General features: G+C 42.2%; 2 protein-coding genes across 2 annotated transcripts; both read left to right on the top strand.

Annotated features, from left to right (window-relative positions):
• Window positions 1-48,233: 48,233 nt before the first annotated feature.
• Window positions 48,234-203,157, top strand: F13a1 (coagulation factor XIII A chain). Its single transcript, XM_038334077.1, has 15 exons — window positions 48,234-48,321; window positions 50,193-50,340; window positions 63,884-64,072; window positions 90,819-91,070; window positions 106,587-106,705; window positions 108,971-109,078; window positions 127,450-127,624; window positions 130,035-130,173; window positions 153,599-153,702; window positions 155,335-155,423; window positions 165,363-165,516; window positions 172,331-172,618; window positions 177,793-177,953; window positions 193,693-193,829; window positions 201,748-203,157. Exons 2-15 carry the CDS (start codon window positions 50,211-50,213, stop codon window positions 201,899-201,901), a joined length of 2,199 nt encoding a protein of 732 aa, XP_038190005.1. The 5' UTR covers window positions 48,234-48,321; window positions 50,193-50,210; the 3' UTR covers window positions 201,902-203,157.
• Window positions 203,158-209,950: 6,793 nt separating this feature from the next.
• LOC119817748 (60S ribosomal protein L23a-like) lies at window positions 209,951-210,421 on the top strand. The gene has a single exon (XM_038335152.1). The coding sequence runs from the start codon at window positions 209,951-209,953 to the stop codon at window positions 210,419-210,421; it is 471 nt and encodes a 156-aa protein (XP_038191080.1).
• The last annotated feature ends 77,937 nt before the right edge of the window (window positions 210,422-288,358 follow it).

The raw sequence follows: 288,358 nt of genomic DNA, 5'->3' as shown, positions 1-288,358 counted from the left end.
ATCCAAAAGAGAAAGAGCTCTTACCTCAGTGTGGATTTAATGAAGAGGTGTAAATAACTTGTGTTAAGCATGAAAAGCTATGGAACTATCCAGAAAGTTACAACCTTACATTTTTCTTTAAAATCATTTAAGCACAGACATTTTTGAAGACTAAGTCTTATGCTATTAATGAAGACAGTTCATCTAAAACAGAAAAAATGATGTATAACTGCTCAAAGTAGATCATTAGCCACCACAGGAATGGGATGTATTATAGAAAGAACACGGACTATTCAGGTACTGGGCTCATCATCCACCAGTCATACCACCAGGATCTCCATATGCACTTCCTTATCTTCAAAGTACACACAACAATATACTTGAGTTGTAGGGTCATTGTGATTGTTAAATGAGGAGTAATACCTAGGATATGAATGTATACATGGTAGATGTTCAATAACTCCTCCTGTTCCCTAACCTTACTGCCATGAAAAAATAAAATAAAAGAAGTGCACCCACAGTCACTCAACTGTGACACAAACATTTAAAATGTAATATAACCAGATCAATAAATAGAATCAGCTTTTCCTTGAAACACTCAATAGCTACAATCTTTCTCTCTCGTGAGTGCAGCAAGCCTAATCTGATTTTCTAGACTGAGGTTGAAATTTTATTCTTTGCAAGATAATTCACAGCCGCCGTACATATTAAATATTTAATGCAAATGCTGAAAATGATACTTTTTATGGTCCATAAACTATTCAAAAAAAGCAAGAGGCTAACCACAGTCTAGGAAGTGGATCAAGGAGGTTGAAGGTATGGCTGGTGCCTCACTGGCTGTCCTTGGCTGAGAGAGTTAACAGTTCGGGGCATTCATCCTCCCAGGGGTGAAGAGCAGAAGTCCCTGGTTAGTCATGTTAGTTTGTACCCCTGATGGAAATGGTACTTCACCCTGTGGTCTCTCTCCTCAAAACCACAAGTCCTGTCGAGCCACGAGGAAACTAGTCAGCAAATTGTGACTGAGACATTCTCCACAATACCTGGCCAGGGTTTCTTCAGACTGGAAGGGTCACATAAACTAAAGGAAGTCTGAGAGACTTTCACAGTCCAGGGGAGTCTAAGAAGATGTATCAGCTAAATATAGATTGTGATGGTTAATCTTCACCATTCACTTCATGGGATTGAGAAATGACAAGGAGATTTAAAGAGCTCTATGCCTGTGAAAGTGTCCCCAGGGCTGTTAACTATGGGGAGGGGCACATGCCGAATATGCAGGGACACTGTCACATAGTCTCAGGACCTCAGCATACTAAAATGAGGAGAACACCCAGAGTGTGGGCACTCCCCCTCTGATCATTGTGACGGAAGGCACTTCTGCTCTGCCTTGCCCTCCCTACCATGATGGATGAGCACCTCCGACATCCATCCGTGAGCCCCACAAAAGAAGCCTCTCTTAAATTATTTACATCAAGGATTTTGTCACACGGCAAAGTAACTCACTCATACTCAAATGACTCATCTGGGATCCTGCAGCAGAGAAAAGGCAGTAGGTTTAAACTACGAAAGTCTGAGTGAAGTTAGATCTTTAGTTAATACAAAGATAAGCATTCTGACTGATTCATAAATGATGAGCACTGTAATAGATTAATAAAAAAATCTTAATTATAGAAGACACTAAGTGCATGGAGCGTATGCAAGTTCTTTTAATATTTTGAAATTTTATCAGCAAATTTAAAACTATTTTAAATTTTAAAGTTAATTTTGAAAAGGCAAGTGGCTCCTTCAATTCTGCTCCATTCCGCTGCAATGTACTACCTCAAAACAAAGGGAATCTTTGCTTCTATGCCTGGGAACGTAGTACGCTTTCAAGAAAGTGAAACCCCCTGCTTCACATGTCAGTGCTTAATTTGGTGTTGCCTTCTCTCTGTGTGGGTTATCCATTGGTTGGAGGGCCGATGTCAATGGGCGACCTCAGCGGGTGCTCCAAAGGGACCTTTAAACGCTGCCAGAGTGAGATGATCACTTAAAATCAGCATTCTTAAGCCATTCCTGAGTTCTCTAACAACTACAGACCTTGTGATCCAAGGTCTGTGGTTCAGTTTTGCAAGGAGCCAGTCTGGAGAGCAAGTGGCCGGGGCAGTGCTGCAGTCTGCCTCCAGAAGTGCAGATCTGGCTCAACTCTTGTGCAGTTGTACACGCACAGCAAGTCAGTTCTGGACAGGGGCTTTGCAGTCAGGCTTGTAATAGAGACATGGCAGGCCCCTCCTCATGCCCTGCAAGTTATGGTTGGCTACTGCATGATCTCAAATCCAGGCAGAAACCAATGACTCAAATTTTTAAAACAAACAAACAAATCTCTTAGCCAGATAGCCTGTGTGAAAACTGTCAGCATTCCATTTAAGTTAATGAACCAAAGCATTTATCCGAGTAATTGACTAATGTAAATTTTCACATTCAAATGAGTACACATTCAAGCCAATTTGGTGTGCTCCTCATCTGTATACCCCAGAGTACTGTAATGTTTGCAGAATTATGAAGATGTATCAGCCTCCCCCCTCTCGCTCTCTCATGTGCTTGTGCATGCCTACAGCGTGCTGTAGATGTTTGTGTATGTTGATGTTGTGTTGGTTACTAATAAGGTGGAGTCAGAGGAAAAAGAAAGAGCGCAATATCTTATATTTACTGCTCTTTCCAAATCAATTTGAAAAGAAATTGTTGCTTAAGGTTTTCTTTTATGTTGATAATGAAAAAAGGGTGGGGGCGTTGATTGCACCCCGACTTCTCAGGTCCTGAGGATGGTGACAGAAGGGGCCCAGCAGGTCTGCCCACTCCTGTTGTTAATTAAAGTATTTTCACATTCTCTGGGGTGTAATGCACTCTGGGCATTGAGCCCCAGAGAGGCTCATGCGGCCTAATGATCACATATTCAAATAAACACACTTGGGGGCCGCTGGGAAGCAGCATGGCTCACCTCCCCCACCTCATTAAGGGCTGCGGTGCTCTGAAAATGCCTGAAATGCATAGGCTCCATTTCTTATGAATAATAAATATGAGGCTCTCAGTTCTTCAGCGCTTCAAGGTAGGGTGAATACCTCTTCGCCCAGCTGAGACCTCCATGGGGTAGGGAGTGACATTTACAGTGGAGTTCTCATTGCTGCGTTCACCATGAGGTCCTTGCCCAAGCAGACTTACTCATGTCTGCCCCTCTCCTGTCTGGATTGCTCTGAGTCTCCTTTGTTGACAGTTAACAAGGCTGTCTGTGTGTGGAAGGTGAGGGTCTTCCGAGCCTACTGAGCTGTGGAGAGGTGGATCTGCGTGTGCCCAGAAGCCTGGGGGGGAAAGGACAGTTTTTCAGTGTGTAGTGTGCTTCCAGGCTGCTAGGCTAAATTGCACACAGGTCTCCTGGATGCTTGGAATTTCATTTGGGAGCAAGCAGAACAAACATATTATGGATAAAAAAAAAGAAATCACATAATAAAGTAATCATAACAGTAATTAAAATGGGAACTGGAAGACAAACATGACAGCAGTATTTTGTGTAAAAATGTATTATATAAATATATAGATAGATAGATGCATATGCAAATATTTCAATCCTCACAATTTTTCTCACTAAATTTTTTGTATAATCTGGAGCATGTTTCTTAAGCTGTCTGGGCCTTTATTATTTTCATCTTTAAAGTGGGGATAAGGTAGACAGTTATTTAGGTTGTTTGGAATATTCAATGAGCTATCACTTACGAAGGGCCTAAGGTAAATGTACTTAGCAAAGTATTTGATTAAATCAAAGTCATCTACATATACCAAATCTCCTTGATTCACTGGGTTCTGAGTTTTATTAAACATATACATACATAAGTGAAATAAAGATGCAGTATGCAGAACATGTAATTTGCATCAGATATGCAATTTAAAATAAATATATGCTCTTTGAGCACCTCTGTCTTCCCTCCTGTACCTTATTTACAAGAGAGAAGCTCATGTAAGTCCTGGAGATCTAGTGATTGATGGGTTCGGTCTGGTTATGGGGACAAAAGGACTCAGATTCACTATCATGTGCTGGTAAGTGCCTAGGAGGTCTGGGTAGGAGGAAGGCCTGGGATTGTGTCTTGCTGCCTTGCTAGGCCCAGGCCCCGCCCAGCATTTTCAGGGTGCACACTGATGTTCATAGGCCTTAATGTCCAAGTGTTCCCTTTCTCTTGTCCCAAGGGCAGTGAGCTCTGCTTGTGTAATGTGCTCTGTGGAGAGAGAGCTTCATTTTCTCTTGTAGGTCCAGGCTCCAGGCAGCTCTACTCATCAGACAATCTGACCTCAGCAACCCCACCCCAACCCCTGCATCACACTCACATCATTTCCAGAGGCCATGTAGAAACCAGCTTCATAGCCCCATCAATAAGAATGGAGACTCTAAGGATAGCAGCTAAGATTTGGCCTAGGGACAAAATAAATTGTTCTCCCATTCCGTGAGTGCTGTCTTCAGCTCTCTAAAACCTGATACAGGAGTGTGTTTCCTTCTTGATATGTGGCTAATCTGGGGTGAAGGGAAGGAAAGAGCAGCTCCAGGAGGGCTGTGCTCACAGTCACACATTTCTCCTTTCCCAGCCCCACACTTGTCTTCTTGGATGCCTCTGCCTTCCTTCCCCACAGAAAGATTGGTAGATGGCTGCCAGTGTAGGTGTCCTAGTGTCATCTGAGATGCCCTCATTGCTGACTCGTCCTGCCAGAGTCGCTAATAGAAGAAAAGACACCAGTAAGAAGTAGGAGGAGGCAGGAACAGACTCCCCTGGGATGCTCAGACCTGTGCCCTTGAGATGCATCAGAACAGCTGCCTACTTTCCACGTGGGAAAAATCAAGGCACAGCAGGGCCTTTCACACGAACCAGCTTTCAGGTGGCAGAAAAAGGACCAGGGCAGCCATTTGCTACCAGGGCAGCTGGATCCAAGTGCCACCAGCCTTGTTCTTTGTATAGTGGACTGTAGAAGATAAGGCCTATGTGGCTGAAAGATTAGTCAACCTGGTGTCTGCCTGAGGACCTAGGAAAAGGAACTGTCAGAGGTTCTGATCATGCCTAGCCAATGAGGGGCAACCATGCAACGTCACCTGATCAGGACACAGCCTAGGAAGAGGGTAGATAGGACTCTCCCCATTGCTAAATAAATGAGCCTGCTGTTTGCCTTTTCCATGACTCCTGGGGTCTGTGCTGCTGACGTCATGCCTTTTCACTTCCTCTCTCAAGGGAGGTGTTAGGACCTAGCAACCTTGGACACTGCCTTTGGATTCTAAGAACCCTTGTAGATATTCCCCAGAGCCTGAGATCCTAGCTTTAGGGGCCATCGTTGTGTGCTGTGTACACATCCATTGGTTATTAGTCAAACTTCATGGACACCATCGTCCCCACTGTCTCTTCTCATCCCTTCCTAGCGTCCCCTCCCTAAGGGAAGACAGGAGAGAACATTGGGCTGACAAAGCAGGAAAGGGATCTTCTAGTTCTACTTTCCCCTCCAAGCAAGACGCTTTTTTTCCCTAGAAGTGAATTGGGCACTGCAGTCCAGCTAAGTCTGCTCTCCTGATGCTGCCACCACCATCGATGGCTACAGATATTTTAGAGTCCTCCGCCTTTGGCCAGGATCACGAGGAACACTGTGGCCTTGAATAATGTACGTGGAGACAGTTCAATAGAATGATTTCGAGAGCATACCTTGGAGCCCAATGTTTGGGTCTAGGTTATCCATCTGGTATTACTGTGAGCTGGATAATTTTTGGCCAGTTGTTTAAGCTGTTTAGGTCCTGTTTCCCCTCTTCCTATGATGTTATAAGCTGGATTCACATTCATGCCCACAGCAGGGATCTCATTGGAGACTCCACGTGCAGATCTGACGTGAATGGTGGGGACATCTTTCGGGCTGTTGCAGCCTGTAGATGCCAGAATGGTGACAGGGAAGAGATTTGCCTTAGCTGTGCACATCAGAGCTAGGCTGTTCTTTGCTCTTAGCCCCAGTCTCCCAAGCTTGGGATACAGGGAGTCATGGTGCTAAAATGGTGCTTATCTGAGAGTAGCTAGGAGAAGACAGAATTACCAACAGCTGGGCTGAGGGCTGTGACGTGGTGGTTACGCACTTGCTGAGCACACCCAAGGCTCCGACTTAAACTAAGCACTAGGGGAAAAAAAAGGAAAGGAAATTACTGGCAATGAAAAGAAAACGGGGACTAATTAAAAGGGCCCCGAATGTGCTGTGTCCTTTTCCAGAATAACATCCCCATAAATGCTTCCTGCCACTGTCAACAGGGTCTCTTTTCTGACTGAATGCACCATTTACAGTGGTTGAATCAACACTGTGAGAGAACACAAGCTACTTCACCCCTGACTTGTGGTTAAGGCCATGCCTGGACGGGCTGCCATGGACTTCCCAAAGAGCTCAGGAGCCTCCTGTACACAGCAGGAACAAGGAGCTGCCATTGTGTTTATATAGTGATCAGTGATGTGCTAGCTAATGGCCACGGCCAAGTCTGTCAGTTCCAATTTCATGTTCACAGCGGGAAGGCAGAGTAGGAGAGGTGAAGCAGAAGTAAGACACTTTAAACCCACCCTGGACAACGCAGATCAGCGCCCTGGCCTGTAAATTGCAAGGTGAGGCCAACCTTCATGGTTGAAGCCCTGGAAGCTGATGGTTTCTATCTGGTCCACTCTACAGGAGCCTCTTCCTTACTTCCTGGTTGGAGAGCATGGATTTGCAATTAACTCCGGACAACTAACCCTGCTCAAAGACGTCAGTGAATGAGCTAGGACATGGTGCACTGTGGTGATGTTTTGTTTGTGCTCTAGCAAATAAAGCTTGCCTGAAGATCAGAGGGTGGAGCTAGCCGTAGTGAACCATAGAGGCCAGGCAGTGGTGGCACACACCTTTGATCCTGCAACTTGGGATCTCATGCCTTTGATCTTAGTACATAGGAGGCACACACCCTTAATCCCAGTACTAGGGAGGTGGAGACAGGAATATAAGGGAGGCAGAAACAGGAACATAAGGTGGGTAGAGACAGAATCTCTCTTTGGTCTGAAGATTCGGTAGAGGTAAGAAGTCTCTCTAGTGACTGACTCCTTCACGTCTCTGATCTTTCAGCATTTACCCTGGTGTCTGACTCCAGGTTTTTATTATTAAGATCAGTTAGAATTCACGCTGCAGTACACATCTGTGGGGCCCACAACCTGCTGAGCCTAGGAAGTCCATGCCTGCCTGGGCTATAGAGGGAGAGTCAGTCTGAGAACCAGAGTAAGAAAACACAGACCTTTGATAGCTCATTATCCCAAGAAAAGAGGAGATAAATGCAATATACAGGTACCCAGCATTTCCTCACAGTACCCACAGAAGACATCACCCATCCATCGGTTAACATAGAACCTGCATTCAAACCACTGGAGGGGATGTGTTAAGCTGTCTCCAATGACTTTGGCAATCATGCCTATTGCAAAACATAAGAAATCTGAACCCAGACACAATTGGTGAAGTTATCAACAAATACTCCTGATGAATGTGTCTGAGGGAGATCACCATGCACAGATGGGAAGGCAGATGCAGTATACCCATTCATTGAGCATGAATATTCCCATAATAAAAACAAACCATTTCCAGACACTGCCCTCTTGCCTCGGGGATCAAATGATCTTGCCACCCTCTCCAGTCTCCTAGAGCCCTTCCCCAAGGACCAGCTACCCTAAGAGATGCTATGCCAGCTAGCTCACCCTGAAGTCCATCCACCTGGAAACAGTGTGGCAACCAAAAGAGTTCAAAAAGAAATCTTTCTTCAACTGGATATGTTGGTGGGTTTTAGCCTGCTGGTGTTGCTAGCATCTCTCACACCAGGGAATGTTGACAATAGTTTCTGTCTTGCCTGGTCCTGCAGCTGTTCATCCCAAAGAAATACACAGAGGTCTACATTAATTATAAACTGGTTGGCCTATTAGCTCAGGTGTCTTATTAACTAATTTTAAATCTTAAATTGGTCCATTATTCTTTTCTGTGTTAGCCTGGTACCTTGATAAAGGCATTCTCACCTTGCTTGCTCTGCGTCTGGCTTCCTTGGTGTGGACTGCAGACTCCGGCTTTCTTCTTCCCAGAATTCTCCTGTTCTCATCTTCCCGCCTCTATTTCCTGCCTGGTCACTCCACCTATACTTCCTGCCTGGCTACTGGCCAATCATCATTTTATTAAAATACAAGTGACAGGGTACATACCAGTGTCCCACAGCAAGGGACGCTCTTTGGACCTTCTCTACCTGCTTTCTGCAAAAATGACAATCGACCCAAACCAATCTTGGAAATGCTGTGCTGTTTTAATAGAAAAGATACCCTCTCAAAAGTCATCTGTAGGCTGTCACCAACATGAGGTCCTGCAAAGAGCTTATAGAGAAACTGGGTTCCGGAGCCTAAGGACACTAAGACTGTGAACCTGCTTTCACCACAGCATCTGCCATAAAGAACATCTGGCAAAATATTCCAGGAAATATCTTCTCATCAGGTCTTGATGATAACTGGATCATCAAGGAAATGAGGAAAAGAAAATGAATACAACCCTAAGGCTACTAGACCATTTTCTGAGCACCAATGTTGTTTTCCTAAGGTAATTATTTGGGGGGCATTAAACAATATTTATCACAGTGTATATGGCTCTAAGCACCCTTTGGCTGCTTGCTTAACCTAGCCCCAGAATTAGAAAATAAATTTACAGAAAAGCTTCCCCTGCTTGTACAATTCCTGATTGAAACCGTGTTGGATATTTGATCATGTCCCTCTCAGGAAAGGTTCCACTGAGATGTGCCATCAGAGGGGAAACCTTGGTCTTACTTCTAAGTTAATGATTCCTTCTATGACAGCCTGGGACATGAGCCAAATGGGCGTGTTGGTACTCCATGTAGGAGTGAGGTGAAGAAACCCAGCCAGGACGGCAGTTGCAGAGGCCCTGCCTTAACCCTCATGGATTTGATCTTGAGCAGCCCAAGGCAGATGACCTTGTAACACTGAGCAATTTTGACTCAACTCACTCTAAAGATGCCGATATTTAAATGAAGCAGGACTCTGAGCTCAAGCCAGTGACTTGGAGTGTAGTGAGCAGGAATGTCCCACTGGAGTGTGCCAGGGCCCCATCTGGCATGCGTGTACCTAGCTACCTGTTCACAGATGCATCGGTGCTCCTCAAACCCTGCAGGAGCAGTGATGCTGCTCAGAGCTCCTCATCATCTAGATTCAAAGCTTTCTTATCTCAGGGACTAGGAAAACCCCCACAAGTCCTTCTGGGATGCAGTGTTCACTCACAAAGATGAAAGTGATCTGTAAAAAGTTCAACCCCTCAGGTTGAAACATGTTTTCAATAGAGGTTACTGGTGGCAATGCTTCAGAAAGAAAAAAAAAAGGTGCCACTAACTAAGAACACTAAGGAGAAAACCTTTTCTGGTCATGATGGAGGTCAAGTGTAACTTTTCCCTACGTTCAAGCCAGTGGTCCTTTCTATGGCATCTTGTAGTCCCACATTCTGTTAGCAACCCTTTAATGAGGATATACCTGGGTTGTTCCCACAGGTGGCGGAAGTTCTCCAGTGTTCAGGGATGTATCAGAACCATTCAGAGCCCAGCACAGGTGACCAGAACTACAAATGGGACTATCTCACAGAAATTTACTCAGGGAAATACAAACAGTGAAGGTGGAGAGTTTGTCTTTATAGATGGAGGAACGAAAGCTTCTGATCAGATTTTGGTCATTAGGATTGATCAAACTGCCACCTCTGGGCCTCCTGCCAATACTCAGACAGTGCTTTTCCCTCGGGTTTCAGAACACTCTGTATTTAAACACACTGTACATTTCTTCCCAGTATGTTTTATTTTTTTAGATGCAAAAGAGAAAGGAAGAACTTTCTTCTGGCTTGAATGCTCCAGCACCCTTTCTGGGATTCTTAGTCCCTTGGTGGGCCAGGCCAGCAGCCATCAGGATAACATAAGAAAGGCCTCTGTAGAATGGCAATCATGTATTCATGCCGTGACTCTTACTCCACACATGGTTGAGAAACGGTTTTCCAAGTTTTAGAAAAGTTTTCTCAAAAAGGAAACAGAGCATCTGGATCAAAGTAAAACAAAACGGGTTTCCCGAAAGGACCTTCAGACTCACCTCCACATGGTCCATGATAACTCTGAGACAGGAGGACACCTCCCACAGAAGGCAACCCTATTCCTACTGAGACTTGTGGAGACAGCCCCGCTCTTCCTGAAGCCTAGCAAAATCAGCCCCATGCTTTGCATGTAGTCATCCATGGAAGAAGAAAGCACAGCTGGGAGCTTGAGGCCTTGGCTTCAGAGAAGAACCTCATCCAGCCGTGACTCTGAACGATATGACCAGGCTAGATGCAGGACCTGCAGTGAAGTCTCATAACAGAGAGACTTCTATTCAAAGGCAATTAAGTTCAACACAAATCTGGTGTAAGAACAGGCTGATAGTTATACAAGCCATCAGTTACCATGACTCCTTTTTATAAGATGCCTTGGGCAGGTATCATGAGAGAGAATCGTCGCTAGTCCTAAGTCAAAAGAATTCTCCTTACTTGCATTTATACTAAAAAGTTTACCACCTTGTATCTGAGAGGCTTTCTTATGAAAGCATGGGGCCAGTCCCATTCCCAGCAGATAAAGTATCATTGTGAAAGTAGTCTATCTATGCTAGCAATCCAAGAGCAGTGTTCTGAGAGGAGCAGGATGTCAGAAGTGGAAACAGGGACTGGGAGATCTGGGACAGTACAGAGAAACAGTAAGAAGCCATCAATCAAAGCACTGAGAAGAAAAGCAGGTAGGTGCTTAAAGGAAAACATATATAACCATGCCTGAACCTGAGACTGTGACAGTTCTATAGCATTATTAAGTCAAGTGTCTTCACATGATCATCCTGAGAACTAGACTCCTGATGTGGCTAGAGTGATGAAGAGCCATGAACAACACAATATTTTTCCTTCCTTCTTTTCTTTCTTCCTTCCTTTCTTCCTTCCTTCCTTCCTTCCTTCCTTCCTTCCTTCCTCTCTTCCTTTCTTTCTTTCTTCCTTCCTTCCTTTCTTCCTTCCTTCCTTTCTTTCTTTCTTTCTTTCTTTCTTTCTTTCTTTCTTTCTTTCTTTCTCCTTTTTTCAAAGTCAGGAAGACAGGGTCTCATCACTACATAGTTCTTGCTGCCTTGGAACACACTATGTAGACCAGGCTGGCCTCAAACTTACGGAGATCTGCCTGTCTCTGCCTCCCAGCTGCTGGGGATTAAAGGCGTGTGCCCACAGGTTTGGGTGATTCATAGTTTCTAATGCAAGACTTGGTTGGTTTTTCCTTTAGTGTTGCATGGAGAGGCCCTAGATATCCACTATGTGGTCAAAGAAGGAAGTGTTTGTTTTGCTCATTTTGATGCCTTTCCCAAAGGTACCTGTGTTAAGAGCATGCTCCAGAATGCTATGTGTCCTCTTAGAAAGCATCCTCCTGGTAACATTTGCTATCTCAGAAGAAAGACAGATGTGCCTGTGCAAACATTAGGAAGAGGGTGAAAAGTGTGTGGGCAGTTTCCTTTCCTGGATTATTGGTGTGGGGTAGAGCCACACAGGAGGCAATTCTCCACAGAGATGCAGCGTGTTGACATATTGCTGACAGCACGTATGTAAAGAGAAGGTACCGTTGCTGCAGTGATGTCAGCAAGATGGATGCCACTCATCAGGACACCGAGAAGAAAGGCTTATCCGAAGAAGAAGGAAAATGTGCGGCGCTTTCCACGAGGTCCGAGCCAGAGGCTATTTCTGTGGCATCAAATAGCCTTATGTCCTTCAAGGATCGGGTCAGAAACCAATCCTTTGATCCAGACATATCTGAACTCTTCCGGCTACACACAGCCACTCCCTTAAACTTCTTTAAAAGCCTCATGTCGTTTCCATCACTTCCAGGCACATTTTTGTCTTAATGTTTTCAGTGATTATGTCTCCTTGCCGATATCAGTGCGACAGCCCTTTCGCAATTATTACCGTATTGTTAGTAACACATGGTCAAGGCCTGGCATCGCTTGGCTAAAGTATTTCCCTGCAGTCCTGATCCTTGGGCTGCAGTCAGCCAGGGGGAGGATTACATACACGTCTCTTTTCTCTCGATTTTATAAATTTGCGACTGAGTGATGAGTTTAAATGGTGGTGAGGTCTAAGAAATCACAAACTAGAAGACCCGAAAGCATGGAAACAAGGATGTCTGCGCAGTCACTATTCTGGGTTCTCTTAGAATTTTTCCATTCCCTCATCCCAAATGTCTTATCGTTTAGAAATAGTTTATATCCAAGACTAGTTTACTTTATACACATGAACCTTTCTATTCTCTGTTTATAAGTCACACTGGGGACATTTCCTTACCCAGAACTAAATTGCTAATCCTTGCCAAGCAGAGACAGAGGTGAGCTTCTTCCTTCATTTTAGCTATGAATACTTAGAGAGCACTCTAGGAGAAGTGATGCCAGATTAAGAAAATCCCAGAGACAGAAATTGGGGTTCAACCTGAAGGTCAGAAAAGCAAAACAGCCAGTCAGTGACTGTTCCCTCGACTTCAGTCTGAAATGGTGATTCTTCCTTCAGGAGTCTCAGAATGAGACTGTGGGTGAGAGCTGTCTCCTTCCGTTTTATAATCTTCTCTAGTTCTGGGATTAAGGGCATGTACCACTCACTACTGCCTGGTTTCTATGGCTACTGGGATTAAAGGTGTGTGTCATTGTGGCTACTTGAATTAAAGGTTTGTGTTATTGCTGTCTGGTCTGTAAGACAGGCCAGTATGGCTCTTTTACTTTTCTGATCCTCGGGCAATTTTTATTTATTAAAATACAAATGAAACGCCACTACAAGAAGGGAGGTGGCAAATGATATGTAGGGACCATCTGCTAGATTCCCCAGGGAACAGGCTCCAGGGGAAGTTGGATAGCAGCTGTCTGAAGGGGTGGACAAAGCCTGAACATCTCTAGTTGTAACAGCAAAGTAACACAGGGAAGTTTCCAAGGCAGGAGGGAAAGTCTGGAGTGACCCGGAGAGACTGGCTCAGATGGAAGAGCTCCCCACGAGCAGCAAGAAGTGCCAAGAGATGAGCAGGAACCCCGGCTTCAGATGAGCCCAAGAAGTCTGCATGTTGTCCCTTTCGGTAATGGACATTTGAACAGCGGGAACAAAAGAGGGAGAACAGACAGATGGGAGATGGCAGAGGAAGAGAAGAGACTGTGAAAATCCTCTCTACTGGACACTCACCAGAGCAGCTGCGGGATGGCATTTTCAAGAGAAGCCTGCTGAGCCAGTGGCTGGATAGCTTAGGTCCCTCTGTGAACTGCACTCTTGAAAAACTCAACCAAGTGTCCCGGGGGCCATGTGCTGAAACCTGATCCACGGAGTAGCTCTGAACATGGAGAAAGAGTCTTTAAAGCCGAACGAGGCAGCGCCCAGTGAAGTGGAAACTCTGTTAGAAACAGCGTCTGCAGGACAACAGGCTCCATGCAGCAGGCAGAGTGGTGCGGACAGAATTTGCTGGTCCTAAGGGCTTCCTGGAAGGCAGCTGGTCTTCAGTCTGTGCTGAACCCTGAAGAAGATGGGTTGATATCAGCCACAGTAGCAGGAGAGATGAACTTGCTAATGAGAGTGAAGACAGACAGACAAAAGCCGAAGTTTCCTTCCTCCGTGTCCTTTTATGTGGGCTGCTACCAGGAGCTGTGCCCTAATTTGGGGTGGGTCTTCCAGGTTCAAATAACTGGATTAAGAAAACTCCTTACAGGTGTTCCAACACCTTGGGGTTTGGTTCATCCCAAAGGCAGTCAAGTTGACAACCAAGATTAGCCATTATAGACACAAAATGAATAAGTTAGAAAAACGAAATTAGAGAGATATTAAGCCAATTTATATGAACCTTAGAGTTTGCTTCAAAAAACAGGAAGGCAAATCCCAAATCAGTAGATAGACATAATTAACAAAAAGGCAGAAATTAATAAAATGGAAACGAAAAAATCAATACAAGTGGATCAATGAAACACTAGGTTATATCTGTGAAAAGATAAACATTATTGACAAACATTTAGCCAAATTAACCAAAAGAAAGGAAAGGAAGAGCCAAATTAATAAAATTAGAAACAGAAAGGTGATATGACAGCAGACACCATGAAACTCAGGGCATCGTTGGGACATCCTTTAGAAACTCCTGTTTCAGAAAATTTGGAGGTCTGGAGGAAATGTACACATTTCCAGGTACATATGACCTTTCACAAGCAAAGTCAACCATTTAGGTAAACAATTTGACTGCATCTACCACAAGCAGTGCAACTGTAGCTGTAACAACAAGAGTAACAACGAGAAAACCTTCCAGTTGAAAACAGTCTAGGCCCAGATGGATTTGCTGCTCAATTCTACCACATTCTTTAAAGAGCTAACACCAATGCTTTTCAAGCAATTCCATAAAATCAAAGAGGAAGGCATACTACCTAACTGCATAAAACCAGTATTACTCAAAATGCTAAAATCAGATAGAGATACAATTTTTATTTTTACTTTTGCATGTAATTTTTTTTTTGCCTACGTGTATGATTGTGCACTGTGTGTGTGCTCAAAAAGACCAGAAGTGGAACTGGAGATGCGGACAGCTGTGAGCCACCATGTGGGTGCTAGGAATAGAACCCAGGTCCACTGGAAGAGCAACAAGCGCTCTTAGCCACTGAACCATCCTGCCAGTCCTAAGGCATGACTTTTAAAAAGTAAATCATAAACTATTCTGCCTGATGAACATAGATGCAAAAAAACAAAATGTTTTCAAACTGAATTCAAGAACATATCAAAAAGATTATTTGCCACAATCAAGTTGACTTTATTCCAGAGACGCCTGGCTGGTTCAACGCTGTAGTGTGACAGGATTCCCAACAAACATTTACTCACCCAGACAGAGACTAAACGATAGACTAAAGGTTATCACCAAAGTCAGTTTGGTGAATCAGTGATTTGTGTTGGAGTATCGATGAGGATAATGGATGAAGAATTATTTAACAGGAGCAAAAGTAACTCAAAAACCAGAAACATTACCAGAAGTTTACATCAGTGACAACCTGTGAAAGCTGGAAACCTGGAACTCATTCTGCACAGTGCAGTCAGCTCAACGACTTGAAGGGTGTCTCTTACAGGCAGCTCGGCTTTTCTGAGAGTCTCTCTCTGCAGTCCTTACTGTTTATATAATCTTGAGGTTGGAGGAGCTTAGTGGATCTCGTCCATTTCAGGAATTTCCTGACGCTATTGAGCTGTTTACTTCCTCAGTTTTAAAAAGCTTCTTTGCAGAGTGGAACGTTTCATCTCCCTTTAGAATATCCTAGGTCTTGATGAAATATTTTTATTTCAGAGGAAATTGCTACACAACAAACATATAACTCAAAAAATAAAAAATAAAATACAAATGGTCAACCAGTATGAGAAAAAATTCAAGCTAAGTAGTCATCAAAGAAGTGCAAATTAAAACTACAGTAAGATTCCAAGAAAACAAATTCTGGTGATAACGTGGGCAAAACAGAACCCTTAATTGCCAGTGGTGTGAATATAAACTGGTCTAGCCTCTGTGGAAACCAGTGTGTGGGTTTCTCACAAAACTGAAATATCTCTATCACATGATCCCACTCTGGAGCACTTACCCAAAGGATTCCAAGACAACATAGCAAAAGTATTTGTATGTCAATGTTTATTGTAGTACTATTGACAATAGCAAAGCTATGGAACCAAGCTATGTGCTCAATAACAAAGAAATGCACAAAAATGTGGCATACATATTATATATAACTCACACATTAGAATTCTTCAGCCACAAATAGAATAAGGTTACATTATTTGCAAGAAAATGAATGTAACTGGAGGTAATCTTATTAATCAAATTAATAAGCTGGCCTCAGAAAGACAAATAGTATATATTTTCTTCTATTTTCTCATCTCCTAGCTTTCATAACATTGTATACATTTATAGAAAAATAAAAGTGAAACAGCCCAAGGGGATGAAAGGGACAATGGGAAGGGAAAGGGGGGGAATGTAGAGGCTATGGGGATATGCCCCCTTAGTTTCTCAGTGTCTTTCCTTTGCTGTGATAAAATACCCTGGCAAAAGCAACCTGAGGGAGGAAGGGTCTGTTTGGGCTCACAGTTCAAGGGTCCCGGTCCCTGCAGCTCGAGGTTAAGCAGCCAGTCACATTGCATCTGCAGTCAGAGGGGGTAATGAATGTTTGTGCTCAGTGAGCTTTCTCCTTTTTGTACACTTTAGGGTCTCCTTCAGGAGAAGGGTGCCACTGTCGGTGGGTGGGTCTTTCCACCCCAATTGGCCTAATCGAGAGAATCCCAACAAATGTGTCCCGTCTCACCAAGTTGATAGTTGAGTTAACTATCACACAAGGGATAGAAGGTTACAGCTGACAGCATTTTTAAGTTCTAGAGAACTATTTCTGCTGTATACATTGCATGCTAGATATTTTCTGTGTCTACATTGTTGCAGAATATTCACTTTACATAGATGCGCTATATTTGTTTATGCTGCAGAATATTTAACTGTGTAAAGGTGTGTTGCATTTGGTTCACCTTGTGCCTGATTGATTGGAAAAAAAAGAGGTGAATAGCCAATAGCTAGGCAGCAAAAGGATAAGGGGAATTGGCAGGCAGAAAGAATAAGTAGGAGGAGAAGTCTAGGTAAAGGGAGAAGGAAAAGAGAATGAGGGAGAAAGAGAAGGATCCACTCGGGACCAGAAACCAGGCAGCCACCAGCCAGACACTGGAGGAAGCAGGAAAGTAAGACACAGAAAGAAAGGTAAAAAGCCCCAAGGCAAAAGGTAGATAAAGAGCAACGGGTTAATTTATGTCAAACGAGATAGCCAGAAATGAGCCTAAACTAGGCTGAGTGTTTATAACTAATAAAAAGTCTCCACGTCATGATTAGGGAACTGGTTGGTGACACACACACAAACAGAAGACCTGCCACACTAGACTGCAAATGTTTTTACCCTCAAATCTGGTCTGGTAGATACGTGAGATGAATGGGCATGGCAATGAGATAATATTTATCATTCATTTCACAATGAATTCATAAATCAAGTATCATACTGTATTCCATAAATACATATAATTTTTTATCAATTACACTTCAATGAAAGTAGAAGAAATTTGACAAAAAAGATTAATTAATACAATACTTAATGTACAATATGTAATTGTTGGAATTTTTTAATTAATTCTTTCAACAATTACCTATGGCCTATATGGCGTCTTTAGCTCATCATAAAATGGAATTTTCTCCCACAAAATAGCTTATTCCAATTTTTTTATCAACAAAAATCAAGGAACTCTCTTATTACCTCGCTTGCAAAGGAGAAATTCATTTTCTCCAATGGAGTCTCGCTGGGTCTATAAACCACACTTAAGGGTAGAGCTCCATGCCCAGCAGTATATGGCCAATACAAAATGAGCTCAATGGTGTTTTTGTAGAGCTTTTGTCTCACATTGCTTGGCTTGGTCACTTTTTGTCTTATTGGTCTCTTGCTTATATAGTGTTTTTTCCTGATTTTGTGTTTCTGTGGATTATATGTGTGTGTTTCTTTTTTTTTGCCTTTTAAAAGACCGTGGTTTGTTTTTGTCTTTGCTTATTTGTTTTGTTTGCCTCTTTGTTTTCTAAAGAGAAAGAAAGGACATTCCTGGAATTGGGTATGTGGGAGGTGGGAAGGAGCTGGAAGGAGCTGGGGGAGGGGAAATCATGATCACAAGAATATAGTTTATGAAAAAAAATCAATAAAAGAGAAACTGTTATCAGATGCTAGGCAAAAATCGTGTGACAAGATAAAAATACTGTGTTTCTAAGCAGTCTCAGTATTAGCTATAGGTACCGCTCCCCTCCTGAGGCTATGATCCCATTTGTCCTGTTCATTATAATTAACTTAAAAAACTCTGTGTGCAAAGATTCCCTTTATTACATTGGCTATGCCAACCAGATGTGCTAGCCAGTCACTCCCAGAGTCCCGAGTGTCTAGATGCTTCTTTGGTGGTACGGTATTTACAGTCAGCAGAGATGGCTCCTATCCTTAAGGCATGCTACTGTCAGCACGGTAGGACAATATTTTATGGTTTGGAATGTCTTCCTGGAAGAAATTACTTCCTTATTTACCAAAAATAATTATAGCCTTTCCCCTTTTATTTTTTTTTTCAGGTAGAAAATTATGTGCCCAATTTGAAGCAGAGAATGAAACAGTGGCTAACATTCTTTATCAGCCATTTACACTCCCTGTGTTCCCTTCACTTCTGTGGATACTTTCTTAATATTGTAAAGTATTGTATGATTTGCAGATGTGCCGAGTGTAACTTTTACTATGTTCCATTAACCTGTAACATATTAGACTGATCCCTTTACTAAAGTCCTTTGCAGTTCACAAAATATCTCTTGACAGATTTTATTGGCAAATATTGAATAGCGTGTTGTGATGGGAGCGGCGGGCTGCTTCCCACCACCCGGCTAGCTTTACCCAAAATAATTACATGGAAACTGTATTCATTTAAACACTGCCTGGCCCATTAGTTTCAGCCTCTTATTGGCTAATTCTCATATCTTGCTTTAACCCATATTTAGTAATCTGTGTAAGACATGAGGTGGTTTCTTACCGGAAAGGATCTTAGCCTGCGTCCACCTTGGAGAGGAGAGCTATGGCATCTGCCTGAGGTGTCTGCCTGACTCTGCTTTCTTTCTCCCACAATTCTGTTCTGTCTACTCCGCCTACCTAATTTTCTGTCCTATGACCCTCCTCCATCAATAGTAAATGTGTGGTTTGTTTGCAGAGCCCTGGGTTGATTTCCTAAGTTGCTTGTTTCCTGAGCACTAGATGGGTATGCTTGAGGTCCTTGCTGTCTGTGCCATTCTATGGAGAAAAAAAGAGAAGAAGCAAAATGATGCTCAGATCAGAATTGTGAGGAAACAACTAACCCTTTCTTTACAGGGAAATCATCACATTAAAAATGCTGTTATTGCAGAAGAAAAATAACAGGAAGTAAGTAGAAAACCATGAGAGGAAAAGGTATTACTATCAAAGGTTCGTATCCCCTGAAAAATTCATGTTGGGACTCAGTTCCCAATGCAGAACTTGAATATTTTCTATCAAATTCAGATTCTAGGTTTTAAATGTATATGGATAAAACATGAAAGTAGAAGTTTTATAGATAAAACATGATTTGTATGGAAGAAGGGACAAGCAGGAGGGACGATGGGAAATGAGCAATGAGGGATTATTATGAACAAAGTACATATTATATAGCGTAATAATGTCATAATGATACCCCCTTCTCTATACAATGAATATGTGCTAATAATATATACAAGTATGTGATATATTGTATATTAAAATACATAATTAAATATAATCATAGTATTATTCAATATTGATTTAAATAATTATTTGTCCTATTATAGTACCTTATAGTATATTATATATAAAACAGTTATATAAGGCTATATATTTTATTACATGTGTGTATGTGTAGGGGCATAGCATACAAACATCACAAATGTCTCATTGCATCTGTGCCAGTCAGAGGAGGACAATCTTCAGGAGTTCATCATGTGATCCTGGAGATGAACTCAGATTGTCAGACTCAAGTGGCAAGCACCTTTACCAGCTGATCCATCTCACCCGCCCCAAAATGTACATTTTAAATGAAGCCCATGGACCAGAATAACAAGAGAGAGCCCTGCATCTCTAAGGCCTTTGAGCTTCGTGAGGATGTATAAAGAAGCTCTTCAGAGCATCTGGAGGACAAAACCAAAACTAAGGGAAAACTGCCCGAGAGGCTTGGCCTTAACTTGCGGTGGCCTGTGCCTCTCCCTGTGGCAGGATACATATCTTGGCTCCCACAGAGCACTGGGCCCCTTTCACAGGCTCAGGGACTCTGATGGGCCTCCACCTACAACTCAACATGACCAGAGGCTAAGTAATGACATTTACCCTGTTTTCCCCACGAAGGAGCAGTTTCTACAACTCCTGATGAGGGATCCCCTTGACTGACTCCACACTTGCAGGCTACAGGTCTTTCTGTCACTGATGGGCATCTGCTCCCCCAACTGTCTGCCAGCTTTCCTGAAGTCTGCTGTTCGTGAGAGAAGTCGTGAACTGCTTCCACCAGGAGTGGTCGCAGCATAGGGTATGGCTATATCAGGGGTCCTTGTTGCTTATGGCATACATGCATATGTGAAATGTATGGTACAAAGTATGTGCGTATGTGACATGTGTAAGTTTGGAGGACGAATGCATGCGCTGTGCACGGTGGGATACACATGTGGTGTGCGGGTGTATATGGTATGTGGCTTGGGTGTATGTTGTGCTATGTATGTTGCATGTTTCCTTTTCAGGAATTTCTGTGCTTTTTTTTTCATGTTCATGCATTTGACTTTTTCCTGGCTGACACTTTAGTTCATGCAGGCATCTCCCACATGACTCTCATGAATCCGTGGGAGAGAGGCCTCTGCTGCACTCTCCTCATTTCCTGGCTATCAGATCTTGAAGTATTCATCAAGTCTACAAGGATCCTCACACCAGCCCAGTACAATGACCCAGGACTCAGTGAAGGGATTTGTGCAAAGCAGATATGACTCAGCTTCTTCTCTGATGCTTGGGTAGCTTTGGGAAGGGAAGCTGGCCAGAGCGGTGTACAATCCGCATAGCAAAGATTAAGCATTTCAGTTGCTGTGCTACCTGAGGCTGGAACGTGCCTTTCGGCTGGCAGCCCAGGGACAGCAGTGCTGACAGATGTGAATGGATGGATACAGATGTGGATACAGTTGCTTAGGTAGCCAGCCTTATATGGTATCATTCCTGCCTTCCTCTCCTCATGAGTCTCCCCTCCTCTCCCCCTTTTCAAGTGGGTAACCCCTTCCTCTGTTTCTGAGGCCAACCTTTCCCCCTTGCTCTTGTGAGTCCTGCTTCAGGGACTCACTTTGTAGTAAGCTCACTTGCTTGTCAGGGACTTGATCACGTCGGAAATACATGCTGACAGCGTTTTGGGAAATCCCCTGAGTTACAGTCACCTCTGCACCCATTTTCTTAGGACAGATGGTATTTTGTGACAGCTGCCAGATTTACCAAGACCTTCTGAGTCTTGGGAAAGATTCAAGTAAAAGCAGAAAGTCTCCCAGGGAGAGGGGGAATGTCACCGGTCTCAGTCTAACAGCAGATCTCTTTGATTCGCTGCCCGCTGGCCCCTCCTATGCCTGTCTCTTTCTGTCCATATGCTCGGGGGAAGCACTTTGAAAAATTCAAGACTGTTCTCGTTGAATTGGGAACAATTTTCTTCATCATGTTTACTGTGCGTTTCCACCCTGACCATGTGACATACTGCTCCAACATTCTTCCCAGTGGCTGTTCAGTCCTGTTCTCCTCTTTTCCATTATTTTTTTTCCAAATAAAAATTATTCTGAAGTATCCTCCAGTTTGCAGCTTGTCTGCATCATATATTATATTCACAATCGTAACCATTCTCACTATGAGCATCTGTCTCTATAGCCCCCTTTAAGAGTTTGGGCCGTCACATGTCCTACTCTGTCTCATGTTACCCTAACGAAACATCTGAAACTGAGTTTTTAATGAAGGGGTTTCCTTTTTTCTTTTCCTTTATTCTTCTCTCACATATTACAACCTGACTGCAGTTTCCCCTCTCCCCTCCCAGTCCTTTCCTCCCCCTCCTCTTCCCAACTCCTCCTTTTCCTTTCAGAAAAGGGCAGGCCTCCCAGGGATATCAACTAAACACAGCATGTCAAGTTACAATACCACTAGCACATCAAGTTACATCTCCCCTCATATTAAGGCTGGAGGAGGAAGTCCATTAGGATGGACAGGGTCCCAAAAGCTTAGTTCATAAATTCTATAAGTTTGAGAGGATGATTTTGTAAATAAGAGGGCATGGTGGAAGATCACAAAGGAGAAAGTGTAGAGGTCAAATGGTGAGAGAAGAAGGAAAGCATGTGGAGAGGTCATTGTTACCCCTTCTACAGCAATCCGTTCTCGTGGAAACTAACCTCATCATCAAAGAACATCGTTAGTCCCTTCTGAGTGTGGTGCTTTTGTGCCTTTATTATCTCTTACAGAACTACAATCTAAATATCATTATGTGAAAACAAGGTTTCTAACATATTAACTTTGGGGGCACAAATGATGTCCAAAACATAATATCACAACATGCTTCAGATTGTCACTGAGGTGTTTTTACAAAACTGGGATCAATCTCATGTGTCTTTCAACTCTAACTCTTATTGTAGGGTTTTCTGGGAGCCACTGCTCATTTGATGACCGACAAGTACTAAGTTCTACAAGGACAACTTCCAGTCATTTAGAGATCTTGACTGCTTAGCTGAGTTGTCTCTTTCGACCCTGTGTTGGCAGCAAGAAAACAAGTAATAGTCAAAAAAGACACTCGCTGAACCGCTGTGTGTTTTACCACACAACTGTAACTGTGAATACAACATAAATGCACAGAGAGGGAGGTGATTAGGAGTGGCTGCTGCAAGAGTCCACATTATCAAAATCGGCAACCCAAAGTGGATCCACTTTTAGTCTTTCTAACCCTCAAACTGGTTCTTCACAGGCATTTACCTGGAGGGAAAAATAGGTGTAGAAATATTTGGAGATCAGTACCATGCCCACTAAGGAAGTACTGGTTTTTGTTGTTGTTGTTTTGCTTATTTTGTTTTTATTTTGAACTCTGATTTAGTGCTCTCAAAGTTCTGCACCTTTAAGACTTAAACCCCATGAAAGTGAAAGAACCACATTACTCCAGCTCTCAACTTCTAAAAAAAAATATGGGAAACTTTTATGATTAAAAGGGATAGATTCTCGACAGGAGGCAATACCTAGAGGTTAGTTCTGTTTCAAAAGCCTTCATTTCAGTCAGAATGGGGAGGAAGCAAATGAGCATTGTGGCAATTTCTCATCTGCTGGGTCTGACCTTTGAGGTAAGAAGCTGGTATGAAATGCTCAGCAGCCCTCTTTCAACACCGCACAGAACCTTCTGTGAGCTTCAGAACATCCTATCACCTGAGGACAATAAAGCTGAGCTCATCACACACAACAGTTCGCAGATTTTGTAAGCTGAACTGAGGCAACCGCCAATGGGACATTGTCAGAAACGGTGGGGTGATGACATCCATGTGTAGCAACAGCCAGATAAGAGTAGCTATTGTGATGCAGCATCTGCACTAAAATGAGGTGAACTTTGAGCCACTGGGAGAAAGCACCTCAATTGGAATCTCAAATTTATTTATTTTCTGAGAATAATGTCGTGAGATCTACATAGTATTCAGTGTCTTTCAGAAGATATGTGATTCATTTTTTTAATATTCTTTGAACATCAAAGTAGTTTTTAAAAGTCTAAAAGGTTAAAGACATGATGAGCCAGCCTGGTCCAGGCCAACCAAAGCTACATATCCCACCTCAAAAAAAAAAAAAAATCGAAAGATTAAGTTTTGCAATTAGTTAGTAGACATAAAATGCAGCCAAAAACATAACTCTTATACACTGCTAGTCAAAGGTAAGATTTACTGTAAAATTTTCAGAAGACAATTTAATAGAATGGATCAAGAGTCATTAAATTTTATTATTACTTATTTCTGCTTCTTAACATGTTTTTTTTTTGTTACCTGTTTGTTTTTTAACAAGAAAAGGAATGACACTATGATGCTAGCAGTCAACATTGTAATACAGGTTCAACACAAGACAATAAGAAATTAATTTGGAGACTTTGGAAATGAAGAAGTTGAGGCCCTCTGGCCTCTTATCTGAAGGAAGAGCTTGCTTCACTGCTCCGGTCTCTCTTGTACCCTCCACTCCTTTGTGCAGGGTCAAGATGCTCTACTTACTCCTGGAACCATGTGGAATTCCAGAAACACACAGCCGTCCCTTAACAATGCTTCTGAGAAATGCCTGGTCAGATAGTCTCCCATTATCCAAACAACCTCAGGGTAAGTGTGAGTGAATGCGGAGATTAACCACTTGGCACGGAGACATGAAGCTGCTGCCGCTCATGCCACACTCAAGTTATTCATTAATCAATTTGTTTGTTTATATATCTGCAAGAGATAGGGTCTCACTGTGTAACCCAGACTGTCCTCTTAGTCTCCCAAATGCTGTGAACACTGTAAATGCCCAGCGTTAAGTGTTAATTTGCAGTGAGTATTTCCTGTGTGCTAAGCATGGTTCTGATCCATTTAATTTTTTTTGTATTGGAAAACTTATAATTTATTTTTCCAGGCTGGTTACAGAAAAGGCATATCCATTTGTGCAGTTTAACAAGGAAAAACAAAGAACCATTGCCCTGAGTAGTCACCCTGGAGAATGTGCCTCTCCACCATCCCAAGCAGCATCGTGTTCCTGTGATGAAGGTCACCGTGATCATTTCATTTTTGCCTTCCATTCAAGTTTAGTGTCTGTAATGAAGCCCACTATAGGGTTAGTTTGGTCTGTTTTCTAGCTTTATACAAATAGACATTCTTTTGGTATCTTTTCCCATTTGAAACTAGAGATCGTTTCCCCTGTACACTATTGCATAAATGAATACATTATAAGATTTCATGGGTATGTGGACTCTAAGTTTGGACAATTAAGAGAAATATAGCTTTAAACCCACTGTGCACATACTTCAGTACCCAGATTCTTGTGGTTCTTATACATCTAGGGTTGATTGTCAGTGGGCAGGTCTCCATGTCCTCTGGTGCTGACCTGCTAAGTGTTCCTGTTGCCAACTGCTTGCAGGAAAGTTAACTTTGGCTCCATATCTGCACTGTCATAGGTTCTATTTTCATCATTTTGGTGGGTGCAATATTATTGTATTTGACTGTTTTTTAATTAATAGTAATGTTGAATACCAGTTCTTGTGCATTAGAGGGTCCTCTTTGTAATGCAGTACCGGGGATCAAGGCCAGGGCCTTGTGCATGCAAGGAACACTCTACCAGTGAGTTCCAACTTCATCATTATGTTCTCTAGTCTAAAATGATTGTTGACATATTTGACAGCTTTTGATTAGGCTGCTTTTCTCTAATTTATAACAGTTCTTATATAACCTTTGTCTATTATATTTTTTACTTGTATGCGTAATCATTTTCCCTCTGGATTAGTATTTTGAATCTTTTAAAAATATTTATTTTATTATTTCATGTATGTGGGGTGTGCATGTGTGTGAGCGTGTGTGTGTGTGTGTGTGTGTGTGTGTGTGTGTGTGTGTATGTGCATGCTTGCGTATGTGCTTGCAAAGACAGAAAGGGCAGTCAGATTCCTTTCAACAAGAATTACAAGCATTTGTGGGCAGCCCAGTGTGGATGCTGGGATCTGAACTTCTGTCCTTCAATATAGTAATAAATTATTTTAACTACTGTGCCATCTCTCCGTGGGCATATGGACTCTATGTTTGGTCAAAAAGGAGAAAGTAATATGACTATGGACCTCTGTGAACCTACAGCCCCTAGTTTGTTTGTTTGTTTTTTACTCTTTCTGTTGTTTTGCTGAAATTCTGGATTTTGAAATAATGAAGCCGTTCCCTAAGATTAGTGCTTGCTTTAAGAAAGCTTCTCCTCCCTTGGGATTATAAAGACTCTCGTTTTACTAAAGCTTTCTAGTTTCCAGCATTAACATCTACTCTTTACACGCCCCAAGTTGGTTTCCTCAGAGAAGGATTTTACTTCATTTTTCACTTCCACAGGGGTATGCAGTTGTTCCCTTAGGTGCGTTCTTCAACTTAGTTCTCACTACAGCTGTGGACTATGCTCTCATCCCTGATACTAACACCTTGGATCTGGATCAGTTCTCCGGATTAGACTGATCAGGAAACATTTCTTTAGAATCTTCATTAAGGAGTATGAGTGAGTTAGAAGTCACTCAGCTCTGAAAGAGGTCCCCTGTGAAAATCCACCCTGAATGCATTTACCTTGACTTTTGTTTCTAGAAACAGCACCGTTAATTATAACCTCCAAGGCAAGGAAGTGGCTTGGGTGTCAGGTCTACAACATTTTCAGAACTACCCAAAAGCTGGTGCAATGTGCATGCATTTTCTTTCATGATGTTAGATGTTTATTAATTTGGAGAATCAGGAAAGCCATTGGAAACTAATAATAATATCACTGGAGGTAGGGGACTGTGCACATTCAAGATTCTTCTAAATGTCTATTCACATACTCTAGTTGGTTTATTTTAAGATGGAGTATGATCTTTCAGCTTACCAACTCGAAAGAATTAATTACTATCAGGTTCTTCATATATACAAATCATTATTTAAATAGACTTTACGAATTCTCTTGTAGTGGAGGGAGAGGAAGTGTGAAACAGCACCTTCCTCTGGATAACTATTTTAAAATATAATGTAACAGTTACCCGAGGTCCTTGGAGAGGGACTAAAAGCAGCAAGTGGAAGGTGGTCCATAGCTGGAAGAAGACAGTGGTGATGCACAGTTCACCAAATGACAGTCACTGGGGACCAGATGTGTACAAGCCAGCTGTCGTATAATTCAGGGATCAGAAGCACATGGGACCACTCCATCATCTGGAAAATGAGGGAGAAATATGGAAAATCAAAGAGCTTGGAAGAAAGCCCAAAATTGTGTGAATAAAATCTTCTCAAACATTTGGCTGATCACTGAAATGTGCATTCATGGACCAAACAACAAAACTTCAAGAAGTTGCTACGATGCAAGAAAAACTAAGCCGAGACTTCAGCCACTGCTGACCACAAACATTACATAAGGAACTGTACTAAAGGGTCACAGCATCAGTAAAGTTGAGAACCACTGCTCTAAAGCCACGTGGGTTCAAACACCAGAATCCATAATGACTTTATCTAACCTAACCCTACCACCCACCAAAGGCCTCACTTCCCTCCCCACAGTTATAGTACCTCCCTACTTTCCTGCCCCCCAGCAGGCATCACATTTCAACACATGAACCCATAGGAGACAGATTCCCGCCTGCTTCAGTACAAACCACACACCCAGCTCCATTTGCTCACTATGAAGTCTCAGGAAAGTTCTGTCCTCTTTAGGGAGACAGGAGTTCTAAGAGAACTGTGTAGGAACTGAGCATCTGTGACAGTATGTGTCCCATCAGCTGCAAAGCTATCCATTCTCAGTGCTTTGATAAGGCCATGCGGCTCTTCTCGTGACCCCACCCCACCTGAGTGGGGACTCTTTCACTTAGTTCTCCATATTCCCCAGTTTTCAAGGTGTCCTCCACGCCTCCCTTGAGGTGAAGGAATGTACCATTCCAAGAGCTCTTAAATTGGGCACACTCATTTTTCTTTCGAATCCCAGCATGTATTCCTGAAGAAACTCAGGCTGCATTCTGATTATAATGCTGACATGATTATGCTACCACCTACATTCACCTGGTTGTCTGCCAAGGGGATCTAGGACCAGAGAGAAGCAGTTGGATCTGCAGAAAGGAATGGTGAGAAGGGAGCCGCAGGACCAACCTCCCTTAGCTTCCTGATGTAGGATCACCGGAGCCACTCACAGGTCAGAAAGCCAACTTATACTTTCCTGAAGAGGGGGTACAAATCTTGGTGAGAGGTGAATAAGATGATGCATGGATGTTGCCCTGTGGTTCGTAAGATGCCATGTGATGGAAATGTGATTTCATGGAACTCATCCATGACAGTTCTTAGAAGAGTCAACAGCACAAATCATGTGACTGTACTCAGAGGTAGAGGCTTCTGCAATGACTTCTTTACTAAGGGACTCAACACCTTTGTTTTCTGAAAAGATAAATCCAAAAATATGATGAAAAATCTCCAGATGTTCATGTGTCCCCACTTGTGGGAAGATTGTCAGACGATGTCAGAGGTGACCACTGGATGGCATAGAGGCCAGCGTGCCAAAGCTCTCAATGTCTTACAGCGACAGCCAAGAAAGCAGATGGTTTCTTAACCATTTAGCAATCATTTGCAAGTCGATTGATATTTAACCCACAATGCTCATTGGACAAAGCCTGTATTCAGATATAAAACTAAATGAGCATTTTTAAATCTTTATATAATCTAAACTTGTATTCACAAAATAACAATTTTTATTTCTTTAAGATATACCCAGGAAAGTATTCATCTTTGAACATATGTGTGTATGCATATGATGCACATGTATAATGAATATGTTATCTTCATCTTCTGAAGTGAATGAGTAAGCTAATTATCTTGTTTGGAAACTACAAATAAAAGTTTCTCTGTGTTTTTTAATTATTATTAAATGCTTTATTTCCTAAGAGAAATGCAAACTGGAGGCTGAAGTCTAAGAACAGACACACGGCGTGGCACTCATCAGTTCTGAAAAACATTAGATGAGATTTCTTTCAGTTTCTGAAAAACTCACCCAATCAGAGGTCTGTAGAATGATAAATTGTAGTGTGACAGAAGAAACCAAGTTCTGCGTCAACATTTATTATCCCCTGACACAACTTATTTTGCTTTAGTGCTATGTATTCTTTATTCAGCTACCTCCAAGTGAAATTCCAATCTGCTGTCCTCCTTTTCTGACCCCATTCAATATGTCATTGATTTGCTTTTTCCTGATGAGAGGGCTAAAGGGTTTTCTGTTGGTGCCTGTGTTATACTAGGGTCCTTTGCCATCTCTAAGACATCACTATGTAGTTAAGACAGAAATTTTTATGGTTCTGGTACAGAAGATTTTTTTATCAAACTGTTGCATTTTAATGGAAGTATGACTTAATAGACTCCGGCTTCATTTGTCTATAAGTGGGAGTATGTGAGGAAGTTACATACTTCCTTTGTTGATCTCCTTGCATTGGGCAAACACGAAATGCTTGTTTCCAAACTCGCAAATACAGAGTTCTCATTCTGCTCATAGACTCTGAGATGGTCAACATTAATTGTCAATGAGACACAAACTAGTATTATCTAGGAAGAGACTCACTGAGGGATTGACTATATCACGTTATGGGCGTGTCCTTCGGAGATTATCTTAATTAGGTTAATTTGAGTAGAAAGATCTATCTTGCTGTGGGTGGCACCATGTCCTAAGCAGGGAGGCCTGAACCATATGAGTGGAGTGACCAAGTTAAGGACAAGCTTGCATCCACGCATGCATTCATTTTTCTCTGCTCTTGACTGCGATGTGATGTAGCAAACCGTCTCCTGCTGTTGTGAAAGACCAAACGATGGGCTGTAATCTGAAATTAACAACTGAATAAATTCTTTCACCTGTTGTTTTATGTCAGGGTTTTATCACAGCAATGGAAACAACACTAGAACCGACCCACCAGTTAGCAACTGATATCAGTGGAAGAAGTTCTAGAGAAGTCAATACCTTCTTTCAGTTCTGTAAAAGTTCTGCTCTTCTCTCACCTCAGCCACAGTGCAGGAATGGGTGGCTTTCCGCTCAGGTCACACAGGTGAACGCTTTTCCAAGACCAGACGGCCCCAAGTGCCATTCAGTAGAAGTATCATATTCATTTTAAAGTCATATGAGCACAACCAGAGTGTTGTGGAAGGGGGATTTGTTTTCCATCTCAACCCTCTACTTCTTTCCTCTCTAAAAAAAAAGAACACAAATTTTTTAACAAAATGGTTTCTGAGGTACTTCCTCAGAAGTGGCCTACAGGACCAAACAGGGAAAACATTGTTCAGTTTGTTGGCTTCTCCCAAAGACGTTCCATGCTGAGGAATCACAAAGAATCAAGTCCTCTTCTCTCAAAGAAAAGTGGGGACTTGCTCCCCCAGGATGCAGCAGCAGTGCTCAGTCCCTTAGAGGCTGAATGAGGGCCACATGGGCCAGAGCTGGGACTGCGAGAGGTAAACGGGGCCAAAAGAACCTGAATGTACAGAAACAAGGAGAGGAAACACAAAGGGGCTTCTTTATGGGCCAACAGTAACTTGATAATGGCATCAAGGGAAGTTTCGCACCATTACAGGAGTGCCACACATTTGTGATTAATCCTTACAACAGGAGAGTTTTCTTTAAATCATGAACTGAGCTAGCATACTGTAATAAAACCATGCTGCTTTAATTGTAGCTATTATCACGCATTTATTATGCATTTGTAGGATTTGCTGTGGTGTTTTCATATAAACACGTATCTCACATTGACCACGTCCTTCTACTTCTTATGACCCTCTTCTCCTCTTGCTCTCTGCTTTCTTCTTAGTCCCTAATAGCTTCGTCTCTATCTTCCAGACAAGTCTGGGGATTCTTATTTCTTGGAGACAACAAGAAAATACCAGTTCCAACTGGATGGAGAAATAGGAAGAGCCTTGGTGTTCATTTTTAATTTTATGGTTCTGGATCCATTTTCCCTAAGAGTCCTTTGGAAATCTTCTTCAAAACATTGGCTCCATGTCTAGCGGGGTAGAGAGATGAGGACAGTGTTACAGACCTCACTCAACAGGGACCAGAGAAAGCAGACTTGGGCTTTGATCTCAGTGTCGCTGGTTTAAGTCATATCCCCATACCTGGACCAATCTTCCAGTCAGCACAGGAACCCAGAGAGCACCCGACCAGAGGTTGTCCCTGGAAAGACACTAAGTGAGAAGACTCCAGAATCTTCAATAGATGCTGTGAGAAAAATGTCAGGAAGCCCTTCAGGAGTTCCAAAGGAAAGAACAGCCATGGTAAGAGTCAGACCTTGAAAAACGCCTAGAGAGGATGGCCAATCACAGTTGCTTAATTCACAGACAAGGAATAAATTGAATTTTCTGTGGTTTCCTAACAGTAGTGATTCAGAATTTGCAGCTAAGATTTCATATCTTCAAGTCCAGCTGATTTTGATTCTCATCCCAACTAATAGAAACAAGAACAAAGCTCATCATTTGGGCAGATTATCTCTGCTCTGGAATCCCAGAAGCTGCTAATTATGTGAATTCGCCTGCAGGAGAATGGTGGAGGCAGCTTATTTGATGTAACTTGTTTACAAGATCCTCTAATGCCTTCTGAGGACACAGATTACCCCCTCAATATTCTGGTGTTTCCTTTCAATATACCTTAAAGGGGAAGACAATGGTCTGAAAGAGGACCACAGCGTTTGTGAAGCAATGTGATGTTAATGTGTGGGGACACTGGGTAGCATGACAACCTACCTCATCTTACACACAATGCACATAGATTCCTTTGACCTTAAGGCTTGGTGTGCAGAACTGTTCAATTATTAGGTTATTATACAATTAATGTTATTTTTGTGATGCTTTTGTTTAAACTGTGACTTCATCTTACTGTGATAAATCCCAGGATAATAAGAACAATCTCATTATTCTACTCATCGGCTCCACATATGGGGAAGCTTAAGTGTAATCATTCTGAAAATAGTTGTGTATACTTGAATGGACCGTTTATTTATTTATTTTGGTACAGATTCCTGCGTCAGTTTTCAGGGATGAACACATTCACATGAAAAACCTCCTCAGTTCCCTCTAATGAGTGAACAACTTATGATTTATTGCAAATCTTGAATGTTACTGCATCAGCAGGCTAGGCAGTCCCACATAACCGGCAACTGTCAGGTGTCTTCTGTGCTGTAATATGCTTCAGTTAGATTTTAGCATTACCCTAAGGTGGCAGGTAACACGTGTAACCCATTGACTGTTTTTCAAATTCCCACTCCCAAATTCCCACTCCTTGCTTCCACTCTCACTGAAAAATAATAGCGTGGTGTTTGTTTAATGGTGCCTTTAGCCTGTGCCCGTTTACAATGTCACAGAATCTGAATGTTCCCTTCTCCCCCCCTTATCTTTTGCCAATATGCATCCCACCATCTCTAAATACTTGATGAAGGCAGGGAAAGGGATTAGCCCTCCTCACTTCAGTGACTTGTCAATTTGTTCCCAGTTAGAGGCATAGCTGCCTAGGAACAGCAAAACCAGTGACCTTTCGGATGACAATTCGTTTCTCCATCTGTCCCACGATGCCAAGATGAGAAGCCGAGCGGATGCAATCAAGCTGCGCTTCCCTTGTTTTGGGCGTCAATACATGGCTTTCTGAAAATTGAGGTGCTTTGGCAATTTCATCACATGCTCTGTCTCCACACTGGTGTGAAGTTTGCACAGATCTCTGGGTACTGCAATGAGCCTGAGACTGAGAGCCCTTCCAGCTCTCGTTTCTACTTGGTTTCATTCAGTTTCTTCTAATATTCTAGTCCTTCTACTCTTCCAAATGAAATTACCCACCCGTTTATAGCTATGGAATACTAATAAGTTCCAGGCTCACACCGGAACAGGAAGAATGTTTTCGGGAAGATGTTTCTGTATCATCTGATGTCATCAGTTTTGGCGTATTGGGGGTCGGGCAACTGCAGCCTGTTATATTAGCAATCCATGAAATAATACTGTAGGCTTGTCCATCATCAATTTAGAGACTTAAGTGAACAGCTGCAGCCCTAATTATTGCAGGAAAACACTATCAGTTAAAAGTAAAAGGAATTTGCACCAAGTCAAATTAACTTAAGGCATTTTTATAAATCCAGATTTTAGGCAATTATTTTTTGAGCCATGGGTACATAGGAATAATGATGATGAGCCTAACCGTATATAGTCTTTATTTTTGCATATTATCTTTGATTAACACTGGGTTTTGTTATGACACATAAGAGATCAATGATTTTTCCTTTAAAAACTTTAAAATTTTTGATTATTGTTCATGTTATATCTCATATGCCCCAGAGTCTGATAGGTTACCATTTGGACTAGTGACTTCCGGTCTCTCGGTCCCAACCATTACTATGTATAGATTTCTCTCCTTTGTCTATCTAGCATTTGAGTTTAGTTTTTGGTCTGAGTCATTTTATTAGTCCCTCCATGTCCAGCCAGCCTCCAAGATAACCCCCAGATTATAACCCTGATGCCGGTGAGGTGTGATGGGGTCTGAAAGCCACCACACATGCACGTCTTGTCTTCCCTCAATTGCAAACTCCTTGAAGCCCTAGACTGTGTCTTACCCAAAGAATGAAATCCAGTATAGATGCTGGCACAACTATGAGAGGAGTGTGAGCTAAGAACCCAGGCATCAAGACGCACTCACAGACCAGTTTTATTTAGCTAGACACGTGTTGTAGGGAAGCCTAAGTGTTCAGAAAGACTATGACTTGCAGACCCTCTCCCCACCGGAGTGTACGTCATACTGTACCAGCTGACCCCAGGAGTGTCTGGGGCTAGGGATGTGAGGTCTGGCCTTCACAGCAGCTCTTCTGGGTTTATCCTGTTTCCTTTTTATCTTCTTAAGAAAACCCATTCTATCTGAGCATTGGTGGCACACACCCTTAATCCTAGCACTCGGGAGGCAGAGGCAGGCAGATCTCTGTGAGTTTGAGGCTAGCTTGGTCTGCAGAGTGAGTTCCAGGACAGGCTCTAAAGCTACACAGAGAAACCCTGTCTCAAAACTAACCAAACAAACAAACAAACAAAAAAAGAAAATATACTTCTTCCTCTTGTTTATTCCTTCCCTCTTCTTCTCTTTCTCTTTTCCCCTCTCCCTCCCTCCCCCCACCCCCTCTCTTTCCATCACTCCCTCCTTCTCTTTCTCTCTCTCTCCTTTCATCCATTCCTTGATTTCTCGACACCTCCCACTTCAGTGTTGGTTTGGGCACTGGATATCACAACACGAGACAATATGCTCAAGGCCCCAGTGCACCTCTTCGCCTGAGCTCTGCTGCCACCTTTCATCTTTTCAGATATGATGTTTGCTTTGTGGTGTGACATCACCATTGTTTACATAGCTGACATTCCTTATACTCTGACGGTAGCATAAAGACAGACACCAGTGACCGGCTGTGATGGTCGTGCTGTCACCCCGAGTGTGTGAGCAGCTCGAAGTCACTGGCATGAGTGAATACGATGGATGGGTCCCTGTCTGAGACACCAGAGAGCGTGCTTCCTGGTTGGTTGGCAGGTAGGGCTAAGCAGCGTAAACACTCATCTCATGCCTTTAAAGAACAGTAAAGTGTAGTCCTTGCTTTTTGTTTGTTTGGGTGTTCTAGTCATGAGAATTAAGTTTGTTTATAAGTGATTAAAAGACAAAAATAGCACTGTCTTACCTAAGATGGCCCAGGGCTGAAATAGGTGCTCAGATTCATTCAAGTCTGTTGCTTCAGCCAACTGTGGTGGTAAATACCCAAATCTCGGCCTGGGCAGGCCGAGCCAAGTGGCGAGTTAGGTCAAGGTCAGTCTAGATTCCCAGAGGAGACTGTGTCTCAACTAAAAGAGGAAATAACAAACAACAAATCCTCTTTCATTTACCACCCTTGCTGTTTTTTCCTCATGATCCCCACACCACTTTAGCTTCAACCGTAATGTTGACATTCCATTCAGTAAAAAGGGTAAAAAAGGCAATGTGGAGAGCTTTTCAAAATCCTTCTCATGCTCCCTCTTTCCCTCCTTTCTTCCCTTCCTCCCTCCCTCATTCCTCCCTCCTTCCCTCCCTCCTCCCTCTCCCCCCCCCCGTGTATGTCTGTGCCTGTGTGTGTGTGTCTCTCCCCCTCCCTCTTTCTCTCCCTCCCTGTGTCCTCTTTCTCACTCTCCCTTTCTCTTTCTCCATCTAAACCGTGTCAAAGTTCAGTTGTCTGGCCAACACTACCCATAAGAGACATTAGAAAAACGTATTATTCTTGCAGACAACTGCTCAGCTGAAAACTGGAGGCTTGATTAGTATAGGTGAAAGCAAGAACGCCTTTGAGGGATGCAAGCTGGCAGCCCAGTTCTGTGCCGAGAGTCACGGTTGGCAGAGGACAAGAAGACAGGGCAGCTGTGTGAGGCCTCAGGGTGGTGTCTCAGGAGTGCCAGAAAAAGAGGTGACTTGGAACAGTTGTGTGAGACCTGTGGGCTGGTGGCATGAAGCTTTAGTAGAAGAGGGCCTCACCACTGGAACTTGGCTTTGCCTGCCCCAGCGGAGGAACTGCTGTCTGCAGCTGTGTCCATTCAACAGGAACCTGGGAGCCCCTCCCTGGAGTTACAGAAACTGCTGCAGAGAACTCTTGTTTGTCTTTTCCTACAAGGCAAAGGGGAGCTATGGCTCTTAGTACTTTGGTGCGTCGTATGTAGTCTTGGTAGCTTGATTCATGACATAGCATTCACCCTATGGACTATAGCATTCACTGTGGCCCAAAGATTGGGCTTCATTAGGGGACAACTGAGCCATCATCTCCCTAATCCAGCCACACACAGCATCAGCCTGGGGAGGAGAAAATACACAGAACACAGATGGGATCCTGGGGGCTCGGGAAAAGGGAAAAGGTACATTTAAGGCTCCTTCATTAAGGAGACATTCACAGAGAGCAAACAAACAAAAAGACATGAAGGGACAGATGACATCAGGAGAAACTCACAAAAGCCAGAATGAGCACAGGAGTCCCTTTGTGTCACCTCTAGCCCACAGTGTTGACCTCTGCAGTTTCAAGTACTTGAAGTTGACTATAGTAAAAAATATATATATTATATTGGGTCTATGGGGCTGGGGTAAAAGCATTTGTCACACAAGCCTGAGGACCCTATACAAAACCGGGGAGGGGGGGAATTTAATAGATAATACCACAAAGAAACAAACCATAACTATATATTTGAGTACACTTCATTGTAAACCCAGAAGCTTTTTACTTTTACGGAAGTTTTCATAATTCTATGCAGAGGCTTGACCCATTGGTTAATATACTTAAGAAGCTGTGGTCTATGTGACCAACCAAGATGCTAGCACATTGCCTACAGGTCAAACTTATGAGAAGTGGGGCTGCTAGCTCTCTTCACACACAGAAACCTCCCATGCAGTTGGTCCAATTTGGATAGCACTTAGACACTACCTTAGATATTACCAGCTTTCTTACTTTGTGTCTCCACTTTAAACCTAGAGCCATCTAGAGAAAGTCATGTGTACATGTAAAAATGGCAGAGGGGGCCCTCTAAGTAAGCTATGTGCAGGTTCCCAAGGTAACAACCTCAGATGCATCAGGACACACCTGCAACCATCTATGATTTTTATCCCTTCTAAGGCTTTCTTAGTCCTGGCCTGTTTTTCAGGCTGTCCCAGAACATAAGGATGGTTGACTTTCTTGCTATTATACAGCAGGATTGGAGCAAATAGATAGCTTACTCCTTTTTGCTCAGTCTTCATTTATTGCTGTAGAAACTACATTCCCTCCCAAACTCCTTCCAGCAGCTGTACATGCAAGGTCTCCTTTGTCACCTCTTCCAGAAAGCCTTCACTGTTCTCTTCCTGCCCACATCACCCTGGCTTTCTCCCAAGTGTATGGCCTCATGTTATCCCAGACAGTGGCAAGTGACCTAAAGCACTCACTCCACCGTGCTACTACCATCTTCATCGAACACTGGCGTTTGACAGCTCTAGAGCTCATTTCGGGACTTGGCATATTTGGTTTTACTATACTATCTTCTTGTTGTCTAACTTGAATGTGTTTCCTGTCTTCCCATGAAACCAAAGATTTCTCAGGGGTTCTCTCACAACAATGCTACTCAAAGTGGATGCACTGATGTAGCGTCAGAACCCGCTTGGGTAACTTTATAAATGCAAATGAACTGAGTCCTTTCCTATCAGAAAGTTCCTAGTGATTCACATGCATACTGCAGTTTGGGAGGCTCTGCCCTAACACCTCTGGCATTGTTCTGGGGTCCTAGAAATGCTCAGATACTTGCAGAATAGAATTGATTGCTTACCTTTGAATGAGCCAAAGCTTCAAATACGAAGCATCGCCTTTTGTCTTCAAGGACTAAATAAACACAACAGAAGGAATATTTCTTTGGCCTGAGAACACAGGGTAAAAGGCACCAAGAAACAGCTCCTCCTACACATTCAGCCTTCACACGCAGACTTCAAGGAGGGGGGATTGTGATGGCCTGTGAAGACTGCGTTAAATACCAGCACATTCGCAGACTTAACAGTAGTGCCAAGCTGTCTACCAGATGGGAAGTCTTGCAGGCTAAAGGAAGCTAATGCCCATGGACAGAGCGGTTTCCTAACCAGGGGCTGCATCAAAAGCAAGACACAAGTGAGTGAAGAAATCTCGGGCACTCTTGAGTCAAAACAATAGGTCTAACAGAAACCCGGTGTATGCCGGCCATGTGACAGATGGAAACAGGAACATAACCTAAATTTGCCTTCCTTCCTCTTTAAACATTGCAAATCCTGCACATTGCATGTGTACCGGGCATCATATGCAGACCAATTGGAGGACTCAGGAATAGAAAATTAGACCTGGGCTGAATCTTACATGTGGTGTATAGAGGGTATGTGTGTAACAATCAATCACTATAGAAAGAAAATAGATGCTTCCTGTTTACATCTTTTCACTTTAAGGAAGTCCAGATGACTTGGCTTCTTCCTCCTCCTCCTTTTCCTCTTTGCCCCTCCCTCTTTTGCTGAAAACACATGAAGTCAACAAAAATAATGACATCTGAAACCAGTTAAAGTCTAAGCTAGGAAGGGAGACTCCCGGCAATTGGCAGCTCTGTAAGTCTATCACTTTATATCACGATATTTTTTTTGAACCGTCCGTAGAGCCTGCTGGTAAAGGGCTGCAAGGAGGATTCTAGAACAGACCCTTACAGCGACTTAGTGGTTCTGATAAAGTATTCAGAGATGTTCTGAATCCAAGTCCAGGCTACAGATGGAATGCGCACAAAACCCCTGCAGTGCAATGGGCTCATGTTGTATCTAACCGAAGGACCAAAGAGTAGGCTTCATTTTCAAGGCGCCCTGCCTCGGCTTCCCAGATCCCAAACTCTTCTTCAAAACTCAAACTGAGATGACAAAATAATGCTCAGGTTCTGCTCCTGTCGGGACTTTGGATGCAAAGACACCGTTGTGAAAACACTGATCATAAATCCAAAGAAAAGTGGTGTCTTTATTCCAACGATGCCTGATCGGGAAGCCACCTGAGGAAAAACACATTTAAAACACGGCCCCAGGATGTTAGCCTGCTGCTGATGCAAAGCCTGGTAAACATATTAACGCTACCTTAAAATATGAGTCGTGTCGTAGAACCGTCTTGGCAATTAGGCATGGCGGGGCAGAGTAAAGAACTAAAAGCCAATTATAGGTCCCCTGGCTCTGGAGAAACTACATTAAAAATTAATGCTGAGTGAAATAGAAACCATCTGAACTACAGCTGGCAAACATGTGAGAAGCACTATGACAGCCAAGACCCAGGAACAAAGAACATTCTCTGCTCTCATTTGTAGGCTGGGAAGGTCTTCTGTCTTTGTTTCTTCTTGTGCTGAAAAGTGGCTTTAGATTAGTAAAGAGTTGGGAAGCCAGGGTCGGAGTGAGGTTGGGAGTGGGCTGTTGTATTGGGAACAAACATGAGGTTCTTATGTACTCTGGGCGGCAGAGGTGGTCCAGGGCATGTAAGACCAAGCCTTGTGGGTGGAAGAATTAAAGGCTGGGAAACCTTGGAATACGATAAATGTCTGTCTTCCTCATTGTTAAACTTGAGAGCTAACTGTAACCTAGAAAGGACAATCTCTCCACCAGTCCCCATTCCTCCCCTAACAACATGTGTTCGTCATCTTTCCATCACAGTGTTCAAACCCCTGACAAGAGCAACCTGAACAGATGGAAGCTTAGCTTCAGCTCATGGTTTCAGAGGACTGAAGTCCAGGGACAGGTAGTTAATTTGTGGTGGAGGCTGTAGTGAGGTAGTTAAACACAATAGGGAACCACTCACCTCACAGCAACCTGGATGAAAAGAGAAGGAGAAGAAGAAACTGGGGTCCCCATATCCCTTCAAAGACACAGCCCCAAGTGGCCTAAATTCTTCCACTTGTGTCCCATCCCCTGAAGATCCCACTGCCTCCCCCAACAAGCCCTTAGCAGTCCCTAAGACCTGAAGTTTCCCAGTCTCCTCACTGTGCGCCAGAGCTGTGATGGACGGTTGCCGTGGGAGTTGAACAGAACTTAGGAAAGGGCATTGGAGGGTGGGAGGTACTGGGCAGCTGGGGGTACTGATACTTTACAATGCTTCGTGACTGTGAGCTCTAGAATCAAATTAAGAGTAAAAGGGCACTTGCTGTTTGTTTTTGTTTGTTTGTTTCTTTGTTTTGTTTTTTACTAGTGACAGTACTAGCATAGCGTGGGTTAAAGGGAAGTAAAACAGTTCTGATTTTCTTGAGGCTGTTCAACTCTATGATATGCATTATGTGTTCAGCTGATCCTTGGTATCTGCAGTCTTTACATCCGTGAGGTCTGCATCCGTTTATAACTCCCCTCTAAGCAAAAATATTCTCAAACATTGTGTCTATGCTGCAGTCATTTTGTTCTTGCCATCCCCTAAAAATGCAGGCTGACAACAATTTCCCATGGTGTCTGCATGATAATAAGCCTCATAACTCATCTGAAGATGATTTAAAGAACATAAGCTGTGCAGAGGTTTTGTGCAAATATGGAAGCACCTTTGCCCCTTTTTTGTCCCTGATTTATTTTTCTCCACAAGCCTTCTTATCATGTTACCTGTTATACAATTTTACTTTATTTATGAAAATTTCATACATGTATGCAGTGAAATATGATTATGTTCCCTAACAGACTCCCCAACTTCATGACTATTTTTTTGATCACCCACTAAGTCCACTTTGTGTTTCTCAGTTGGTTATGAGTGTGGGGCCATCCACTGTAGTATGGGAATCCTACTCATGGCTACACCCTGAAACTTGAGCATCTGTGGATCTTGGATTTGAGAGGAGGAATATACCAGAATCAACCCTTTGCAAATACCAAAGGATCACCGTAATGTATACATAAATATATGTATGTGTATACTGTGTCCCCTTGTAAACATGTATACTATATATACATATAGCATATCTTACAGAATTCCTACACGGTAAAGGGTTATCTGCATGTACATTAAAATATATGGTGTAGGACAGGTAGGTAGGTAGATGGATAGATTAGAGAAATGACAGACAGACAGACAGATAGATGGATAGATAGTTTTAAAGTTAGTACTGTCGGAAGTTTTGGCAACTGTGTTGAATGGTTACCCAGAGAAATCATGCCACATTGCTTCACCAGTTGATTTTATTTCTTTGAATTTTTTTTCAGCTTTGGGACACTTTATATTTTTCCTACAGCACTGCCAGCTTCTATGCTTATGCAGGTGGGGAGAGGAGAGGCTGGTGGACATGGCTCAGGTATTATTGGTTAGATTTGCCACATCCTTAGGCACTTAGGCCAATATATCCAACATCAGTCTCCAAAGGTCATTTTACAAGCCTGTCTCCGTAAATACCTTCAGATTAAGAAGAAGATTAGGGATATATGGTGGGCTCCCATATCTGGAAAATATAGTTGATATAAGAAAACATGTTGTAAGCAGCCCAAAGAAATGAGGGGAAAGGGCACCCACAGCTGGGGTATAAACGAGAGGTAGGTTTACCATTAAGTTGGATGATGGAGTGGGCGCATCTTACTTAGTTTAGAATTACTATGTATGAATAAGACATTTGAGCGAGCATAAACTCTTCCGTGCACTTGCATTTCTTTGGCACTTCCTTTTATGAGGCTTTCAGCCTTGGAAACCCAAGTGTAAAATGAATGACAGACTATTTAAGGCAGGAGATAAAATGAAAACCAGTCCTCCATACGTAATTCAACAAAGGCCTTTACTTTTCCACGTTTGGTCAGCAACACGCGCTGCTTTCGCTGATACGAGAGATTTCACTGACTTTAATTCATCAATTAATCGGCATGTATTTCTACACATACGTCATATGCCAGATTAAGTCCATAAAAAAGGTATTTGTCATGGGAGTGAAAGATGCAATATTTTGAAATCTATGGAATTATGGGGAAAGACTTGTTGATTAAATTCTGAGAGACTGGCTTTTAATCCGCTTTCCTCCTCTGAACTGTATGCCTCAAAGGCAGACAGCATCCCTTATTCATTGCGCCACCCTCCAATAGAAAGTACTAGATGAATATTCATTGTATTAAGGTGTTCCACTTGTCATTGCTGTGTAACCAAGTGCCCCAGGACTTCATGGATTAAGCAGTCATTTTATTTCATGGCTCACAGTTTTATGAACTTTTGTGTGTGGCTCAGCCGGGAGTTTGTCTGATCTCCATATACTTTTAGTGGGGCTCCTCTTCCTCTCCAAGGATTCCCCTCTGCTTTCCTCTGCTGCAGTCAACCTGGCTGCAGCAGTCAGCTAAATGTCCTCATAGAGTTTTCAGGTCCTAAGACCATGAAACAGAAACTCCTAAACCCTTGTGAGGCTCTGGTCCTGACCTGGCACAGTCCCATCTGTGGCTCCCGTGGTTTAAAGTACAGAGCCACCATGGGAGGGACAGCCAAGAGATGTGGAAAACGGATTCATCTTTGGGTATCTGCTGGCATAGTGAACTCATGTATACAACCATAAAAAAAACTCTTCACATTTGAGGGATAATGTTTTAGGAAAAAAGAAATACTTCATAAAGCGAAGTATCCAAATAATAGGAGAGAACGGAGCCCTGGGAGAGGCCCAGGAGGTGAAAACATGGTAGAGAAGCACCAGAGCTCAGATCAGTTTGGTTCCATGAACCATGATGGTACAGGATGTCTTGGAGCTAAGTTTATACATTCCTAGTTCTGTTCCCCCATTAAAAGGTTTTAATGTGCTCAATGGTCAAGAACGTCCATGAGAAATCAAGGACAGTGAGCTATGTTGTTCATTACTTTCACTGGTCTCCTTTCAGAGACTAATCACATACCATTAGCATACCAAGACTACTGAAGTAGCTGCGGACTCAAGAACCCTAACCTGATTTCTTCTATCCTTGGGCTTCTGCGCTATCTTTTTTTCTTTTCTTAAAAAAAAAAAAAAAAAAAAAAACTAAGTACGAGACTTTCTTCTAGGCAAGTTACATGGTCTGAATTTATTAAAAATATTTAAGAATGATATATATGTAAACTAGAAATGTGGAAGGTATTCCAGTGGATGGTGATAAATGTCCATATGGTACAGCAAAAGTGTCAATTGCTATTTTAACCACTTACAGTGAGCTTCAGGAGGGGAGAGACGCACCATTCAGAAACACGCTCACAGGAAGGGCCGGGGTAGTTATCTGAAACTGCACTGCAGAAATTGCCGAGTGAGCATCAAAGAACAGAGAACTCGCCCAGTTCTCTGGTGGTGTCTTAATGCCTGTGCACGATTGTGCAATGGCTTTGGAAATTCATAGATTGTCTCCAGAAGTTCTGCTGTCAGGAAGCCCCTGCAGAACATCACCTCCTCCCAGTTCCTGCCAGTTGCCACTACAAGGTGCCCTCCCAACATCTAGGTTTCAACGGTGCTCGCTGCTCTTTCTCCCTCCACAAGAGTACTGCAGGCCTGGTTCTGGTGTCCCCTTCCCAACAAGAAGTGCCACCACATCGGGAACCAGATTGGCCTAGAGAAGGGACCGTTATAAACTGGAAGACTCCTCAACCTGCTTCCACAGGCCTCATTGGAAAGCATCTGACTTTACTCTAGTGGTCAACGGTCTGAGCATAACCAGTAGAAAAGAACTGACATGGTATAGCCCAGGCTGCCCTCAGATGCTTCTGCCACCTGAATGCTGGGATCATAGCTATGGACCATTATGCCTGACTTAAGATAATAAATGTTGTTATGTATATTTTACCAGAATTTAAAGCAGAGTAGTGGTATTCACTGTGATTATGTGATCCATGAAACCTTTCTTCGCCCATTGGCCTTCGGGTGGCCTGCCATAAGGAAAGTCAGCCCAGCCACCCAAAATTACTGGGAAGAAAAGTGACAGAGACCACTGACGAATGAAGGCCATGCCTAGGGTAGCCAACACAATGAGTAGGCACCTAGCATCTAGAACGCTTCCCAGCATAATTCAGCTATATCCTGAAAAGAGACGAGGGCAAAGTGACGAGGGGATAGGAGAAACTTACGGCAGCCTTCTTGGGCCTTTCGCTGTTGTTATGAATCTTTGAAGCTCCTGAAGAGCTTCTTCAGAAGTGAGAGTGTACAATGAGAGTCACTTAGCTGCGCCACCCGCGTGCCACTGTGGCTGGGACACAGCTGTAAACTTTTCACCCAGCCTCCCTCTGACTCTCTCTGCCACGACACTGCCTTCTGGAGTGGAAAGTTTCCTCCCCAAGTCTCCCAGCAGCAAGGGCAGCGGAGGAGAGAAGCCCTCCCAAGAGGTGGATTTTGATCCTTCGTGGCCGAGGCCAGGACGTCTTTGTACCAGGCCAGTTGTTATTTACGCCCTCTCACTTCCCTCTGGAAATCCAGCCCTAACCCATGAAGGTCTTATTCAGCTGGAAAAAAAAACCAAAATAGCAGCATCCAGACATGACTGGGTTCTCTGTTTGAGATGTGAAATTTTGCATGTAAATCAAACAGTGTTTGCTGGAACATTCATTACCTGAGCAAACACAGGCCACCTCCTGGGTATTACCATCCTGGAGAAAAACGGTGGATTCTTTAGCAAGAAAAGTGTCAAGACCGCTGATGTGAAAATTCAGGACCAAGGAGTTAGGGTTTTTTTTTCTCATCTCAAACACCTTCTGTTTGCTCACAATTCCCCCAGGTTGCTCTGCGTTTCTGATAGAGCCAGGATCCCTGAGTGATGTCTTCGTGTATTCCTGTTTGCCCTTGGACTAGGCAGGCTGGTACAAATGTCCGTTCTTTGTGTTTCAGTCAACAGGACATTGGGATCATGACCCTGCACTGTAGAATGATGAAAAAGCACCAGGCTCGTGCAGGAAGAGGGATGCTGCTCTCTTCAGTGGTCCCTTCTGGACCAGTAATGCCAGAGAAGCGGGCCCAAACCAGAGTGGCCGCAGTGAATCACTGGTCCTCTTGTTCCAGGTGATAGTCGAGGTCTCAGCAGACATCAGCGACTGTAAAGGGAGCTTGTTGGCTCCACAGCCACTGATGCAAACACTGGAACTACTAACTTAGAGGGTTCCTAGGGGCTTCTCAATCCTCTGTCCTGTTCTGCTAAGGGTATGGGGACTGCAGAAAAGAATCCCACAGTGACCTCCAAACTGACTGGCATCTGGGAACATGGGTTTCAAGACTCTACCTAGTGTCCCTTAACTGATCAGTGCCACCACTGTGTCTAAACTCAACAAAGTTGGGCTTTATTATAGACTACCTGCTTCCCTAACAAAGTCTAGACCAGTAGTTTTCAACCATCCTAAGGCTGCAACTTTTTAAATACAGTTCCTCATGTTGTGGTGATCCCCCCAACCATAAAATTATTTTTAACACTTCATGATTGTAATTTTGCCACTGTTATGAATATTATAAATACCTGCTATGTGACCACTATGAAATGATTATTTGACCTACCCCTCCATAAGGGGTCATGACCCATAGTTTGAGAACCTCTTGTCTCTAACTTGGTAGAAGGTGCCTACATGACCAATTCCTGGAACCGAATCCATTTATTTCTCTGGTATGCACCATGACACATGCGTGGTCACAGTTCATTGCTGTGGTGTCTGGCACGTCCTATATGACTTACATGGGAGAGGCCCCTTGAGACTTTCTGCCTGATTGCCAGTGGACCTCGCCCATAGGTCTTTTTGCTGTAAATCACCCACTTAGACAACTAATTCTGTGGGGCACTGATAGCTCAACACTCAAGGGTGGTCGTGGTGACCCTAACACAGGGCCATGGTTCTGGTGCTGTTTCTCAGAATCTTTTGCCCTCTGTAGGCAAAATGATTTCCAGCTAAGTTCAGCAAAGAGGAGGCAATGGAGGAATATTGGACAGAGACAAACAAACAACCAAAAAGACAGACTGGACTAGTCCTGACCTCAGACCCTGTTTCTAGTAATGACTGAATCTCCAGCTCCCACTAGACAGTCCCATGGGATTCTAGGTCCCGCCACGCAACCTCAACTCCTGCTATATGGTGACACCAACTACTCCATTTCTAATTGTGGGGTTGACTCACCTCCCACTGTTTGCCTTCCCGTCTCTTCTATCACCTGTATAAACAATTCCTCTCTTTAAAAATACCCAATGTGCTTTTCATTTTCCTAGTTTGACCCACATGCTATAAATGTCTTCCTCATGCCGACCAAAAGGGCTGTCAGGTATGAAGAACACCATGCCGTACTCAAAGACCTTGGTGTCTAGTCACATAGATTGCTTCTGTACATATCACAGAGGCTGACACAACTCAAGACTCATTCTAGGACCAGAAACTGTTGTTCTGACTCCCAAGTCACAGGACCATGAGGCAGTGCTCTAAGATAGATGAGCCTCAGCCACATGCTAGACTTGGTGCCTCTGACGCTGGGTTACTGACTGTCTCTTGAGCACAGAAAATCTGTAACAGTTATGTTGCTGAAATGGTGGTGGAGCACTCTTGAACCAAAGTGTGTGCACATCCACAGAACTAAGTCTTGGGCCAAATGTAGCATGATAGCGATGGTTGTGAGGTGACAAGTGAGTCCTGAATGCACAGTCAACCAGAGGGTTGACATCTGTGTGATGGCAGTCATGGCCACTCTTCCCCAGATCTCACGTAAGTCTAGCCGACCACTGTGGTATATTCACTCAGGTCCTCTGGTAGGCAGCAGAGGACGGTGGGCTTTGCTTGGGTATCTTCAGCAGCCTCTCTCTGACTGGAGTCCCTGCTGCCCAGTGGGAATCCAATCAGGGACGTGACCCCAGAAGTGTCAGAGCACCGGCATTAGACAAGCTCTTGCCGGACAGCTGAGCCACTGATGCCGTGATCAGCCCTGTGAACAGCGGACTGAGCTTCTAGCAAGTGGAGAAGGGTGAGGGGGACTGCGTTTCAGCCTTGAGGCACAGAATAGGAAGTTTAGTGACTGGAGCAAGGTGTGATAGGAAGTGGGGGCAGGAGATGACCTGAGGACATGAAAGACGGAGGGCATAAGAGTAGAGTAGGGTCTAGGTCATATGGAGTCTTTTTCGGTTGAATTTTTTTTTTCTTTTTAGAATTTACCTTGAAAGCAAAGTTAATCAGTGATGGAAAGGTTTGGACAGAGAATCTGAACCCAGACTCGAGCTCTTCAGTGTTTATTGTGACTGCATTGTGGAGAAAGAATTGAAAGGGATATAGAGGAAAGTTCAAGACTAATTAAAAGGTAGAATAGGAGATATCTGATGAAGGGTTGGATTTGAGGCTTGGGGTGGGGTTGTCTGCAATTTGCCCACAGGCTTAGCTTGGTAGCTACTCAAGCTGCTGGCATTCACTGAGACAGGGGAACTCTGTGATTTGTCAAGTCTTCAGAACAAATTGTTTCCCATCATGGAGATGATGAGTGTAGGCTGCACTGGGTGTACCAAAATAAGGTGACCAACAGGCAGCTCGTCAGGGAAGTCTCCAGCTCTGGAAGAAACCGTGGCTGAGCACCTAGATTTGAGAGGGGCCAGGAGATACAAGGAAATATAAAACCATCAAAGTTGCTGAGACGATCAAAGGATAGCACAGTGCCCTGGAGGAAAAAGCACAGTGTGCAGCGTCTCGGAGACCACAAGAAAGACCTTCGAGGACAGAGTAGGCAAGAGAGCTAGCTCAGTGCCCCGCAAGATTAAAAACTCAGTCTTCTTTGGCTTGAAAACAGACAATTGGAGGCACTCTCATTTCAATGTGGCTTCTCTTCTCCAAAACTCGGCTTGAAACTGGGGCCTCTGTGTGAGAGTTGATTAGACCTTTAAGAGAGATCAGTGTAGCTCTCATGAGACTAGGTTGCTTACTCTGAGGACAGTTCATTAAAAAGCCCTCATATTTTCTCTTTTCCAGTCATGCCAACTTGCCCCCCTGCTTTCTGCCTCAGTGAGACATGGTGTGTGGTAGACAGTGTCCTTGCGATCAGCTGGCTGCACCTTCAGTGTACTCAATAAACCTATCCCATCCCCACAGAAGGATGAGAAGGCGCAAGACCTCTGCTAGACACTAAGAAGTTGACAACGCCATGTTTTAAAAATTCTCAACCTGTAGAGCCGTGAGCTAAATAAAACATTTTTTCTTTATAAATGTCCTAGTTCAGGTATTTTGTTACAGCAACAAAATGTACTAAGGCAGATACCTTTGTTTTAGCAGTTTAAATACACAATAACGGAGGAGATAGAACCCAGAAGCCAGAGGCTTGGAGACAGAGGGGAGGAGAGAGAATAAAAAATGACCAGGATAACATGAGTTGAGAAAAGGCTTTTTAAAATGTTGAAGGGACTCAACTTGAAATTGTGTCAATGCTGACAGGAAGCAGCTGCAAGAGAGCCAGAGCTTGAAGCCACGGGAGGAAGAGCTGATAAGAGGCCGGGCCATCAAAGCCCTGGAGAAAGTGACATGGAGCACGGCGAAGACACAGATGTTTGGTGTGGACAAGAAGGCAAGGACCCTTTCCCATTTCAAGGATAAGAAGGAAGAAAAACTTGGTAAAGCTGCAGACAAGTCCACAGATTTGTGGCAGAGTTGGGGTGGGGGGGAATATGAATTCCTAACTAATAATATTTCCTGTCTCCCTTTAAGACAACGAGAGCACTTCGGAGGATCTGGGGTTGAAATAAGTAGTCTTTAAACACATGACACTCTCAAAACAGAAATAGGCAAAGCCTGGGGAGGAAAACTTCCTTTCCTTTCTCTGGACGTCTTGAAGATACTGCAGAATGACTTCAAGTGAAAACACAAAGCATGTCTAACTGTGTGGCTCTCTTAAGGACATCTACACACTTTACTGGGACTGGACATCAGGGTGGCTGCCCTGCAGGAAGTCCTGTGGTTGGGCTTGGGCTCTCTGGGAACCTCCAGGAGGCAGTTTGCTTTACACAAGAGGGACTCATTGCTCTTGCTTTTTGCGTGGTCACAACTGTCTGTGTAACCTGTCTGTGGGCAGGCAGATCCTCCCTCCCGCCTGCCAGCTCATCACCCATCTGCGTGGCAAAGCATTCCTTCACAGAAAAAGGACCCTTTAGCCCTTCTGACCCAGCAGGAGGGCAGGGGAGAGGCTGGCAAACACAGCAATGCCATTTGGTAGTTACTAGTGGCATCTGGAGGAGGGGAAAGGCTGACCCTGGAGGTGGGATGGTGAGGACGTGCCAGCATGGGAACCCGGGAGCAAAGAGGCAATGGAGGCAGGAAGGAGCACATGTAGGCATTTCAAAGCCGAGTGGCAGAAGTACGTGGAAAGCCCTAGAAACAGTTCTGCCCCCTCCACCAGCTGTCAAGAAAGGGGAGGAGAAATCCTCTGGGATGGGGAGGAGGGTGGGAGCCGTTAGGCAGTTATTTAAGAGACGACTTTCTGGTCACTTTTCCTGAGTCCTTTTGAGGAAGTACTCAGAGGCACACAAGGAGCCTACCAGGGCACCCTCTCAGGAGCTCAAACAGGTAAGAGACCCTCAGAGCAGGACTGAGTAGCCCTGCCCCAAGCTATGGCTGTCTCTCTGGACTTACATTTCTGTATCTCTGAAGGGTTGGGGAGGGTCAGAGGCAGCCCCTCTCTCCAGTTCCCAGCTTTTGCCTCTGAGTTTGAAATGTTCAGTCCTACTTCTGAGGACTTCTTTGAACTCTAACAAACTATGCTACAAGCACAGCTGGTGGAGAAGACGCTTTGACAGGGATGGGAATGGGGTTGCTCCTCTAAGAGCAGGTCTGCTTGCCTAAGGGAAACCAACTGTGGAATGTGGAATAAGGTTAGAAGAGAGGGCAAGGCCATCTGAGAATGCTCACCTGGCTAGAAGACAGCAGGTTCGGTTGCCCTGCCCTGGTCATTCCTTACCCCATATTAACACAGTGTCTAAACTCAAATTCCTTTCCCTTTGTTGCATCTACTAAGAAGGACAGTCCCCCCTCCTACATTCACCCAGTGGCGGGCACTACCCTCTCTTGACCAGCGCCTGGAATGTTCCAATTCTTTGTTTTACTTGCTCTCTCCCAGAAGGCTGCCTGACTGCCCAGCACTGCTCCCCACATCCTGCTGCTGGCCTCTAGTGACCAGTCAGTGTGTCTTTGCCATTGACAAGACACCAGAGCGGTGTGTTCTCTTGTCTTCTTTGTCATTAAACCTTTTCTTTAATCTCCTCCCCTGCCTCAGCTCACCAGAGATTACCTGTAAATCCTGAAAGGTGTTTGTAGATACCCACTCCTGTCTCCTTCTTCCAAGAGACCCTGTCTCCTCCCAAGAGCAGATACCTTACCAAGTGGTTCTGAGCCCAGTCTTGCTCCTCTCATTGCTACAACTGTCTAATCAAGCTGATTCTGTAATGGCAACATGTCATCTTGCAAGGGTGTGCCTAGTTTTTACAAATAGCCAGGTTGCCAGGAGTCACTGCACGGTGGGTCAGGTAAAGAGAGTTCCGAAACAAAGTCCCCCTTCATTTTGACCAGCTGGTCAACAAGTCCTTATTGGGCCCTGAAGTTAAGGTGTGTAGTGTTTAGACTGGCCGGTCGCCTGCACAAACTCAGAGGGGAAGAGGAAACAGGCCAGACCATGTCAGAGCACAGCCTACTCACAATCCATCTGAACATAGCCACGGTCTCCATGCCACACACCCAAACAGCATCATGTGGGATTCTTGAATGGTCCATTCCTAACCCCACTATACTGTAAACTCTTGGGAAAGAGGTGCTGTTTTGGTTTCTGTTGTACCTACCTAAGTACTAAGATCACAGCCAGGCTTACAAGAAGCCCTCATTAAGTAGTGACAGAATTAAATGGCTGGTCTATTTTATCTATCAATCAATCAATCTATCTGTCTATCTATCTATCTATCTATCTATCTATCTATCTATCTATCTATCTATGTTATGCTATGCTATAATTAAACGACGACTTTAACGAATTATCCTAATCTGGCCATGTTTTTGTGAGTCTGATTCTCACAGTGACTTAGGTTTGGTGAATCTCCATGAGATGAATTGGTGCATGCGCCTACAAACGTATAGGCTTTGGGGGTTTGGGGAGAGGGAAGTTCTGCTGTCTGTAGTCTTGAAAGATTTTCTTTGCTTCAGGCAAACACTCTTTCTCGTTCTCTCTTTATGTTTTAACAAGCAGGACATCTCCCTGAGATCCTCGGGGAACACTCTCCATCCCTAGGCTCATCCTCACTGCCACCTCTCAACTCTCATTTGTGTGGGACGTTCACGTTGCCCGTCATTGCTGTGCACAGGTGCATCTCTGTCTCCACTTTAGAATCTGGGCCACAGGTGATGCTCATCTCACATCCCTCTTCCATGGACTTTCTTCTCCCTTTCCCAAGGATCCAGTAAATCTGAGAATGTCAGATACTCCAACGACCACCTTTGGGGGCAGGAGAGCAGTGCCCCCCAACAATTCCAATGCAGCAGAAGTTGACCTCCCAACTGAGGAGCTGCAGGGCGTGGTGCCCAGGGGTGTCAATCTGCAAGGTAAGAGGAGCACACCACTGTATCCAGTAGAGCCAGATCCCCTTTCCCATGAGGGATCTATGGAAGAACTTCTCCCACGAAGATCTACAAATGGCAACCTCTCAGTCTCTGGTGTCTAAGAAAGGGTTCCAAAACTCTTTCAAGCTGCAAAAACAGCAAAGTCCCTGAATGGCAGCCCAGTTTTGACACTTGCTGATCTTGTCATGTAAGGAAGTGACTTCCTCTATTTCTCAGCCTTTCCTTTTACAAAACATGCTGGATTCACCAAGGCCTCTTCCACCCATAGTGTTCTGCACTTTGGAGAATGTTCTCTAGCTGGAAGATTCCACTTCTAAAATATTGTGGCTGCGTCTGATTGTCTGGCTTGCAACTCCTTCTTTCTCTTTCCTCCATCCATAGCTATGAATCTCAGAGCTGGCGCGAGGTGCCAGATTCTGACAGTAATAGAGATGAAGTCCTCCATCTCCTGCGCAGCTGGCTAAGGAGGCAAGGCAAGCTGCTTCCTCTGCCTCTTGCCTCTGCCTCATCCTGAGGGACCTGCTCTGGGTGCAGCAGCCACCAACTGACCTCCTCTTAGCCCTGTCAGCTGTGACAGGGCCCAGGTGCCAGCACTGGCTTGGTGATACAGAAGCCATTCCCTTGGGGGAATGAGCAGGGACATTCAGACTCTTGTCCCTGAATGGCATTTAGCTGGCAGGACATTGTGGAATATCGTTTATGCACCAAAACCCAGTTTTGTTCCTGTGGGCTCTCAGTGTTGAGTTTCCTGGGGGATAAACATCTACTTGCTGAGGTAGGTACAGACAGTCACACAGTGACTCTTAGTGCCCAGGAACTAACTCTCCCAGCTAAGTGCCACATTCTAAACCCAGACATTAAAGTCACAGAACTGGGTATGCAACCCACCAGCCTCAACTTCCTTTGATACAGGTTAGAACACTGGCCTAAAGCCATCAGTTGATATTCTTTACCTCTTTGCTGCCCATGCTAGAAGTCCTTTTGTTTTTTATAAGAATGCAAATAAAACCGAAAAGACTGCAGACACCAAGCTCTCCCATGGGTCACCTGGGGATATTCAACCTTCTTGTAAAATTCCCCTCTGGCAGAGAAGGCACTGTACTCCTGAAAGGAGTACCTTGGCTCCAGCAGAAGTCAGACATAGGAAAAGAAAGAGGAAGGGGCTCAGACACCCATACCAGGAATCATGAGAACACATGGATCTCCGGGCAGGTGGTAAAGAGCCCAAAGAATATCCCTGGTACAGGAAGCAGAAAACCCAGCTGTCCATCCCAGAACGAGTCATCTAAGTCCCCAAGCCTTAATTTTCTCATCGGCAAAATAGAAGCCACGTGCAGGGTGTTCCTAAGGACTGGACAGATATTGCCCGTGGCAGCATCTGGCCCACCACACAGGACAAGTGATGGCTGGTGAGATAGCATGTACAGAGAATCCTTCCCCATCAGTTCAGGACATCACCTGTGGAGAACCTAAGAAAATCATAAATCTGAACCAAATGTTGCCAATGACATATAAAATTCACCAGACCACCTGAATGGTCAATTGATTATTTTTTTCCTCTTATACCTGAGATAATTGGTTTTCTGTACATCTACCTTTGGAAGCAGAGATGGGGAATATTTCACCTATTTTGAAAAAGCAGTCTTTATTTGCTATGTAATCATGTGTCCACAGCCCACTTGACCCATGAGTTGTTCCCACACAACCCTTACAGAGGAAAGTGAGGGGCCAGAGACCAGAGGCTGATCTGAATGGATGAAAACAGCCAGTCACAAACTGAGTGACTCAGCATCCCTAATCACTATAACTTATTAATGACATATTTCAGCATCCATATTTCAGTATGTTTTGTTCAGGGTTTTTCACTGTATGCTGTGAGGATGGAGCCTCTGAATCAAGATTCATAGCAGGGTAATGTCAAGAGAGCTGGACAGGGGAAAATATATCAGCGGACATACTCTCTGAATCAGGCTATTACTCTGCGGAGTTTGAATTTCTGTTTGTCTAAAATCACAGAGAGTTTGACACTAAATATATCAAGCCCTCCCACCTCCACCCCACTCCCAAATCATCTTAGTAAAGGGAATTATGAATGCCCGAGAAGGCAATAAGGCTCTTGCCCTGGTTCACGTAGTCATCTTGCAGTTCACCCAGTGGCCACTAGTGGACCCCGGGAGCACTGCTGCCCTCTGACTTCAGAGTTACAGAGCCCCATGTCCAATTCTCTATTTCCACTACTAGTCCTCAACAGTAACTTTTCATTTTGAAAGCTGCCCTTGTGAAACTAATTGAGCAGATCAGAGAAACCAGGAGAGGAAAAGAAAGGAAATGTCTGGCTCTTCGTTTTAACTAGCCGCTTAGCCATGAATACTGACAGTTACTGGGAAGTATTCATGAATATCCGGAATACCCAGAATGTGGCTAATGTGTGTATATAACAAACTTTCACCATAGCTGGAAATAGTTGATTAAGAACCATTTTATGAGAGTGAAGCATGCCATATTCCCAACCACTTGAAAGCCTGAGGTAAGAGGATCGCTTCAAGGCCAGCCTTGGCAACATAGCAAGCACCCTTCTCAAAATATTATTTTAGTAAAGTTAAAAAAAAAAACTACATCAGACTGTACAAACTTATGTAAGCTTCCCCAAATACATTCTATAGTATTTAAGAAAAACAGATATATTTGAGATTTTAACGGGACCTCAGAGGTAGGACTAAGCTGTAGACATGTCTGATGTTATCACATACTTTTAGAGATCCTTTGTGTTCCCTGTGTGTCCCAAACAGAAAATTATCATGAATATATGTTCATATTACTTAGAATGACATACATTTTTTTGTGTGTGTGTGTACACTGTGGGTGTACATGGAAGCTAGAGATTAATGTTGGCTGTCATCCTTGATTACTTTCCCTTATGTATTGGGACTGGGTTTCTCATGAACCTAGCTCTTAGGTTTGGCTAGTCTAGAAAGCCAGCTTGCTCTAGAGATCCTCTGCCTCCACCTCTGAAGTCAGGGCTAGGATCCAAACTCTGGTCCTCATCCTTGTGTAGCAAGTATTTTTACCGGCTGAGCCATCATCCCAGTCCCATAGTGGCATCAGTTTCTAAAAGACTGTTCTACACATTCAGTTGTGTTTCTGCAAAATTTCTCCATAGCCTTCCAGAGTCCCATGACCCAAGAGGAAGAAATAGTCTGCTATGAACAGAGAGGCCATTTGTAGCAGTTATTAGAATATCTACATGGCACATCTATTGTGTTGGGGTCAAACAAGGAAGTAAGAATGGCCTGGTGAACATTCAATTAGAGGCAGATCCAGCAGTTTTTAGTATAGTGGGGTTTGAGTGTTTTCCTAAGAATTGATTCCTTCCCATAATTCTTTGTCAGAACTAAACCAATCTTTCAATCAGTTAGCAATCAACTTCTCCTTGGTGCCAAGAAGACTCTTTTGTTCAGGGTTATTGAAAGAATAAGAGAGGCATTCATTATGTGATGAATAAATGAAGTTATGAAGTGAAGTTCATTACTCACCCAGTTCAAAGAAAATAGATATGCTGTCATTTACATGTTAGGAGAGATGCCCAGAGTGTGTCTGAGAACAAGAAGAGGAAGTCAGTCTCTAACTTCAAGTGGCTTTCATTCTAAAAAGAAAAAGAAAAGGAAAAAATCACTGCAATTCAGTCTAATAAAGACTAATTGAAATTTTGGTAAATTGCAGTAAAGCAATTAGAGAAAGAGAGATAGGTCTTGTGGCATGGTGGAGCAGGGAAGAAGATGAGGAAGGCTTCTGGATAACAGAGGCATCTCAGCTGGGTCTTGTAAGATGACAAAGAATGTTTCAGATATGCTGGGCATGGCAGGAGAGACTTCTAATTCTAGCACTTGGGACATGGCAGTAGAAGGATAAGCCAAGATCATCCTCAGCTACGTGATGAGTTCAAGGCTAATCTCTGTGACTAGGAGACTCTCTCAATAAAATCTAAACTAAAAGGAATATAAACAAGGGCCAGCTTTGTAATTCTGGTGCATTGAAGGCTGGGATCTCAAGTTTTCGAGTAGTCTGTACTATATACAGATGATGTAGACCCCATGTCAAATGAAGAAAGAGTGATGAAGTAGAGAGATGATTTCCTGGATGAGAAAGCTTGATGTGCAATTATGAGGACCAGATCCTAATACCCACATTCTTAATGAGGCATCATGCACAGTCCTCTAGCCCCAGGTCTTGTGGTGAGAGAAGATGAGGATGGCTGAGTGTGTCTGCTGTCAAACTAACTGAGAAAACTCAAATCTCAAGCTCAAGGAGAAACCCTGCCTTAAAGAAATACATATAAAATGATTGAGGATGGCGCCCAAATCCCAAATCCTTCTCTGACCTTCAAATACGTGTCCAGACAAGCATACCACCCAACACACACACACACACACACACACACACACACACACACACACACACCACCTGGTAGGCAGAGAAGAAATAAGACCCTTTTAAAAGTTGAAGGAAGAGAGCAAGAATATATAGAAAATTATTTTAAGACAGACAGCATATACTTACTGGTGAGAGTTAGCTACAGGACAGAGAAAAGATAAGCCTTAAAAACTTGGCAGGGGTCACATTACAGTAAGCGTTAAAGATCCTACTGTCTTTCTATTCCTCTGAACACAGGGGACTTGCTGTGGATTCTTATTTATAGTTTATAAGAGTAATTTTCATAGCAAAGAGAAAATTGAGTGGAGATATTCCAGGCTAGAGGAAATGTAGACCAAGAAACGTTTAGCCTCTGGAGAAGGTGTGAGTCTCATTTCTCTTGTTCTGGGATTTCTGAAGCATTTTGGGCTGTAGGACTTCTTAGTAGCAACCATTTAAATAATAACTGCAGAAGACAAATGTCTTTAATTGTTCTAATTATACTTTCTCCTCCTGAGTCACCAAGAGATGTGTGAGAAAAAGCCTTCCTGTGGCTCTTCCTGTCATAAACAGACCTGCTTCCTCATGCATAGCATGAACGCCTATAGCTTAGTAATAATGTTACCAAAGATTCCAGGGCAAACTCAGCTCACCAGGGAATTCCTAGAATATGAACCTAAACATTTAACTTATTTCAAGATTCCCTCTGTGACAGGTATAATCATTCTCAGAAGAATATTTTTGCAACCCGGGGAGAAGATAATCCACTTTTTTCATATTAGGGAGAGAGTAGGAGGGCAGGGAGGGAGCTGACGCTTGGGGAGGAGAGACTTTCTTCCTTTCCTTAACAGCCCATTTTCTCATGTGTTTGGAATTAGATGAAATTGTGTTAGGTAGACTTTTTGAAAGCTGTCACTTTGAAAGGGCAAGCTGCCAAGTTTCTAGCCATAATAGAACTTTAAATAAAGAAGAAGCAGTGACTTCCCAGTGTTCTCTTTTCTAGGAGCTGGGCTTGGACAGGAAGATGTGAATTCACTTGCTGCTTGTGCTGAGTGAGGCTTGAACAATGACAAAGCTCTTTCTATCTAAGTTAGGTCTTGTTAGACCAACAGACAAAGCGCCACCCATCCACCAGCTTAAGAGATGTTTTCTGTGTACCATACACTTGGAGAGAGGGCCCTGGTAGGCAAATGAGCACTAGAATGCCTTATGGCATTTTTTGTTTGTTTGTTTGTTTTTTCGAGACAGGGTTTCCCTGTAGTTTCTAGAGCCTGTCCTGGAACTAGCTCTTGTAGACCAGGCTGGCCTCGAACTCAGAGCTTATGGCATTTTTATACCTCTGCTCATGTTTCACGGTAACCAACTGCAGAGTCCTTGCTATAACCACGCACTGTAAGAACCAGATTCTGTTCCTGGTGTGCTTTGTGTGTAACCACCCATGGTCAACCAGACAAATGTCATTCATTTGGTGGCACTGGAGACCATGCCTCCTTTCCCATCGCTAACTCTCTGTACTGTGATTTGAATGTAGTTTGTTCCCGAAGGTTCATATGCTAAAACTTGGTCTCAGTGTGGTGAACTGACAGGCAGGGCCTAGTGGAAGGTCCTTGTGTCACTGGGAGTGTGCCCTTGGAAGAGATTAAGGTCCTTCTTATGGGACCCTGAGCTAGTAGTTCTCATGAAGGTGGGTTTTTTATAAAAGATAGAGCCTGACCATACAGCACTCTCTGCAGGCCTGGCCATGATATCTCTTCTTCTCTGCCAGCTTCTGCCTTTAAGATGCCGTGTGCCATAAACCATGAGGTATTGTTCACGTCCCTCACTAGAGCCAGAATATGGGGTTTAACTGTCCATCTCCAACCACCCGTCTTTCTCTTCTCTTCCCCTCCTCTCCCCTCCCCTCCCCTCCCCTCCCTCTCCCTCCCCTCCCTTCTCCCCTCCCCTCCTCTCCTCTTTTCTTCTCGTCTCTTCCTCTATTCCTTCTTCCCTCTCTACCTATCAATAAGTAAATCCTTTCTTTATAAAAACCCAGCTTCAGATATTGCTTGACAGTAATGAAAAACAGATTAGAATACCCAATGGGTCCATTGACCAATTAGAAAATTACTCTGAGGAAAGGCAACGTGACGGTCCTTTCTATTTTGAAAGAATAAGCCGCCAGTTTTATTTTTCCATGCATCTTTCACTTTTGTCTGGCATCTCAAACTTGATTGCTTTGTTTGAAATCTTTTACCTATCAGAGTAACTTTTAATCTTCTACACCTCAACCAAGTTTAATTTTTGTGTCCTTTTTTTTCCAAGTTTCACTTTTTAAATAAAATGTTTTCTTAGTTCAGATTGTTTTAAAGTATAATCTTAAAAAATTAAATGGGATTTTTTTTTCATTATCTTTGCCCTGGTTTCTCCTCACTTAGAATGAAGTGTTTTCCTCTGAATTTTTCTCTTCTTTTCCAAAGGCACTGGCTTATTAGGGTGATGTTGTAATAAAAAAAAATCAAGATACTTAAAACATGATTTTTGAGAGTTCAGTGCTTAAAATTTAATATCCGCAATAGCAGAGCAGTAGGCATAAACACATACACATATGTACACATATGCCAACACCAGGTATGTGCATGTACCTTAGTGTCATGTACTTTGTAGATGTGTGAGCAACTGAGTAAGTGTGCAGCTTAGGGGGCAATATCCTGGTTCCTGGTCTTCCATTCTCACCCTTCCTCCTTAGAGACTGAGTGTCCCACTAATCTTGGAACGTACTGTTTGTTTACAAGACTGGTGGAAAACAAACCCCAGCCATGCCCTTGCCTCTGTCCTCCACAGTTCGAGGGTCACAGGAGTGTAGGACACCCAGATCTCAAGTGGGCGCTATGGATCCGAACTCAGATCCTCCTGCTTGCACAGCAAACGCTCCTTACCCATCTCCTAGGCCCTATATATTGTTTCCGAAACAAACGGTATGTTTGTTTTCACTAAGAAAAAAAATCCCAAGAAACCATAAGGCGTGTGTGTGTGTGTGTGTGTGTGTGTGTGTGTGTGTGTGTGTGTGTGTGTGTCTTGTCTGTCTTTCTTAGGCTTGACACTCTAACTTTCAATAGCACCTTTACTTACCCTTTGTTCCAAACAGCATGAAGACGTGGTGGTCTTCTCCAATGGGAAACTAAAGTTCTAACACAGAGGCCTTGGTAATCTCCAATCTTCTTTTCCAATAAGCCATGCGGCCCTCAAAATTACTTGTCTAGAGAGTAAACTGCCTGGTAAATGATATTTAAAGAACTGATATGTTTGCTTCAGTGGTTAATGAAATAATTCTTTTTTATTTTTATTAAAAATTTCCGCCTCCTCCCCTCCTCCCAGAAATAATTCTTTTTAAATGAAAAAAAAAAAAAAACCAGCAAGACCCAAATGTCTAGATATGAGATTTATCTGAGTGAAAAGCAGCAAGCCTTCTGAGACATGCCTCACATACTTTCCCAGGCATGAATGATAGCTAGACAACCAAGCTGTAGTCTTTCCCTCGAGGAGTTTCCAGTTCTGTAGGTGGTATCACCTGTGTAAAGGGGAAATAAAGTTGTTAATGGTGGTCTGGGCCTTCTTTTTAGAAAGAGAAATATATTATTCTAAGACTAGAGTGGGGAATGACTTGTCTACCTGTAGAATCTTCAAAACAAAGCAGACGGGTCTGGAAAGACAAGGGATGGGAACCTTGCTGTTTCTGGGGCAGGTGCTTTGAGGGTCTATTGGATCCTGGGAACATTCTTACAGGGTCCCTCACCTGCCCTCCCAGACACTGATTTCCAACTTTGGAATCCCAGGGACTGCTCAGCTCTCAGAAGCTACTGCTACACCTACTGACTTCTGAGTGATAAGCCTCTGCCAGGACCCCAGATAGAGCAACTCCTTCCATTTTCTCTCATTGCAACTACACTCTGAAGTTTAGGAAGCTTATGCAACTTGTCCAAGGTCATAAAGATATATGTGGCAGATGTAAGGGGTCCCAACAGCCTGACTCCAAATCCTATGTCCTTAACCCATTAAGCTGTTAAAAGTAAGAAAAGGGTAGCTCCAAAAAAAAAAAAAATCCAGTAAAAAATCCTTTTTAAGATTTTGCTTTTAATTTCGTCTCTCTGCCCACCATACCCCCCCCCGTGTGTGTGTGTGTGTGTGTGTGTGTGTGTGTGTGTGTGTGTGTAAGTTCAGTGTCTGTAGAGTCTACAAGAAGGTATCGGATCCCATAAAGCTGGAATTAATGCGGTCATGAGCTGCCCACTGTGGTGTATGAGCTGGACGTGTGTGCTCTGCAAACTTAACCAGAGAGCCACATCTTTAGAACCTTCAATGGATGCTGAGGTCTCCCAACCACAGAGAAGCGAAGCAGCTCCATACATATTATGCAAAAATATTAATATCTGAAATGAAATTTTGCCATGGCCACTTCCGACCAGAGACCACTGCTCTGCCAGGAGTTTTGCCATGCACAGCACCGGTGCTCCAGCAAAGAACCTTTGGTAAGGCCAGAACTTCCCAAATCACCAAGCTCTCTGTCTTCAGTATCTACTAATATTACTCAGAGCTAGCACTGTACTGAACAATGTTTTTCTGACCTCACTCAGGATTGCTAGATGCCATGTTCTCCAGGCTGGGACGTGAGGTAGAAAGCTTGGAGGATACTCATCTCTAGGTTTATATAGATAAGGCTCCTTGAAAAGCCAAGGCATTAGCGCTAATAAACTTTCTTTCTTTGGGGGCAATTGATCATGAGGGAGGTAGGGTAGTGTATATGGAGGGAAAAAGGGGAGTACCTTAGGACCTATAGACTCATGCCCTACAGGGAGACTGATCTCAGTACATTCTTTACCCCAGAATGGGCAGCTGTTCCCTAACTGGCCTTCCAGATATCAAGACTGATACCATCCCAACTCTTCTCCACTCTGTCTCCAGAAGTGGTTTAAACTTCTGTGTATGAACTTAATCATTATGTGAGTTTACTGCTCTGGGTTTTAACTGGATCCTCAAAACAAAGTCTAAACCCCTGAACAAGGCTGATGAGTGTGGAAAGGAACGGCGGGGCTGTGTCCCACCACCCGGCTAGCTTTGCCCAAAATAATTACACGGAAACTGTATTCTTTTAAACACTGCCTGGCCCATTAGATTCAGCCTCTTATTGGCTAATTCTCACATCTTCCTTTAACCCATATTTAGTAATCTGTGTAGCACCACGAGGTGTGGCTTACCAGGAGAGATCTTAACCTGCATCCATCTCGGAGAGGAGAAGCATGGCGACTCCTTATGGCGACTGCCTGAAGCGTCTGCCCACTCCTTCTTCCCACAATTCTATTCTGTCTACTCCGCCTACCTAATTTTCTGTCTCTTAAAGGGCCAAGGCAGTTTTTTATTAATATGAAAGTAACACATAGACACTTCTCCATCAGATGAGGCTTGCGGGATCTCCTGGCCTTGCGCTCTCATTGTGCTCCTCAACTACCCCAGCCCGCTTACTGTTTTCCAACTTCTCTTGTGGTCATTACCCTCTTGCCTGAACCATTCTCCTTGCCTGATGCATTCTTCCCCAGCTGTCCTCGTCAACATTGAGGATCAACTTGACAGAGCCTAGAATCACCTGAAAAGGGAGTCTCAGTTGCATATTTACCCTTACCAGATTGATCTTCAAGTATGGCTATAAGGCAGTGAGGAGGCAATTGCCTAATCAATACTTGTATTCATGGCTTGGGAGGCAACACAAAATAGCACACAATGGAAATCGGACTGTAGTGAATTGTAAATGTACTGAAAGGCACACTGAAGGTCCAAAATGATTGTAACGGTACGCAACAATGGAGCAATTCTACAAGCAGAAATGTAATATGAATTCATGCAAGGCCTCAAAATGGAGCCACAAACTAAAAAACAGTTGCATAAAAATATAGCCGAATAGCTGCCCAGGTAAGAGATCTTTGGGTGTCTGGGCTAAATTGCTATCCACTATTGATAAAAAAGACATCTGAATGTGTTTTAAGGATTTTACTTCAGCAGATGCTTAATGTAAAAAATCCCTAGTAAGATATTAGTCTCCAATGATGCCTGAGATGAAGAAACCAAAATGTGCTTTATTTTACAAGATTCATTAATGGTCTCATTGTAGTTTACTAGAAAAAACTATAGCCAGAATAATGTATTTTAGTCAAGGGAAAACTCTTCACAAGAGAAATTAACAAAATAAAATCTACTATGAAACAGAGGAATCCATAAAATTCTGGAAGTGATTACTTTAAAAAGGGGTAAAATATTGAGGTGGTGTTACTCAGAGGGTGTCTCCGAGTGGTCTTTAAATTCCAGTGTACCAGACAGAGACTTGTTGTGGATCTGTGTGGAAGTCCAGAGACAGGATGTGTGAAAATCCACAGGGAAGCAGACATTAGGCCATCTTGAAAACAGTAGAGTTGTTTAAGGGTAGACCATATGTCCCTCCTGATAGTGAATTTCCTGTTTAGCCAAAGATCAGAATCTTTGCATAGAGATAGCTCATTCATATCTAGAACATCTACCCAAGATGCCTTTGTCTCTGGGATTCAGTGAGGTTGTAATATTGGGGCATTCCTTCCAACCCTATTCATAAATGGAGAACTGATGGACCCATTTTGAGATTTTGGATTGATGATGATGAAAATTAAAAGACATTTTAATCCTGTTAAGAAAGAGGATTTGTGTGTGTGTGTGTGTGTGTGTGTGTGTGTGTGTGTATGAGAGAGAGAGAACAGAGAGAGAGAAAGAGTCAGGGTGAGGGTTGTATACTAGCTTATATGTGTGCTCTGTATGTGCTCACACATTGATGCATGTGTATATGTGCACGTGGAGACCAGAGGTCAACATCCAGCATCATCTTGAATCATTAACCACCTTAGTTTTTGAGACAGAGTCTCTCAATGAACCTGGAGCTAGACTGCCTTGCCATCAAGCCTTGGGGCTATGTCTGTGTCCTCTCCTCCAGCCCTGTAATTATAAAAGCTTGATGTTGTCACCTGGCTTTTAATGGGAACTGACAATCTAAATTCAGGTTTTCATGCTTGTACTTTACCCAGTGAGGTGTTTCTGCAGCCAAATACTAAAAGGCATAACCTTCAACAGTTGTGTATTTCCAGCTCATTCTTAGGTTGCTGTAACATTGGAATTGTGGCTTTAATAAAGCCATAGAAGTTAGAAGAAAAGACACCATGGAAAAAAGAGGCTCCAAAATTATACATCTGTAGCTTCCAGTTTAAAGGAAAAAGTGCTTTTGAGGAGCCCCCTGTATGTTGACAAGTCTTCAGGTTGAGGCAAAAATAAAATAATGTGTTGCACTTCACTTGCCTAACGGCACAGTCAGAGGATCCCATGAAGTTCCCCACCACATTGAGTGGCTCCATCTGAGTTCATGAGCCACTGCAGCTTGATGGTCCCACTCTGCACCAAGTATAGTGCCAGGCCCACCTGCAATAGCTCAGTCTTCATAGAAACATTCCAGGTAACAATATTCTCAATTGAAAATGGGGATAACTCAAATCTACAAGTGCTGTGGGACAACAGTCTTGTATTGTTTTAATAGAATGCTGATTGGCCAAGTAGCCAGGCAGGAAGTATAGGCAGGGCAATGAGAACAGGAGAATTCTGGGAAGAGGAAAGGGTCAGTTTGTAGTCATAATCCAGACACAGAGGAAGCAAGATAAGAATGCCTCACTGATAAAAGGTACCACGCCATATGGCTAACACAGACAAGAATTATGGGTTAATGAAGGGTATAAGATGTTCATAAGGAACCTGAGCTCATAGGCCAACCAGTTTATAACTACTGTAGGTCTCTGTATGTTTCTTTGGGACTGAGCAGCTGTGGGACTGGGCAGGACAGAAACCTCTGTAAACATAGAAGGAAATTCTTTCTATACATGGAATTTTGAGACTCAAGTTTCAAACTCAGTTTTACCTAAACTTTAACTTTATCTAGAGTGTTTCAGAGAGTGCCAAGCTTAAATCTGAGGGAATGTAGGGTGTCTCTAAACATAACAGTAAAGCATGCATCAAGTAGTCAGGCAGCTTGGAAAAGAGAGGCCAGGCTACCTGACTCAGTATCCCCTACCTGGAACTCCAAACATATGTACAGAAAGCAGTTCCCCACTCAATCTCCTAAACTACAGTGTAAATATTTCTGCCTTCAATGTGGTGTTCATACACATAACAGAATGAAGACAGGGCAAGAGGGGAGCTCGCCCTTGTCCAGGGCTGGCATGTATTACACTCTCTGCATGTTCCTCTCACTCAAGGAATCTTGTGTCACCATCATATGTGTAAGCCTCTGCGGGACTTCGTAACCTGACACATGAGCCTGCAAAATAAGTGGATGTATGCAAAACTACACAAGTAGCAAACATGTAGTTGACATGTATACTCATGACTCCAAAAGGCAAGAAAGCCATGGAAGTTTTGACATCAAAAAGACAAGAGTCTGACACCTAGATGGCTCATCTAGGAGCCAAGGAAGTGTGAGTCTGGCTCTGCCCAGGCCAGTGGACATGATCACATGTTGTCACAGAAAAGCTGCTTTTCTTTCTAGAGAATAGTTCCCCTCCCCGTCTCTGCCTTTGAGGAATCAGATCTACTTTTAGAATTATAGTCGGAGGACATCTGACCCTTCCTGGGGTGGGAGAAGAAGCTTGGATTAATGGTTAGCTTTTTGCCTTTGAGGCTTTGTCAGATTTGATCCCTCCTTTTTGAAAGATGGGGCAATTGAAGTGGCAATGTCACACAGGGAGGCATATTCATGGTGGGAAAGACCTGACTTAAAACCCAGCATGAGATGGAAGGCTTGAACTCTGACCCTCGCTTCTCTGTTTCTAGATCTATAAACTAGGTAGCTGTCTCTCCCAACGTGAGTATTCTGTGCTCTGAAATGAGCTCACAGGTGGAGAGAGGTTAAAAAAATATCTGTCTTCCAAAACAAGAGGCTGATTCTCAAATCTGCTGCTCCTCCCTCCTTTTGCAATTTCATTCAGCTCACCTTCTTCTAGAAAAATAGCCTTGATTACTGAGAGTATATTTAGGTCAAATATTTTTAATGGTTTTCTTATTTTGCTTTCTGCATGGACAGATTACCTGACTGTCACAGCTGTTCACCTGTTCAAAGAGAGATGGGACAGCAACAAGATTGATCATCACACAGACAAATATGACAACGACAAGCTGATTGTCCGTAGAGGGCAGACTTTCTACATACAGATTGACTTCAATCGTCCATATGTCCCCAGGCAGGATCACTTCAGAGTGGAATATGTCATTGGTGAGTGCTGTCTGCCCTAACTATGATACCAGGGATCACATTGCAGAGAGAGGTGGGAACTGGTATGATTATACTCTCTCCTAGTCCTATATTTAAGACTGGTTGAAGGAATGGCCAAATTGGTCAAACATCAATCATTTGCAAAACCTAGCATATAAGATGTTTAGTGTAAAAAGTCATTCAACTCTTTTGTTTTTTACTCAAAGAATTTTGGCATCCTACTGTTGTGGCTTAACTTTAGAGTTGTTTAATTGGTTTCACGTGCTGGGAGCATTTGCAAACCTTAGCCAGCTGGTCTTCACATTCGGGGCTCCACAGTTAGATCTGTAAGAAGATAGTCTCCAGTGGTCCATGAGAAAAGGATGATTCACAAAAATCCACAGGCCACTTTGTACTCTGTTCTTGAAGACTGACGCTGTACATTAGGTTCAGGAAAGTATTATTTAGCTCTGCTTGGTCTATTGGTTCTCAAATTAACTTGGTTCTGCTTCCCTTTTACAAAGTCACTAGTATTTGACATGTTTAAGTAAACGTTCATTGGGCATTTATGAATATTAAAGAAACACAGGGACAGAAAAACAAGAGTATTCCAGGTAAGGGAATATGCTCACATGATCACTCACATGAGCTAAAGGGGAAAGCCAGGAAATCCTGGCTTTTCTTTTCCTGCTGCAGGAAAGTTTATCCCCTAAACAGCAGTTTAAGTGGAAAAGAGTCTAAAACTTCAGTTACTAATCAGAACTAAGACAGACATGCCTTCTATTTCCATTTGTTTATTAAACAACCAAAAGGAAGCATTGCTGTATGGATTGCAAAAGGAAATAATGCTAGAGGGATGTCTTCTACAAACCATGGTGAATAAGAGCTAAAACTGCATATTTTTGATGGTGTTATGAGATAATATTTAAATGATTCCTTTTCAGGTATTTAAGCAAGATGGTCCCAGATGAACTTAATGTGTTCTGGTTTTCTAGGGAGAAGGTGTCGGGAAAGTCCTGGGGAGAGTTGGGCCTTTCCTCTGGTCAGGACTTTGCAAGCTTTTGTTTGACAACTGCAGTCATTAGCTGTGGGCTGACACAGCCAGCTGGAGCATTAGGTGGGAAGTGCTAACGAATTTGAAGATGTGGGTGTGGCTTTTCTCTCTCACTCCACCTCAGCCTGCAGCAATGCTAAAACGTGAAAGCTGGAACAGAGCATGAATTGTGGCTTTGCTAACCCGTGGCTGCAGCTGGGGCTGGGGAGCAGCTGGTGGTGTTAATTTGCTGTTACTTTAGCACATCCCCCCTCCTTCATATCTAGTTGAGAGAGAGAGAGAGAAAAAAAATCATCCCTTTTAAAAATCACTAATGGATACTGTTGTGACAGTCCCACACATGTATGTACCACGCTGTGGTGACACTGCCACACATGTATGTACCATGCTGCTATGACATTGCCACACATGTGTATACCATGTTGTTGTGACATTGTCACACATGTATATACCATGCTGTTGTGACATTATCACACATGTATGTACCATGCTGTTGTGACATTGCCTCACATGTATTACCATGATGTGAGTTTAAAAGAGGGAATTCATATTCTGGCCCATGACTCAGCCATATCGTTCAGACTCCTTGTCTCTGCTAACTTTGAGCCCATAACGGAACAGAATGTGTGGAGGAGGTGGCAGTTCAATTCTCCTATTGTGGACAGCAGAGAGACAAGGAACTGAAGCCAGCTGTAAACTTTGATGATAAGCCTCTAGTGCTCTACTCCCTCCAACCAGAACCCACCTTCCCACCTTTCCAGAACCCCTCAAAGTAATACCACCACCTAGAGATCAATATATGAGCCCCTGGGGACATTGCAGATTCAAGCTATAATACCAGGTGTCTTCAGAGGATGTGGCTAGATTTCTGTGCATGTTTGTTAACCTGTGAACACACAGGAGCAGCCCTTCATAACAGTACCACTAGGGTAAGTCATTTATGATTACAGTCATCAAGCGCCCAAGCATTTCCAAGTGAAATATTCTACACATCTTTAGCCCTGCAATGCATCAAAATGTTGCCAGCAACACTTCAATGTCCTATTTCTTTCATTTCTTGGGTAGCCGTTGTTAAAAGTCAACAGAGTATCAGGGACTGGGTTGGGAATGACATAGAGAAGTCTCATTCATGACTTGTTCCATGTGTTTGTGGAGTATCAAGACTGGAGGAGAGACGCTCAGAGGACAGAGGATGAGAGAGCCTGGATGAGCACCATAAACAATGGAGTAATGGGATTCAAGAAATATTCAGGAGGCACAGTGTACAAGCCGGGTGTGAGGCAAGAGAAAGAATGAATCAGGGGTAACTCTCGTGTTCTTTTGGCTGTGATGACCAAGCCAGGGCAGGAGAGAAAGCTGTGAGTGTGGGAAGTGATGATGGTGGTGGTGATTCTCATTGGTGACTCACTGGCAGGGGGCACATCAGTGCCGGATGCTGTGTGTTTTCCATTTGCTTCTTCCAGCACCATTCTGGATTTTGCACTATGCCCACCTCTTTTCAGACGATATTAAGATGAAATGATTCATCAAATAAGCCCAGGTTGAGCCCAAAAAGTACTGCGGCTGCTCTTTGGAGCTCTTGAATGACTTTGGTGGCTACATGTTCAAAGACAACCTGAGGATGAAGCATAGGAGTAGTGTTTGGGTTGGACAGAAAAAAGAAATGGAATAGCATACACATCTGGTTAGACAAGTTCACTCAGCAAAAATCAATACTGTAAGCGTGGACAGGGGCTCGAATCCTGGGGGAAAACCACTTTAAAGAAGATGCCAGAAACTAGAATCCTTGAGGAGGAAGCAAAGGCCAAAGTAAGGATCTGAAAGCAGGAGAAACTCAGATAGGGCACGAAGACTAAGAGAGCTAAGTACCTTAAGGGGACAAGAGCAACCAAGGCTAGAATTTCCCACTGGGCTCAAAGGTTAGGGAGACACTGATTATCTGGCTGACAGAAGCAGTTGTGAAGATCTGAAGGTAAATGTGGTGAGAGGTCATAGGTGTGTCAAAAGCAGGAACACAAAATCCCAATGGTAACTAGAGACAAGAATTAAAGGGAGGGCATTTTGGCTTGGGATTTGTTTCAGGACTGGGGGACTTAAATGCAGTAGGCAGATGGAAATGAACAGCCAAGGAAAAGGCCCAAAGGGTCAGAGAAGCCTTGGGTTCCTGGAGGAGAAGCCTAGAGCCCGAGGGAGTGAGAGTAGAACAAAGGGTCTACTGTGCTCAGATGATGCAGGGGAAGGTGAGGCAGAGTGTGATTGCTTTAAGTAGAGATGTGAGCTTAACTAGCCCTGGGATCATGACTCAGGTTAGTCAAAGCCAGAGGAGGTGGAATGCCCTGCATGGGCTTAGGAAAGCAAGGGACCCTTATATCAATGTGTCAGTCCATTTTCCATCGCTCAAATAAAATGCCCAAGGCTAGAAACTTTGTAAATAAAAAAAAACAACATCAGGCTGATTGTTCAACATCTGGTGAGGGACCTGTTCATTGTATCCCATCACTGGAGAACGGCATCATGGACGGAGCGTAAGCAAGAGAGAGGGATCACAGGGAAGAAAGAAAGCTAGAGGCAGAAAAAGATCAGACTCCTCTATTAGAACAGCCCACTCTCTCAGACCTAACTTCCCCTGCAAAACCAGCATCCACACTTTCAAGACCAAGTCCTCAAGAACCTAATCAGCTGGCACTAAGCACTTGGCAATAGTTCTCCCTCACTCTGACGGCTCTCATACCGAGGACCAAGCTTCCGGCACACATTCTTTGGGAAACACATCAACACCTTATTTAAATCATTACAGTCTGAGAGCCAAATCTTTTAGGACCTTGTGCCCCTTTTTATATTTTTTTAATAGTTGAGAAATTCCAGATAAAATTATCACGCGGATGTGTGCTTTTCACACATATAACGTAGTTTCTCTGCGGAGAAATTTCCTGCCCCACGTCTCATAGAGAAATAAGTCAGAGGCTATGTTGTGTCTACACTTTCTGATTCCTTTCGCCGAAAGGGGGTTATTTCGACATTTCGGAGGAGCACTTCTGCAGGGTGTCACCTCAAATCTTTGCCCCTGTGGGTTTCCGCACTGACAACAGGCATGCTCACTTCTAAGCATCCGTGTGAAGCAACTAATAATGGCATCTGAGAAACTAGGACAGTGTTTCCCAGGCTGCCTTCCCTGTGAACAACTGTCAGGAGGTGCTCGCAGGGAAGAATAAGAAGCGCTGTGGTCAAAGGCGTTTGGCTCACGCTGTGCTTGTGTCTCTTCACCACCGTATACATCTGCGTCTTAGAGGCTCCTCGCGGCATGCAGTCAAAACACAGATCTCCTTTAGTGGGGTGTTTACTAAAACTATCTTACTGTAAATGCTATCCTAGTCTGTTTTTAACTGCTAGAGTACCCTTTAATAAAATGCAGAACTCACCCTAGGAAGTGCAAAGCTCCAGCTGGCTGTTACCTTTGTTCCGCAGAGCACTGATCAGGGTGGATGCTGCCACTTGAGTGAATTTGGAGTTATGTGGTCTAGGCTTAATATAAAATCCCTTTTTTACTATGTGACCATTTAAGATTTTGTGCCAGCATTACAATATATGTCAAGTTGGCATTCATAGCCAACAACTTTGTTTTCAAAAATGGTTTTGACCCAGATGGTGGTGGCGTATGCCTTTTGTCCCAGCACTTGGGAAGCAGAGGCAGGTAGATCTCTGTGAGTTTGAGGCCAGCCTGGTCTACAAAGTGATTTCCAGGACAGCCAGAGCTACACAGAGAAACCCTGTCTTGAAAAATAAAAAAAAAAAAAATAGATTTTTAAATATCCTCATTTAGTTACATTTTTTATCATTTATACTTTTGTTTGGCTTCTTTTACTGTTATGCTCATTTTTTTTTAATTCAGAGTACACTTAGTTGACGCTTACTGAACACTTTGCATGAGAAAGTACCAGGCTGGTGTCAGGACAGGAAGAACCCTCTGTCTTCCCAGGGAATATGGTCAAAGGGACATTCTGAACAGTAAGATGTTCACTCCTGCCTTTGGGGAGTCCCATGGTCAGGAGGACAGTGTGAGAAGTAGGGTGTTTAGCTGGCTTCTGCCTCCAGGGGCTGATCCATAGTCAGTGGGACAGCCTGACAGGTAGAGGTGGAACCTGGGGCCAGCTTCTTGGGCAAGCTATTTGCAGCTATTTTGAAAGCAGTATCTCACTGAGCACAGCTCGGGGAATCCTCCTGGAGGCTTTTGAAGATGGGTCTGAAATGGGTGGTAGTAGCATCTATTTTGGGACAAAGGCCAAGAAGGTCAGTAGGACATGAAAACTGGAACATACAGGTTGTTTTGTACCACTTGTCAGCAGTTTCGATGTTCCATAAATAACCGGAAGCCCGTAGATGGGCTGTAGGTCAACTGCTTAGGAGCTCTGAAGCCAAGAGCCGTAGCTCACTCCTAAAATCCTGGCACTCAAGGGATGGAGGCAGGGGGATTGCTGAAAGTTTGAGGCCAGCTTAGACGAGAGTGGGACCCAGTTAAATAAAGAATAAGGCGCTGCTTTCTGCGCAGCTTTGGGGCCTGAGCTCACCGGAGTGATGAGGGAGTGCAGGAAGGACAGACACGTGTGCAGAAAAGCTGGAGTCACGTGGGCTGGGCTCGCCCTGATGGAGGCCACCAACTGCAAAACTCAGGAAAACTCGGCATGCTTGTTGTATGTCTGAGTTGAGGAGTTAGTTTTATTGTAGACAGCTGAATGAGGAGGTGAGTTCACCTAATCTCGGCAGGAGGGCTCTATAGGGAGGCCAACACAGTAGGGCAAATTGATCCTGGACTACAACATCCAAACTTAAGGTAAAAATAAATCTTTTTTCTTTATAAGTTAATTCTCTCAGATGTTCTGTTACACACTATGAAGCTAACTGAACCAACCGATTCTGGATTAAAGAATGCATTTATATAAAATGCCCTTTCATGCTAGAAGCAAAACTGCAAACAACAAAACTCAAAGCAGGAAGGGTGATGATAATCAACACTGAAATCTGGGAACTCAGTAACTTATTTGAAGATGTGGGCAAATGATTTGTATAGGCATTTCTCAAAAGAAGAGATATAAATGGTCAACAGATATTGAAAATATATTCTCCCTCCCTAATTACCAACACAATGTGATTTAAAACCACACTGAGATGTCTGTCACCTTTTAGAATGGCAATTATCAAAAAGTTGATCAATGACTAGTTTCGGTGAGGATACCGAGAGAAGGGAATCCTTGTAAATTGTTGGTTGGGATATAAACTACATTGTGGAAAACAGAATGGCCATTACTCACAAAAGTAAAAACATAGCTATCTGACCCATGGACCCCACTTTAAGTCTTTACTCCCAAGTTAAAATAAACATGCTAAAGAAAAGTGTGCACTTATGTGTACTTTTTAACATTATTCATGGTGGCTAAGGTAAGAAACCCACACAAGTGCTCATCAATAAACAGGGTGCATGTATACAATGAGATGCTATTATACTCTCTTCTTTGTAATGACATAGGTAGAACTGGACATTCTTCTAAGTGAGATAATCCTGTCACAGAAGACCAAATAATGTCCTTCCACATACAGCTTGAATATTTCATAAGAAATTTCTATTTTTAGTTATGTGTACATGTATGTGTGGGTACAAGAAGAGGCCAGAAGGGCTTGTTGGAAGCTTTGATACTGGAGTTGTAGGTGGTCACGAACCATCTAAAATAGGTGGTAGTAGTCACACTCATGTCCTTTGAGAGAGCAGTAAGTACCTTTAATCACTGGGCTGTCTCTCCAGTCCCCACATGTTGAATATTAAAGGTCAGTTTCATAGAAGCAGAGAGTGGGAGGGTCATTTACAGAGGCTAGAGGTTGGCAGTGGGTGCGAGGAGAGGGAAGGTGTTGATCAGGGAGGGCAATTTCTGCTAGATGGGAGGAGGAGGGTGTGGTGACCAGCTGCATGGCATGGGGACCACAATTAATATTGTGCATGTTTCAAAGATGCTGAAATACTAGATTCTTGATGTTTTCATCCCCCAAAAGATAAATTGACAAAGTGGTGCCTATTTAGTTAGCTTGATCAGTTTTTCCTATGATGCATATATGTAGATCAAAATGTCACATTGTGTCCTTCCAAATATCCACAATTACTATTTATCGATTAAAAAGAAACACACACACACACACACACACACACACACTAAAACACCTTCAAAAGGCAAGTGCAAGGTAATGCTATCTTGTCTTTTCTCTCTTGGTGACAAAGACAAGAATCCCTGAGTCTCTACACATAAATACCCAGTATATTTATGTATATTCCTGCTGCTGATGCTATATTCAAGTAGGAACCCTGACAACCCACAGGCCAACTTCTTCCTGGAATGATTTGGCTTCCATCCTAGTTTGAGTGATGGAGGCTGTCTGAGGCTGAAGTAGGAGGGACCAGGGTCCACGTCTTAGTACCTGAGGCCTCATTGCACGCCTCCTCGCCCTCCTTAGGAAGAGATGGAAATAGCTGTGCACACCTTTGACTGTCGTCATCACCTCTTGCTATCTCAGACCCTTTCCAGCTCCTTCCACCCCTTTCTGTAATGCATCACACATTATCTCTCTCTTATTTTTACCCTTGTAAACAAGCATACACACACACACACACACACACACACAAAGCATACATGTCTAGAAACACAAGTTTCTAAGCAAAGTGAAGGTTCCCAGGCGAACAGTAACCAGCATATTTTACATCCCACGAGCTGCATAGAACATGCAGGAAAAGAACTATGAAATTTGGGATGAGATCTCCCCATCCCTCTTATTTCTCCCCTCTCCTTTCTGGCCCTCTCATCTGACCTTACCCTTGCCTCTCCCTCCATCTGTAAGCACAGGTCCCCTACACTTCCAGATTAATAAGCTTGGCTCATTAGTATCCACACGCAGAATTGAAACCACTTGGTTAGAAACCTGTAATCTGAACTGAGGCGTGATGCAGTGCGGGTACTGCTCGATGTTCCCTATAACTCTAAGGAGTCACCAGTATGAAGTGAGGGGTGAGAAAAGTGGGGGGAAATACCTAATGAAAACTAATGTGCCGACCATCACACCTTGCTCTTACGGCTCCCATCTAAAAGGAAGCATTGTGTAAGTGGAAAGGAAACTCACTAAAGAAAGGCACTAAGTGGACTAATTATTCATCACCCTTGCCCTCTGGTTCCTCCCTAAGCGTGCTGCAAGGATTGATGGGAGACAACCAGAAGCTCTTTCAACTGTTTAGTGATAGTTGCTTGCTAATAAGGTGACCCAATTACCAGGCTTATTCTGAATATTGCAAGTGCATAGGAAGCTGCATCTCCACGGCATTTCTTACAGGAGGATAACCCACATAAAGTGGCATTATAGTAGCAGCCAGACAGGCTGCATCAAGATGAGCTATAAATAGCCTGGCACGTCTTCGGCTAGCCTCACCTAAGATTTCAGTCTTCATTTCTTGAACCTTTCTTGAATTTCCTCCTATTTCTGTCTCTCCACTCTTACCTGTTCTCTCTCTCTCCCCCTCTCCCTCTCCCCCCCTCCCTCTCTCTCTCTCTCTCTCTCTCTCTCTCTCTCTCTCTCTCTCTCTCTCTCTCTCTCTGTCTTTCTCTCCCTCCCCCCTCTCTCTCACACACACACGTCCCAGGCATAAATGGTTATGAATTTATTCACTGATTAGGGGAGGAATGGTTGCTGCATGATGATGGGTCTAACTCTTCTGTGTATTTACAATGATTTCTTTAGCTTCAGGGAATCCAGGATCAGGGCTCTGGACCTGTACTGCTGACTCTGACTGAACCCTATCTTGACTGCTATTTTATTTACTGTGCTAAAGGTTTAATCCAGGGCTTTGTGCACACGAAGCAAGCACTGTTTGTGTTCCATCCCCAGTCCCTTGCTTGACTGATTGTTAATTTCTTTGCTAAACTACTAGAGAGCTTGTGAGGGCTCCTTCAGTCTCCTGAATCTACTTATCATCTATGACTGATTACCAGCCTTTATAAGATCACCTCTAACGTCTAGTTCAGTGAATTTGTATGTCACAAAGCCTACTGTATCCTGAATCCTGACATCCTATAGTGTGGTGCGTGCGTGTCTGTGTGTGTGTGTGTGTGTGTGTGTGTGTGTGTGTGTGTGTGGTGTCATTTAGCTCAATTGAAATGAATTTACCTTTAATTGACAGGTAAGATTTCCTAGGGTTCAGGATAATAATTTGGTACATGTACGCATTATTGATGATCAACTTTATACAAAGAGCACCTGTCTTCTACACATTTCTTTGTAATGAGACCATCCAAACCCCCTCTCCTACCAATTTTTTTTCACAATACAGTGTTGTTGGCTCTAACACAAAAGCCACTGCACCTATTTATCTGTATCATTTTTCCCTTTAAGTAGTCTCCTTATTCCTCCTTTCCTCACCTCTCCCCAGTCCCCAGGAACCAGGATTATACTCTCTACTTCTGTGAGCTTAGCTTTTTGTATTTTACATGAGTAACCTCATGCCCCGTCTGTATTTCTATATCTCGATCAGTTATTTAATACTGTGAATCTGAGCCCATTGGTGTTTCCAGAAATGCCGGAGTTTTACTCTTTTATTACTAAACAGTATTCCATTTTGCATGTGAATGATTCTAGCTTTCCCTCCCTAGGGAACCTGGCTGTTGTGAACAATGCTGAAATAAATACAGAGAAGTAGACAATTGTTTTGCATACTGATTCCTTGTCCTCGGGTGCACACCTAGTGTCCCAAACCTTTCTCCAGAGCCTGTCACAGTTAGAGTAATAGGAATTCTGCAGTTAGTCAAGAGTTAGTGGACAGGCAGGCAATCTGGAAGGAGAAGGCAGGCAAGAACTGAAGAGCAAAATCTTAGAGAAGGCAGGTGGGTCTTAAGAAGAAACTTAAGAAATTGGGAGCATTTCCAGGGTAAGAGCCATGACTGCCTCTAGGTGGAAAGGGGGCTGTTCACGGACATCCAAGGGCTTGTTCTCCAGTTGCTCATCAGCTTCTAATGTAAGGGAATTCCTTCATGGACTAACGCTCCTGGCTATATGCAGAGCTTGGGCACCACTCACTCTTCAGGCACAAAGATGGAAGTCAATCCTGAGGAGCCCGTGAGGCCTGGGCATCATAATGGAGCCAGTCTGCTGTCCTTACTGGGTTGGTAACTGGCTTCCTGCTTCTTGGTGATTGGCTGGGACATCTGGATTCTCCACACAGGTAAAGATGGAGAATCCATATTATCCTGCCAACCTAGAAAGATCATAGTTTCATACTTGGAGCTGTGAAACAAAACATACTTTTAAAAATAGAGATTTCTGGAAGAGAAAGCAAAATGATAATATTATGCATTCTAATAAAACCGAGTATTTAATCTCAAGCCTTCATTTGAATGGAAATTGGAGAATTATGTTCATGAGTCATATAGCTTGAGCAGCTATTGTCATCTGCCTAGCTCTGGTCAGGTAGAGATGCAGCTATTTGCATGATGAAACAGGAAGTACTCCCAGAACAGGAGGGTGAGTTCATCCATCATGACTCTGCTTCTGGATAGAACTCTATCACCAGCAGTTTCTTTAATGGGATGAGCATGCCCGATAGAAGTACCTAATCTTTTTCTGGTGGCCACTGCTCATACATTTACACAAATGGGCATCTTCAGATGATCAGCTGCTTTTCTGGAGGCAGCTGTGTCCTGAAAAGACATGAGAGCTCCACGAGGAAGTTTGGAGAGACAAAGTGGAAAGCATAGGGAGCCGGGGACCGTGAGTCAGTGGGGGCTAAGATGATGATCCTGAGGGTTGAATCTGTAGTGAAGGCACGACCAAGGAGTAGAAAGAGGAGATGTGTTTAGGGCCAAACGTCTCATGAAGAGTTAGGACCGGCTGCTCTGGTGAACGTGTCTCTGTAAATACTTAATTGCCTGCATCTGCTCATGGGTAAAGGTTATGTCTATCATGAAGTGCATTTCATAAAATAACAGCATAATACTTGTTGGGGCTGCACAGAACGATAGTCACTTTTCCCAGTCCTCTTACTTTCAGGCCTAGAAATTGTCTGCATCCAGTGAAGAGTTTAAATACTCCCCTACACAAGTTCAGACAGGGTCCGACGGAACTGAGTGGGTTATAATCTGGGGCACAAAGAGAAAAAGAAAGTCTAGGAGGAATGTTGAGAAAGTTGGCATATGGAAGAACTGTCCTTAACAAACCTAGGCTATATAAGCATAAGAGAGGACAGAAGAGGAAATCACTAGAAACCTAGAGGAATGTGGCTGGGGTAAAGAGAGAATTTTATGGTAATAAACAATGTGGACACATTCCCGAATGGTACAGAAACTCCATTTCTATGAGAGCCAAGAACGTTTGTGTGTCCATGATTGCCCTTAAATTTTACGGTGGTTGCATTCAGCATAGTTCAGGTCAAGCAGAGGTGCCCATTCAAGATGAAACAGAGGGAGAAGAAAACTGACCTCTAAGGGATGGAGCAAAAAGGAACAGAGCTAGGAAACAACTCCAGAAAGCACTGAGACAAAATATGGATTCTTTTCCAGCTCTTCACTGCAGAGACAAGAGGCCCAAGCTTTAGCCACTTGTGTCCTCTAGTAGGAAAGAGCCAAACTTGTCTCCAAATCCACTCTTACTATGCAGGGTATACAGGATCCAATAGGAACTAAAGGTTCTGGGTGGAGGTTGGCAGATCTGAGCTAGTAGGAAACTTAAAAAGATCACATGCAGGGGAAATGGGTCTCACCAGTGGCAACTACCAGAAATTTAGTGTAACAAGGGGGCTAAATGAGCCAAGTCACGTGCCTCTGGGACTCTAACACCCTGTGTGTAGTCCTGCTGCAGGTGTGGTACGCAATGACATATGAATGTCAAGAAACCTAGACACTATTGTCCAAGCCTCTAAAGAACTGCACAGAGCTTGCTGAGAAATTTAGAAGCCACACACTTCATCTGGCAGCAGCCTAGTCAGTCAGTGTCTCCACATGCCACCCCCCACAAGTCACATTACAGCCCATTCTAAGAAAGCTGGTTTCAGCTGACAGTAATAGCAAGAATTTAATATATTCATACCTTCTGACCTTTGATATCTATGAAAGTCATTTATTGACTCTTATTCCATGTTTATATGTTGCAGGGAAGAATGCTTTAAGACCCAACCTTCTGCAGTGGGGTTGGATCACTTCATAGAATGTGCAGAGAGCATTGGGTTCTTCACATTCTGTATACACTGTCTTCTTCAAAGATTTTTCCAGATCTCAGGCCTATGGTCCAGCCAAGATTACTGGGACAAGCCAATTATCACAATTTGACTTCTCATGGTCCCCCACTAAAGGGAGAAAATAGATGTGATGAGTGCAGTCTTAGTTTAGGCAAAGCAAAAAGAGGAGCTTTAGTGTGGGAGCGAAAGAAGATTTGGAGAATCAACTGAGATAGGCTAGGGACTAAATGTATTCACCCCTCCAAACTCCTATAGTGATATCCTATCCTCTGGTGTGATAGTTTTTGGAGATGGGGTCTTTGGGAGGTGATTGTGTCATGAGGGTGGAGCCCTCATGAATGAAGTCAGTGCCCTGCCCAGAAAAAGGAAAGACCAGGCATCCAAACTTTCATCTCTCTTTTCTGATCACACAAGGACATAAAGACAAAAAAGTCATGAATTTGGAAATTGACTTTCACAGGGAAGTTTATAGTTCCAGCACTGTAATTATCAAGAACTAAGCTTCCAGATATATGAGAAATACATGTCAGTAGTTGAAGTCACCCAAGTATTTTGCTATAGTATTTTGCTATAGCAAGTATTTTGCTATAGTAGCCAAAAATGATGAAGATAGGAATCAAGGACTTTATCATCTGACCCTTCCCACAGTCTGGTAGCAAAGTTGTGACACCTCACACTGTGGTAGTGGGTGGCCCGTGGAGAAAGACATCAGCAGGACTTTATTTGAGGGGAGGGAGTCCATTCATCTGCACAAAGCTCTGAGTTCCTCCAATAGAGGCACTGTGTTTTCTATTTGCACTATCATAAGGACTGATGCTATTTTAAGTTCTGTTTCCCTGTCCAGAAAAAATAGAAAAGCAATGCTCCCTTCTCTCCCAGCCTCATAACTGGCTCCCCACAGTAAAAGCCACGCTTGATACTCCACACCTTAAAAAAAAGTTGACAGTTACCTCCAGGTTCAGCAGAAAGCTGGTGGCCAGATAGACAAAAGCCTCTAATATTCTGAAGCAATTAATTTCTCAGAGGAGATGAGGAGATGTTTCTATGACTAAAGTGACAGAGATGAGGTAGTGGGAACAGCAAGGATGACATTTGCCATCCAACAGCTTTCAAATTTGTGCAACGTATTCCCAAGTGAGAGGAAATGACACGCTGCCTCCAGGATCTCATTTCAACCATTTAAATCTTTCCTAACTTTTTGTATTTGTGAAACAAATTGCTTTAAACATGTCAAAGACATTTGAGTTGAGTGTTAGCCAAATTTTAAAAATAAAGATGATTCAGAAAGACAACACTTGTGTTTGTAGACTTCAAGATAAAATTTTAGGGAAACAAAAGCCACAGCCTTGATTATTTAGGGCATAGGCACAAGGTAATACCCTTTAGAAATTAAAAAGAAATTCCCCCTCACACTTTATTTTTGCTAGTTTTATTGAAGACCTCACCATTGTTGGCAATCAGTCTTCTTTGTTTTGGCGAGTTGCTAAGTTACTCCTCACACATTGATTCCTCAGCCCCTGGGTTTGGTCTGCCTTCTCGGGCTAAACCCTTGCTCGGGTTCTTACCCTCTCCCACCAGTGAGTACTCTTTTAGAGTTGATGTCTCTTATGTCCTCCTCATGCCTCTTGGTGGAGACAGGATGTTCCCTGGGGTCAGACAGCTAGGCAGGTACCCCTCCAACATGCTCTTCTGAAAGACTGGGACTCATGCACCAGATAGAGTTCAAGAAATGTTTCTTATCCTAAGAAATTCAGAGTTGCATCCCTAATGGTTGCATCCCTGAAAACAATGAAGGCCATGAATGTGTGGAATACTTAAGCAGTAAAAAAAAAATTTATGCATATTGCATAACTTTTGTTGTATAACATTTTGTTACTTTTGAAAGAAATTTCATTTTACAGGACATTTGTAAGAACAATGTATAAAGTTCCATTTTTATTTCAGAGTCGTCAGAGTTTTTGACCTCATATCCCACCCTCCCTGAATTGTGTGTGTGTGTGTGTGTGTGTGTGTGTGTGTGTGTGTGTGCTTTACTGACAAAGACTTTCTCCTACAGAAGCATGGAGATCATGGACATTATCATTGATATCATATGATCACGTAGGTTTTAGAACCCATGCGAGTTTTATCAGTTTCAATAATGCTCTGAGTAATAAGGAGACCTGGTCAAATCCGGGATCACGTAAGTCATTTAGTTTGTCATGTTTTGTGCCTAAAATCTTTATTTTTCTTCAGTTTGGAACAAATTCAGAATAGGTGTATTGTGGGTTGAATGAGAACTGTCCCTCACAGGTTCAGACATTTGAATCTTGGTCTCCAAGTAGAGGTGATGTTCTGGAAGGGTAGTGGGGGCAGGGTGCAGGCTTGCTGGAGGAAGTGTGTCATTAGAATAGGCTTTGGGAATTGAAAGCCTTATAATATTTCCAGTTTGTTCTCTCTAGTTCATGCTTGCTGTTGTGTTATTGAAGATGTGGTTGTTCTGTTTCCCTTTCTTGCTGCCATGCCTCTATCCTGCCAAGATGGACTCTTACATCTCTAGAACCATGAACCAGAATAAACTCCCTCTTCCTTAAGTTACTTTTGGTTCTGGTGTTTTACCATACCCACTGAAAAGTAACTCATTTGAGCCATATAGTCTTTCTGTGGCTTTCATGACTCTATACCTGTATGATAGCTGTGAGCATTGCCTCTCACCTTGAGGATTTGAATGACATCTCTTCATGATTAAAATTGGGTCACACACTCTTCTCAGGATGGTCGCAGAAGCAGCACTGTCTTCTCAGATCATCCTCCCAGACCATGTCTTATTGCTTTAAGAGAAAATCTGGTACCAAGAAAAATGTGTTTATTTGGCTTATAGTTCTGAAGGTTGGAAAATCCAAGATACGTCAGTCATATCTGGTGAGATCCTTCCTGCCTATGTGGCTTCATAGAGCCATGAAGTGGCACATGCCATCTTAGGGTAAGAGGTATATATGAATGACAAGAGCCAAACTGGCTTTTATAGCAAATTCACTCTTGAGATAACCCAGAAGAGGATCAAATTATCCACAACGGCAAAGCCCTCATGCGTCTAATCACTATTTGAAGGCCCCCAATGCTCCCATATTTTAATGCCTCACACTAAAGACTAAATTTTAACGTCTTTGTGCAGTTTCCAATTATAAAAACATCCTACCTGGTTACATGTAATTTTTTATAAGTCTATCTACTGTGATATGAACTTTCACCTTTACATTAAAGTGCTGGTACAGGCTGGGTACCTCAGCTCAGCAAAAAAGACTTAGAAGTTAGCTATTAGGATCAATTCCAAAAGAAGAAAGGAGGGTATTGGACCAAAGGAGAAGTTGAGTTACCAGGATGTTGCAACAAAAAGCCTTTGCTGATTCCATGTGGACCTTTAGACATGAGTAGCTTTTGTGATCCCCTAAGGTGAGAGCAACAGGACTGGGCTCTATGCATATGTTGATAAGTTATCAGAGGCGAATGAAACATATGTTGATAAGTTATCAGAGGCGAATGGAACATGACTCAGGATGAGACAGTTTTCATCAGATTCAATTGGCCTACCTATGACCATTTTCTTTCATCGCTCCCCAAGGGGACAAGCCTCTGTCATTCCCGAAGGGGGCTCTGGGCACAGATCACAGAGCCCAGTATAGTGGTATCTGGTGAAATCATCCATGACAACACAACTCTTTACTCCCTATGCAATTAAAAACTACTACACAAGAAAGCAAATTACTGCAGTTGCTTTATTCATCAAAAAGTCTTAATGATAGAACAACTAATGGGCATATGAATTCTTGATAGTTCTCTTTTCATTTAGTAAGTTACTTAAATGTGCTTTTTATCATTCCTTAAGTTGCTATTCAAACAATCCTAGATGTTGCCAGTTAGAGAGAGTCCTAGTTGGCCTCAGCATCTTTACTTCCTTACTTCAAGGTATGCCGTGTTTCAGGCTTGTTCTGTGTTTCCGCTGCCCCGCCCTCGCAGCTCTACTTCCTCATGGTAGAAAGCAGCACCAAGAGAGCAGGAGCTGTACCTTGCATGTGCATGCTGCCGTTTTACCTACTCCCAGGACTCCCCAGTGTCTCCTGGACGTCCATGTGTTTTTATTCCTGGGCCATGCTTATGTCAAGTCTTGTTCCTTAACCTCAATAAAGCCTTTCCTGAGAAAGAAAAAGAAAAAAATGCAAGGGTGGTGTTAGCCATTAATCCCAGCACTCGGGAGGCAGAGGCAGGTGGATCTCTTTGAGTTTGAGGCCAGCCAGGTCTACAGAGCTAATTCCAGGACAACCAGGGCTGTGATACAGAGAAAACCTGTCTCAAAAAAACAAAACAAAAAACAAAAAAAGGAAAAGAAAAGCTTTTTCTGATTCAAACCAAAAAACAAACAAAACAAAACAAAACAAAAAAAACCTTTTCCTGACTCCTACCCCCAAAGACTTAACGTGGATAACATTCAATAAGAATGCCACCTGAGAGTGTTTTGAATCTTCACACGTGGTCCAGGTGCACTTTATGTTCATGTTCTCATTCCGTTGCTGCTGTTGTCCTAAATTATCAGGAGCTTAGGACTCAACAAAATGTGTTACTTTCGTGTGAGGTACAACGATCATGCTAATTGGGGTTTCTATTGCTGATAAAACACCATGACCAAAAAGCAACTTGAGAGGAAGAGAAGGTGATTTGCTTTACACTTCCTGTCACAATCCATCATTGGGGGAACTCAGGGCACAAACTCAAACAGGAACCTGGAGGTAGGAACTGAAGCAGAAGCTGTGGAGCAATGCAGGTTTCTGACCTAACCTTCCTGTCTTGTTCAGTTCGCTTTTAAGCATATTTTCCTGAGAACACTGCCCCCAGTGGGCTGGACTCTATCCCATCAATCATAATCAAGAAAATGTCCTACAGACTTGCCTACAGACAAACTGATAGAGGCATTTTCTCAGTTCTAGTTCCCTCTTCCTAGAGGTGTATAGGTTTGTGTGAAATTGACTAACAAATCAGCACAATGATATTGAAGGTGTGAGGAAACCATACGGATCACCTCAGAATTAGTCTCTTCTTTTGAGCAGGAACCATAGAAATCCCTAATGATTGCTGGTCTCAGTATCCAGCCAAGACCCTGAGACTTGGATCTGGCATTGTCTTGGAAAAGAAGAGTCCATGTGTTGGGAATGAAGGACAGAAACGCAGTGTGTTTTCGGCATTTGGTTTGAGTAGCAGAATTCTGCTATGGCACGTTGCTCCCTGGAGATAGTGAGGCATTACGGCCTACGAGAAAAGCAAGGTGGTGGGTGTTTAGACAAAATTCCCTGACTGCGCCACTCTTTCAAAGGAGTGGATGAGAAGACTTGCCATTCACAGACTACGTAATCATCCTTTTCTCTCCACACATTGAAAGAAAAAAATACTCATCAACATTGTTGATTCAAGCAGACAAGCAGACCTTGGGCAAATCAGTAGGGGACAAGAGACCAGAGGAAATAAAGGCTTTAGGGTGATGGCCAGAACAGTTGTGGTCTTCCCAAGGCATCCCCACAAAAAGTTCTATTGGTCCAGTGTAGGATTATGCTTCTTATAGGCATGGTAATGGTCTCTCCTGTAGGTGCGTCCTTTACAAAGACCAGTCTTATGTGTCATTCTTAGTATGTTGTGCATAAGAGTAAGCAGTGAACAACCCATGAAGCAGTTCTGAACATCCAGAGTAAGTCCTGACAGAAGCCTATAAGTTGGTTGAAGTGCAGATGGGTGGCCAGACTAGGCTGGGCCCTGGATATGTGACTCACACTAGATCTGAGTGGTTGGGGAAGGGTATGTAAAGGAACAATCAGGAAGGCTCACTGGGATAGAGCCTGGAGAACGATGTTCAGGATCTCATTGGGTAAAGGGGTTGGATGTGGCATGAGAGTGTCCTATGGTTGGGGGCAGACAACATAGGTCTGGGATAGACTCTGGAGAAGGATCTCTTGGACTTTTTATGTTTATTTTTGTTCTACCCATAACTGGTTGAACTGTGGCAATGGAAACACATTTGCACTTGCTTGTGTACATTGCACATACAGATTGCATGCCAATGATGAATAATTGTTGTCAGGATTGGAAGTGATTTGTTCTTGTTCCTGTTGCCACAAAATATTAACAAGAATTGGCTATTTTGGCTAACAATGCCATAAGTTTGGCTTTGCTTTCTTCAGACAAGTTTATTTGCTAAGTCTGTGATGCTATTCTTGCTAGTTAATGGTCTTTCACCTTTTTCTTGATTTTTTTATTGATTCTTTGTGGATTTCACATCATGCATCCCGATTCTACTCAGCTCCCCATCCCTTCACTTCTGCCTTTTTCCCATTCCAACCTCCCCCCAAAACAAAATTTAAAAGTAACCCCCCAAAAATCCAAACAACAACAACAAAAACAAAACCAACCAACCAATCTTTAGTCCATACATCTTTACTTGTAAATATTCATTGCAATGAGTCTTTGGTCTGGCTTGAGGCCTCTGACTTTTGCTACACTATTGATACTGAGCCCTCACTGGGACTCCCCTTGCATAACCTATTGTTGCCTGTGCCATGAAGAACCTACAGCTTTGGATCTGCAGGTCCGACCCCTTCACATGCTCCAGCAGTTCATAGATGAGGTGGACGTTGGGCTACCTTGCAGTCCTGGTTCTGGGCCTGGGAGGAAGCTGGGTTGATCAGCCTGCCAGCTTTTCTTATTACCACCACCCAGATGAACTATCCAGCACTGCCTAGGCTAGCTGACCCAGTGTAGCAGACAGCGAGGCGTGGGGACCAATTCCCCTGCTCTCATACACTCAGGTTCAGCTTACTGGCACTCACACCACCACACCAGGGCCAGCTCCATGGTTTTGTCCAGGCGAGGTACAGGGCCTGCTCTCCAGATGACTGCACTTGGTGAGGGCAGGGCCTGCTCTTCTCTTCTCTTCTCATGCCCCAGAGGTCAGCTCTTCCACCTGTTGCAGGCAGCAAGGAGTGAGGGGAAGGGCAAGTTTCCCTTACCCTTGCCATCCTGTGGCATACCAAGAAAGGTGGGGGCAGCTATCCTGCTCTCACACGCAGAGGCCTGACCTGTGCCTCCACCCTTCTTTCCCCCAGAATCCTCAGTTTGAATTTTGTGCTTAAGCTTACCCTGTTTAACTATTGGCCAGTCAGCTTCTTTACCAAACCAATCACACCAACATGTATTCACATGGTGTAAAGGAATACTCTACATCTTAAACATAGATCTTAAGCAAGAGATTAAAAGAAAGATGGACGTACAGAGGAAGAAGGAAGCAAAGCCAAGTGTGGCAAAGCTCCTCAAGAAAGGGGTTCAGTTTTCATTTGTTGAATATTTTTATAAACAAAGCTGTAAGTGTATTTACAAAGGATATTGTCCAGACTTACACATAAAAGGGGAGAGCTGAGGACTCAAGATTGCATATCCTATGTAAGCACAGTTTATTTACCGAGTTTGAAATTTTTTGTTTGAGATGTCTATAGAAAAATAGATTGTTTTTCTAAGTTTTTCTGCTACTAAGACTTCTCCCTACTTTGCCCACTGTGTGAGTTTGCTTTCTCGGCAAAATGGCTGACATAAACAACTGAAATGGAGAAAGACATATGGACGAGGGGTGTCAGAGGTTTCTGCCCATCATGGCGGGAAGGGTGTTGTTGGAGGGCATAGGCACATGTGTGCACTTTCAAGTGGAGGCCACAGGACAACTGTGCCTGTGTACCCAAATGGATGCAAATAATCTGGTGATGTATCTTAGCAACTAGGTACTCCGCCATTGCATATGCCTTTATGATTATATCCCAAAGCCATTTCCACCTAGGACTTTTCTTAGATATCTATGATATTATTAGCTACTGCCTCTTCTGGGTTATATCCCTCTGTCTTCCTCATGTCTAATCCCTGCAGGGTCTTGGAACCATGCTGGCTCTGTAGACACTTCACAAGATTACATATTACTTCAAAAGAAGGCTGAGTGACTTAGCATACCCTGAAAAAAGTAAAATATAGTTAAGGAATACAATCCACCTCATATTAAGGCATAGTCTCTCACTTAGCCTGGAATTCACCAATAGCCTAGGTTGCCTGATCAGTGAGCCCCGGGGGTCCACATGTCTTTACCTCCCCAACACTGGGTTGACAAGTACACACCACCTTGCCCAGTGTTTGTTAAGTGACTTCTGGGGACTGAACTCATGTTTAAATTACATGCACTTTGCCAGCTGAGCGATCTCCATATCTCTGATACTTTATCCGGTGCTGGACACAAAACTGGAGCCTTGTACATGCTAATCACGTGTCCTAACACCAACATACACCGTCCCCCAAACTTTGAACACTGGTAATTCCCTCCTCTTGGCTACTACCACCCATGACTTCTGTACCTTCTTGACTCTTTTCCCCTAGCAGTAGTATCTTATTTTTTACAGTTGCTAACATGGGATCTAACTACTGCTTAAAGACCTTCAATATCCTGGTCCCTAGGAACTCCTGCATGGTCCTGAGGCTGTTAGAACACAGTTCACTTTTCTTTACAAGGCTATTGCATTCAAGTTTCCAGTCCGCATATGCATCATGATGTCCCTGTAAGATTTCTAGAGCCTGTTTGGAGATTGATGGCTTAAAATGTGAAAGATATGTCTAGGGGAAAACCAATGAATTCGATGGGAAAATAAATTAGCTTTGTGAAACTCACCTTGCTAGATGGCGACAGGATTCATTCCTGAGATTTTTCAGAGACCGCCCTCTTGACATAGGCACTTTTGAAGGGGATCTGCAGGGAGGCGGAGGAAGAACTCAGCTGAAAATGTGTTTGTGTATGAATGGAAAGCGGGTCCCAGAGGGGAAAGGGATGGAGATATAAATCTGTCTTTCTTCTGTCTGCAATGGATTGCTGTCTTGAGGCAGACACCACATTTCAGAGTTTCTGCAATCCCCAAGATGTTCTTCAAGGATGTGATCCAGCAAAGTCCCAGTGACATTTACGGAACCATACTTAGTGTGAAGCAATGAGGTATTCTACGGGTTTTCTACAGGTGGTAAGATCACGTCATAGTTTAGTTTAATAGAAGAAATGAATATTTAAGTGGATATCAAAGAAGATAGGATTTTTCTTGAACTTTTCTGGTAGCTAGGAGAGGACGCACATGACTAAGCATTTACATTCATCAAATCTAGCTTACTAGAATAGTCTTAATGGTGACATGCCAGAGGGGTGGCAAAAATGTGTATGCCCTGAGTTACTGATTTCATTTCAAGCATTGATTGTGATTGACATGTGTTTTCTGGCCTCAAAGAAAATCTGTCCAAAAAATGTGTGATATAAAATTAGAATGAGGATTGTTTGGGGCTAGAAGGAAACCGAGAGATGGGAGAGGGACAAGACAGGGCAATAGATGAATATGTTGATAGATACAGCTGTGTAGTGAGGAGCTGCGGGCTGCGTTCCTGCCACCCTGCTCCTGATCGCCGGGCTAGCTTTACCCCGAAATAACAACACACAATTTGTATTCTTTTAAACACTGTCTGGCCCATTATTTTCAGCCTCTTACTCACATCTTGACTAACCCATATCGAATAATCTGTGTAACACCACAAAGTGGTGTCTTACCAGGAAAGATTCAGCACGCCTGACCTGGTGGCTGGCTTCATGGCATCTCTCTCAGGAGAGGCACGGTGGTCTGACTAACTTAGGAGAGGCGTGGCATCTGACTGAGCCATCTACCTCACTTCCTTCTTCCTGTTCTGTCTACTCCACCCACCTAAGGGGCGGTCTATCAGATGGGCCAGGCAGTTTCTTTATTAATTATCCAATGAAATCATCAGATAGATAGAAGACACGCCTACATCACAGCTGAAGCATCCAGTGAACCATGTGAAAATTTAATGAAATCACTCTTTTCTGCCTTGTGTACTAGGAATATATGCCAACAAAATAACAATGAACAAGGGAAAGACAATAATTAAAGTAAACATATGCTCAAGTTTAGATACCTTGAGGAGATGTCACCAATTTTAAGTGGGTGTGAAAGAACAGGATCGATAATTACAACCCCTGCAGAATTCTGCTCAGTAGTCTAGCTGCAACGACCACATTGTTAAAAAATACAAAGAAGACGGTTTGTGGGAACCTCTGCTTATTGCCTCTATTTTCCTCGCTCTCATTCTCCTTTAACATGAAATTGTGCTATTTGTGGAGGAAAACGTCTCCATGGACACCGCGCACTGTTAGCAAACATATGCATGAGAATCACCTGTACAGAACCGCGTGACGGCCGTGCGTGCTGATGGATGGGTGTTCCCAGCCTGGCCTGATGGTGATCTCCAGAACATGCTAACTCCCGAGGCTGAGAAGCTATTTAGCGAGATGAAATACTACTCTGCCACAACTTCCGCCCTCACGATTCAATCATGGAAAATCCTTCCCCAGTGCTGTGTCACTGAAATCATTACACTCAGAATTAAACATGGTGTAATGGAGCCGCTGACAAGACCCTGAGGTCCTATTGACATGCCAGGTCTCACATTAATAACCAGCTTTCTGTAGAGTGGAAGGAAAAAGACCTGCAAATTGGGGGTTGTTTTTGCCTCCCTTTGGGCCTCATGTAATGACTGCCTGTTCCTGATTTGTTTTCAGATGTTGATCTGCAGCCCCATGACTTCCCAGATTAACATGGCTGCTCAGCCTTCTCCCTTCAATCTTCACTGCCCAACCTTACTTTATAAAAACAAATCTGCATAGCCCAAGCCTCCAAGCCTCCCAGCCTTCTTTTCTGCCAGCTCTGCCTCCTCATCCCTTTCTGCATCGATCGGTCCAAGCCTCCCAGTCTTCCCCTTTGCCAGCTGTGCCTTCTCATCCCTTTGATTCACACCTCTGGTGCACACATCTGTTGTCCACCACTACAGATTGGCTTTTTGTCCTTTTCCCTCATATTTTTCCAGTTTTGCAACGTGTGCCTTTTGTTTCTTCCATATTCCCTGGTTCTTCCCAGCATTTTCCACCTGTTCCATAGAGACAGTAAGATACAGAGCAACGAGAACTGTCTTCACAAGGAATGTTAGTGGCCCAATCTTTATTTCTGCTTCTACCTAGTTAACTAACATCCATACCTGGCTTGGCTGGGCTCATTGATGCCCAGGGCTTGTGCAGGCTTTCATAGCTGCTGTGAGTTATTGATTGCTAATACATCTCCCGCATCCCCCTGCCCCACAATGACATTTTGCAGACTTTGTCCTATTTTCTGGCTCTCACATTTTTTTCTGTCCTTTCTTCCATGGTCCCCAAGCCTTAGAGGAGATGGTGTAAATGGCTTGTCTGAGGTGAAGCATGCATCTACCACTTAGTCTCAGCACCTATCTTGTGCATTCACGAATCTCTGCATTTACCACCGTGTTCTCTAAGAGAGAGACTTCACTGATTAAGGTTGAGAGTAACAATTATCTATGGGTAAAAGTATAAATATTTAGAAGGGAAATTTGGCATTATAGGAATTTAGCTTTACAACAATACTCAGCTCCCCTCTAAAGCCCATGATTTCCCTCACCATGAGTTTTCAACCAAGCTCATAAGCATGTATTCCCTCCCTGGGAATGTGTCTCAAATTTAATCAGAGAGCGGTTGGTTTCCCTCGTGAGAGCCACACCACTGCTACAGAAGTAGGCACATCTTTCACATCTCTCCTGGCAGGTTTTTCTCATAGATCATAGATCCCAAAGCCTTTTAGAAATGCCATACTTTCAAACCTAGGCATTTGATGGCACCAGCTTCTGGAAGCACTATAGTGATTGAATTACAAATCACATTTACCTTAAAAGATTGTCTTTATTTTTACATTATGTCAAAAGAGAGTAATGGTCTCTGAAGAACAGCAAGGCCTGTAGGGAGAGGAGGCATTACACGACACAGTCATAGCATGCACAAGGAAGACTAGGGGCAAGCAAGGGAAGACAGATAAAGGTTACTCAGAATGAACATGTTCCTGAGTGTGGATTGATTCAGAAACTCCTTGGAGGCAGATCCAGTCAATCCCCAAGAGTATTTCATGTTTATACAAAATTTACAGTGTTCAGATTGTGACTTCTTGGCAAAGAACCATGTGTGAGTCTTTATTGGATTATGATCAGTTTATGTGATACTTGTTCTGAATTGTGATTAACTGAATCTCTGGACACACAGAAAAGCACCACGATCCTAATCTCTCTCTCTAGTATAATACCTCCTATACAAATCATTATTTTCATTAAAATTAAGCAACCTTATAGAATTGCACAACAGTAACCTAGGAAACTACTTCCTCTTGAATGTTCTGATATATTCCTATTAAAGGACCCTGTTTGGACCTTGGTCACTAGAGAAGCTTAGGTTAGCTCTGTTTCTGTAATTTTCCATATGCTCTATGTACAACAAATGATGTGAATACACTTTGCTCTGGAAGACTTCTATTTGCTTACAATCCAAATAATTTACAGACTTATCAGATTTGTATCTTTTTACAAGAAAAAAGATTTGTTCTATTTTAAAACAGTTATGAATTTGATCTTTCTTGCAAATCACACAGCAAATTAAATTAGAAGCCAAGGAGTTAAAGAATTATGTGAAGTTAACTTTCTATTTATAGCTTAGAAAGTCGGAGGAAATTTAGTTTTGAGGTTAAAGACCATGTAATAAGAATTTGACCCAAAATGGGAGTAATAAGGAAAAAATAGCATGCGCCTTGAGATAGCTTATGCATAAACTATGATGAGCCATGAAATATTACAAAATGACCTACTGTTTAATCTTCAGTTTAAATGACAGCTTAAGATTTTAAGGTATTTGTTATACATAATAAATTATGCACAAAGGCTTTTGCATAGATCTGGGCCTGGTGGAACAAACCTGTAATCCTAGTTACTCAAGAGGGACTAAGGCAGGGCAGTTTGCAAATTCAAGGCTATCCTAGACTATAGACTAAGTTCAAGGCCAGTCTTAGAGTCTTAGTGAGACCCTACAACAAGCAAACGGACAACAGATGGATGCCCGTCAGCGTAAGCATTTCAATGCAATATTTTATTCCGCCTTCCATACTCATTAGTGTGCCACTATTTTCCCCACTTATAGATGAAGATAAGGACAAAAGAATTAGAAACTGTCAGGCGCAAGGTCACCAGGGTGACAAGTAGCAGAGCCAAGATTTAAATTCAACTCATTTGCCAAAATCTTCAGTTCTGAATCCTAGCCTGTGGCATAAGTCTCAGGTATCAGTGGACTGAAAAAAACACACACACACATGCTTAGGTTGAATATAAAAATAGCTGCATCTTGAAAAAAATAATGACATCTTGCAGGAAATTGGATGGAGCTAGAAAACATTATTTTGAGTGAGGTAACCCAGACACAGAAAGACAATTATCACATGAACTCACTCACAGGTGGTTTTTAAACACAAAGCAAAGAAAATCAGCCCACAAACCACAATCCCAGAGAACGAGGACACTAAGAGGGACTTACATAGATCTAATCTACATGGGAAGTGGAAAGTAGAAAAAGACAAGATCTCCTGAGTAAATTGGGAGCATGGGAACCATGGAGGAGGGCTGGAGGAGAAGGGGAGAGGCAAGGAGGGGAGCAGAGAAAAATGTAAAGCTCAATAAAAATCAATTAAAAAAGAAAAAAATAGCTGCATCTTAATAACCTAGAAATGTAACTCATTACTGGTGATAGCAGTACAATGAATGTAGAATAAATGAAAAATATTAGCCTCTTACCCTAAAAACAATGTTGTATACTTATAATGGTACCATCTTAAAGCTTTTTTAATTAAAAACTATTATAACTTTTAACAATAAAGTTTTAGGTTCTGATAATCACAAGGTATTGTATAAGCTGTGTTTCACATTCAAATTGATGTTTCTATGTTGTGATAGAATTCATTGTCTAACGGTGTGGTTGGTATATAGTTTGTCTCATCCCAAATACATGTTAAAATTTAATCTCCATTATGAGGTATTACAATATTTGAAGCCTAATCTGAGTATGGGAGCCTTTGGAATTCGTCATGATTAGATAGGGTCATTAAGGCTTATCCTTAAGATTAAACCTAGTCACTTCATAACATGAGAAAAAGCATCCTTGTGACACTCTGAGCTGTATCGAGATTGGTGTGGCCCAAAGAAACCTCTTTTCTTTGTAAGTAAATCACTCAGTCTGTGATGTTATAGTATCAGCCATAGAAAACAGGCTGAACATCAGCCAACGAAGAATATCTTCCCAAGAAGTGTTCTTTGTAAATTTTTTAGTAGTCATGACAAATCTGAGCCCTGAAGAAACTGGGAGAATCAGCTAGTATCACAGGTCTTGGCAGCAGAAGAGAAATTCATACCCACTCTAAAACTGCGCTGAGTTGGAACAAGAGGTCTGAGAAACCTTTTCATCTTCCATTCCTTCTTTCTTCTCATAGGTCGCTACCCTCAGGAGAACAAGGGCACTTACATACCAGTGCCTGTAGTGTCGGAGCTGCAAAGCGGAAAGTGGGGGGCCAAGGTTATCATGAACGAGGACCGGTCTGTGCGACTTTCCATCCAGTCTTCCCCCGAATGCATTGTGGGGAAATTCCGCATGTATGTTGCCGTCTGGACTCCCTATGGCATCCTGCGTACCCGTAGAAACCCTGAAACAGACACATATATTCTCTTCAATCCTTGGTGTGAAGGTAAGGAGCAAGTATTCATCTTTAAAAGCTCCCACAACCCCAAAGCATCTCCCTTGTAGGAGTAAAAGGGTTACTCCAAAGGACGCATCCCTTTCTGCCTCTATTAGTTACTTTTGGTGGTATAACACCAAACAGGACGGGAAGCGACTTTGAGGAGGAAGGATTTGTTCTGGTCTGATTTGCCTGAGAGCAAAGTTCACCGTGGCAGAGGTGCAGTGGGCAGTCACACAGTATGTGCACAGCGAGGGCTCAGCTGGAGTTCTTTCCCCATTTTATTCAGTCTTGGATCTCCCCCATGGGATGATGACACCACATCTAGGATGGGGCTTTCTGGCCGCAGTTAAACCTCTCTGGAAATGTCTCCTAATGATTCTAAATCCAAGGAAGTTGGACTGATCCTCACCCTGACATACACTGTTTCCTCAAGACTGAAAGTGAGAAGGATACACGATTCGCCCTCAGTATAAGGGAAATAAATATTGCTACGCACTTATTTCAGGAATTAAAGCTCGATTAAAGCTGCATAGTGAGCTCATTATGGACTTGTGGTGTCATCTCAGTATATTATTTGGTCTATAAGCAAAAAAAATGATTTACTAAACTTAACTTTCAAAATTAGTAGAATCCATAACTCTACTTTAAAAAACAGCAAAGTCAACTATGTAAATAGCAGAACTAACTTCATCACCCGAAATCAGGGACAGAAACCTTAAAGGATCCCACAGAGTTATTTATTCTCATTATAGGTCTATATTTTACAAACCATTGTCCTGCAAATACAGATAGGTAATGATATTTTTAATGTAGTATTATGTAATCTCTGAGGTTATTTTGAATAATTTCCTTATGCTGTGGAAGCTTAACCTAGTTATATTTAGATTATTCAGTTAGGCTCAATGGGTGTTCTAGCAAGTCAATCTAAAACCTCACATTGCATAGGATTTTCTCCCTTTCCTCATTTTTGCCATTTCATGCCTCCCAGCTGCTTCCACACACACAACGTTGGGCTGAGAGGGGCAGCTGTTGTTAGGTCAGTGGCAATGAAGCCGCTGGAGATCTAAGAACTGAGAGCAAGAGCCTGCCCGTAACAGCCTATTGGAGTTGGATTTATCACTCCCCAAACATCTTTCAAACATAAGTCCAGGCTAGTTTTTAGTTATTTTGCATAACCCTTCGTTTGAGGAAGTTCCATGGATCTGGATTTTCTGATGCAGATGCGGACAACGATGGAACAGCAATGTTTTCTGCTCCTGTTAAGCACACACCTAGGTCTCTGACCCTTCACTTAATTCTTCAGGTGATCTTGGCACATGGAACCTAGATGATCCTGCACCCCCCAGCTCTTGTCATCGCCCGCTCAACACTCTTATGTATATATGACCCCTGTTCAAGGTTGATGTGAGCAAGAGATATCACTTGGGCCATGTGTCGCTCGGAGATAGAGTCCCGTTTATAGAAATCTCATCAATTTTATATATATACATATATATAAGGCATTTTGCAGCTGAGACATAGCATGCTATTTGCAGAGATGCGGAACAGAGGTACCAACTCAGGGGCTGAAAGTGAATCAGAAGTGATGGCAGAAATGACCTGCGAGGGTGCGGGTCTGGAGCAGGGAATCGGAGTGCATTTGAGAGTTATGTAGACCTAGAGTAGACACATATATAAGGGAGGAAAGAAAGACGATATAGGAATAACAGCATCTAGGAGTCCACTAGAGAAGTTAGTAAAGGAAAATGAGACTGAAAAATATGTAGAGGACCAAGAAATTAATATTTTCTAAAGTCTACATTTACACAATTAATCAGGAGGTTGTAACTGATTTTCAATGCGCTGAAAAAAAGATAGTCATAGGCTTCGTGCAATTACCCAGGATGTTTGAGGAATAACATGATTTACCCAACGTTTAATTTGTCACAGCTTTATAGATTATCTCATCCATGTACTATGTGGTCACTCCCCTTGAGAAAAAAAAATGTGTTGCTTGTTTTGCCTGACAGTGATTTTCCAAACGAGCGATCTAGGAGGCAAAGACCTCGTAATCTTTAACTGCTTCATTGCTCTCTTGGTCTGCTCTTGGAAGCATGATAAACAGCTGCCAGGTACTTCCTTTCAGAATGTTGCTTAGTGACAATGTTCCCTGTGCCCTAAATACCCTCTTACAACACAGGGACCTCCCCTTGAATCTCTGTGCAGGAGAAGGACTGAAGGAAGGTGAGACTAAAACCAGAGAAACCTATTTGAAAGCTGCGGTTCAAGACAAAGATGACCAAAGATTTAACTGTCATGATGGCAATGGAGATGAAGAAAGGAAATGGATGAGAGATCAGTGTGGACTTAGGACACTGGTTGCAGAGGAGTTAGATTAATGGGGAAATGTGAAGATGAGTTAAGGAGAGATAACTAGATGTCTAGTTTGGCCAACTGAGTCTATGATAGTTACATCTTCAGAACTGGGAAGGCTAGAGAGGTGGAAGGGATAATGTAAAGACACGGAGAAATGATAATACAGTGGTATCTATAAGACAACCAACTGAAGACAGCAAGGAAACACTAGAATAACTGGATACATAACTTAGACGATATGGCAGAGGTAGCCTTGAAAATATCATGTCATCAAGAGGAAGAGCAGACAATGACTAGCAAAAATGTGAACAAAGCAGTCTGGGAAGGCATGGTCAGTGGTCTTAGGAAACTAAAAAGAGCAAAGAGCCAAGTACCCCTTCTGATCAAGAGTACTGCAGTTCACTGTTGAGTATTTCTACAGAGTTGAATTGGTGAAGGAAAGAAGGGACTTGTTCTTTGTGGAAATATAATAACACTATGACCTTGGAGAGGATGAAGCCACTGAAGCAATGGGGCAGAATCCAGGGAGATGGACTACAGCATAAAATTAGAGTCTGCAGGGAATGCTATCCAAAGGCGTACAGTTCCCCCAAAAGCATGTATGCCTTTGGATAGCATTCCCTGCAGATACCATCCAGTGTCAACATTTAAGACAGTTTCTTAAGTACCTTCTCTCAGCATACACTGAGAACTCTCATGGGGAGGTGTCTGAAACAGGAGTGAGGGGTCCCATCATTTCATTTGTTATGTGACTTTTCAGCCTGACACCCAAGGCATAACCCACAAATGGGTTCTGTGTGAAGATTCTCCCCATACACTACAGGGAATCCAGGGACTGGTGATCGTGGCAGTTATGTGCTTGTACAGGCTGGTGCTTTAACAGGGGATCACTGAGTCCTAGAAAGTGGGTCGTAAAAGGGAAGGACCTTGGAGCAAGTTGGAAAAAAAAAACAAAGTCGATAAAGCTATGGAAACAGAGTCAGGTGGGTCAGGTGTTGGCAATAGGGCATGCCAGGTGTGGCAGTGAGGACTAATGTGGTAGTGTACATTAGGTTGAAAAATTGTGCCAGCACACACAACATTTGAGAGAAAATATTCAGTTGTGCTCCCAGGGGCACTTCTGACTGCCTCACATTCACAGGCAATTTATCCTCCTTAATCACCAAATCATTAATGGGGATCGATAGCAACAGCAGCCTGGTAGGGGCAGGGGTGGATGCAAGGAGAATTCCTGCATAGTGTTTAAGCTAATATTGCTAACAGAGCGTTGAGTCCATTCTAACAGGGAACTCTTCTCTGTGGTGTTGGAGTCAGAACTGTTACCACAAATGAAGTGTAAGTGAGTTGGGCATTTATTGTGAATTTGTTGTCTGACCACCGAAGAACTATGAATTATTGAATGTATTTCACTATTTAAATGTCAAATATTCCATGTTAGTAGTGTGACATTACTGTTAGTGAGTGGGTTCTGAAAGATTTAGATTTCTAGTGATTTTGTCTGGCACTCTGGGCTAGTAGTTAGTGTTGATTTGGGTCACATCTGTATTTAGGTTATGACTATACATTTCAGAGGGACCTCCCCTCTTGACAACTTGCTTAACCTACCCTCCCATTTCCAGCATCCCACACAGTGCCTGGGTACATAGTTAGTGCTTCATAAATGTTTATAGCATTTATTTAAAAACTCCAAGCAAACAGATGTAGGTTCACTAGACCATATATATCACCATCACGGATCAGAAACAAGTGTAATCTCAGACCTCACCATATTGTAAAGAGGAAAAAAAACCTATTGGGAGCAATGGTTGAAGAGCATGTCTCAATAATATATGTGTAATTTCTCTACCAGTATCCAATACCAAGTTAGTTTCTAGGATTTTTCCCTTGTTCCATAAAAATTTTGCATTTCCTTTAAAGCAAGTGCAATGAATTAATTTGATGTAAAAAATAATGCTTGCCATTTATTGGGTATTTTGAAAGAGACTATTAACTATGGACAGGCTGTATTTTATTATTAAATCCACCTTTCAACTATTTGCTTAGTAATTACACATGGTCATTAAAACCTTTCAGTACAGAATGGACTGGGATTCTCAGAGGAACAATGACAAATAGCCCCTGCTCATGGAGGCCCTTGAGCCTGCATTCAGAATTCAGGCCAGAGCCATTTATTCATCAGTCCACAGATGTAGATGGTATGTCTTGCCTGTAGCCATGACAGCACAATAACCTATGCATGGTCCAATAGCATTACTTACTTATTTGCAGATATTAAGGGCACAGAGCTTAATCCAGCACTAGGGACAGGCAATAAGAATGACAAAATTTTGCCCTTGTAAAGGTACTAACAGGTTTTACAAGTGAGGTACTAATAAAATCTAATTACAACTGTAAAAAAATAGTGCTAAAATAAATCAGGGCCAAACAAGAGCATAAAACAGTGTAGCACCGGGCCACTTGTTCTTTCCAGGCCACTCAGAAACAAAATAATCACACAGAAACTGTATTAATTAAATCACCGTTTGGCCTATTAGCTCTAGTTTCTTATTGGTTAACTCTTACATATTAATTTAACCCATATCTATTAATCTGTGTGTTGCCACATGGCTGTGGCTTACCAGGTAAAGTTCCATCTGGCTCCAGCGGGGCTACATGGCTTCTCTCTGACTCCACTTTCCTCCTCCTATGCTATAGTCCAAACCAGTTTCTCTATTCATTAACCAATAAAAGCAACACATGGACAGAAGGACCTCTCACCAAAACAGGACCCCCTGACCAACTTGGAGTTGAAGACAGGGCAAACAGTGACTTGTGCCTTACTCAGCCCTTAGAACATCATTATATAATAGCATGTCAATTACCAGATCAGCTCTCAAAATATTATAATGCTTGTATTTATTTAATCATGACCCCAAAGCCCACAGATCAGGGATAGAATATAGTATGTAGATGGACAATTTGCTCTTCATGGCAATGCAGCAGGACCTGTTGGCAAAATTCTAGACCTCACACATAGTTCCAACACTCTTTGAGGTTTCATACCGATTTGCTTATGGAAATTACTCTATTTTTTTTCTTTTTATTTATTCTTCTCTCATATAATACATCCCCCAACTTCAACTTTCTCTCCTTCCCCTCTTCTCAGTAACCCCACATCCCTTCTCCCACAGATCTACTGTTCCTCCATTCCCCTTCAGAAAAGAGCGGGCCTCCCAGGGATATCAACCAAACATGGCATATCAAGTTGCAATAAGACTAGGCATAAAACCCTCATGTCAAGGTTAGATGAGGCAACCCAGTAGGAGGAAAAGGCAAAAGAAGTAGGCAAAAGAGTCAGAAGACATCTCCACCCTCACTGTTGGAGTCCTACAAAATCCCCAAGCTAAACAACCTTAGCATGTATGCAGAGGGCATAGCTCAGGCCCATGCAGGCTCTGTGACTGTCGTTGCAGTTTCTGTGATCCCCTGCATGGAAATTACTCTTGATGAGAAGAGATGACAGCTAAAGCACCCATCCTGCTCTCTAAATCATCCATTCTTTTCATACCAAGTGAGCATTATCCCATAGGGCCCTGCAACCAGAAGGGAAACCAGGTGGCTCCCAGGAATGTTTCTACAAGATGAATCTGGTAGGACCAAAGATGAAGGAGTCTAACCTAGAGCTGTACTCATGTGTGTGCTTTGTGTTTATGTCTATCGAAAATCTTCACACTCTTCAGAGTTTGTTCACAGGTTGTTGCTTCCTAGCTTGTGTGTTTTGGAAAATGTGACATTTGGGTGTGGTAACACACAGGTAATCTCAGCGTGAGGGAAGATGAAAGAGAATGGCCAGTTCTTCAGGGCTAGCCTGGGCTACATGATAAGATTTTTTTCTCTCAAAAGAAGGAGAGAGACCAAGTGGGAAGGGGGAGAGAAGGGAATTAAAGAGGAGAAGATGGAAAGGGGAAAGGAAAAGAGAGGAGAGACAGGGTCACCTTCATTCATCAGAAGCTCAGAGTCAGAGCTCAGGGAGTATCTGCCAGTTGAATTAATAAACACCACACCAAGAGGCCAGGATCAAATCGTTATGCTCATATTTCAAAAAAAGACACAGGCCTTGTAATGCCACATAAATTTGTTAAGGTCCTGTAGAAAATTAGGAAACAAACTGGGTAACTGGACAAAAGCTTGAGTGGGAGTGTCTAGACCCATTTATATCAACCACCATGTTTTTTTTATTTTTTTTCTCATTTTTTATTAAAAATTTCCATCTCCTCCCCTCCTCCTCCCCCTTCCCCAACCACCATGTTTTTTTAGGCTAACTAGCTTTGTGTATTGTGCTGGTTAAATTTTTGTCAGTTTGACACAAAGTCACCCGATTGGATTGGGCATGTCTGTAGGGCATTTTCTTGTGGAAGGATTGATGTGAGAGGGCTCAGCCCACGGTGGGCAGTACCACCACTATGCAAGTAGTTCTGGGTTCTATAAGAAAGCAGGCTGACAAAGCCATGGGGGAAAAGCCAGCAAGCAGTGTTCCCCCATGATCTACTTCAGTTACAGCCTTCAGGTTTCTACCTTGATTTCCCTTCACGTGGAAAACTCTAAGGTAAAATAAACCATTCCTCCCCCAAATTGTTTCAGTCACAGTATTTATCATAATAGAAAGTAAACTAGAATATGTATCAAGAAAAACATTAGATGGCCAGCAGATACAATTCTGTGACCATTGGTCAATGTTGGAAAGTCATGTCCTCAAAATAAACAAACAAAGGAAAAGAAGGTTGATAGCTATAACATCATATGGAAATTCTTCTCTAGGAGAAAAAAGAAAAAAAAAAAAACCAAAATGAAAGTGTGCCGGTGGCGGCACAGCATCCCTCAGAGAATACAGCTAAGCAAAGAATCCCTGACATTTTCTTTGTAGGATTGCTTCATGAATAATAGTTTACTTTCTGAAGGCACATAAACTAAAATGTCCTCAACCAGCCAAACAAAGTAGCACACACCGAATACACTTACAAGCTGGTGCACACCGTAACATCATGCACCATGTTTGCAGAGAGTAGTAAAGTGATAATGTCCCTCTAGCATCTCATCAGCCCCCTTCCGTGCTGCTGAAGTTAAAGGCCACACAGCGAAGGACTCCTGAATGGCTACAGTGGACGATCAGGATGGAAGTGGTTTGCGGTTGTATAAGGGCCGCTTGTTTGTTTCCCCACCACCCGGCAGCTCAGACCCGAAATAACCACACAGAAACTATACTAATTAAATTAGTGCTTGGCCTGTTAGCTCTAACTTCTTATTTGCTAGCTTTTACTTCTTAATTTAGCCCACTTTCATTATTTTATATTTTACCATGAGTGTAGTGGCCTACCATTAAGACTCCAGTGTATCTGTCTCTGGCGGCAGCTCCGTGGCTTCTTCTGACTTCACCTCTTTTCTTCAGCATTCAGTTTAGTTCCCGCCCCCCCCCCCATCTACCCTATCAGGCCAAACCAGTTTCTTTCTTAATCAGTGGCATTCACAGCATACAGAGGGGAATCCCACATCAGATTGGAACCGTCCAGATTTCTGGAATTGGTTTTCTTTGTGGTCCAGTGTGTTTCAACCATTCGAGACAGGAAGTTATCCCTACCATGCCTGCAGGGCACACCAGCATCAGCTTGATCCCTCTTCTGATTTGACTGGAGATGGAGAAGCACATTGTGACAGCAATCTGGAGACACACTTGCTGTTCAGATGAAATCGCCCCCTCTGACAGGATCACATGTGCTTTGCTTCCACATGCTCAACTTTAAACTAAAGGGAGGCCAAGCGGCGAAAGTCAAAGGAGTTCTGACCCTTCCTGGGAGTCTGTGCCTTCTCCAAAAGAGTGACTGATACCCTTTGCCTTTTTGAAGGTCTAGAAACATTTTTATTCCTAAAAGATTAGAAGCAAGATGGAGCCCTGGTGGAAAGGCCCTGTGTGGCAGCCTTTCTACAGCCAGTTTCTTTGCTCCTTTAGCTATTGCCTTGATAAAGCTTACGTGCCTAGTGGCCTTGGACATGAGACCTGCTTTAACTTTAACTGTGTAAATACCAGAAGGAGTTGTTCAGCCTACACACTGATAAATAACCACCTTCTCCCAAGGGGGCTATATAGATACGAAAAATCAATGGGCTTGGCATTTGTCCTTACACGGTTGTTGTAGAGTCTGTCTCACGCTGGGTGGGAGGCCAGCGGTAACGTCCAAGAGGGGGCCTGAAATCAGGCTTATATGTGAGCCTTAAAATTTTTTTTGCAGCTCACAATTTTCTTTCCAGCTCCCTCAGAATTCCTACCTACCAAAGGAACAGTAAAATAAATGAGGTCACCACTCTTTACCGCTTGTCACATGCACATAGTTTGTCACCCGGGAAGACTAGGTATTTTCAAGGCATTCTGTGACAGATTTGCCAGAGATGATAAAAGGAGAGACTGCGTTACTTCTGTCAGTGGCACCGCGGGTAATCTGTTTGCCTCCAAGTTTAATCTCAATGATGGTCCTTGGCCAAAGGTTACTTAGAACCTACACATACACACCGGCTAACTACTAACAACTAATTACTAACAGCTAACAACAATCTGGATTACCTGACTGTCAAACTTCTACAGCAATGAATTAGTTGCTAGGGTTTGTTTTTCTTATGCCCAAAGTCCGCTTGACTAAGTAGGAATCTGCTTTCCCTTGAAACGGATAAAACTCATGACCCCGCTGAAACCAGTTCCTAATACTAAAACAGCAAGCACTAACTACTAAAACAAAAACCAGCACCGGCGGCCAAATATCTAAATATAAACACGATTACATTTTCCCATTTTTATTAGCCTTTCTAAAACAGGGAGTTAGGGGAGTTTCCATAGTGATTTTTTTTTCAATTTACTTTGAACCGCTGTATTTTAAAGTGACAGAGCTGAATAAAATGGGAAACACCAAGTGCAGCCTCCACTTCAATCTTCTCCCAAAATCAAAAATTGTAAATTAAAATTGGGGCTTCCCATTTGAGTTCCTTACTTTGTTGGGGATTCATGATTATGTCTTCCTGGTTTGAGGTAGGATTTAAGTCAGGGTAGCCTGGTGTGGGCCACAGAACTCTGCCTTCACGGCTCTCAGATTCACAACATCCCACCAATAGCAGCCCACAGCACAAAGGGAGATTCTTTCTTTTCTTGGACTTCTCTCACATCCCAAGCAAAACCCACTGTGTTTTGGAACAGGCATTTACCCACTTCCTACTGTTCTTCCCGTAGTGCCGAGCACTAAGGACAGTGACCTGCTGCTTTGGTGTGGTAGACAGTTGACAATCAAATCCTGGTTTCAAAACTCACTTGTAGTATGACCTTGGGAAACTCAATTGCTTGACTCCTGCCTCAGCTTCCTTGAGCATAAAATGGATCTAATATAGTACTTTTCTCAGAGGGACTTCATGAGTTTTAATGAATCAGTTGGGGCAGGGTTGTTGGTAGTTTCTTTGTGTTTTCTGAAAGGGGGACCTCATATGATACTCCTGTGTCAGTTTCCTGATTGCCAGGGTTATACAAAATGTTGGAAGTTTGTGGCACAAACTATAATACCAAGTATATATATTATAATATATATAATATAATATAATATATATTAAAATTGTAACAAGTGAAGGACCATCTTCAAGAAGTAGGATAAATGTTTCTCCAATACCATTGTGAAGTAAGAAATCTAGGCTTAATCCAGCCTGTTCTGGGAATGGCACAAGAACTTAAGTTCTGTCGATATGACAGGTAGTGAAGATGTGTGACTCCCAAGTACTGGGATTAAATATGTGAACCATCATCACCTGTTTCTGTTTTAAACTGGATCAATCTGGCATAGTTCAGGGTAGCTTTGAACTCACAGAGATCTGTCTGCCTCTGCCTCCCAAGTGCTGGGATTAAAGGTGTGTGCCATCACTGCCTGGCATCTATGGCTAACTCTGCACTCTGATCATCAGGCAAGTTTTATTTGTTAGATCAGAAACAAAATATCATCACAAACTTGGCAGCTTTGGTTACATGGTTCTGGTGTTGTTAAAGTAGGTATGGTCTTGTTGGTGGAAGTGTGCCACTATATGGGTGGGCTTTGAAGTCTCATATATACTCAAGCCACACCCAGTGTCTCAGTTCACTTCCTGTTACCTGCAAGGTATAGAACTCTCAGCTCCATCTCCACCACATCACACCATGATGATAATGGATTAAACCTCTGAAACTGTAAGCTGCCCTATTAAATGTTTTCCTTTATAAGAGTTGCCATGGTCATGGTGTCTCTTCATAGCTAACTAAGACACTCTTTAGCTAACTTTTCCAATTTCTTTGTTTCAATCAAACATTTGAGTCAACATTCAGAATTCTAAAACCTGAATGACCTGTTGGTCAAGTTCATCTTGACTATATTGACTAATCTATATCTTTATATTGAATTTTCCATCTAATTAGAAGCTTTTGGATGTTTTCACTTATTCAAGTTTCTTTCATACCCATTGGGAAAGCTTACTTTTATTAAAAAATTTTAAAATAACTCAAAAGCGGAAAATAATACAATGAAATTTGTTTACATAGCTCCCAGACTTGACAATAATCATGGCATAAACACTGTATCTGTGCACACTCTAGTCCTGTAACACATGATCATAAGTCTGTCAATGACCACCTTGAATAAATAGTAGTCCCATAAGGCCATAGCCTAATGGCATTATAACTGCTTTAATTTCCATGAGAATTCTCAGAAAATAATGAAGATAGCTAGTTAACATCTCTCAGAATATATCCCTGGTGCTGACTGGTGTTGACTATTACATGACTATGTAATTATAGTATCAAAATCAGTAAGAGTTCTTGGTTGCCTATCTCTTAACCAAATTTTACCAGTCTAAAGTTTGTTTTACAGGCTTTTTGTTGTTCAAATCAATGTTTATCACTTAGACCTTTTGGCATGTCTTCAACAATCCTCTTCATTTATTTCTTTGTTTTATCACAAACTTATTGCTGAAACTGTATTGTCATGTAGAATTGCCATATTATTAATTTGTTAATTCTGAGCCTTGATGTCCTGAAATATGTGCCTGTAAGCCCATGGCATTTTCTGCTAAGTAGTTACTTATATCTAAAGACTAAATCGAATTTACTCTCAATCATTCTGTATGTTTCCTCGGTGGAGTAAAATCACTTCCTAGCTCATGCCAAGCATGTATTCAATCAGTAGATATGGATGTTTAGATTAATCAATAGAATTGAATTTCATTGCACTCAAGCATCCATTACAAAGTTCTTCTTTGAGCTAATGATATCAGCTTACTCCTATGATTTCATTAGGAATTACAAATAGTGATATTTAACTCTTCCATTCTTTCTGTATTAGCATCTGTTGGTTCATCACCTTGAGATAAAAGTTTTTCTGATATCTCTGTGTTTAAAGCAGTAAGCTGGTGCGAAGCATTCTATGAATATGACCAACTCACTTAAAAACAATATTAATTCACAAATACTGAAACATCTCATGTCTTCTACTCTTTAGTGGCTTTTGTTTCTCCAGCATTGGCTACTCCTTAGTCCTGGCCCCTGGACTCTTTGATGATTTACTAATTTTGTGTCAGAAACAAGGGTTTCAGCCTCCTCTCAGGACCCAACACTGTAATAACTTTTTCTTTTTTCAAGAGAATTTACCTTGCCTTTTGCCCTACCTAATGCTTTATTACTGTGAGGAGACAACATGACCAAGACAGATCTTATAATAGGAAGCACTTAACTGATGCCTTGTTAACAGTTTTAGGGGGTTAGTCTACGGTCATTATGGTGGGAAGTAGACAGGCATGGTGTTGGAGCCTTAGCTGAGAGCTTTACATCCTGATCCATAGGCAGTAGGCAGAGGGAGCCTTGGGGCCTTGTCTGGGCTTTTTAAACCTCAAAGCCTACCCACTAGTGACACACACCCTCCAACAAGGCACACCTCCTAAGTCTTCTCCAACAGTTTCACCTACTGGGGACAAAACATTCAAATATATGATCCTATGGGGGCCATTTGTGTTAGAACCACCACACCTTTTTTTATATATTTCTTGTTCTTGAACTTTTTATTCAAGAATTTCTCAGTTATTCTAGATATGCTCACAGTGTTCTTTCTGGGTTCCCCAATGGGTTTCATTTTGCATACATGTATACATATGTATTTCTCAGCCTTTTCAAGTAATATATAGTAATAACGAAAGTATATGAATACAGATTTTCATATCTGACTGAATATAGTTCATATTTGACTTTTTTCCACATTTAAATTTTACTTTGATATAGATGCAGTTTCTATTATTAAAGTTTCTTTCAAGTATAGTTCAATGGCTAATTGCTTTTCTTAGTGTGTGGGAAAGTTGGAGGACATTTCAGAATTTTTCTATTTCTTACACAGTAATTATTATAACAAGCAATTATACTTAGTTTTTGCTGCACCTCAGAATTATTTCCACTTGTTAGATAGACACATGGTCTAGAATGAAAGACAGGTTCAGGACTAATGAAACAGTTACCAAATTGCTTTTTGTATTATGTAACTACACTCTTATCAGTAGATTGGCAATATTAGTTGATACTGGATACTTTAAGTTCAAAGAACATATATTTATTATGTTTCACCTTAATTATTGTGCAACTTTAGAATGCTATTTAATAAAGGATGTTTTGTTTATTTACCTTCCATTTGAAATTCCTCCTGTATAGACTGAGTTTCATTTTCTAATTTTCTTGTATGTATTTTGGGAAGTCTTTTTCCATTTACCAGGATTCTTCACATACAGGGAGATTTCATTAACATTTGTAAATAAATAGCAATAATTGTGGAAAGTATTTCCCTAGCTGGTCACATGCTTTGAAGTTTACAATACCTAAAATACAAAGTAAATAAACTCTATAAGGCATTTCTTTGGTGCGTTCTAAAAACATTGTTTTGAGTTAGATAAAGATGTGCATCATCTGGAATTGAGTGTACTAGAGCACAGCTGTAGAAACTGTGGGTTGCTTAGGCTAGGAGTCTCACAAGAGACAGTGGGGCAGCGTGGTGAGAGAGTAAGCACCGACAAGTGCAAGGATGCTGTGAACGTGCACATGTTTGGTGTCTTGATTGGATTGTGCAGTTTATTAGACATTGAAGTATACACTCACAGCTCAGAACCCACAAGTGATCATTTCCAAGACCCCACTGCAGGGTAGCAAAGTCAAGTCCTTTATTCTAAATGGTGGCCTATTTGCATAGATTCTACGCACACCGTCCTGAGGATTTGGACCCCAACATTCACACAAACTCTCTCTCTCTCTCTCTCTCTCCTTTTCTCTTTTCTCTTTCTCTCTCTGTGCACATGTGTGTTTGTATGTATATCTGTGTTTATGTGTGTATGTATATGTGTGTGTGTGTGTGTGTGTGTGTGATGTAGTTCCCATGGAAATGGGAAGCAAGACAAAGACTAGAAAGAAAAGCTACAAGGAAATTGCTAGCGACTACATAAAGGAATTTCCAAAGGTTTCAGTGAAAACCACAGGAGAGAGCAGGATGGGGTCTAAGCTGATCAGATCCAGCAAAGCCTGTGAGAACCCAAGGTGCCTGATATTCCCCTGAGGATTCCATTAGTTACCATGCATATTCTGACTCTCCAAGACACGGTGACAGACTGATATTTTCCTCAGTCCATCAAGCATAAGAGGCTGCTTACCATTCATCCATCCTTTGAGGAGTAAGGGAGTATAGCTTTGACTATTCGTGGGAGGAAGCTAAGATACAAAACAAGACCCTGATGTTTGCATCTCATCCCATCCTGGATTTTCAGACTTAACTGATGCAGAGTGCAGCCTGGGTATCTCAGTCAGTTTGCTGTTGCACTGACAAAATACCCAAGAGAAATCCATTTAAAGAAATACATTTTCTTATTGGCTTATGGTTAAGTTGTTTTAGTCCATAGTCACTGAGATCATTGCCTTTGGACTTTGGGGAGACAGAACGTTGTGGCCAAAGTGCATAGTGAGGAACCTTTCCACAGTGGCTGGAGAGGAAGGGACTAGAGTCCAAAACCCCATTCAAATGTACTCTGTGACCTCATTTTCTTCCACGAGACCCTGATTCATACAAACTCCATGATCTCCTGATACTGTTATGGACCACAGATCAAGATGGTAATGCATGGGCCTTTGGAGCACACTTAAAATTTAAATTTTAACCTCAAAGAGGAACTTATTTATCTATTTACTTATTTATCATTTGAGAATTTCATCGGTAACTTCTCCAGGTGGTTGTAATGTTCAGCCAAAGTTGAGCATTACTACATAAGATAGATTTCTTTAATGAACCAAAGAATAAAGAGGACATTACTCTAAAGACTAATACAGAAAAGAGAGGACCAGGAATACATAAAAACATTATCCCCAATCAGAGCCAATATTGACCCTATTTCAGTTTATGCAAATTTACCTGAGCGTCATCTACTCCTATATGTTCCTGCGTGTGTAGGAGATGCCTTTCTGACCTGGGAATATGTACCAGAGAGATGGCTAGACAGGTGGGAGCAAGGCATTCTTGAGATTAGAGCCACCAGAAAGACCTTGCAATGGTTGGAGCGAACTGGGCAGATTTATTGGGCTCACACACCTACCAAGACATCTGCAAAGACTTTTTATCATGAGATAACCAAAAAGCCTGCCTCTTCCTTCCAACCAATGGGTCACAATGAGGAACAGCAAATGACCCTTCCATAGCCCAACACATCCCAGATTTATTTGAAGCATCATTTCCAGTTGAGGTTTAACTTCAGTAGGTTGGAAATGACTTTTTTGATCTGTGTTGCAAGTTTGCCTGAGCACCACGGAAACTGATTGTGAATCTATGAAGCACCCGAATCATAGAATGTCTAATGAGACACGTCAATTTAATTGTGCTTCAAGACATCCAGGGCCAGAGTTTGTCAGCATTTTGCTGACAAATGTCCCCATTTGCAGACTAATCTTCGGTACTGACTATGTTCACTGTGGCTTAAAATATTGGGAAGTGAGCTATGCTTTGAGAAACAAAAGACATCTTTTCTCTGGGTAGACAGGCTCTCAGGCTAGCAATGATTTGAACTTGCAAGCATTTGGAAACAGACTGGTAGGTTAAAGGTCACCGATCTTCCATCCTGATGCAGAGGACGCTGTGTATCTGGACGATGAGAGAGAGCGAGAAGAGTATGTCCTGAATGACATCGGAGTGATATTTTATGGGGACTTCAGTGACATCAAGACCAGAAGCTGGAGCTACGGCCAGGTGAGCCACTTAAAATTTGTCATTGTCAAGGACATCTTTCCCTTAATATTTTTTGTCACATTTATTACTGCCAGGTGCCATGAGTCAATATTAGAAAAGCGCAATTTCCTGCTTTTCAGGATCTGAGACTCCAAGACAGAGTGCAAGGGAGTGGAGACCTGGAGAGAAACTGCATAATTTATCAGCTGGAGCCACCTCTCTTCCTCTTATTACAAACGTCCCTGAGATCGGGGCACCTACCGATAACATGGCGGTCACTGAGATAAACTTTGCTGTCTTAGAAACTATAAAGTCTTATTACTTCAAACTGAAATAAGTCAAAAATTCTCTTTGCTTATGAACACATTTTTGATGCAAAGAATATAGCAGGGGTGTGCTAAATTTAAAGGGTTTAATATGATAACTGACAATAATTTAAATATACTATGAATATAGAACATAAATAGTATATAATATAATAACAACAATTAAAATACATTTTAAAATGTATTAGGAGTCAGTGGTATAACTAAAAGCATTCACCACCAAATTTATTATTTATTATTATTTTTAATTAATTTATTTTTTACATGCTGACTGCCCTCCCCTTTCTTCTCCCATCCCCTCTCCCCACCTCCCCTTTACCCACCCCCAATCCACTCTTTCGGCATTTCAGTTTAGAAAAGGACAGGTCTCCCATGTGTATCAACAGAAGATGATATATCAAGCTGTAGCAAGACTAAACACCTCCCCATGTATTGAGGATGGGCAAGGCAACCCAGTATGAGGAGGAGGGTCCCAAAAGCCAGCAAAAGAGTTAGAGACACCAAGTTTATCAATCAGAGCTCAGTATAGGACCCCATGTGGTAGAAGAAAAGAACTGACATACCTCAATTTTCTCTGAACCTCACATAAACATCCTGGCATATTCTCTATATTCTCTCTCTCTCTGTCTGTCTCTCTCTCTCACACACACCACTAAATAAGCAAAAACATAGTAAAAGTAATTAAAAAGCCTTGTGTATATTTTAAAGTGTGATTCTCTTAGCAATAATTATTAAGAAAGACTATTGCAGTTTTGTCAGAGGATGTCTACTAGATTTTTCCAGAAAGTATCTAGAGGTGTTTCCATCAGTTGCAACCTCACATTACTATTTAGGGCCAAAAGTAGATAACAGTAACTCCTTAATATTTTTAATCACTTTTAGGCTCTAGAAATTGCCTTGTCTCAAAGAAAGGAGATCTCGGAGGACTTTCATTTCATGAGGGCTCCTCCTGTCTTATATGCAAGCCAAAATCTGACTACCTTCCTGTGATACATCTGAATGCTATTTATTTTCTTTTATGTTTTTATTTTTTATTTATTTATTTTTTTGGGGAAAAATGGGGTTTCTCTGTGTAGCCACAGCTGTCCTGGAACTTACTCTATAGATCAGGCTGGCCTTGAACTCAGAGATCTTCCTGTCTGCCTCTGCTAGGATTGAGTAAAGGTGTACACCACCACTGCCTGACTTTCTTTTATTTATTTGTTTGCTTGGTTAATTAGTTGGTTTTTTGAGACAGGGTTTCACTGTTTAGCTTTGGCTGTTCTAGAACTCACTTTGTAGACCAGGCTGACTCAGATCCGCCTACCTCTGCCTCCCTAGTGCTGGGATTAGGTGTGCACCATCACCACCTGGCTGGTTTTTTGTAAAATTGAGAACAGATTATTTTATACAATGATTTTGATTATGGCTCCTCTCCCCCATTTCTTCTGAGATCTTCACTTCTCCCCACCCACCCAAACCACATCCTCTCTTGCACTCTCTTATTAGAAAACAAGCAGGTATCTAAAAAAGAAATAATGATGATGATGATGATGATGATAATAATAATAATAATAATAATAATAATAATAGAGAAAATAGAAAACCAAGTTGTTTTTGGACTCAGAAGTGACTTTGAGAAATCGTTGTGCTCTGGCTAACACGTCCATCTGTTGGTAGGATGGTAATAAACTTGTGCAGTGTCCTAAAGAGCCTAGAGTCGGTGTGTGGTTCTTAAGTATGCTGGCTCTCTAATGGGTCTGCTCTTATTTCTGGCTTCCTTTTCTGTTCTCCTCTTATTTTATGGAAAATTAAAGCAGCACACATCCTTTCCTTCACGTTAATAGTTCATGCTAAAGGTTATAGGAGGTCACTCCATATTTCTAAGCAGTAAGCTGTGGCTCCATTTTGCTTTTGCACACAGTTTATCGTGTTTTGCAGAGTGGAGATTAATAGTTTCTCACTGTTTTCTCCCAAACAGTTTGAAGACGGCATCCTGGATGCTTGCTTATACGTGATGGACAAGGCTCAGATGGACCTTTCTGGCAGAGGGAACCCCATCAAAGTCAGCCGTGTGGGATCTGCAATGGTAGGTGGCACAGCTGATGATGATAAAGGGATTGACATAAACAGTGACTTAGCCTTCCAGTCTTTCAACTGTTAAGTTCAGGTTGATGGTGTCCAGGTGGGTGTTCTTGAACTCTCTCACTTTCTCATATGCTACAAAATGAAAATTTCTATTCAAAGCTGTTTGTGGGTTTTGATTCGTGTCAAGCTTAGTGCCAGGTCATTTTGATCCACTGAGTCATTTTGCTAGTCCCCACGCAGCTAAAAATCTCATCTAGAGACTAAAAAATGACCATGACAAAAATGTTAATTACTGTAACCAAATGACAAATCAATAAAACATTAAAAAATTACAGGCAGCTAAATAAGACATGATTTTCTTCATGTCTACACTCATGGAAATAGTCAAAAAATAAATGGTTGGGGCTGGAGAGACAGCTCAGTATGGAGTGTGTGTGGAGGACCCAACTTCAGTTCCCAGCACCAACTTCAGGCAGCTTACAAGCAACTGTAACTCCAGGGGAATGGATCCCCTCTCCTAGCCTCCAAAGAGCACTCATCTAATCAGGTGCACGGCATTCTCAACCTACACACATGCACATAATTAAAAATAAAGTAACTCCTTTGTGAAATAGATACTTTTTGTAGTCAATCCTAGTTGCTATGCAATGCTACCACACCATGGGGCTTTACCACTCATAAATAAGTGTTGATTCTCCCCAGAAATCTTCTAAGTCAGTGGACATTCATCACTATGTCGTATACAGCAAGAAAACAGGACAGTGAACGCTTGTCAGAGATAAAGCTCCTGCCAGAACCTAGGTCTGCCAACTCTGCATCTCAATGCAGTCTACCTTCCTCACTATTCACTGTAGGAGATCCCAAAACCTCTTCAAGAATGCAGAAATCCCCCAAGGGAGCAGCTGAAGAGGAGCTAGAAGCCCATGAATAAGAAGGGTAGGACTAGGGTAAAAAGCTAACTAAGCAGTTCTGTGTGGTCCTATCCTGTACCATGTCCATAGTACTCAGGTGACCTTCGGTGCATAAATGAGCATCATGTCTGGTCCAGGAGTACAGCACCCTTCAGTTATAGTGGGCCACATCGTTACATAGGAAGACTGAATGGAAAACATCGTTATATTACCTACGCCCTTACAGCTCGGAAAATAGTTTCCCTGGAAGAATTTTATCTTTGATTTTTGGTTTGTGCATCTTTTCAGCCAAACAAAATCAATTTTGTTGACACATAATTACTAGGCCAGGGAAAATATAATATGTACATTCTGATTGGGTGCTAAAAATAGTGATTTTTATTTTTATTAAGAACTAAGTTACGTGGAAATTTAAGACATACTAGATCTTCCAAAATGAGAGCAGAATCCAACATCTAAAATCTTGGGACCAGAGTCATAGCTCACTGGTGAGAGCAAAGATTGTCTAGTTAACATGTGTGAAGCCTAGGAGAGGGGTGCTCAACCCCTGACCCCTAAATAATAAATATGTTCATCTAAATACATAAAATAAATAGGGAGTTTTTGCTTTTTGATGGTATTTGTATTATATAATGAAAAGAGGATCCATCCTAAAGGCCTCTGAGAATGTGTTCACAGAGCATACTTGTATAACACACATTGGACCTGCACCCGTTCATTATGGTTCCTACTTGGAAGTGAAATTTCCCTTCTTTTTCCCTCTCTCCTTAGAAGCAACCCTGACACATTTCAGTGAAGAGAGAAGCAATATTTAGGAGTGATGGGATATGAGTTGTTTCCCTCTCGGGCATTTTAAAATGACGCGGTCTTTGACTTGACTTTACACACCCACTGTGTGTTCTTCCACCAAATATGGAACTCACAAGCCAATGAAAAGCAGTGCAGAAGGAAGGCAAAAAGAGACAATTTTACCCAGACACCTGTAGCTGCATCTGACCTGGTGGAAGATGTTAGGTATTGAATTAAACACATGACACCAATTCAAATTGCCTCAACATTTCCTTAGGTCTAAAGAGCCTCTACCTAAAGTTCAGATTTGGCCAATGCACATCATAGTTACACAGCCTGGAACCAGAGAGATAAAATGTGCCTAGAGGATAGCATGGTAAGGGTTTGATTTAGTTTCTGGATGGGGTGACCTTGGATGTTTAAAGGACAGAGGACTGCTCTGAGCAATTCATAGTGACCTCTCCACTTCCCCTTGGTTTCCCCCGTGCTACTGTTCACAGTACAGAAAGCTCAATTGTGAGAGAAACTCCTTCACCTCTGCCATCTCTCTTAATCCTCAAAATAGCTTTGTGAGTCTTTCCAAAATCTTTTTGGCTGTAGTGATTTTTAAAGCTGAAACACTGAGCCTCCAAAACTGACCTTCTAATTTCCCAGTTAAAGATTTACCATAATGTGAAAAGATGCATTTGGAAAATATGGAAAGAACAGGCACCAGGCTAGGTGAGTCCAGCCAGAAATAAGCTTCACAGGTCTATGACCATGTTATTCTCCCCAACTGGCCCCCCAAACCCCAGGCAGACAGCACCTGATACAGGGGTGTTTTCCTTGTACCTTTCAAATGTGTCTTAACCCTGCCACTGCCTAGATGTGTTAGAACAGAGATGCGTGTGAGCTGCAAACCCTTCCGGAAGACCACACAAACCATGCATGCAAGGATTCCAGTTCTTGCACAATGAGAATCATTGCAGGTAGAACCTTCCTGAAAGCAGCTAGCTACTCCAGCAAGTCATAGGCAGGGGAGGGCTGGCTCTGACTGGGCACCTGAAGAATGTAGAAGCAGCAGGAGGATGGCACAGGAGCACTTGACTAGAGCCCCAAAGGCAAACTGGCTTCCTGCAGCCATGACACACAAGGTTGGCAAGGACAGTGGAGGAAACTGGGTATGTGTGAGGATAAAAGAACACATGATGATAAACTTTCAAGCAATAATAATGTGAATTTGGCTTTTAAGTGTACAATTGCCAGACAAAAATCTTTGTAGTACAGGATATCTGCTATACCAGTCTTACAAGGTATCTGCTTTACCAGTCTTGTGTGTGATAGACTGTCCAACAGCATCCCGTAGCCTCTACTCAGGAATCCCAGGAGCCCCTTCCCATAATGCACCAGTTGTGACATTCAAGAATGTCTTTATATGTTACCAAATATTCCTTATGGGTACAAATCAACCTAATAAGGATGCATTGCTAGTCCCCTCTGTGCTCAGTTTTCCCTCCTATAGAATGGATGTAACACCTTCTTGCCTGCATAGTAGGCCTTATTCTGTCTTGCTTTCCATCCTCTACTGAAGAGACAGTGGGGGCTGCTTTACACTAGAGGGCCTGTGACTGTGTCAAGAGATGGACCCCTGGCTCTGGTTCTTCTGTTAACAGCGTGAAGCAGGGAAGAAGACTTAAACTCAAAATCATATGTCTTCCTCTCTCAAAGGCAGTATCATGTATTCAGATACCTGAAATTCCCACTGTTAGCAAAAACGTCTTTTATATTCTTCTAAGGAATATTTATATTCTGCTTTATGTATCCAGTATCTCCTCTTGTCATATTTGGTTGCTATTGTTTCCCTTCGATGAGACCGTGGGAAGCATGGGCGACCATCTGGAAGCCTAGAGTTGTTGGCCTTTCACAAGGGACTTCACAACCTGAACTCCTCTAACCCTGCTCTCTGGGGAACGGGCCCGAGATGATATGATCTTACACAGATGGCATTTTATTTAGAATCACCTAAATGAGGAATGATGCATTTTACTAATATTATGTTATAGGTTCATTTAAGAGAGAAAAAGAGAGGAAACCAGGAGCCTAGACAAAGATATTTGTGCTAAGTTTTACTCCCTCCCTTTAACTGTTTGCCTCATTCCTGATGGGACAGTACCCTCAGAGAACCACTGGGAGGTATACCAGGAAAATTTAAGGGGGAGTGGTGACGTCTGAAAATGTGTTTCATTCACCTAATGTTAAGTCTTCAGTTGCTGCCCTAGGTTGCAGTGAAGCATCTGGGTGTGGGCTCTGAGCCCCCAAAAGAACATGGGCTCAGAGACTACAGGAGGCATCAGTAATGACAGGCTATTGTCACAGTGGTCTCCTTGTCCCTGGACTGCTCTGTTCTTCCTATATATTTTTATTATTGGGATGCTCAGAGCTCATACCCCAGGGGGCATGACTGATCGGCTCTGGCACTGTCCCTAGGGGAAGCTGCAGCAGCTGCAGATACCAGGCTGCTTAGTCACTGTTCAAGTCCTACATGCCCTGCCTACATGTACGTTCGTTTTGTCTATAGAGGCTCTACGTGAAAATCAGTCATGAGGTCTAGAAGACTCTCCAGGGTCCTGGAGATGAGAAAGCAGAAGCCCTTAAAGCAATGCCATTTACTCAAGGTCATGGGGGGGGGGAAATAAGTGACTGAGCTGGAACTAGACACTGTCCTCTTTCTCAAAACGTATTGCTTCAGCGCATCTCTGCCAGCACATTGTTGCCAATAGCACAATCACTGCATCAAATCGTGCGGCTGTCACCTAGAAAAGGACAAGTCCCTAAGAATCGGTGGATTTAAAAGTGGGGGGGGGGATAAGTGAGGAAAGGTGTCAAGATCTCAGCAGCCGGAGGCTCTGTGTCCCTGGGAAAGAGGTCATCAAGGGGATTAGATGCCAAATGTGCTTTGGTGGTAGAAAAGTGATGATAACGATAGTGACGGTAATGGTATTGGTGGTCATGGTGATGACTGAGAGCAGTGATGGTGATTATGGTGGCGCTAAGAGTGATAACCACAGTGAGGATGGGACTAGTGGTGGTGATATGGTGCGATGGTCATGGAAATGGTGACAGAAACGCTGAAAGTGTGGTGAGCATACAGTAGAGGTAACCATTGGTGGTGGGGATGGTCATGATGGTGATGTCATAGTGACCGTGCTTCAGGTAACAGCAGCAATGATGATGAGGATGATTTGTAGAGGGTGGGAATGGTAGTGGCGGTGGTGGTGATGCAGGGGTAGTTATGGTAGTGATATAATGGTGGTAAGGATGTGGATGATGATGGTGGTGGTGTGGTAACGGTAGTGTTATGGTTAACGGTGATGGTGGTGGAAAAGATAATTACGGTGAGGATGAGAGTTGTAGTGGATTGATATGCCGATGGCGGTGTTGGTGACAATAGGGATGGTGGTCATGGGATGAGGGGGGAATGGTAAGGGTGGTGGTGGCAGCCATGTGGTGATGATAGCTGATACTAGCAAAACCACAATTACAACTCATTCATTCAACAAATATCTGGGTACTGGGGTTTGATGGTGAACCAAACATAGTTTCTACCCCCACAGAGCTTATAATCTCATAGAAAAGACAGACAAACAAATAGAAAAGTCCAGTGTAATGCAGAAAATTTCCTGATGGAAACAAGCTCGGACTGTATGACGTTGTTGTTGTAACAACAACAAAACCTCTTGACTATAACTACACACTTCTCTGGGCCTACACAGAACAAATAAGTGTTGAACTATTGGATCAAAGGGTGCAGGGAATAGGTGTCGAGTATTGGATATAACAAATAGCCAGGCCGTTATTCACAGAAAGTCTTTATCCATTGTGGATCTTATAGCAAATGGCTGGTTACCAAGTGCAGTGGAGGACAATGTAATCAGGGAGGGGCTCTGAAATGTGCTTCTCTGGGGCCTGCTTGCTTGGCAAGTCAGAAACCATAAGGTCACCCAACTAACATTCTTCCCATGGGGGTCTCAACACTTCTAGCCCCTTGATCCCAGGATGCTATATTTTGATTTGATTGCAATAAAAAAGCTAACATTAATGGGAAATTTGGGAAGATGAAAAAGGAAAAAACAAACATCAATAAAGTTACATATTTTGAATTCCAGTGTTTCTCACCTTTATCAACCTGGACTTCCCAGCCTCCCTTGGGGTGTGCACATTTATTTTTAACCACAGTCTTTGCTGATATCGAGCCACAATGCCATCATTAATCCCCATTAATGCCTTGCTCTGACTACACCTTTAGGGAATTAACTCAAGATTGAACTTTTTCCACCAATCGATGGTCTATGTAGTCTTTAGTGCTACTTAAAAAAAAAAAAATCTGAACTACAGCTAGTAAATCAAACTGACCATGCTGCAGGCAGGTCTCAGGTTCCTCGGACCTTTGAGACAACTGCATTGCTGCTTTTGCTCCCCAAGCCCCCGATCACAGTCAGAGAGTGACTGAAAACAGCACTCTTCTCACTTGGTCCATCTTTCTCCCCGCTTTTTTCTCTAATTGTTAGGAGATTCTCCATCTGTGGATGGAAAACATAGGCAACATCATCACTACTTCGCTACGTTGCCAAGCAACTCCAAAGGGGATGAGATTTTGTTTTGTGTTTTCTTTCTTCCTTTATTTTAGTTGTTTCCTCCCCCGTTTTAAATGATGGCTTCACGTTGAACAAACATTTTCATGGAATAAACATCAATTACAAGTATTCAATTACAATTTAAGATTCCCTCAAATTAAGAAGTTCACACCTGAGTCATTCCAAATGAGCCCTAAAATCAGAACTAAGTGTCCAAAAATCTATTCTCTGGTCATACAACCATTCGCCAAAGGATAGTCCCTAGCATTGTTAGATTTGAAGTTTGGATTTTTAGATTTGTACAAGGAAATACCCAAATTTCCCTTTGGTCCATAAAGCAGACAAAGGCCCCTGTTTTAGGGAAGGACTCAACCAGAGAAACCCTGCTGGCATTGTCCACCACCAGGGCTCTTTCACATCTTTTTGTTCCCCAAAATTATGACTAAGTAAAAATGAGTATTTTCTCCATTTTTGTGCTCTAGTTATATAATTACTGGTCAGTATTTCCAATCATTATGAGGGGAATTTCTACCAGATTATCTGTGCATGCACAGGGATGCCACCTCTGAGAAGGGGGAGAGAAATCTTTCACTGATTTGTTGTAAGAATTGGGTCCCCATAGCTCATTTGCAAATTCCCAGTCTCTTGGCATTGCAAAATAAAGGCTCCTGAAAGGAACTGAGACCCTGTCCAGAGTTCTATGCCTTCAAAAATGATCAGCTTTTATTTCTGTTGCTATCATCTACCTCCATGATTCATGCCCATAAATTTCAGGAAAGGCATTCTTCATTTGGAAATAGCTGGAAACTGCAGGTTGATTGATAATCCCTGAAACCCTACAGTAAGGGCACAGCCCAATCAGTAGGCATACCCGTGAGACAGCTTTTAGAGAATCTACTGATTGGCACTCATGAAGAATGCTATGGGAGTCTAGCATGGTAAGATTCTAAAAATGAAAGACCAAGATTTTCCTAAACACAAAAGGCACCTGTGGATCCAGAAGGACTATGGAAATTGGGTGACATAGGATGATCAGGACAGACCCATTCCCCAAAAGACATACCATGGGTCTCTCTCATCACTAGAGATTTTCACTTCTGTTTATTGAAGTTTTTTGACAACTGACAAATCTATCAGAAGCCAGAGGGAACAGCGGGAAAGTGAAAATGTATCTCATAGAAATATCTGCCTAAAGCTTGGCAGTGGTGGCACACGCTTTTAATCCCAACACTTGGGAGGCAGAGGTAAGCGGATCTTTGTGAGTTCAAGACCAGCCTGCTCTACAAGAGCTAGTTCCAGGATAGACTTCACAGCTACAGAGAAACCCTGTCCTGAAAAAAAAAATCTCTCTAACCTCCTGTGAGAAAACATGTCTGTCTATTCTTTAAATAACCAATGGACAGCTGGACAGGATGAGGTATCAGAAAGTCAGCTGATCTTCTCCAAGGTCACAGCTCTGGAGGCGAACCTCCGGCTGCCTGAGCCTACTGTTGCAAACAGGATGCTACACTGCCCCTGGATGCATCTGCGTCCTGTCCTCTGTCTCTAGCACATGATTTCCCCGGGCATAAAGATATAATTCCTGTCACCCTTTCCATCTGAGTGACTCCTTCCCCTTCAGGTGGGGGCAACGAGGGACAGTGAACTGTTCAGGCATCATTTTTTTTTTCTTGTGGTAAAAGCCAGCAATGTAATGAAGTTTCCATTTGTGGGCAAACAGCTTGGCTTCTCAATTATCAAGGTCACATTTCTTATGCCTGTTTGTCCCATATTTTTGGAGAAAAAGAGACATTTATTACCAGCTATTTCTCCAACGTGATAATCATAGTCAATCTAAATGTCTGCTTTCCCTGAATTGCTTCCTGGAATGAGTTTCAACACAGCATCTATTTTGTAATCACACAGGCTATTTCTGAAGCACGGGCTCTTGCTTTTCAGCACTCCCTCCAAGCTGTGCAGACGGAGCTGGTCTCATCTGGGACCAGCGTCTCTAGGACAGATGGCTACAATGCAGCACAGCCTAGGGGCCTCTTAGGACAGAGACTTAACGCCCTCTCTGTTTCCGTCTCCTCTCCTTCCCTTTCTCCGGCTTCTTCCTCTACCTTTTCCCCCATCTCCCATCTACCCCTTTTCACTCAAGCATTTTTTGATGATCTGTTCTATACCAGTGATTCTCAATCTGTGGGTCGTGACCCCTTTGGCGGTTATATATCAGATATACTGCATACCAGATATTCACATTATAAATCATAACAGCAGCAAAATTACAGTTATGAAGTACAATGAAGTAATTTTATGGTTGGGGGCAGCAACCACAACATCAGGAACTATGTTAAGAGGTCATACCATTAGGAAGGCTGAGAACAGTGGTTCTATACCAACCAGCTATAGCACACAGTAGGGATACAGTGGTGGAAAATTAGACTAGATGTTTCTCGCACTTGCCTTGTGTCTTACTCATTGACCTGCACCCTGAGGAACGTTGCTCTCCTTCCTTGCCGCGAGTTATACTCACCTCCTCTGGAAACACACACCGATAGGTCATGAAGACTGGGACTGGCTTCATTCACTCCATAAATTGTTCACGAGTCTTCACTTTTATGAGCAGCATTTTATTGTCTTATGTATCGCAACTTCTCGCTCTGCTTGTCTGTTGATGAATCTTTGAATCCCTTTTGGAGCCACTACACAGCTACTATTAGCATTCTGAATAGGTCTTTTCTCTTTACATTTTTATTTCTTGTTAACATATATTGATTATATGTAATAATGAATTTTATGTGACATTTTTAGACCTGTACATAATACAATTTGATCATATTTATCCCCCTACACACACCTTCTCTTATTCTCCCAACTTCTACTAATTCCTTTCCTCTTCCCAAGTAGCTCTCCTTCCAGATCCATGTCTTGGCGTGTGTGACCCAATGAGTGTTATTGAGGTTGTTTCCAAGAGTGTGGGTAGGAGTTTGTGTACAGAAGCTTATGTGACAGGAGAATAGAAGTTCCCCCCCTCTACCGTCATCTGTGTATAAATCCTCAGAGAGATGTGGAATCCCATGAAGCCTCCACATTCCATGACAAGCTGTTGCCAGGCCCACTCTCATGGAGAACTCATGCAGGCAATTGCAGCAGTGATGAGTTCATGAGCATCACATAGCCACACCACATCTGGAAGTCATTTCCCACGGCTCCCCGCCTTCTGCTGGCTCTTACACTTGCTGTGCATTCTTTCCTAAAGTTCTCTGAGCCGTGGGGACAATAGAGAAGTTCCCTGTGCGGCCGCACATTCAACGGCCCTTTTTTCTCTGCACTCAGACCGGTTCCAAGTCTCTGCGGTCATCACTGAACCCTGCAGAGGGCAGTTTCCCTGACTAAAGCTGACAATGATATTCTATGGGGATTCACATAGTTACTTAAAAGGTAATTTTACAGGCATGCTTTGTACTTTTAGCCAAACAACAGTGGAAGCTTCCTTAGTAGAGTCTGCATCCTTCTCAGCCATGGGCTTTTTTTTTTTTTTTTTTTTAACCGGAAATAGTTTTGCTGTTGTTTTATTTTTTAATACAGTATGTTCTGATTCTAGCTTGCCCTGCTTCCACTCTGCCCAGGTCTTTCCCCACCTCTCTACCCACCCAAACCCACACCGTTTCTCTCTCTCAGGCATCCAAACAACAGCAGCAATAATAAAAATAAAATAAAAATAGACCAGAATAGGACAAAAGAAACAAACAAACAGAAAAAAGAAAGAGCCAACGAAAAAGCACAGGACACATAGATGCTGAGACACACACACATACACACAGAGGAAAGCCCTAAACAAAATGTATAACTGAAAGAGCTGTAAGATAAAGGAAAATGCTCAGACAAAGCATGGTGAAACAAAAACCTTCAAAAATATCATTGAGATCATTTTTGTTGTCTACCCACTGCTGGTCGTGGAGCCTGTCCTTAAGTATGGTTGTATACACAGTGAGACTCCATTGGAGAAAATTAATTTTTCCTTTGGAGGATGTTATCAATTGGAGATGGCTTCTGGGTTAGGGACGGACAGACCAGGCTTAGAGTAACCAGTTGTGAATTCCCTTCTATAGGGAAGACATCAACTCCATTACTCCATAATAGGCCTGGTGTGGGCACCCGTGGGCACGTCTTGCCTGTCTAATTGGTACCCTTGCACACAGGGCCTACAACGGAGTGAGACATTAACGACAGTTCTTTCTCTGCAACCTGTGTGCTACCTTCCATCTTTTGATGTGCATATTCTCATCTGTGGATCAAATGTCTAAAACTATCATGTCTGTGTTACAGGATATGCATGTGTTTGATTTTCTGAGGTACCCTCCATTAGCTGCACAGAAGAGTTGCCTGCTTTACATTCCTCCAGAAACTTACGACAGTCTACCTTTCTGCAGGCTCATCTGTTCTTGGTGACTCCAATCTTTTAAATCTTCCCAATCTAATGTGAACATAGCTGTATCCAATTGCTTTTTAATTTTATTTTCTCTGATGTACAGCTATGCTGAGCACTTTTTCATATACTTCAGGCCATTCATATACTTCTCTTAGTACATTGTCTTCCTAAGTCTATGCCGTTTTCCTATTGGGTTATTAGTATGTTAATTACTGAGAGGGGGTTGTTGTGTGTTGTATATTCTAAAACCATGCCTTTCTCAGATACATGTAGAGGCTCTTTCCTACCAGACTGTACTTTGCTCTGTGTGTATGTGAGAGAGAGAGAGAGAGACGGAGAGATGGAGAGAGGGAGAGAGAGACAGAGAGACAGAGAAACAGAGAGAGAGGGAGAGGGAGGGAGGAGAAAGAGAGAGAGATAGGAGGTGGGGGAGAGATGGGTGGCAGGAAGCAAGTACCATGGTAATGTATGGAGGCCAGTTTTCTCCTGTAGTTGTTATGTGGGTCCCAGGGATTAAACTCAGGTCACTAGTGGCTTCATTACACTCATTTCTAAGAACATTTTAAAGTGATACAAATTCCAATACTTAATGTATTTGTATTAGGTTTTGTGATACTGATGATCATATTAGGACTTAGGGCTTATAAATATTAAATGAGTGCCCTACCACTGAGCCACATCACCATCCTTAAACTGTTTTTTTTTAAAAAAATTATATCTAAGACATGTGATTTTTTATAGGACATATATAAATTACCCAATGTTTCTTTTCAAATACTTGTAACTTGGGCTTTCACTTGTTGATCTATTACCATCTTGAGGTTTTGCTGTGTGGTGTGAGGTGGGGTTAAAGGTTTTTCATTCCTTGAAAGTGTATCTATTTTTGCCAACACCATTTGTTGAAGCCATTATTATAAATGCCATCCTTCCCTTAAGCATTTCTTTTGCCTCTCTCAGGCTGTTGTGGTGACTTGGTTAGAAATGAAATGACCAGACGAGTGCAGAACAACTGCAGACTCTGCTGTCTTTCCTTACTCCAGGACAGCAGGGTCTACTACCATGTTACTGTAGCAAACCATCGGATCAAGAAGCCTTCATATTGATCTTCATCAGTATAGTTTTGGCCATTCTTGATCCTTTGTCTTCTGCATAGTGCTAGCAATCTGTCTCCTTCAAAAAGTCATTGACATTCTAAGTAGCCCACTGTCTTGGTATAGAAAGAAAATGTTAAACCTTTGTGAGTAATGCCACATCTAGCCATCCATCCATCCATCCATCCATCCATCCATCCATCCATCAGAACTCCCATAGTGCCACTGGCTGATGAATGAAAACAAGAAAAAAACAAACAAACAAAGAAGGAAGGACATGACTGGTCCTAGGTGCAGTGGAGGAGGAGAAGGTTGATTGTAGATATGAGGGAGAGCGTAGTCAGAGGCAGGGACATCTGGGAGAGTCCAGAGTGACATGGCCACTTCTTTCAAACACAGGAAATCTGGAAATGGGGGCAGCAAGGATGATCAAAGCAATAATACAACACCGTGTGGTAAACAGGAGAGCAGTGTAATAATGCTCAGGACACCGTGTGAGCAGAGCAGGAACATCACGGTGACAGGGAAATTAACATCTGCTCACACTTCGTGGCCAATTTCAGTCTTTTGGATGGCACAGAAAGCAAGCTTACTGTTTACTCTAGAGTGGAGGCCTGTCCGGTGTGACGCTAAAGAGCAAGGCAGAGCTCCATCAGCTTCTGTGCTCCATCAGAAGCAAGTATGACCAGTTCTGCAGCTGCCCCAGTCACAAAGGGTTTCCTACACAAGAGGCCTGTGTTTCCTGTACATATCCCGTGGTTATGTGATTTTTTTTTCCCGGGAAGAGAAACTTATCAAAGAAACCATTCCACCGGGTCTAGCTGGCAAATCCACGAGGTCTGTTGGGGTTCCTTACGGGAGGATGCAAGACTAAAAACGACTGCTTAGTTCCTGAATCTTGGGAGCTGTCCTCCTTCCTCTAAGAAGAATGACTCATGCAGAGGAACTAGCTACAGAAGACCCATATTGCACAGCCCTCTGGTAGTCTACTTTCTGGGCGGATGAGTCTTCCTTCCTGCCTTACAAAGCATTGCTTCTGCTCCCTCCGCAGCTGAACAAACCTAGTTTAACTACTCCCTTGGACCTAAGTCAAGAATTTGGGGCAATAGCCCCACAAGGCACTTTTCCTGACATATGATAAGAGCTTTAATCATCCTTTCCCTTTCATTAAATAATTCAGAAAATGGACTTATTAAAATTAAGACGAAATTTGTAACCAAATTTTTGTTGTAGAAGTAAAAAAGAGTCGATTTATGCACATTCCTACTTCCAATGGCTATTATAAAAGTTCTCTTTTCAGTTAAAAAGAAAACCAAGAAAAGGCAGAAATAAAAGCAGAAAACATTCCACTTCTCTCAATAAGGAATTCCAGCAATATGTAAAAAGTGAAAAAATAAAGTTAAAACAATATTGCCATATTTTTCTTCATTTCGACTAGGTATCATTCTCTTATGTCTATATGTTGTGTGTTCCTTACCCAGCTCCCTATCAGTTACATTGCTATCTCTTTGACATACTGGATGATGCCAATGCTTTCAGATCCATACCGGGAAGTAGATGAATGTGCCATGTAGTCATTCCTTCAGACACTCCCATCCTGCCTGCCGAAATGCCTGTTTTAACCAACATCCTCACCAACACCGTAGGAAGGAGTTTCCTAACAACCTGCAGGCATGTACCATGTAGTCATTCCTTCAGACACTCCCATCCTGCCCTCTGCAATGTCTGTGCTAACTCACATCCTCACCAACACTGTAGGAAAACATTCCCTAGCAACCTGCAGGTAGCTACTCCAGCAAAGAGTCTCTTCTTCTTCAAAAGATGCTCATCCTGTCCACCATATGTCTCCTCAGGCCTGTGACTCTTCTAACCTCTGTGAGCCTTCCTGAACCCCTAAAGTCCTTTTCCCATCTGATACCCTCTTGGTTTTACCTGCCTTTGTTGAACCTATTTTTTTTTTTTTTTTTTTTTTTTTGCCTTGGAAATTTCCTTTGTAACTTTGACAAAGCATTAGCTAACTGTGCTTGTTTGGGTCTTTTTTTGCCTTCTTTACTGTGCACCCATTTGTTTGTATTTATACCAAGCGTCATCATGCTATTTAAAGAATTGTGTTTAATTATACTCCCATCCCACTTAATTGTATTAAATCTACTTTTAACAGAGGAAACACACTGAATTGTACAGAAAAAAAATTAAAGTTCAAACAAATGTTTCTTCATAAGAGATATAATTTCCTAACGGATCCTTCCGAAATTAGTTCAAATTACGAAACCAATTAAACATAAAGTAATAATGTACTTTTAAATTATATTTTAATTTAGATGGTGTCAATTAACGGTGAGAGACCAACACACTAAATCACGATCATTTTCTTTCTTTTTCTCCTTCAACACTCAAATGTCATTTTTCTTACAGTGATTTTTGGTCCTGCCTTTGCAGGCTTTAAAATTCATTCTGTACTATAGTGTGGATGATGCTAAAGTGTGCTTTTCCTGGAGTTTATGTTGTTATGTTGTCTGAAATTCCTCCTGACTGGGACTCTATGCTGCCTGCCCCTATCCTTGTAAAACTTGGCAGTGCCTAATGTCATTAAGACACCTTTCTCTCGGGACTATGTAAATATTGATTAACAATATTTTGTCACTGAATGATACTGTGGAGAAATCTTAAGACAGCCCAGTTCTCTCAGTTTTTGCTTATTTGCACTATGTATCTAGATGACCAGGCAATCTTTTCTTTAGTTAAAATTTAAATTGAACATAGGAGCACCGGACTGAGCTCCCAAGGTCCTGATGAGGAGCAAAAGGAGGGAGATCATGAGCAAGGAAGTCAGGACCGTGAGGAGTGCGTTTACCCATTGAGATGGTGGGACAGATCTAACGGGAGACCACCAAGTCCAGTTGGAATGGGACTGATGGAACAGGGGACCAAACCGGACTCTCTGAATGTGGCTGACAGTGGAGGAGGACTGAGAAACCAAAGGCAACAGCAATGAGCATGAACTCTACAGCATAGACGGGCTCACTGTGAGCCTTGTCAGTTTGGTTGCTCACCTTCCTGGATTTAGGGGGAGCTGGGAGGACCTTGGACTTAACATAGTGAAGGGAACCCTGATGGCTCTTTGTCTTGGAGAGGGGAGGAGTGGGGGTATGGGTGGAAGGGAGGGGAGGGAAGGGGGAGGAGGAGGGGAGAAGATGGAAATTTTTAATAAAAAAAAATGAGAAAAAAAAGAAAAAAAATTTAAATTGATTATGAGTTCTAGGTAAGGGACCTGTGTCAAACTGCAGACCAAAGATGACTCTCTTGATTACGGTCATGCCTTTGGTTTCATTTTGAGGGGTCTCTACTTTAAGGACACTATTTACCTTTGTTCTATATCATCTGTGTCCCTGAGAGCTCTTAGCTTCTCTTTAGCAACTTCTTCTGTATCTCCATTAGCATTTTCTACGATATCTCCCTTCTCTTTGTCATCATCTGTTTGCTTTTAACACTCTCTACTCTGTATCTTGAAGTTAATGATGTATTATTATTTCAGAAATCATATTATTTGGCCATCCACTTGTCCCTCAAGTTAATAGGCTGCGAGAAAAGGCTTTATGCTCCTTAGTTTTCTTTTATATATGATACTCTCTCTTCTTTCCCCTCTTCCTGCCAACTAGGTCTCCTGTTCTTCTGTCTGTGCTTTATTTATACACAGTTCTTTTTGGTATTTTATTTGCCCTGATAGATGAAATCTGACTCTTCTCCACCTAAGATGGAGTTTGTTTCTCCTCAGATCTGCAGTTCTGAGGGTAGCGGAGCTCATGGTCTACTAGGAAATGCATGGGAGACTGGAGCAGGGAAGGGCAATGCGCTGAGGAGAGCGACCATCTTCTTCTTCTTTTAAGATTCCATTAGCTTTCTCATGCAGAAGTTAAAGGTATAGAGCTCATTCCTGTGAGGAGACACTCTTGGGTTTTCTAATATTTCCATATTATCATCACAGAATATCTGTCTCTTTTGATATGTGACCCTTTCCCACACATTCTTTTCCACAGAAATTGTTTCCATTTCTTTGGTCAGAATATAGATATAGAATAGCATTATAGTTTCAGATTATAAAATAAAGATGAAAAATTGCAGAGTTGTGTTGCTTCAGCAGTGTGGCTTCTGAAGAACCGGTGGGTAGATTGGAATCTGGGACCTGCTGCTTTCCTGGGCCACTCACTGTCCTCAATCGGCTCTGGTCACTGGGTGGTAGAGTTTCTTGCATTATCTTATAACATTGATGTCACTGGTAATAACTTTGGGGGGAGGTCTACTTCCTCATTTCTCCAATTCTGTAGACATGATAAGGAAATTTAACTTTTATTAATTTATTTTTTAATTATTTTATGTGTATAAGTGTTTTACATGCATGTATGCCCATGCACCATGTGGATGCAGGGCCCACAGAAACCAGAAGAAGGCGTTAGATTTCCTGAAGCTGGAGTTACAAATGGTTGTCAGCCAACAAGTGGGTGCTGGGAATTGAACCCTGGGTCCTCTGGAAGAGCAGTCAGTATTCTTAATCTCTGAGCCATCTCTCCAACCCCTAGGATGGAAATTTAAGGCATCCATATTAACATTAAAGATCACTTCTAGTTTGTAGCTCCAGGTTTGAATTGTGTGCTAGACCACCAATGACTCAAAACCATGACATTGGATTCTGCCCCGTCTAACCTTGAGTTCACAACAGGTTGCTACAACAACCAACTCTAGAAAGTAAAAATCCCAGCATGCCCTTGGATTTTGTTGTCTAGAAGGGGCTATTTTACTTTAACCCTTTTCATCTGCCACTGAAGACGTATCTCTCTCAGTGTCTGAGCTCCTTAGAAATCAATGTTCTAATTAGAACACAGTAGCTAATCTGGCCAAATGCTAATAAGTGAGAATTGTGATTTATCTAGCAACAAGGGCAGCATTCCACATTAACAATTAAATGGTCTGTAGGGAAGGGGGCTATTTATTTCTTACTCTTCTCCCTAGCTGTTTGGGTTCAGCTTGTGCTATTAGTCACCTTCTATTTAATGGCTATTTATCTGAAAATCAGACATCAGAAACACAGTTTTGGGACCTTTGCCTCAGGGATCCATAGACTCTATTCGACTTTTCAGTGACAACATGCTGCCCCTCCACAGAGGCCAGACCGTATCGCAGACAGTCCCCATGTTCTATCAAAGTAGTCGTGGAATTTTCTGCTCCAGAATAGGACCAGAAGGGTAGGCTGAAGTCGAAGTTTGCATCAAAGGCTTGAGCTGGCTGGCGGAGGTCTTTAAGAAACTTGGAAACTTTTCATTCTTTCCACGTTCAACACACTAACAAAGTACTGCCTAAAAGCCTCCACTCTCACCTGCACAGACACCAAGTCAAAGGAGGGAAATTGCACTCCACCCAACACTGACTACTTACATGAGAATTTTTTAGCCAGCTCCAATAGCATCTCCTCTGCCAAACCCCAAACAACCCGACCGCCCTCCAACCCAGCTGATTCTCCTCTCCTTTGAGCTCTACCTCGATGTGTTTCTGTCTTCCTCGCATCAGAATTTGCTTCCACCTGATTGGCCCCTGTTTCTCCTGAGGAAAAAGCCTTAAGCATATTCGATGTACAGAGCCTACGTGGTTGTTGGATATGGCCCTGATGATTGAACAGTTTTGGAGTGCCAGTTCTTTTTTCAGACCTGCTGGAAGTTAGACACACATATTCTCACAGATTGAATCTCTGTTTCCAAAGAACTCTTGAAACATTTCAGAATAAGAGTCCTTTCCAGTCAAGCACAGCAGGCTAGATGGAGAAGTCCAGCAGGTTGCGAGGCTTGGGGGCAGCAGGCCTGTGAAGCAGCCAATATGTAAAGACCCGCCACGCGTTCATCTTTCTTCTACAGCTTCCATAATCTAATCACCCAGCGTCTGTGTTAATTAATTAATGGCTTTCGCTGTCGTCCGGACCAACACTTCTTGAACTAATGTGCTTGTAAACAACCTGTGGATTGTGCTTTAGAGTGCAGATTCCTTCCCTGTAGGCCCAAGAGGAGTGCGATAGCATGCCTCTCTGATGAGCTCAGCTGATGCTTTCACTGCTGATCCCCAAACCACACTCTGGGTATTCAGATTCCCTGCCCTGCCAGTTACGAGGCAGCACCCACTTGGGAAAGAACTCCCTCTGTTCCTCACCTGGATTCTGGCTACAGGTAAACTGATGAAAGCTCCATTCAAGGAGGAAGATTCAGCAGTGTGTTCGCCCCCCCCCCCCCCAAAAAAAAAACCATGCTATTCAACTACACTGTTCACTGTTCAACTACACTTGATAACACTGCTCGGGAGAGTCTTGATCATCAGATCTTCCCTTTGCACACTTTGGTCTTCCATCATTACCCTTGGTAATAAGATGATAAACTGACCAGGGATGGAAAGTGTTTTCACCATGCAGGATATATTGAAGACACTGGGAACCTCAGCTTGCTCCATGCCAGTCTGGGAAAGGTGACCTTCTAAATGACCCTTTCTTCTTTTTCACCTCTCATGGCCTCATTTAGGTGAATGCCAAGGATGATGAAGGTGTCCTAGTTGGATCATGGGACAATGTCTATGCCTATGGCATCCCTCCATCGGCCTGGACAGGAAGTGTTGACATTCTACTAGAATATAAGAGCTCTGAAACACCCGTCCGATACGGCCAGTGCTGGGTTTTTGCTGGTGTCTTTAACACATGTAAGTATCCGATACAGTAATGATTTTTAACACAAAAGAAATTTCACTTCAAGTCATTTTATCTATAACCTGGCAAGGAGACTTAAAAGCTCCCATTGGCTCTATAGAATTTATGGGTGACTATTCTGGGATATAGTCAATGCATAATTAAATTGTGCTGGGTCAAATATGCTCACAGTCTCTCAGACTGCAGAATCTTTATGGCAAGAATGATAGACTATCTCCTGCGTGATCCATCATTTGACGCCCAGAGCAGTGGAGGGTTGAAGGGGCTACGGAAGGAAACGGGGAAATCGTGAGCCATTTCAAACATGTCTTTCAAAGAGTAAAGAAAAATTAAAATAACAAATAATAAGGAAAGATATGTTATGATTTTTCTTGAAACAGTCTACAAATATGCTTATTTGTTTATTGATGAGGTGTTTAGTACATGCTTAAGAGCTTGTCCTAGATTTGAAAGGGACAGTCAGGTCACTTCATCTTCCCCTTTGCCTGTCAGTCTCAGGGAGCCAGACCAGGCAGGGATCAGTTCTCACGGCGCATCTTCACCTCCCCAGCTACCCTTCTGGTGTGAAGTCCATCCAACATCCAACCTGCAGAGAAAAGAAAATGAGGACAGGCAGTTTTCTTGAGTCTTCTGCATCATTTTACCAAAGAGCACTTGCCTTGCTTGGCCCAGGCAGTGTCACAGTTAGTGCAGTGGACAGTTTGCAAACTCTGTTTCGCTGTCTTCACCGTGGGAAGCGATTGCAGTCACACGCTGTCCCTGTCACCCTGGAGAAACCTTACGTTCAAGTCAGAGTGTCCTTTCTGCCACTCATTAATAAAGAGTGCTTTGCCTAGTTAACAGTTTTTAATAAAACATTTTTTAAAATGAGAGTCTGGGGGACATAGGCTTGGGAAAGGATACTGTTGTAAATAATTGTGAGACACATCTATTTTAGCACAAAGTTGTGACAGACCAGGACCTAGTCCTGTTCCACACAAACAGAAATGACATTTTCTTTCATTTGTTGTCATTTCCCATGGCACGGCCTGCAGAAGAATATTTTCTGAGCCGTTTGACTATATGCAAGGATTAGAGAACATTCATTTCTTGGGAGCAACTGCCTTCCGGGAGACTGGTCCTGATGTCAGACAGAAGCCTGAGCCATTGTGGAGGAAGCTTGGATGGACTGTGTTCTGAGGGACTTTAAAGCCAGGGCACGGAGAGGAAGTCGCTCCCCTGAACTCATTTCAGGAAATTGTTAAAGACCTCAGTGCTTCCCACGTCTAAATCTCTAATCTAACCTAATATTCAGCTACTGCTGTAGCTCAATACCTCTGGGCTTAGTCCCAGATAAGACAGTGAAACCTTGCATCTACATATGCTGTTTGCATAAAGGAAGTTTGTTCTCTGTGCCTGAGAACAGGCTCTGGCAGTTAAAGTATGCAAAGGTAGATTTGCACTGTAAAGAGTTCACAATACAAACTTGTATTGGTAGGAGGAACTGGTACCCCAAAGTCAGTCTTCCCCTGTCTTAAACTGAGAGGAAGGCAGACCCTGACATAAGTCCCCTTCAGGAATAATGTGAACCAGTGTCCAACAGTTCCCATTAGAATCCGCCGGGAACAGACCATGAGTGCCCATCCTTGTACTGGTCAACAGAGGTTGCAGAGGAGTGGAGAAGTGAGAAGCCAGGGGTGGCTGTCACCCTGCTGTTTGGTGACTGAAGCCAAGTCATTTAAAGGACAAGACACAGAGCTCCACTTAACTCACATTTGGACTTCCAAGGTTGTTCTGTTGAAAGGGCTGGATAGTCTTTGTTAAAATAAAAAAAAAAAAATGCTAAGTTATTCTGATGGAAGGGAGGGGAAAAGCAAGCCAAGTCATTAATCTTGAAATTGTCAGCTGAATTATTTCCAATGAGCCCTGATGTCTGTCGTCCTGGGAGTCAGAGAGGGCATTTGGATTAAGCTTAATCAATAGGTGCATATGGCAAGAGATGCACCCAGGTAATTTATTAGCTACCGAGTCCAGTGACTCTGTGGTGCACTCCGCACAGAGTGTTCCAAGAGCAAATTTCATCCGGAAGTAGCGTGCCCCACTGAGGGGTTTTTCTAAAAGCTATGTTTTCTGAAAATCCCCTGTACGAGATTTAAATTACTGCTCCTTTGATGACACTGTGGTTAGGAAGTAAACTACTAAGTAGCATGTGACTTCCATTATGAATGATCTCCTTGGCACCTGTCCATGGTTCCAAAAACATAGTCTCTCTCCAGCTCTCAAGGGACTGAACAAGTCACACTTCTTGGGTGTGGAGCACCCGAGGAAGGGCCTTTTCATGTTGGGAAGCAGGAGAGCCCCACAGAGGGAAGGACTTTTCTCTGTGCTTCTCTAGAGGATTGATGTGATTGTTTCCACCTACAGTTTTAAGATGCCTTGGGATCCCAGCACGAGTCGTTACCAATTATTTCTCAGCCCATGACAATGATGCCAATTTGCAAATGGATGTCTTTCTGGAAGAAGATGGGAACGTGAGCTCCAAACTCACCAAGGATTCAGTGTGGTGAGTCTGACTTCCAATGGTGTGGGCTGGTGTTGGGCAAGCAGGCCATTCCACGCGGGTCTCAACATGGATTCTGACAAGTATTTCTCTCTTCCATTTTAAGGACCTTTCAGCATCAAGGGCATAAATGTCTTATTGTCACAGATTTTTTTTAAGTGGTGAATGGGAAATGTTACTGAGCATACAGTTTGGGTCCTAGAGATAAAAGACAATCATCCATCTATATGAGAACAGTCATCACAGGCAGCCATGGGCATAGCTAATTCACAGGCCTGGTTGGTTCCTCTGTATGGTATATGAATACTGTGGTTGATGGGGACTGTAACCAACAGTCACATCTACCCATAATTTCCTGTGCACCAGTTTATGTGTTTGTATACTCTTACCTGTTCTAACAGTTATATCAAGTGATCGACACAAGAGCTCTCCTTTACAGATGAAGAAACTGAGGCCCAAAGAGATTTTTCTCAAGGTCACATATCTCATAAACTAACAATACACTCCATCTTCTCCAATTCTTAGCCCTACCTATTTTTACTTCTGAAGTATGGGATTCCTCCTTGAGTATAGGCTTAAACTTGGCCTTGATGGTGTGCCCAGATTTCATTTAGAGATCAAGATGGGGAAGGGAGACACTGCTTCCGAACACTAGCTTCATGTGTCTTTCACTGCCTTGGAGTTCAGTACCAGAAGCTTGCTTTCCTATAGAGTGAGCGCCCAAAGAGGCTGTGCTTGCCACGGAGAACCCATCGTTCTGATGTAGCACCCTTACCTTCCTCCTCCGGGTCCAAATAGAGGAAAGTCTATGTGGGATGAAACTGGGATGGAATTTGAGTTGTCACCAAGCACTGAACTGGGTGACATTTCCAAGCCAGAAATGAGTAGTCATCCTTTGTAAGTCATTGAGCTAAAATGCTGTCAATAGTGAAAGCTCCCAGATGGGGGTGGTGGGAAGTTACGAGCTCATTTTTAAGAGAAGTTAAAAGTTCGCTGCACCTGAGAAAGCCTCACTGTGGGCACGGATTGGCTTCGGGAGCAGCACGAACTCACTAGGACCTGTAAGTGACCACTAGAGAGTGTTGAACGATGGAAGTGGCTGAAACACCCCCAACTCACAGCATCAGATTACCATGAATGGAAAATAGAGCCTCTTAGCTGAAGGAATGAGTTGAGACAGGGTGCTGGAAGGCTTGGGCAAGATAGAGCCTGGCCCCTGGAAACCCAACAGCAATTTAAAGGGCTGTTTAAGTCAGTGGAATTGCAGTTGACAGCCCTGTCTGTCTAAATGGCCAAAACATCAGCCCCTAAAGTTCACTGTCAATGGTAATGGCAGGATGAGAATTATTTTATTTTCTCTGTAGTACTGGAACACACGCACACACACACACACACTATCTCTTTATATAGGCACCTTCAGCCTCCCAGCTCCTTTATCCAAATACTCCCATAGGTTCCCTATGAGGAACCTACCATAAGTGCAATGAGGCCCTAAATACGGTTGGTATAAAGTCATGAGGTGGACTGTTTTTGCTGCTGCCATCCCTTCATCTCTGACACTTCTGAGTCCTGTTCCCTGTCTCAGAGCCTTCCTCCAGTATTTCCCCCAACCCATAAGCCCTTGATCCTAGTCTGATCTGCTATAATCCCAGTGTACACAGTGCCCTAGGTTTCCCTTTCCTCGTCAGATAAAACTCGGGGGTTTCAGTGTATGGAGACAAGGCATCTCTTTAACAGTGGCCTGTGATACCCTAACTCAGGACACACCCAGACTCCAAGGACAGGGACGAAAGGACTCAGCATCTTGGTTCTACAGCAGACCGGCTGTGTGACCTTGAGAAAGGCAGACTTTCTCCGTGCCTCTCTCCTCCTCTAAAGCAGGAAGGACTAAATTGCCAACTTCACTCAGGGCAGAGCCGAGTGTAGCAGGTGCCTAATGAACACTGGCTGCTGGGATCGCCGTCTTTATTAGATGCACAGCTGGAGTCTCGGGAAGGCAATATGCTTCCATCCTCCGGAGTACCTTCGCACACTCAAAAGAGAGGGGTGCGCGGTGTCCTGAGATGACTGGTACCTCTGTGACTTGGGGGTCTTTTAAAGAAAAGGCAGACACTTGTCAGGCTTGCACAAATACCAGGGTACTTTAATGCGTGTTCCAGGAAGCCAGACTGTGTCAAGGACTCTCCTTGTTTGAGGTGCTGGTAAGGACTGTCCTGGACACGTCAACCAGGATGCAGCCATCACAGCCACTTCCCCACATCAAGCTTTGGGTTAAGCTGTTGTTTGCTGTTTGTCTTTAAGGAAATGACTTCACTTCTCTGTGTCTGGGGTCTTTATCATCATCCCAGCAGCTTCCACTTCCTAGCGGAGGGAGTGACCGTGACGAGGAACTCAATGAGGCTGTCTTGAGCACGTCTCACTCCCACACCCTAAATCTGAACTGTTACGCCATCCAGCACTTCATGTGTCCATGCAGAGAATTCCACACCTGCTCTCATGTGAGAATCGGAATCACCACAGAACACACTGAAATAGGCCACACGGAATCACCGTCCGATGGTGTGCGAGGTGTATGACGCCAAGGTCTAGTCAAGTCTAGATTTGGGTTCTCCCTCCAAGATACCTTACTATGTATATGCAAATGTTACAAAATCTGAAAAGATCCGGGAACTCTGGCCCTGGGATAGTGTTCTTAGTCTATACTGACTAGTGCCAGGGCTGATGCTGGTTACAGCAAGGCTGGCCAGTGGCAGGAAGGAAGGTTGATCTGTGGACTGGGCGAAGAGACTGACGCTAAGCAGAGACTAAAGAGTGGGTGGGAACGTTTGCTGAGCATCGTCTGACTACTCAGACAGAGGCCACTCTTGACCTAGGCAGTTTTCTAGGTTCTGAGGAACCAGCAGCCTCGCCCAATCCTATGGACTCACCTCCCTCATGGACTCCAATGTCCCCATCAAAGGATCCTGCCCCAACCTGACTTCTCACTCCTGTACTCGGTGTCAGCCCCTCCCCTCTTTCAGGAAAGGAACCCAAAAGGATGGATGCTCCACTTTTCTCTCGACCCTTTGACACTTTGGTCCCAAAGTCCATGGACAGTACTAACCTGATTTGTTTAACTTAGGACTCTGTGACCTAGGGCATCTCCCTTTCAGAATCCACCCGGGTTTGTGAATACGAAAATCAGGAACCAGCCCAGCAGAGCCTTTCTGAGAACAGGCTCAGGAATATGCAAGGGGGGGGGGGGTGGAGCACCAAGGACAGGCAGTTTAGCTTCCTACTTCCTGTTTGCTGTCTTAGGTCCCTCATGATAGACAGTCTCCCTTGAGGGTGCCTGGAGGAAATGCTGCATGTAGGGGAGGCACCTGTGAGTCACTGTAGGCAGTTTGCTAAAATGGCTGACCCAGCACCTTACTGCTGCATTATGGGAAGTGTGAGGGCCTCTCTGTGAGCGAGAGTTGTTCATGCTCGGTCAACATGGCAGCTTTACTGGGCTTTACAAGAGCTGTTTGGCCACCTCATGATTTGCAGGTCACAGTGGAGTTGGAAACAATTTTAAAAGACAGAGATGGTGACTCTAACTGGGTCAGGAAAGGTACTTCACAGCAGGGCTGCCCTCCTGCCTGTGCAGGTGTCACCCTGTGTCCCATGGCTAGAATGAGTGGAGTCTGGTTTGAGGACTCTGGGTGCCCTTCTTGGCTTCTACCAGTCAGAATGCCGCTCCCATCAGGGAACAGTGTCTGGTATCTTACTTTTGGGAGGGGGGTGTTTAGTTTAGTTTAGTTTTGTTTTTTTTTTTTTACTTCATCCAGCAGCATGCAGGGCATGGAGCAAGTGCGGAGTAAACAGTTTCATGTGGGAAGCCAGTAAAATGCTCAGCAAATGAATGAACATCATTTTCTCATCCTGCAAACCCTACGGCACGTAACTGTCTCCGGACCTCAGGTACTGCTGAGGCTCTGGGACAAAGTAGTCATGCTCAGTGCCCTTGAGAAGCTCCCCAGTGTTTGTCAGGAGACAGCACATATAGAACGCCCTCCATAAAATGCAAGGAGGCTCATGATATGCACTGGGAAACAGAGAGACCTGAGGGAGATTTTTTTATTCTCAACACAGGAAAGCAAGGCTGCTCTCATGGGAAGTGGCCATGGAGTCAGTCATTATCCTCCTGCAAACTAAGGAAATGCCTTTAGTCCACAGATGGAAGCCAGGGCTATGTCACTAAAGGTCCAAGGGCTGAACTGAAATGGCCAGACATTTACTGCTTCTGGGACCAGGGAGGGACCTGCATGCAAGGGTTATCGGTTATTATGAGATAGGTATTAGACATTCAGTCCATTTTCACTCTCATGGAGGGGCCTTTGTAGTCTTTCCTGCATGTCAGCTAGAGCCTCTTACTTCATGCCACCCTCTGAAGGGGATAATGCCCCCCGCCAGCACTCAGGAGCAGTTAGTTCTTGCTCACAGGGCTGAGACTGAGTGGCTGTTACCTAGGTGTCATCGCCTCTCCTCTACCCCCATAGTGCTGGCCTGTTATGCCCTCTGCCTCCTTAATGCAACCCAGCCCTTGCTTTCTGATCTGCTTTAGAGGCTCCAACTGTGAACATCCTCCCAGAGTCTCTCTTAGATCCAACCATCACTACCCATGGTACAGTAACCCTTGACTGTCCGTATCCCAGAGCTTCCCTCCCACCCACTCCAGCATTCTCCTTGAGCTAGGGGAAGCACAGTTGCCCCCGGCATAGCCATGGTTCCAGTTACCACTGTTGACTTTACAATGAGGCAAAGGCACTTCACGATTTAAACTTGACCTTTTCCAGAGCCGGCAAGCTCTGATAGGATCCTCTCTTGTGACCCTGGCCTGAGGCAGATGATCATTGCTCTGGGCTGGACATGCTGCCACACAGGGAGAAGGGCCCACACTCCCCAGTGCAGATGCTCGGCTAGTTAGCAAGAGAGATTTCACATTTAGGTGTTTTTAACTTAAGCGTATTCTCTAGAGAAGGAGACGGAATGTACATACTACAGACATGTAGTATAAAAGAAGGTTTACTAGAATGAACTCACTATGTCCAGTATATACATGTGACATTGCCATCTACAAAGTTTATGCTCTAGTCTCTCTCTCTCTCTCTCTCTCTCTCTCTCTCTCTCTCTCTCTCTCTCTCTCTCACACACACACACACACACACACACACACACACATATACACACATGCACACATACACAAATGTACACACACACACAGAGGGCAGATATTCAGAAAGACATTCATAAACATAAAATAATTTTTAACAAAGTCACAATATTTTAAGTAAGATGTTATTTTGTGTTGGTTCACATTTGAAACTACCTGAACAGCTTGTAACTCTCAGGCCATGGTTGGACAAGCCTGACACAGAGGAGGCTAGGTAGTCCAATAGTGGCCATGTGCGTCCTGAAAAAGCTTAGAACCCAGTAGTTGTTGAGTCTGTGAAGCAGAATGTCTCAGTGTCCTCAATCTGGCACCGAAGACCTGGGCAATGCTTATAGAGTCACTGGTACCCAGTCTGCACTAGCAGGCAAAAGAAGTCACATAGAAACCTATTCTTTCATAAGTTAAACTCTCTCTCTCTCTCTCTCTCTCTCTCTCTCTCTCTCTCTCTCCAGTACACACACACACACACGCACGCACACACACACACACAGTGTAAGGTAGTATGAATAGATCTGACACTAATTACCCAGAAGACCTTGGACAAGCTGCTCATCATCTGGAGACCTTTACGTTCTCATATGCAAATGCAGTACATCAGTATTAATGAGCTGTAGAGCCCCTCCCAGCTTCAGAAATAGCTTTATTTTAATAAGTTATGCTGTTCTTCTATGCGGGCCTTTTCTGTATAGTTCAGCGTTGTCTGTCGCTTGCTTTGTGTGACGACTACAAATGTGCACGTGGCCAGGCTGTGGCCAGTTCACGCATACCGAGGAGCCTCTGGGTAAAGTGACCTCACATCAGTTCCCTGGAGGAAATAAGAAAGGAAATATTGACCTTCCTTCACTACTATCTGGAAAAAGCACAGTTGTATTGTCTGTGGTTTTCACTTCCATGTGCCAGTCTCTCTGCAGCAGACATGTTAATTTATAAACTACGCCCTGGCAGAGCAAGCCCTGGTGTCCTGTCTGGAGGCTCATCCTCCTATAGTTAATGCCCGTTACACCCTACATGGTGGTCTATGCAACACAGGCACATTTTACATCAGCTTAGATGTGTTGTATATTCCTGTAAGCTGGACTCTCATATTGCTGTATCATCTTCAGTTTCAATCACCGTGGAAAATAGAATGATCTGAAAATAAATTCCAAATAAAATAGTATAGAAGAAAAATCCTGAATATAGACTGAACTGCTTAAAGATGTCGGAGGCTTTGTAAAATTAGCTCATCATGCATCCGAGTTACTAATTCTGAAACTGTATCCACGATGTTTGTTTTCAAACATTATCTTCCTAGCCATATTTTTGGCCAACTCGCTCTTCTGACGATCAGCAGGAGCTACCCCGTGAGCTCTGTCATTTGCAGACTGGGAATGTACAGCGAACAGGGACCACCGCGTGAAGCAAAGGACTTGCAGTTACTTGCAAATTTACCTCCAAAGAAGAAAATACTGTGGGCCACTTTCTGTGCATCAGCCATTGCTCTAAGCAATGACATATTTGACCTGTGAAGTTCTTACCTGCTTCTCCGGGGGTTCCTATCATTGTCCTCATTTAAAGATGAGGAAACAAGCACAGAACTTGACCAAGGTCCCAGTCAGTAAGTGTCAGATTGAACTGCAACCCCATGGACCTAAACTGAGAATGATTTCATATATATATATATATATATATATATATATATATATATATATATATATATATAAAATCATTGGACAATAACTCAGAGATATGGAATCTGCTCTTTGGAGGTACACAACTCAGTATTCTTACTATCTTCAACGCTGGGCAACCCTCACTATCCAGCACGTTTTCATCACTCCCAAAAGAAACCTTCTCATTCCTCCAGCCACTGCCAACTGCTAGCTTTTTCTGTTCTGTGGAGGTGCCCGGTATGGACATTTCATGTTCATGGAATCATACACTGTGTGGCCTTTCATGGCTGATTCCCTCCACAGATAATGCTTCTCATGGCTCATCCATGTTGGATTACATTGCAAGACTTATTCTTTTTAACTGATGAATGCATTTCCCTCTATGGATAAAGCACATTTGATGTAGCTGTTCCTCAGCTGTGCTTTGGAATTGCACTAGGGCCTTCTATGAATAACCCACGCTGATTGCCACGTAAGCGTCTTTGTGAGAGTGTATGTTTCTAGTTCTCTTAGAATCAACATAGTTAGCATGGTTTGGCCATACAGTAACATTATGTCTAACTGTTTGAGAAACTGACAAACTTTTCTCCAAATCAGTCCCCACTGTTCTACGTTATTACCAATAGAGCACGAGGGTTCCAACTTCTCCACATCTTTGCCAAAAATGATGGTTTTCTTGGGTTTGGTTTGGTTTTTAATTTGTTACAGCCATCCTAGTGAGCATGAAAGGGTATGGTAGATTTTAATGTCCATTCCTCTGTGGAATGATGATGTTGAATAACTTTTCTATTTTACTGTACGTGTATAATTTTTGGCAAAAATAGTCATTTAAACCCCTGTTCCGTTTTAAAATTGGGTTGTCAATCACTGCATTATAACTGTAGTTGCGTATTCTGGATGCAAATAAGCATTTCTCTAATCTCTGGGCTGTCTCTTTCATGTCATTAGTGGTTTATTTAAAAGCAGAAAAATAAGCGTTTATCAAAGCCCTCTTACATTTTTCTCTTTGGTTGCTTATACTTCATTATAATGTGTAAGAGATCATACAGTTCAAGATTAGAAATATTTACCCCTCTTTATCTTTTTGAGTTTTCTAATTTTAGATCTTATAACTGAGTCTAGGACCCAGTTTAAATTAACTTCTACTCAGTAAGAAGGGAAAAGAAAAAAATAAGGGGAAAGTTCAGAAGAGTTGCGTCTAGCTGTTGTAGAAAAACCAGGCTACAGGTAGAACTCCTTATACCAAGTGATCACTGAGTCCAAAGAATAAGAACAAACCCCAAGTTTAGAACTTTTCGAGCAGTGTCTAGAACAGCGTAATAATAACAATGGGAGTAGAAGGAGCTTTGAGGGTGTTCAGCCCTGTCCTCTTCTCTTTGCTGAACTAGTTCTAGGCTGTATACGTTCACAGCTACTGAGGCTGCTTTCAAGACTACCATGGAGATTGGCAGAGGGGGGTGAAAAAAAAGAACCACAAAGCTCAGGGCGCTTACCAAGACCGACATGATTGTCTTGAATAAATGTTGTTTAGCTTGTGGCAAATCCCTTGCTCATTACTGGAGTTCTACAAGAGTTGTTCCGTTTTTCTCCCTGATGTTACTGTTACCATTCTGCCATTGTGGAAATGCTTCCCAAAGTGTATTCTTGTAATTGTTTTTTTTTTTTTTAATGTGCATGGGTATTTTTCCTACATGTATGACTTTGCACCCAATCCTGCCTAGTGTTCACAGAAACCAGAAGAAGCCACGGTATTCCCTGGGACCAGAGTTACAGATAGATAGCTATGAACTGCCGTATAATATAGGTGTGGGAAACTAAACCCAGGTTGTCTGGAGAACAGCCAGTGCTTTTAACCACTGAGATCTCTTCCGCCCCCACAGTCTATTCCTAACACTCCTTATATGGATCCAAATGAAGGAATCCACCAGACCCTCAAAGGGGTTATATTTTATAGGGATATTTTTAGCATATAATTTAGTCTTCTTACATATATATTTTGAAATATGTAATGCACAGTAATGAGTCACTTAATGAGGAGGATGCCTTCTGGGAAATACATTATTAGATTATTGCGTTATTCAAATATCATGGAGCACACTTGCACAATCAGAGACACTACAGGCCAGTCAGTTAAAGTGACCTTGTAACGCCATCAGGACATGGTAGATGCGGTCTGTACATGCCGCTGGTATGAAACAGTATACCACTTAACAGTAAACTTCGACTCCTTTTATTTATTCTCTGATGAGGGCTGAGAGCTATATTAATTGGGTACAAAGGTAAGTATTTAGAAGGCAGTTTTCTACTGTGCACATTAAACAAAATAATAGTAGTCCTCCTTTAGGAGCCTATAGCCACAGGTTCTCTGTCGATTGTCCAGTGCCAAGCATAAATTCTGTACTGTGGAGCAGGCCTTAAATCTGATGAGAAAGTAGATGGTTATCCCAATAGCAATCATTCCACTCTTGAATCAGTGAGCAGATCTTTGCAGGCTTGTTCTTCTAGTTTCCAGGGTTCACCCTCTACCCCAACAGCCTGCACAGCACCTTCTGGGGCTATGAAAGCTAGCCAGCAAGGAAGAGGATTCCAAATTAGTACCAGCTTGATTTCATCATGTCTTATGGCCACAATGAGTGGTATCTTCGCCAACAGTCGTTCAGTCAGAGTCTGCAGGGCAAGCAAGAGCAATGGCAGTAGCTTGTATTGTCTGGGGGGTTCTCTGAGATCTCTCCGATTAACAACTTGAAGGGAGGTATCCTGAACCTGCTGTTAGGATTTTTGTGTGATAAAAATGGCTTTTTGGAGGATCATTATCCTATTTAAGGTAACTCCATTGTGTGTGTGTGTGTGTGTGTGTGTGTGTGTATGTGTGTGTGAAAGAGAGAGAGAGAGAGAGAGAGAGAGAGAGAGAGAGAGAGAGAGAGAGGGAGGGAGGGAGAGAGGGGGGAGGGAGGGAGAATAATGGTTTCCTTGTGACTTTCCAGCGTCCCTTATTGTTATTTATTGCTCTTTACCCTCTCCTCTGCCCTGTTCTACCACCCACATTTAAGTCTTTCACCCCATTATCTCCTTTTCTTCCTTCACACCGCCCATGTTCTGCAATCCCTCTTCCCTTAAGACGTTGGCTCACTTCCGCAATGGCCCCTTCTAGTTTCCCGGATTCTTCCGGTGCTCAAGTGAAACATAAAAGCATATAAATATGAAGAGCTAAGGTCCGCCTGTGAGAAAGAGCACTCCATGTTTATCTCCCTGGGTCTGGGTGACCTCACACAATATAATTTTTTCCAGTTCCTATGTATTTAAACTTCGTAAATCAGTAGAAGTATACGCTGACGTAATGTTTACGATATGGTACAACAGATACATAGATCAGTAACCTAATCGCCACATACGGTGTGCACAGTAGCATGTACTAAGCTTTGTGGGATGGGCAACATGGGAAGTTGCTTTATCAAGGTGTCCCCCCGGCAGGTGAGAAAGACAGTGTTGTAACACAGGGCATCCAGCGAAACAGTAAGTTTAGCTCAACTTTAGTAATATGTGATTATCACACATGGATTTCCCCATTAATGAAAACATTGTTATAACACATGACTATATAATACACGTGACTTTGCATCTTCATTCCTCCTATATACCATTAGATATTACACTGAGGTTTTAGAAATTGTGTATTCAGAAATCTGTCTACAGGTTCCATCTTAATATGGTAAATAGATGTTAGGGAGGAAGATTTTGTGTGGGGGGGAGGGTACTGGTCTTTAACATTTCTAGGTATCACATTAGATATCTTCTTCCCACTACCATCCTGTTGGGATATCTCCAATGAACACTTGTAGTCCATGTTCTAATCATCTTGTCTGAGAGTGGACAAATAGGATTGCTGTACTTATTGTGAAATTAGTCAGAATGATAAAAAAAAAGTGGGGTATCATCTATGGGGAAAAAAAACACATGCTAAGATATTTTTTATAAGGAAATTACAGGTTCTGGTTTATCCTGAATTCTGTCTAAGAGAGATGCACCATCTACACCATTCGTAGTTACCAAAAATTAAAAAAAATAGAAACTCATAAAATACATATCATCAAGGCTAATTTAATTAACTAGTTAATAAGATAGCTTTAAACTTTATTTAAAAATAAAAGATATCCTGTACCAGGGCCCAGTAAGATAAATGTACTGTTCCCCTCTCATGACAGAAAGCATTACAGAAAACCATGTCTGGTCAAAATGCAGAGAACAAGAGATCATGGGTGACCAAGCCTAACTGTTCCATTTGCAACACTACTACTGCACCCAAGTCTCAAGGAGCACAGCAGAAGAGGGATCAGAAAGACTGTAATCATCAGAGAAGCAGAAAATCTGCTATGAGATTGTGTCTCCTAGAGACGGCAGGGAAGCTACATCTATGATGCCTCCCTTACCAATGCAACTGCCTAAAGATGACCGGAGAAAAGCCATTAGGCATGCTAACATGGAACAGGGGAATCTGACAAGGCCCCATCTGTACACAGAAAACTACAGGTAGCCAAGGAATGCAGAGAACAGGAGAAATGCTTATCCAACACTAAGTGGTCAGCTCTAAAATCATATACATATAAGTAGTATTAAATTAATTGAGCAGGTTGCATACACACACACATACACATACACACAATTAAAGAAAAGGAGACCATGATTTTGAGAGGGAAAATGGGAGGTTATGGAGGATAGATTGATGAGAGGGAAGATATAATTATATTTTAATTTTTAAAAATTAAAGAGAAAAAATAATCCTTTAAATAGTATGAGATAAGAGCTATCATCTCTAGAATATTTATTCATAGACATCTCTATAATGCAAAATAAGAACTTTGGAACCTACTGAGACTGTTGTCAGAATGTTTGTAATCCTCTCTCATAATTATGGGAAAACTTGGGCTGAATTTATTATAGAGAGTTTTTATACATTAGAGTTATACAAATGCAGATCTTCAAAAATCCAACCTTTTCTTCATTTTCAGCCAGGAAGGCAATTATTTCTAACTTGCTATGCCAGAAAGCGTGATGAAGTGAACAGGGTCTCATTTTCGATATGAATCTGGCAGGGTTGGGGGTGGGTGGCTTCTGCTCACAGTGACAAATGCAAGTCAACATGAATGGGTGCCACTTTCTTGAGCACTCTGAGCTTTGTGTTTATTGGGTTGTTTTTCATTTAAAAAATACACAAAAAGTGCTGAAAGAAGAAAAAAGATATCTGTGTGATCATCCCCTAATTTTCTAAAATTTCTTTTATTCAAGCAAAAATTTCCTAATAAATGTTCGAGTTACCAGAGTTACATCTCCAATGTACCTCGAAGATAGAGTGGAATGGAACTGATGGGCATACTCCCAGATGACTCGCTGAATAGACTCAGATTAAGTACTCCTTTTTCTGTAAAGCAGTTGAGTTCTGAATTGTTGTTTAGTCAGTGTTTCCTATAAGAGCCACACTGTTATTTAGAGCCAACGTCCTTCCTATTGGATTGCAGTATTTGATGGGTATTTGCATGTCTGTGTCAGAGAAGCTGTTAATGATTTTGGTAAATACACTAGTTTTGTGTTGGGCATCACAGCACACCCCTAAGTCCACTCCCATATGCACCTTCTCCCTACCTGTGTCACATGTGACTCAAGAGAGTATATTAAAATTAACTTGCCAATGAGAGGAATAGAATCCCTTCCCAGTACAAATTAGAATAAGCTCCTTCGTTACTTATCATTTTTTCTTGATGGATAATTGGCGTCTTTCATGGCATCCTTCACTAATCTCCCGCTCAGCATCATCACACAAATTATCAGGGATTTTTCAAGGGGTTCCTAACTGGAAAGAACTGAGGCAACCGTGCTTTAAAAAGAGGGGCGAGCCGGGCGGTGGTGGCGCACGCCTTTAATCCCAGCACTCGGGAGGCAGAGGCAGGCGGATCTCTGTGAGTTCGAGACCAGCCTGGTCTACAAGAGCTAGTTCCAGGACAGGCTCCAAAGCTACAGAGAAACCCTGTCTCGAAAAACAAAAAACAAAAAACAAAAAAAAAAAAAAAAAAAAAAGAGGGGCGAGCTGGCTGGTTTCTGCCTCATCCAGACCTCTGGCCTATGACTGACATGACTCGGGGAGTATCCGGGTACTCTTTCCCAGTTTCAGCACTTTGGCAACCCTAGCAGAGAGCAGCTGCATTCTGAAGGAATCCATTGCTCCCAGCCCCCAGCTTCATAAATTATTCCCCAGCCTATCTCTGAACAATTTCATTTCGCCATCTCTCATCATCATACTCCTAACGGTCAGGGTTTTCCTCAATCTCAACCTTCATTCCCACTTTGAAGTGTCTCGCTTGATAATTCTGAGTCCGCCAAATTGGTCCCACTTGTTGCTCCCAATTCCCACCCTCTCCATCCCATTCCCATCCGGTTCCCACTGCCACATTCCATGCATGCTGTCATTATTGCCCCCCCCCCCCCCTTCTTCATGACTGTATTGGAAAATCAGCAGACCCAGGGATCTTGGGCTAGCTCCATCTGCAACCCAAACACGGATAATCTGCAAGGCATCCCAGTGCCTGCCTGCCTTCCAGCTGCTACCAGTTCTGCAAATGAAAGAATTCTAAACATTTGGCTTACAGTTGAAACTGCTCCAAGATCTCCCTCAGAGGGCTTTCTCTGCATCTAATTTGTACTCTTGTGCAACTTTATAAAGAAATACAAACAAATTATAAGCTTCTTTCTTCTCTTTTAAGAACTCTTTCTGTGGAACTTTTCTGGACAGATTATAACTGTGTTGCTCTGTGTGGGTATTTAAACAATTAGCCAAGGCTATTAGGAGGTAATTAAAGAGTTAGTCAAGGCTATTAGGAAGGGGATTAAACCATTAGCCAAGGCTCTGGAGTGTTAAAGACTTAGCCAAGGCTGTAGACTAATTAAACAATTAGCCAAGGCTATGTGATGTTTAAATGGTTAGACAAGGCTATGAGTGTTTAAGCTGCTAGCCAAGGTAGAGGTTTGTTTGCTTAAAGTCACTACTTGGTTTTCTTTGAACCCAGAACACATGGATCCAGGAAGTCCATCTTGGTCTCAGATACATTCTCTGTCCTCCATTCCATGGGCTCCTGCACCTCTGGATAGGATTATCCTGGTGATAGGCCTAGGGCAGACCTTGAACCATGCTTTAACTTCTGATGTAAAAAAAAATTAGTCATTTTGGGCTGATGAGATGGCTGAATAGGTAAAGGCACTTGCCTACAAGCCTAGCAACCTGTTTATTCCCTGGAATCTGAATGGTGAAGGGAGAGAACTGACTTCTGCAATTTGTCCTCAAATCTCTAGTGGTCTTGGGTAGGCACACATAGACAAACAAGAAAGGAAGGAAGAAAGAAAGAAAGAGAGAGAGAGGGAGGGAGGGAGGGAGGGAGGGAGGGAAAAGAAAAAGAAAAAGAAAGGAAGGAAGGAAGGAAGGAAGGAAGGAAGTAGGAAGGAAGGAAGGAAGGGAGGAAAAAGAAAAAGAAAGAAAGAAAGAAAGAAAGAAAGAAACAAAGAAAGAAAGAAAGAAAGAAAGAAAGAAAGAAAGAAAGAAAGAAAGAAAATTTAAAATATTAATTTCTGGAAGGAAAGGTAAGACATGCTTATCATCAATATTTTTCAAATATTGCAAAAATGTGCAAAAGCAAGGGTCACCCTTTTCTAACTACTCAGAACACTGGTAATATTTTTTAACATCCTTTCATGTCTATGTATATTGCATGTATTTTTATTGCTGCATAGGGAATTTTCACAAACTTATCAGCTTTAACCAACATGTATTTACCATCAAGCAGTTTTTGTGGATTGAAAATTTGGCACAGGTTGGGTGGAGCATTTGCGGGGATCTCAAATGGGCACTCAGGCTGTTGGCTGGGGCTGTGGTTCAGTCTGATGCTCAAGGCCCTCTCCAAGCTCACCCAGATAATGATAATGAGCACGTACTATCCATGTCCCTGAAGCATTACTTCTGAACATGCGTATATCACAGACTTTATTCTTGCCTGCTTCAGGTTTAAAAATATTTGGTCACTTATTGGACAGCGTAGGTTGTTGTAGTTTTCAGTTTTCCATTCTGGCAAATCATGCCAGGATAAATATTCTTAGGTCTTGATTTTTGAATTTATGCAATTGTTTCTTTGTACATAAATTCAAAGTGAATAAATTCACTGATCAAATGATAAACTAAATTAATGCTGGTGGCCATTTACAAGAACATGAATGATGGGTTACTTAAAGAAGGATAGATAATTGGAAAACAGCCACATTACTAAAAAGCCCATCCCAACATGGGTAATAACTCATGACAGTTGGGTCACTGCAGCTTCTTGTCCAACTGCAGGCAGCTCTACCAAACAGAGTCTCTCCCCAGCAATTGCTTTCCTTTTTTTTCCCCAAGATAGGGTTACCCTGTAGCTTTGGAACCTGTCCTGGAACTAGCTCAGTAGACCAGACTGGCCTCAAACTCACAGAGATCTGCCTGCCTCTGCCTCCCAAGTGCTGGGATTAAAAGCATATGTCACCACCACCCAGCGATTATTGCTTTCATAATCCTATCAAGGGACCTTTCAAATCTCCTTTAAGCTTCATGGATTTTCTAAGCCTTGTAAACTTTTAAAAACTAAAACTATATTTGAAATCACATTGAATATCACAAATGTGTATTCAATGGGTAGTATTTCTTTATTATCATTATTTGATGATTTAAAATAAATAAAAGGAAATGTTAGTGGAAATTTATCAGGCTAAAAGAAAAAGATATCATTTGGAGATTTCAATCCTCAGAAATGTATGTGAACTGCATCAAAAAAAAAAAGTAGTTGATAACAGCCAGAGACAAGTTTTTCCCCTTTCCACTAAGTACCTCAATCAACCATTTAAATATTTAAAATAATTAAATAAAAATACCTATAACTATCACCTCTTTCATGGAGAGATCTAGGATCAAGCAGACCAGTGCGTATGCTGGATGGAGAACTCTCTCTCGGTGCTTTCGCATCTATCCAGAGCAAAGAAAACTAACTACACTGTGAACAGAGCGCCCATGGCTGTGTAGGGAGCTTCCTCTCCTACTGCTCATGGCCAGCTGGCTGCTAAGCCACTGGCCTGCCACACACTGCCAAAGCAAAGCCAACCACAGGAATACAACTTCCAATCAGTCCCCCTAGCCTGCAAGTGCCTCCCTCTGTGAGGAGACGTTCCCTTTCCATACACAGACAGCATCTTAGCAGTTAGTGAAACTGGAAGCCAGATCTCATGGGTAAGCAATTAGGTGATAGACTGAGAGGCAACTTTCCCCACCTCCTGGCTATTTGAAAAGAAATACTATCTTCAAAGAAACGTCTTTGCCTGAGATCTGAAATGCAGAGAATATTTTTCTTTTCCCAGGTTAACCTTGCCAAGGAGATATGCATTTAAATAAGGATAATTTGGATCCTAGTCATCTAGTGGAGACAGGTAGAGTCATGGAAGCCGGGTACTGCCCACTCTGCCCTGGAAATGTCTTTTTGCTGTCTTTCCTGGTCCTTCTGCTTCTCTTCTGGAGCTAGACAGGCACACAGTGACCCTCCTAAGACAGACACACAGTGACCCTCCTAAGACAGAGGTTGTTCTCTGATGGGATCCTACCTCCTACTCCTGCTCCGAGACCACACACTATGGCCATTATCACATCTTCACTGCCCTGGAGACCTGGTGTAGTTTCCCACACTTGTCCCACAGATTGCTCCTGGCCTCTGCCTCTTGACCCCTGTTATTTGAGCCCCTTATTCCCACTTCCTATCGGCTGGCCCTTTCTATACTAGAAGAAGGAAGTAGGTAGGAAGTAGGTGTATATCAGTGGCCCCTAATGTTAAATACTCAAAGCAGTCTTCCTTGTGTTGCGTTATATAACAGTTGCCCCACCCCCACCCCCGCTCGTCCCTTTTCTCTTCTGGAATACATTACTTCTCTCTGCCCCATCTTAACCAATGGGATTTTGCCTCACTCTACTGCCCATGAACACTCCAGTCCTCTCTTTATTAAATCCTGGGGGATAACATGTATGAACAAAATTGCCTCTGGGAGGTTAACTAATGGATTTCCCATAGGCAAGCAAGCATCTGGAGTCCAGATTGAGCTGATTATCCCCAATCCCCACCATTGCCAATACAAACTCTGCTCTTTGCTTCTTTACTCTGTCAGAACTTAAGTCTTCCTTGGGGCTTGGGATATAGCTCAGTTGGTAGAATACTCACCTAGCATGCATAAAGCCCTGACTTCAATCTCCATCTGTGATGACACTGGCTTGTAGCCCCAGCCTTCCAGATGTGGAGGTGGATCAGAAGTTCAGGGTAATCCTCAGCTATAGAGAGCTTGCCAACACACTAGAGTCGAGCCTTCAGATGGGGTTTCTACCTCCCATGGTAATGATCTTTTTGTGGTAGTTATACTTCGCTAGAACTTTGTAGAGTACTGTAGAGTTCTTGTGTGGATAGGGACTCCGCCCAATCTGAAGACCCGTCTCACTACCCCTCTTCCACAAACACCAGTTTGCAAATTTTACTCTACTTCTCAAATTATTCCAATAGCTTCTAATAAGAACAAAGCAGATATTAATTTGTTTCTGAATGCCCACAATTTTCTCCTTACCCATACTACAGCTCAGTACTTAAGAGCGTTGACTACGAAGATCTACCATTGATAGCCTGTGTGATCTAAAGCTAGGTTCCCTCCAGCCTCCTCCCTTGTAAACGGGGGGCATGGAGGGGGAGTTACAGGAAGGGGTAGTTATGATAGACTTCACAGGGTTCAGGGTCTATCAGATGCGTTAAGATACATAAAGATTTTTAGGATGTTGGAATGTTAGGGGTGATCGTTAGTTATCCCCCAACTCTGATAGGTTGATAGGGCCCCAGACATAATGTGGTCACTGCTTTCTGCCTTCTGGCTTGTCATCAAGGCCCTGAGACCAGCTGTCTGTCACTCAGTGATCCTAAGCCCCACCCCAGTGAATTTCTATTTCAGCACATGTCACTTTCCTTAATTATGTTTAAAAACCTGAGTTCCTTTTCTTGAGCATTTACATAGCTCTATTCTAAATACTTTATTCTAAATAATTTATTCTCTTAACTAAACCTTGCCATAAATATAAAAAATGTTTTAATCAGTGGCAAATAGTATGTATGTTGTTATTCCTTGTAGATTGTGAGGTTCTTTATGAGAGATTCTACCATTTATATCCTGATCATCTTTGACTTTTCAGCACTCAGAACAGCATTCTGTGAATTACGTGTATGTGATTAGGTTAGAATCTCTCTTCATCGACCCAGTCAGAAATACCTAGAATTGAGAGAGACACATGTACAAACTACTGACATTGAGGGACATTCCAGGAAGATGGATGATGGCTGGGTCTGAAGCCATCAGCGCTATAAACAGAGGCTGCAGTAGCCACCGTTAAATCCTTAGCACTGTGTGAGCATTTTCTACAGTGCTCACAGGTTAATGTGCTCTCGTTTGATTCTCTATTGTATAATCCCAGGTCTTTCCAAGGACATAATAATACAATTCATGATGACATTTCATTCTGTGCTCTTGTTTCAAGGGGTCATATGCAAGGTTCTGGGGAGTTTTAAAAGGCCTTACCTCAAGGGGTGCCTGCTTTTGGTGAAGCGTAAAGAGACACTTACCCTGGTGACCTTTTCTTCTCATTGAACAGCAAATGCAAATTGCTACAGATTTAGAGAATTATAATCAGTAGCTAATGTTACCATTTCTGTTTTTAGTCCTCATTGTACTTTTTGTTTTTTCCATGTTTTTTATTTATTTAATTTACATACCAACCACAGTTTCCCCTCTCTCCTCTCCTCCTGTTCCCTCCCCCAATCTCCCTTCTACCACCCCCCATCCAATCCTCCTCTGTCTCCATTCAGAAGGGGAAAGGCCTTCTATGGCATATCAAGTTGAGACAGGACCAAGTTTCTCCCCCTTGTATTAAGGCTGGGCAAGGCATCCCACCATAGGAAATAGGTTCCAAAGAGGCAGCTAATGCATCGAGCTCAGGTCCTGGTCCCACTGCTAGGAGCCCCACAAACAGACAAAGCTATACAACTGTCATTCACATGCAGAGGGCCTAGCTCAGTCCCATGCCAACTCCATAGCTGTCAGTCTGGAGTCGATGAGCTCCCACAAGCTCAGGTCAGCTGTCTCTGAGGGATTCCCTATTATGATCTTGACACCCTTGCTCATATAATCCTTCTTCCCTCTCTGTAATTGGACTCATGGAGCTCAGCCCAGTGCTTGGTTATGCGTCTCTATATCTGCTTCCATCGGTTACTGGATAAAGGCTGTTTGATGACATTTAGGGTAGTCGCCAATCAGATTACAGGGGAAGACCAGTTCAGACACCCTCTTCACTACTGCTAGGAGTCTTATAGGTTTCTGGGAGTTTCCCTGGCACCAGGTTCTTCCTTAACCCTATAGTGGCCCCCTCTATCAAGATATCTCTTTCATTACTTTCCCCCTCCATTCTAACCCCAGCTGGTCCATCTCAACCCCTCATGTTGCTCTACCCCAGCCTCTTCCCTTACCCCCATACCCACCCCCATCCACGGTTTACCCTAGAGATCTAATCTATTTCTTCTTCCCAGGAAGATCCATGAGTCCCTTTTGTGGCCCTTGTTGTTATCTAGCTTCTCTGGGGCTGTGGACTATAAACTAGTTATCCTTTGCTTTACAGCTAATATCCACTTATGAGTAAATACATACCTAGTGTTTGTCTCTCTGGGTCTGGGTTACCACACACAGGATGATTTTTTTTCTAGTTTCATCCTTTCGCCTGCAAATTTTATGATGTCATTGTTTTTTTCCCAGTGAGTAATACTCCATTGGGTAAATGTACCACATTTTCTTTATCCATTCTTCGGTTGAGGAGTATCTCGATTGTTTCCAGGTTCTGACTGTTACTAATAACACTGCTATGAACATAGCTGAGCATGTGTCCATGTGGTATAATTGAGTATTCTTTAGGTATATTCCCAAGAGTGATATTGCTGGGCCTTGAGATAGATTGATTCTGAATTTTCTGAGAAACTGCCATACTGATTTCAAGTTTGTACTCCCATCATCAATGAGGAAATGTTCCCCTTACTCCACATCTCCAACATAGGCTGTCATTAGGGTTTTTGATCTTAGCCATTCTGACAGGAGTAAGATGGTATCTCAGAGTTATTTTGATTTGCATTTCCCTGATAGCTAAGGATGTTGAACAATTCTTTGAGTGCATCTCAGTCATTTGAGATTCTTCTATTGGAGAATTCTTCTATTGTTTAAATCTGTACCTCATTTTTAATGGGATTAGTTGGTATTTTGATGTCTAGTTTCTTGAGTCTCCTGTCAGATATAGGGTTAGTGAAAATCTTTTGATGAAGAATGCATCAAATGGTGGGTATGTGAGTCAAATAATCGCAAGCCAACTCCGAATAGAGTATTCTAAGGTTTTTCTTTATTAAAAGGAAACTCACGGATCACAGCGAGAAAATAGGAATGAGGTCCAACATCCAGGTGTGGCTCGGGGAAGAAGAGAGGCCGAGCAGGAGGCACCAGGGCTTTGTGGTAGCCATTGTTATGCCCCAACCTGGTCCAGCCTCTTAAGGCCATTGGCTGCAAAAGGTTCCCATCAATCTTTTCTCATTCTATAGGTTGCCATTTTGTCTTATTTGTCAGTGTCCTTTGCCTTACAGAAAATTTCAGTTTCAAGAGGTCCCATTTATTAATTGTTGATTTCAGTGTCTGTGCTACTGGTGTTATATTCAGGAGGTTGTCTCCTGTGCCATTGTGTTAAAGGCTACTCCCTCTTTCTCTTCTATCTGCTTTAGGGTAACTGGATTTATGTTGAGGTCTTTGATCTACTTGGACTTGAGTTTTGTGTATGACGATAGATATGGATCTATTTGCATCCTTCTACATGCTTCTGCCAGCACCAATTTTTGTCAGTGATTTCTTTTTTTCCCATCGTATATTTTTGGCATCTTTCTCAAAAATTGGGTGTCCATAGGTGTGTGGATTTACATCAGGGCCTTCATTTTGATTCCATTGATCTACATGTCTGATTTAAATAAAAACACAAAGAAGTTTTTATTAATATAACTCTATCATAGAGATTGAAGTCATGGATGCTTTTGGAAGCTCCTGTACAGGATTGTTTTAGCTAACCTGGTTTTTGTTTTCCATATGAAGTCGAATAATGTTCTTTAGAGGTCTGTGAAGAATTTTATTGGGATTTTGATGGGCATTCCATTGAATCTATAAATTGTTTTTGTTAAGATTGCCATTTTTACTATGTTAATCCTACCAATCCATGAGTATGGGAGATCTTTCCATTTTCTGATCTCTTTATTAGTTTCTTTATTCAAAGATTTAAAATTCATGTCATGTAAGGCTTTCATTTGTTTTGTTATAGTTATCTCATATATTTTATATTATTTATGGCTTTTTATAAAGGGTGTTGTTCCTATGATTTCTTTCTCAGCCCATTTATCATTTGTACTTAAAACAGCTGCTGAGTTTTCTGAGTTGATCTTTTATTCAGTCACATTATTAAAGGTATGTATCATCTGTAGGAGTTCCTTTTAGAATTTTTAGGGTCACTTATGTATACTATCATGTCATCTGCAAATGCATTACTGCTTCTTTGAAATTCTGACAGAATTCTGTCCTGAAACCATCTGGCCCTGGGTTTTTCTGGCTGGAGATATTTTAATGACTCTTTCTATTTTCATAGGGGATATATGTCTATTTAAATTGTTTATCTGGCCTTGACTTAATTTTGGTTTGTGTTAGCCAAGTAGTCCATTTCTTTCAGATTTTCCATTTTTGTGTAGTACAGGTTTTTGAAGCATGACCTAATGATTCTCTAGATTTTCTGAGCCTGTTGCAGCTGTTAAAATTCTTTCTTTATTCTGTATGTTTAGTGTTTTGATTATTATGTGGCAAGGGGACTTTTGTTTTGGTTCAGCCTATTTGGTGCTCTGTAAACTTCTTGTATCTTTATAGGTATGTTCTTCTTTAGATTGGGAAAGTTTTCTTCTATGATTTTGTTGAATATGTTTTCTGTGCCTTTGAACTGGAATTCTTCTCTTTCTTCTATTCCTATTATTTGTAGGTTTGGTCTTTTCATGGTGTCCCAGATTTCCCTGATGTTTTGTGTTAGGAATTTATTAGATTTAACATTTTCTTTGACAGATGAACTATTTCCTCTATTATTTCTTCAACAGCTGAGATTCTCTCTTCCATCTCTTTTATTCTGTTGGTGAAGCTTGCATCTGTAGTTCCTGTTTGTGTCCCCAGATTTACCATTTCCAGAATACCCTTGGTTTACATTTTCTTTATTATGTCTATTTTAATTTTCAAGTCTTGAACAGTTTTCTTCACCTGTTTGATTTTTGTGTCTTCTTTAAGGGATTTACTGATTTTTTTTCCCCCAATGCTTGTTATTCTTTTTCTCAATTTCTTTAAGGGAAATTTTCATTTCCTCCTGAAGAGCTTCTGTCATCTTCATAGAGTTATTTTTAAGTTTGTTTGCGTGTGTTTTATCTACATTGGATTGTTCAGGTTTGCTATTGTGGAATCACTGCATTCTGGGGGTGCCATATTGCTCTTTCAGTTGTTGAATGTATTTTTACACGGACATTTACTCATCTGTTCTTCAAACTGGTGTGGCTTGTGCCAGTGCCTTATCTTTCAAGTTGTGAGGTTTGCACTTGTGCCTGTATAGTCTGCTGGAGTTGCAGGGGGGCGGGGTGCTGGCCACAGTGAGGGTATTCGGGAGCCTGCTGGTGAGAACTGCAGCAGGGCAGCAGTGGGGTCCACGAGAGATGGGGGTAGAGCTTAACTGCCCTGTTGGTGATGGGATAGAAACAGGAGGGGCCCTGGGGTTTAGTGAGGGTCTGGACTTTGGAGCAGTTCAGCTTCGAGGCAGGTCACTCACTTGTTTTTCCAACTAGTATGGTTTGTGCCTGTGCCTATATAGTCTACTGGGGTTACAGGGAAGGGCTGGCCATGGCCGGGGGTTGTTCAGGTGTGTGAGTCTTGGAAAGACAGAGTCCAGTGGGTGGCAGGGTGGGACACAACCTGAAGGCAGTTGTCTCACCTGCTTGCTGACTCGTGGGGACTGCAGTGTTATCATTTCTAAGACGATGCTACAGAATATGCTTTGTGTAATTCGAAACCATGTAAAAGAAAACCAGAGATAAATATTTTCACTTCCTCTGGCATTTCTTTCCTGCCTTTGAACATTGTAAGCTTTGTCTCAGAGGATGGTGTAGATCAAAACTATTACAATGTCTCTGGATGACCTTGAAGCCAATTTTAGCAGAGGAAAGCAATGACCAGTCATGTCAGGGACCCCAAATGATGCACTATAATCTCAAATCAGGAGACGCAGGCAATCTCCAAAGCCCTCAGATTTAGTTTGAGCTATCCTAGTGATCACAGCACAGAATGGAGGTCACTCTGAATGCTTAGATATCAGGGTATTATGGGAAGTGTAACCTCATCAGGATTATCTTCTTAGGAACTACCACTGTTGGAATGAAGCTTGGATGACAAGGCCTGACCTTCCTGTTGGATTCGGAGGCTGGCAAGCTGTGGACAGCACACCCCAGGAAAACAGTGATGGTAAGCCTGCCTCTTCCCTGTTCACTCCACTGCTCACCTCGCTGTGTGGGCAGCACACTCGTTAGGAACCAGCACTAGAAATGTGCTTGCTGGGCATGCATACAGAATTCAACTCCTGTCAATCAAGTCTCGCTTCATTTCAATAGTCCGCTTTACCCTGATTGTTTTACAACTTTGGGAAAAGGAATATAACTTATATAAGTCATCTAATCTAGCTTTAATAAGCAGTTTTGAAGACAAGGGCAAAAAAAAAATATCTGGGTAAGCACTTTTACTAGGCTATAAAATATATAACGTCAGCCCTCCCTGATCCACAATGATGAAGTGGTAAACGGCAAGAGAGAAAATAAAAGTTGAAAAATAATTATAAATTACGTATTAAATTGTTGTTCTTCCAAAGGCTGATGTCTTAGGTTCTCTGGTCTCTTTCAAAACTTGAGTGGGTAGATGTTTCTCTTCTAACTTTCCAACCCTGCTAATTAGGAGCGGCTGTGACCAACCCCAGATTTTTATAGAATTACACACTTTTTAATATGATGATAAACACCAAAGGACTGCAAACCCCGGCTGCATTCATCTCTTTCCTCTGCTGTTGGTCTGAGACAGAGATGTTCTATGTAAGTCTCCATAGATACAGAAGCAAGTCCCCAGTCACGATGAAGCTATGCTGTGATGCTGGATTTTATGGAGAAAGCATCATGCTATCGATTGTTCTGGACTTTATAGTATGAGGAGACTCAAAAAGCTACAGCAGCTAATCTCTTAGAAAATGTGAATGGATGGCTAAAATTTCAGGGATCTTAGAAGCATAAGCAGGAACGTGCCGAGGCTAATAAGAATGGTTAGTGTTCAAATCTACAACTCTCCCTGACAAATGTCATAACCAAAAAAAAAAAAAAAAAAAAAAAAAAAAAAAAAAAAAAAAAAAAAAAAAAGAAAACAATGAAAGCAAGATCAGTACAACTGCCAAGGATGCATCAGGGACAGCCCTAGTTAGGTGTCTGATGCTGTGACAAACACCACAACCAAAAGCAGCTTGGGGTGGATAAGATTTATATCAACTTGCAGTCAGAGTCCATCATGAAGGAAAGTCAGGGTAGGTGCCCAAGGTGGCTTGCTTGGTCTGCTTTCTTATACAACCCAGAACTGCCTGGCCAGGGGATGGTATCACCTACAGTGAACTCAGTGCTCTGATGTCAATCACTGACCAAGAAAATGCCCCCACAGGTCCGCCTGCTAGAGGCATTTTCTCCGTTGAAGTTTCCCTCCCCTAAATGACGTTAGCTTGTTCCAAGTTGACAAACACTAACAAGGATAATTTGAACGAGGGATAAGCCTGACCAGTGCACGTGTTTGTAGTTAGCAGAATAGAATTAGGAAGAGCCTTGACCCAGTATTCTTTGCCTGGCCTTTACATTTGGGATTGAGCTGGCATTTCTAGCAGAACTCTTTTGATCAAGCATATTGGTCACCTGCCTTCTGTAGCCCGAGAAAACATTTAAACAAAGTCACTGGTGAATCTGGGGAGCACTGGTGCCTGTAGGGCCCCTCCCCTCCGCCTCAGTGCTGTGTCAATGGGCAGAATGGAAAAGAACCAACTCATACTGCCTTCCTCCTTGTTGCGTGTTCCAGGCATGTACCGCTGCGGCCCGGCCTCTGTTCAAGCTGTTAAGCATGGCCACGTCTGCTTCCAATTTGATGCTCCATTTGTTTTTGCAGAGGTAAGTGGAAAGCTGGGGGAAAGTGTCAGCTTCCACCGCAGTCTCTTAACACATCCAAGAGTTAGACACCAGGTTGTTACTTCTCAAATTCCCAGGTACATGGCGTATGCTTTGTGTCAACCAGACATCTTTCCATCCTTGGGTTCTTAATGCCTAATGAGATACCTACCTACTTAACACTTTCCTGCCTTGAAGTCTTGAAATTGTTATTTTATTAAAAGCAAGAGATTTGCAACCCTGAGTTTAGTTCTGAGTACCTAGGAACTAGAATCAATTGTTCTGAAGACATTAAGTGATGAACCGGATCACTCAACTAAAACTTGGTTAGAGGCAGCAGCAACCGCAGCTGTGGTAGCATCTAAAGAGAGAAGGTTATAAAGAGCTACTCAAGAAGAGAAATTTGGGCCACTTAATGGGTTGATGATGATGTTAAGTGAAGGGTCTAAGATTCCAGAACAATAAGGCAGGAGCTAGAAAGAGAGGAAACAGCTAATTAAATCAATGTAAGAGGCATCAGGTTAAAGAGAAGGCTAGGAGTCTCTTGGGGGGTGAAAGGCTGAAATCCCGGATTCCCTTGAGGTATATTTGCAGCAATGAGCCCTGGAATGGGACCGCTCCTGTATCCATCTCCTTCTGGACAATCACTCTGCCTGCTGTTTGATGCTCATAGCTGCCCTCTTAAAATGAGTATTGCAGGCCTCCCTACTCAACAGACAAGACAATCAAGGCAAAGGCAGGCAGAGTGCCTAATAGCCTTTCCCTGATGATCTAGCTAATAAAGAGGAGTGCTGATTTTGAAAGCAGGTGGGCACCTGAGTTTAGGCTGGAAGCCACTCTGGAAAGAATAAGTATTTAGTGTTGGCTCTCATCAGGGAAGGCTATGGGGAGCTCAGAGACCCACGTACTTGAGATGTGTAATCCTCAGAGTGGAATTTTTAAGTCCGTTCACACAGTGGTAGTTAAATGTGACAATACAAAGAACACATATACATAACCCTTGTATGAGCAATATAGTCAACATGAGATTGCATTTGTACATGGAGATGCATTCATTGAAAAAATCGAGTCAGGAAGTGAAAGACAGCAAAGGCCTCAATACTCACACACAGGAAGAGACCTGGCAACCATGATTCCCTGTGTAGAAACAGTTGGCCCTGACCCATGAAAACTTCACTAATAATCTTTTAACTTTGTAATGGTGCAAAGAAATACTAATGCAATAGGATTTGCATTTGGATTTTGGATTCAAATGTCTTGCTCAGAGAGTCATGCACTGTTAGATCCTCTCAGATGATACTGGGTGGCAGTGATCTGTAGCTCTCAGACACCTCATAACCACAGGGAAAATATCAGACCCCCTACAGTGGGCCCTGCCACTCAGCTATGATATCCTGTAGGGGAGGTATATGGAGTGCATTTTCAGCTTATCAAACCTTCAGTTTATAATGAGTTTAATCAAAGTATAATCTCTTCAAAAGCAAAGAGCATCTTAAGGCCATAGTCCTGGGAGCAGAGCACTGCAGGGTCACAGGGGAAGGAGTAATGATTACTGCTTATTCAGACAGAGGAGATTAGGAAGAGGTTAGGAGTTGCCCAGTGAGATGGCTCGGCGGGTAAAATCACTTGCTGCCAAGCCTGACGGCCTGACTTCCATCTCTGGGATCTACATAGCAAAACCCAACACCTAAAGTTGTCTTTTGACCTCTATATACATAACATGGTGCACACATTAAATAAATAAATTTGAAAGGAAGGAAGAAGCTGAGGGAGAAAAAGAAATTTCAGGCAGAGGATGCTCTGGGCATCCAAGGGCTGTGTGTGGACAGCTAACAGCTCTATGGAAGCTGTGTGTGGACAGTTAACAGCTCTACAGAGTCCCCAGCATACTAATGATGTATTAGGGTGTCAAACAAAGGCAAAGTCTAAAGACCTATGTGAGATCTTCACAACTTGAGATATTAATCCTTTATCCTTCATGCTAGGGAGAGTTATCAATGCCAAAGGCATCAACCAGGGCACTGACAGCCTGTGGGTTGGCTGGAATTGTCACTGAAGATAGAAGACCTACCTGAGAGATTATTGTCTCTCCATGAGGGAGATGGGAAGGCTTGATGTCATTCTAAACAAACAAACAAACAAACAAAATCACCTGACAAAAATATCTTAGGGAAAGAATGATTTATTTGGGCTGTGGTTTGAGGGGGAATGGGCCATTGTATTGTGGAATGTATGGCAGATGAGGCAGGAGCATGAAGCTACTGGCTACCTGGAAGCAGGGTTAGCCTGCCCTGAGCAACTCACTTCCTCCAGCTAAAGCCAGCTCCTAAAGGATCCACAAGCCTCCGCCAATGGTGTCATCAGCTGGGAACCAAGTATTCAAATACTTGATCCCGTTAGGCAGGCTCACACTCAATGCTAGACAAATGGCAGTCACCAGGAAAGGAGGAAGAGCGTTGAGAAGTACGAGGGAAATAAGTGTCAGCATTTAGACAGCAGAAGCACAGATGTGAAGTGCACAGAAGGAAAACACTGTACCTGCCATGGCGGTTTCCAGATGCCTCGGGAGACTGGTCTCACTGTGCTAGGAGTTTTATCCATTTGATTTCACTTTGGCATTTGAAAATTCGTACAAACCTCCCCTGCTGTCATCTGACAGTTTATGATACTCCAAGAATCTCTTAATGGGAGATCATTCTGAAACCCATGAAGCTTTATTTTTATATTTTTTTATTGTACCTTATCGCTACGAAGAAGTAGAGAGGCTGGCCTCCTTACAGTAGTGAAAGGCCTAATAGCTGCTAATGCAAGCGCTTCTTGCTGTTATTAAATATAGATCAGGGTGTTGGGAATGTCATCAGGATTTGCAGATAATTGCCCTCTCTTGCTGCAGGAGAGGCTTCTTTGTCAGAGGGTGCAGGCTGTTGCTTTAGCCTGGGCTGTATTCCAGGTTCAAGATATCTGTCAGAGATATATGAGCTGCCTAAAAGCAAACGAGGTTTCTTCTCTCAGGAGTACTTGCCAGAACCCCATAGGGGTGAGCTGGTAATTTTACTATGCATCTCCGTGACTCAGTGTGAAGCTGCCGCCCCTTCTCTCCCTCCATGTGTGTGTCATCCTTCCTCTTCCTGCCCCAGGGGTGTCAGTAGGTAGCTTGCCTCTTCTTGCCTCCCAGCACACTGACATCTTAGCCATTCCTTTCCAGCTCCCAGGCCATCCAGTTCATTGATTAATCGTCAGCTTTTCTAGGGCTTTCCTTGGACTCTGAGTGAAAATAGAACCTGAAAGGGGAAGGAGATATGGAAAATGTTCTCTCTCCTTTCTTCTCTTCCACTTTTCAAAGAAAGAAATGTAGGGTCCCATGCAACATAATTCATCCACGCTTGCAGGGAGGAGTATGGATTAAGAAAGAAATAGACAAGAGACAAGAGAGTCGGGAGGGCAACTAGTAAAGACTGAGTTTTGCCTCATGTTTATTTCTCTTAGCCTTTATAGACCCCATCCAGACAGGAGGGGAAGGCAAAAGACTTCTTTTCCAAGGTACAGAGAACAAAGTAATTACCTTGTTAATATCGAAACATCAAGTAATCACACCCTAGGCCAAAGCATCCAGTTAGTAGCCACACTGTAGGTCAAACTTCCTGTTGTATAACCTTGAAGGAGCAGGAACAGGTCTGAACTCTGACCTTTAGTCAAGGTGGACCATATCCATTTCTGTGGGCTCCCACAAGAGGACAGAAGAGAAGATGCTGAGTATCCACACCTGGGATTCTCTGCCCTTTCTTCCACATGCCTTCTTCATATTGTTGAGTTCCCTCAGGTCCAAAGAGCCAGGTGCCACCTCTCTCCCCAGCACAGTGTGGCTCGGGGCTCTGAAGAGGGAAAGTGGAGAGTAGAACGGCTTTGCATCTGGAGCCATCTGAGCTCCAGTGTTCAGCTGCCTCAGTGGCTTTCAGCAAAGAGCTGCTGCTTGGGAAAGATGGTTGTCTCCTACCTTCGCTTCTTCCAAGGGGGCTCTGCGGCCCTCTTTACCTCCTCACCCCAACAACCATACACACATCAATGTGCAGGCATGCCTATACACCTGCAAGTCACGTACACACATACACACAAACACACACACACCCTTCACACACCACATACTATATACATATACACATTCACATGTGCAGAAAAACACATACACACACCAATGTGCAGGCATGCCTATACACCTGCAAGTCACGTACACACACATATACACACACACATACACACAAACACACACACACCCTTCACACACCACATACTATATACATATACACATGCACATGTGCAGAAATACACATACACACACCAATGTGCAGGCATGCCTATACAACTGCAAGTCACGTACACACACATACACACACACATACACACTCATACACCCTTCACACACCACATACTATATACATACACATATGCACGTATGCAGAAACACACATACACACATGAATGCATGGGCATGTGATTTACACACACACACACACACTATACATATACATGCACACCCTTAGGTCTCAAACATACATCCATCACAAATGCACACACAAACCGTACATCACACACATTTCATGAAAACATACACACAGGCACACATCTGGGATAGAAGCTTCGTGAAGGTAGGGTCTCCAGTATTCTCATCAGTAGGAGCAATATCTACTGCAATGAATGAATGAATGAATGAACGAACGAATGAATGAATGAATGTATACATACATACATACATACATACATACAAAGAGCAAGCAGAGAATGTTGATAAGAACAGCATCTTGAAGACGAGGTCATAGCTGCATCTTGTGCTGTGAGTCCTTATCAGTGACAGGAATGTGTGAGACCTTGCAGAGATCACCCACAGAGGCCCAGCTTCCCATACTCACGAGCTACAAATGGTGAGTACAGGGTGAGTGATTGACAGTTGCGCCAGGAGGTCCCTGACTGAGCAGGAATCCAGGACATCAGTAGACTCTGGGGGACACAGTGCTTCCTCTGTGGAGCCCACAGCAAGGTTGTTTCCACAGATAAACGAATAAAACAAATAGACTTTGTCCTTGGGTCCTGAGCTCTAAAAGGCATCTCCACCCCAGTATCAAAAAACACAGTGTGCACCATGCTGTGGGCACCAGCAACAAGTCTGCAGAGATCCTCCATCCTGCTGAGTATCCAGTCCGCCTCCCTGAGCCCTCAGGACCTAACAAACAACATGACCTGCACAGGAAGCACCATGTCTGACCAGAGGCAAAAGTGCCATGCTGTGAAGACAGCAACAGCTGTCACAGCAGGAGCCTGACTCTATGTGGACACAGTCTCTCTGAGGACAGAGGAAGGACTTAGGTACTCACTAACACTGATGCCCGTTCAGAACAAAAACCACAACTGACCACAAACACAGATGTAGCATGTACTCTAATTGTTTTTAATAATAAAAACCCAGAATTAGATGTCGAAAGATCAGAGAAGTAAAGGAGACAGCCACTAGAGAGACCTTTGACCTCTATCAAATCTTCAGAGCAAGTGGATAAGATCCTGTCTCCACGAATCCTCAGACTGAATGCCTTGAGCTCCTGTCTCCTCCGGCCTTATAGTCCTTTCTCTGCCCAGCCATATCCCTTCCTGTCTCCACCTCCCTAGTGCTGGGATTAAAGGTGTGAGCCACTGCCTCCTAGCTCTGTTTCTTCTCTTTTAGACTGGATCAATCTTGTGTAGCCCAGGGTGGCCTTGAACTCACAGAGATCTGCCTGCCTATGCCTCCCGACTGCTGGAATTAAAGGTGTGTGCCACAATTACCTGGCCTCTATGGCTAACCAGTGGCTAGCTCTGCACTCTGATAATCAGGCAAGCTTTATTTGTTAGATCACAAATCAAATCACCACACAGGGAGTTTTCTCATACCAGGTGTAGATACATACCTGTAATCTCAGCTCTTGGGAGGCTAAGGCCAATTCAGAAGCCAGTCAGGGCTCTATAGTGAGTTCTATGCCAAGCTGAGGTAAACAAGGATAACCTGTACCAAAAATGAACACAAGAAGCTGCCTAGATGGTTTGGTGAGTAAAGATGCTTGCTACCAAGTCTGACAAGCTGAGTCCAACCCCTGGAACCTCATGGTGGAAAGAAATAACGGACTCCTGCAAGTGTCCTCTGACCTCCACACATAAACAGAAAAATAAATCATTGCTAAAAACAAGCTTCAAAGCATGTGTACAAAGGGAGCTTTCACAAGCAGTGCTGATCCATCTACCAACCCTTCTAGCAAAGATATCAGAGAAAGGGGCACAGCCTGATGTCATTATTTATTGCAGTATACCTGCACAAAACTACAGCTCTAGCCTAGGCAGTTAGCTGCAGCTGGAGCCTATCACCTGCACCTTTCTTCACATTTGACCTTGTTCTCCTGGGAAGCTGTGAGCCATGACAAAGGTTGTGATTAGGAGGGTATTTATCATCTCTGTTCTGGGAGCATGAAAGTAGGGGAGCAAGCTCATTTAAGCATTCCCAGAGGACAAACATTTCTTAAGTAGTTGTCTGTCCTTTCTTGCTATACATCCGGACATCACGTCTCAGTTTGCATTCCATCAACCCCCAAGCATGGTGATACCCAGGTGGAAGAGAAAGTATACAATGATGTTCAAGGGGATAGGGCCAGCCCAGGGAAAAGTCCAAAGGGATGAGGTCATGAGCTAGCCTAGGGTGAAGGTCAAGGATAGGCCATGGATTTCCAGCCCAAAGTGAAGGTCAAAGGGACCAGAAAAAATGTGAAGATCAAGGAAAATAGGTTGTGGACCAGCCAAGGTAAAGACCAGGAGAATGATCTATGGCTTGGCTCAGGATTGTAGCTCTCCAATAGCTACTCTCCTAATCCATGCCCACCAAACTTCACTTGGCTGATTGATGAGTCATGGTGCTGTCATCTGTAGCAAATATAATAATATAGACCGTGAGATTGATGTTCGAGCCTCGCTTTATCACCTACAAGGTATCTTGAAACTCTGTGGTCATTTACCTAGTGCTGACTACATCCTCTTTAGTAGGGGAATTTTGTGTAAATTCAGAACATTTTGTGAGGAAGTGTGGAAGGTTGTTCTCTTTAATTTCAAGCTTTAAAGTTAGGAGAGCATCATCATGTTCCCACCATTATCCCTTAATGGTCACACCAGTTATAGTCAATTAGGAAATTTTCAAGCCATGTTCACACGGATTTTTTTCTCATTCTGGACTAAAAGATTCCTATGAAACTAGCGAGGTGGGGATGATGGTTTTTCGTGTTATAGAAGTCAGAGCTGAAATTCAGAGTTAAGTTAACATGACTCCTGCAGGTCCACAGCCAGCATCGGAGCCAGGGTTTCCCACAGCTAGCCCAGCACCTCTCTGGACCTTGAGTCTTTGCACCTGCCCATCTGATGCCTGCCTTCCCTCATCCCCATTCCTCAGCTCATAGACTTGACTCCCATGCATCTTACACATTTCAACCAATTACTCTTCGGTTACCTCCACACTGCTCCATGAACCCACAGAGAACATTGGTGTTGGCCTCTTACTGTGCTTCTTGCACTGTATTCCAGAAGTCCTCAGGCCTGGATATTCATTAGGGTCCTCTGAGACCACTTTAAAATGTGACCTATTTAGAACCCCACCCAAACCTCCATAATAAAACATCTACCTGTTTTTAGCAGTTACCCCCCCACACACACACGCAGATGCTTGTGACTCCCAGAATCCCTCCTACCCCTGTGTCAACTCTAAACTGGAAGGACCAGATCTATTTTGCTCAACATTACAGCTCTGGCACTCTGGACACTATCTGAGAAAGCTATTAAATAATACATAATTATCGATAACATTTACTGAGTGTTACCTCTATGCCAGGCACTATGGTAAGTAGTTCACGTGCATTTACTTCAGTTAATTCTGCCAGTAATTCTGTGAGGAAGGTGCTTTTATTACCTCACTTAAAGGAACAGGAGCTAAGCCTGGGGAAGGCTGGAAAAACATCTGGTAACTACACCAACGATCATTGGCAGTGGAGCTGTTTCCCACCCATGCCCCGGTAGTACATGGATCTCCAAAACAAAGAGTACATGCACCACAATAGGTGCCTGTGGAGTCACCTTTCAGATAGATTTGCTACTGCTTCTAGAAAGCACAATGGGGATACAGAACCTTGGAAGAGCGTGGGTTCGGCTTCATTGCAAGGCACTGTCTCCAGTGCCTAGTTTAGATGGTGAATCACTAAGAATTGTCTAAATTCCTCCTGGAAGGTTTAATTATGCTTTTAAATTCATTTTTTTTGCTACAAGTAACACAGTTACTGTGACTGAAACAGGCAAGAATTTATACTTATCTAAGAAAGCCTGAAGTTGGCAGTCCAAGCTTGGTCCCTTTGAATGGCTCACAGGGCTGGCAAGTCTCCATCCTCCCTGCCATCTTCTCATGTCTGGCCAAGCTTTTATTCACTGTCCCAGGTAGACAACAGCTCCAAGCAGTAGGTCACTCCCCAGGAAGACATCTAAGGAATAACTGAGGGGATAGACTCTCCTAAGTCCCTCTCTCCTTCTGTAGAGGTCAGAATTCTTCCCAGAAAGTCACCTTGCTGATGTTCTTCCCATTTACAAATGGATTGTACAGCCTTTGCTAGCTTAGCAGCATCCAGGAAGGCAAGAAGTGAGCACGATGCTTTAGGGTCCTCTGAGACCACTTTAAAACGTGATATATTTAGAACCTCACCCAAACCTCCATAATAAGACATCAACCTGTTTTTAGCACAACACACCTCTACACAACACACTCAGACGATTGTGACTCCCAGAATCGTCCCTACCCCTGTGTCAACTCTAAAATGGGAGTTCAAACAGGGTTGAATTTACCAGGAAGAAAAAGGAAGAAAAGAGACGTTCACTGATGAGACAGCTGACCAAGCCTGCCTCAGACATTCTCCCTTGATTCATGAATGATCCAAAGTGGATTCCCCTTCAGAATTATTTAAATCCTTTATTTGTTTATTTGATTGTTGTGTGTGTGAGAGAGAGAGAGAAAGAGAGAGAGAGAGAGAGAGAGAGAGAGAGAGAGAGAGCATGTGCATGCCATGGCTAATGTACGGCAATCAGAGGACTCTGCGGAGTTGATTCTGTCCTGGCATCCTTGCATGGGTTCTGAGAATCAGACTCTAGTGGTCAGGCTTGAATGGCAAGCACTTTTCCTGGCAAAGCCATATATCTGGCCCCAGAATGTTTTTAAAAGGAGTTTGCCTGCTGGCTTCACTTCAGTCGAATAAAGGAACACACCATTGCTAGGGTCTAGATGTCTGTAATAAGGAGCATCAAAGATTTTAGAAACAAGATATTTGCTTTTTTTTCCTAATCAAGACATGACGTTTGTGCATCTCTGTGTGGTCTGAGATGGCAATGTGTGAGGACAAAAGATAATAATTCCAGTTCTTCAGTCATTGTATGTGCTGGGAACTTTACACTTTCTCACCATTCAAGTGTGTGCCACAAATTGTATTAACCAGTGCCATCGAAAAATCAGAAGGAATTTCATCAGTCGAACTGAAATGTGTTACTCCCCACTGAACTCTTTCTCGTGCCCTTCACTTCACTTCCTTGTCTCTAGTAACCCCTGTTCCATTCTCTTCTTTAAGATGAGCATTTCAGTTTCTGTGAATAAGTGAGAACATGGGGTATTTGTCCTTCTGTATCTGGCTTATTTCACTTAACATAATGCCTTCTTACTACCTGTGCTGCTACACATGATAAGATCTTGAGCATTTTGTGGCTAATAGTCCTCGCCTATGTGTGTCCCATTTGTTTACGTATTGACCCACTGGCGAGCATCCATGTTAATTATGTTTTAGTTATAGTGAATATTGTAATTTGCAACAAAAACATTTGATGATGGCTAATGCTCTCCTCTCCTGTTTCCAGGTCAACAGCGATCTTGTTTACATTACAGCTAAGAAAGATGGCACTCATGTGGTAGAAGGCGTAGATACCACCCATATTGGGAAATTAATTGTGACCAAACAAATTGGAGGAGATGGCATGCAGGATATCACTGATACTTACAAATTTCAAGAAGGTAATTTGCTAAAAAACCAAATGTATTTTCCCCCAATTCCGTTTAGTACTTATTCACTGTCAGAATGAAATATGTTTCAGAGAATGCCCTGGCATTTGCAGCATCTGGTATTAAGGGCAGAAACATAAACTCTCACAAGCAACAGACACCCACAGTTCTTCATTATTTTGCTTGCTTGTTTTGAGCAGAATTCCCCTTCACATGGCTTGTGAAGTGAGTTTTCAAATTCCATTTTAGTAGACTATAGAATGTGTTCTTGCCTATATGAACCTTAATTGTTAGTAATCTATTATAATACACTATCTGCATTATATCAACAAATATAAATTTAAATAGAAATTTAAGTCACTTCTTCATATTTATTGAGTTATTTTACAACACATTGTTTCATCAGGTTGTCATGGAAACAGATTGATAAGAGAGTGCAAGCTCACTAATGTAGGCCAGTTGGGTTGAAGGCCAGTTTCAATTACAAAGTAGTGTTTTGATGAAGGTTTGTTAACTTTGATTATACAGTACATGTCAAATGGTACTATTGTGTTTGGTTACATCTCAATCAATACTATATCCACAGTCCTAACAGTGAACAGGCCACAGCTTCTGTCCCCATACAAGAGTTAGAATCATTATACAGAGAAAGCTGTGGGAACAGGGAAACACTGGGTCCTATCAAGAGAGTCCAAAGAAGTGAAGCTTAGGAAAAGACCACATTTAAAGAAAACTGTACTGGGGGTTCCAGGCATGGGAACTATAGTCACAGACTATATGAGAAGCAGCACTAGACATTTAGGGTACTGCAGGCCTCCATACCCTTTCTAGCTTAGAATGCCCGGTGCCATCTGGGTGAGAATGCTGGCAGTTTCGAGAGCAGAAAGACAATATCTTTTGGAAATGTTTCACCTCCAAGGATTCTTAAAAGTGGCATTTATTTTAGTGAATGAAAAAAAATTATGACTAGTTAGCATATGCTAAATATTCATTGGCATTCCTGAAGTGCGAGTGTGTGCAGCGTTTGTTTTAAATGTTTTATACTGCCTTCTTGCTCTTATTTACAAAAACAATTTGCATTATAAAGACAGAGAGCCTGCTGAACTGAGGCAGGTGTGTCGCGTTGGAGTTTAGAGATTTTGGCACTTGAACTTGTGAAGTTTTACTGGTTTTCTGAAATAGTTCAGTCTCCGCATTTGGTTGTCTTCTACTGCACAACATAAACACACAAAAGCAAACCTCTTTCCTACCTCTAGGTATTCTGACTTTCCTCTAGAAGGGAAGTTAAAAACAATATAAACACAATGAAACCACGGAAGCAAGCAATGCACTCTCTTACTGAGATGCAAAGGAAGATTTGAAAAAGCAAAAGGGAAACTCCTTAGAGAACGTGGAAGAACTCCCTGGATCCATTGCAGTCACTCAGCAGCCCACTCTTAACCACACAGCACAAGCTCATGGAGCTGGGGACACCCCAGCCCTGCTGTCTGGATTACTAGGAGACAAAGCAGAGTCCAATCCTTGCCCTGCCAGAAGACAGGGACTATGACATGGGGTGGGCAGTGGATCCAGGTGCGAAGAAGGACACCCAACCAGAAAGGGGCCTGAAATGCTCACAGTAATCATGACACAAACCTATGTCTGAGCAGAATTGATGGAACAATTCATTCGGTCCCTATCTGATAGACTGGCCCCCTGAATGCCATGAGGTCACGATGGATCCACTTGCTCAACACATTGAATTGGCACCTACTGTGTTCAGTGTGACTGAAATACTGACTGTGCTCCGTAGTAGAGCACATCCCAGGCGCAAGTCCTGGTACCATAAAAACTCCTATCCAAGGAAGAACTAAGGATTTCAAGTAGTGCTGGAGAAAGAGCTGCTCAGGGTAGGGAAGAGTGACGGTGTGAACTGCTCTTCTTTTCTACTGAGGAGACGGTAGATGCCTCGGTGGATGAGAGGCGAGCTCACCGTCGCGTGTGAGCAGTGCTTAGACATGGGGCTGGATGCTAGATCAAGGCAGCAGCAGAAATCACTGGAAAGAGATAAACACATGCAGCAGAGCCTCCAAGGTAGCAGTGGGGACCAAACAGGAATGGGGTCAGGATTAGATGTCATGAGAGGAAGACACACACCTGTCTGTGAGAGAGAAGTTGGGGCTTCACCTGTGATATCCAAATGTTAAAATGCAATGTCCAGCTCTCCATGACTTCTGAGGTCCAATGCCACACCTCAGCAAGATGATGAGACTCGGGGAAAGGATGGCAGGAGTTTTGAACCAACTAGAACTTCTAATACATGTGATTAGTTGTAAGAAACATTTCAACCACTTTCTGGGCTATGATTGGGTCCTAAGTGGAGAATTCATCTCTTCATTGAGGATGGTACATGTACTTCACATTCTAACTTGGCGAACATCCCAGGGAAGTGCAATTCTGAAACTGTAGGGACTCTATCAGCATGTAGTGGGAAGAGGGATTGATTATTGATGTCTGCTCCAGGCATACAATAAAGCCAGCAACGATTGCTCCTGGCTGTGGCTTTGCCACTCTGATTCTCATGGTACATCTTCTACAACCTCTTTGAATCCACATATAGTGAAGATGGACACTATGTCTATATCTATGGAGATAACTGAGGACAGAAAAGAAATTATACCAGATGCAGGAATGGGCTGATTTATAATTGTGAAGAAATTGTCTTTCACTTCAACTAAAACGTAATACCAATTTTAACTTTTTTCTCAAAAATGTAAGATTAAGAAATGTTAAAGCTTTGGAAACCAGAATTCTGAAAAATGTTCTGTGGCAATATGTCCTCTTTTGTTATGGTATATGGACCCATTCCCTCTTTAGTTTATCCATTACTCCAGCTATTGCTTGTGTTTCTCTCTCTCTCTCTCTCTCTCTCTCTCTCTCTCTCTCTCTCTCTCTTCTCTCTCTCTCTCTCCCCTCCTCCTCCTCCTCCTCCTCCTTTTCTTCTTCTTCTTCTTCTTCTTCTTCTTCTTCTTCTTCTTCTTCTTCTTCTTCTTCTTCTTCTTCTTCTTCTTCTTCTTCTTCTTCTTCCTCCAATAAGCAATTAGTCATCTCCTATATTGGGTTCTTTCTCTAAACAAAACTGTTCACAACACTGTGTTTCTCACCACACATGCCCATTCTGTGTTCTTATCTGCTAGCCAGCATCTTGAGAGACCTGGGGGAGGAATTATATCTAACCTGTTTCTTTCCTGTCCATCTCGTTCCCACTGGGCCCCATCTGCAAACGGAACACCCTGGAGGCCACACTTAGCTGCACAGTGGCAGTGGGACCAGTGTCTACAGGTGCCATCCTGCTTCCCTGACTACCTTCCTGGGGGTGTTCACTCTCTTCTTGACACCATACATGCTTCTGCAACTTGCCTTTCTCCACTCTCCACTAAATGCCTCTTGATTTCAGTTGCCCTCTGTGAGTTCCGTGCCTACCAAATTTAGGTTCTTCCTGGACAGCCGTGGTTGGCTCTCACGGGTATAGTGACCATTCCCAGGTCCGCATCTCACCACGGGCCTTATGTGAGTGTGCGACAGAAACCTGAAGCCAAATATTCCCAAGTTCTACTCCCTCTCTCTCCTCTCCCCTGCCTGGTCCGTGCATTCTTCACTTTCTATTCTAATGAATACAACTACCTGAGAATTAGGTTGGCAAACCCTCTACTTGTCCCATCTGAAACAGCCCTCCAAAGCACCTTTTCCCTCTTGTTCCTTAGCCACGGTCTTAGAATGAAACAGCACCCCATGTAGAAAACCTTAGTAGAGAGCCTGACTCAGGCTGAGGGTCCAGCCAGAGTTAGTTTCCCATCTAATAGTAGAGCTACCACAGCTACCATAGTGCTTGGAGTATCTTAGGCTATGACTGTTTTGCCTGGAAATCAGCCATAGCTTGCCACCCCCTCCTTGGGGCAACCCTTTCTCTCCACAAAAGTAGTAATCCATGACATGTAAGCCCGAGCCCATCAAAGCCGAAAATACAGCCTCCTATCTTCCAAGTGCTTTCAGAATGTTCCAGAAATGACCCACAAAACCTTGCTAGCTGCCTTTTTGGTCTTCTTGCTAAACTGTCTGATCATCTACAGCTGTACAACAGCCAGATGAGCCGCTGTCACTTCCTTCTTGTAGCCAGGCTCTTGCATGTCCCCTCATCTTTGCTCACTGTGTTGAAAATAGGGCTCCCGTGCCTTCCAGACACACTAAGGGTATTTCATGCTTCCAGGTTCCACATGACAGCATTTGTCCCAGCATCTGTGGTCCACAGATCTACACTGTGATAGATCTTCACTCCTCCCACTGTAACCTTGAGTGAAGGACTGCCTGCCTTCCTTCCTTCCTTCCTTCCTTCCTTCCTTCCTTCTTTCCTTTCTTCCTTTATTTTTTGAAGGACTCTGTCTTAATAGTGCCAAGCACAATGTCCAGTGTCTGTCTGTGGGACTGCAGGGTTGTGCTCTCAGGACAGTCTCTCAAGTTGCTCAGAGCACAAACCTCTCTTTGCCACTTCTTGCCTGGACCTACTCAGCTCCTGTATCCCAGGGCAGCCCCTCTCTGGTGCTTTGCCTGGGCTTCCTGTGTTTTGCCTAAATGCATATTTGGCATGCATCCAAAGTGATAATTGTTAATGCCTTCCTTCTCGTGGACCTGTTTGCCAGATGATCGCTGCTAAAGTAGTTTCCTGAACTTTCAAGGCTGAACTTTCTCGTCCTCTCTTCCTGTCTTCCTCTGGTGGCTCTATAAACATGTACCTAAGCCAATTCTGGTAATAGAATTATTGTTTCTGGCACATTCTTTCAGGCTTGACAGTTAAGTTTATAACAAACACACTCGCACACGTGTCCGTGTGTGCGCGCGCGCGCGCACACACACACACACACACACACACACATCTGTTGATCTGTCATTTCTTTTTCTCTGCCCTCCCAATCTAGTTTCCATTTATTACACGCCTGCTCCCTCTGATCCACCTAATGGCCCTGTGATGTACGTTCCCTTATATCACCGGTGGTGTTCATATTGCCTGCCTTGTAGTTGTTATGACATTTAACAGAGCTACTGCAAGCAAGCACCCATCCCACGGTCTGTCACATAATTAGCATTTGCTGATGATTGTTAATAGCATCTACTAGCGTCCTCACCATCATTGAATTCAATTATTATTTTCCAACCTAATTCTCAGTACAGCAGAAGATAACATCTTTAAATGAACATGATTGGAAAAGCCAGCATTCTTATCTTAAAGTGATCTTTTCCCCACCAGCCATTCTGATACCTAGACCTTATCAAACAAAGAATTTACTTCCATCTTTTTGTTTCTGTCCACCACCGTGAAGAACCTTTATATCTAGTTGCTTAGGTAGAAAAAGAGAAGGGACACCATCTTCTGTACTTCCAGCAGTCTGCCCCCTTAGCCAGGTACTTTATACAACGTTTGTCAGCACCGTTAGTCTATAGCTTGAAGGTAGTCAGGGTCTGAGCACAGCCACTGTGAGGTGAGGCCACACTTACGTCCCTGTTGACTGTTTCCTCACCTGCTTATACTATTTCTTTCTCTTCTCTGTCTCTGCATCTATCTTTCATTCTCTGTGTATGTCTTTTCTGTGTCTTTGTCTCTCTGTGTCTCTCTCTCTGTCTTCCTTACTCATACTCACTCGTGTGTGTGTGTGTGTGTGTGTGTGTGTGTGTGTGTGTGTGGCTGTATTTGAAGAGTCAGATATAGGACTCAGTACTTTGTTCATGTTAGACAAATGTTCTTCCACTGAGCTGTGCCCCCAGCCTTTGGTTTTTGAAGCAGGATCTCGTAAGTAGCCCAGGCTGGCCCTGAACTATCTTCCTGACTTAGCCTCCCAAGTACGAAGATTATAGATGCACACCGCCATGCTTGCCTCTTTCTCCTTCACCACTTTCTCTCCTTCTTCCTAGAGCAGATCTTTTCTCTCTTTTGTCTCCCAACCACAATGCCATCCTTCCAGAAACTCACCCTAAGACATATTAATCGATCAGTACCTACCCTTCAGATAGTCTTACAGTAGAACGGCACTCCAACAGTGGTGCCTTAAAAATAATGGGCTCATACTGAAGTAACAAAGCTCTAAGGATTTTCTTCCACACCTTTGTGAGCTCAGGAAAGCTGTGAACCTTCAGTAGGTTGAATCAGGCTTCCTCTAAGGGTCTGACCCAGAAGTCCTTGGACAGGGGGAGTTTAACAGTTTACCAGAGTCTAGTGCCTTGAAGTAGTGCACTTTGGGGCTTGGTGGGCACTGAAGGAGACATAGAAGGGCATGGAAGGACTCCCTCCTGGCCCCCAAAGTCAGCACAGGAAGGATTTAATTGGAAGAATTAAATGGGAGAAGAGTTGAGGGGAGACACATCCTGTTTGGGTGCAGGGAATTCTACGGACTGGAAGAAACATATACATTAGGAAGTCATCGTTGTCTCTGAACTCTTTGCTTTGCAGACCCTAAATTCTAATCTCATGACTGGAACTCAGGGAGGGAAGCAAATTGCCACCTGCTAAGACCATAAATAATGGCCCTAGAGAATGGACCCCTTGTACAAGCCCCTTAGTAGCCCTCATAACAGGTATACCTTGCCCAGCCACCAAGTTTCCTGACAGCCGAGGTAGCCACTATCTTTCTGAAGATGGCTTTGCAGAACCTAACACATTGGTGGTGACTGCACAGAAAGGTTGATGGGCTTTCAGAGGCCATCAGCAAGGGTGCGGGCACAGAGTGTTTTGAAGTCAGTGTCTTCTCAGTGAAGTGTTATGCCCCTTTACCTGTCATTATCTGTGGATCTCTCCTAGGTCAAGAAGAAGAGAGACTGGCCCTTGAAACCGCTCTGATGTATGGAGCCAAAAAGGCCCTCAACACTGAAGGAGTTGTCAAGTCAAGATCTGATGTGGACATGGACTTCGAGGTGGGAAACGCTGTGCTGGGCAAGGACTTCAAGGTCACCATCACCTTCCAGAACAATAGCTCCAGCCTGTACACCATCCTGGCCTATCTTTCGGGCAACATCACATTCTATACCGGGGTCTCCAAGAAAGAATTCAAGAATGAAGCATTTGAAATGACACTGGAGCCCTTATCCTGTAAGCTAACAGATATGTTGGTCTCTCCGGGACCTGTTTGTTTCCTGTCTCTGCTGTCTCACTGTCAACACTGTCAGGGCTCTGGTTCCCGCCAGATCCCAGTATTGGGGGACACATTGAGAGGGAGCTGTAGAAAACCCTCGATTCTTCCATTTTTGTGTCTCGTGAGCAGAAAGGAATGCTGAAATCTTCCACGAATTGGAGGATCTCTCGCAGCCTTCTCCCTCCCGCATCTCCCCTATGTCTATCTGTGCTGTTTCATCACCGTAAGAACTCAGGATATTTGAAGCAGGGCAGGATGGCCACGCTGAAGCCTGCACTGGGGACTGCAATTTTGAGTACGCTCATTGTTCCTGGGGATACTAGGTAGGCTCAATATTCAGTCCCAAGTTGCATACAGGAAGAACTTCTGTAGGCAGAGAGCTAAGTCAGGGAAAACTGAGAAGCACTTCCTGGGTCTCTGGACCTAACAGGCGGTGCTGAAACAGAGAAGGAAGGGAGTGCCGGAGCAATACCGCAATACCGTTCCCAAAGCAGAGACGAGCAAGCAGGCCACGCCGAACCTATGAGCCAATCACACACCTCTGTTGTCCCTGAGCTCCCTAGATACTGTAGCTGTCCCAACCCTGTACCTCCAGAGAGGAGTTCATAGAGAAAATAAAAGGCTGCTCCTGAAAATTTGGATTCCAATAAACCCAAACTGAAGGAGATGAGTATTCCTAGGTTTGGTGATGTAGCCAGCAGTCAAAAAATTCACCATGGTATTGTCTATGGAAACTAGAAGATTTGACTACCTTCCCCTCATCCCCCAAGTGGGAGGAAAGTCTTCTCACTAAAAGGGAAAGTCAGCATGAAGGACTGAAGGGGAAGGCACTCTCATGCTTACACGCTAGGTGTGTGTCCCCAGCAGGTTGCATGAGAGGTCTGGGCTCTCTCCCCTCCTTTGTATATGGAAGCGAAAACTGCATGACAGAATTGTTAGTTCATTCCCTGCCAAACTAATCTTGCATATCAGATTGATGTGGCTGGGAAGAGGGAACCTCAGTGGAGGAATTATTTATATCAGTTTGGCCTGTGAGCATCTCTGTGCAGCATTTTCTTGGTTGCTAATTGATGTAGGAGGGCCAGTCCACCGTGGGTAGTGTCACCACCATCATGGGTTACTAGTTCTGGATTGTATAAGAAAGCTGGCTCATAAGCAGAGAACGCAAGCAAGTAAGCCACACTCCTTCATGGTCTCTGCTCCAGTCCCCGCCTCCAGGGTCCTGCGCTGAGCTCCTTGTCCTGGCTGCCCTCTCCTGTGGCCAAATATTCCTGTCCTCCCTAAGTTATTTTTGGCCATGGTGTTTTAGCACAGCAGCAGAGAGCACACTGGATCATCCAGGTTCTAGCATGTGCTGGACACAGGGGAGTGCAAATCTTTGTGGATCTTCTGGTCTTGTAAATGAACAAAGCAGTAAGCAACCTAACAAGCTAGGCAGTGTCTGGCATCTGGTGATATGTAGAATACAAAAATACAAAGCAAATTAAGAGCGAGAGGCATAGAAGGTGGAGCCTTTAAAAGGCAGCATCTTGTGGAAGATAATTAGGAGATGAGGGCCAAATTGACCTTGGAAGGAGTGGCTGCTGGTCTGTGGAGTGTGTCAGTTCCTGGGAGAGCAGCTTATTACAAAGTGCGGTTGCTTTGCAAGCACATGGCCAGTTCTCTTTCTGTTAGACCAGCACCATGCTTTTTGGGTGCTCCAGCCACTCACATTATGAGACAACTAGACATATTTTCCTTATAAATTTCCAAGCCTTTATAATTTAGTAAAACAACAAAATCAGACTCAAATAGGAATAAAAACAGCCAATGGAAATTGATGCGCTTAAATCATACAAGGAATTACACACTTGGGCTTTATTTCCAATTGGTATTTTCTTTGAAGGCATTGAGCATGACCACACTCCGGACCACACCAAGGCTGGTGAGATGGCTCAGGAGGTAAAGGCACTCGCCACTGAGCCTGGCAACCTGGGTTCCATCCCTCACACGGTGGAAGGAAAGAACCAGCTCCTGTCCATTGTCTTCCGCCCTCCACTCACGTGCCCATACACAAACACACAGCAATAATGTTCTACATTAAAAAATAAGCAAGCTCACACGGGCTGCTGTGCTGAGGAGAGACTCACAGAAGCAACAATGAAGCCTGGACACCAGCTAGAATGCTTTAACAGTCATTGAGCTAAAATGTGGTGGTTGCGTTGCCGATAAGAGCAAATCAATCGGAACGTACTCTGAGGTAGAGTCCACCTGATTGGCCTATGCAAGTGAGAGGAAGAAGTGAAGGAACTCCATGAGCGGCAGGTGTGAAATGCCTTGCTAGGATCCAGCTTAGTGGGAACCTGAGACTGGATTCATGTGGTCAAGGCCATGAAGATAACAGAATTTAGATTCCCCTTGGGCAAGGACACTGAGCCAATGGGTGCAAACTTGGGCCCTGAGTGAAACTGTCTACAATCCATCAGATCTCCCTACACCAGAAAGAGAGCACAACTCTTTTCCAACCTTACAAACACCCTGTCAACCTTCCTCCTTCTCTCCTTAACCCAATTAAAGGGTGGATTTAAGTCATCTCGAACTTCAGAATCAACATGACCAACCACTGCAGACTCTCATTTTCACTCTCAGGCCTTCCCCATGATTATGGATTGTATGTCCTCAAAACATAAACCAAAATAAACCACTCCATCTTAAAAATTAAAAAGGGGGGATGGGTTTGTATGCGTTAGAATGAAGTAGGATGATGTAATACATTATTCTACTGAGTCATTCATGTAGGGACCAAGCCTAAGCCCAAGTTTTTTAATACAGCTCCACCCACTCAGAGCAACCCAGTGCTTGTCCTAGATAACTCGAGTGGAATTAGAATCTCATTCCTCATTTGCTCATTTACTAATTAATGAAACTTAGTGGTATCAGTTGCATGCCATAAAACGCGCGCTGCACTCTGAAGTATATCCCACTCTTTGGCAAAATTACATACCTCTGCCCCCAATCAAGCATTCTCAGGTGCCTCTATTGCAAATCAAGCTTTTCCCTGGAGAATAGGAGGCAGACTTTTCAGATTGCTGATTAATGGAACTGTGTGGGCTAGAGTCAGCTGGGGAGGTTTGAATCACTTAAACCACCCAGAACCTTCAAAGGTGCTATCCTGTCACTTGGCTACATTTAGTTGCCTTTGCTTTTTGGAAGAGACGAGGCAGCTCCAGCCTGTGTCTCCCCTGGCTTTCCCCAGACACCGTAAATGATGTTGGCAGCCTCCCATCTCTACCACTCACACAGTGAAAATCTATTCCTCCTTCTCTTGCCGCGTTTAATAAACTTTATCTGGAACGATTTCTTGTGCAGTGGCAAAACGCGGCACTTATATAAGGCACTATTTCAGGAGCACTGTTCTCTGGGGCTCTGAAGCACAGCCCGCTTCTCCAGTGCTGTGATTGAGGGAATGGTCTGCCTCCGAGAAGAAGTCAGCCCTGAGGCTGAGACTATAAGTGGTGACAAGAGCCTCTACAAAGATAGCTACGGGGACGATGGACAAGTCCTCCTACCCTAAGGAAACCTAATAGTCAAACTCTTTTCCTCAAGAAAAGCCAGGAGGAAACCACTGTTTATTACTATCCCTGGGACCCCCAGGGAGCAAAATGCACGGTCCATGTAGAGCCTGTAAAAGACATGTGCTTGCTTGGGTTTATGTGTGACAAAGGGAATTTGTCGGGTCAAACTATTTGGGCCTGATGTGTAGTTGAGAGGTAGGGTGCCATGATTAGCATGTCTGAGCCTCTGAGATCAATTCCCAGCTCGTGGAAGAAAAACAAGGAAAGAAAGAGAGAGGTGAAGAGAGGGGAGGAGGGACTGCTGTCTGAGCCCCTGTCCCCAAGACTGTATGACAGTTTAAGACTATATAAGAAAGGATGAGAGCCAATAGGGTGGGTTTACAGAGATCCTGAAACAAAGAATGTGGAGACAAGATTAGAAATCTATCAGAAGCTAGAGGTAGCCTGAGAACCTACATAATGTTAAAAAAAAAAAAAAAAAAGACAGCCAGAGGCCAGAGGACTGCTGCCCATGGCAGGGCCCTGCACTGGGTTCTCAGACTCCAGGACCAGGAAATTAACATAGATGTAGGCCTCGTGTGAGTATCCCACTTGCACAGACGAGCCACAAGAGATGTCTCTCATTTCAGAGGCAGTCAAATGCTGTCCCATACCCTGGTATGTGCTAGCTTTCAGCTTGCTTTTCACCCTCTCACAAGGCAGTCACTTGTAGTGGGTTGAAATGATCCACTCAAATGCTCAAACTGCCAGCCATGGGAACTCCTGCAGAAAGGAAAAAACCAGAAGCCCAGGCATGGAGCCCCAAGATGCTGGGCCTATGGCTTGTTTGTAGAATCTGTGTCCTGTGTGGGGCAATGAAGGTGTGACTCATGCATCTGCCTTCTGGGCCTGCCAGCTGATGGCACAGAACAGGTACCTGTTTCTGAAAGCATCAGTAGGCACCATACCCGGGTTCGGCCTGCAGACCTGTTCTTTGTGCTCTAGAATCCTGGGCTGTGGGAAACAGAGCCACAGAGCAAAGGAATCCAGGCCACAGATAGAACTCTCTATCCTCAGACCCCATGGAGATTAGAAATGAAGTGAAGCCACTCATCATCCTCCGAGGCATCCTGCACAGCATATTCTCAGCCCCTAAAGCCAGAGCGGTGCTTCAGCACAGTCGTCTTCCAAATTACAGAGGAGAGAGGCTTCAAAAGCCTTTGGTGGCCTCAGACTTCAGTGCTCCTCTTCTGCCAACTTGGGATTGTCTTGGCCCGAATCAAAGCAGCCATGGTTGAAGCCCTTTGGCTCCACTTTTAATATCTCTGTTTGTGCTTTCCATTTTCCAGCAGCAAAAGCAATGCTTTGAAAGTCTGACAACTCTTTTCTCTAGTAAGACTTCACTGAATATTATATTTCTTTCTTCACCCAAGAGGCAGGAGAGTTTGCCCCTGATTGACTCTTTGTACCTGACTTTTGCCGTGTCCCTGGTGCCCTGGGTGCTAATGTGGGGGGGGGGGGGGTTGGGAGAGAGGATAAGCCAGATCCCACATCATCTCAGGTCTTGATGGCAGCCTGTTGGTTTTTACTCCCTCCAGTCAAGAAAAAAGAGGTGCTGGTCAGAGCAAGTGAGTACATGAGCCACCTTCTGGAGCAGGGCCTCCTGCATTTCTTCGTCACAGCTCGCATCAACGAGACGGGCAATGTCCTGGCCAAGCAGAAGTCCACAGTGCTGACTATCCCCAAGGTCGACATCAAGGTCAGTGAGCATTTCATCTCAGACAAGAGAAGGGGGGAAGTAGTCAGGCAGCCAGTCTCTGTCTCTGTCTCTGTCTCTGTCTCTCTCTCTCTCGTGTGTGTGTATGTGTGTATGTGTGTGTGTGAGAGAGAGAGAGAGAGAAAGAGAGAGAGAGAGAGAGAGAGAGAGAGAGAGAGAGAGAGAGAGAGAGAAAGAGAGAGGTTTCAAAAACATAATGGAACTAGGATCCTCCTGTTCTTTGAAAGAAGCAAGCCATCCTATATATAGTCGTGTGCATGTAACACTCCTCTTCTCTCCTTATTTAAATATATAGATGTGACTGCAGATATAAATATAACCGCTGGTATAAACACACTTGTGGAGGAAGATAAAGATGTGTAATGGAGACAGAGACTAAGAACTCTCTGTGTCTTCAGAATAAAGTGGGTCAGGCTTGCAGACTGCCTACATTGTCCCACCTGCATTCTGGACAGTCACGTCACTCTCTGGGGTGTTGACTGTGTACAGTAGGATTATACAAGCTGGGGTGCTGAATGTACATATGCCACGCACTGTAAGTACCAACAAAATGGAAATAGAAATGATTCCCAGTTCTCCAGAAAGTTCCTTCCTGCATTTTCCTGTTTACAGTCCTCCCCACTCACCACGATGACCAATTTTCTGGCTTCTGTCACCGTGGCTTCTTTTGCCCACTTAGATGATGACTTTAGTTATGCCTCTTCCAGGACTATAGGAAATTTCTTCTTAAATTACTCAGGGGATATCGGTAAAGAAAGCTTGGGGGATGGGGTTAGAAGACAGAAATGGGGGCCTGTTTTCTCTGCTTCTCACAGCATAGGCTAACATCTTGTGCTATCAGTAGACAGCCTTACCCAGATGCCTTCCTCTCATGGAAGAAGGAATGCAAGCATCCTGTGTTCACCTTGGAGAGTGACATTTTATGCCATCTAGGCGTGGGCTTAGAGGCCTTTCCCTGGTGTCTGGAGAGCATTCTTCTCTGAAATGACTGAGCAATTGCCATAGATCTTGCTAACATGAAGCTCCCTAAAATAATCAAACAATCCAAGTGGCCCCCTGGATGGGGCACTGGGCAAAAATGAGAGGTGAGTATTCATTCTTATGAACCATGGACTGGAATCATTTTTTAAGTTAGCGACTGTTGTGCAGCTTTCAATATGGCTCCTCTGCATGGTTGCAAACTAGGCTCAAGCAGCTGCCCTCAAACTATATATCGCACATATAACTACAGGTTCAACACTCAATAACTCCTCCAGATGAACAGTACAAATATTTCCATTTTGTAAGTGAGAAAACTGAAGTACAGAGAGGCTGTAAAACTTGTGTAAGATCACATAATTCAGAGGTAGAGCTAAGCCTCCGACCCCAGCAGCCTGGCTACAGAAGCAGGATGAGAACTGTCTCACCGACTTCTCAAAGTCTGGCTCTCTGTAGATGGTGCAGGAACCACCCCAAGACGAGGCTCACCTGAACCTGAAGCTGCGTAAGACCCACTGAGGCAGAGAATGCCACTCCCTCTGCATCTAGGAAGGTCTATGTCATCATATCTTTTGTTCCTTAACTGCAACCACTTATCATAGACCCCTTGTGACTGGAACTGTCTGCACAATGGGCCTTAAGAGGCAGAATGCAAATGAGGATGTATAGGCTGAGAGAGAATCAGAATTCTGTAGGTAGAAGTAGGTAGAATCTGAAACAAATGCTAAACAGGAAAGCAGGCACATGGGATGCTCCAGGGGTTCTATCCTCCCATGAGAGAACGAATTCAGTAGCTTGGAGCCCAGGAGTATAGTAGCAAGACTCACTCTGGCTCTTCCACAGTCAAGAGCCTTATTGAGCTCCCTCTGCTACACGGCAAACGTATCTTTTGCTACTCTTAAGGGGATGTTAAGCAGGGATTGTACCCATACTCAGACCTCTGTCTTTCCCACCAGAGGCAAAGCTCTCATGCTCACCTCATTATGAAGCAATGGCTTGTCCCTGCCAAGCTCTCAGGAGAAGACTTTCCGAGATGTGAAATGCTCAGACCACAGCACAAAATAGAATTTAATTGCACAGCTGATAATAAACTGTGTGCATGGAAAAAACTGATATCTTTGATCTTTTTAGGTATTATTAATTAGAAGGGTTATTTATTTAGGTATCTGCTAGGTTCTTTAAGAGTAACTGAACTCTCCAAGATGGATCAGTGATGTCTCATTCTACAAGTTAGTAGACCAGAGAAGAACTTGAACCAGGGTTGGTGGGGTTTAGTTTGGGTTGGTTTCCATGACAGAAGCAGGTGTACTAGTTCATCGGAGGAAGCTCATTCAGAGCCAAGGCCATTGGCTGAGACTGAAATGTAAGAGAAAAGGAGTCCTGATTCTGTCCAGTATGAAACCTGTCTGGAAAAATCATGGATGAGCATTTGTAATGAGCCTTTCTCTGTCTCGCTAGCCAGCTCCCAAATAACGACACGAAGACTTCTTAATTATGAAAGCTCAACCTTAGCTTAGGCTTGTTCCTAACTACCTCTTGTCACATAAATTAACTCATTTCTATTAATCTACATGCTACTACATGGCTTTTACCTCTCCTCCTGCTTCCTCTGTGTCCAGCTGGTGATTCCCCCTTTATCCTTCCCAGAGCTTTTTCTGTCTAGAAGTTTCATCTGTACCTCCTGCCTTGCTATTGACCATTTAGCTTTTTATTAAACCAATCACACTGACATATCTTTACACAGTGTAATCAAATATATCACAACAGACATTATGCAAGTCTTAACCATTAACCCATTTTCTACATACAATATTTATGTAACCCTACCAAGTCACCAAGCCTCTCAAAGTCTGTTTTCCCACTGCAGAGAGAAAAGCAATAGCAATTCTCATGTCATGGGGTCTTTGTGTTGACTGAGCAATGGATGTCTGATATATGTATATCAGATATTGCAATAGATCCTACTGTAGTGGATCCTACTGTAGTTGCTTCTCTTCGTAAGTGACTGGCTCATGATCATACTTGACTGGGGAAGGTCAGAAGCCTCTATCCTCAGTCTTTTGTGGTATAAATGTGACTTATGAGCTACATCGTTCTCACACTAGGAATTTTATGGGCAGCAGGAATGGTGACAGCTTCAACAGAGGTTTGTGTGTTACAAAGTGGGGAGATTGCAGCTTTAATGAATTATCAACCAGAAAGAAGAATAGGCTATCTTTAATGAATGATTATCATTTAACCAGCAGAGATGGATAGAGAAACTATTTTAGATACTAGAGAAAGGCATGAGGAAGTGTGTCAGTGAGGGTAGAGACAGAAGTGTTCTTTCTAGGGTAGAGGTTGGGAGCCAGGTAAGACTATGGATACCTACCAAAAAAAGCATGTAGGGCCATTTTTAGTTGCGTCTAGAATGTGTGGACAAAACTTTGTCATTGGCTTCATGGACAACAAAGCATTGGTAGAAATTCATGACCATGTCTGTAGCATGATCCTCTCTGCCTCCTAAGAGGTCTCCTGTTGGTTTCTGCAGAATTTTTGCTCCAAAGCGTTGACTTCTGGGACTCTCTCATTTGACCTGAGGAATGGAATCACCTGGAAGCTAGAATCCAGGTGTTCTCTCCCACCTCCCTTCTCAGAGCTAGTTTAGACATCCTAGGGTGATAATGATATGCCCAAGAGAATCTAACCTATGGATCACCAAAGCAAAAGGGCCAGTGGCCAGGTTCTTAATCCCGATGGGCTAATAGCAGACTTAATTCATTCCCATGGCAATAGAGGCTAGGTTTGAGTTAAATTTGTTCTCGTTTGACTGTGCCCAGCATCCACCACTCGTGAGTCACGGTGTGGGATCCTCATATGGAAAACGGCAGGGGGAGATGCTCATTAAACTTTAATGAGCATACATCACTTTTCCCGTGCTATCAAAATATTTTGATGAGAAAAGTATATTTTATTAAAAGCAGACTTGGAAGTTTTCTCTGCCTTCCCATGTGTTGATTGTCAAAAGCTGCTTTAAGTCAGGGCGGGGAGGCTCTCCAGCATTTTAATTGTTAATGAGCAGTTGCCTTTTGGAGAAGAGGGGCCACAGACAGAACCAAGCTGGTCTCCGGACTACATATACACTTGTCTAAGTACCGTGACCCACGGTGTGGGAACAGCAATCTCATGGGGTTCTCTGCTTCTCACCAATGAGGGCTGGTAGTTCTTATGCTCAAGATGGGCAGCAGCAGCTGTGGAGGAAAACAGGCAAGGCACAGTACCGGGCAAGCCTCCAGAGCCATATTCCCGCCTAGAAGGCACGGAGCTAATAACATCTTCACAGCCACTATGGGCTGGTCATAATAGGTCACATAGGGAAATGCCACTGCTGACACTATGAGTAAAATTCAGTGAAGGCCCCATCTCATCCAGCACTTACCCCTACATGGCTGTGTCTATACAGGCTGGGAAAGAGAGACAAGTCCACCCACTCACCAAGCCTGTTAGCCTGGTGGGAAGTTTCACCTCCTGTGAGAAGGGAACCCTTCCCTGCCTGGCCTACATGTGCCATGGTTTAACCCCATGTCCAGATTTCATCTAGCCCTAAGTACTAGCAAATAGTAGCGCGGTTTGTCCCAATAATGATTATAATGCTGTGTTCCAACTGGAGCCTCTCATTGCACACCTAGGATTCTCACTGAGGTTTCCAGGCCGTCTTCTTAGAACCCCGACTCTGTGTGTCTCTGTAGTGAGGCAGGGAAGATGCTAAGGGGAGTTCTGGGTCCCTGTTCTCTCAGCATCCTGACTTATACTCCCGTGTCTCAAAGGAGAAATTAACATTTGGGAAACGCACTTGGGATGCAGCCAGTGTCCTGAACCACTTAACAGTTACTAGGTGAGGGTTGATAAAGTTTCCATTTGCTCTATGGGAGCATAAATGTCCAAATTTTTCATCAATGTCAAGTAGAAAAACAAAGGGTTCGTCCCTGAGCCCTATGCTAAAAGCTTGGGAACTGACCACTTTCCTTTCTCTGTGTGATAAATACTTCATGTATATCAATTAAAAAGCAGAAAGGGTGATTTGGCTCACAGTTTCAGAGTATCAGTCTGCAATCAGTTGTTTATGTCACTTAATGATGGAAACATGTGACAGAGAACTATGGTAGTCAGGAAGGCATGAAAGAAAGAAAGAGGCCAGAGTCCTAGCAGCACCTTCAAGGACATAACCTAGATGCATAACTTTCTTCCACAGCCCTAATTCTTAATGTCTCTACTGCCTCTCATGCTTGTAGCCTAATGTCCAAACCATGTTAACCTCCATGTTTTCGATAAAAGAAAAAATATACTCTCTCTAGCCTCCTTGCTCTTTAATGATTCTGGCCCAATCACCATGACTCAGCCCTTCCCTTCAAGGGTAGATCTAAAGGCGAGGGAACCACAATGGATGGATGCTTCATCGTCTCTGCTTCATCTTCTCTCTGAACTTGCTTCACCCAAAGAATGCCAAATGGGGGACTTCATGCTGTGTCTTTCTGTGCTCACACCCTTCTGTGGCAATTGGTCAGAGACAATCACAACTGTGCAGTGAGACAGCACAAACTGTGTCAACAAAGAGAGCATGCTCTGGACTATGTGAGCTCCAAGGCGCTGATGGGTGCACCCCATCATCTCACCTTTCTGGACAGATGTGTAACAGTGTTCATGTGAGAAGCAAAGGGAAGCATCAGGCGGTAACTGAGATACCCAACATGTAGGTTGTCCTAGGCATTTCCTGTTTGCTGTTGTCTAAATCTTCAAGAAGACAAACACACAGAGGAAAGCATCTGGAACCAGCAACCACATCTTCCTACCTTGTGCTTCAACTGCATAGGGACTACTGGATCTCTCTTGAAAAAGTATATCCCCAGCTTCACCCTAAATAGAAAAATCCCATTATCATCCAGTAATGTATCTCAGGGCCTCAAGGCTACCTTGTCACATTTCACCCTGGTGCAGGAATCTAATTCTTTCCTCATAAAGTCAAAAAGAAAAAGGTGGGTGGTAGCCGTGTTTTCAAATATAGTTCAGGGTCAACTTAGAACCATTGCCCTCAGAGGATGGTTTAGCGATAACATGAAAAGCTAACGCAGCAAATGATTCTTCGGTAGGATGCTATTTTTATCTCATCTGTCAGAGATCACAGCGTGGGTGGCATTTCAAGGAGAATGTTTTAAGTCAGAAAGACCTAGATTTATTTCCGGGTGGGTTCTTCCAATTTACTAGCTCTAGTTATCTTTTAAGTTTTGCTTTCATGCCAAGAGAATAGAGGTGATGATTACAATGTGTATCTCCAAGTCTGTAGAGCTGCAAGGTTTCAAAGGACAAAGTAAGGGAAATGATGGGCACGGTCTCTGTATTGCTAAGTAAATGCCACTGAAAACTGCCTGCTTATTGTTATTAAACAGACCTAGGATGGGATATGGTTAGGCAATGCTCTAGGACCAACTGCATTTGTGTCTCCTTACTGTGTGAACTCAGCCAAGTAATGCAGCTTCTCTGTGCCTCCATTCTCTATCTGTAAACTCTCAGCATCTACCTGGCAGCCTCCTATGGATTAAATGACTTAATACAGGTTTCCACAATGACAGGTATTTCAGATCCACACTGTCAATATAGTGTATGTTAGCCCCCAAAACGTGACAGGTACCACTGTTGTAGGAAGCTGCTTGTTCGTTCCTGGCCACTTAGACCTGAAATAATCATACAGAAACTATATTGTTTACAACATTGCTTGGCCTATTAGCTTATGCATATTTCAAATTCACTCTTAAATCTTAAATTAACCCATTCCATTATTTTATATTTTACCATGACGCTTGTGACCTACCAGCAAGATTCCGGCTGGCAGACTGTGTTTTTCTCCTCTGGCGGCTCCATGGCATTTCCAGGTTTTGTTTAAAAAAAAAATGCTAAGCGGGCATGAGTAGGACCAACAGGGCCCTTGCTTGCTTGCTCTGCCCAGTCCAGCATGGTAGAGGCATGTTCACTGCCTCTGCAAGCTGCACACACTGCCCCAGTTTCAAGTATGCAGCAGGTCTATGTTGAACCATTAAGCAGTTTGTAACATGCTGCTCACAGACCCCATTTAAATGCTCAGCCTCCTGAAAGAGCCAGAGTTCATGCTAGCACCACAGACAAGGAAGCTGCCATTTTGAAACTGTGTGGGTTTTTTATTTTTTATTTTTTTTTTGGTTTTTGGTTTTTTGTTTCATTTTGTTTTGCTACTGCTGAATCAGGAAGACCTCTTTTAAGGGGCTGCAGCATGCCGCCAGCTGAAAAAAAATATGTCACTAAACTTTGGTTTTTTTTTTTTTTGTTTGGAGTTCCTTTCCAAGCCCTTTCAGGTTTTATGTGGATTTAGCTAGCACATATTGGAGTGCCAGTTTGTTATAAGAGGCTGCTTGTTCGTTCCCAGCTGCTTAGACCCCAAAAAAATCATACAGAAACTATATTATTTATAACACTGCTTGGCCTATTAGTTTATGCATATTTCAAGCTCAGTCTTATATCTTTTTTTTCTCATTTTTTTTTATTAAAGATTTCCATCTCCTCCCCTCCTCCTCCCCTCCTCCTCCCCCTTCCCTCCCCTCCCTTCCACCCATACCCCCACTCCCTCCCTCTCCAGGTCAAGAGCCATCAGGGTTCCCTTCACTATGTTAAGTCCAAGGTCCTCCCAACTCCCCCTAAGTCCAGGAAGGTGAGCAACCAAGCTGACAAGGCTCACAGTGAGCCCGTCCATGCTGAAGAGTCCAAGCCCATTGCCATTGTCCTTGGTTTCTCAGTCCTCCTCTACCGTCAGCCACATTCAGAGAGTCTGATTTGGTCGGGACTGATGGAACAGGCGACCAAACCAGACTCACTCTTATACCTTAAATTAACATATTTCTACTATTTTATAGTTTACCATGAGGCTGTGGTTTACCCGCAAGATTCTGCCGGCACCTGTCTCAGGTGGGGCTACACGGCTTCTCCCTGACTCTGCCTTCTTTCTCCCAGCATTCAGTTTAGTTTTCCCTGCCTAGCTCTGTTCTGCCCTGCTATAGGTTCAAAGCAGTTTTCTCTTTCCATTAATCAATAAAAGCAATTCATATACAAAAGGACTTCCTACATCAGCACCACCAAAATAAAAGTCTGAATTTTTCAAATTTCACTTTATTTTAATTCATTTAAGTCTAACATAGCCACCTGGGCTGGTGACTACTATCTTGGTCAGCACAGACTTTTACAAGACTTGACCTTGGCAAAACGGTTGGCATCCTTTAGTAAATGACAGCCTATGAGTTAGCAGAGAGCAGTACCAGCTCTGGAGCTGCTGAACAGTTTACAAACAAGCAACTGCTTATTTCCAGCAGTGACCATGGGGTGAGTAGGAGGGAGGAAATTCAATTTCCAATGGTACGTGGACGGCATGATTGAAAGCACCTCAAATAAAGACTGTTAGGTGAATCTAATAAATTGTGTGAATCAAACTGCCAACTTCAGTCATTTTCACTCTTTCTCAAACTTTTCTTTTATTTCAATTTCCTGTGTGTGTGTGTGTGTGTGAGAGAGAGAGGGGGGGGAGAGAAGAGAAAGAATGACTTTCCCTTTTGCCAAAGGATCTGAGTAGTTACTCATTATAATGTGCATGTATAAAGGGCAGAACCCAGTGCATCCGTATTGATGAGTACAATCACCTTGGGAGAATGTTGTATTATAGGTTTATTTTTTAAATGGATATTTTAAATAAAATAGTTATATTAGTTATCTTCTGTTGTTGTGATAAAATACCATAACCAAGACAATCTACAGATGGACAAGTTTCTTTGAGTTTACTTGTCCATCATGACAGGGGAAACAAGGCAACAGGCAGGCATGGCAGTGGGAGCAGGAAGCTGGGAGATCATGTGCACAACCACAAGAAGGAAGAAGGGGGAAAACTGGAAATGGGTGAGGCTGTGAGATCCCAAAACCCAACCCTAATGATGTACTTTGTCCATCAAACTGTACCTCCTGAACATCCCCAACAGCACTGCAAGCTGGAGGCTGAGTATTCCAATGTCTGGGCCTATGGGAAACATTTCTCATTTAAAGCACAAGGCAGTGAAAACACCAGAGTCATGAGATGTGTGTACAAACACGAGGCATCTCCAAGGACAGCATGTCCTGGGCTCTTTTTCTCTGGTCTCTGTCTTAAGCATGTCTCTCTAAACTCAATCCTATGAATGCTGTTCCTTGACCTAATATCCCATAGATTTCCCTAAGGCCTGCTTTTATCTGAGGCTTTATGAAAACAAAGAAAGAATGAAACAAACGAACAAACGGAGGGAGGGAGGGGAAGAAGGAGAAGAAAGAAGAGAGGAAGGAAGGAAGGCAAAAGGACAGACAGACAGACAATATTGGCATTGAAATGTTTTCACAGCATAAAAAAGTAAACTGTTCAGAACACAGGAAGAATTCAACACAAATTCTTCCCCTGCACACACACACACATAGTCATTGCTTTCTGCTCCACAGATACTATAACATCTCTTAAGTCAGTAAATGCCAAGAAAATGTTCTATTCTCTTCTTAGAAAATGGAAGGAAAAGGGGCCTCTCAAAATTTCCAAACAGGACTGTTGAATATTGGATAGTTAAGTATTATGTTTAGTTTGGTTTGAGTTTGTATGATTCAACATCCTCTCAAGAGTCAGGTACAGGAAGCTGAAATTCTGGAGGGAAGAGACAAACATAAGAGAATAGATATCAAGCTGTTGTTAATTATAAAAGAAATACACAACAGCCTGCTCAGAGCCCTCTCCCACCAACCAACTCTCTCCAGCCTCCTCCTAGTGACAGTATTGATATACTCAATGCAGACACTAATTGCAAAGATAATACCTGGAAACAAACTCATTGAGTGTGACACATGAAATTAGCCAAGAAGATTTTGTATTGTGATCATATTCAGATCTGATGCCCATCCACAAAGGAAAAACACCAGGTAGCCTTTCAAATGCATGTTGGGCATACCTAATCTGAAACTCCAAAAGTCAAAAATGTTTGAGCTCCAGCTCACCATGCAAAATGTTGGAATATTTCACATTTTGGGTATTTTTTAATTAGGAACAGTCAACTAGTAAAGTGTGTATAGAAATAAACTAAAAATGTCCATGCCTCTGAAATCTAATATTCTGGTCCTCAACATTTCGGAAAAATATTCCCTGTCATAGTCCACAGTGACCTGGGAGGGTATGTTTTTCCAACAACACAGAAATCATCCGGGGAGTTAGCCCAATAGCATAGAATGTGTTATTAATCTGGGGTTCATGGGTCCTAGAAAATAATAGATAACCTTCATGGTTCAGAGTGAATTCATGTGATACAAATGCATTCATGTAGTACTGGATATATTTGTGTGGAGAAAGTGTTAACAGCAACTGGCAGTTTTGTGTCTTTTTTAAATATTACCATTATGATTAATTAAACTTGTTCTCACAATGTCACAGAGGTATATAACATGTTCTGAGCGCTCTCACACCAACTCTCTCCATCCTACTCCTGTCAACCCTCCTCCTCCCTGAAACTCCCTTTCCCACATTCATGACTTTTTACTTTCTTTTGTGGCTCATTGATTTGAAGCCGGGTCCTCTGTGTGACCATGGATTTAGAACTATGTATTGGAGCCTGTTGGACTCACCTTTGGGTACACCCTAGTAGACAATGGCTGCTCCTCCCCTCAAATCCATCAGTTGACAATAGTTTAACACGGATGAATAGTGCTACATGAATCCCTCCTAGATCTATGATTGACAGTTGATGGGTCCAATCGGTATCAGTCTGGAAATTTTAGGTTTATTTCTTAAGAGGCTTCTGCTCATCCTTGTGATGACCATAGCAGATGTACCAACACACTTCCCCCAGAAAGAATTAGAGTCATCACAGCAAACATTCTTGCTAAAGGTGTCTATGTAGCCTTCGATAATTTAGATAAAACTTCTATTTTTATAATTCCACTGTGTTTTGAAGTTATTTTAATGAGAAACACTAGAATATTAAACTGAGGATGCCATATGAGACACTCAAATGGACCACGTCAAAACACCTGGGAAGAAAGTGACAGGTTCATTATTTTAGCAGCAACGACTTTCAAGGGAGGAGGGGGAACGGACTTTGCTTTCCAAGGGATAATTGTCAATTTCTAGATATGTGTAGCTGTTATGATTTGTGGAGTGCTGTTGGCTATTGGCATCTAGTGGGCAGAAGCCAGAGATGCTGTTAAATACCTCCATGATGCAAGACAATCCCCACAGCTGAGATGCATCTAGTTCAAAATCTCACTGATGCTGAGGTTGGAAAACCCTGGTCTTGAGCTGACTATTGACTTTGCTACAGCCTTCAGACCAAGCTAATCCAATCCATTCACACTGTACCACTCCAGAAGCTACAAAAGTAACTTCTGGCTCATGGGCCTATTCTTTCATCAGTTAGCCTATCTACTTCTCATTGAGCCTTATTGAGTTTCACTTTTGTCAGTTTGGCTTCAAATTCAGTTCTCTCTACACTCTTTTGCCACTTTTTTTTTAAACTATTGACTTTTATTGAGCTCTACATTTTTCTCTGCTCCCCTCCTTACCTCTCCCTTCCCATTCAACCCTCCCCCAAGGTCCCCATGTTCCCAATTTACTCAGGAGATCTTGTCTTTTTCTACTTCCCATGTAGATTAGATCTATGTATGTCTCTCTTAGTGTCCTCATTGTTGTCTAAGTTCTCTGGGATTTTGGTTTGTAGACTGATTTTCTTTGCTTTATGTTTAAAAACCGCCTATATCTTGAATTTTGCAGGAAAAAGAATGGCGCTAGGAAACATTATTCTGAGTTAGGTAACCCAGACACAGAAAGACAATTATCACATGTCCTCACTCTACACACTTCTTAAAAGTTCCCTTACTCCTAGAGAGCCCATGAACATGAGAGCTAAATAGCTTAGCTATTTAGCCACTGGGTTATGGTACTTCCAACATCTCTGGCCATTGCGTCCTTAGTTCTAAGTTGAATCTTTCTCATATTAAGACTTGAATTTGAATCCTATCCTGGTCAGTAGCTTCAAATTTTTGTGTAAACTTATTTCATAGAAAATAAAATGCCAACACAAATGTCCCTGCCTCAGAAAATCTTTTCCCCCTCAAGGGATGACTCTGATGTGAACATCTTGTTCCTGAGTGCCTTGGAGCTAAAAGTGATATAGCCCTTGTGTGAGAATTCTCATGAACAATGCTTTCAGTGGAGTTTAGTAATGTGCCAGAGTGTTCAAAATAAACAAATTACTCTACCATTTGAGGTTCTAGCATTATGATCTGAAGTGGGCTGAGACTTCTGTAGTTGCAAGTTCCCACTGCTTAAAGTAACAACCTCTTTCTGGCACACAGTCCTTATCTTTCGATAAGCCTACTGCTGTCTCCGTCGTTACCAGCCTGCCCTACACAGAGTGCCCCTACATCCATATCTCCACCTAGGAAGTGGGGGCATGAAATAAACACGATGAATTGGTTGAAAGTTTTATTTTTCTGATAGAAATTTTTAAATACCATGAACATAAATTTAGTCACAAACCAAAAATGCAAAACTGTAAGATTTTATTCTTAGCTATAAAGTCAGTAAGCAAGGGTCCTCTTCTCCAGGCAATGTTCTTCCTCTTAATCTCCATTTATAAGAAAGTCTCATATCTGTGTGTGTCTTCATATATTATGCACTGGCTAAAGACACAAAGGTAGTAATGTCAGGCTGATACATAGAAAACTCAATGAACCAGTAAGTGCCACTTTAAAACAATTCTTACTAAATGTTTGCAGAGCACAGGATAGGTACTGGAGTCAAAAGCAGCACTGATGTTTTAAGAAGCTTGAGCTAGAATCTCAGGGCAACTTGAAAGCTGATTTTTGGTGCCTCATCTTTTTCTATCTCTTTCTTACGAGGGAAAATCAGCGTCATCATCATCATCATCATAATCATTTTGTTCTCAAGTGACTTTGATCTTATACAGATCCATCTATGTGGCAATCCAGTCTCTAAGCAGACAATGAAGTACCAGGGCTGCTGACCATTTTCCAATACATTGATTTTGTATTGAGAAAGCCTTCTAAGTATGTGGCACTTACTAACTATAACAGAAAGGATAATAATATCAATTATATATATATAATAGACTTTATATAGATAAAGAAGTATATTATATATTATAAATATAAAGAAGTCTATTATATACTTATATAACGAATATTATATATAATAAACTTTGTATATAAAAGACTTTTATTTGTATACATATATGTATATATAAGTATGTATGCATATATAAGTATGTATACAAATATAAGTCTTCTTTTAGAGACAACAAAACTGAATCTACTCACAGTTTTCAAAAAAAAGAACAAATATTCAATAGCCAAATTAAAAACTAATAGATTTAACAATCAAGGAAATGAAAATCAAAACCATATTGATTATAAGTATTTAGAAGACAGTTTGGTAGCATTCCACTTGAGCATAACAACAGCATTAAGGCCACTCATAGGGACCTAAGATACCTCTTCAGCCATGTGTGTTTTGATTGGGTTTATAGAACCAGGTATGAGTCCCCTTTGTGGAGGGGTTGGGCCACAGATCCAGGCAGAGGGTAGTTGATTACACAACTGTTGAACATCACCATTGCGCCACCAACTGTAGATCACAGGGCTCGCCTCTAAGTAAGACCTTGATGCCTTTTCTACCCCCAGTTCCCCATATAGCAGAAATTCTATCCCAGCTTTAACCAGATAATCCTTTTTTTTTTTTTTTTTTTTTTTTTTTGGTGAACAGTAGTGATCACAAAGATGCAGGAATGTTCACGGTGCCAAGAATAAGTTACAGTTAGGTATTCATCTGTAAATATATGTTGTAAATATATCAATCTTACAAAGCTCAGGTTTGAATAAAGAGGTGGGGGGAATGTAAGAGCCGGATGAAGAAGGGCTATGAAATCCTGACCTCTTGGCATACATAGCTCAGCCAATACATTCGCGACTTCCTAGCATTCATGGAGTTGTCAACAATCAGTCATGGGTCAGGGAGGTCTCTGACTCTCTGCACTCTACTCCTTCTGAACTATTGGCAGTGGATTCTACAGGAGTTGATGTCATTATCTTCAGTTGTGTACCCAAGTGATTGCATTACCAGGCTCCAGTGGTTAGTTTCATATATGTGTCACACAGGTATGCTGTTTAACTTTGAAGATCGAGAGAGAGAGAGAGAGAGAGAGAGAGAGAGAGAGAGAGAGAGAGAGAGAGAGAGAGACCACAGCAAAAAGTTATGAATGATGAATGTGGAAAGGGGACTTACAGGGAAGAGGGCTCATAATAAAAGTAAACGGAAGATTAAATGGGGAGTTACAGTAAACAGAGTACATGTTATACATGTATAAAACTGTCAAGGAACAAACTCAATAAACATTTGAATTTTTAAACTACATTAAGATTCCATCTTACCCTAGTTAGAGTAGCTGTCATTAAAGAAACAATGTTGAAAATACAGAGGAAAAGGAACCCTTATACACCATCAACAGATGCAGCCACTACCAAAATCAATATGGAGGCTAAAGAGATGCCATAACCAGAGGAAAGCTGTGGAATCAGCAGTTGAGATACCCATCTACAGAGGAGCAGATAAAGAAGATAAGGTGTATGTACACAGCCAGACAGTTCTGTTCTATCAGAAAGAGGATGGCATTTGCAGGGAAATGGATGGAGATGGGGATCCATATGTTAGTCCAGACTCAGAAAGGCAAATCATGCATATGTTCATTCATATGAAGAATCTAGATTTGTTTAAGCATAAAATTGAAGAGAGACTACTCAGGAAGAAGTAGTCAAGAGAGAGGAGGCAAGAGAGGTAATGGAAGGTGTGAACAAAGGACATTATATGTATATACAAATATGGCAAAGCCTGTTATTTTAAATAATTAATAAAGCTTTTAAAATTAAGAAAAATAAATAAATTTGAATGTTTGAGTGAATCATTCAAGACCACAACCTGAGTAAATGTCACCACTAACATCAGGCCCTGGTTGTCACAGAAGATGCTCTGCCAAATTCACACAGTTTGGAGGATTGTTCTGGGTCAACTTTGCACAAAGAGCCTCACATTCTCTGGATTTCTCCCCTCCTGGACTCAGATGTGGGTGCAGATGAAGCCCTCTGTGCCTATTTTAGCACAGATGTTTCTCTCCTTCAAGCTTGACAAGGACTCTCTTGAGGGGGTCTTTCTAACACATCTACAAAAAAGCTTAAGTCTTTGCAATGTTTCCTGGGATTCTTGACCTCAAGAATCCCTCACGACCTGCCCAGAAAATCTGAGTTCTTTCCAGTAGCAGGGTTTACTTGGAACTGCCCTCACTTTGGAAATCTGTTGCTCCTGCCTCCTGCTGACAGAGAGCAGGCAAAGGCCCCAGCTATTAACCTCAGCTCTAATTAGAGGGAGTTTCATAATGAGGAAAGGAGTGTGATTGTAATTAGTAAGGTTCCATCTTTTCCTCAATAGGTATTGCCCAGTCAAAGCAAAGCAATAGTCTCTCATCTCTCCTCCTCTCTCTGGTGAGTTAATGAGGAGTAAGCACACTGCAAAACTTCAGAATAGAGAGAGAGAGAAAGAGGGGGGGAAGATGGCTAAAGAGATGGCAGAAATGCTGTACTTCTGCTGACAAGCTGTACTGTCCTCTAATTTGTTTCACAGGTCCGAGGCGCAGTTATGGTTGGCTCTGATATGGTTGTGACTGTTGAGTTCACTAATCCTTTAAAAGAAACACTGCAAAATGTCTGGATTCACTTGGATGGTCCTGGAGTGACGCTACCCAAGAGAAAGATGTTCCGGTAAGTATCAGGACAAGGAGGGAAGCAGTGGAAAGCTATCTATCTATCTATCTATCTATCTATCTATCTATCTATCTATCTATCTATCTATCTATCTATCTAATTGCTCTGTCTCTTAAATTTAATCCCAGTGAAAACATCTGACAAGTTACTCCTTCTTATGCACTATTTCTATGGGGTATGGTGGAAGCAGGATTATACACTTCCATTAAATCCTTTATACCACCTTGCTGAGGTAGATGCAGGAATATGGAACTTTAATGGTAGGCTAATTTGCTCCCATGGTATATAAAAAATGAGAATAGAGTCAAAATTCTGATCTAAAGTGGCTCACCCCAGAATAAGTTCAGATTATCTTGCCACACTACCTCTTCGGGAATCAATCAGTGTTATTGAATATCTTCAGTGTGTCAGATATGATGATGAAAGACGTCCCTTTTCATAGGTCTTGTCTTTCCAACTCCATCCTCCAGATTTTGCCAACAGTCACTGCCTAGAACTGTTGGCCTCCATTGTTGATCTTTTAGTTGAGCCTGAAGAGTTCTAGACTTGGTTCCATCTTTGAGACAAAGACTAGTTCAGCCTATGTAGTAATGGAAATAGAATTCTGCCTCATCTATGCCCAGCACCACCAGGCTGCACCCAGCAGTTCTCTCTGCCACCGCTATTAACAGGTCGATGCTCACACAGCAGTTCATGCCATGATCAGGTAACTCGAACTGCAGAACAACACACCCTTTCTATGTTGCCATCTTACCAGTGATCCTAACTTCTTGAGGGCACAACATAAGGCTTATTTTTCTTCATCTGGTTCCTTGAAGATGTTTACAGAGAGCTTTCCCTTATTCCTTGAGTCTTCCCTACAGGGACAAAATACCTGTCCTTATTGCATCTTTCCCACCTCTAATGTGATGCTAGCTCCCTCCCTCTCCTACACTCCAATTTGTCAGTGTTCCTCTTAAAGTGTGACATCCAGAATAGATCCCAATCTTTGAGGTTTATTACTTTCATTTCTACCACAAATAAGTCCTTGTCAACATCAATCAATCTAGCACATTTCTTGGGGGTGACCTTCTAAGGCACAGAAAAGGAGGTAGACTCTGGAGACTGCCTTATGACCCTATATGCTGGGAATTTTCCCAATGCCCTTGGTAGAAGTCATCCCTCTCTGTAAGTTGTAGTACAAACACCAGGCCTCACTTAGCCTTACTGAAGCACCTTTATAGCTCTTAAAATGCTCCCCACATTTCTTCTCAGCTACAATTTTTGCTTACAATTTTTGCATCCCATCATCTCAGAGTAACCTTATTGTGAAGACAATATACAATAGAGAAAATTATTTGAGTGCTTTTTTAAAAAAAAAAATGCAAACACAAACCATAACAACCTCCCTGCGCTAATAAGAAAGTCGTGAGGAAAAAAAAGAATCAAATTAGAAATCAACGCAGCTAGAGGAAGAGGTCAATAGCAATAGCCCTGCTTCCATCCGAAATGAGAGTCTCCCTACCCATTCTCACACCTTCCCATTCTAATTAGATGCAGGAATTGCTCAGGCAAAGTGAAACACGTTCTCTTTGCTGAACGGCTGCCTGCTGTATCCAATTTTTCCTTCTTAGTAACACAAGCTTTCTCTGGGGTGCCAGAAAGTCCTGCTATACCTGTACTTTGACTGTCCTGGGAATTCTACCTTGATGAAGGCAAACACATGTGCTATGATTTGTATAAGTGACTCCTAATGTTCCACATGAAAAAGTCTTAAAGGTGGGAGACAGACAGGCAGACAGACAGACAGACAGACAGACAGACAGACAGACAGATAGATAGATAGATAGATAGATAGACAGACAGACAGACAGACAGACAGATAGAGTACAGTTATGATACATGTTCCCACCGTGGACATGTTACTTTCACTTGAGACTCAAAGTCTTGGAGCTAGACAGCATAGGACTTGAACCTTCTGAGCTACAAGCAGAAGGTTTTGAACTTGATGAATAGCTATGTCAGGCACTTCATCATAGTGTTTGGAATCTAATACAGCATGCATAGGGATGCTGTGTCCCATAAAAATTTGAATCTACATAGTACCTACCATACAGGAGACATAAAGGTCAAAACTCACCAAATCTAGGAATGTCTGGTAATTGGATAAATCAAGGAAAGGAAGCATGAAGCCAGTCCTCATAAGAAAGACATCTTCCCTACACCTTGGCTTAAAGTTTGCTGAAGCACATACGATTAATGCCTAAGTATATGACAGATGGGCCCAGGGACAGGCACTAGGACTTCAGCTGAGGATGCTGCCACAGACTTCTAGTGATTAGAAAGTTATATAACAGACCTTTATTACTCAGACTTCTGAAGCCAGGGTAGTCCAAGGTCAAGAGCCAGCTAATTGGGTGCTGATTTACGACTCTTCTTAATTGGCACATAATCATCTTCTCACCAGGTGTTCTCATGGTAGAGTGAGAAGGTAGGTAGGCACTCTGTACCTCTCTTCCAAATGTTCACATATTATCCCAAAGGCCCTATTATCACAACCTTTTCCAAATAATTTACAAACACTATAAAGGTATTTTGAGAAAAGCAAAATATTCAATCCATAGCCATCCTCAATCTCTTATGGAAACTCAGACCTAGAGTATTAATCTCTCCAAGCAAGGGAAGCTGTCTTCTTCAGAGTCAGAAATGGGGTCATGAAGGGGGTGGAGGTGTGGCAGCAAAAGAATTTGTTCTCAGGACTTAACTTGCAAACTTTTGCTGTTTCCTTCTGACTTAGGCACACACATTTTCAACTAAGACCAGAGACAACCAGCACCTACGGAAACAAGGCCAGATAACTAGAAGCATCCTAATGTGCTTGATGAGACTCCTAGATCTAACCTAGGAGGACCACATTCACATAACTACTTGAACACCCTGTATAATTTCATAAGCCCTTTCCAAGGTTATGGGGCTCTGGAATCTTTGATCTTAAATAGTCACCTTCATCCATTCCCCAAAAGAGTCATATCTAATACAGAGAAGTTCTCACGCCTGAAGTAGGGGACCTAGGGCAGGAACTAGAAAGCAGGAAGTCAGAAGAACCAGGAAAGCTGGAAAGCAGTGCTGTGTCGCTGCCCCTACTCAGGGCACACTAACGTTACTGTGACATGGTTTATCGCCCAGCACCTGGCTCTCAGCCCAGCAGCCTCTCACCCGCCTCAGCTGCTCAGAGGTCTGCTTCCAGTGACCCTTGGTTTTTACCTTTCTGTATTTGATACTTCCAGAATATTAGGTACTATGTCTTCTAGATTCATTTTTGTCTTTAAATGCATGACCAAGTTCAATGAATTAATTCAAGAGAAAAAAAAAATCCCCAACTTGGTGATCTGACTTTATACTTAAGTTCTCAGAAGCTAAAAGCTAAACCGGGGAGGAACCACAGGTGCTTGCATCTCATTGTGATGATAACCGCGTTTGCCTGTGTGAGTTTGGGATGATGAATGGCCAGGACATCCTGATGGCTCAGCACATCCTGCAGCATCGTTCTTCACACCATTTGTACTCAGGAAGTAGGTTTGCTCCGACATTATTCCACTGACTGCAACAAAACAACCATTTTTCTTCTTTCCACTCGACATTCATCTTTGAGCAGAATGCCCCACAAGTGAATTTTCATATTGAGTATCTTCATCTGTACACCTATTATACAGATGGCTTGGGGTAATAAGAGCAAAAGAAGAAGCCAGGCTGAAGATTTTGTTTCTGTGGGAGGGGATTTCCTGCATTGCACCAGTCCAGGGTAGAGCCTGAAGCAGGGTAACTTTTTTACAAGGCAGGAGATTGACGGATGATATGGGAAACCCCTGGGGAGAGGATGAGTGGATCCAAGAAGCCACGACAGAACCGTTTTGAAAGAAACATCATAAATCCACATTCATATTGAATTATCCACTGTACATTAAGGACCGAGCTCCATGTGTCTACATGCAGGAACTGACCAAGAGAAGCAGGGCTGCAGGAGGGCAAGCAGCAACCACAAAGATGGAGGTGATAGGGCTGGAGAGATGGCTCAGAGGTTAAGAGCATTGCCTGCTCTTCCAAAGGTCCTGAGTTCAATTCCCAGCAACCACATGGTGGCTCACAACCATCTGTAATGAGGTCTGGTGCCCTCTTCTGGCCAGCAGGCACACACACAGAATATTGTATACATAATAAATAAATAAATATTTTTTAAAAAGATGGAGGTGATATTAACAATAATAACAGTACATTTCTAGCATTTCTTGCCATAAGTTTCAGGGCAGAACAACTGTTAGCTTCCTGTACCTGCTTCTTGCCCTATTCAATACTTAACACTCAGTACCTTTTGTAAGGGAGCAAAAGTGACGTTAGTGCTTTTCAAACTTTGTATCATGAAGTCAGTTTGAAAACAATACTTAGATGAAGATTATACATTTCACATAATTGGGCACTGATGTGAACAGTGAGTGAGATTCTTGACTGGCTCAGCCAGTCTGAGATGAGCCCCTGGGATTGTGACACCATTTCAATACCTAGGGCAAAAATTAAATTCTACTAGAACAACTTTCTCTAGCTGGGCATGGTGGTGCATGCCTATAATTCCAGCACTCAGGAGGCAGAGGCAGGTGGATCTCTGTGAGTTTGAAGCCAGCTTAGTTTCTAGAGCTAGTTCCAAGACAACTAGGGGGAAAAAAAAAAACTAGAGGTGTGGGGGAGAACACCTCTCTCACTGTATACCTGGGTAGGATTATAGCTCAGAACTGTGCCCTGCTAATTCCCTTTCCTGATCTTCACCCCCATCCCTACATTTCCTTAACCTGGATAAGAGCCCTTCAGGGAGAAGTGAGGTGCCCCGCTCTTTCCTATGGTCAGGTATGCATTCATCTGTGCACAGTCAGGCTCATAAGGTGCTGACTCAAGTGGCCCTTCAGGCTCACACAGCTGGGGAAGAGGGCCTGGCACAGAATTCAGCCAACTCACTAAGGCCATCAAAACTGCTGTGGCCCCAGTTAGCAGACTCAATCATTTATAGTGACCGATCCACCAGCCACATGGTGTTGTTGCTTTCACTTCCTGCTCAGCCCTAAGTCAGATGAAGGCCCAAGGAATGTCCTTGCCTCCGTGTCACCATACCATGGACCATCTGGTAGAAATTCCATCACACTGTGAATTTATCTGGTAAAGATTAGGGACAGAAGAGCAAGTGAGCGAGCCGCTCCTTGGTCATAACCAAGTAAAAGATCTGATGCAGCTAAATTGTCTGCTGATGTTTGCTGAGTCTTACACGCTATGCCCAATGATGCTTGCTAAGATGTAAGCTCTTTGCTAGATTATTTCATGTAAATCTCACAACAGTTCTGTGGGGATAAGTACTATGTGAGTCCCACTTCACAGACAAGACAGAAGTTGAACAGTTCCCCAAGGTACACCACAATCAAGCACAAGAGGCAGGACCCAAGAGTCCCAACTCCAAGGCTCAAGGAGCTTGTGATCACGAAGTAGTTTTGTATCATCTAGACACCAGGCTCTGAAGATTGCTTAGATAGTATGGTCTGAGTTTTTATTTTTTTATTTTTTTATTTTTTTGGTTTTTCGAGACAGAGTTTCTCTATGGCTTTGGAGCCTGTCCTGGAACTAGCTCTTGTAGACCAGGCTGGCCTCGAACTCACAGAGATCCGTCTGCCTCTGCCTCCCGAGTGCTGGGATTAAAGGCGTGCGCCACCACCGCCTGGCCGGTCTGAGTTTTTAACTGGTTAAATTAATTCCAATTTTCTCTTCTTTCTGAAGCTCCAACTGATAGGCAGTCATAACCATGAAATAAGCCCGCCACACAATAATGTTTATTTTGGAACCCTGCTATGAACAAAATGGTTTTCCTTGATATTCTTAGATAATCAAAACTTCCATTTTTCATAATATCTAAGCACCTAAAACTACTAAAAATTTACAGCACCTTTGGGGCTCCAAACCCACAGGAGCAACACTGGCACGCCAGTGAGCCATTTGGAACAAGTCTGCCCTGGGCAGCCTGCGTTGTGGCACTTACAGGTGGAAGCAAGCAATTCTTCTGCTCTGGTGTTCTGACAGTTACAGATTGTGCTTCCAGATATTCAGGTTTCTGTGAAATTCAGCCTAATCCATAAGCGAGAATCGAGAAAGAATCTACAACTCCTGTTCTCCTATCAAGGGCATTAGGTTCTGTGATACTGGTGATTCTGCAGGTCCTTTAGGGACTGCTTTCTCACCTATACAATAGGATATTGGATTAAGTCATTTCTGACATGCTGTTCCACCATAGGCTGATGAATAGAAGAAGCCTGTGTGTGTGTGTGTGTGTGTGTGTGTGTGTGTGTGTGTGCGCGCGTGCGCGCGCGCGTGCGTGTATGCATGCATGCATTTACGTATGCATGTTCCCATGTGTGTGTTTACATGCATTTGACTATGAAGACCTGAGGTTGACATCAAGCATCTGCCTCAGTGACTCTCCATCTTCTATATTAAAGAAGGGTCTCTCACTGAATCCAGAGCAGTCTTCCGGCTAGTCAGGGAAGCCAGCCTATTCTAGAGGCTCTGTCTCAGTCTCCTGTGCACTGGTATTGACACACTCACAGTCGTTAGCTATTGAGTTAGTCTGTTTGTCTGTCTTTTGTTTGTTTGTTCTGAAATGGGTTCTGGAGATCCAACCCTGGTCTTCGAGCTTTCAGGGCAGCCACTTTACTCGCTTGGCCATCAGCCAAGCCCTCTGTTGTCCAGGCTCCCTCCCACTCTCCCTGAAAAAGACTGTCCTGGTTTCCAGGCAACCCAATATTTGTCATTCCCAAAGGTCAGAAAGCCCAAGTCTGGAATCCTCCTTGCATAACTCTTGCAGGAAGCTTTTCATACTGAACCAATCGAAGTCAAATACCTTCTTAGAGAAATAAAGCCTGTGGAAAAAGCAAGCACAATGGTCATAAAAGACATCTACTATAGACTGTAATATGAAATGCAGTGTTCAGTTATAGACCAGGGAATGGAAGGTATAACTTGCTCAGACCTTGTCTCTGCCCATTTGCTAATTTTATACAGTCTTGAAAAAGTGGCCTCCCTGGTTTAGCTGTTAAGTAGTTACCTACATTGCATACATATGAACTTGCATATATTATCTCCTTCCAGGTTTATATGGAAGGATGAGTGAGAAGCACCCTAGAGAAGCTTAAGCATCTCTCAGTCCTCACTAACATCAGTCATCTCCACTGATGGGTTTGTCCATGAGACGTGGGAAAGTCTCTGAGCATGAACTGAAGAGGAAAGGCCACACAACTGTGAGGAGAGAGGAGGGATTTGGCAGAAAGAAAACAACAGAAAGACACATTGGTAGAGGGAACCCAAGCTGGTGATTAAATTACAAATATAGATTACAGAGAATGATGATACTCGATTTCAGGTGGTGTTCAGATATTGTGCCAGGGAGCAAGGTTTATTCTATGAGGGTTAGTGAGAGCTAATGAGAGCGTCAGATCCACAGCAAGGGCTGCTGAGGTTCAAGCAGGACTTTAATCCCAGGAGGGGACCAGTAGAACAAAGTTGAGATAAGGCACATCATTCCCACGGACAAGGCCATGGGGGAAGCTTCGGAGCCAAAGAGAAATTCATAGTTAGGAGTGCTTAGCCAAGCTCTCTCATTCTCTAGGAGACAAGCAAGTGCATCCATGTAGAAGAAGCTACGCTTGGTAGGACTCTTGGTGGCCAGCTTTGCACAGCCTCATGAAGGGGCCTCAGCTGGCCCATGACTTGCTGAATCAGCCAACTAGATTGAAGGTCCTAGTGGATGGCCCTATGGCTATCATCAGCCGAGAGAGAGAAGTGACAAGTCTCTCAGACCTTGGTTCTGGAGCTGAGTCACCAACCTTTCCTGTGCTTTTCCTATTTTCAGTGAAATCCGACCCAACACCACTGTGCAGTGGGAAGAAGTCTGCCGGCCTTGGGTCTCAGGCCCTCGGAAGCTGATTGCCAGCATGACCAGTGATTCCCTGAGACATGTGTATGGAGAGCTGGATCTGCAGATTCAAAGACGCCCTACGGTGTAAATGCCCAGGAGGTCCAGATGGGCCTGGGCTCATGGCCTATTGCAGCCTTGGTTATGGAAATCCTAATGCAAAAAAAAATGTAACTAGCTCTTGCTTTACTTGGGATGTGAAGATTGAGACAGACCCTAGCTTGGGGATGCTATGTATTTCATAGACATGCTTTTCCAAACCCAGCTCATTGGATAAGGGAGTTAGTTTTGAATTGCTCCACCCTCCAAAGGATCTGAGCATTAACTTTAATTAAGCTATCATTAAGCCTTCATAGCTCATAAGAGTAAAAGTCATCATTTATCATTGCAAATGGCTACAGCTCCACATATCAGAGGGCTTCCCTTGCGCGAGGAGGGGGAGTGCTCAATACCGGGCCTCAATTAAGACTTCAGATTCCCCACTCAGTCTTTTGGGGGTAACATATTCCCCCAAAGGAGTACTGATTGGATCCTTACAATTCTATTCTCCCTTTATTTAAAATCAGGTTGTACCCTCTGTGTTAAAATATTTTTTCCACGAATTAAGCACGGCATCATTTTTCTTCTTGGCAAAGCCAGAGAAAGGTCTTTCATCTTGCACCTGCAGCCAAGGAACTGCCTGCCAAATTTCACAGATTACCTTGTGAGGAGATGTGGCCCCACATTAACAAATTGCATTTGTGGAGAACTTAATCACCTTCGAGGAGATAAGGAAGCAGGTGCGGTGCTCGGATCTATTAAATAATGTAGTTTATGGTGCATTTTATGGGTGTCACACTGTGGCCTGATCAGCAAGAATGAATAACCCTTACTTTAACCCTTTCTGGGGTAAAGAGCTAGAAAGTAAGGACACGAATTTGAGATTCGAGAAATGAAGAACTGGTGCCCTTACTTAGTGATTATACTTCACCCATCTCTCTGAGGTCATCTGCTTCACACAATGACATAGGCCTAGGGTATTCTGAGTGGGGTTGTTTTAAGACAAAAAAAAAAGCTTGAGACACTAGGAGATTTAGTGGTTAGACTACATGGAAGATTAAACAGATTCTCATTCCTTCATACCCTCATATTTACTATACCAAGCCCTTTCCTGAATTCTTGGGTACGTAGAGGTAGCATAGACTCAGCAATGATCAGTGTTACTGCTGACCCAAGGGAAGTCATCTCCAGCATTAGCATCTAATTCCAAATGAAATGCATTTTGCTATGCTTTAAACCAGCTTAACTTGGTATGTTGTTATTAACAAGAGTGTAACAGATGCCTATAATAAAGTTAATCTGATTACATGTGCACAGAAGTAAATGGTGTTAATTTTCAACACTACATATGGTTAAGTTCAATTGCCTGGAAACCTCTTCTCCCCTGCAGTGTACACTCCACCCTGACTAGGAAGACATGCATTTGCCCTGTAGGGAAAATGACTAATAGTTATTGATGTTGCCATTAGCATTCCTCGCCTTCTCTTTGCATTTTGTTAACCATTTTTACTGAAGAAGGAAGTTTGCATGCTTAACTTAAAACTCAGCTTCTAGAAATTGAAATTCCTCCGTAGATATCTGCTTATCAATGATTTCTCAAAACATCATGATGAGTGGGCAGACAGGCAGCACAGACACCTGTCAAGATAAGCACCTATCATTATGTTAGAACAGGAATGGAAAACAGATAAGACAGCATGTTCAGGAGCACCGATGGTCATGGCAAACCTCTCCAAACAGTTGCAGACAGGGCCTTAGGATCCTTCTCCGGCTCCAGCAGCAGCTGATTCAGAGCTGGCACTCAAGGTGAAACCTATTCATCATACCTATCTTAGAACCAGTCCATGCTCACTGAAAGCTTGGATTCCATAATGCCCAATATAATGCTACTGTAGTGTGGATGTTGTCTCTCAAAGGTCAATGTAGTCAAGACTCAGTCCTCTGCATGACCTATTAGGAGATGATAGACTCTTTCAGAGATGAGGTCCAATGGTGTGTCTTCCTTTCATCAGAGGAAATGCCTCTTCTTCTTCAATCTTTGACTTCCTGGTCGCAAGATGAGTTGTTTTGCTGTTGCCATCTGCCCCAGCCGTTACTCACTCACCACAGACTCAAAATCAATGGGGCCAATCAACCGTGGCTGGCACCTCTGAACTGTGAGTTAAAGGGAACTTATCTCAGGTATTTGTTGTACTACTTCTAAGCGGGATAACAGAAGTGCTGTCTCTCACAGCTGGATTTTAGCAATGGTAACAAGCAATGTGTCTCAGCAGACACCAGAGAGTGTCAGTTCTAGCTCCTGCTTGTGTTCAGCTGTGATGATTCTAAGCAAATCCTTCTGTGAGTTCAGAGCTTCAAGGCAGAATAAGGGTAACAATGGTTACATGTGCATAAGATTCCTCTCAAGGACATGTCAACGTTAATAACATACAAAACAGAAGATCGGTAGATAGACCGATTAGACCGATAAAGACAGATTTTATGGTTTTTTCCATATGCTTATGCCTCGTCAATCTTGCAAAGAAGGCAAATATAACTATTTCCAGCCTATTAGTGAAGGATCCAGGAAGCTGTGAGTCGTGGCAAGTTCATCTTGGATGATACTAAGCAGTGAAAACAAGCTCTGGTTTCAGAAAAACGTTTGTAGCGCTTTCTTCAGTCTTGTCAAGCTCAAAGTTTTAAGAACACAATCTGAAGACTAACTTTAAGACCCCGAAGGCGTGCAGAATTGCACAAAGACCTGCATGCACACATAATAGGAATATGAGGATATGAGGAGCAATGGAGTTTGTGATAGATTCGCTGATAACTAAAAAAACAAAAACAAAAACAAAAACAAAAAACACTGTATCCCAGTGGAAAACTGTAAGTTATGAATATATACCCATGATATTACAACACGGTCAGAAAGAACAACGTGTCATCATTCTGGGCAGATATCATAGTCAATCAGCCCAACCATCAAGCCAGTCACCGTTCCTGTCATCTAGCCACCACCCAGTCATCCAGACATTTGCCCATCCATTCCTCCAGTCACACACACATGCATGCAATGACAAGAGAGCATGCACTCTGCTTGCAAAGTGTTTATCAGGCAAGGGATAATCATGACAGAGATGCAGAAAAGGGCAACCGCAGAAGCACAGACATGCCACAAAACCTCAGGGGAATAAAGAGGGAAGGAAAGACAGAAGGACGCCCAGAGATGTCTTTCCTTGTTTCCATAGTAACAAAGGAGATGCCTAAAAGGTACTTTTCACAGAAAAAAAAAAAAAACCCTTGTCTTGTCTGAGGTGGGGAGAGGAAGCATGGTTACTTCACAATTGACTGTGTAACAAGATGATGAAGATGCATCAAGGTAAGAAATACGGGTATTTCGTCAGACTTGAGCACTGCCCAGAATGACGTGCTGTTCCTTCTTGGGTGTGTTTTGAAGTAGCACTAAAGCCAGGGATGTGTGTAGTGGCAGACCTCGTTCACATCGACTAAAACAATGCAATACTGAAGGTTATGCCACAGTGGAGGTCAGGGACAGGGAAAGGGGCACACTAGAGACCTAGCAGATAAAATGGGAGGGGCAATGTAGGAGAGGGGAGTGTTACAAACTAGTGATCTTAGCAGGTAGACCTGGGACAGCCAGGTCAACATGATGGACAAAGACCACTTGCTGGTAGCCCAGAATCTTGCTATCACACAGAGCCATGGTCCCTGTGTCTTCCAGAAAGTCCTCCCACTCAGACGTGCTGAGGCACACCTCTCCTCCTCCCCCCACTTCCCAACTCTTTCGCATGAACGTTCCTTTCACATGTGTCTACCTTTTTATATTTTTTAATAAAAAGCTTTATATTGAATCTGCAAGAAATCACTTTATCAAATTGTGTACTGAAGAAGCAGCCACATTCTTCACCAAAATACCCCAAGATCGGTCTCTAGACCACATATGAATATTCTTCTCCTGTGAAATCTCTAGAGCCAGCATCCCACAGTTCCAAGTGCTCTTTGTGCCACTGTCACCCGTGCTTCTACTAGTATGTCCAACAGTTCAAGCATTTCACTGTTCTCCTAAGCCAAACTCCCAAAGTCCACACTAGTCAAAAAAGCAATGCCTTGGCCCATCACAGCAATACCCCAATCCCTGGCCCCAACTTTTGCCTTAGTTAGGGTTTCTCTTGCTGTGAAGAGACACCATGACCGCTGCAGTTCCTATAAAGGAAAAAAAACATTCAATTGGGGCGGCTTGCATTTTCAGAGATTTAGTCCATTATCATCACGATGGGACATGGTAGCATGTAGACAGACGTGGTTCTGGCTACACCTTGATCCTATAAGCACCTGGAAATAGTCTGAGATATTGGGTGTGGCTTGAGCATAGATGAGACCACAAAGCCCATCATCAAAAAACACACTTCCTCCAAGAAGGTCAAAACTACTCCAACATAGCCACACCTCCTTATCGTGCCAATCTCTTTGGGGGCCATTTTCTTTCAAACCACCACATACAGTAAGCAGTTTACCAGTTGAGCTACTTCTCTAGCCTCCAGCAGCTCTATTTTCTTAATGACATGTTATATCCACTTATCCTTTACTGTTTCTGGTTCTAGTCCCCTATGTCTATAATGTCCATGTTTAAAATTTGGGCATCTATATCTTATAGACTTTCAGAAGTCAAAGATGCCAAAGGGGGGGGGCGGGACATAGAGACTGAACTACCCAGGGCAATGGACTGGTACTGATCAATGTGTTTCCTGTTAACTCTATTCCAGATGCAAAGCTGAGCTCAAGCGTTTTGTACTTTTGTCTTGACTGCAGCAATGAATTCAAAAATTATGACTCCAATAAAGAAACCTGCCTTTTATGTTGGTCATTACAAAAGAATGCTGGGAATTTTCAGGACTACCCTGATTATCTTTATAGAGTGCACAATGCTAAAAGCTCATATAGATCGACCAAATATTCATATGACACAAAGTTGACTAATAGGTATAATACAATAAAAACCTCCCTCTACAATGAGAAACAACAGCTTCCATGGTGGCTCTGCTGCCAGTGTTAGCCAGGAAATGTAGGTTGTGCACTGGAAAGTATGAGCTTTAAAAGAAAGCACAAGCTAGATACTCAAGGAATAATATAAAGGTATTACACTTCAACCGTTTTTTCTGTAATCCTGACTCTCTCCTAGAGGCTAATTTAAAGGCATCCCAGTAGCTGTGTATTCTAAGATCTTAATGTTTTATTCTGTCAGTGCTGGTTACACATAAAGTCAGAGCTCATAACAGAACACTGACTATACCTTGAATTTTGAAAATTAACACTTAATATAATTAGGTGTCCAGAAGACTCTTTTATTCTTTTTACATTAGCAACATTGTTAGCTATAATGCACACTATTAAGATACTGTGACATACTCAGTCCCATGCTACACCGAGAAGCAGCCAAGAATCCTGCTGAAGCAGTGAGATAAAAGATGGGCCCCAGGCTCTGTGGGTATAAATTGGACCAACCCCTTTGGAAACTGTTTTTGCCATCCTATACTAATTCTCAAAGCGCAACGAACCAGTGAATCCTCTCCTAAGTGTATATATATATATATATATATATATATATATATATATATATATTCTAAACGTGTGCTATAATGGAGTGGATAAGTAACCTGTGGCATATAAGTTGTACACATTGCAGTAATAAATATACCATAAAATAAACATATCCATATAAAATATTATAAAAAGAACTTTCTCCTAGACTGCAAAACAAAGAGCCAGATGCTGAAACTGAGGATACTATAACACAAATCTGTTCACTCAGAGGTCAAAACCAGGCAAAACCAATCAATCAGGCTTAGAAGCCAGGCTAGGGATTGACCTTGGCAGAGGGCTAGTGACTAAATTGGGACATGAGAGACTTTGGGAGATTCTGGCACTATTCCACTTCTTGCTTGGTCTATTGTAAAATTTACATTGTTACTGCTTTATTATTTATTTCTATTAAGGCAAACTATCCCCCAAACTTCATTGTCCAAAATATCATTCATTTCTCATAGTCTTTGTAGGTCTGGTATCTAATGGTCTTAGCAGTATTCATTAGAGCAAGGCTCTCACAAGCTGCCATCAAGATAGCCCAGGCTTTGAGATTCATTTGGGCTTGACTTGGAGATGTTTTACCTTCATTCTTTTCCATACCCTCCTCACAGAACTGGTGGGTTTGTTCTCAGCTCCTTACCATCTGTTGGCTGGATGCATCTCCCAGTCCCTTGTCATGCAGGCTCGCACCACAGTGCAGAAGTAAAAGGCAAAGACAAGTCCTGCAAGGCAGAGTACAAATCTTGTGACCTAATCATACAAGAGGAGATAGCCTATAATTTTTATTACATAGTTATCAAAAATTAGTCACTCTGCAAAGAGGTTATGGTGGGCCACAGCTTGCTAAGCATCACATTAAAAAGGAAAAAACAAGAGAACTGCACCCGTATCTGGTTTCCGTTTCTGGGGTACCTTCCCAGCTCATCCCTGGCCCTTCTAATGGGTCCTGCTCCTAACCTGAGTGGGCTAGCTCCACTCAGGAGCAGGACATACCAGCCAGAATCAGTGAGTGACCAGCCTGTCCCCTGAACCTTACCCCTCACTGATTCTGTTTCCAGGGTCCCTTCCCCAGACCCGTATTGTTCCAGTTTGTCCCTGGTCCCACTGCTGGGCCCTGCCCTCACCTCGGGCAGACTTTCTCCACACAAGAGCAGGCCACACCAGCCAGAACTGTATCCCTCTCTGGTTTCTGTTACCTGGGTCCCTTCCCTAGGCCCACGCCATCTCACCTTATCCCTGGCCCCACTGTTGGACCCTAACCCTAACCCCAGTAGACTTCCTACACTCAGAAACATGCCAAACTAGCCAGAACCAGTGCAAGTAACGGTGTTAGATGAGATACAAACCACACTGACTTGAATGGGCTCTAGTGGCTCAGGTGCAAACCATACCAGTTAAAACAGATGCAAACCACACTACCACACCAGTTAGAAGAACTGGGGTGCAGGCCACACCAGTCACAAGAACAGAGACCCCCCTGCTGCACCAAAGTCCAAGCTAATCACCAGAAGGCCAACTCCCAACTTAGAAAAAGACTCTCAACTAGACCAGTAGTCACATCATTTACCAGAAATCCAGGTGCAAAGACTAGAAAACGAAAGAGGAAAAAGGAACCAAGGAACAAGACAACCATCCAACAAAGAGAAACTCAGAAATCAGAGACTAGAACTAATAATCCCAAACAAGATGCCTAAACACCAGCATAAAACTACAACCAATGAGGCCGGGCGGTGGTGGCGCACGCCTTTAATACCAGCACTCGGGAGGCAGAGGCAGGTGGATCTCTGAGTTCGAGGCTAGCCTGGTCTACAAGAGCTAGTTCCAGGACAGGCTCTAGAAACTATAGGGAAACCCTGTCTCGAAAAACCAAAAAAAAAAAACAAACAAACAAAAAAAAAAAAGCCAAAAAAAAAAAAAAAAAAAAAACAAAATTAGCCGGGCGGTGGTGGCGCACGCCTTTAATCCCAGCACTCGGGAGGCAGAGGCAGGCGGATCTCTGAGTTCGAGGCCAGCCTGGTCTACAAGAGCTAGTTCCAGGACAGGCTCTAGAAACTACAGGGAAACCCTGTCTCGAAAAACCAAAAAAAAAAAAAGAGGAAAACTACAACCAACAACAGCCAGGTCAATATGGCACCACCAGAGCCCAGATAATCCTATGTCAGCAAAACCTGAATATTCCAATGCAGCTGAAGCATAAGAAAATGACTCTAAAAACAACTTTATAAAGATGATAGAGGTCCTTAAAGAAGAAATGAACCCCACCAAAAGAAATCTAAGAAAAGACAAAAGAAAAGTTAGAAAAAAATCAACAAATCTAAAAAAAGAATGCCAAGAAAGCCAATAAACAAACAAACAGGTGAAAGAAGCTATTTGCATGAAAATAGAAATAGAAGCAATAAAGAAAGCACAAAGTGAGAGAATCCTGGAAACAGAAAATCTGGGTAGTGAACAGGAACTACAGATGTAAGCATCACCAACAGAATATAAGAAATGGGAGTAGGCAACCCTTTTCGTTAAGATGGCGCCGAAAGCGAAGAAGGAAGCTCCTGCCCCTCCCAAAGCGGAAGCTAAAGCGAAGGCCTTGAAAGCCAAGAAGGCAGTGCTAAAAGGCGTCCACAGCCACAAAAAGAAGAAGATTCGCACATCGCCCACCTTTCGGCGGCCCAAGACCCTGCGGCTAGGAAGGCAGCCTAAATACCCCCTGAAGAGCGCGCCCAGGAGGAACAAGCTTGACCACTATGCCATCATCAAATTCCCCCTGACCACCGAGTCAGCCATGAAGAAGATAGAAGACAACAACACACTTGTGTTCATTGTGGACATCAAGGCCAACAAGCACCAGATCAAACAGGCTGTGAAAAAACTCTACGACATTGATGTGGCCAAAGTCAACACCCTCATAAGGCCCGACGGAGAGAAGAAGGCGTATGTCCTGTTGGCTCCTGATTATGATGCTCTGGATGTTGCCAACAAAATTGGAATCATCTAAACTGAGCCCAGCCGGCTAATTCTAAATATACACTTTTTCAACATTAAAAAAAAAGAAATGGGAGAGAGTATAGATACAATAGAAGAAATAGATTCATCGTTCAAAAAATTTTAAATCTAAAAATTTTCTAACACAAAACATCCAGGAGATCTGGAACACCATGAAAAGATCAAACCTAAGAAAACAAGAATATAAGAAGGAAAATATCTCAGCACAAAACTCAGAAAATATATTTAACAAAATCATAGAGAAAAACTTCCTTAACCTAAAGAAGGACATGCTTATAAAGGTATAAGAAGCTTAAAGAATAACAGAATGGATCAGAAAAAAAGTCCTTGTGTCTCATAATGACCAAAACATTAAACATATAGAACAAAGAATAATAAAAGTTGGGAGGGGAAAGGGCCAAGCAACACATAAAGGCAGACCTATAAAAATTACACCTGACTTCTCAACAGAGACTCTAAAAGCCAGAAGAGCCTGGACAGACATCTTGCAGACTCTAAGAGACCACAGATGCCAGCCCATACTCATAAACCCAACAAAACTTTCAGTCACTATAGATGGAGAAAACAAGACATTCCATGACAAAGTCAAATTTAAGCACTATATCTCCACAAACCCAGCCTTACAGAAGGCACTAGAAGGAAAGCGCCAATCCAAGGAAGTTAACTATACCCACAAAACACAGGCAATAGCTAATCTTACACCAACAAAATCTAAATAAAGAAGGGAAAAACAGAACACACGTACACACAAAACCACCAACACCAACACCAGCACCATAATAACAGGAATTAACAACCAGTGGTCATTAATATCTCTCAATATCAATGGGCTCAAATCACCAATTAAAAGACGCAGGCTAACAAAATGGATACAAAAACAGAATCCATCCTTCCGCTGCATACAAGAAACACACCTCAACAGCAAAGACAGACATTATCACAGAGTAAAAGGTCGGAAAAAGATTTTCCAATCAAATGGACCTAACAAACAAGCCATTGTAGATATCCTAATATTTAGCAAAATATACTTCAAACCAAAATTAATTAAAAGAAATGGAGAAGGACACTGTAGTGTCATTTTATTTGTATTTTAATAAACAAAGCTTGCCTGAGGATCAGAAAAGTAAAAGAGCCACACTGACCAGCCTTACATCCCAGGCAGCAATGACACACATCCTTAATCCCAGTAGCCACACTAGTTTGCCATAGAAACCAGGTGGTAGTTGTGTACGCCCTTAATCCCAGAACTAGAAAGGATTATAAAATGGGAGACAGTTCTCAGTCTTAGTCTTATTCTGAGATTTCCTGGAGGCAGGATCACCATTTTCAGACTTAGGTTGAAGTAAGAACCAGTGCCTGTTTTTCTTTTCTGACCTTCAGATTGAGTCCAATTTCTGTCTCTGGGTTTTTATTAATTGTGCTTCAGACAGTTCATACTCATTAAAGGAAAAATCCACCAGGATGACATCTCAATTCTGAACATATATGCCCCAAATGCAAAGGTGCCCACATTTTAAAAGAAACATTACTAAATCTAAAATCATACATTGATCTCACACATTAATAATGGGAAATTTTAAGGCCCTACTCTCTCCATTGGACAGGTTGTCCAGACAGGAGCTAAACAGAGAAATAATGTCACTAATTTATGACTCAAATGGACCTAACAGATATCTGCAGAACATTTCCTATACTCTGGAATAAAGCTGAGCAGATTCACCGAAGCTGTTTTCTGAAGTGCTGTCTCTATCCTACCCACAGCCATTCAAACCCCGTTTCCCAGTTCTGCTCCCTCTACCCTAGTATACCAGTGCAGTCAAAAATTCCAAGAAAGAAGCAAAAACTACAGAAGACAATATCCTGAACAAAACATCAATTGTACAGGCACTAAGATCAACAATTAACAAATGGGACCTCATGAAACTGAAAAATTTCTATAAAGCACAAGATACCATCAATAGGAAAAAATGGCAGCCCACTGACTGGGAAAAGATTTTCACCAACTCCACATCTGACAGAGGGCTAATATCCAAAATAAATAAAGAATTCAAGAAACTAGACATTAGTAACCTAAGTAATCCAGTTAAAATGGGGTACAGATTTTAACAGAGAATTCTCCACAGAAGAATTTGGAATGGCCAAGAAACACTTAAAGAAATGTTCAGCAAAGAGCCATCAGGGTTCCCTTCACTATGTTAAGTCCAAGGTCCTCCCAGCTCCCCCTATGTCCAGGAAGGTGAGCAACCAAACTGACAAGGCTCACAGTGAGCCCGTCCATGCTGTAGAGTTCATGTTCATTGCCGTTGTCCTTGGTTTCTCAGTCCTCCTCCACCGTCAGCCACATTCAGAGAGTCCGGTTTGGTCCCCTGTTCCATCAGTCCCATTCCAACTGGACTTGGTGGTCTCCCGTTAGATCTGTCCCACCATCTCAATGGGTAAACACACTCCTCACGGTCCTGACTTCCTTGTTCATGATCTCCCTCCTTTTGCTCCTCATCGGGACCTTGGGAGCTCAGTCCGGTGCTCCTATGTGGGGCTCTGTCATTTTCTCCATCCAATGCCAGGTGAAGGTTCTATTGTCCTGGAGAGGGGTGGAGAGGGGGTATGGGTGGAAGGGAGGGGAGGGAAGGGGGAGAAGGAGGGAAGGAGATGGAAATCTTTAATAAAAAAATGAGGAAAAAAAATAAAATAAAGTGCCTACATTTAAAAAAAAAAAAAGAAATGTTCAGCATCCTTAGCCATCAGGGAAATGCATATCAAAATGATACTGAGATCCTGTCTATGTCTGTTGGAAGGACTAAAATAAAAAACACAAGAAACAGCTCATGCTAGTGAGGATGTAGACAAGGGGAACACTCCTCCCCTGCTGGTGGGAGTGCAAATTTGTATAGTCACTTTGGAAGTCAATATAGTCGTTTCTCAGAAAATTGAGAATCAATATACCTCAAGACACAGCTATGCCACTCCTGGGCATATACCCAAAGGATACACAATCATACCATAAGGACATTTGTACAGCTATATTCATAGCAGCTTTATTTGTAAAACCAGAAACTAGAAACAAACTAGATGTTCGTCAACAAATGAATGGATAAAGAAAATGTGGTACATTAACACAATGGAGTATAACTCAGCTGTTAAAGACAATGACATCGGAAATTCGCTGGCAAATAGATAGAACTAGAAAAGATTGTCCCACGTGAGGTAACCCAGACTTAGAAAGACAAACATGGTATGAACTCACTCATAAATGCATATTAGCCATAAAGTAAAAGAGGACCATGCTACAACTCACAGACCAAGAGAAGCTTAGTAATAAGGAAGCTCTCCGAGAAGAAGAAATAGAAGGGACATTGCCAGTGGATAGGGGAGGATTTGGGAAGGGGGAATGGGAATGGGAACAAGAGGGATCAGGTGGAAGGAGAAGAGAGAGAGAGAGAGAGAGAGAGAGAGAGAGAGAGAGAGAGAGAGAGAGAGAGAGAGAGAGAGAGAGATCGAGTACTGGGAGAGACAACTGAAATCTGAGGACATCTTTGGAATGATCTAGAAACCTAGAGCAGGAAAGTGCGCAGAAATATCTGAGGGTGACCCTAGCTAAGACTTCTAGAAATAGAAGATATAGAGCCTGAACCAGCCATCTCCTGTAAGCAGGCAGGACATCCAATGGAGAGTCTGGGACACCAACTCAGCCACAAACCTTTCAACCTACAATTTGTCCTATTTACGAGATGTGCTGGGGTAAGGATGGCACAGAAATTTTGAGAGGGACCAACCAACTGATGACTGGCCCATATGGAGACCCATACCCTCAGAGCAAACTCGCCATTGAGGGCCAGGAGCCAGAGACCTAGAGACCTAGCATAGAACCAAACACTAATGGAAAAAAAAAGTTGATGCAATGGCTCCTAATGATATTCTGCTATATTCATAGATTGGTGCCTAGCCCAGTTGTCACCAGAGATGCTTCACCTAGCAACTAATGGAAACAGTGCAGACTAACAACCAAACAATAGGCAGAGCTTGGGGAATCCTGCAGGAGAGAGAGAAGGATTGTAGGAACCAGTGGTGTTAAGAGCACCATAAGAAAGCCCATAGAACCAACTAACCTGGGCTCATAGGGGCTCACAGGAACTGAATTGACAATCAGGGAGCCTGCATGAGACTGATATAGACCCTGTGCATATATGTTACAGTTCTGTGGCTTGGTCTTCAATTGGGACTCCTAGCAGTGGAAGCAGGGGCTGGCTTTGACTGTGTTGCCTGATCTCATCATCTGACCTTAGTGGAGGGGTAGGTGTCTTATACCAGCAAGAATGGCTAAGATCAAAAACACTAATGATAGCTTATGCTGGAAAGGATGTAGAGTAAGGAAAACATTCCCCACTGATGGTAGGAATGCAAACTTTTACAACCACTATAGAAATCAGTGTGGCAGTTTCTCAGAAAATTGGGAATCAACCTACATCAGGACCCAGCAATACCACTCTTGGGAATATACCCAAAAGACACTCAATCATACAAGACATTTGTTCAACTATGTTCATAGCAGCATTATTTGTAATAGTCAGAACCTGGAAACAACCTAGATGCCCCTCAAAGGAAGAATAGATAAAGAAAATGTGGCACATTTCCACATTAGAGTACTACTTAGCGGGAGGGGGAACCATTGACATCTTGAAATTTGCATGTAAAAATGGATGGAACTAGAAAAAACCATCCTAAGTGAAGTAACCAGACCCAGAACGATAAACATGCTATGTACTCACTTATAAATGGAAACTAGCTGTAAAGCAAAGATATTGAGCTTATAGTTCATGATCCTAGAGAAGCTAAGTAACAAGGTGAACCCTAAGAAAAACATACATAGATTCACCTGAAAAAGGGAAACAGACAAAATTGCCTGATAACATTGGGAACATTGGGGTGGATGGAAAAGGGAGGATGGAAGGGGAAGGAAAGGGGAAAAGGTGGGGGGACTTGAGGGAACAGGATAGTCAAGGTGGAAGAAGGACAGAGAGGAGAGCAAGGAAAGATATTTTGAGCCATTTCTGGGGTATCAAGAAATCTGGCACTAGAAAATTTCCCTGGAATCCACAAGGATGACCCCAGCTAAGACCCTAAGCAATAGAGGAGAGAGTGCCCAAACTGGCCTTGCCCTGTAGTCAGATTGATGATTTTTTATAAGTCACCATAGAACCTTCATCCAGCAACTGATGGAAACAGACAGAGACCCACAGCAGAGCACTGGGCTGAGCTGTTAAAGTCGGGTTGAAGACTGGGAGGAGTGGGACTGTGAACAAAGAGATCAAAACCATGATGGGGACACCCACTGAAACAGTCTACCTGAGCTAATGGGAGCTCACCAACTCTAGCCAGACAGGGAAGGAACAAGCATAGGACCAAATTTAGTCCCTCTAAATGTGGGTGACAGTTGTATGACTGGGGCAGACTAGGGGGCCACTGGCAGTGGCACCAGGATTTATCCTTACTGCTTGTACTGGCATTTTTGGAATGTATTCTCTTTGGATGGATACCTTGCTCAGCCTAGATATAGTAAGGAGGGCCTTGGACCTTTCCCAAAGCAGTGTGCCTTACCCTCTCTGAGGAGTGGGTGGAGGGTGTGATGGTGAGGTGGGTAGAGGGAATGGGAAGAGAGGAGGGGTGGGAACTGAAATTGGTTTGTAAAATGAAAAAAAATGTTTGTTTTCTTTTTTAAAAAAATAAAATAAAATAAATTATAAAAAACCAAAGAAAGGTATTAGTTGCTTAAAAGAAGCTGATGTTTCAAGAGGCCCTGCATATGTATTAGAAGCATAAATTACTTGTAGAGTATGGAGACTTCTATATGACAGAGACCCATTCGTAGCTCACCACCATCCAGAATATAGATGATTTTGAGATAAATAAGAAAGAGAAGGTAAGACTGGCAGGAAATGCTGTCCGGGTGAATGAGCCAAGCTACGTACAAAAAGACGGAGGCCCTTCCTCCTTCTAAGTTGGTTGGGCAGGACCATGAGATGTGATAGTAACTCTTCTGTAAAATTGGGAGAACACCAGGCCAGAATGAAGACAGCAATGAGAGTGCCTGGACTAACAAGGGTCAACATACAATAGAGAACAAACATTTTAATTGGGGAACCAAGTGGTCCCCTACTATGTAGCTCAGCATCTATATAATATTGTTCTTAGAATTGGTGAAAGCCTTTGCTTGTTCCCCAACCTTGGTCCTTGGGGAGCGTGTTTGTTTTACCCACCAAGGAGTGGTAAAGAGCATTCCATTGCACAGAGCTGAGCTGGATCAGGATGTCTGTAATGCGGCTGCAGGAAGGAGGGGGTCACAGAAATGAGGCTGCTGTTCAGTAAGTAAGAAGGCACTTTAGAGTTGATGATATAAATGTTACTGTCAATGAACTTCATCTTCTCCGAGCACAGAAAACATCAGCCCTGCCCTGAATGAGTTCGGGTTCAAATTTCATCTTGCCTTCCCTGATCTAGTTTTCTGAGAAAGAAAGGGCACGGCATTGCAGATACACAGATGTCTCACTGTGAGCAAAATGCAAATGTCTATTACTCCCAGGTTCTGTATAATAACCATGACCTCAGAGTGACAGCAATTCAAAGAAAGGATGCAGTGGTAGGAAGTTTCCTAGCTGGGAAGATGACTTGGTGAGTGTACCACAAAAGGAAAACAGAAAAACACTGGAGCCTGAGTGCCTGTATTCCCAGAACTGCTGCAGGAAGCAGGGAGGTTGAGACCAAGACAGAATAATACCCAGGAGGTCATAGACCTGCTATCCTGGCCTATGAAGCCAAAAGACAGAAAGATGACTATTTCTCAAACAAGGTGGAAGGTTATGTTGGTGAGATTTTATGCATGTAAAATCTGATGTTTCTGACATTGCTACGAACCACGATCCTACAGAAAACTTCCTGATTCTCTGGCATTTATAATCTTTCCATCCCTTCTTTCACAATGTTCCCTGAGCCTTTTGTAAGGGAGCTGTTTCATAAATGTATTCATCCAGACTTGGCTTCATAATTCTGCACTGCTATTGGCAATAGCTTTCTGTTTCCATTATAAAAAGAAGTCTCCTTCATGGGGAGTGACGACTACACTTGAGGACTACACTTATCTGTAGGTATAAGGACAAATATTTTGGATATAGTTAGGGATTCCACTAACTTAGTAAAGTGGTGGTTGTTTCTCCTCCAAGAACTATGACTTTATTAGCCCTGGGGACTTGGCCAGGTTTCCCATACTAGGTAGATTTCCCTCTTGTTGACCTGGTCTTAAGTCCAATTAGCATCAAGACATCCATGTCCGTTACTGTACCCTTGGGGTTACCACAGCCTGTTGGTCATTGCTGTGGTTCATAGGTGTCATAGCTAAATAGAAATGTTGGTTGTTTCCCTCCTTTAGAAGTATGCATGGTGCCTTCTGGTATGATGAAAGCTGGTCCTCGGAGAAGAGGTATTCAGATCTATTCCTTATTTTTTAAAAAAATCACTTTATTATAATGAACTTTCTTATTGAATCATCTAAGGCAGTCTTAATAAACCATTTTGTAAGGCCATCCAGGTAAGAGAGGAATCCAAATAATTCTCATAATGTCTAAATTTTTCTTGTTTCCTATGTATGGTTTTATATGTAGTTGAGTTCTCAATTAGAAGTGAACTGAATTTAATTTCATTTATTGGATATATTCATAATCCATGTGGAAAAGAATTCTTACATCCTCTTACTTACACTATAGAAGCAGAAGGCCTTTTAGCTCTTATCAATTGTTTTTGTCTGTCCCAAAGGCCATGAACTTACTGAGAATGGAAACTATTTTAAGTTTGATTCTCAAAGTGTTTAATAAGAGCACCAGCAGATAAATGGAGAGAGTTAAAGACACTCTCAACGGCATGGCAGGAACAGAGACCTCACTGATGCCACCTCTGAGAAGGTAAAGCATTAAGTTTCCAAATTCAAGCTCCAAGACTCTTTATCACTCAGTCTCCTTTCAAAGCCTAGGTGGACCCTAGTGTCAGTCTCACAAGATCTCAGATATTTGCAAATTTTATTAAATAATTATTTTTCTTCCAGCCACTTCCTTTTGTGTCAGGTGATATTAGACACTGAGCTGAGATGTGGGGAGCTTTGAGGAGGGAGTAATGGATTTAGGATAGATTCAGTCTGTATATAGTTCATCATCACTCTGTGTACAGGGCAGTTACTACCAGTGGTGCCAACCTAAGACTCGTATCCAGGAATATTGTCATCTTTTATTTACAAAGGTTCAAAGATCTACTGTGGCACAAATGTGACCTGTGATGCCCTGCGCTGCAAGTGTATGCAGACAAGACTTGCAAAATAAGAGTTAACTTTCCCGCTTTTGTTTTTTACTCAGAGTATAAGAGAAAACATAATATTTGTCTTTCCAAGTCTGGTTTATTTAACTTAACATGATAACCCCCAGTTTTACTTATTTTCCAGAAAGTAATATGACTTTGGTTTTTTTTTGTTGTTGTTGATGACTGCATAGTAATCATATATGTATACACACATATGTGTATGCATAGGTAATTCTTTTTATCTATTCATCTGTTCATATGCACCAAGGCTGATTCCAGACTTTGTTAGTGCTACAATAAATATTTATTTAAAATCTTATAAATTAAGGATTAAATTTTCATCATATTAAGTCAAAATATGATTAATTAACTCTTTTGTCAGAGGTAGTCTAAAGGAGACAACATGTGTCATTTTAAATGTCACGTGACTATTTATGGATGTACTCAAATCAGTTCTTTGCTTAATAATGCTCAAGAATAAGTGCCGTGGGATGGTCTTTCTGTCCATTGTGAATATGTGTTGTTCTTACTGATTGATAAATAAACTGCTTTGACCTATGGCAAGGCAGGACAGCAGCAGGAGGAAAATCCACGCAGAGATACAGTAGAAGAAGGGCAGAGTCTGGGGAATGCCAACCAGTTACCGAGGGAACAAGACATGTAGAAAATGAGGTAACAAATCACAAACCATATGACAAAGCATAGATAAGAAATATGGGTTAATTTAAATGTAAGACCTAGCTAGTAATAAGCCTGAGCCATCAGCCAAATATTTATAATTAATGTAAATCTCTGAGTGCTTATTCGGGAATTGGGAAGAGGGAGAGAAACCTCAGATAACAAATAAAATATGGTTGCTTGATTTTTTTGGCCATCTCATGAGCTAACCTATCAAAACCCAACAAACCCCAAAACTTGTGCTTGCTAGAAGGAGAGAGTGAGAGACATCACATGATATTCAATAAAAACAGACAAATTCTAGTGCTAGCCAATTATTTTCTTTTGACCCAAATGTAATGAGATTAAAAGAACTCCAGAATCAACCTTCATCTCTTAGCAGGTCCAGATCATGTATCAAATGGGAGTACTTAAATACATCTAGAAAGACAAATCTCCATGACAGGGACAGATAATGCTGCTAAGGCTGACATTCTCTTACTTCAACACTGCTCCTAAGTTATCAAGGGACTTTGATCCTCCTTCTGGATTTAAGATCCATTTTACTCACCTTACTGGGGACTTCCTTTTAAAATTTGCCACAACTGAAAACTTCATTCTATGCTTCTATATAGAAAGTTTGGGTGCTGGAGGTATTCTTAGATGTGAACCAAATGAAAATTTGCACACCTCTCATATTCAAGCTTTGTAACCATAATTAATTCTTCTCTATTGGTGATTTTAATAACTAGAGATTTTCCACCAACTTTGGTATGTTTGTGAGAAGTCATGTGATCAGAAAGTATCCCCATATTCTATACTTAGGAACTCTGTCCGGGATTAGCATCTATTACGTATTTTAAAGAAACTAGAAGGAGGAAAGTCTTAATCACATTGCTTATGTTTTTAGAGTTCTTCACATGTAAAAGTTTGTTCATGATTTGACAACCACTCAAAGAATAAAATGTTTTCCTATGCTGCTTACAGACTTAAGTTTTCCTTCCATTGTGAGTCCTTTCATGGTGATTATAGAAACTGAAAACATTCAAGACTTTGCCATGTTACATGCTCTTATAGGATAACTGCCCATTGTGAATCTGTTTATGTGTTCAAAAGGAACAAAAAGAAACAAAATTAAACCTTTCTTCTATTTCTCATGGGGTTTCTAATCACTGGATCCTGTCATAATACCAAAAGGAATTGTGAATAATAAGGTTTTATCAGATGGCATACATGCACAGAAAGACATACATGTTCTTCAGTGTGACTTTATTTATGTATTTAAAATAAATTGAGATAATTGAAGACGATCTCATATCACCTACATATATAAAGTCTGCTTCTACTCTAAATTGTTTTAATTAATCAAGTAGCTGAAGGTTTTGATACATTTCTTACATTTTATTTCATTTATTGCATTCCAATGTTTGTTCTTGTCTTTGAATGCTACTCCAAAAGAAAAGCCTTTTCTACACTGCCTACACACGTTCAGTTTCTTTCTCCTGTGAAATTTTCATGATATTGAGAAGAACTTGGATAACTGACTGCTTTATTGTGTCACTAAAATACACATATTTTCCCTCTAGGGTCAGTTTTCCTAAGTGTTTTGACGTAAATGAGACTCCTGAAGGTTTTCCTACGTTGGTTACATTCATAGCATTAACAAAGCTTTCAGGGTAACTGAAGGCTTTCCCACGTTCCCTAAACATAGAAATTCTCTTCATATATGTCATACTCCTAAGTCTTGTGTCCAATCTTAACAGTGATAGGCATGTATAGGGATGAAATACAACACAAGATTTTTACTTCACGACAGTAACTGAACTCTAGCTAGAGAGACGTCCATCCTCATCGTCTTTATGTTGTCTAACTCCATCACTTCTCATTTATCTCCTGGAGTTTTTATACGCATTCTTAGTGTTCTGATCGTCCTGTGTTTTTCATGTAGCAACCATGTTTCTGTGGGTCTCCTGTATCACATCTTCACTAGAGTTTCTGCTGGGAAAAATCCAGCAAAGTCCATTTTCTCAGGGTGAGATTCACAGCCATATCCTCAAAAGTAGCAGACTCCTGGAAGTTGAATACTCCGGAAGCTGAGGCCAGCACAGGTTACATAGTGAATTCAAAGCTTAAGTGGGATTTATATTTACACCGTTCCATTTCTGGATTCTGGGGTTTTAGCGTCCTCAACAGATATGTCGCCATTAGTAGAAAGTGCAGAACAAGAGACTGGGGCACATGGGATTCTTTTCAGTAGCTAAAAGAGGTCAGAAATTATGTCTCCTTCAAGAAGTTTGAATGTTATTATTGGAAAAACACATATTCACAAGTTATCAAGGTCAACTTCCAAGAATTCTGTAGTTATAGCCACAGAGCATCTGCCAAAGCAGAACACAGATGACGTTTCAAAGGTATTAATCTCCATCTGTGGTTCCATATCCATAAGATTTAGGACCCATTAAGCAAGGATAAAAAATATTTGCAAAAAAAAAACTGCACCTGTACTGATCATTATCAGGCATTTCCTCATGTCCTTATTCCCTAACCGACATACTATAATGATTGTTTGCAAGGTATTTACCTCACATTTGGTGTTATAAGTAATCCGGAGATGATTTGAATGCTACAGAGGGATGCACATAACATCTATGGAAATACTACAGCACTTTTTAGAAGGGAGTTGAGGGGAAAAGACTTTGGAATCTTTAGAGGTCCTGGAGTAAATCTCCTATATTAAAGGATAGTTGCAATAGTTAAATTTATATATATATATATATATATATATATATATATATATATATATTTAAGTGCTCCAGAAGAAGATAGAGCAGAGGTGTGGGGAAAGATTAATTGGAATTCACAGTAGATGAATTCACAGTAGATAAATCACAAACATAAATGTACTAGCCCAATAAGGCCTCAAAAAACAAGTGACTTTTGAGTAAATAAGTAAGTGCACTCTAAGTTGAGGGCATGGGAAGAGCAAGTTTTAAGGAATGAGAGCTTGTGGGTCACTTTAATAAAAAGAAGTAGAGCAATTGACTAGAGCAGAGCACAGGGAGGGTGTGGAAGATGATGTCAATATAGTACTGGGCATCTGAGTACATGGAGCCTCAGAGCCATGTGGGGGACTTGTTTTACTCGAAGGTGGAAATTCATGGAAGGGTTTTTAATAGAAAAGTTGTATGACCTAACTCTACTTTAATAGACAGATCCAGGCCATTCTGGGAAGGAAGGGCCAAGTACAGAGATGGTGAAGTCCATACTAAATGCAGTGAGTTAGTCAGGAGAGATCGTTAGGCACTTAAGAGCATTTGTTGCTCAGAAGTCTCTAGTTTAGTTTGTAGTACCCATGTAGGGTGACTCACAACCACCTTTATTTCCAGCTCCAGGGGCTCTGTCACTCTCTTCTGGCACCTTCACAAACACACAGAGTTGAATAAAATAAAGCAAATCTTAGAAATGAAGAGAGAGGGAGGAAAGAAGAGAGGGAGGAAAGGGAGAGAGGGAGGGAGGAAGTGAGGGAAAAGAGAAAAATGCAATGAGGTTCAACAGGAGATTTATTTTAATTGCCAGATAAACATTGTATTTTGTCCTGCATGATATAATTCTTTAAATTATTAGGGAACGATTAAATTTAACTAATTAACAAATATGTTAGCCAGTGTAGTCATTGTTTTGTGGGGAGGGTAATATCCTGGCTAGTTTTCTGCCAACTTGACACATGCTAGAATCATCAAAGAGGAGGAAGACTCAAATGAGAAACTGACTCAATAAGATGGGTTGTAGACAAGTCTATGGGGCATTTTCTAAAACAGTGTTTGATGAGGGAGGGCTCAGTTTATTGTGTGTGGGGCCATCCCTAGGCTGGTGCTCCTGGGTTCTATAAAAGCAGACTGAAAAATTCTTTAAAGACTTTGAAAGAACAATACTCAACTTTATATGGAAAAACAAAAACATCCAGGATATCTAAAACAATCCTGTGTAATGAATAAAGAGCACCTGTTAGAATGGTTAAGACCAAAAACCAAAGCAACAGCTTATGTTGGAGAGGATGTGAAGTAGGGGGAACACTCCTCCATTGCTGGTGGGAATGCAAACCTTTATAGCTGCTTTGGAAGTCACTGTTGTAGTTTCTCAGAAAACTGGGGAGCAAACCTCCCACAAGAGCCAGTTATAGCACTCTTGGGCAGTATACCCAAAGGATTCTCAATCATACCACAAGGATATTTTCTCGATTGTGTTCATAGCAGCTTTACATGTAATAGTCAGAACCTGGAAACAACTTAGGTGATTCTCAACTGAGGAATGGATAAAGAAAATGTGATACCTTTACAGAATGGAGTATTACTCAGCTGTCAAAAACAAGGACACCAGAAATTTGAAGGCAAATAGATGGAACTAAAAAAAAAAATATCCTGAATGAGGTAACCCATACCAAGAAAGACAAACATGGTATGTACTCACTCATAAGTGTATATTAGCTATAAAATAAAGAATCAACATGCTACAATCCACAGACACAGACTAGATAACAAGGAGGCTTCATGAGGGGGGATACACATATCTTCCTGGGAAGCAGAAATAGATGAGATTTTGTGACTAGAGGCAGATGGGGATGGGAACATGAGTGATCAGATTTGAGGGAAGACATGGAGGGGCAGAACGCTGAGAGGGACTGCTGGGAGGCATTTTCGGGTCAGGTGGAAGTCTGGCACAGGGGAATCTCCCAAAATCTACTAGAAGGATCCCAGTGTAGACACCTACCAGTAGCAAATAAGTGGCATGAGCTGGCCATCTCCTATGACCAGATTGGTACCTGGCCCAATTGTCATTAGGCAGCTAAACATTAGGTGAAGCTTGGGAATCCTGAAGAGAAGGAGGAGAAAGGAGTGTAGGATCCAGGGGAGTCAAGTACATCAAGAAAAGGCTCACACAGCCTACTAACCTGGACTCATAGGGGCTCACAGAGACTTAACCATCAACCAGGGAGCCTGCATGGGACTGCCCTAGGCAATCTGTAATGTTACAGTTGTGCCGCGTAGTCTTCTTTGGGGGCTCCTAACAGCAGGAACAGGGGCTATCTCTGATTCTTTTACTGGCTTTTGGGATCCTACTCCTCATACTGGGTCGTCTTACTCAGCCTTAATACATGGAGCAATGTTTAGTCTTATTGCAACTTGATATGCCATGTTTTATTGGCACTCATGGGACACCTGCCCTTTCCTGGATGGAGAGAAAAGGAGGTGATTGGGAGGTGAGAGTGGTAGGGAGGAACTGGGAGAGGAGGATGTGGAGATGCTGTGGCCAGGATGTAAAATAAATAGATGAATAAAATAAAAATAAAACCAAAAAGAAAAGAAAGAAAAACAGGTTGAGCAAGCCATGTGAGCAAGCCAGTAAGAAACACCCCCTCAATGGCCTCTATATTAGTTCCTACCTCCAGGTACCTACCCTGTTTGAGTTTCTGTCCTGACCTCCTTCTATGATGAACAGTGCTATGGAAATATAAGATAAACAGACCATTTCCTTCCCAACTTGATTTTTGGTCATGGTGCTTCATCACAGCAATAGAAACCCTAAGACAAGTACATAGAATCCGTTCTCTATGCATTGTTCAAGAATACAATATTTAAGAAACTGTGGGCTCAAGGTGGGGACAAGATCGGACCCAGGTTAAGAGAAAAGCAATGCCAATCAAAGATCCAATAGCATAGGAAATGAGAGCAATAATAACAAATATAAATAGGAGTGTAAACTACTGTGTATACTCTGAAAATAAGTCTGGAGATTTCCTCTTCCCCCCAAAATAGAAATATACCTATCATTTGTCTTAGCTACCACCCTGGATATTTACCCAAAGGATTTTATTTCCCACTGTCGAGGCACTTGCACTCCCATGTTCATCTTGACTCTATTTATAGTAGCTAGTAAATGGAATCAATCTAGATGTCCATAAACAGCTAAATGGAAAAGGGAAATGTGGTTCAGATAGACAATGAAGTATTATACATTTGCATAGAAAAAGGAAAAGATGAAATTTGCAGATAAATGGATAAAATAAAAAAAATTATGCTGAGTAAGGTAGCTCAGAAAAACCAATGTCTGTATCCTAGCTTCAGATTTTTTTATTTTTTGTGTTTAGATAGGAGCACAAGAGAAAGCTAAGAAACTAGAAGGAGTTGTAGGGGTCAGAGTTACAGGAGGAGGACAGTATATTATAGGGAAAGCGGAAGTAGAGAGGTAGAATATGGAGGGAGGGGGTCAAAAAGACTTGAGCAAAGAGGGACACGGGAGTTTGGGTGTATGAAAAGCCATATGGAAGTCTACTAGCTCAAGCGCACAACCCAATTAAAAGCATAACGGGAGGGATAACAGAATGAATGTGCTATGAAAGAAGAGGAGGAAACATTAGGGATTAAAGGATTAAGTGAGAGCTGGGGCAGGGAGATGGGGGAGAGGAGGAATAGTGGGTGGGTTAGCCAAAACTAAGGATGCATGACTGTGCCTTGTGGAAATCCCTTTGTAAACAGGCTAAATTCAAATATAGTTAGAATGGAATTGCCCTGAATGGCTAGACAATGCCACTTCTAGAAGACAGATTGTTATTAAAGAAAAGTCACAGCACAAGGTATGGGATGCCTTCCTACCCGTTATTGGTCAGGGAAGCTCTAGAGGGCTCTAAAGTGACACAGGCTAATGCTATTATCCATCATTACCACTCTCCTCCTCTTTATGGCCTCTTCTTCTAATCATCATTGTTATATTTAGAATCGTTCATATGTATGTGTGTCCAGGACTGACCTTCATATTTGACGGCCTATGTGGAATCTCATCCCAGAGAAAACTGATGTTTCTTCACTCAGCATCCATAGACAAGCTGTAGCTCTTCCCCTAGGGGTACAACCTTGTGGGACTGACCCCATCCACACTGTCACATCAACTGATGTTCTCATCATACAGGTCTTGTTCAGACCTGCTGAGAGTTCATGGGTACAGTTCCCTTGTCAAAAAGATATCAACCTATCTCTAGACCTACGAGGCCAAGATACCAATGTATTAGGCAAGAACTTCCCACTTGCCTAGTTTGATTATTATTGGGAAACTATCTGTTCTCTAGTTGGATTTACAACCTGTTCCACAAGATGAAATTTTATACCTAATACCATAGCCCTGGTTAAAAGCCCATAGCTGGGGAGGTCTTAGGCCCTAGAGTAGAACCTGCTATTGTTATTTTGGTAAATGGTCATGTCAAATTACGTGATAGGGCCCGGGTTGCTCTCAGTCTTGGTCAGAGAAGCTTTTATTTTGCAATGGTGAACAGCCAGGGTACGACTATTGCACTCATAAACTTGTACCAGCTCTAGTTATTGGCGCATTACCTACACACGATAAAGCCAACTGAAAACCCAGCATAAATGGGGGAGGTGTTCTCCAGACCCAGCCCATACTGAGGAGCTATTAGCAGGTGATAATCACTCTGGAAGAGAGAATCCTTTTCTGAGGCTTCCCATATTCAGTGGATGTTCCTATAGCCATGTGCATATGGGAAGCATGAACTAGACTGAGAGTTATCAATACCCCCTCTTCTCTCTCTCTCTCTCTGTAACTCTCTCACACACATGTGCACATGCGCACATACACACACACATACACTTATCTAAACTAGTACAGTTCTGTCTTCTGACTTGACTGACATTTCAATTGAAAGGATGGTTTTGTGACTTGGTTAGACTCTTGCTGGCCTACAGCTCTAGGAATATAAAAGAAAATGTTTCAAATGATGTAACAAAGGCAGTTAGGAAAGGTGAGCTGCAAAGGAGGAGAACCATCCCTAGATGCCTTTGAAGGGGTGAAAGTAGCCCCTGGGAAGTAATATTGGGAAGCTGGCTGGGAAGGGCCAGCTTTGTGAACAGCACAGATCATCAGCTGCCAGGAAATGAAGATAGCTCAGAACTGGAAAGATGCTGGGCCTCAACATCATTACTGCCATGTCCTTCATGGTTGGAACTTGAAGGACTGGGGGGTGCAGATCCCTCCTAGCTCTGTCAATACGGCTTTACACAAAATGAGAAATAATATGTATATATACATATATATGTATAATGTGTATATATGTATATATATTATAATATTGCTAGCGACTTTAACTGTAATGGAGAAAGAGTATTGCTGGCCATATGCTGAAGATGAAATTTCCTGGAGTGGGCATGGGGACTTATCTTAAAACTTCTGACCACCATTGAGCTTTTATTACCTGTGAAGCACATTTTCTATTGCAGCTGCTGCTTGAGGTGAGGCAGTTCAGAATCTATCATAAGTGGGTTACAGGGCTGACCAGAAGCATAAAACAGTTTTAATTGCATTAGATATTGACATGAGGCCATGAAGAAAATGCAGACATAGTTTCATTGCTTCGCCCAGCATAATCAAGAATTGAAGATAAAATGTTCAAACGGGAGGAAAGAAGTTCATTCGTCCTGGATTCCACTACCTGTGAGGGCAGCAGCCATTTAAAGTGCTCCCCACATCTGAACCTGGCAAAGCTGGGGCCCACCACCCTGCTTGTCAGCCACAGTGAGGTGGTCATCTTGCTCTGAGAACACTGAATATTATTAGAAATTATTTTGTGAAACAAAAGTTCTTCACAAAACGGGTTTAAATGATGCTGTTGGGCTGTTTTAATATTTCTAGTTCTTCAGATCACCCATGTTTGGACACTGGATATGTGTTAGTTTCCACAGTACCTCTGCAACACTCTGGGTTTGTTTCTGAGGAAGAAAGGTTTACTTCACTGCTGGATTTTGTGTGTTTTCACTCCATGTGTGAAATTCTCCCCATTTTTCTTCTAAGATCACTATTGTGTTTGGGGATAATAAAGGACACCCTAATATAGCAAGGACTGGCAGCTTCTATCTTGCCATGATCCCCTTCAGAAGTGACTGTTTACCCCATTGTGGTGAATTGCTGTAAATTCATGTTGCTACAACAAAAGTCTCGGTCACCATGGACACAGCTTTCTATCCCCTACTTCCTTCTAGCATCTCGAGGTGCTGGATCCCAACATCTTGGAGCAGCTGTCCACTAACGACTACCTTTCCATGGAAAAATTGGATACGGCTTTCCAGGTTCACCCCCACTGACCAGCACGCTATGTGGACTGTGCTCAGTGACCACCTCTGATCCAGCATGAGTTGATGGACCCACACTTCAGTGCCCTGAGTTCACCTGTTCAAACGCTCAGGAAAGGTATGGTAACATGCTGGGCCCCAACAAAGGTTTTGGATTGCAGGTCTCTTGTTCTCTTTCTGGCCATAATCTGCTGGGGAAGGATGTATTCCCTGAATGGTTTCCCATATCCCATTTTTCCTGCAAGCACACTTCCTGCATCTCTTGAGGACCTTGGAGTAAAACAGGTTACTGTCATTTGTTTCATTAAGTTGCCTCCTCTGTGTCTCTCACCTGACTGGCATGTTCAACTAACCACCTCGCCATGTTTTCCTAGAAAGTAGCTATGTTGATAGAAATCAAAGAGACACAGGTCAAACAAGGACTCCAAGAGTCATCTTTCAGGATATAAGTATTCTGCAGGAAAGACACTGGGGCGCTGGGCTGTCTTTCCTAACAAATAAATAGCCAGTGAAACAGGCATTGTAAGCCCCCTGACAAACCCTCAGAACAGGGATAGTGCTTATGGCCACTTCCAGACAGAGACCGCTAAACCAAAATAGATGTGGGGCTCAAGCTCAGTGGAAAAGCCTTCGCCTATAATGCCCAGAGCTCTAGGTTTAACACGCAACACTAGAACAGCACATTAAAAAAAAGAAACAGAATACCCATCAGCTTTTAGAGAAATACATATTCCCTGTCTTTCTGAGAAAATGTACTGAAAAAGGAAGCCCTGATTGTATTCTTTGCTTTGCCTCTTAGAGAGTCAACTATTCTTTCATTTTAGTAGATTTGGAAAAGTAAAAGTAACAATCTCAAGTGTCTAATGATAAAATTTGAAACCAAAAAGACAACGGTTATGAAATAGAATTTTATCACCACAGCCTGTGGTGCCTTGGTCCTCATTAGTAACTGTCATGGATGCCGTGTGAAAACTCAGTGGTGGGTAGACACGCTAATCTATGTTCATGTCTCTCAGATCCTAACAGCCAATTTAATTACACCACTTCCATAGTTTCTGCACATTGGGAAGGTATCACTCAAGCAAGTTCTAGCCATTCAAACCTGGGACAGTCAGTCACGAGACAAGATTTCTCTCTTTATTTTCACCAAGCTAGGAGGGGCAGAAAAATATGAACTATATTACTCAGTTAGTTCACAAATTCCCCCAAAGATTATTGCTATTCCCATGTTGATACTACTTGGAAATATTTATGTTTAAAAAAAATACAGTGATTTCTCCCAATGGAGTCTTGTCGGGTATAGAAACCATACTTAAAGGCAGATCCCATGCCCAACAGCAGATTGTTAACCACAAAATCAACTCAATAGTATTTTTGTAGATGTATTTGCCTCACATTGCTTTGGGCATTTCTTACATTACTAATTTTTTGCCTGTGTATTATAGTTTTTTATTTTGTTTTTTGGGATGTGTGTGTGTGTGTGTGTGTGTGTGTGTGTTTCTCATGCTTTTTCCTTATTTTGTTTGTTTATTTGACTCATTGTTTTCTAAGGAGACAGAGAAAAAAAGGTCTAGCGTTGTGTAGTGAGGAGGTAGGGAAGATCTGGAAGAAGATGAAGGAGAGGTAACAGTGACCAGAATGTATTATAGGAAAAACAAACTTATTTTCAATAAAAAAAATCAATCAATCAACATCTCAAATGGTAGAACTATTTTATGAGATCAAAAGAAAAATGAGTGAAATTCACTTAATTGATGTATCTCGTTCAACCCAATCCAAGAATACTAGTATTCAATATGTAAGTCAATGCATTGATTTCGCATAGCTATTGTAACAAACTACTATCAGCACAGAGAACTAGAAGAGGACAAATAGCCAGGCCTGAAGGCTCACACCTACAGTCCCATACCTGAAAAACTGAGACACAAGGATTATGAATTTGTGGTCAGTCTGGGCTACATGGAGAGTCTCTCTCCCCCAAAACGGTTTACATTAAATAAGCATGAAAAGAAAAAGAAGACAAATACACTGCACGAAATTTAGAATCTAGAATGGTTTTCACTGGGCTAAAATCAAGATGTTGTTAAGGGCTTTGTTCTTCAAAAGTCCATAGAAAGCAGGTTTTCCTGCATTGTTTGGCTTGCGGCCCTTCTACCTACAAAGCTAGAATTGGTCATGAGTCTTTTTTTTATTTAAGGTTCACTCATTAGCAAACCTGATTCTATTTACATCTTTAATCCCCCCTGCTATGTAACAGAACCTATTCCTATGTTCTGGTGACAAAAATAGGCGTATGATGGAAAGTAGGCCTACCACAGGCAAAAGAAAGCTTATGAATGGCAGACTATTTTAGCCTCGTGTTCACATTGGCTTCAAATGCTCCTGTTTACTGTTCTGGTAAGTCACATTACACCTGCTCTGCAGAGCCTAGGTACCAGGACGCTTGTCAGAGGGCTGGAAATTTCTGAGGTGAGGCAAGAAGAAACCTTATCTTTTTCTGGACTGTTGAGGTGTATCTCCAATATCACTTACACTCCTCCCCTCCCCTCCCCTCCCCTCTCCTCCCCTCTTTCCCATTCTTCCCCTCCCTTCCTCTCTCCTCTCCTCTCCTCACTTCCTTCTCCTCCTCATCTTCCTATTTTCTTCCCTGGCCACCTGCCCTCTCTCTCCATACAGACTGAGAGAGAGACTCTTATTTTGTAACAATGCCACCATTAGCCTTGGCCTGTTTCATCTGTTCAGTCTTCTTCTCCCACATTGCTTCTTCACCTCAACCACATGTGATCTGTGGTAGCCACTGGGCTCAGCTATTCCCTGAGGAGATTCTGCACCTGCTCAAGTGAAACTCTTGCCCGAGTGCATCTTCTACCCACACTTCAAGGCCCTCCTCAACAACAGAACTACTGTGTAACCCTATCACTGTACTAATTATTTTCCTTTGCTGTGATAAAACATCTTAACAAAAGCAATTGAAGGAAGAAAAGGTTTATTTTTGATTACAGTTCTAGAGATAACGTCTATCACAGTTCATGGCATGGTGAAAGGAACAGGAAGCTGGTTGATCACATATCCTTACACAGGAAGCAAAGAAAGAGAACAGGAATTAAGTAAGTTTCTAAACCCTCAAAGCCCACCACCAGAGACATACTCCCTCCAGCAAGGCTCTACTTTCTAAAGGTTCTGTATTCTTCCCAAACAGTGCCACCAACTGGATACCAAGTGTCCAAGCACATGAGCCTATGAGGAACATTACTCACCTAAAGCACCACATCATCTGAGCTCACTACTACTTTATCAACCTCTATGTTAACCTGGGTTCTCCTGGAAAATAAACAAAATCAGCAAGATGGGTCTATACCAGCACCCCTTCATCTCTACTGGACAGTGGTTCCAGAACATCTTCAGACACTTGAATCCAAGACTGCCAAAGTTCCTCTTGTAGGTGATCCCACTTCAGTGAATCTGATCAAGGTAATCAATCTATCACAACAAGGCTAGGGATTAACTTAATCAAAATGATCCCTCACAGCATGCCCAGAGACATCATATAAGTTGTCAATATTAATTGTCACATTCATGGGCTGATAATGTCATATGTTGACCACATATATTGGCAACATAGTCCAGCCAGATTGGTATAAGCCATCATGATATTTTTAGCACTTCAAGAGCAAAATCATTATGGTCTCATCTACTGACTTACCTGCCATGTATCGTGATACTGTAGCATGATTGCCCATGGGAATCCCCAACAAATGTGTGCTGAGTTCAGGCCCAGCAAAAGATATTCAAACAGACAGACAGCATTCTACCCCCAGGCCAGCCTCCATAGGGAATGCCTCTCTCTCTTCACCATGCATGCCTATAAGTAGTAAAAGTAAATGCCCTCAAATATAATTACATCTGCTCCAAATATTTCTGATACTAAGAAAATGGCAAACCATAACTTGGAGCATCAGAATGGCCAAGTATTCCTGGTCAGTCAAGCCTATAAATATAAGAAAGTTATGAAAATTTTGTTTGGTCTACTTAACTGGGGATTTTCCCAGGATTGAGTAGCCCCCTTGGCTTTATCACTGGAGCAGACAAAGCCCCAAACAGTGCATGATTGTATATCCAGAGACTCACATCAGGGTGGAAGGTTTTCAAGATAAGCCACTGTGGGGACCACATCCCAGCATCCATGGTCAGTAGGGCAGAGATGAATAAGCAGTTGGCCAGCTGGCTGTAAGGCACTGGGGGATTGCAGCCAGGAAGAAATGGAAACGCAAATCAACCAGACTTCCCCATTTGTGGAAGGCCCTCTTACTGGAACAGATAGAGCTTGAAGAAGATCATTTCCTTTTTTTTCTCTTCCGCTAAGGCCCATATGGTTTTATAATGGCATTTTAAGCTCTGTTAATGTGGGTAATGCAGTTTGGACAAAGCAAAACGTCCAATTATAAGAATCAATATATCGTGTGGAAGGCGAACAAAAGCCTCTATTAAATATGAAGCAAGGCCTCCATTCCAACCAGAACTAGGCCAAAGAGGGAAACTGAAACCCTTGCATGAGACCATTGTGAGTGAGGGAGAAAGGAGCTGCAACTTCATTCATTTGCATTTGTTCCTCCTCCTGTTGAAGATGCTGCAGTGTCCTTGTGCAAGTTCCATTAGGTGAGGAATCCCAGACCCAACCAGCACCTATCACATGATGATGTCAGAGAAGCAATCCCAGACCCAACCAGCACCTATCACATGATGACGTCAGAGAAGCAATCCCAGACCCAACCAGCGCAGAGCATACGATAGCTCTGCAGCCCATAGTTATTAAATTAATGAATGGGGGAGAAGTGTGCGGATAGTTTGTGGGTGTCCTTCTTTATTTCTTTAATTCGATCATTTCAAAATGTGAGCCCTCACTGCTATCAGCCCCTTCACCAGGAAACTTAATAGGAAAATGGTTCATCTTTCTAAACTGTGGCAATAGGACCTGGCAGTCTGTCTTGATTCTTACTCATGTAAAAAAAAAAATTAGAGAAACTCGTTTCCCACAAATCCCAGGAACTCTACCACCCAAGGAACACACTTCTAGAATTATGGCAATGAAAGTGTAAATCTCACAAGTCCCTGCCCTTATGAGTTCTTTTTCTTCAATAGCACCTGTTCTTCAGGAAGAACAGATGGGACTTTAAGGGTACAGCTGAAAGTTTGGTTCTTTCCCATAGAGTGAGCTATGAGTTAGGATTTTCCTCACTCATGGATTAAATCTCAAGAGTCAATATTTCTCAAGTTCTCCCCAACATGAAAATGGTTTAGTCCATCTTAAAAGGACACTCTTGTTTCAGGAATTCAAATGTCTAATTGAATCCTCAGTCATCGGGGAAATGCAAGTTAAGACTTCATGAAGACTCTGTCTCATCCCAGTCAGAACGTCTATCCTCAAGAAAACAGCAAATACTGGGAAGGTGTTAGGAAATAAACCTTTATTTGCTGTTGTTGGGAATGTAAATTATTCAGCCATTATAGAAGCCAGTATGGAAGTCCCCAAAACTAAAACCACCACATAATCCAACCAAATCACTTCTAGGTAGATACCTTGAGGAGCTAAATATGTAGATCCCAGACACTTTCACATCTTTGTCTATTGCTACGCTATTCACAATAGTCAAAATACAGGGCCAACCTAGAAGCCCATCAGCAATTAACTGGATAAAAGACAATGTGCCACATTACAAGGAAATTCCATTCCAACATAAAGAAGGAAAATACATCACTTTCTGGAAAAAAATAAATAAATGAAACTGGAGATCATCGTGTGAGGTGAAGTAACTCAAATTCAGAAAGCTGGTGTTATGCTGTCCCTCTATGAACATCTAGATTTAAATATTTGCAATATACCAGAATAGAGGTAGAAGAGACACTGTCTATTTCAAAGAAAGTCAAGACCAGTAGGAGGGGACAAAAGAGGGTAACAGAGTGAGCTGAGCAAAATACATAACATTCACGTAGAAAATATTGTCAGGAGATGCAAATTTTCTTACCATTACAATAAATTGAGTACTTTCTCAAACAAACATCCAAGTACCACCTAACACCTTATCTTGTTCTCTCCTTACTTCCTAGCTCTGTCTGTCTCCAAAGAAGCCAGGGAGGAATGAAGGGTATCATCACCCTCTCCTTGTCTGCCATTTAAGTTCTTCTCTCCGTCACCAATGTGTCTATGAGCAATCCAGTAGCAAAGAGAGGTTTTACATAACTGGAATATGGATGATGGGCACAACTATAGACTTTCAAACTCTAACCTCCTCTGCCAGGGCTGTGCCTGGTACCTACCTCGAAATGTTTTGTCCACTCCTAGTACCTATTAGTACTCTCCCTCTTTGGGCCCCCTTCTTGGTACTATAGGCAATTCTCTTCTGCAGGATTGTACACGTGCCTCCAAGCTGGTACACATCACTGTGAGTTGGTAGGGCAAGTTTTCCCTTTAGCTGAGCATCCCAGAGTGACCACTGCAAAGTAGTCGTCACTTGTCCTCATTCCAGAGCCCAGCACGCTGCAGTTTTTCACCTTCTACAGACAGGAATAAACTTTAAGTTACACAAGAGGCAAGTCCAAGCTTTGTTTGGTTCCTGTCATGACCCTCCAATTTTCCCCAAAGGAACTTGCTGACTCCCAGCATCCTTCCCTAAATTCTTTGCTTCTAGTGTTCCATCCTCAAAAGTGAGTCATGGATGAATAGTTAGCAAAATTTGTTCACATAAATCTCCTGACTCATGCTATTATAACAAAATATCATGGGCTATGTGATTTGAATAGCAATAAATTATTTCTCAGAGTTCTATAAGTCCAAGATCAAGTCCACAGCAGATTGAATGTCTGGTGATGAGCTGCTTCCTGTTTGCACATGGCTGTCTTCTTGGCGAGTCCACTCATTGCTCAGACAGGAAACAAGCCTTCTTGAGACTCTTCTAAGAATACTCTTCCTATTCTGTGGAAATCTACCCTATAGCCTCAACTAATTCATAATCACTTCCTGTTATGTGTGGTAATGTTTTGTTGGTGATCTAACAATTTAAAACTTACCTCGTGGTCAGAGTGCAGAGTTAGCCACACTAGTTAGCCATAGAGGCCAGGCAGTGGTAGCACACACCTTTAATTCCAGCACTCAGGGAAGTGAGTTTAATTTCAGCACTCAGGAAAGAAGCAGATTTATCTCTGTGAGTTCAGGGCCACCCTGGGTTACACAAGATTGATTCAGTCTAAAACAAAAACAGAGCCAGAAGGTGATGGCTCACGCCTTCAGTTAAGTACTTGGGAATCACAGGCCTTTAATCCCAGCTGTAGGGAGGTGAGATGACGTGGCAAAGATATGGCTCGTGAAGAGAGGAATATAAGGCAGAAGGAGACAGAAGCTCAGCATTCAGTCTGAGGGTCGTGAAGATGGGATCTTGCCCTTTTCAGTCTGAGGATATGGTAGAAGTAACAACTCTAGCTCTGCTTCTCTGATCTTTCAGTTTTTCTCCTCCTAATATCTGACTCTGGATTCTTATTGTTAAGACCAATTAGAATTCCTACTACAGTTATGGTTGATTTTTGTGGGTAAATTTAACTGATTATGGAATACTTAGAAAGTTGGTAAAATTTTGGAGTTTCCAGCTAAGACTGATGTATGGGTCAGCAAGTTAGATGTACAAGACCTTCCCCAATGTGAGTTCTGTTCTATGTGCCTGAAGCTAGACCTTCTTTTCTCAGAGAAGTATTTATTCTTTCCCACACATAGACCCCAAGTACTTTAGCAACCAAGTTCTTGGGTAGCACAACACCTCCCTTAAAACTCCCAGGGCCTGGGCCTCTGACTAAAAGCTGCACCACTATCCCCACTGCTTCTTCCGAGGCCTCTAAATTCTTAGACTGAGCCTTATTGCCAATTTCTCTGACTTTCTAGCTTTTTGGATTATCATCATGTAACTTCCAACCTCCATGATCCTGTCAGTCAACTCTACGTTACTATAACAAAATACCTGAGCTAATTTTAAAGGGGAGAAGGTTTCAAAGTTTCAGAAGCTTTGGGCCATGGTCAGCTGACCTGTGACTTTGGGGCCTATAGTGACATGACATGATGAGAGGCACATGTGGATGAAGTTCTTCAGCTCCATGGAATCTGAGAAGCGAAGGGGTTGTTTAATATCCCCTTCAAACACCAGTCTCCAGTGTCATAGCTTCCTCCAGCTAGGACCTGCCCTTTGAAGTTATCACTACAGACCAGATACCCACATACAACAGTGATCAAGTTAGCCGGTATATACATATGTACATATAAACATACATACACACGTACATTTAATTTCATTCTCTGAAGGCCCTCACAAACCTCATGTTACCATCATATTAGGCCTGGGGTTTCAGCGTTTGAATTTAGAGAGAGCATGAGCATTTGCTTCATAGCAGATTTTTCTGTGAAATGTGAAGTTGACTGAGACCTGTGGGATCTCAGAAACTGGAGCTGTATTTTAATATCCTTGTGCTCTGTACATATAAATAACTAATATTTATGTTGTGCTTTCCAGTTTAATAAATTGCCCCCCTGAAGTGTTAGAGGTGTAATGGCTGTAATGGAAATCAATACGTTCTATAAGAAGTAGCGTTTAGAGCTTAGGAAATAGAAAAGAGAGAACGACCACTTAGTGCTGGAGGTTGGGATGCTGTTAAGAGTAATTGCTAGCAAGACAGGATTTGTTCAAAATTTTAACAAAGAAGCTCTGGAGCTAGCCCTCTACTCAAACATGCCATTGCTCTCCCTCCTCTCCCAGCTTTACCCTTGCCTCTCCCAGTCTCTCCCATTATGCTAGTTAGTTTTTGTCAACTTGATACAAAAGTAGAGTCATCTGGGAAGAAGGACTCGCAGCTGAAGAACTTCCCTCATCAGACTGACCTGTGCAAAATTTTGTTCTGATTTAGAGCTGATAATAAGTGTGTGTGTCTGTGTGTGTGTGTGTGTCTGTGTGTGTGTTATGTTTTCTTCATACATATAGTCATCTATGTTAATCCCATGTTGTAGCCATTGCTAGTAATACCACAATGAATGTGGACACTCAGCTTGACTTTCACTTGCTACTTTCTGGTACCATTCTCTTTAGATCACGTGGTAGACCTATTTCTGGTTTCTTAAGGTAGCTCCATACTGTGTTTCATAAGTAGCCCTTCATTTGCTGTATTCATCTGTGTTCCACTCTGTTTAAAATATTATAGCAACTCCCTAAGCCCATAGGCAAAATTCCACAGCAAACATTGCATGAGAACCACAGCAAAACCCTTCGATTTTCCATTCATATGCTGTCTCTACTGTGACCTCACATTAGAATGAATAAAATTTTCACCCCGTTATGGGTTTCTCTGAATAAATAAAGCAAGCACTGCAGAGTGGGCGAGCAAGCCAGACTTCAGCGACATCACATCAAGTGTCCACATAGCATATGTCAAAGACGTATACCAGATGTCCCTGTTTCCTGAGCACTTTTCTGATCATGGTACCAGTGATGTCAGCTTTTTCTATGCCACATGACCTTTTCTTAGCCCAAACTCAATCTGCCAAGCCTTATCTCCCCGTTGATGCATTATGGAAAGCAATAGGGTTCTGTAGAACCTATTGAAACAGAAACCAATAGAGATAAGGAGCATGAATTCATGGCTTGAGTTCAAAGAGTTTAAACCTCAGTCTGGTCACTTCCTGAACATGAGAATAGATTCATTATCTTTTGGTGCTCAGTTGATTTCTGCATGCCTGTTTATCAGCAAGATGGCGATAGTAACAGAATGCACCTGCTTAGGGTCACTGTGAGGACTGAATGGGTGAGCAGACACACAGAGCTCGCACTAACACCTTGGAACTGCCTACCTGTTTATCAATGTTGCCACTGGATTTCCCATTCACAGAAGCCAAACAAACGTGCAATCCTTGCTTAAGCAAATCAGAGTTGGTTTTCTACCTCCTTGTCCTAAAAGACATGATCATAAAGAACACAAGACAAAAAGACCAAGGGTTGGAGAGATGGCTCAGTGGTTAAGAGCATTGCCTGCTCTTCCAAAGGTCCTGAGTTCAATTCCCAGCAACCACATGGTGGCTCACAACCATCTGTAATGGGGTCTGGTGCCCTCTTCTGGCCTGCAGGCATACACACAGACAGAACATTGTATACATAATAAATAAATAAATATTTTTTTAAAAAAGACAAAAAGACTGTTAGGGACAGGCTTCATTTTTCTCGTTTTTGCAGTGTGTTAGCAAATACCTCAGCTGGAAGGCATATGGTTTTCTGTCTCTCCTTGCCATTTTAGCCATGAGAAAGTAAAAACAAGAGTACTAATGAGGGTTTTCCCCTTAGATTTTCAGAAGCTACACCCCCCACACACAAATAATGTAATCCCTCTAAACATCTGATTTACATACTTCTTTCTTAAATACTACTTTTTTTTGCACTGTGAAATATTTCAGTAATATAAAAGCTCTGAAATAAGGCTCCACATAGGAGTGGGCAATTGTAAACCCCAGAACACACAAGAGAGAAGCGGAGATTGGAGACAGATCTGATCTACATGAGTTATAGATCAGCAGGGGCTCCATAGTAAATCTATATCTCAGGAAAAACAAGAAAGAAAATTGCTACAAATAGCACGCTGCTTTTCTTTCTGGCATGCTTATAGTTTATTTTCTATAGCAGGTGTTTAACCCATCAGGAATTTGTTTGTGTGGATCGTAGCAGAGAGGCCTCTGGTTGAATCTTTTCCCATCAAAATAACCAGTCATAGCTACTTCCTTAATTAAATAATCAATATTTCCTCTGATGCATTGTAATACTTCGACATTTGATTTCTATGATATCTGCAGCTGGTTTCCAGATTATTTGTTCCCTCTCAGGTTTGTCTGTCTCAGGTGTTTTTATAAACTGCACACTGGAGCCCTGAGTGTTGGGGGTGAAGCCTGGACTGCTCAGCATCACTAAAGACATGGCACACTTTCTAGGAACCTGTTATTATCTCGGGTGACTGCTGATTCGTTTTTGTTTCTTGTTACCTAACTTTGTTTCTTTATTGCAGCCCTTGGCATTGAACCCAGGGCTTTGCACATGCAAAGCAAGTATCCCAGCATGAAGCTACATCCCCAGCCTCAGACGAATGAATTTTGATAAATATTTGTCCTATCTAGGGCTGATCACATAATTTCTTTATAATCTGTTCACAGAGTAAACTGAATTAGTATGTATGTTCTGTTAGACTATTAATGCCAAATCATTTGTCCTGTGCTTGGTTTGGAGGCAGGGTCACTGTATTTAGGATGTTTCCTTCAGTGATGGGGAGTGAGAGCTGCACATACTTCCCCTCACAGTGCCCTTGACCAATCTGATAGCAACATTATAGCAGCCTCATAAAAGGAACGGGATGGAGAAGCTGCCTTCTATTTTAGTTGCTGGAACACATTATATAAGACAAGAATTATTGGTTTCTTAGTATTTTATGTGAATAATTAATAATAGAGCCAGAATTTTAAGGAGAAATCGCTTATTCATTTTTAAAAATTTTAAAGTCAGACTCGTTTTCTCTGTTTCTTTGAGTATCTCAGCAGGAGTTATACTTCTCTAAGAATCTATTTTTACTAATCTGTCAAACTTATTGGCAAAGATTATCTTAGATCTTAAAATGCACAATTGCTAGACTTAAAATCCTTTTTTATTTCTGATGTCACTCTTGGTGACATTGTTAATCATAAGACTTCATATTATTAAAAGTTGGGGGTTGTTTCTTCAAAAAGTTATTTTGCAGATAATTTGTTTTCTTTATAGTTTATTTTCCATTTTAAATTCTGTTTTTTATTATTTCTCTTTTTTAGCTTATGCTGTTCTTATTTTCCTAACTCCTTGAGTTGTATGCTAATTTTGTGAATTTTAAGTGTTTTTCTCTTTTAAACTTAGTTTAGGAATATGATTATTTCTCAAAATACTGAAGTGGTAGTTTAAACGACAATGCCCTCAATGGGCTCATATGTTTGGATACTTGGTCCCCAGTTGGTGGAACTGTATGGAGAGGATTTGGAGGTACAGTTTTATTGGAGAAGATACGTCACTGGGGTCAGTATTTGAGGTTTCAAAAGACCACATCATTCCCAGTAGCGTTAGCTCTCCCTCCCTCCCTCTCTCTCTCTCTCTCTCTCTCTCTCTCTCTCTCTCTCTCTCTCTCTCTCTCTCTCTGCCTTATGGTCCTGTCTTGGTGGTATAAGCTTCAGTTACTGCTCCAGTGCCATGTCTGCTTTTTGATGCTCCCAAACAGTTCTAACAACTGGGGACCAAGTATTCAAGTATATGAATCGATTGGGGCCATTCTCATTCAAACCACCACAAAATGTTCGCCTTGTATATCTGTTAATTGCATCCAAATTCAGGATTGCTTTACCTTCTGGTAATCCACATCTGTGATTGGTTAATGGTTATCTTTAAAATCTATTTTAGCTATTAATATCACTAAATTTCTTTGCTTTTAATTAGTGTTTATCTGAGATAGTCTCGATCTTTGGTTTATAATTTTACTCATTAAGTTTTAGGTATATGTTTGTTCTTCTTTTGGTGTTGTTTTTATTTTATTTGTGTGTGTGTGTGTGTGTGTGTGTGTGTCTATGTGTGTCTGCTTGTGTGCACACAGAATATTGAAGCCAGGGCCTTGAACATGCTGAGCAAATGCTCTTTGCTGGTCTACCTTACCAGCCCTGGTATATGTATCATGTAAACACCACACAGCAAGATTTGGTGGGGTTTTCTTAATCTGATTTAAGAATCTCTGGTTTAAATGAATTTTTAAGTTCCCTTATTAATATTGCATTTCAACTCCTTGTTTTCTTCCTCTCCCAATAAAAAAGTTATGTGTTGTATTTTTATTTTAGTAGTTTAATTTGAAATACGTAATTGTTAGGACAGAGTCTCCCTTCTTGAGCAGAGCAAAGACCTTACGTAACCCAGTTTGTACCATCTGACACACAGGCCAAAATAACCAGCACTAGCAGGAATTGAATCTTAAACTGTATTTCATTTGGAAAGTCAGCAATCTGAGAAGACAGTGGATTAACATCTGAACATTTCATCTCTAACCAGCATGTTGTACAGGAAGGGGAAACAAAGGCAGCTGATCGTGTCAAAGACCATGGAACCCCTCTTAAGTGATCAGTCTAGTCTCTGAGAGTTACGATGTTGGTCCTCTTCCCTTATCCTCTCCTCTCTGTAGCACAGAAAAGTTTGCAAATGCCAAGACCACTGAGTCTTACATTCTTTCTGGTCTAATCCTGTGGATGGCACCTGGACTGAAGACTGACTCAGCACCAGCCATTAACATCATCTGGATGTAGATTCCATCCTACAGAAAAACTACAAATGTGCTCCTACCACATAATCACGAAGGGCCCTATCACCTACCCCTTCTAAATTCAGATTCCTCATCCTTCCTGCTTTCTCTGTGAAGTATGCTTTCCACTTCATTGTCTTTGTATCCCCTAAACAGTCAGCTATTACCGGTGTTGTATTTATTGGGGCCTTGATGAAGATGATTTGTGTCTAAACTTACATGGTTCCGTTTCCTATTATCGTTGCTCTTCAGCTCCTTACTTTCCTGCTCAGCTTCTTTTCTCTAAAATTATTTCATTTTGTGAAGACTCATAATTATAACTCTCTTTGTCTTAGCTTGAAAATAACTTTATTTTGTCCATACATTTTAGTGTATATTTCTTCATGTGTAGACTTCAGCATCGATCCTTAGTTCCTTTTGACCTGTTCAGCATGTAATCCATTGGCTTCCAGCTCCTATTGTTATGATGAAATGTTTGCTATTGTTCTTTTGTAGGTAATTTTCTCTAATGCTCTAGAGTTTTTTCTTTGGTATTAGCACAAGTAAACAATTTTACTATGATATGCTATAGATAGGTTTATTTATATTTCACCTTCAACATGAAGCTTATTTTCTTAAATTCCAATAAAAATATCTTTCACCATATTATAGTGGAGGCCTCTTTCTGTTTATCCTTCTCTTCTAGTATGTATCCCAGATACATGATAATTTCTTATTTTATTCTCTGTACTATTGATTTTGTTTTTATATATTCCAATTTCTCATCTTTTTGTTATACCCTGAGCAATATTTTTATTATAAATAGATTTTTTTCATACAATATATTCTGATTATGGTTCCCCTTCCCCTACCCTTCCCAGATCCTCCCCACCTCCCTACCTAGCCAACTTTATGCTTCATGTTTTCTTTCTCAAAAAAGAAATCACAAAAATTAAAGTAATAAGAAAAAAAACAAAAAATAACAGCAAAGCCCATACACACACAAACAAAAGTAAAAACCATAGACTTTGTTTTATGTTGGCCAACTATTTTTGGGCATGAGGACTGTCTTGGAGTGTGGTTGACTCTACATGAGAAAAAAATGATTTTCCCTGGCAACAGCTATCAGTTATAAATAGTTTCTTGTATAGGGGTGGGACCCTGTGTCCCCTTCCTCCTCTCAGTGCTGGGATCCTATCTGGCTTGAACTTATGCAGGTCTTATGTGTGCTGCAGCAAGCTCTGTGAGCTTATATTCCATCAGTCCTGCTGTGTCTAGAAGACAGAGTTACCCTGGAGTCATCGTGCATGATTGTTTAGCCTGAGTGTGTGCATATCTACCACATGTGTGCCTAGTACCTGCAAAAGAACATTGGCTCCCCTGGAACTGCAGCTGTGGGTGGTTGTGAGCCATTAGGGTCTACAAACTAAGCACAAGTCCTTTGCAAGAGCAGCAAGTGCTCAGAATCACTGAGCCAACTATCTAGGTTAGAATTATTATATTATTATTATTAATAATAATAATATTATTATTATACAAACTTTGGGTGCTTGAAACAGAAAAGTTCCAAGTTGCTTTGGCTCGTGATGCTGGAAAGACAGGAACACTTCATCCTCTGTCTTCTGAGGTGTAATCATCTTCGAAAATGTTACCATGGGAAAACTAAGACCATTCCAGGGAAGCTCATGCTAACACTATGTCAACCACAGGTCTATATCAATCCTTTTACCTTTCAATAAAAATCACACAAACCTTTGTGGGAATGCAGTGGATATATGATACATGGATTGTTCCAAATTTGGGACTGTTTTTAGTAATAATTTGAGACAAACTTTCTAAACAAGGTTTCCAAGACAAATATAAAATGACTTTAAAAACACTTTTAACTAAAATAATGCTTCTAATACCCAATTAGGATTAATGATAAGCATGTTTCAGTAATGAAACAAACAGAATGAGAAGCCATGACACTTGGTGGCAGGAGGCGTTAAGCATGGACATTTTCCTCAATGTGTTAAAATATAGCCAGTAATACTATATGTTTCTGAAATTCCTTAGCAGATCATCTATCTACAATATATATATAATATTACAATATATATTATATTACAATATATATAATAATATTATATAATATTTATAATAATAATATAATTACAATATATATAATAATATATAATGATATTCGCATCTATATAAGAACATGTTCTTGTGGTGGTCACTTAAGATTAAAATTCCTATCACCTAGTAATGTCATAGATACTATTTTGCAGAAAAAAATACTATAAGATTAAATAATGTATCACACGGGCAGCAGTTCTTAGATCCCCTCTTAATCACCAAATAACTTCTTGGTTAGGGATAGGGAGAAGTGGACACAAACCCCATCCCTAACCAAGAAGTTATGTGTAATCAATACCTGCTAAAAGAGTGAAATTCAGTTCTCTAAATAGTGGGTCACTGAGTACACTGACCACACTCCAGGGCAGACCTCATGCCCAGAAGTAGTTGGCCCAAACACAAAGTATTTTCCATGTTTTTGTGTGGTTTCTGTTTTGTTTTGGCAATATTTTTGTCTTACTAGTGGTTTTTGGGTATTGTGGTTGGTTTGTTTTGATTTTCATATTTTCATTTTTGCCTTTTTTGGTTGCTTTTTTGTTAGGTAGAACAAGAGACAGAGAGTGAAGGAACAAGAGAGAGAGAAAGAGGAAGTCGAGTGGATGGGGAGGTAAAAGGATCTAGGAGGAGCTGGGGGCTGGAAAATACAATCAAAATATATTGCATACAAAATTTAAATAGAAATATTAAAAACAAGAATCCAACCAAGAAAAAAAGATTTTGTACATTTCATTGTGGGTGTGTGCACATGAGTGCAGGTATTTACGGGAATCAGAGGCATAGAGTTCCTCAAGCTCCCTGGAGCCACAGGCAGTTGTAAGCAGCTGCACATGGGTGCTGGGAACTGAACTGGGGTCCTCAGCATGATCACGACATGCTCTTAATCACTGAAGCATTTTTCCAGCCCCATCATGCCCCTTCAGTGCATGAGAGGTCATGTCAAGTGGTTGACCCAGACCATCTAGGTTTTTGTAAGTGCCCTCTGTGACGGGCATTCGGTGACAAAGTCACCTGATATTATATTTCCTAGGACACTGCCCTGCCACATTCAATGCAGGCTGCACATAGTTACCCTGGGTGGCATCTGTGCTCTTACAAATGCGTGTCTTTCAAATCTGATTAAAATAAATCTCAAGCTTTGTGTGAGCTAACCATGATTGTTAGTTCTGGGTTTGTCTCTGTGTTTCCAGAAGAGTGTGACTGAACATGGAAGACTTGCCCCAAACATGGGCTGCATCTTATCATAGGCTGCAGTCCAGGACCCAATAAAAAGGAGAAAGCAAGGTGAGCATTGGCACTTCTCTCTCATTCCTTTCTAGCAGCAGGCATCTTATGACCAGCTGCCTCCCACTCCTACTGCCATGGCTCCCCCACTGTAAGCCAAAACTCCTCCTTCCTTGGGATGCTTTTGACAGGTATTTTGACACAGGAATGAGAAAACTGGTATGAGTATCAATAAAACAGTACCTCTGAACATTAAATATATATATGTGTGTGTATTACATACACATTATATACATATATAAATATATATGCATAAGTATATGCTCATATTATGTATAATTATATAATTGCATTATACATATACATTATATGTATATACATTATATATAATAATAATGTATGATGATATGTGTACAATTATATACCACATAAAATGCTATACATAATGAACATAAAAAATATATATAGTAAGCCAGGTGGTGGTGGCACACACCTTTAATCCCAGCTCTCAGGGAGGCAGAGGCAGGCAGATCTCTGTGAGTTTGAGGTCAGCCTGGTTTACAGAGTGACTTCCAGAACAATCAGAGAAAAACAGAGAAACCCTGTCTTGAAAAACCAATAAATAAATAAATACATATATAAATAAATAAATGGTGACTACATAATATGTAAGTATATAAGTAAAAATATATAAAGCACATAAGATGTACTTTATTATAAGTACATTTTTTATATATACATTGTATTGTTTCATCAGAAAAAAATATCTGGAAGCCAAACGTCTATAAAAGGAGTATACATTTCATTTCTATTGGCTACTTAGTACCTCGGAATTTGCCTGAAGATCAGCTTCCACTGCAATGCTTGATAGCATCACTTCTCCATGACAGCACACTATAATAGGAGACAAAAAGAATATACAGTTAAAGTATCATTGGGACACAAATTTTTATGGCCACAACACATTGTTTATGGTTTTAAAAAATAAAAAACTGTGTTTCCCCAAGTAAAATTCATGCATTCAGAATACATTGAAAATACTAACGGTGATGGAACCGTGTATAATTTAACAACCCAGGAACCCCTGCTGTTAATGTTTGGGTTTCTGACTTCTCGGGTTTATGTTTTACATCTTGCTTATATTTAAATTCAAATGGTTTCACACCATTATAAAATATGGAAACATATAAAATTAAAAATAAGTAAATGCCAAACATAGATGCAGAAGGAATTGAAAATTATAATGATGTATAATATCATATTTTAAAAACTAAACTTAGAACAAAAAGGCCGCTCTGTGAAAAAATAAAGGTACCAAAATTGCTCATGAAGAAATTTAAGCTGGCATGGAATAATAACTGTAGAAATCTGGGAAGCAGAAGTTTCACTCCAAAAGGCTCTGAGCCTCCGTGTTTTCCCAGTAAGCACCTCTGACGTCTAAGGACCAGAACCCCCAACCCAAATGAACAGTTTCATAGTCCAAAAGGGCAAGAGTAAGTAAACCAAATGGCTTACCCAGCAAGATAATCAAGAAGCTATTGGGGAGGGCAATAGGACATGTGACTTGAAGGTGGAAGTGTAGCAGAGGCGAGAACAGAGAGGAAGAGGAGGGCAGCCTTTAACCAGAAACAGGTATGAAAATGCTAAAAGGAAACATACGCATTAAAAATAAACAGTTGAAAAAAGAATGAACTTTGAATGAGGACTGCTTCATTGTCCTCTTATATAGCATCATTGTTATTAGTGCACGAACATTCCTTACAGAGTGTCTGTGAACATAGCTCGGACATGAAGCAACGATAGCACGGACTCACCTTGGGTTCCACTCCAGCAAAAGCAAAGGGCCCCAGGGTTGTTCTTTCAAAACCCTATTTTTTTTTCAGTTTTATTACGAGTTTCTAACTCTTCTATGACCTGACTCTTGAAGGCTGAGGATTACTCAGATATAAACTTGCTTTGGGACCGGGTTTTGTAGCTCAGTGGTAGGGAGAGTGCTTGGTGCTCAACCCCCCAGCGCACACACACACGCGCGCGCACACACACACACACACACACACACACACACGCATGCACGCACGCACACATGCAAGCACACTCACATCAAATTTCATCTTTCAAAGTTTCCGATCTTTTCTGGTTACTATTGTGTCACACTGCACAGTGAGGGAGATAGCTAAAATGTAACTTTTATTGAAAAATAATTTTTCCAAATTGATATTCATGAGAAAAACTTTCTGTGACTTCTCAATAATCATAGAAATCTTGTAGTCTTTTTTTAGTCCCTTATTTTTATGTTCTAGATGCCTAGTGAATACATTCTGTTTCACCTATTCAGGGATGATTAATCAAGATTATAAATTCTGTTTTTATTACTTCTCATTTCCAAATCAAATTGCCTTATGAGATTTCTTACACATTATGTAATGACTTGCTTCAGCACTATGGAAATGACCCGGAGACTGCATTGTTTTCAGAAGTCATGGTCTAACACGTATCATTTACCCTGGATAGGTAGATACAGAATTGGTGATTCGTGTACTTAATGACCTTAAAATGTCTATCACTAAAAAACAACTGCAGACTGAAGCTGCATAGAATTAAAGTGTTTTCTGGAAAATGCATTGGCAGAGTATTAGAAGGGAAAATGTTATAAAACATAAAATAACTTAGTCCTCAAAGACCCTAAAAGATTGGATTCTTTTACTTCAAAAGCTCTTCATGAAATTAAAATTCCTGTCCTGAAATTTTTTAAAATATTAACTTTCATACCTATGATAAATACCCAGTCTGATAATATATGCTCTTTGAAATTTAGATCTAAAAGACATTCAGCAGGGCAAGATTTTATTGTCTCTTTGTTACACATAATATCGCTATTACCACTTCTGCTAAGACTATTTTAAATAAAATAAAATGTGTGAATTAGAAGGTATGTTGAAAAGCCAAGAGTTACCTTCTCCTTTGTTTGCTCCCATCTGTCTATAAACGTTGGGCTCATTGTGTGCCAGAACATGTAGACCTACTTCAGGCTGAAACACAACATGGAGCACAAGACACGGCTGTCTTGCATTCCACTGGACTTTCAAATACATAGCTGATGCTACTTAGAAAATCAAAAATATTCATAGAGTCTGTAACTGTTACTTTCCAGAGGTGTTGAAAGACAGTTAATTCTCAAGTCTCACATCTTTAAATAACCATAAACAAGGTAAAATTTAAAGGAATGGACTACTTGGCACACAGTTCAGAAACTACAGAATGGCAAAGACAAAGAGATGATGTAGCCACAGAGGTAAGACAGGTACTCTAAAGAAAGGTCAGACTAAAGAGTGAAAGAACACAGACACCATCTTTAGTGACCAACACAAGAGTCAGTGTGCAGTCTTAGAGTTTAGGTGCCCAGTTCAAGAATAAGAATGGTATGAAGATAACTTTCAAATATTATCTGAGACGAATTACTTATCACCAACAGATCTATACCAAAAAAAATCAAAATATTTGTGAGAAAAACTCATATATAAAACAAGAAGGTATTGTATAAGGCCGTTTGTTAAACTGGGGTAGCATTCAGAATGTTAAATGGGATATAATTGGAGAATAGATGATACAAAAATACCCCACATAGATTGTGTGAACAATAGAACCCAGGACTCGAAGGTTGAGGTGAAATCCTGCTAGCTCAGAGAAGCTGTATAGCAAATAAATAACCTTCTCTCCTTGTTCGCCTCTCCTGAAAAAACAAAAGGCCACCTTTCTGCTCAGCCCCCACTAAAGTTCATTCGCTCTGCTTAGTTCCCCCCACCACTTCCTGTCAACTAGTTGCTGACTCAGCTTCCTGACCCCAGGTTAATTTTATTCAATCAAACAAATGTAACACATCTTTGCATCATTAACAAAAGCAACAGAAACCGATGTAACACACCTTTACACGGTTAAAATAATATTTCACAAGACTCCTCAGTGTGGGATGAAGCCTGGAGATCATGTGCCCCATCTGTGTTAGGATTTTGCCTGGCTTGATCTTGTATAGGTCTATGCAGGTAACCACAGCTGCTGTGACTTCATGATTGCCGTCACCATGGCATGTCCAGAAAATAGGATTTCACAGCACTCATCCCCATCCTGCAACTCTTCTGGTCTTCCTGAGTCCTCTCCCATGACATCCCCTGAGCCTTGGTGGGGGTGTGTTACTATAGCTATCCTGTTGAGCACGCAGGTTCTTCTCAATATTTGACCAGGTCTTTATCTCTCCATCAGTTGCTGCCCATGATGAAAAGAAGCTTCCCTGAGCAAGGTTGAGAGCATCCAGATATACGGTATAAATATGAATATTTAGAAGTCATTGTGACAATGTGATACTCACAAAGGAACAATAGCAGATTCTGCTCTAGGGTTTATGAGCTTCCCAGCCATGCATTTTTGACCAGAATTTCAGTAGCAGACTTGAAATTCCCTCCTTGGAGCAAGCCTCAATTATGATCAGAGAGAAGCTGGCTACCCCTGTGACTCTGAAGCCACTGTTGCACCAGTAGACACATCTTGCCTGGCAGGTCAGTCAGTATTAAGCCATGCAGTGTTCAGTTTTTGACTTTTCTCCCCTTGCAGTCAGTCTGCCTAACACTTTCTGGTCCTATGAAAGCTAGCCTTGTTCTGTTTGAAACTGGTTTCTCTATATCCTGTAGCCAAAATGTATGATATCTTCTTCAATGTTGGCTTACTGTGTAGTTATGGTGGGTAACCAAAGGCAATGTCAATAGGCTGTGTTGATTCAGAGACCTCTGGAGCCTCCCTAACCACTAACAAATGGGGAGATGCCCTACTCCGTGTGCTGTGGTTATTATGCAATGTCTTCTAGGAGAGACATTGTGCACTCATGCAAGGTTAAGTCTGTTCAAACTCTTTAAGTTGCTTACTGGTGGGTCTCTGTAAGATCCTTCTACATCTTTAGTTTTGGTTAGCTCACCCGCTCCTACTCATCCCTCCATCCTCCCACCTACACCCCTGCTTAACCTTTAGTAGACCCCCCTCTCTGCTGTCTTTCCCTCAATCTGTGTTGTGAAGTTTGTTCTGAGAGAGTCTATTTCCATATGACTTTTCCTAAGCTCTCTCTTTCGGGTTAGCCCTCTCACACACCCCACACCTTTCCCCAAAGCGTATTTCACTTCGCTACTTTTAGTTTTGCCTGTACTCTACTTCCTTTTTATTTTCCTCACTTCCACTTGTGCTTTAAGTTAAATAGACTAAACGAAATTTAGAACTAAGGTCCAAATATGAGAGAAAAGATATGACATTTATCATTCTGAGCCAGAGTTAACGCCTTCAAACATATATACATTTGGTTTTTCCAAGACAAGTTTTCTCTACATAACAACTCTGGATGCCCTGGAACTCACTTTGTAGACCAGGCTGGACCTGAACTCACAGAGAAGAAAAATCTCTTTTCCAGTTCCATCTATTCATCTGCAAATTTCATGATTTTATTTTTCTTTGCAAATGAGTAATAATCCACTTGCATATGCACCATTTTTCTTATCTGCTAATTTGGTATCGGAAATTCAGGTTGATTCTACTTCCTAGCTATTGTGAATAAGGAAGCAATGAACAAGATACTCTCCAGTGTCTCCATAGCAGTATAGAAAGTCCTTCGACCATATTCCCCAGGAGTGGGATAGCTGCGTCATATGGCAGTTCTAGGTTTTTTTTTTTTTTTTTTTTTTGAAGAGCCTCCAACCTGATTTCCAAAGGACTGCCAAGTTTACACTCCCATCAGTACTGTCTAAGAATTCCCCTCCCCCCACACCCACAGCCTCATTTGTTGCACTTTGTATTCCTTGTGATAGCCATTCTGACTGGGATGGGGGAATCTTAAAGTAGTTTCAATTTTCATTTCCCTGATGGCTAAAGACGTTCAGCACTTTTAGATAGCAAAAGTGTACACTGGAGAAAAGACTGCATCTTCCATAAATGATGTTCAAAACCCGTGTTTCAATATACAGAGTAATATGGTAGATCCTTATCTCTCAACCTGCATAAATTAGCTCCAAAAGGATCAAGGACCTCAACATAAGACCAGATGTCCTGAGACTGCTAGGAAAAAAATCGGGGAGCACTTCAGCCTGTAGGCGCAAGTAAGGACTTTCTGAATGAGACTCCAGTTTCACAGAAGAAATAAACAACGATCAACCAATATGCTCTCATGAAGCTAACAAGCTTCTGGACAGCAAAGGAAACTAAGGGGTGAGTGGCTAGAAAGCCAAGAGAGTAAAACAAAATCTTGACCAGCTAGTCATCTGACAAAGAAGTGGTGTTTCAAATATACAATGAACTCAAAATAAATTTTAAAAGCAAAAACAGGAAACGTAAGTACTAAGAAAATAATCAATGTAATTAAAACATGGTGCTATGGAACTAAACAGAGTTCTCAAAAGAAGAAATGTGTGGAATTTTTCATAATTTTTTCAAGTCTATCCTCACTGTTGGAAGATAGTCCAAGAAGGGGAGTCAAGTGAAGAAGCTTCAGAGCGCTTATGAAAAAATACCAAGAAGCCAAGACAAGGGTCTTGGGACCTCAGGTTTCTTCAAAACATGGAATTGTTCTAGCATTGTGCTTTCGTGCCCCTCCCTGGTAGAGCAGATAGGAGTGAGCGTGCTTCAGATTACTGGTCACAAGTGGCCATTGTCACCTGTTTTTATGTTCCCCATAGTCTTGCCGCGTGGAGCTTGTCCACCATGTGCGGCTTGTGATTGGACACTGTGCTCATGTGACTCCTCTTAACCCTCAGAGTCTAAACTGTCTGATGCTCTGAATAAAGCTGGCCATTGTATGAGACTTTAGCTTGCCTCATTAATCAGCTCCGTTCTCCCAGGTCCCTCCGCCTCTGGATGGTAAACAACCGAACCTCCAGCAATCGCCTCGTTTTGTGTATTCAGAGGTAGCAGGTGCCAGGAAATGGCTTGCGTGTGCAGCTTCGGTTCCATTCACTTTCTATTCTGCATCTGACCCAGCCAAGACCCACTGCCAAGACAGCTTCCCAATAGGAGCAGGGCCTACGTCTTTGCTCACTTTCTTACTATGAGAAATGCATTGAAGAGTAATTCCTGAGGCATATTGATTGATTTTCAGAAAGGCCAAACCAGGCATGTTCTATCCGGTACAGGTGGGATGTACTTTCACCATATGGTCTGTCTTTTGTTATTGTTGTTGTTTCTGTTGCTGTTATTGCTGTTTTTTTTTCAGTTTGTTTTAGTTTGTTTGTGAGGCAAGGTCTTACACTATATCTCAGGCTGGCCTAGAACTCACTACGTAGCTCAGACTAGACTCCAAGTAGCCAGGTTTCTCCTGCTCCAGCCTCCCAAGTACTGGTATTACAGGCATGAGTTACCGTGTCCGCCTGAGTAGTCGGAGTGTTTGTTTGTGTTTAATCTTTCATAAGTGAAATGTGAAGGAATTGCCTTGGCTTAGCATAGGGGAAAAGATATTCAAGGCAACAAGAACAGCCTTAGAAGCTGTAGCGTCACAGGACTCTTTCAGTTCTGTGTTACCAGAATTCGTTCGCTAGTAACTATCCATGTGCCCAGTCCCTCTAATATTTTAATTTTATTTATTTATTATGTGCATGAGTATTTTATCTGTGTATGAAGAACATGGCTGATGGCCAAGGAGGCCAGAAGAGTACAATGGAGCCCCAAGAGCTGGGGTTACAGAAGGTTGTCCGCTACCACGTGAGTGCTGGGAACCAAACCTGGGTCCTCTGCGAGAGTTATGAGAGCCCTTATCTGCTGAGCCTTCTCTCGAACCCCTATCTCTGTATATAAATGATTGTTAATGGCATTAGCAGTTGTGGGCATATTTACAGGTGTTACTAGTGGAGTGGGCCTTTCCTTCTTGGTTGAGGAAGAAGAAATAGGCAGGAGGCATGAGCAAAAGTTTCAGAGATGTGAAAATTCTCTTTCAGACATTGTGAACTCTCACACGGGTCAGCCACGTCTCCCAGAGGAATGGCGTTTCCCTGCTACAGTCCAATCGCTGAGTCTAGGACGGTAGAGAAATTTCGTCTCCTTTATCCTCGAGAAGGTGGCACAGCAGCAGAAAAGTTACAAAGCAAGCCCCTCTTTAATAAAGGCAGAGTGGGTCTCTGGCATTTCTTTCCAGCTGAGCTGGAATTCAGAGGGTTTCCAAGATTGTACAGAACCTACAGAAGCCTGGTGTTCACCAGCGAGGAGAAACTGGTTTCTTCCTAGCCACTGCAGCTAAGTTGTCCCTGCCTTGGAAAATCTCATCTGTCTGAGTTAGGCTTAAAAACCAAATCTCTCCACTTTAATGATCTGCTTTGTTGTGTTTCACTTCCCCTTGCTCAGCACACTGGATGCGCGATTGAGTAGGAAAAGCAGTGGGCAACCATTACTGAGCAAAGAGCATGCTCAAGGGCAAATGCATCCTTCCCATCTCAATGCCTTTCCGTAGTAGTTTTGATGGGGCCATTTGAAATTGAGTATGTGGAGAAACTTCAGTGGGACCTCCGTGAGCGGGGACAGGCGCCTCAGGAAGCCGGAGCGGCTTCAGGGAGCCAGGGACTTGCAGCTGTGAACCACAGGCTCTTCTTTCCAGGCATCTCCAGATCCAGGCTCTGGGGACAAGCACAACAGGAAGCAACCGAAAAGCAAGGTTCTTACCCTGGTGTTTCAGCTATGTAAGTCGTTTACAGAAATCTCTACCCTCCTAGAAGGCGATGCAGTAATCTCCACTCTTAAAATCTACCATATTGAATCAAGACTGTTGCTTTTAAAAATAATTCTCTACTTTTCTCATTTCCCATGTCTGTTGGTAAAGTGGGGTAAATATTTCTCTAGTTAGTTCACATGCAAATACGCCATCATGACCGTCTCCGCTGCAAACCATGTTTTCACTCAGTAGCAATTTCCCTTCCTAAGCAAAGGCGAGAAAGGAAATTTTCATAAGAATTTAAAATATACCCAACCTGCCGTGCTATGTTATAATATACGTTGTTATAGTACATATGTAATAGTATATAACATACAGATAAATGCATACGTAAGGACAGAGATACAGTGCCCTCTACTGGTCAGACTGAATGTACTTTTAACCTCTTCCTAGAAATGGGCAGTTTGATGTCCCTCCAAGCAGTGGTAGAAGCCAGAGTACATCCTACTCTCTGACTCTGCTTCAAGCTAGGTGATACTTCTCAAGCTTATGGAGGAAATAAAAACCTCCTTGCATATGCTTTGTCCTCAAAAAAACTTGTTCACTAGACTTGCTTCCCTGTCATTCATGTTCAAAGAACTATTCAAACTCTCTCCATGGCTGTATACACATACATTACTTTTCCGTGGTATCTAGAAGACCACACACAAAACAAATTAAAGGGAAAATTGACTGAGCGATGATTGATCTGAACCATCTAAGGAAAAATTCAGGCTCTGCAATTTCCAAATGGAAAGCAAACCTCCCTTACTATATACGATTTAAACTTATCAGAAGTAATTTTCAAAACTAGACATTATACTCATCCAAAAAGATAGTCTCAAGACTTTACGCAAATTGAGAAATACTTGTCTAAAACCAAAATGGCAAAGGTGACTTATGCAATATAGAAATTATCAGCCTAACTAGTAAGGACTCTACAGAAATATATATTTGCTAGAGGTAAAAGCAATTTTACTTCAATTTTCTTGAAATCTTTGAAATACAATAGTCAGGTATCCAGTGGTATAGAAATTATTTACAATGATGAAAAAGCCAGTTTAAAGTAGAAATAGTTCCAAACACCCTAAACACTTCAGATTAATATGCACACGACACTAAGAGAGAAACCAGAGACCTGGAGAAGACCGGAGCTGGCATTGTGTCGTAAATATTCTCAGCTGTGGCACTAAGAATGTCAGCATTTTCTGTTCCTTTGCATCCTGTGTCTTCTATGTGGTCCTGATCTGCATTTCCTCTGCTGGCCACTAAATGAAAAACCCACGACATTAACCTGCTTCCCGTTCTCAGAAGCTGAGCAGAGCTTGTTATGAAAGTCCACAGCACAGCCCCCCAAAACTGCTAAGAAACCAGTGTCTGTCTGCTGGCTGCTGAAAATTCAAAGGGACGGTGTTAGACCAATTGCAATTCCATTCTACCCTCTGCTGCAAAGACACACTGGAGAAGAATTTTCTAGAGTCTCTCAGCCATCCTTAGCAGTAATATGAAACCTCGCAACCCTTGCCTGACAGAAGAAACATGGTCAGAAGCAAGACATGGCTCTGGAGTCGACAAGTCATCTGTCCTATGAAAGTACTGTTCTAACAGAGCTCACTCTTGTGTGAGGTAGAAGGGTAGTGAGCCAAGGAACCAGGAAGCCTGCCGCTGGAGGCTGTCACACAATGGAGAAGAAGTGGGAAATCCAGAGTTTCATATGTGGGAGGGGAGCCCAAGATTCTGCATTTTAATAAGAAAACCAGGTAACTTGGATGCAGAGGATCCTTAGACAATACACTATGGTTGCCTGAGAGGAAGCTTATCCAGCCCGGCGTACCAACACCTTCAAGCCTCTTTAGATGTGCATTCATCCTTTAATGAGATCCACATGGAATAAAATCTCTTTCACACAGATCTCTGTCCTTATATAAATAGTATTAAAATAAATGTAGCTGTGACCTTGAAATTCACCAGCACCATGGCATTCATGACTCTGAATGCGGAGATATTCCTGGGACATTATGCTAGCCCAGGCCGGCCCCTTCTAATATTTTTTTTTAATTTTATCCATCAGTACCAGGAAACCAATTCTCTTTTCTTTCTTAAATTTCTCTGTTCTTTTCTTTAAATTGCCCCCTTCTCCTTTCTGACCAAAGCCCCTCCCTATAGCACTACAAAATAAACAATCTCATTGCTCATGTTCACCTATCCTGTCTCTACATGGATCTAATCTACATGGGAGGTAGAAAAAGACAAGATCTCCTGAGTAAATTGGGAGCATGGGAACCATGGGAGAGGGTTGAAGGGGAGGGGAGAGGAGGGAGGGGAACAGAGAAAAATGTAGAGCTCAATAAAATCAATTAAAAAAAGAGAGAGGATCACCTATCCTGTCTCCAAAAGTGCATTCTAGTCATTCCTTGAGTCTTTATTTCAAGCAATGAAGAAAGACAAGAGGACAATAAATACGGACATAGAACTAAAGACAAGTCTCAGTCTCATACAAAAGTCAGTTTTTAGTTTTCCCTTCAGTGGCTTCTGACCCCATGGCAGTAACTCAGTTCTTTCTTGTTTCTTTCCTTCCTCCCTCCTTCTCTCCTTTGCCCAAATTTGTTTTGGGTGCTTTATCTGTGCTCAATGGTAGAAACCATCTTCATTCAATGGTGCCTCTAGAATGGAGCTTTTCCTTACCCTCTCTGAGGAGTAGATGGGGGTGGGGTGAGGGGAAGTGGGAGGAGGGGAGAGAGTGGAAACTGGGATGGGTATGTAAAATGAAAAAAGATTGTTTTAGAAAATTAAAAAGAATACGCTAGAGCGGGATAATGTTTAAAAAAGGAATGGCGCTGTCTACTGAGGCCTCACTGATGGCTGGTGTGCAGAGTCCAGGTGAATGAGGGTTGGACTGGGATGACTTTGGAAGTTATAAATTACCTTCCATATGCTGGACCTCTAGTCTCGGTTATTTCAGAGGCTGAAAGGGAAAGGGTCACTTGAACCCAGGAGCCAAGGACCAGCCTCAAAAATTAAAAAATAAAAAATACTCCCTCCCAAAAGGAGAACCCTATTGAAAGCCACAGGGAAATAAGACAGGATGTCATATTCCTTGGTCCCTAGTAATTCAATGGATTTGGAAGGCAGACATTGGCAAATGTTGGAAACTGAACTAGAGTGGTGAGCTGGGGCAACTATTAAGAGCCTCACAGTCTACATGAGGAATCATATTTGATGATTTTTATAATCTACAGACTTGGCAGTGAATAATAACTTAAAATCCAAACCAAGCCAAGAGGGAATAAAAAAGGAAAACAGATAAGGCTAACAACTATAGTTATGACTAACTGCTATAGCTGTAGCTGATGCAAGCCATTGTCTTGGGATGACTAGATGACCATTCTAGCCACTTACATGGCTACAGAGATAGAGGTCTTTGACTCATTATTCCTCCTCTTTGTGAAAAAAAGTCTTTATCTTGTGTTTTACCTCCTTCATGGATACATATCATAGGCAGAAATGTACTGGGACAAACCAGGCACCTCGTTGCCTTTTTTCTCAAAGGAACACAATACCTAGACTGGCTCACTGCCCAAGGCACGCTGGTTTTTACAAATTGAAAATGCTGTTATGAATTGACCAACAAGGAGATGTGAAGCATGCTCTAATCTACCACCCTACAAAGTAATCAGGAAGGATTTTGGCAGCTAACCAAGGGTCTAAGGACAGCTGCACCTGTACAGGGTAGGGGTAGAGTTTTAGGCGTACTTGTGGGTGCTTTTTAATTGAGAGATTTCTTGTCTCTGAGTTATTATGATTCATCTTGCAACTCCTGGCAGCACCCCTCATTTCCAATATAAGCCAGAGAGGCTATCTTCTCATTGTTCAGGGACACTTGGTTCTGCCTAGTTCTCTGGGTCATTTTAAGGTCATGTCTTTCAGCTCTGGGCCCAGGAGGACAGTTTTCAAAACAGGGAAGCTGCCATTTCACCGCCCAGTTCCAAGTTTCCTAGGCTACTGTTTAGAGATGAAGAGGTAAAATTTAAACATCAGGTCTTACATGTGTCAGGCAAGGACTTTGCCATGGAGCTACAGCCCTAGCCTAGAGATATAGAGGGAAATGTATCCAAGAACCAGGGAGATGGCTTGTCAGGTAACAATTCTTGCAGTCTACCCTGAGAACATGAGTTCAATCTCAGATCCCAAAAGGTAGAGAAGCAGAGAACTAACTCTCATATGTTGTTCTCTGATTACCACACATGTAATCTGTAGCATGTGCATACACACACACACCATACACATAATAAATAAATTAATAAATAAGCATGATATTTTAAAATTAGAAATAGAAACCCAAAACTATCTTCAGCAAGTACATGGTGCATGCCTGTAATTCCAGCACTCAGGAAGCTGATGCAGGAGGACCGTGTGTTCAGGGTAAACTTGGAATATCTAGTGAGACCGTCCCCCACTCCCCAAAAAAGGAAAAACAAAACAGTATCTTCTGGAAGGCAAAAGCGGTATGGTTCAAAGCATAGTAATGATACTGGCCACAGTTTGACCCATTCATGGTCTTACCTCTTCAAAAGTAAATAGTAGTTGTCCCATTTAGAGCTGAGCAGGTAGAGATCTCTATATTTATCTCCGTCTACTACAAAGGGGAGCTTCTCTGCTGAGGGCTGAGAGATGCACTAATCTGTGGGTATAAAGGAAGCTTTGTTCTTGGACCAGCAGTTATTGTAGATCCTAGAGTTTGCAGCTGTGTAAGACTGTTGGTCTTCCCCAGCATCGTTCATAGAACACCCCAGCACTTTAAAATTTAGCCAGTAAATATGAAGCTTCCAGATCAGCACCAGCTTATGTTCTCCATCCTCTATGACTCAACTGTGGTACTGTCAGAAATAGGGTCTTTGCATCAAGTTCTGGAAAATAACCAAGAGTGATGGAAGTGACCTGTTATGTTTGGTGGAGGGTCTCTGGGACCTTGAAAAGTGGTAATCCATATCTGGCTCTGGGCTTTTTATTTGATAGGCTATGGAGTACAGTAAGAGCACTATCTCCCGGTTATAAGGTGCTTCATTTAAATTCCATATATATTTTTAAAGAAGCTTTTATAGTAGTTTCCATATGGATTTTTCAAATGTCTTTATTATCGGTTATTCATCCCCATATCCCCTCCTCTACCTTCTCTCCAATCCCCAACCCCATTTAACCCTTTTTGTTCCATATCATATCCCCTTCCCACAGGCTTGGGATTACCAGGGAAGAGGGGATAGAAAGATCCGGAAGTGATAGACACCTACAGGGAACCAGTGTTTTTCAGATATGACAACACAGCTGCACATGTGAGCTCCATGGCTGTAATTGTATGTACAAGACCTTGGAGAAGATCAATCCAGTCAAAATACCATCATGGAGAGAGGAGGAGCTCAAGAAGTCCCACCCCTAGCAGGAGTCAGGGGAGTTATTAGCAGTCAATGATTGCTGGGGGAGAGAGGGAGGGAGTTAAGTTTCTTCAGGCATGCAACCTCTGAGAGACTACTCTTGCTCTACACCCGTGCACATTTGTGGTGTGATATAAGGATAGGAAGGATTCAATGGGGAGGGGACTAGAAGGAAAAGTAGGGGAAGGAGTATGAGGTATAACTAACCCTAAGGACCTTAGGAAAAACACATGGTAACACATTCTATGTGTGTATTAAATTCTCATACAATAATAAATTCGTATGGCCCTATTAAAATAAAAGTAAAAATTAAATAAATAAAAACTATATAGTCCTGAAGAAAAAAAATAACAACAGGAAGGGCTGCCTCCATCATGATTAAAGAGGCACAAAATCTGTCATTTCTTAGTATCAGCAACATGTTAAGTGCTTTTATTGAAATATTCATATTTTAAATCAAAGTTTTGCAACACATCTTATCTAGGGGCTCTGGGAGTTCTCAGTCAATAATATCATTATCATCCTGATATGAAGCTCATTTAGAGAGTCAACAAGGACAGACCAGCCCCTGGACATGCTTCCCTGGTTGTGAGGTAAGAGAATGCATGCAGAGTTCTGGGGCTGGAAGAGAAGATGGAGCCTTCTAGATGCAGATGGCATCAATCATTTTCTAATCATATGAAAAAAATCACAAATTAAGCAAGTGTTTGGTATGGCTCCAGGGTTTCCAGTGAAATATCTTTATCCGAGAACTAAAGAGTTTCAGTAGCAGAAATGTTAGGATGTTGTTTCTCTTTCGAAGCTCTTAATCCTTTTTACTAGCGAGGCCAGATGTGCACTAAATGAGCATTAACCCTATCCCACACGGGGCCACGGGAAGCAGTTTGGCTCCACTAATGAGAAAATGCAACCTCGTCTGGAATTCACTACAAAGGTCACTTTGTCCTGCCCTAACAAATAATTTCCTGTGCAGGTAATTATAAGAAATGGTCCAGAACTGTGATTTGGGAACCAGGGTTCTTGTTAATTGGTGCTCACCTGGTCCAGGGAGGGACCCAAGCATCCGCATTTCTAATACATTTCAGGTGATAACGCAGCAGGTCTGGACCACACCATGAGTCCTAAGGGTCTAGAACACATTCAGAAACTAAGACATGGTTTGACATACTGCAATGCAAACATAGACATCAAGGCACAAAACTTAAGATGCTAAATCAATGTGTGGTTCTATTTATGCACAGAATCCCTTAGATCCTTAATGTGTGGATAACGTTACATTTTCTCCAGTAGTTCAGATGAACCTAATTGTGGATCCTAACCAGGACCACTCATTGGCAAGCTGGTAACTAACAATGGGGCTTATCATTAGAACCATGCTTGTTCGTATTCTGTATATATGTCCCATTTCATGCTGCCCATTCACCAACTCTACACTGTCCCCTCCCTTCAATCCTTCATCAAATAGCATCTTCTCAGTTCTGCTCCTCAATCTCTTACCCCACAGAAACAGGAGGGAAGTTTGACCTGTTGTCTACTTGAACTGGTTAGGGACAACTCAGTATGGGACTAGCCTTGGCTAAAATGATGGAGGCCCAGTAATAGAATTCCAAACGCCATCAGGGGAACTCTAAAGCATTTTCAGAAGCAGTCTAGAAAAGTCCTGATATATTTAGGTCTGCTTCTGGCTCTCCTGTGGACTTGGATCCCTCAGACCCAACTCCGAAATACCCATCTCCAGTATGTCTCTAGAGTCTGTCCTAAGGCTTCCACAGGGCAAGCAGGCTCACAGTCAGGCTCTATGAAGGTGAATTGCATTCCTGATCTTTAACTCAAAGTATTTAAAGGGGGATTTCCAGCTTCAAATGTCTTGAAAGAGAAAATGGGTAGTGCTAAACCACCACCCTGAGTGACACCTTCCAGCCGCTCTGCAGCTCAGATTTTGCTGGGAAGGAAGCAGAGGAGCCCCGTGTTTATTACTCATCTTCAGGTGTTGACTTCTGACAAATGTCGGAAACGGGGTGAAGCAGAAACAAATGGTGGATCTGTCTCCTCGCCTCTTTCTCTGGTCCATGCCCTCAAAAGCCAAGCTACTTTCTGACTCAATGGAAAAATACCATGATCCATACATCCCATAGGCTGGCTGTTTGGAGGATAAACCTCTGGGTCTTCGTCCCCGGGGACACACTTGGGAACAGTGTTTGCCATGGGTAACCCCAGCTGTCTATCATGTCATTTAGGAGGTAAAGAAAATGTCGAGTTAGGATCCAGGAGGACGATGAATCCAGATGCCCAGCCGGTGGAAAGATCCATAATGAGAAAACAGAGCTGACCTCTTTCCGCGAAGCTGGGAAATGGCAGGGGAACGCAAGAAGCAGCTGCTCACTTTTGGCAGCTGCAGTGAAGGGCACTGCTATGGAATGTCAGAAAACAGCATATTTCACTGCAGCCTCTCCGCTGGCCTTTAATGATTCAAGAGCACCCCATCTTTAAGGACACTTGGCGTGCTGCTTGGTTTAAAGACATAAATAAAATGTCCTCGTTTCATCAGCCTTGCCAGAGGAGAACTTGAAAATGGGAAGAGCGAGGATGATGGTAAAAATGTGCCTTCTCGTGTACCACTTGGACCCAGGTTGTAACCCGAGAAGACGAGAGTCCTTGCTCTCCTTCCCCTCTGCCTGTGAAATCATTCCCCAGGAGGCTGTGCGAGTACCCACTAAGACACTCTTTGTTCTCTGTCTTGCCATCATGGTATCTAATATGCCAAGTAATCTGGATCATAACCTAAGGATATAGCACCAGGTCATAATGGAAGCAATTTTTATGCCAATATCCTTGCTTGACACTTCTCTAAACACAGTAAACAACTAGGTTATTGGTTGTAATACACTCACTTCAATGAACTCTAGCCCAAAATGTCCTTACCACAAGTCATTAAATGAGATACACGTTTTCTCATAGTTCAGATGCTGTGGAGGAGATGGTCAAATAGAAAACAATTCAACCAATTTTATGAACTGAATCAACACAAGGGCCACAACTTGTTTTGCTTATGGGTTGTTATGCCCAAGTTCAATAGGGAAATGACAGATTCTCTTTCATTGATAGCATTACTATCATGATAAACAATGTAAAATGTGCAATATGCAATGAACTGTGCTATATGGAATCATTGGTTTTCTACATTAGGAGTATGATTTTAAAACACCTGGCCTGTAAATATCAATTCTGAGCTGTATCACAATGAGTCTGTCACATTTAATTATTAATGTACATGAGTGTTTAAATAATTGCCTTTTATATTAACCATATAACTCTCTCTCTCTCTCTCTCTCTCTCTCTCTCTCATGTTTGTGTGTATGTGCGTATGTGTATTCACATACTCTGATTAGTTGGTTTGGGGGGTTGTAGCTTTGCTTTATCTGTCATTTCTCAATGCTGATGACTGAACCTGGGATAAGTGTTCTACCACTGAACTATTTCCCAACCCTTGTTTTGCCTATCCTGAAACCAACGTTTCCCAGGCTGCCTTTGATTCCCACTCTGAAGCCCAGGCAGACCTTGCACTTTCTGTCCTTCCACCTGAGCAACGGCAAGCAGTAGCTAGGATTACAGGCTTGTACTGTCATACCTGCTCCAAATGACTTCCTTGAGCCAAATGGAGAGGAAAGAGTGAAAGAGGAAGAAGGGAAGGAAGGGCTGGGGGTCAGAGAATACTAGAGAAATAGTTGTGGAGTCCACACGGTGATAAGCAGTAGCAAGAAATCACAAACACATCCATCACCATGTTTGATGGAGCCTCTCTGACTTCCCATTCCATTTACCAGGTATCTCCCACAGTGCCCCCAGCTGGTGCATCTGAAGGAAAGGTAGCTGCAGAGCTGCTCTTTATCTTTTTCATCTCCAAATTTCCATCTGTTGTTGGTTTTATTTTATTATGTTAAATTTTTATATATTTTACATACCAACCACAGTTTCCCCTCCCTCTTCTCCTCCCATCCTCCCCCCTACTTCCTTCCTTTCTATCCTATTCCCCATCCACTCCTTAGAAAGGGTAAGCCCCCCCCCCCCCGAAATCCACAAAGCATGGCACATCAAGTTGAGGTAGGACCAAACTCCTCCTCCCCGCATCAAGGCTGAGCAAGGTGTTCCATCACAGAGAATAGGTACCAAAAAGCCAGCTCATATGCCAATGGCAGATCCTGGTCCCACTGTTGGGGCCCCACCAACAGACTAAGCTACCCAACTGTCACCCACATGCAGGGAGCCTAGGTCTGTCCCATGCAGGCTTCTTAGCTACCTGTCTAGAGTCTGTGAGTTCCTATGGCTCAGGTAAGCTGTCTTTGGGGGTTTCCCTGTCATGACCTTGACTCCTCCCCTCCCCCCATTTTGGATAAAGATAGCCGGCAGCCGGTGGCGGGACGCAGCCCCTGCAGCTTCACACTACAAATTGGCGCTCCAACGTGGTGCTAAATCCACTTAAAAACCTTGCCCGCTTGGGATCGTAAAGAAAGTACTCTGAGACCATGCCAATGGCTCACTGCTCCCTGCCTGCACCTGGGCAGATGGCGGAATCAGGCTTAGGCAAGCGGGACAGCATTTGCAGATTCCTGCCGCCATAGAGAGAGAGATGTTTTCAGACTGCGCGGTGCTCTGCGCGTCAGATTCAGCTGTGACTTGGATTAAGAGAGTTTCTGTGCTGCACGCTCAGTATCAAAATTAAACTGCTGAGTGCAGCTCCAATGTGGACTGCTGTGTACCTGTAACTGTGTGCAGCTCAGGGACACCAAATGACTGAGGCAGTAGCAGCTCTGGCTCTGCTCCGCCATGCTGAATTGTGCTGATCTCAGGCAGGAACTATCTATTGTAATTACCATAATAACAGCGCAGTTAAGGTTTAGACTTGGCTGTAAACAGGCGGTACCGTATTACCTCTACCTGGCGCAACTTAAGATTTTAAGAAGTGGTTAACCTTTTAAGAAATGCTCCTGGATAGTAAAAAATTACAGATTCACAATAGAAAAGATTCAGACATAGAAGGCCTTTAAATGGCTCACGTAGGCTTAAAAGAGAGAAAAAGAAAATATAGAGAATAAAGTTAATGCCTTAAAAAAAAAAGGTTAAAGTCTTTAAAGAGACAGAGTACAGATAGTTATAGATTAAAATAAGTAAAGTGATAGAGTAAAAATAAGCCACGTAAAAATGGAAAATTCACAGAGAGTCTGGATTATGTATTTTGTTGTGTTTTCTTTGATTTTTTTGACTGTAAAGGAGCTAAGTACAGAGAGACATTTCATTATATGGGCTGCCAGGCTAGACCAGAATGGACATCTTAACGGTATGACTTCAGGATTTGGATTTAAGAACATGATGCTTTGGAAAAGAGTTTCTTCTTTTGTTTTCACAGAGGACGAGACTCTGTGGATTGCTTCTATCCCAATATGGTATGATAGACCACGCCCTCCTGAAAGGTTGCTGTGAACACCCTCAAAAAATTACTTCGCTCAACTGCTGACTGGGATGAACCTAGCAGACAGGTTATACCATGAAAGACCTAAATAACAGCGCCCCCATTCAGCAGGAAGCAGTTTGGAGAGAAAAAACTGCGCCCATTTTCCCAAATATTGCTTATAAATGTTCTTTTACATTTAAAGGGGGAGATGATATAGATATGAATTTGCATTGGTATAGATTTTAAGGTCAATTTTGTTACATGTATATGTATTTCTGATCTTGATTAAGCTATTGTGATTGTAGTTCATTTTAAAAACTGTAATGTATAATTAGGAAATATAGGTTGTTAATGGATAATCATTGATAATAGTTAAGCTTGTAGTCATGTTATTAGATTTTCTAGATATGTAGAGATATATTTCAGTTAGATAGACATTCTTCATATCTTTCAAAGACTGCAGAATATGGCATTTAATGTTTTAATAACTTAGGGTTTTTCATGACAATGAGACACGTCTGCTCCTGGCAGCACCAATCTACTTCGAGAGGAAGATGGGCATCGAAGAGGCTACTTATGGAGTTTGTTAGCCATTTGGGCAAGAAACTGCTCTTGCCTGGACTGTTGCATAAACTGGACACAAGGAACCCACAGAAAGAGGACTGCTGAACTTGCCTAAAGGTGAGATGGCCTTTTGGTGTTCCTGATTCATTAAAGAGTCTGCGAGACGTTCTGCAGGACACAGCAGAAAGTGACTGAACTGTCTTTGGAATTTCCTGCTTCATGGAAATGTCTGCTGGACACTATGGGCTTGAAGCCCGAAGATGGATGCCCCAACGGTACAGAGGAACTTTGGGTGACTGTCCAGGCAGCGAGTTGTCTCTGTCATTTCTATAGTTTGAAAGTTGCATATGACTTGTTTACTTAGGTAATATTATATCCTTCTGGAGTCTTTGATGGAGTTGAAGAATAAGGTAGTTATAGTTTTCCTTAGTTATGATAAAAGATAGATATAAATATTGTAACTGTAATTCTTGCTTGATAACTCTTGTTACATGTAATTTTACTATGTTAAAGTTAAAGCCTTTCTTTTTTGTTTAAACAGAAAAAGGGGAAATGATGGAGGAGTGTCTATGTGTTACTTTCATTATTAATAAAGATACTGCCTTGGCCCTTTAAGAGAACAGAAAATTAGGTAGGCGGAGTAGACAGAACAGAATTCTGGGAGAGTTGGGGAGACGCTTCAGGCATTCGCCATAGTGAGTCTCCATGCTGCTCCTCTCCGAGATGGACGCAGGTTAAGATCTCTCCTGGTAAGCCACACCTCGTGGTGCTACCCAGATTACTAAATATGGGTTAAAGGAAGATGTGAGAATTAGCCAATAAGAGGCTGAAACTATGGGCCAGGCAGTGTTTTAAAAGAATACAGTTTCCGTGTAATTATTTCGGGTGTAAAGCTAGCCGGTGGCCGGGTGGTGGGACGCAGCCCCGCTGCTTCCCACTACACCCTCCTCCCTCTCTTCAGCTGGGCTCCTGGAATTCGGCCCAGTGCTTGGCTGGCTGTGGATCTTGCAGAGCTGATCCCACAGCCAACCCTGACATGTCTTTCCCTAGGAAGCGATTTGCTAAGCAGGTGGAGGGGTAAGAAGACCGCCAGGAAGCCCGAGTGACCCAAAGAGAAAGTAAAAGAAGCTACACCATCTTCTCACATCACAAGCCTACTTTTTTTTTAAGAACACGGGCACAAAAGATCTTACAAAAGTACTTAGATCTGAGTAATCTAAGTACTTGGTGCACATTAAAACAAAAACTGAAATGGAAAAGGGCAAAATTTATGGAATATTACAATTGGAACCTTCAGTGAAATTACAGGAGTTTGGGATAAAAAGACAAGATCAGCAATAGAACAATATAAGAATAAAACAGAACTCAGAAATTTTAAAAAAAATAGGAAGCAGATGGTATGATCTTTCCATCTACAAAACAGTCCATAAGGCTGAGCTAGAAACTTTTTAAAACCACACATTTCTGGTAAAGTTAAGAAACAATATCATCTATGGTTCTTCCAGAATCCCCTCATAAAAATAGAAATAGGATCAAAACCAAACAAATAACAAAAGTACAGGCGTGTCAAATCATCATAATTGTTACTGCAGTTAGCCTTTCTCCTACACATAAATCCCAACAAAGACAACTCACCAGGAAGACTCACTTAAAATAAACAGAAACAGTAGGGAAAGCGGACACATGAAACTAAAGGACACACGCATACTAATAAGTATAAACACACACACACACACATGTGCAGACACACACACATGCAGGCGCGCGCGCACACACACACACACACACACACATCCTGAAGCATTCACTAATACACCACACAAACTCGCAGCTTTTCGGTGCAAAAGCGCAGAGACAGTGAGATAGATCAAATGCTGGGAAAGTATTTTAGAGCCCTACTTCTCAAAAGAGTCAACATTATATAACGGACCCGAATACGTGGATAAAGAAATCAATTCAGGTCCTAGTCAAAAAAAAAAAAAAAAAAGTTGCTAACGTGGATAAAACCATCAGCAACTTGAAAGAAAAATAATGAGACAGTAAAGAAAAAAATCATCAAGGAAATTGAAACACGGGGGGGGGGGAGAAAAACAAATTCTGGAACTAAAAGAATAAGTAAGTCAATTTAAAAAGAAAATGGGAAGAAAACATCGTCAACAGAGAAGGCCAAGCGGAAGAATAAATTTTAGGGATGGGAAATGATAATATACACAAATATACACAAACACATATTTAAAAAAATAATGAGCAAACCCAAAACTTCCAAGAAAAACATTCAAAGACCAAACCGAAATGAGTTACAAAAAAGCTGAGATAAAGCCCATAGGCTTACAAATCTATTTGATTAAATTATAGATGAGAATTTCACAAATCTAATGAAATAGACATCCAAATACAAGAAATATTTAAAAGCCCAAACAGATATGACCAGAGAAAAACCCCTCCTCAACACACAACAGTCAGATGTCCTAAATGCAAAGCGAAGAAACAGTACTAAAAGTCAAAATGGAAAATACCAACTCACATTCAGAGGGAGAAGCACCAGAATAATGCTGGACTTTTCGTCAGCAGTTCTAAAAGCAGGAAAGCAGGGAATGACCAATTCCAATCCCTGGAAGCAAATAATTATCAAACAAGGTTGCTCTAACCCACAAAGTTATCTCTTACAAAATATGCAAAGAAAAAATATTTCAAGAGGAGGAAAAGTTAAGGAAGTCAAAGATAACTGATCCAGCATTGCAGAAAAGTCATAAGAAAATATTATACAAGAAGAACATTTCATTCATGAGAACACAGGAAAGCTATATTACATAAGAGAAACAGGAACAGAGAGAGACCAGTCAAGAGTCAGTCATGTCCAACATAGCAAAACAGCAAGCTTCTAACTCCATCAAGAGAGTTAGAAAGAACTAGCAATAAGCCAGAAGGAAAAATTACAGTGCATGGATTTCATCTCCTGTTCAAGGGAACTATTACAAAATAACTTGCAAGCAGGAGTGGCGATATCCCTATCATCTCAGCACCTTGGGGAGAAAGGCAGTTGAATCAGGAGTTCAAGGCCAACCTTGGCTGCATGAGACCACATTTGATTGATCTACTAATAAAAAATTATTTTTTAGTATTTGCTTTTAATTATGTCCATGTGTTTGTGTGTGCATACTCTAGAGTTGGTGTTGCAGGTGGTTGTAAACCACCTGCTATAGCTGCTGAGAACTGAACTCAGGCCCGCCAAAAAAAGCAGTGTTTTTTTTTTGTTGTTTTGGTTTGGTTTGATTTTTGTTTGTTGTTTGTTTGTTTGTGGTTTAGTGTTTTGATTTGGTTTTTAAAACATGTTTTTTCTTTGTACCTCTGGCTGCCCAATGTAGTGAAAGTTTGTTTGTGTTTTAACAAATAAAGCTTGTCTGAAGATCAGATTGTAGAGCTAAGCCACTATAGGCCAGGCAGTGGTGGCACACATTTTTAATCCCAGCACACGGGAGACAGAGGCAGACGGATCTCTTAGTTCAAAGCCACCCTAGGCTACATGAAATTGATCCAGTCTAAAAGAGAAACAGAGCTCACACTTGGAATCCCACACCTTTAATCCCAGCACTAGGGAGGTGGAGGCAGGAGTGCTATGGCTGGGTAGAGAGAGGAAGATAAGGTAGGAGGAGAGAGGAGCTTAGTGCAGTATGAGCAAGCAGTTTGAAACAGTTAAGTCTGGGCATGCAGTCTGAGGCAGTAGTCTAAAGCAGTCAGTCATAGGAGGCAATCTGAGGACAGGATTGCGCCTTTGACCTGAGCATTGTTAGAGGAGGTAAGAATTCTAGGGGCTGGCTATTCTGCTCCTCTGATCCTTCATCTTTCACCTCCTGATAGTTGCTTCCGAGTTTTTATTATTAAGAACTATTAGAATTTGTGCTACAGTCCAGAGCTCACCCTGTAGACCAGATATCCTTGAACTCAGAGATCTGCCTGCCTCTGCTTTCTGAGTGTTCGGGATTTAAAGCATGTACCACCACCACCTGACCAAAAAACTTTTTTTAACTTATAGACAGTGGGGAAAATGTATGCCATTAATATGATCAATGATATCAAGAGATTGTTACTACCATTATTCAAATGTGATAATATTTTATATGTACACTTTCAAGAGACAGTCCACATCTTCTAGAAATGCATACTAAAATAAAATGCCTATGTTTCATAACCTATGAATAGTGGGGAACAGTAAAGAATTGGCTAGGGAGTGATGATTGTTTGTGAAAGCCCAGGGATGAATTGTGCATTATGACCTTCATATGTGGGTGAATGAGTGAGTGAGTGTATGGATGAGTGTGTGTGTGTATGTGTGTGTGTTTTGGAATATCTTATAATAAAATCTAAAAAAAAAAACAAAATAGACCAGTTTATAAATATCAGAAGCAAACCAATGCACACATAGCCAGCAAGGTACTATAATGAAAACAGAAGGATATAGTCCCTCATAATTGAATCTTCAAAATGAATTAGGTGCTTTGACTCATCTGTAGAAAAAGCAGAGAAATTACACAACCGGACTGAACAACAGTGTCAATCAGTAGGCACTCTGTATTCCTCATAGAAGCCTGCATAAGGATACAATTTACTCATGGTTTTGCCTGCAAATTTAATGCAACTCTGAAACTATACAAAGAGATTTTTGACCATGACTAATTAGTTGTAAAGTTCAGCCATAAAATAAAAGACAAGAAAATAATTTTTAAAAAATGGGGGGGGAAGGTCATTCCCCACACTAGCTAACAAAATCCATTTGAAGAGTAGAGAAATTAAAACAATACAGTGCCAGTCTGCCCCAGACAAATCAATCAGTGAAACAAAATAGGCTTTCTTCAAAGAGACCTGTGCTGTGGGATATTTGTACACTGTGTGAAGAAAAATATGGCTGTGGATTTATTTCATAAAGAACTAAATGACCAATAGCTAGGCAAGAGAAAAAGGTGGGACTTCTGGTCAGATAGAGGAAACTTGAAATGAGTCTATGTGTGAAAGGAGATACCAAAAAGACATGGAGAGAGTCAGACATACGAAAACGGAAAAAAAGGCAAAATGCCACGAGACAAAATAGATTAAAATAAATGGTTAATTTAAGTTATGAGAGCTGGTGGGACAAGCCTAAATTAAGACCAAGTTCTCATAATTAATAGCAAGTCTCTGTGTCATTATTTGGGACCTGGCTGGTCGGAGAGAGAAAGACTCATTACAGAAATGAATGCTTACATGAATTTATTTTGGGGTAACATGACATTTCAAATAAATTGGAAAAAGATGGATTATTCTCTATACACTGTTGAAACAGCTGACTTCCCACTCAGGAAAATGTGAGATCAAACTTCATAGCAATGCTCCCTGAACTGATGAAATGTATCCCCTAAAATCTAATACTGTCGGCAACCCCCACCACCCAGCCAGCAGGTGAAAGACCTGTCTGCAGACTCCACCACCACTGCCACCAACCACTGGATTCTGTTCCCCCAAGACCCATTCCACCACCCAACCCTACGCACCTCATTAGCCTCTATATGGTCAGTCCTTTCTCAAAACTCCAGCAGACTCCATACACACGGGTACAGCCCACACCAGTTAGAAGGAGGAGGATAGGCTAGATCTAGACACCCAAATCTCAGTTGAGACACCCTACTGGACCTGAAGATCGGCCAGTCACCAGAACCCTTTATCATACAGCCAGAAGACAATAAAAGAAACAGGTAATAAAGGAACAAAACACCCATCCAACAAAGGCAAATGTAAGAATTAACACCGAGACCTATAATCATTCCAAATCCAAATGCATAAATACCAGTATAAGAATCCATAAAACAGCAGAAAAGGCAATACGGCACCAACGGAATCCAGCAATCCTACAACAGCAAGACCTGAACATTCCAATGCTGCTGACACACAAGTAAATGACCTTAAAAAATACTTTATGAAGATGATAGAGGCTGTTAAAGGGGAATTGAAAAATTCCCTTAAAGAAATTGAGGAAAAGACAGACAAAAAAAAATGGAAGAAATCAATAAATTCCATAAATAAAGCCAAGAAAGCCAAGAAAAAAAATAGATGAGGGAAACAATTCAAGACTTGAAAATTGAAATAGAAGAAATAAAGGAAATACAAACCGAGGGAATTGTGAAAATGGAAAATTTAGGTAAGCGAATAAGAACCACAGATGCAAATATCACCAACAGAATACAAGAGATGGAAGAGAAAATCTCAGGCGTTGAAGAGAGGATAGAGGAAATAGATTCATCAGTCAAAGAAGATATTAAATCAAAAATTTCCTATCACAAAACATCTAGGAAGTCTAGGAAATCATGAAAATAAAATTCTAAGAATAATAAGAATAGAAGGAGAAGAATTCCAGCTCAAAGGCACAGAAAATATATTCAACAAAATCATAGAAGAAAAATTTCTCAGCCTAGAAAAGGACATGCCTATAAAGGTGTAAGAAGTTTATAGAACACCAAAAAAAAGTGAACCAAAAAATAGTCTCCTTTTTAATAATCAAATCACTGAATATACAAACTAAAGAAAGACTATTAAGAGCTGCATAGGAAAAAGGGCCAAGAAATCATATAAAGGCAGACCTATCAGAATTACATCCAACTTCTCAATGGAGACTTTAGAAGCCAGAAAAGCTTGGAAATACATTTTGCAGATGCCAGCCCAAACTAATATTCCCAGAAAAATTTTCGATCACCATAGATGGAGAAAACAAAATATTTCATGAAGAAAAAAACAGATTTAAACAATACTTATTTACAAACCCAACCCTACAGAAAATACTACAAGGGTAACTCAAACCCAAGGAAGTTAGCTACACCCACAAAAACACAGGCAATAGATAATCTCATACCAGCAAAACCCAAAGAAGGGAAACTCATACTACCACAACCACCAAACCCCAAAATTAGTAAGAATTAACAATAATTGATCATTAATCTCTCTTAATATCAATGGAATCAATCTGCCAATAAAAAGACACAGGATAACAGAATGAATATGAAAACAGGATCCATCTTTCTGCCACATTCAAGAAACACACCTCAACTTCAAAGACAGACATTATCATAGAGTAAAGAGTTGAGAAAAGATTTTCCAATCAAATGGATCTAAAAAGCAAGCTGGTGTAGCTATCCTAATATCTAACAAAATAGACTTCAAACTAAATTCAAGCTCACCCACAACTGTAAAAGAAATGTTACCTGCCAGGCGGTAGTGACAGATGCATTTAATCCCAGCACTCGGAAGGCAGAAGCAGACGGATATCTATGAGTTTTTGGCCAGCCTGGTATAGAGTGAGTTCCAGGACAGCGAAGACTATTAAACAGAGAAAGCCTGTCTCAAAAAAAAATAAAAAAGAAGAAGAAAGAGAAAGAAAGAGAGAGAGAGAGAGAGAGAGAGAGAGAGAGAGAGAGAGAGAGAGAGAGAGAGGAAAGAAAAAAATAAAGAAAAGAAAGAAAGATTATCAAAGCTTAAATCACACATCAAATCCCTCACTTTAATAGTGGGAGACTTCAACACCCTGCTTTCAACAACAGACAGGTCTGCCAGACAGAAAGAAAAAAAAACAGAAGGAAACTACCAAATGTTATGACTCAAATGAACTTAACATACATCTACAGAATATTTCACCCAAACACAAATGAATATACCTTCTTCTCAGCACCTCATGGAACCTTTTCTAAAATTGACCACATACTTTATCACAAAACAAATCTCAACAGATACAAAATAACTGCAACAATCCCCTGTATCTTATCAGATCACCATGGGTTAAAGTTAGAATTCAACAACAACACAAACTACAGAAAGCCTACAAACTCATGGAAACTGAATAGTTCTCAACTGGATTACCAATAGATCAAGGAAGAAGTAAAGAAAAATTAAAAACTTCATAGAATTCAATGAAAATGAATGCAAAATATACCCAAACTAAATGGGACATGTTGAAAGCAGTGTCAAGAAGAAAGTTCATAGCACTAAATGACAGAAACAGATGGTTTTAGCACGGAATTTTACATAAAGAATGTAGCAACTGAACAACACACCTGAAAGCTCTAGAACAAAATAAAACAAACACATACAAGAGAAGTAGACAGCAGAAAATAATCAAACTCAGGGCTAACATCAAAAAAATAGAAACAAAGAGTATAATATAAAGAACCAATGAAACAAAGAGTTGGTTCTTTGAGAAAAATCAACAAAATAGACAAAACTTATCCAAACTAATTAAAAGGCAAAAAGAGAATATTCAAATTAACAAAATCAGAAATGAAAGGGGGGACATAACAACAGACACTGAGGAAATCTAGAGAACCATTAAGTCATGCTTCAAAAACCTGTACTACACAAAATTAGAAAATCTAAAGGAAATGGACAACTTTCTTGATAAGTACCACATACCAAAATTAAATAAAGATCATATAACAATTTAAATAAATGTATAACCCTTAAGGGCATAGAAGCAGTCATTAAAAGTTACCCAAGCAAAAAAAGCAGGACCAGATGGTTTCAGTGCAGAATTTTACCAGATTTCCAAACAAGAGTTAATACTAATACTCCGCAAATTGTTCCACACAATAGAAACAGAAGGAGCATTGCCAAACTCATTTTATGAGGCTACAATTATCCAGATACCCAAACCACACAAAGACTACACAAAGAAAGAGAATTATAAACTGATCTTCCTCATGAACAGTGATGCAAAAATACTCAATAAAATACTGGCAAACCAAATTCAATAATACATAAAAAAAATCATCCACCGTGATCAAGTAGGCTTCATCTCACAGATGCAGGGATGTTTCAACATACAAAAACCTACCAATATAATCCACCATATAAACAAACCAAAAGACGAAACCTTATGATTATCTCATTAGATTCTGTAAAAGTCTTCTACAAAACCAAACACTCCTTCATGATAAAGGTCTTGGAGAGATCAGGGATCCAAGGAACACATGTAAACATAATAAAAGCAATATACAGCAAGTCGAATGCCAACATAAAATTAAATGGAGAGAAACTCAAAGCAATCTCACTAAATTCAGGAATAAGACAAGGTTGTCCACTCCCCATATCTATTCAATATACTACTTGAAGTTTTAGCTAGAGCAATAAGACAACAAAAGGAGATCAATGGGGTACAAATTGGAAAGGAAGAAGTCAAACATTCACTATTTGCATATGATATGATAGTATACATAAGTGACCCAAAAATTCTACTAGGGAGCTCCTACAGTGGAAAAACACCTTCAGTGATGTGGCTGGATACAATATTAACTCAAAAAAATCAGTGTCCCTCCTATACACAAATAAATGATAAACTGTCTAAGAAAGAAATCAGAGAAACATCACCATTTACAACAGCTACAAATAATATAAAATATCTTGGGGGTAACTCTAACCAAACAAGTGAAAGACCTGCATGAACTTTAAGTCTTTGAAGAAAGAAATTGGAGAAGATATCAGAAGATGGAAAGTTTCCCATGCTCATGGGTCTGTAAGATTAACAGTAAAAATGGCAATCTTTCCGAAAGCAATCTACAGATTCAGTGCAATCCCCATCAAAATCCCAACACCGTTCTTCACAGACCTTGAAAGAACAATACGCAAATTTACATGGTAAAAAAAAAACCCAAGGGTATCTAAAACAATCCTGTACAATAAAGGAACATCCAAAGGTATCACCATCCCTAATTTCAAACTCTGCTCTAGAGATACAGTAGTAAAAACTGTATTATGGTATTGGCATAAAAACAGACAGGTGGATCAGTGAAATCGAACTGAGGACACTGATGTAAATCCACACACCTATGAACACCTGATTTTTGACAAAGCCAAAATTATACAGTGGATAAAAGAAAGCATCTTCAACAAATGGTGCTGGCATAATGATGGCGACATGTAGAAGAATGCAAGTAAATCCATATCTATCGCCCTGCATAAAACTCAATCCAAGTGGATCAAAGATTTCAACATAAACCAGTTACACAGAACCTGATAGAAGAGAAAGTGGGAATAGCCTTGAACACATTGTCACAGGAGACAACTTCCTAAATAGAACACCAAGAGCACAGACACCGAGATCGGCAATTAATACATAGGACCTCGTGAAAGTGAAAAGCTTATGTAAGGCAAAGAGCATGGTCAATAAAACAAAATGGCAGCCTACAGAATGAGAAAATGTCTTCACCAAAGCCACATCTGACAGAGAGCTGATTAACTCAAGATTCTGGACATCAAAATACTAAATAGTCCAATTCAAAAATGGGGTACTGATCAAAACAGAGAATTCTCAACAGAAGAATCACAAACGGCCGAGATACATTTAAAGAACTGCTCAACGTCCTTATCCATCATGGAAAAACAAATCAAAAAGACTCAGAGATGCCATCTTACACCTGTAGGAATGGCTAAGATCAAAACTACTAAATGACAGCTTATGTTGGAGAGGGCGTTGAGTAAAGGGAACACTCCTACATTGCTGGTAGGAGTGCAAACTTGTACAGTCCCTTTGGAAATCGATATCGCAGTTTCTCAGAAAACTGAGAATCGGTCTATCTCAAAACCCAGCTATATCAATCTTGGGCATATACCCAAAAGATGCTCGCTCAGTCGTACAACAAGGACACTTGCTCAACTATGCTCTTAGCAGCATTATCTGCAATAGCCAGAACCTGGGAATAAGTTAGATGTTCCTCAACAGAAGAAAACGTGGTACATTTACATAATGGGGCATTTCTCAGCTGCGAAAAGCACTGACATGAAACTGGCAGGCAAATGAATGAAATTAGAAAGAAATCATCCTGAGTGGGGTAACCCAGACCCAGAAAGACAAACACGGTACATACTCACTCAGAAGTGGATATTAGCTATAAAGCAAAAGATAACCAGGTACAATCCACAGCCAGAGAGCCTACATAACAAGAAGGGGCCAAAGATGGACACATGCATTTCCCTGGGAAGGGGAAATAGAAAAAAACTCTCCTGGGTAAACTGGAGGGGGTCATGAGGGATCGGCTTCGGTGGGTTCTGGGCAGGCAAGAGGGGGAGAAGAATGAAAGAGATGTCTTGATGTGGGAGGTTGTCATCTCAGGGTTATGGAGAAACCTGGTGCCAGGGAAACTCCCAGGAATCCATAAGGATGGCCCCAGCTAAGACTCCTAGCAGTATTGGAGGGGTGCCTGAACTGACCATCTCCTTAACCCAGTGAAGGAAACAAGTGCAAAGATCCATAGCCAAGCACTGCTCTGGGCCCTGGGAGTCCTGTTGAAGAGAGATAGGAAGGATTGTACAAGCCAGGGGGTCAAGGGCATCACAAGGGAACCCATAGAAACAACTAACCTGGGCTCATAGGAACTCACAGACTCTGCTCCAACAGCTACGGAGCCTGCATCGGACCGACCTAGGCCCCCTACAAATGTGTGACAGTTGTGTAATTTGGTCTCTTGTGGGACTCCTGGCAGTGGGATCAGGTCTTGTCCCTAACGTTTGAGCTGACTTTCGGGAACCTAGTCCCCATACTGGGTTTCCTTGTACAGCCTTAATTAAAAGGGAGGAGCTTAGTGCTACCTCAACTTGATATGTCATGTTTTGTGGACACTGTGGGGTCCTGCCACTTTCTGAACAGAAACAGAGGAGGATGGATGGGGGACACAAAAGGGAGGCAGGGGGCACACATGGGAGGAGAAGATGGAGAGGAAACTGCAGTGGGTTGTAAAATATGAAAGGAATTAGCTAATAAAAAAGGCTAGAGAAATTAAAACTCTCTAAATAGAAGACATATAGAAAATTAGTTTTATACTTCTGAATGATGAGTTTTCTTTTTATAAGATTTTCTTAATTTTTTTATTCATTTTACATACCAACCTCAGGTGGGAGTTCCCCTCCCACCCCTCCTCCCACTCCTCCCCTCTGCTTTCCCCACAACCCACCCCATCCACTGATGAGGACTTTTCTTATCAAGACCCTCCATAAGTTTATTGAGACAATAAAACTCACTAAGTACTGGTATAGGAGGGGGGAACATCCAAATCAACAAATAAAAAGATCTGCAATCCTTACACTCAGACAAGAGAATCACAAGTTGGGGGGCTAGCCTGGGTTGCAGGGTGAGTTCCAAGCTAGCCTGGGCTACAAAGGTAGATGTCATATTAGAACAATAGCAATACACATGCAACAGAAAACAATGTACAGAACGTGTGTGTGTGTGTGTGTGTGTGTGTGTGTGTGTGTGTGTGTGTTCCCACATTTTATGTAGAAAAGGTAAAAATAGACACGGGTGTTGGCATTTGTTTCTATATGCAAAACTAAAGTCTAGAAACATACATTAGGCAAGCGCAACAGCAGTGCCTGCCACAGTTGGTTGGGAGGCAGGAAAACGAAGAGGACAATCGCTGAGGGAAACGGGAGAAAGAGATTCTTCACTCTCGAGCATTTTTTAACATCTGAATTTATGTGGATGCCATATGCACTTTAAAATAAGGAAAATAAAGTTCATTTAAAATGAAAATATTAGCCGGGCGATGGTGGCGCACGCCTTTAATCCCAGCACTCGGGAGGCATAGGCAGGCAGATCTCTGTGAGTTCGAGACCAGCCTGGTCTACAAGAGCTAGCTCCAGGACAGGCTCTAAAAGCTGCAGAGAAACCCTGTCTCAAAAAACCAAAAAATAAAATAAAATAAAATAAAATGAAAATATTTTCATGGGAGCATAAGCAAACAAACTGAACTGAAAAGACCAGTGAGACTAGAAACGGCGGAGTTGGAGGCTAATCGGCACGCAACTCAAAAGAAGGGCTAAAGGGTGCAGCCGGATAAAAAAGAGGTAAGGGCAGGAAGCAACCACTCGAACTGCTGCTCTGCTTTGGGTTTTGAATGTCCTGAGCTATATTCCCTATGTTGGTACCTTTGGGAGGTGACTTCTCCTTTAGGGTGTAGAGCCTTGCAGAAGGCCCTTAGGTCATGGGGGAAGTGCTCTTGAAGGGGATTATGGGATTCCTCATAGACCTCTCCTTCTCACCACAGAACAAAAGCAACAGGGCCAACAAACGCTAAGAATGGAACCGCCAGGACTCTAAATCAAAAGAAACCTCCCCTCTTCCGAAATACTTCAGGTTGTGATGATACGACCTGCTGACACATATACCCCCACTAAGTAACTCCCCCAAAATGCTCAGAGCCTGAGAGAAAGTCATATAACAGCAAACGTTAAAGAGGCATGAGTACAGTAGCATGGTTGGTGGTAAAGTGGTAACTCCACCCTCTGCAACACTAAGTTCAAGACCACTTTTCAGTATCTCACAAGTAGAAAAGCATGTGTATTTTAAACTGTATATATACAAATAGCATTATACAGGCTGCCCAGGTTGTTTGTATATTTTGGAAATAAACAATTATATACAGAAAAAATAATCAACAATTAAGAGACCATGAATTTGAAAGAGCTCAAGGTGAGTGGGTACATGGGAGGGTCTGAGGGAAGAAGGGAAGGGGGAACTATGTAAGTATATTATCATCTCAAAGCAGTTTTTTATATGGGTTGGCTAGAGATATGGCTTGGCAGTTAAGAACACTCGCAGCTCTTGAAAAGGATCAGCTCTATCAGGGAGCCCATGTGCCCATAACTATAGCTCTAGGGAGATCTGATGCCCTCTTCTGGATTCTGCAGGTATTCACACACACATGCATGTTCATGCACACAATACACATACGAACATAAATAAGAAAAATAAATAATTTAAATTTACATGGATAGATTTATACCCACAAATGTGCACAAAATGAGGCTCTCTAAGGTCTAAGAGTGCTCCATTTGTATACTATGGTTATATGTCTATACTACATCCTTCACTGTGAGCTTCATGCTTAGATTATATAATTTGCACGTGCTTTATAATAAAAAAAATTAATTCTACTTAAAACTTCTTTGGGAATTGTGTGTGTTTGAGATGCTTCTGATTTGCGGCTTTATAATTAATTGTAGTAAATTATGTTTTACTTGGTCTATGGGGCAAGGCTCCAGTAGGTCAAGAATATGATTTCTGGATATACTTGTTTGCATATTGTATAAGGAGAAAGGATGCTGTGAAGATATCAGCTAGTTGGATCAAAACTGTGACTAAAACCAAAACTAGACTACGTGACTATGCACATGAAATCAGAAGCATCTTTCAAAACATTAAGAGTAGCAACAAACCTGCACCTTGTGATTTGGGGCAGTCGTTAACTTTGTGCTCATCCTTTGACAGCACAGACTCTGAACCACGGTAATATTACTTACAGAATGATAGTCTAGAAGCATCAAGTCTCTTTCCATGAGTTCAGGCATTTCTTCAAAATTGGATAAGTCACATTTTCTTGGTAAAAGGACAAATGTTGAAACCTCTAAAAGGCTGATTCGTTACCCAATTGCATATAAAAATGTACTTTATGGATGCCCATAAAATTGCAATGTCACCCTCTTTATGTCTGTGCAGTATTTTGTGGGGATTCATAAAAGTTCAGAATGTGCATGGCCGATTGTGGTGCATGAGAACATCAACCACCACATGAATGGAGAAAGGAAAGGGTTATCCAGCAAATTAGGTTTGATGAATAAAGGCTGGAGCCACACGATTGGTATCTCAGCCTTGAGGCCTGCTCACGGCTGAGTTCTGTACATCTCATAGCTTTCTGCTTCTCTCTGTGAGATCGTAATTATAACTCTGACAGTGCCAGAATGAAGGCCTTCCTCACAAGGTCCTGTAATGGAAGGGACAGGGCAAAATCGCACAGAGAGAGGGGTTTGTGTCCTTGCCCTGACCTTAGCCAGGAGCTGGTGATGGAGCAGCTCCTGATAGATACTTGGAAAACGGAACCAGGGATGTTTCACACTCCAATCTGATTGCACTTGCCACCTGCCTCAACAGCTACAATGACTGCAATGATCGTCTTGACTAGCAATCACCATAAGCAATAAGAAAACTCCACTGCTTAGGAAAAGCAGAGTAGTTTTTTTTTTAATTTCCCCTGCTAATATTAAGAAGAAGTTCATGAGATAAATGTGGGGTGTTGGGCATTGTGCTTTCTTGCATCTGTACCAATGCTTAGTTAATATTCCATTCCTCCTGAAAATGTCACTGACGAGCGTTTTCGTGCTAACACAATCTATTTTTCTTTTCCTCCAGCTGCTTAAAATTCCTGGGAGAGAATAGCGTGAAGAAAATAGGTTTTTTATTTTTTCATTTTGCGTGTGTGTGTGTGTGTGTGTGTGTGTGTGTGTGTGTTTTAATGAGATCATTCCAAGTGGGAGACTTTGGGTACGTGGACTTGCTGGTTATGTTAACGCTTTCCTTTATCAAGAGATACTGACCAGTTGGCCATGTGCAGCTCACTCAGCTTTACTGTTATATGGGCTCCATTTCCAAAACCCAGATAACATGTATTGATGAGGGTCCTCTAAGTTCAGGGCTTCATCTATACACAGAGGCATCGAAGGTCGCCCACCTGTCTGCTCAGCTGTGTTTTAGCAGACTCAGAACTACTCATGTGGGTAGAAAATAAACAGATTCCAAGTGGTACCTTGTAGTCATGGCCACAGTGTACCATACAGCTTCTTCCTCAGACCGTGGTCTGCAAGCTTCTATATCCACAACCTTCAGGTATCCTGTTTTGTGATATTCAGGGATCTACAGAGAATCACCCTAAGATATCTGTTCTCCTTATGGATGGAGCAATCAACCCATTTAGGCTCTTCTTGGACCTAACTAAAAACAAAAGAAAACCTAACAATGGTATCTTCTACCCTCCAGGTAGTCACAACAGAATCAAGACGATCACTGCTCCCTCTACCCCAGACTGCTATTAGTTTAGCTCTATATTGATGATTTCTATTGACCCTAGGATTGGTATAAGTGATCCTACAATGTCTAAAGCTAACCCAAATTGTAGTGGTACCAATGAAAACACACACCATATGATGGGACTGGTCATCATATGCTCCCTCTAGAGTCATCACAATACCAAATAATACATCTTCTTATACTATGGAGGATGCTCCCTGCCTGTGACCAGCACACCAGCTGACTCACCCCTACCAGGGCAGGGGAATCTTGGCAAGAGTCACTTGAAGTTTTTCTATCAAGAAATAAAGCAGAGAAACTAGAATACATGGGCTCTAACACCAGACAGGATCTGGGTGCTGATGCAGGATGTCTGTCGAGACAGGACGCGATGCGTTTCTGGAAGCCTTCTGGCTGTCACGCAAATTGATCGGCTCAGCTCTGTTGTTCCCGCATTGACTCCAAGCTCTTGGTTGTAACACTCTGGTAACAGGCGAACGCTCTCTATTATTAGAACTTCTCACTACATATCCTTTGATGTTAACAGATGTTCATAATTTCCAACTTGAAAAACTCAAGGATTTTGATATTGTCAGGGGGAAAATTCCACTCAGTTCAATTTTAATAAACCCAAATGCAGCCTTTGGTAGGTAAGATCTCTCATCTGTCTGTCTTAGCAAAATGTGTGTCAGTGATTTCTCTCATCCCGATGACCAAAGGCCCGACAGTAAACAATTTCAAAAAGGAAGGATTTATTTTGGTTCACAGTTTTGAGGGGATGTAGCCCATTGTTGCTGGAAAGGTGCGGCAGGAGGAGCATGTGACCAGAGATTCCTCATGTTTTGGTGGGTCAGAAAGATGAGAAACAGATTAGTTTGAAATCATAGCTAGGATAGGCTCTTATGACCTACTTCTCCCCAGTGGCCTACACCCTCCAGCAAGGCCCTAGCCCCCAAAGTTTCCATAACCCGCGAATAGCACCACCAGCTGGGGACCAACTGTTTAAATATTGGGCCTACGGGGGACATTTCATACTCAGATCATAACAGAGTGTCATATTCTAACCATTCTAGAAAACAGCTTATTACATATAAATTATTTTGTGTTTCTGTCTGCATGCAATTAAGACCCTCTGGCACTGTGGCCTTATATATTGAAGGCTACGTTTTGTTGAGATTCTTTTCCTAAGTAAAATATCAAGCATTATTAAACATTCATAAGAAATTTTTTTTGGTCCCTGGCCATAAAGTGTTAAGTCCACAGAAGTTCAATAACCTTTAAATCCAGAATTCTAAAATATGGCCTATATTTTTCTAAATGTGAAAAAGACGTAAGAAAGAGGGAAATCTGACGTCCAGTGGTTACAGTGAGTCTGAAGAATCAGGTCAAATTGATCCTTTTCAAAATGCCTCTGAGAAGGTCTTGATCATAACCCATATGTATAGATGTAGTCACAGCCCTTACTGACACTGTTCTGACTGACCTGGTCCACAGTGCCAAGAATCAGGTCTGTCTTTAGAATCAGGATCAGTAGTGTTAGTCTTCATGTGGCCCCAAAGACACATAGCTACCTATGACTACCTACCACTGACAAGTTACCTAACATGGAGTGTGGTTTTAACCTAGTGCCTGTGGACAAGAGGTGCTTTTTAATGTAGAGGAAACCTTCACAGGCTCCTAAATGGTCAACTCACCATTTTTGGATACACTACCGAGTACAGATGACATCAGTAAGCCTCCCAACAGTGTGTGCTCCACAGTCATAGACAAATCCCTGTGGTATTTGAGGAATAAAGCCAAATCTAACATTTAAATGCAGGTCAGTAGGCAATTCTGAGTATTTCATAATTTAGGATTTTCAGAGGGATCTTTTTTGCTTTCTTACTACTAAAATTGTTCTTAAACAATTTTATGCCTATACACAATGAATATTTAACAGCTCTTACCCTCTACCCTCTCTCACATCCTGTGTAGATAGAAAAAAGACATATTATTTGGTACTGTGATGGCTCTAGGGGGAGCATATGATGACCAGACCTACCATATGGTGTGTGTTTTCACTTATCCCTACAATTTGGGTTGACTTTAGACATCTTAGGATCACTTATACCAACCCTAGTGGCAACAGGAGTTAAACTGAAAGCAGTCTAGGGTGGAGGGAGCCATGATTGTTTTGGTTCTGTTGTGAATGCCTGCGGGTAAAAGATGTCATTGTTAGGTTTTCTTCTATCTACCCCTATCCAGTGTAGACAGGGAAAAAATATGACAATAAGTAGCCACACTCAGCAACTACCAAATGCACTGGTTTGTTATTCATGAAATGTACACGGGAGACAGATACGTGACACATACCTGTATTCCCAGCACTGGGATGACAGAGGCAGGAGGACTACATTAAGAGGCAGTCTCAGTGATAAAGTAAGACCCTGTGTCAAAAACAAACAGAGTGTGTATGTGTGTGTGTGTGTGTGTGTGTGTATGTGTGTGTGTTACATAGCATCTGCTAGGCTCAACTTGAAAGCCAAATGGGAATCAGTTTGGTTCCTGTCCTTAACTTGCTCATCATCCAGGATGAGGATGGGTGCTTGAGTAGAGGAGGACAGCTGAGTTATACGATATGCAATGGTAGAAATATGGAAATGCCTAGAGAGGAAAATTGCTCCGCTCTTCAGACTGACTCTGTTCTGCAGCTAGACATGTATATGTACTGGCTCATCTCTGCCACAATGACCTTATCAGAAGAATTCTGTCAGCCTCATAAAGCAAGTGCGTGGGCTGGGAGCACAGCTCAGAGCAGAGTGCTCATCACCAAGGTGTCAATTGCTCAAAACTAGGGTGTCATGTGATCTACTGCTTGAGACAGGACACTTCGGGTTAAAAAAAAAAAAACTAAGTAATGTAAATAGTATGTGTGAAGCCATGGGTTTGATTCCCCATATCACGCACAGAAAAGCACATAAAGCAAATGGAAAGAGGAAGACGTAGCCTGTTTGAGGTCACACAGGTGGTAAGTTATGTAGCCTGTTTTTAAATCATGACTGCCCCCTCCCTCACGCATTCTTCTTATGGTAATGTATGACATTTATTGACTATTACATGGTGAAGACCGAGAAGAAATGGGAAAGGACTCTCCTGATTATTTAACATAGAAATCTTCCATTTGGGAGGGTATTAAGTGGGAAAAGAGAATAAGATGGTTTTTGAGATTCACTATAGTGAATACTACATTTTTCTTGCATTCTAAGCAACTAGTATGTTTTCTGAGCAATCACACGAATGACTTATACGACTCTTTTCAGGAAGAAAAAAAAGGTCACGGCCCAACCTGATATATCTTATCTGCTGAAGCAAGGTAAAACCCTTCCGAACATTTTTTGCTAGAAAACAAGTGATATATATTATTGCTGCAGCTATCACAGTGTCTGTGAGTGCAGAATTGTTCATTATTTATACAGGAACATAAACGCATATGGCAATTTACTATACATAGCACTTGCTGAACAAACAACTCCCCCAAAGAGCTGAGAAGAGAACAATGTAGAGCAACACACTGCAAGGGAAACACATCACCCAGATAAATAGGAAGTGGTTTGTGGTCTTTATGACCAGAAAGCTCCATAGAACACATATTATTCTCTGCTAAAAAGTATTCAATGTTGAGATGTTATATATCAAATCTTTAAAATATGGATTTGCCTAATCAGATCTATCATTTTTATGTTCTTCAGGAAATAGTTTCAAAACTGTCTCTTTGGGGAAATCAAAGCGGAAGCAAAGACAGTGGTTGAGAAGGTAGAGTTGATAAATGAATAGCAAAAAGTACTGAGCATCGCCCCATAACACAGAGATAATATCGAGATAGCCATACTCTCACAAGCATTTGTATGAAATATCAGATGGAGAGGCGTCATCTGGTAGAAATGTGTTATTATTTTGGACAATGGACTGGCTTAAGGCCCTTTGCGAGTCATTCACTTTTGTGCATGGCCATAAACTCAATCTCCAGGATCTGCACAAACAAGTCTAAAATGTGGCTTGTTATTGTAACAGAAAGGAGCTTGAGACACAGAAGATATTCCTATTCTAGTGAAGTTATTCAGTGTTGTACAATAGGGATATTGTTAATCAAATTATATATTATTGGAAGCTTGTTTTTAAATAGACATGACTCAAGCTATAGATATTCTTTAAAATAGTGCCAATGAATCACCGATGTGTCAATTGATCAAAATCAGGGTACCATGTGATCTACTCTTCGAGCCAGAACGTTTTTCACAAAAACTAAAGTATGATGAAGTATGATGACTGGTTATCCCAGAACTCTACCAGCCAATCACAACTGTTCTGAGCAAACTGGTTCCATGGTCACCCTAACTATTCATAAATCATGTATAAAATAAAGAAACTAGACCACTAAGGGAAAAAATCAAGAAAATATGAATCCTCTGTGCTCATCCTCAGCACGCCAAGGCATCACGACTTCCCCCACATCAGGATAAACCCAAAGTGCATTCAACACAGCCTACTGGAGATTAAGCAAAACTTCATTTCATGCACATTTTCCAGGTGTTTCCCATGAGTTTTACTGCCTTTAAAGAAGCTTGGAAGAAAGCGAAGAACCATTGCCATGCAAAAGGTACACTAGGCAGGATATTTTGTTTTCTTGCCTAAGAAACTCCTACCTGGTGAATGGGAGCCAGCTTCTTGAGCCATCCAAAATTCCCCTCACTTCTCAACAGAAGAAAATAACACACTTCCTAAGAATAGACCAGGGTTTCAGAATCTCAGCACTGTAAACATTTTCATCTGCACAGCTCTTTGTGGTGGAGACTGTTCTTTACCTTCCAGAACAAAGTAAATCCAGGTATCTGCTGATGCGCTTGCCAATAGCATCCTCCCACAAAGTGACAACGGAAAGTGTCTCTTGTTACTGGCAATACACTCTGGAAACAGAGTCCCTAGTCAAGAACTATTGGCACAGGTACATTTGCCACTCTTATCACTAAGAATTATTTTGCACCCTGAATTTGACAAAGTTCTTGCTATGGAGTTCAACTCAAAAACAAACAAGCAAGCAAACAAAAATAAAACAAACAAAAACATTTCTTTTGTACATTTGCATGTGTATTACAGTACATGCAATGTCCCTGGGTCATCTAGAGTCTGCTTTGTTTCTCCAGTGTGAAAGGGTTTACTTCCTCATAAAATGTTCTAATTTATGCATTGGCATTTCAAATACGAGAACGTTTATTAAAGTTGACCTGAATCAGCTTCTGTGTGACTGATCCCTGTGGTCCCAACTTTTCCAAGGGAACTCAATGGAAAGTGTGTATACACAGTCCTTCTAATTTGGAATCTCCTTTCTTCCCAAAGAGGCTTCTCTATTTCCTTCCACAGTATCTCCCATAACCCTCCCTGGTCTCAAGTCTTCCCCAAAATGAAAATAATGGCATCAGCCAGGATGATATTGAGAGCGGTAGCGATGGGTACCGTTGTTGGTACTTGCACATGGTGGTGATTGATACCTAGAGATGGCAAGGGTTGTGATGATGATGGTAGAGGCAGTGGTGATGATGAAGGTGGTAATTACAGTCACAGTGATGGTGATGATAACTAATTATAGTGGTAATAACGATAGTTATGTTCATGATGGTAGTGGCGGCAATAGTGGCGATGACATTAGAAATGGTGATGATGTCAAATGTGGTGGTCGTGGTAGCAATGGTGATGGTGCTAGGCGCCATTTATGGTGATTCTGGGCTCCTTTATGGTGTTCCTTCTACATGCTATATGTTCTTTATGCATCGCAATATTATCCAGTGTATCAACTATGCACATCCCTTCCCACATAAAAATGGTAAATACCATTTCCACCAGTAATGGCAGCACATGCCTTTAATTTCAGTACTTGGGAAGGAGAGGCACCCAGATCACTGTGAGTTCAAGACCAAACGAGTGTATATAACAAGTTCCAGACAAGGACTGCATAATAAAACCAGTCTCTGTCCAGTTAATGAATCTACTCAATATCTCTACTAATTTCTTTTTCCAGACTGCCAATAGCATCCTCCCACAAAGTGATAACCAAAACTGACTCCATTCTTAGACAACAGCAGCTGACACCTACTACTACACCAAAGTCAAGTAGAGAATAGATTCTTCACTTTCCATGTACTTAGAGACTCTGGTTGCCATCTTCCTGGCTCCTTCATTGTCCCCAGCAAGGACAAATAGACCCATAACTACACTGCCCATATCCTTCTTTTTTTTTACATTTCCATCTCATTTTTAATAAAAAGGCAGGAGGATAGGTATGACAGGCATTACACTTTCTACCTCCCATGTAGATAATATCTATGTATGTCTCTCTTAGGATTCTCATTGTTGCTAAGTTCTCTGGGTTTGTGGGTTTTGGGCTGGTTTTCTTTGCTTTATGTTTAAAAACCACCTATGAGTGAGCACATGTGATAATTATCTTTCTGTGTCTGGGTTACCTCACACTAAATAATGTTTTCTAGTTCCATCTATTATCCTGAAAAATTCAAGATGTCATTTTTTTCTTCTGTGTAGTACTCCATTGTGTAAATATACCACATTTTCCTTATCCATTCTTCGGCTGAGGGGCATTTAGGCTGTTTCTGGTTATGACAAACAATGCTGCTATGAACATAGTTGAGAACATTTCCTTGTGGCACCATTGAGCATCCTTTAGATGTATTCTTAAAAGTGGTATTACTGGGTATTGAATAATTTCCTAATTTTCGGAGAAATCGCCAAACGAACATCCAAAATGGTTGTACAAGCTTACATTCCCACCAGCAATGCAGAAGTGTTCCTTTTTCCCCACAACCTCTCCAGCATAAGTTGTCACCAGTATTTTTGATCTTGGCTATTCTTACAGGTGTAAGATGGAATCTCAGAGTTGTTTTGAATTGCATTTCTCTGATGACTAAAAATGTTGAACATTTCCTTAAGTATCTTTCAGCCCCATATCCTTCTTTTGAAGAATGTACTAAAGCTTTGTGTATATCCAATCAAATCTTGTTCCTGATTGAACACCAAGTCCAAGTCTTCCTTCATTCATTACCATCCAACCATATTTTTTAGTACCTCTTCATGTCAAATACC

The sequence above is a fragment of the Arvicola amphibius genome, chromosome 6 (genome assembly GCF_903992535.2).
Source record: "Arvicola amphibius chromosome 6, mArvAmp1.2, whole genome shotgun sequence".
In the NCBI taxonomy this organism is placed as follows: Eukaryota; Metazoa; Chordata; class Mammalia; order Rodentia; family Cricetidae; genus Arvicola; species Arvicola amphibius.
This window is presented reverse-complemented; position numbering and strand designations above follow the sequence as displayed.

What these genes read in the sequence shown, in the direction of transcription:
- F13a1 (XM_038334077.1), top strand. Translation starts at nt 50,211, where the DNA reads ATGTCAGATACTCCAACGACCACCTTTGGGGGCAGGAGAGCAGTGCCC. An exon ending in ACCCCAGGAAAACAGTGATG is followed by an intron (nt 153,703 to 155,334) that starts GTAAGCCTGCCT and finishes TGCGTGTTCCAG; the next exon opens with GCATGTACCGCTGCGGCCCG. An exon ending in TCCCCAAGGTCGACATCAAG is followed by an intron (nt 177,954 to 193,692) that starts GTCAGTGAGCAT and finishes TTTGTTTCACAG; the next exon opens with GTCCGAGGCGCAGTTATGGT.
- LOC119817748 (XM_038335152.1), top strand. Translation starts at nt 209,951, where the DNA reads ATGGCGCCGAAAGCGAAGAAGGAAGCTCCTGCCCCTCCCAAAGCGGAA.